A 271,091-nucleotide genomic window follows, 5' to 3' on the forward strand; every position below is an offset into this window, starting at 1 on the left:
CTTTCATGTTCAGCTTGAAAAAAGTGAAGTGAAATTTTCCCTTTTTTGCTTCTGGCTAACTGATCCGCCGTGGCTGCTGGTGCTGTTATTGCAGCGTGTTCGCATCGGATAAACATGAGCACCATTTTGAGAAAGGACAGATGAGTTTAGGAATCCCCCACGACACATGGCTTCCCTCATGCAAACACATCTCCCCAAAATAGGCTCAACTTCAAGAATGTCGCCCCTGGAGGCTTATTCTGCAATAACAGAGTAATCCTGCTCACAGACTCCATCCCCCTCCACCTGCCCGGAGTCGCTTCTCTCTCCATGTTGCCATGGTTACTTTATAACCAAATTACGCTCTACTTAACGGCAGGTGAAACAGCTCCACACTGCCTTCAGAGCGGGAAGAAAAGACAACAACTATTGTGTGTGTGATGTTTGACCTTACAGCAAAAACAAACGACGGAGATGTTTCAGACGGATGTGAACCAGCTAGTTGAGTGTGTGTCACAGAGCTGTACACACTTTTATTTATAAAGCCTGAAGGTGTCTGTAGCTGCTCACGAGTGCGACAGGCCGCTGCTGGAGCGAAATTCCCGCCGCAGCCGAGAAACAAGCACAGACACGCACGAGATCTCCTGCTGATTGACGCGTTCATCGTGAAATCCACTGGAGAATTCCTTCACAGACGTGTGACAAAGATACCGCTTCTTGTTTGCGCGAAAACTCGTTTTTGTCCACATGAGAACAGACGAGCGGGCTTGTTCAGTCACCTCCATGATCTGCTCGGCTTGCAGGCAGACAGTGAGAGGCAATGCAGAGAGCACATTTAGAGGCACTTCCACTTTCTAAGAGTCGGTCAAGTTCTGACCAAAACCCTGTTACCGTGAAAAGCCACAAAGGAAAATGAAATTCCGACTAAGCTGAACTTCTCCCAGTTCATCAGTGCATCTTGTGAACTGGATGAATGCTGTAGCTGTCATCTCTCAGTCAAAAGGTTGTTGGGCTGATTCCCCATCTTCCCCTGACTACATGTCAGTGTCCTTCAGCACAATGCTGAACCCTAAACAGCTACCTCCATTGGTGTGTGAATGTTTGCGACTGGGTGAATGCGACTGACAGTGTAAAGCACTTTAGGCTGTTCTCAAGCTTTGCAGTAGTGCCATATAATGAAACCCATTTACATTTTAGTATAATAATCATGAAAATGATGAATTGTGAGGATTGTGATGTTTTTATCCGTCTCTAAGTGAATTGCACGGCAAGTCACATGCATGCACTCAGACAACCACTCACCCAACTGTAGTGTCTGGGTTGGGCTAAGGGGGGGCTTTCTGTGTGGAGTTTGCATGAGCTCCCTGTGAATGAGTGATTTTTTCTGGCTGATGAGATTTTCTCCCTAAAACATGCATTTGAGATTGACTGGAGTGTCTATATTATCTGTAGATATGAGTGCGCGTTATTGCAGTCTGTGTGTTAACTCCCACCTCCCTTTAATAATAATAATAATAATAATAATAATAATAATAATAATAATAATAATAATAAAGGGTGTCGTACAGAAGCCAGTCCCCTAAATGGTGAAATTTTGCGGCTGTTCCGCAGTCCAGATGTTGGTGCGCCTCCGCTACACCCCCGCGCATCGACGTTAGCACGCAAAGGCTCACCGAGAGAGATGCGTCAAGGTGGCCACAAACACCGCGACGCACACCGGAAACGACGTGATTTTCCCTTCACAGTACTGGGATTGTTTGCCGCAACAAGAACAAATCGCAACGCGCGACTGTTTTGTTATTGTTTTGGGCTCATTTCTTCCACTCGGTGCGGAATCGTGCGTCTCTCTGGAGCCGCGCGGTGCCTGTGTGGGTGTTGCTCCACCCCGGGTCCCTCGGGAACCCCCGGCCTGTTCCCGAACATCCCCGTTCGCAGGGCTGCGGACGCTGCGCGGCGTGTGTGCGCGGAGCCGTGCGCGGAAGCCGCGCGTCCTCACTGCGCGCCGCTTGACGCGGCACTGGAGGAAAAGGGAGCAGAAGAGCGAAACATGGCGACTTCGAACAATCCGCGGAAATTCAGCGAGAAAATCGCTTTACATAACCAGAAGCAGGCGGAGGAGACGGCGGCGTTCGAAGAAGTGATGAAAGACCTCAGCATTACTCGGGCTGCGAGGGTAACGACACCGCTCCATTTCTTCTTCTTTTTTTTTTTTGGCTTCCTCCTCTCCGTTTGTTTTCAGCGAGCTGTCAAATCTGCATTTGCAGCGCGGCGGCGCGGCGGCGCGGCGGCGGCACGCAGCCGGGGCAGAATAGGTAAACAATAACAAAACGACGCCTCCTGCCAGCCGGAGCCTTTTTCCTTCCACCGGCTACGCGCCGGTGCTGGCGGGAGCCGTCCGTCCCCGCCACGCAGACGTGACCCGCGGGGACCCCCGTCCCGAAAAGTTATTATAATTTTTTTGGTCCCACGCAAGTGGAAAGCGGAGGGGCGTGCACGCGGATTTGACAGCCGCAGCTCTGACTCTGCTGTCAGGGAAGCAGGCAGCCGCACTGGAGGATGCCTCCACCTCCAGCAGGGATACAGAGCCGCATTTTTTTTTAATGTATTTTTTTTAGTGGTAAATAATCCGTGCGTGCGTGCGTGCGTGCGTGCGTGAGACAGAGATTTGGGGTGAGGCGCCTGTGCGCCGCGACTTTGCGAACTTGTCCGACAGGTCCTCGGGCCTGCAGTGCACGAGTGACATTTACCCCAAAGATGAAGGCCAGCAGATTATGTGGCATTTTAAGCCACATACAGCGCGAGCTCCAAAATAAATCCTATGGCATCAACCACACACCAAACACCAAACACCAGCACTCAGTCTGGCAACACACTGAAGAGAATATCCGTGTGCGTTGGGGAGAAGTTAAACACCTCCCTGCTGCTTGCATTAGTTTCTACTCTTTACTGCTTTGGCTTTGTGAAATTTCCTTCTATTTCTCTTTTAAAATCTGCTTATTTCGTCTTTCAGTCGGGAAATGAAAGCTATTTTGAAACGCGTCCCGGCCAGCTGCCCACTAAAAGGCAAATCACTTCTGTTTGTAGACCTTTATCAATGAAAATATTTTTTGACATTGTCACACAGGGAAAAGCAGAGGAGTAAATAATAATGAATGACTGCATTGTACTGGTGATTCACTGCAGGGATCAAACATCATTATTGTTACTAACGTCTGTGATTTTTCTAACTCACAATTTTTCCTGTAACGGTCGAATCATTTAGGAATCCCCCCCCCTCCCCCCCCCCCCTTGATAGCCATTAAGAATATAAACCATCCATCTATTTTAGATTACAGGAGTGGAGGTTGATCCCAGGTGAGCAGGAGGCAGAGTACACATTGGACTGCCTGCCCCCCCTCCACACACACACACACATGCACACACACGCCTTAGTCTACTTTTGTGGCACCAATAATTCCATTAAGCATATCTTACTTGTAAAACCCGTGCAGATACAGGGACAGCGTGCACGCACATAAAAGCCCGGCTGGCCAGCTGCTTCAGGCCATCATCTTGGCGGTTGTGAGGCAACTCTGCAAACCGCCGTTCAACCATGCCATCCAGGACTTACGCTGTTGCAATATGTTTGTTAGATATACTCTATCTGAAGCTGTAAGGAGCTTCCTCTTACCAGGCACATGCATGCACGCTCAGTAAATGTCTGACACTGAATTAGGTGGAGATGTTTGTGTGGGTGGTTGTGTATCTCTCCGTGTTAGCCCTGCAATGATCTGGATATGCATTCCCAGTGAAAAGCTGCATTTTGCTGACGCCCCCGACTCCAGCTTGAATTAAACGATGAAAGAAAATCAATGGATAGAGTGGAACTAATCACTGTTCTTGCAGCATTACATTTCTGAATTGTTTAATCAGTTTTTTTTTTGTCTTTAAAATGTTTGAGAATAGTGGAAGATTTAGACCAGTTGTTACCGAGGTCTGCAGCCCGAAACATTTCATGCTGCCAAGGCCAAAACTCCATAACCGAAAGATGTGCAGTTTATCTTCACGAAATACAATAGAATCAGAATCTATTCACATTTAGGAAGCTGGAATCAGAACATTTTTGCATTTAAAAAAAAAAAAAATAAAACCGCTGAACAGTCAATCAGTTACTGAAACAGATGGCAGTTAATTTCCTGCCGCTGTACCGATCGTTGCAGCTCTACCTACAACCCGACTCACGAATCAGTTGTGTCAAAATTAATACTGTGTAATTACAAATGTGTATTTTTGGATGCATTTCTAATGTAGCTGATAGAGGAGGGGGGGGGGTCTTTGGCCTCATTTGTTGTCGATTTTGTTTGTATTAACGCAAAGACAAGCGCCAGGAAGCTGTGCTCTGATCCAAAGTTAGACCTGTGGGAAGTCGGCCTGCGGTTTAGAGTTTCACCCTCTTCGCCCCGCCGCCGCCTCTTTCCCTTCCAGTCGGACTCTCTCTCCCTGCGGTCTCTGTACCTGTCCTGTTGTGGTTAAACATGCTTTCACTTGGTCTCTCTTTTACTGTCTGATCTGGTTTTGTTGCAGCAGCTCACCACTCGCTCCAGAGTAGATGTAAAGGATTAAAAAGATAAGCGCCGCTTGTCAAAACACAGCCGCGACGCAGGCGTAATAATGGTTAATATTAGATTTTGTGGTTTTTCAGCAGTGAGCGGCGGGCTGAGATGAGACTGGTTATTTGTTCTCTAATGGGAAATAAAACAGAAGGTCACTTTGAAAGAAACACTGTTATAGCATCAGAAATTTACGCCCTGTCCGGTCCGTATTAAATTATTCTTTGTGCAGAAGTGCTTTGCTTCCACCCGAAAAATCATCCCGGTTTTTAAACTGGCTCTGTACAGGCCTGATCTCTGCTGTGCGTGTAGCGGCCTGCACTCAGCTCTGTCAGAACCAGCTTCTACCTAAGCTTGGTAAATAAAGAGTCTTTTTTTTTCCTACATTTTGTTCATTTTCAGTGCTGCAGACATACTGAACTCATACTGAACTCCATGTTTCAGATATCATCTTCCAACTCACCTCAGTCCTATGTTCTGAAAGTTATTATACTCTAATTTTAAATTTGAACGAGTTTTTTCATATACTTGTCTCCATATGTTAAGTTCGATCATGTTTACTACCTTAACAAAAACTTGTGATTTCATTGAAATGCATGAATGTACAAAGCAAGTGGAATAAAACAGGACAACAAATTAGGAATTAAAAAGAAAAATAACGCAAACCTTAAGCAAGTGCAGGACTGGACAAATATAAAAACAGCTTGAGTCGACTTCAGATGTTCTGTTTGATCGTCTTTACCCTGAGTAAACCGGTTTCAGGTTACCTGAAGGGTCTGAACGCTTCATGGATAAATCAGACTATTTAGACCTCAAATTATTCTGTGCTTCATCAACAGTTGATTGTAGTCTGAGCAATTATTTGAACAAATTGTTTAACATTGATTAGATTTTGTGGGCCCAAGCATGCTCGGCTGTGCTGCTCATCCCATAAACGCATATTCTTTATGGACGCGGCACAATTAAAAAGAGAAACAATCAGATTTGCCTGTGGTGGAACATTTACTGCCAAGAGGCATTGTTACAACAGATAAATAATGCAGTTATCCACTTTTTTCTTACTTTTTGTAGATACTTTGGATTTTTCTGCTGCAGTAATTTTCTAACACTGGTGAGAATAAGAATAGCAATAATATTTGAAATAGCAGGTATAAAACAGTCTTACACTGACCTGTGAGCAAGAAACATGTCAAATGCAGCAAGAATAAAAGAGGAAAAACTGAAGGACTGAAACACAGCAGCAAGAAACAGTAGGTCATCAATTAAATAAAACATTATCTTGAATAAAAGAAAACCTCTAAAGGTGATTAAAAGAAGATGCTGAAGAGGCAAGACTCTGCTGCTGGCCTGCAGAAAGAGCGTGTGTGTGTGTGTGTGTGTGTGTGTGTGTGTGTGTGTGTGTGTGCGTGCGTGTGCGTGTGCGTGTGCTTGTGCGTGTATGTGCAGTATTTGCACCTCGTCACGTGAAGACACTCAAGCACAAATCTACTTTTTCATGATGAACATCAGATTATTGGCGTATTGTTTTTATGGCTGTTTCTGATCAGGGTTTTCTGAGTGTCTGCTGCTTGGTGCACCTGCACTCTGCTTTGATGCTCCGTTATTCACAGAGGGAGGAGGGCGTTTTGTTCCAACACATTTGTATTCGTGTGTGTCGCTAATATCATTGTGAATCTAACTCCGTGTCTTCTTATTGGCTGCAAAACCAATTCCCCATGAGACAACTGACCTTTGACCTTCGAGCCGCCCCTCCGCTGACGTGATGCCGTTGTGCTTGCAGCTACAGCTGCAGAAGACGAAGTATTTGCAGCTGGGACAGAACCGGGTGCAGTACTACGGAGGATCTCTGCCAAACGTTAATCAGATCGGAAACAGCACTATCGACGTGCCTTTTCAGGTGAGGGGCTCGTCTTTCACACAACAATCTCAACATACCGTACATTGACTATGTTTGTTCCACAGTCACCGACACAGAGCTCTGCCCCGTTTTCACTCCACGTCGTAAACTCACCTTAATCATTTTGTTTATTGAAGCTGTGCCAAACATACAGTATCTAGTTTTTCTAAGTTTTTCTGTGAAAGGAGGCTGAACTTTGTGCGAGTAAACACATTAAATGCAGACACTCTGCACTCTTTCAATTTGCATAAATTGAATGAAGTGACAGCAGAGGGATTTTGACAAAAGTGTCAGCTTAGAATGATAGCCTTGAAAATGAACCGTCACGCGAATGAATGGCAGCAAATGAATGTGACATCTCTGAATGTTATCATGGATGTTTATGTGAAATATTAAGTCAGATTTCATTCAAAATGAATGACACTGACTTCTTATCTAATCTAAAATCTAATGTCTGTTTGGAATTGTGAAAAAAAAAAAGAATGGATCAGCAGTAAACATTCCTGTTTATATATTTCCACAGGAGCAAGTGTGTGATTCCAGTCTTGTTAGATAGACTAGATTGGACTAGATAGATGGATAGGAACGTGCATGCATGCACACATACAAAAAAAAAAAAAACACACACACACACACACACACACACACACACACACGTGCATGCTTGCAAACATACAGTACATGCATGCTTCCCTGCGCAGACACACACTCGGGGAGTTGCACTCTGTTTCCTAATCCACTGCAGCCATTTGTCATTTGTGCTGGTTCTCAGCGTTCGGCCCTCCTCTACCTGCAGTACTTGCTCTGCAGATCCTTCTATTCTCTGCTCGCCAAGGACAGTGTAGCGGGGCCAAGTTTTAAAGCGCAGTCTGCCTGAGCTGAAGCTTGCTTTTTTGTAAATTAAAGACTCTGTTCATCTCAAAGTTTGCTTGTTGCTGTTGGTTTTTTTCCTTCAGAATTCAGGGCTCGACACAAACAGATCAACGCGACACCACGGCCTGGTTGACAGAGTCTACCGGGACCGGAACCGCATCACTTCGCCCCACCGGAAACCCCTTTCCGTTGACAAACACGGACGGCAGATATCCTTTAACAACGCCCGCATATTGTTATTTTCTATTCAGGGTCTGAACGTGATTAAAACCACGGCTCCGTCAGATATTCCCTGACAGGTGGCTCAAATTAATGGCGCTGATTAGGCGGGTGTGGGAGGAATTAGGCTGAGAATAGTCTGGCGTGACTGGCTTTCCCTTTGCTCAAAGGTGAAACGAAATGAATATTAATGCAGCGGAGATGTTAATAAAACACGGTGCGGCCACTCGGACAAAGTGCTGACATGAGGCCAAAACAAGCAACATTAGTGAAGACTTGTGGGGATAGAGAGGAGCTTTAGCGTCGCCAGCAGTGAAGGGGAACATGTGTCCGCCAGCCTCCGACTGTGCTGCTCTCCAAACACGTTTAGATTGTTGAATTCAAGAATAATGTGGTGAAGATGGTCATTTTCTTCTCGGTCATTGTCATTGTATTGATTGGCATTGTTCTCTTATGATCCAGTAGTAGATGTAGCTGCTCAGACATTGGCCCTCTAGATGTGAGGATGAATTTTTGTAGTCCTCGTCAAAACTTGTCCTTCCTGCTCTTGTCAAACAAATATTTTAAATATTCAAATTCTAATATCAGACAACCTAACAGTGGAATCAGGTTGTGTGTTCTGAGAAAATTCCGATTACCAAGCTGGGAAAAACAAAGGCAAATTCCATTGAACTTGGAAATTCCACACTTCCAAATAAATTCAGCTTCTTCTACTACGAGCTGTTATACCTTCCATAAACAGCATCGACCGGTTTCTGTTGGCAGTCATATGTGCCAAAACACTACATCCAGCTTATCTCACAGATAAGATACGTCCATGATGGCGTACCTGCTCATGTTTGATAGTGACATCTGGAATCACCTGTGCAGAGGTTTCTTTGGTTTAACAAGAAAAGAAATTGTCAATCATTTCCTTGGGTAGTCTTCTGTGCGAACACGGGCTCTCTGGTGTTTCTCAGTTTTCCAGGCTTTCCTCGTCTCTAAGAACCGTCCAGACTGTTTGCTTGGCCTCTCTTCGGGTTCCTGTGGTCTCTATGACGGGCTCATGTTGTTTCCTCAGCCTCGTGGCAGCTGTCAGCACTCACGTTGACAGCTTTTGGAGCGCTTGTTTAGTGTTCAACCCAAATTTCTCAAGTAGTTCTGGAAATTTTGTGGACATCCATTAAATGATCTGACCAATTCCTGTCGTCTTCGTGCGGATTGTACCTGCAGGTTTCCCTCTGATCCTGACCCTCGCTTCATGACCACACGTTCACAGATCATCTCAATCCGTCTGATACTCTCATAATCAGCAGCGTGTTTCACGTTTGAAAGAATTGCCAGATATGGAGTGGTGAAACCAGGAGACACCCATTGCACATTTTTTGATGATTCTGCAGAAAATCAATATAAATCAAATGCTAATCTCATTGAGATCAATTAAAGACATGACAGAGAACTGGAGCAAGAGTTTTGAGATGTTCCCTGAAGATGCACACAATGAAGCTGCGGTCGGATCATTTTCCCCCTTAAAGAGAAAAAGACTCTTCCGTATCGACTGCCGTACATGATTCATGTGAATGTGTGAGTGATGAGGATGTCTGAGATTGAACATGCTGGAATCATAGACTGAATTGTAGAATGAGAGATTAGAAAACACTTCAGGATTTGAAAATAGAGGAGAAACAGCTCCACACAAGGGCCTTTAATCAGGAGGGAATCAAATAAGATGCATGTGAATGACCCTGCAAAACTGTTTTAGTATTACGATTGGGCATAAGAAAAAAAAAAAATCTTTCGACCCTGATCATGGACATGTTTGCTATATGGCTTTCAGGATTGTAAGTGAAGTGCTAAGGAAGTCTGGCGTCACCTCTGTCACACGCTGGTGTGATTGTGCCAGCGGAGCTGTGATTCTTCTTCTTCTTTCTAATATTGTATCTTCCTGTCTGCATAAATTTAACGGGAGAGACTGCGTCGCAGGTGCCAAGATATCCAGTCTGCAGCTGTATTTTCTTAACCTGCGAATTCACATTGACAGCTGCCCATATGGCTCCGTATATCTGTCACCGCCACCTGACACTAGTTGGAGGAGGTAAGACAGTCTGTAATAATGAAGCACTGACTGCCTGGCTGCCGTTTTGCTCGCTCTACAATGAATTATGTGTATTTCCCGTGCAAACCCTGTTTTCCAGTTTTCCTGTATGCATACGTTGCACTGTGTGATTGTTATTTCTCGTGCCGCAGGACAAACTCTGACTCAGCACTACATCAGAGCACACTAACGCCTGCCCAGCAGGCCTCCTTCACTGGAGGATCTCAGGAGCTCCAGCCAAAACGAGGTAACGCAGGATCTCACAGTCGTTTACACAAAGCAGCCCTTTTATTTATTTATTTATTTAGTTTTTTTTAAATTTAACCGCTTCGATCGCCGTGCAGAGCAGCAGGGTCGTCGGTCTGCTGTATGTCAAACAGAAGGCTCAGTTACGAGTTGGAGATTAAAAGTGCGACCTTGTTTACACTTGGAGTGAGCCTTTTGTTCGCTCGGCTCTAAATGAGTCAGGTTGTGCTTTTTCTTTTTAGCTGCAGCGCTCTGCTGTTTTTCCCTTCAGTCATTTTTTTTTATCGTGGGGGTAAATTCTCGCTTTCTTCATGTGATTTGATTGTCCTCCAGTGTAAGATGAGAGTGTATGAATGTAGCTTTAAAGGCAAACTAGAGAAAAAAAAGGAAGAAAACCGGCTTCATTAACATAAGTACTGATTTACAGGAGTCCCGTTGTCGCCTGGGGGATTTCTGCTTGGTAAATTTAACTTAGGAAACGTGAGACTTCCTGCCTTGTTCTGTTTAGTTTATTTGTACTTTATCTATCCTTCCGTAAAGTTATTATAAGCTCGAACAGGATGAAAATGTGAAAACCGAAGAGACTGAGGAGTGTGTGTTTTCTTCATTCCTCAGTTCTCTTACTCACCGTACCAGGGTCTGACACGGTTAAACAGGAAGTTGATGAAGATGGACAAAAACAGAACTGGGACTGCAAAACAGTAAAAACTTTAAGATCCATAAATAAATGCATTTTCTGACCTGCTCTTGATGGTGTTTTGACTACATGTTCCAACTTTCTGTTCATTCAGAACATGTCAAGGTCCAAACCCTGCAAAGTTCCTGGAATCAAGTGAGTATTTTTGTTCCTCTGTGGAGCTTGTGTGTGGAGACACATATGATCAAAAAGCATGATGTGATTTTAAAACAGAGCGATGACTTTGATTGTGTGTGTATTTACACACACGCAAGGAATGTTGATGAATAAAACATTGTCCTCTCAATTAAAGCCATCTGACTTTGATTTCACATTGTTCTCATTATTTTACCAGAGTAATCTTTATAAATTAGAGATATGTGCATACCGATGAAGGGAGAAGATAAAGATGTTTCATTGACTGTAGCCGCTGGGTTTCTTCTGTTCCTGCAGAAGTAATGAGAGAGTGTGGCCAAAAGCAAGAAGTTCTAATTATTTGTCTTGGGTAATATTTTTAATCAGTGTAAATTGTCCCGTGGTGATTCCTCATTATCGGAATGCATTAAGCGTGCCGCGGTTGCAGCGTTCTCACCTCCTCCCCGTTCTCTGCAGCATATTTCCGTCTCCCGACCAGCAGTTGACCGCTTCACAGAAACCAGCAGCCCACAACACCGGCGGCTCCCTCCCTGACTTAACCAACATCCACTTCCCTCCCCCGCTGCCCACCCCGCTCGACTCCGACGATGCGGCCGCCGCCTCCTTCGGCTCCACGGGCAGCGTGCAGCCCCTGGGCAGCACGCAAGGTGAACGGAAATGATTGGCTGTTTCTGCTGTTTGGCGATTATTTGGTGCCAATTTTGTTGGTGGAGTTGAAGGAAGACTATTTCCTTGTTGTGTTTTTTTTGCATGTGGGGTAGGAGTGAACACCTCTCAGCCCACGGTAACCATGGAAATCCAGTCTGGAGAGGACAGCATGGTTCCTCTCATTCTGAGCGCAGGAGAATCCCACCAGCACCAGAACCTGCAGGTCTCCCCGACGTCTCCCCCTCTCACACTGTCTCAGGTACCGCACGCCTCTCTGCCTCAGTTTGATCAGTTTTATTGATTTGGACGGTTCCTGGCATGCAGCAGATAAACTTTTGTTGTGATAGAAATCACAAATTAATCATGTTTCGGTTTTTCATACTGATGTAAAATCATTGTTTCCAGTAATTGTTTCTTCACTCGATTACATAATATTTACATGCGTTTGCCGCTTGCTGTCTTTTACCTTGCTGCGTTTCCTCCAGGCGGCCATCAACGCCATGAACCTTGAGCAGCAGCTGTCCCAGTATGCCTTCTTCAACCAGCAGCCGACGACTCAGACACACCCAAGCCAGCAAGTGAGTTTCTGCACAACACCTAACCTGCACTCAATACCTGCATCCAAGCAAGATGCCAGCTTAGATTAGCACAGGGAAAGACCACGGAGAAAGAGCTTTAGAAGAAGGGTTTAAGCGCCTTTTGTTTCCAATATTTGGCACACTCAGGTTAAAGAGCTGTTTTCCTTTCATGGGGCCAGTCGAGAAAAATGCCTCGTGCATGGAGGGTTGTGGGTGTTTTTGTTTGTGTACGCTTGGATGCTGTTTGTGTGTTTGCAGTGAGATGTGTGCGACTCGTACTTAGATTTATGCACGCCCACATTTACGTGTGTGTGTGTGTGTAATTAGATTGGTGTAGGTGATGTTTAGCGAGCGCGTAGTTAAATTTGTGTCTGCGAGGAAATGTAGCCTCAGATTGGCCTCCGTTACTCACACACACTTCAGCCAGTCATTCAATATTACGGTTATTTCTTGCCCTCACTGTGTCTGATTCGATAAAAAGTCCTTTCTGTCACTAAGTATCTCAGTAGCGCCTCTCAAATTTCAAACTTTTAATTGTGATAATTATGGCCTTCACTTAAAAAAAAAAATCTGGTATTCAAATTTTAAGTTTTGAAAGTTTGATGTAGTTCAGGAAATATGAACTTTCTCATGATATGCTGTGTGTCTATGATTAGCCGGTGTCAAACTATATTTGTCCTGCATGACGACATGATGCCTCTTGATTCATGACTCCTCGTCTTGTTTCGCAGCAGACGGGTCTGGTCCAGCTGCCTCCCTCGGTGAACTCCTGCTCCCCGTCAGACAACCAGACGTCTTCACAGACCAACGTGAGCATGGACATGAACACGGTGAGCCGCCTGCGTCGCTGCCGAGCGCCCCGGAGTCCTGTTGGGATTGCAACACGGTGTTGACCGGCTGCTCTTGGCCGGTGTCTCTGAAATGTTTTGCTCCCGAGCAGCTGTTCCCACTCGGACTCAGTGGTTCACACTCTGTTCTATAAGATGATCCCGACTATAAGACGCCACTTTTTTAGTCTTCTTAGATCCAAACAAATATGTTAATATGAGCGAATCCTATTGTCTGATGGGGTGTGAGATTGCACTTGCACACTACGAAACATACTTTATTTACATGCAGCTTTAAAGCCTGTATTTAGTCAGGGTTAAGACAAAAAAATGATAATTTCTGCATGCATTAAAAACTAAATGTTTAGAGCGTGAAAGAGAGTCGAACGGTGAAGCACTGCCTGTCCTTCAGATCTCGGCTCTGGCCGCTCGGCTCCTGCTGCAGTGGGAATGAGTTTGGATTACTGCAGAAATGAAGTGGCCTACATTCTCTTCATCTCCGCCGAAGACCGCGCTCGTGCTGCGTCAGGTCAAGGAAAACACTGGAAGGAAGCTCAGCAGGGGCCTTGAGCTGCACAAATAAGACAAGAGACTCCTCCATATTTGTATTGTTTGGCCGTTTTGAAAGAAATTCTATGCTGATCCCACCTCACTGTGGCGCTTATCTATGAAAAGATAACTGCATGTTTGGACTGTTTCCAGCCTTTAGTTTTAACTCTTTATTGGGCATGCGGCCATATTTTGAAAAGCTCAGCATTTTATTTTTCAGTATTCCTCCTGAACTGACAATGTTAGTCTGATACTCGTCATAAAATACATGAAGAAACAGCTGTGTCACCTTTAACCTTAAAATGAATCAGTACAGTGATTATACTACCTCGTAGAGCTGCACAATAAATACTTTATTATTATGATATGTGCAATACACATATTGGAAAAGACTGAAATGAAAAAGATTATATTTGCATGCACTGTGCATTCCATGCTCTTCAAATTCAAAATCATAAACGTGAATGAAAAGTGCAGTCAAGCGAGCTTAATTTGAAAAACTTTTAAAAGCATTTTAAGCTTTTTCATATCTGATGAAGTCAGAAGCACAAAAAAATCAAGGAAAAACAAACAAGGTCGACCAAATGCTGGAACACTGCAGGTGGGAAGTGCAGGTGCAAATGTGATGGAGAAATACAGTCTGTCTTCACAGCTGGTGTAAATGTCAGGCAAGAAAAAAGCACCAGGACGTGGAAAAAACAACTGTGTCAGAGCGTATTACTTATTCACCTAAAATCCTGCAGCCCAGGTTCTGTACTTTAAAAATAGTATCAAATTGGATAAAAGAGATTACTGAGAATCACAACAGTAAATATGTCTCAAAATTCCTTTTTAATGTGATTGAGCTTTTTGATTTTCAGGTATTTCAGTGACCTCTGAAGGATCGATGTAACCTTGATTTAAACACCTGTATTTCTAGACTACTTGCTAATATTTTGATTTTGTTTTTAAATTATACTGAGAAGATCTTAAATCAAAGACCAGAACAAATCTCCTCAATATTCGCCAGCTTAGATGTAATTGCCGGCAGTGTTTTTCCTGACCCCCCCGCCCCCACCCCGTAGTTTTCCTCGTCTTTTAATGCACGGCGTGTCTGCCGCTCGCTTTCTTCCTCGGCTACGAGCGTGCCTGCTTATGACAGTGAGAGGCATCGAGTTAATATTTCAGCGACTCCATAAATCCGGGTCCGTAATGAGCCGCACGAGGAGATTCACACACAACAACAAGTGCACGGAGAACAGAGCGTCCTCCAATGTGAATAATTCAAGTGTATCCTCTTGTATCAGGCTCCCTCCCTCCAACAGTACCGCAGTAGGGTCGGGTCCTCTGCCAATCAGTCTCCGACCTCTCCCGTCTCCAATCAAGGCTTCTCACCTGGAGGTTCGCCTCAAGTAAGGGCGTGTGGACTGACGAGCTGCTGGCTCATCCCGTATGAGCGTCACCGTCCCTTGCATCGTAGCTCTGTGGTGCCGAGTAGGATTTCAGTGGCTGCCCTCCCCTCCACAGCAGCTTTTTTTGTTGATATTTGCAGATCTGGGCAAAAAAAAAAAAAAAAAAAAATGAAGATGAAGAAGAGGAAATGAAATTTAGGTTTGAGCAGCGGAGGATGGCTTTAAAGCGAAACAGGCTTATTCCTTCAATGGTGCTTATTCTAGTTAATGCACTGACTTTCCCCTCTGTATTGAAAACATGCCTTAAGCATGATGAGGACTCGAATCATGCTTGAAAAAACAAAGGGATGAAAATATGCGTGTATACACACTAATACTTCTTGCAGACCTTTTTGGTAAAGCACTGTCACAGAAGCAAATCCAGTCCTTCAGCAGTGTTTTTGCATGAAGCTGTAATCAGTGGTGAAGCCTGGCTAGTCGCTGTTTTGCCCAGATCTGACCAGCAGTCTCTGTAAACACTCAGTGTCATCGATGTGTTGTGGTGTAGCTGTGTCCCTGACCCTCCCTTCTCTGCTGCTTTTGTGCTATTTGCGTTGCATCTCCACTGTTCTCCTCCCCAGTCCTGCTACAGCGAGTTATTTTTGTTTTTTTTGATTCACTGTTTGTCACATCTATTGTGTTATTTAATCAGCACTGGGACTGCGAGAGCGTGAAGGCTGGTGCTAATCTCTTTCAAAGGATTTTTTTTTTTTTTTTTTTTTTTTGAGAAGCTGCTGATGGTTTTGGTTAAATCTCACCAAACTGAACCTTGCTCGCGGCGTGCTGCGCTGTGAAAATATAAACACGCCCAAGGTAAACATGGACCGCGTTGTTAATCTGTGTGAGAGTCAGTGTGAGCATCCATTGGAGTTTGTTATCAATCATTCACCTCTGCCGGTGTTTTTGTTTTATAACATTTTCTCTCTTAAAAATTGAATCTAATGAAAACAGGCAGTGTCTCTGCGAACTAAGTCCTCTAAATAACGTTTCCATTCAGCTTTTCCCCTCATCTTTAAACGTATGTGTGTTATGAGATGAGGAGGAGGCGAGACGCGGTGAGTGACGCACGCTGGCGGGTGCTTTTTGATTTTCCTCCGTGATCGTCCCGCTGTTTGCTCGCCCGGCTCTCTTCTCCCCTGCGCCGGAGTGGCCGGCTTGTATTCCCGGGGTTATCCACGGGCTAAACCGCAGCCGACAGGCTCGTGCAGCTCTGTTATCCTGCTCTGCCCTGTGGGGACATCTGCAGCACACACAGATAATTTGGTTTCCAACTAGGAGGAGCACGGGCGGAGGAGATGATCCAATTACTGATAGATTAGGAGGACACGGTGAAATAGGAGACTTTCTCTCACTGGTTCAATGAGGACATTCAAATGAGGAACTTGGAAGAGCATTAGCTCGCGCTGGATGAGTCAGAGCAGAGAGAATAATGTCACAAAGGGGACTATTCTCCCTTTATTTGTGTGTGTGTTACATTCGACTTGGTTAGAGTTCATTAAAATGCCAAGGCCGAAGGCACAAGAGCAGAGCGAGTTTCCTTTTGAATGCAAGGTGTCCTTAAGGCTGTGCTCATCTTTATCCTGCTGATCTGGACATCGGCGTGTTTCTATCCGTTTGGTCTGTCATCTCAGGGCATTCTGCACAGTAAGAACAGGGGAGAGGAACAACAATTCAAAAAGTGCTCGCATGTGCATCGGTGGAGAGAAAAAAACTTTGATTTCTGACAAGAGAACTGAGGGACAGTGAAATAAATAAAGGAAAATAAAGAACAAATTATGAACTGTAGCCCAACTAGGAACAGAGTTTTCTGTAGGATGGAACAAAGGGAGAAAACTCAAATTTAATTACACACAACAAGGTGTCTGGCTTCAAGTTTTCTGCTGAAATTGGCCAGTTCTGATGAATTCTAAAATCTTCTGTCATGAGACAGGTGCTTCTTGTGAACAGCAACCTGAAGATTTTGGAGTGATTTTGTCATTCAAGGTACACACCTGAGTCCTATCTTGTTTCACTGACTGAAACTCAAACCTTTTTTTTATTTCTGACTCAATTTCATCCTTTTGGAGGCATCAACTTAACAACCATGAAATTTTTCTAGCCAATTCATCACTCTTACCTTTCTGGAAAAACACTCGTAGACACTCACTGCCAGCTGTGAATTTCTCCAGATGTTGTGAGGCGACTTCCGGCTCCTGGCTGTGACCGCTGTTGAGGCTTTCAGTGTGGTCTTCTCATACTCTGTGTTTTATGTTAAATGTGGAACCTCTGTAGCCTTTTCATGTTGCTGCCCCGTGCCGTGACTTTGCCCCCGAGTGGAAGAAAACACATCTGGCGTGTGTGTTGTTGCAGCATAACTCCATACTGGGCAGCGTGTTCGCAGACTTCTACGACCAGCAGCTGCCGTCCATCCAGGCCAGCGCTCTCTCGCAGCAGGTACGGTCTCCCGTCCTCAGACCTCCACGTCGCATCTCGAGGGTGGAGAATAAAACGTCCCCCCCACCCCTGCTGTGTTTGTTTCCCTGGCGGTTCCCAGTTGGAGCAGTTCAACATGATTGAGACCCCCATCAGCTCCGACAACCTGTACAACCAGACCTCCACCCTCAACTACTCCCAGGCCCTGATGATGGGACTGACTGGCCACTGCAACCTCCAGGGCTCGCAGCAGCTGGGATACAGTAACCACGGCAACATCCCCAACATCATTCTCACAGGTGCCGTTTTAACATACCGTCTCGTTAAGATGGAGCTCACGGCAGAAGAGACGAGCACTCGGGCCTTCTCTCTTGTGATCTCAGCATCCTCTCACATGGACACTCATCCCCTCGGTTTGTGTTCCGGTTTCTTCCAGTGAGCGGCGAGTCTCCGCCCAGCCTCCCCAAGGATCTGACCGGCCCTCTGTCCACAGACGTGGGCTTCGACGTCGACTCCCAGTTCCCTCTGGACGACCTGAAAATCGACCCGCTGACCCTCGACGGCCTGCACATGCTGAACGACCCCGACATGGTCCTGGCCGACCCGGCCACGGAGGACGCCTTCCGCCTGGACCGGCTGTAACCGCCCCCCCCCCCCCCCCCCCACTCCCCCGCTCGCTCCTCCACAGGTGTGTGAAACCCGCTGCCCCAGAACCCCTGATGGAGGAGGAGACACCGACTCCACTCCACCCGACCCCACATGAGAGCTTTTCAAAGAAACGCCGCCGGAGGAGGCGGCGTGCAGGTGTTCCTGGAGACTGCCGCCGGCGTCCCGGTCACACACGACGACGTGCAGCGTGGTAGGAGGTCACGGTTCTGTTCTGTTGTGCAAAATTAAGTTTCAGATGCCTGCTTTTGATTTCATGAAGCTCGATGGGAAAAAAAAAACAAAAAAAAAAACATCAACAGCCTGGACTTCAGTGTGTCTGCATAGAAAACCCTTTGTCGATTTACTGTACGCCCGTCACACACACACACACACACACCTGTGAGCGCGGAGCAGCCCGGTGACTCAGAGGAGGCGGCCGTGATCGGAGGCCTCTGAATCATTGTGTCACAACCTAATTTATTTTTGAAGACATGCTGAATTTTGGTTAATGGCAGTCGTCGGTTATGCATGAAATCACAGATCACTGTGCATATTGTTTTGCCTTAATAGCTTGACATTTTGTTGTGTTGGTTTTTTTGTGCAAAGATGACTCTTCTGTCAACGCCAGGGAGGGTTGATGGAGTCATTTTCACTCTTTTTACAGGTAGATGGGCTTAAACACACACGGCATCGTCACCACCATATCATTCTTCGTATTCATTTATCAGGCCTAAATGGATAAATGAGGCGTTTGTCATGAACTAGATGTTTACAGGCTTGTTTTGTTTTATATTTTACATGTACAGAATGTGATAAGAGTTTGCGTATTAGTATCTATGCAAAACTACAGTGATGGATTTAGAAGTGAGACAGACACAGTGAACTCTTGCGTTATAGGAAGCCAATGTGCATGATCTTTAAAGAATGCACAGTGACGGTGCCATGTTGCTTTTCAAGCATTTTCTTTTTTGTTTTGTTTTTAAGAGAAAAAGGCGGCGCGCCGTAGAAACCCTCCTCGATCGCTCCCAAAGATGTGACCTCAGCGCAGTTGAAATATATATATTTTTCCAGACAATTGATCTGCCTCTGTACACAAGAACAGCATTGTTGATTCAACAAGAATGTATTTCGGTCACATCTGTACAGTCGTGTTGTTGCCATCAGACCATCCTCATTGCCTCTCATATCGAGCCTTTATGTCCTCCTTGGACCAAAAAAAAAAAAAAAAAAAAAAAAAAAAATTCTTTGAGTTGGTAACTTTTTCTCCCCACAAAGCAGATATGTGTGACTGTGTAGTTGTAGAAGTGTGTGTCTGTGTGTTTTATCTATTTCCTTGTCCTGCTGGTGTCGTCTTCGCCTCTGTATCAGTTTGTTTCAAGTTTTGAATTTCTGCACCATCATGCTTTTTTTTTTTTTCTATTTGAAAAATCCCACATGAAATCAGTGTGTTTTTGCTGTTGATGGGTCCTTTGCACTCATCCATAAACGTGCCGCCCCCATTTGTCATTATTGCACTTTAACCATTTCTTTAAAACACTGATTTACGAGGGGTTATACGCCTCTCCTCCTCCTCCTCCATGTGACTGTTATGTGCACTGGACCAGTTCTCCCTGTCTTTAATTAATTAAACTTGCCTTCTTATAAAAAACAAGAAAAATAAAAAAGTTATATGAATAAAAAAAAATATAGTTATTTTTTGAAAACTCAAATTCAGATAGTCTATTTAAAAAGAGCTGAGTTTTTACTTAACTTGTAAGTACTTTGTTATCTGTCTGCTGTCACACACTCTGTCCTAAATTCTGAGGTGAGTCATCCTGTGACTACAGCTCCTTCCTGCTGCGGAGATTCTGTCATTAATTTAGAGACAAAACACCATTTAACAGATTAATATTCATGTATTACAATATGGTGTGATTTATCAGATGGGAGCAAATGTCCCTAAAAAATTGTTTCAGTGCAGGTAAAAAAAAAAAAAAAAAAAAAGATTGGAAGATGATTTTCTTATGTTTTGGACATGATATATCCATTTCCCATCAAACACATTATGGAAACAGCTGCAACATTACGTCTGTTGATGTGTGTAGAAGACCTCCGTGCCAGCATGTTTCACCTTTAGTCTCACGCAGCGGAAAGAAAAAGATTGAAAACGCTGAAATTGAGTCATGAAGCTTTGGTGATTTTCTATTCTTAAAAAAAAAAAAAAAAAAAAAGAAATGTTCCAGATGCATCATAGTTCAATACTCCTTTATTCAGAGGATCATTTTTAATATTTATTTTGTGACTGCACGAGTTCCTGGAAACGTTTTCCCCGCGTATGGCTCTGTGGCTTCTTTTTTTTTTTTTAATTGAAGGGTGTTATCAGCTTTGTCAGTCTGATCAATTTTCTTTGCATTTGCGTTATTTGTTCTCTGTGTCTTTCTTTTTCTTTTTCTTTTTTCTCTCTTTTGAAATAACGGTGTCATGTGTTGGCTGTGTAACTGCTAAGTGAAGCCTAAACGCATCAGATATATAGTAATCGGCTTTTTTTATGCACACGTAGAGGCTGTTGTTTGGTACCATGTTTTGTACTGCGATATACAGTATGTGCTTACTTCCTGTGCAACACCCACAGAGTTCGATTATGTCATGGTGAATCTTCTAGACTAGCTGTGTATATTGCTGAACGGTAGGAACTATGTTTTTTTTTCGTGTGTGCTTTATGTGATATGATGTCAAAGTAAGAAAATGCACTGACAACTGTGCTGCAATATGTCATTGTGGCTCTTCTAATCTCTGCTGGACCTCCAGACTTTACATTGAGCCTGACATCTTTGTAGTTTGATTTTTTTTGTTCTTATGATTATGATTATTATTATTACTATTATTATTATTATTATTATTTCGTGCTTCTGTAGATAGCTCTGACTGATGTTCCACTCGTTACTGCCACCTTTTTATGCATCAACGTTCAGGTATCCATTGGTGTTCAGCCAGTGTTTACAAAGACAAGAGTTTACAACAGAGCAATGTTTGTTTTTCTCTACCTGAAATGTGTCGGCTTGGGTAGAAACTGTATCTGGAATGACGCACTACATACATATGAACCACTCGCAGTGTAGATGACTAGTTTTGCCGTCTGACAGTGAAGCGGTAAAGTAACTTCAGTACTATGAGAATGAAATACAAATAAGAGGTATAAAATGAGCATTTTATAAGTTATTTCAGTTGACTGTATGATCTTTTTTAGACCTCATCTATATGCATTTTCAGACCCTGAGAGCACTTTTTATTTAGTTTAAAGCAACTCTCTTTTTTCAGTGTACCTGCTAAGAGAAGCTAAATACTATCAAAAAAACAAAAAAAAACCAAAAAAAGATTTTTAAATAGTTAAAGTTTTTATTGGATTTTGTGTTATGGTGAATTTTTCATAAGTACTGTATTTATTTTCTCATTTCCACTTTATTTAATGTTAAATCAACCAAAGTTAAAACAGCAACAGCCACAAGCAACGGAAAAGAAATATGAAACACATCTCTTTTTTTTTTTTCTTCTTCTTAAAACATTCTATTTGGATTCAAAATATTTCACGAACTAAGAATTCCTCAGTGCATTGTTTACATCATGAAATCACCCTGAGAGACGACTGATCTTTTTACTTACTACACAACAGGGAAAAATATCTTTACATGTTGCATTTTGCTTTAAACTGAGTGATTAGTTTTAGCTTCATGTTTTACAATTTGTGGAAACGCTTTTTTCTTTTTCTTTTTTTTTTTTGTAATATGGATAATAATCTACACACCAAAACAGAGAAACAAGAGCCTGTCGGAGGTAATATGAGTAAGAAATAGCAGATATATTTACTGTATGAAGCCAGATGAATAAGGAACTTAAACAAACAGAATCATACAGTCACGTCTGGTCACTCAGTGGCTCTCTCATAGTTAGGAATCCTTTGTGTATATTGTGAGGACGGCCCAGTGCTGGTTCAGGCCTCATACAATGGCAGCTAAAAATGTTATATAATGTATTTTGTTTCTAAGTACAGCGATACTATTCCAAACACTGCAAAAGCATTTTACAGCCGTGAGGAGATGTGTTATGCTCCTGTAATGAACTGAGTAGGAGATCTGCTATTGTTTTAGTCAAAGTGTGAATTATAAGCGCGGTTCAGCACCGACAGTGGGGATTCGGAGTTTGCAGAAGCGACACTGTCGAAGCAAACCGGGAGACTTAATAAACACTTTTCGGTGCTGCAGGAGCACTTAGTGGGGGGAAATGTAAGGTTCATGCACGGGGATGCATTCAGTTGGTTTTGGTAATAAAAAGCATGGCACCTCCCGCCCCATCCCCGGTCGAACCGCCTGCTGAGTGTCCTCGCAGCGACAGGAAACATTATGCTCGTATAATATGCAAAATAGCATTCTGCAGCACAGCTTGGCAAGTTGGTATTTCTTTGAGCTAACCCTTTAAAAATGAGTGGTCAAAACCTTGCTCTCTTCAGATGGCGTGTTTTCTATTTTATCTGTAACATCGGACCAAAAGAATCCAAGTTGGCTGTACATGTGTGCTGTATTAAAGATGAAATACACTTCTGTTTTGACCGTACCTGATGTATTTTTCTTGTGTGAAGGCTTCTGTCTTTGTATCTTTGCATTATTATTTGTAAATGAGATGAAAATAAATATATATATATGAACACTGGGAGTCGGTTTGAATCTCTTGTGCGGGAGAAGCGGAGCTTCGCGGCGGTGGTTTGTATGATAATTGCGGCCCCCGTAAAACTGGCAGCGCTCGGACTCTCACCCACTTCCTCAGCTCCCAGCCCAGCCGCGGCCCTGCTCTCCCGCTCTCAGCGCAACAGCGATGCTAATGAGCTGCAACCTTCCTGTGTGGGATGGGTGCAAAAAAAATAAAGAAGTAATGACAGAAGAGTGCTGGGAAGGTTTCTGTTTCCTCTGGTTTTTAAACTCTGCCTACCCTCTCCACCTGCTGCAGGTCCTTCCTTCTCCTCGTCCTTCCAGCTCTTAGAAAGGACAGTTTCTTCTTTCACTGTTATGCTGACAAAATGCACCTATATATATATTTTTTTAACATTTTAAAATTCTACTTCTTTAAACTTTCCGGCAAAATGTTGAGCTTACTTTGGGTGGATAGTCGAACTAAAATAGCCAGCTTTTGGGAAATAGTTGCCTGTAACCTTTCTGACCGAGCCGAGTGGCGTATTTACTCCACCGTCTGTTTATAGCACTGCTTGTTCAGGTCTCCTTATTGTGCCTGTCAGCTGTGGAGTCAGAGACTCTGTCTGCTTCCCAGTCAAAGACATTCCAGCGACCTGAGGTCAGTCGGCTTCAGCCCTCAACGACCCACAGTTAGACGAAGCACAATAGGACTCATCAATCTACATTTTATTTGAAGAAACTTTTTGGTAAACTGGTGTGGAAATACACCACGATTCTTAAAACGCCCTGCTGAGCGGATTAAATTTAGAAAGCAGTTTCCCGTTGTGCACAGTGTGTGACCACCTTGAATGACTCCTCGGCCTGGTTCCCTTGTCCTGAGCTGCTCTCAGGCCCAGAAACTTGCTGATCCGTGCTGCTGGGCTCCTCCTGCAGATGTTTGAGGGCGCCACCTGCTGGCCAAATGGAGCAATGAAGAAAGAGCCATGCAAAAAACAAAACAAAACAAAAAAACCCTCATGATTTTGAGTAAAACAAAGACAAACATCTTCTGAACATCATTTTAAAAATGTAATATAATGTTTATTACTTAATAATGGATATTGGTGTTTGTGTCCTGCTGAAAGAAAACAATCACCTGTAAAGGATCAATAAAAATCTATTCTAATCTATTCTATTGTTGTGAGCGGTTTTTTTTAATGATGAACTCTAAAAGCTGAGGAGAAGCTTCAGCTTGAACCATTTCAACAAACTCATTTCAACCTTTTGTTGAATAAATTGATAAATCAGGTTGGAACGGTAACTTTTAAAACGAACCAAACATTTCTTAAGATGATGCAGAAGGATGTAAAGAAACCACAGAAAGAAAATGTTAACAATGGGACAGTAAGAGTTCAGCACTAAAAATCACACATTTAGGATTCAGACATTCAAAAGAGTTTAAACAGGCTTGTTTGTTTTTCACAAAATGAACACTAAAATAAAATACATTTCAATAGATTTTGAGTTTTTCTGGTAGATAGGGATAAGATAGAGATAGAATTGTCAAATATTGTTATTTTTCATGTTTGCTCTTCTTTTATATTGAAAATATTGTGGGAAAACTAGAGTTTAGAATAAGTGTAGAGTCCAGAAAACCTTTAGTGTACTCATATATGTCTAAAATATATGCTATCCATGGTAAATATTAGCTGCTTTTGAATCAATAATGGTAGAACAATCTATTTTCTGCAAGTTGGACATTTTTAACTGTACTTGAACATATTTATGGTATGATTTAAAAAAAGCTCTTCATCCAGTGAAATCAGAAACTTAAACTGAACAGTGTTTTATTCCTGCTCACAGATATTGATTGAGTTTGTCAGCAGGAATTAACTTAAGAATGAACCTTAGAGTCCTTTGAATTTGTGACAGAAACAAATAGAAATAAAAACAAATCACATGGAGACCTATTTAATCCATCAGGTTCAGATCAATTAATGAGATAGCTCTGTGTGTGTGTGTGTGTGTGTGTGTGTGTGTGTGTGTGTGTGTGTGTGTGTGTGTGTGTGTGTGTGTGTGTGTGTGTGTCCCCGTCCGTCCGTCCGTGTCCTCGGGAGGGTGATCGGGGATCCTCAGGAGGAGCGCGGGCTGACGCAGGGATGTTTACCGGCTGCGTGCAGACGTCAGAGCGCCTACATGGTATCCCGGCATGCCGCAGGAGGCCGTCGGAGAGCCAGCAGCTGGTAGTGAGCCGTGAGAGCGGAGCGGGGCAGCAGCGGACGGTCAGCGCAGCGCACGCAGCTCCCACTACATGTGAGATCCGCCGAGCCTCCACTCACCGCGCGGGCCACGGAGAATATGCTGTTCGCGCGCCTGGCGTGTCCCCGAAGCGGCTTTTGAGTCCTCGCTGTCACCCGCTCTACATTTTGGAGGATTCCTCCCTCCATCCTCCGGATCGCACCGAACAGGCAATGACAACGGTCTCAGCAACCCCGCAGCAGATGAGGGACCGGCTGCTGCAGGCCATCGACAGTCAGAGCAATGTGAGTACCGCTGCGGCTAGCAGGCTACGCGGCTAGCATTAGCTTGTTTACCTGCACTCCGGCAAAGTCAACATTGAGATTAGCCGAACGGCTGTCAGTTCAACATTGTCTCGGTGTTTACGCTATCTGTATTTTGTGTTCGGGGTTGCCACCGATATGTTGAATGTGTCGTAAAGACTGAGAAGGGACGTGCTCTTGACTTGACAGTTCGGTAGCTAATTTAGCATCACCACCGTTGCCTGGATCAGGCAGTAATTTAGCGCTAGCTGGCGACTAGCATGCTAGCAGCTAACCTGACCGTCACCGCATATCTAACGTTAAGAACACAAAAGTCACATTCACAGTGGAAGCTCTCGTCCCTGTATGCTGTTAGCCCAGAGTCCCACGAAATGATATTTGCTTTGTCGTGGGTTGTTTTGCGCGTATGAATCCACGATTATAAACTGTGGGAGCTAGCGAGCTAACTTTAGCTTGAATAGCCGAAGCTACGTTTTAGGAAATAGCCGGACCCTTCCTTCTCAAGTTAGTCAAATGCTAACGGTAGATAGCAGCCAAGCCAGAGGGATTCATTGACACACCAACGTTTTCACGCTTTCGACATGATAATTTCTTAAGATTATTATAATGTGTCCAAGCGTTTGTAATTTTCTCTTGAGTTGACACTACTTTGCAGGGTCGCTGTGTAGCACGGACGAGCTAGCATCCTCTGGGCTAACTTGTTAGCCAACTTGCTGCCTTACACACGTTGCAAGCGCGATTGAAATAACTATTTCACGGTATCGTGACTACTGCTCGGTATTCGACGGAGTGTCAGTTGTTGGCATTATGGATTATAAAGATATTCATTGCAATCTACTTTTCCTAAACTCCTGTTGCTTTTCGTCTGGCTGGTTGTTGGAGTAGAGTCTAACATTTGCTTTACATCAAGGTGAAGTGATGCAAGCTGTTGTCTTCTTTCCAGATATGCAATATGGTGGTTGTATTGGAAGTAATTGCCTGTCTTGAAAAGTATCCTATCACCAAAGAAGCACTTGAGGTAAGACAATTGGCAGCACATAAATGCCATTAAGGAATTGTGGGGCTGAATTAATGTCTGATTTCCTTGTATTGTATTTTTTTTTCACAAAGGAAACGCGACTTGGGAAGCTGATCAACGATGTGAGAAAGAAGACGAAGGATGAGGACCTTGCGAAGCGGGCTAAGAAACTCTTGAGGAACTGGCAGAAGCTGATTGAGCCGGGACAGGCTGTGGGCCCGAGTACGCCCGGTTCCACCAATGGCAGTTCTCATCCCTGCAGGACGGATTCCTCTTCTCCGGAGATACCCGCGTCAGGGAAAAGTGTCCCTGAAGGCAAAATCCGAAATGATGTTCACAACACGTACTCGCCGAAAGCGGAGAAATCAGGCAGCCGCAAACGGCGGGCAGAGCACAGGGAAAGCGGCGTGCATTTACCGGAAAAGATCTGTAAGCTGTCTTCGTACGACAACTCGGTCTCCCCGCTGCCCATCAACGGGACGGCGGGCAGCCCGGACGCCCCACCCGACCCGGAGGTGGTCCCGTCTCCCGACAGATCGCGAGTCGAGCACCTTGATAGTGACAAAATGCCCAGGATCCCAGTGAACGCCGTCAAGCCGCGGCCCAGCTCCCCCGGAGTGGCCAAGCTCCCGAGCACTTCCTCCCTGATCAAAGTTGCAGTGATGCAGCAGCAGGCCCGTCTCGACGAGGGGGGAGGGGGGGGCTACCAGGCCAAAAGCCCCCGCGGCCTCACCACCAGCCCTAGGAGCGCCAAGCAGGACGCCATGGCGAAGCGCCTCTTGGCGTACGCTCCGAAGGGCACGCCGGTCCCGAGCCCTTCCCCCAGGGACTCCCCCCTGCCCTCCTCCCCCGCTCGGGGGTCTCACGCCAACAAGCCGCTACATTCTTCCCACAGGTCTTCGACGCAGTGGGCGGGCTCATCCGAAGCCCCCGCCCCTCACTGTCCGCCGCCGCCGGACGCCCCCGCCACACTGGAGTCCCCGTCGCCCTCCCCCTCCCCGCCCCCACAGAACTCTGAACTCCACCGACCCGCGGCCGAGGGCGCCGTCGATGACGTGGACGGGACGCCGGCGCTCAACTCGGAGCATAAACGGAGGAAGTACAGACCGAGAGACTATTCTGTCAACCTGGACGGGCAGAAACTAGAAGACACCAGCAAGCCGGTGCGGTTAAAAGAGCGGCGGATCACCTTCGACCCCGTCACGCGTCAGATCAAGCCGCTGCATAAGGAGCCCTCGCACGTGGAGGACGCCCCCACGCCGGACCCCGCGCAGTCCAGGCAGGGACCTGAAAGCACTGTACAGCAGCCCCCCGCGCCCGCACCCGCGCCCGCCCCCACCCTGGGTCCCGGGCCCAACCCCTTCCACCAGGCCAACTGGAAGGAGCTGTCCCGGAACGAAATCATCCAGTCGTACTTGAACCGGCAGAGCAACGTGCTCTCCTCCTCGGGGGTGCAGACCCCCGGCGCACACTTTTTCATGTCCGAGTATCTGAAAAGGGAAGAGCAGGAGATCAAGGAGGCCAAGAAGACGCACGTCCTGCAGACGGACAACTCGGTCGTGGAGACGCCGGGCGTGAGCCGGGCGCTGACGGAGCAGGACTTGGACAGGATACACACGCAGCGCTGGCCCGGCGTCAACGGTTGCTACGACAGCAAGGGCGCCTGGTTCGACTGGACAGAGTGCATATCACTGGACCCTCACGGGGACGACAGTAGACTGAACATCCTGCCATATGTTTGCCTAGACTGAGCCCCGCCCCCCCCCATAACAGAAAGCAGCAGAGATTTAGTGGTTTTTTGTTTGTCCGTCGCCACTTTGCAGGCACGCGAAACTCCTCCTCCTCCTCCTCTCTCTGTGATCCTGGTATGAAAAGGTTTTTAAAACAAAAACAAAGAAGAAAAAAAGTTGAGTTTGTGTTATCAAGGGCTGTTTCTGTTTTATGTTTCGAAGTGAAAGCCACATAAATCACGAGGCCCGCGCCGCAAAGCGCTCCGTTCGCGCTTAGAACCGCCGAGGAGGCGAGGCGACGTCGGGACGCCTTTTCCAGGAGAGCCGTGGGGGGGTGGGGGGGTCAGCTGTGCGGTCCACGTTGGTGCCCAGAGAGGGTTTGATAGTTCATCTAGCACAGCCGGAGCCGAACACGTCCGATTCTCAAATGTTCGGCAGTTACAAGAAGCTTTACGAGATATAAAGAATAAATTATAAATTTCATATCCTGTATACATCTATTTATTTTGACCAGCTCATTTATGGGATGTTCATCCAAACACCGTCAAAGAAACTTTAGATTCTTTTAGAGTTTTTTTTTTTTTTTCTTTTTCTTATTCTTCCTCTCTCTCCTGTGTTTGCATCAGCATGTTGTTAGCCCGATTGCTCGAGGAGGCGTACCAACGTCTGAAAAGAGCGGCCTTCGCATCCGGTCATTTACATTCCAGACTCCACCCTCTCACCTGTCGCTCCGACCCCACCTGAAGCCAAAATGTTCCAGAGACGAGCCAAACTCCCTTCACCAAACAGTTCCTGATCGGAAGTTAATATTAATCAAAGCTCGGCGTCGTGTTTGCTACGGTCCCATCGACACAGTGCGGTGCTAACTTCAGATTCAGTCCATCCAACTTTACCGTCTTCAGCGGTGTGGAATTCACTCACGTCGATCAGTGTTTGGGTTTTACGGATGTGTGAATGCTGGAGTGCACTTTGTTTCCATTCCTGTAGATATTCCTTTCCCTTCTGGAATCCCCCCCCCCCCCCCCCCCCAACCGCGTTCTGCCGAGTTCAGCAGCCTTAACGAATGTTCGGGACGCCGAAGCCGACGTCTCGTTTGTACTCCGGGTGCGAACAGCGAGCCCCCGCCCCCCCCATCCCCCCCGAAACACGCCGACTTGGAGACAAAAAAACTTGATTGTTCAACCCAAAAGCTGCGAGTGTCGCATATTCTCTGCATTTTCCATGTGACAAACAACCTAATCAGTGAGTTTGGATTCCCTTTACGCTCTCGGGTCAGCGCCACTCGCATGATCCGCTCATCGTTCACTCGTCCATCCCTACCAATGTGCCTTGGTGAAAAACGGTCAATCTGGGTTTGATTCCGCATTAAAAACAAACATTAAACACGCCTCTCCAGAGCTGAGTTTATGTGAGAAGTCCAAATCCCAGATTATTACGACGCTGGTATATGCACCGTTTTTTTTTTCCTTTTTTTTTTTTTCTTCCCGGTTACTTTTTGTACACACTGACGGAGCAAGGGCGACGCTGCAGACAATGAGAAGCTGCACAACACAGCTGGCAATAAAGGAAAAGTGCTTCAAGCGGTTGACGAGAATCTGTTTTTCTGGAGTTGTGACGGGGCATCTTTATTTGTTCAGTGTTTAACATCTCTCAAATGTTTGGAAAAATAAAAATGATCCAAATCTCAGCTGGCTGCTGTGACTCCTGCTCCGTTCGGCCGCCTTGCAGCAGCTTGCAGTATTCTCTAGGCGCACTTGTTTTCCTCCCGCAGGTTAATTGGCGTCTCTCTGCTCCCCGAGGTGGAGATGGGTGGATGCATGTGGCGGAGTTGTACCGACCTGGTGTATCCATGCGGTGGAGCACGTCGTCTGCGTGTGATGGAACTATTTTCCTAAACAGATTCTGTGTGTTGCTACTTGTTGGATCGGCCCGGGGGCGTGGGACTACGTCACCCGGCGGATGAGCGGACGCAATGCCGTCACATGCACAGGATGAGTAACCGCATCCCTCGGGTGGGTTTTACTGCCAGACTGAACCGGTGCGCTCGCACACCTGGATGAGGTCGTCTGGTGTTTACAGATGTTTCTGAGCGCGTTGACGTCAGGTCAGACGTTTCTGAACAGCCTGTCTGGCTTTAGACAGAAGCAGACTTTAAATCTGTTGCTTAAAGATGAAGGGTGGGAAAGTAACTACCATATATTAAACAAAAAAAAGAAGTATTGCAATCAAATGTTAATAAGTCAAATTTGGTTAAACAACCATTTTATTTTGAAGGTTATGTGATTTACTTGTTTACCAGTTAGTTTAGTGTTGCAGTATAAGTTTTCACCATAAGATGGCGTATTGAGTCAACGTGAACACTGATTAAAGGTCTTGTATTTTGAGTGTAGGGACATTTTCACACACCAGGAACAGCCAAATGTGAACTGTGGTAGTGACTCAATGCTGCCATCTAATGTACAACAGAGTTGTTACTTAAACTTTAAATAGTGTCTCTTTAAGATATATTAAATGAGACTTCAATGGAATCAGTGGGGGGGGGGGGGGGGGGGGGGGGGAGGGGGGGGGGGAATCTGTAAAACACCTAACTTTGAAGCAACATACTCTAAAGCTTCGAGAAATACCTGGAGATCTCAAACAATATATTGAGATGTTCCGTTTACTGTCATGTTTAGTAGTCTGAGGCTTCTCACTATCAAACAGGATTTGTGGATGTCTACTTGAAGTGTCAACTTCATTAGAAAATTCCTACAACTGTTCATTTATCAGTGTGAATTGATCATGCTCCACATGAGCTGAATCACAAACTTTTTAAAATCAAATATGTCTTTTTATACAGCAGTATTAAAGTTCTCTTTAGGTTTTCTTAAATGAATGGAAGAACTTAAGTATTTCACCACAAGTTTACAGATGTTTTGAGACCTTGAATAGAATGAATATTTAAGTAAAAGTGTAACATAAAGTGACCTGAACAGACTTTCCAAGGAAAAGCTGTTGAAGATCCAGTATGTCCAGTGTGCTGTCAGAAATCTGTTTCAGACATGAGATCAAGCTTCCTGAGGAAAACACATCGAAGCTATTTTCTGTCAAACAGTGAGTGACTGAAATGACAGACTGGCTGACAGCCCCGCTGCTGCTGACTGATCTGAAACAACAGCTGGATGTCAGGATGTGTCATTTTCAACAGAAACTGTTCGCTCAGTCATTCCTCACACTCCCTCTTACTCTGGACCAATGTGGGATTTTTTTTTTCTTCTTCATTTTGTGTCCCTAGGAAATGAAAGTAGCTTCAGTGTTGAAATAATAGACATAACTCGGTTTTAACACTGTCATTAATATGTGAAGACTCGGTGTTATTTGCTCTGTACAGCATCCAGGAGGACTTTGACCGATGCTGCTCTGCCAACAGAAGTCATTATCTCCACATCGACATTACATCACCTCGGGAGCTCATCTTACTAACTTCAACTTCAACTTCTGCACACTTCTTTTTTTTTTTTTACCTCCAACGTGACTCAGAAAAGTGCGACTATGTGTCTGGTCCACTGCTCGTCTGGAATGCAGGGCGGGACCGCTGGATCACTCCCACCGCGCAGGAATTTGGGACGTTTCCTTCCATATATGGAGTTTTTGATATAAATCGCAACCTAAGGAGAGAAAGGGAGGGGCGGGGCCAAGGATCGATTGACCGCGCTCAGAGCCAGAGAGTGCAGAGGAGGGCCGAGAGGAGCATCTCCGCGGACTTCCGGGAGCGGTGCGGCGCGCACGTTCTCGTCACTGCGCTGAGATTGGAGGGGGGAGATGGTATCTCATTAAAGGAAGTGGTTTCAAAGATTTTTAAAATATCGTGGAAGCAAACGGAGGTGGACTCAATAACATGAAACAGGAGCTCTCGATTTCAAAAAGTGTCTTATGATTTTGTTTTTGATTAGTCTGTAATACCACAAGTCTCAAAAATATCCAAACACCAAGTTAAGAACTGCCACATTTTAAGGACCAAATGTTAGAAATGTGATTTTATCGCTTTGTGAGCATCACCATTTACCCACTTCGTTTCAAAAGTTGAATATCAAAACTTCAAAATCTCTTTCATGTTAGATAATGATCATTAGAGTCAAAGATTTGCCCGCTGAGTAACATTATGTGACGGGGGCTGGGTTAATAGAGCGGAAGTTTGTTGGTCGATTCCAGTTCTCCCCATGCTGAAGTGTCCTAGAGACTGAACCCTGCGTCGGCATGACACCTGCCTCCATTGGAGCGTTAAGTGCTGAACATATGTTCTTCTCTTCTGTACGGCTCAAGACTGTTCAGGGTGGAGGCTTGCTGAGTCCCAGCTCACTGTGGATGACAGCAATCTCGGTTATGGCAGAAAGTTCATCTGCTGTGGAACCAGTCTAAAGGGCGTAAACCGAAACTAGTCTATCTCTCATCACTTTGACTTTCTTCCATGATTATAAAATATGACTGGTAGGTTAATTAGTGACTCTAAATTGCTCTTAGGTGTGAATGACTGCATATGTTTCTCTACGTCTGCCCTCTGATAGATGTACCTCGATAAAGCAGATTTTTTTAAGTTAGAGAAGTGGAGCATTGATTCACTCACTGCACTGTTTGAATCCCAGATTATGTGTGAATGCTTGGATCTATTTTTCTGAAATTACCAATTTATCAAACCAATGATCTGAGAGAACTAGAGCTGATCAAATCAACAGAGAAAGATGGACACAGCCTTCACTTGCGCCTTTCCTGCATTTTTGTTTAGGTGTTTAATGAGCGCGAAGGCGTGTCTGTTCTTGAAGTGTTGAATATTCACGAGTCTCCCGGTAATAAGAGGAACCGTCTCGCTGACGCAGGAGCAGTGAAGCATCTTGACCACCGGAGCGAACTCTTTGACACGGCGCTGCTATTGGCGGCTGTAAAAAAGAAAGGAAGTATTTAGTGGAGTGTGAGGCCTCATTGGAAGAGAAAGTCCGAGACGATTTAGCGCAGTTTTCATCCTCGAGAAGGTGTTTCTTGAACTTCTTAAACTCCACACAGGAACGTCGCATCAAACTGGATCATGTCTACGAGCCAATTTAACAAAGGGCCCTTGTACGGACTTACGGCGGAGGTCAAAAACAAGGTACGTGTGTGTGTAAATATATGTTTTTTTTTAAATATTTTACAATATAAAGAGATGACATCTCCATATCGCTGTAGTTTCTCCGCGCGCGCTCACGAGAGTCACCTGGCGTCCATTTTTAATGCGCGCGCCAGGTGAAAAGGTGGAGGAAAGCGCTTTTTGAAGGTTAAATAAACATTAATATGAAGTCTCGCATATTTTTTGTTGGAAGAAGTTTTAAAAATATCTTTGTGTTTGTGTTTTACATTTAGAGTTTGACTTGAGTGTTATTTGCTCTTTAATGGCTCAAAAACTCACTTTAAAGGGGAAAAAAAGGGAAAAGAGAAAAGAGCGCAGTATGGGCGTTGTCCCTCCTGGCACACTGCTATGTCGCTGTGGCAGATTTGTTATTTGCAGCACTTTGTTTTGTCCCCGCTCGGCCCTGCGTCCTGCGCCGTGACCCGCATTAGAGATAATGTAATTCTCCCTCCTCAGACCAGGAGATTCATTTCTCTGTCAAATTGCAAGAATACTTTCCTACTTCCTCTCTTCTGCTGCTGCTTTCTCACTCAGACCAGTGCAGGGAATGACACCTCCCCTTTTTCTTTATTCTGTTAAAGAAAAAAAAAAACCCCTCCTAAGTGTTGACTGAGACTGAAACCACACAAGCCAAGAGGTTTGCTTTCAAGCACCCTGTTTATTTGGGCTCGACTGAACATCCGGATTCACTGAAAACCCAAAGCTGATCACACACACCTCACTTCTCACTGCTCTGTCTCAACTTTTCTAAACTCCAGCATGCAGTGTGTTGCAGCTGATTCTTTTAGTTTTTTCCATTTGCATTCCTCAGCTGTGCCCTTGTATGGGAGAGGAAGGGGGGGGGGGGGGGGGGGGGGGGGGGGGGTCATGTCCCCTCCCCAAAGCTTCGTCTCCACAGAACAACATGTGCCTGGAATAAAGAAAGCCTGGAGATTTCCTCTGTCTGTTGCTGCCGGTGGCCCTGAGAGTGGGGGAGAGGGTGAAGCTGCAGGAATGATGCTCACTTGAGTGGTATTTCCTGTGACGTAGCCCCTCAGTGTGAAATGTGAAGCAGTGGAAGGTGTGTTGACCCCCCCCCCCCCTCCCCTCCACTCACGCTTCACCGGCTCTTTGTTAATGGATCAAATCATCAAAGTTTGGACACAAAGCAGACGCAGTGTCGATCCATTCATCCCACGGTCGGGCCTGCTCGTCGGTTGAGGGGGAATTCCTTGCTTGTCACGGCAAATTACTTCTCTCCAGATTCACTTAGTGGTCAATTAAAATAGCTACAGTTGTTTGGCTGACTATAGAGAGCGTAATTAGAAGATGGACGTTCCTTCAAAGTGCAGCCAGCTGTGAGGCCGGAGGCCCGTCGAGCCGCGGTGTCTGCTCGGCCTCACGACAGAGAGACGCTGTCTGGAGAGTTAGTTTCAACACCTTCCCCGGAAGAAACCTGGACCTGTCTGGACTTTCTGCCTTCAGTTTGAAAGACTCCTTTCAGAGCCGCCGTGACCCGTGATTATGGTATCAATCAGAAAGGCTTATAAATCTGAGCAACACCTCAACAGTGGCGCCTTGACCAGAAAGTCCCTCTTTGTGTCGAGTCTGGGCTTTAAAACTCAGCCAGCCTTCAGCAGAAAGCGCCTTCCTGTGCTGCCGGGAGAGCTGAGTTTACTAAACAGGATATCCGTGTTTGTGTGCGTCTGAGGTTGACTCGGTGTCACCTTTTTCTGTTTCTCTCTTGTATTTCTGAGGGATTGAGACGTTAAGGGAGCGAGAGGAGCCGGCGCAAGGCCGTGAGCCGTGATAGCGCCGTAATAAATACGTAATAAACTCCTGGAGACCACGGTGAATCATCTCGGTTCAGTTATCAGCAGCTGTGTTATTGTTACAAACGCAGCTCAGTCGTCAGACTGAGGTTATCTGAAGTTTATTAGAGTATTGTGTCACTATCTTTTAGCCTGATAATAAAAACTTGAGTCACTCGGTGTGACGACATTCAGTCTAAGAAAAAAAATGGCCTGTTGACCTTCCTGCCATTTAAGGTTAGAAACGTCGCTGTGTTTACACACGCAGGTATATTGGTAATTAGAGGACGAGGAAGGTGTCAGATTGCAGCGACATTCCATTTTGTAAAGCAACAAATAGCTAATACAAAGTTTAAACATTTAAAACAAGCATTGGAGCAAAAGAAGGATCTAAAATTACAGAGCCGTCCTCTAATTTTATGTTGCGCCTCTGATTATAAGGCGAGAGCGGCTCACGAGAAACCGCAGAGATTTTCCAAAGGTCAGATTGTTCAGTTTTTAATTAGGACCCGTGTAGGTTTCTTTTTTCTTTCTTAAGCGAAGTACCAGAAGATGGAAACAAAAATGAACTGACTGGATCTCTCTCTCTCGTTTTAGTGTTTTAATTAAAGTTTTTTGTTTTTTCTCGTCCAGATCGCACAGAAGTACGATGTCCAGAAGGAGGAGGAGCTGCGGCTGTGGATCGAGGAGATCACCGGCTTGTCCATCGGCCCCGACTTCCAGAAAGGCCTGAAGAGCGGAGTCATTCTGTGCGAGTGAGTCGAGCCGTCTTCAGAAAAGTTCCTCTCATCAAACCAAAAACTCTCAAATTCTCGTTTTCATGTATTTTATTTGCTTTGTTCTTTCTCAGGCTTATCAACAAACTTCAGCCTGGCTCGGTGAAAAAGATCAACCAGTCGTCTCTGAACTGGCACCAGGTGAGTCGGCCGCTGACACACCTTTCAGGATGTTCTTCTGCTCAGTCATTCTCCGACTCTGCAGTCTGCGAGCCGCTCTCTACTGAATGAGTCACAATCAATGAGCTTGCTTTTCAAGACGGGCTGAAGCGTCACGCCCGTGTGTGCCGTGGATTAGCTGATCGCTGGATCATTCCACGAGCTGAAAAGTCCTCGGGTTTGTATTCTGTAAGAGTAAACCTCAGCCTGATCTCGTCTCAGCTGGAGAACCTGACCCACTTCATCTCGGCCATCACGGCGTACGGCCTGAAGCCGCACGACATCTTCGAAGCCAACGACCTGTTCGAGAACGGCAACATGACGCAGGTCCAGACGACGCTGCTCGCCCTCGCCAGCATGGTGAGTCCGGAGCGCCGCCGCGCCGCGGCCCCGTCGGCCACGCGCCCTGGGAGCGTCCGGCGCTCATTCTGTCTTCCCGCCGCAGGCCAAGACCAAAGGCTGCCAGTCGAGGGTCGACATCGGGGTGAAGTACGCCGAAAAACAGGAGCGCATGTTCGACGAAGAGAAGCTGAAAGGTGGACAGTGCGTCATCGGCCTGCAGGTAAAACACGCAGAACAAAGTGTTCAATGACGTTTATTCTTTATAAAAACAAAGAACTAGCAGGGAAGTAAACCAGCAGAGGGGGAGGGGCTTCCAGCTGAGAGGGGAGTCGTAGCCGAGGTAAAATGTCAGCCTGACATACGGCGAGAACTGGAATCTATCTGACAGCAAACAGAGTGGCACGCCCTGATCAACCAAAACAAACACCTCCAGACGTCCTCGGATCCTTGCAGGCGTCTCCAGCAGCTGGCGGCCAGGAGAGGAGGGAAGGGAAAATAATCCAAACTCAGAACGCCGTCACCTTTCACTCCCATCCTGCTGCTGCTGATGACACTCATCGCGCATAGTTTCCATGTACTCGTCTTTCTAGTGAATAATGTGGTCATAACGTCGAGATGGATCCAGGAAGTATCTTAGTAAAAATGTTTCAATGATCTCAGTGACAGATTAAAGTATCGAAATGGACATACAAAGCTTTGTTGACAGTATGCTACTTTTTACTGTCCTTATTAATTCTGATGCGAAAAGCAGGAAAGACTTTAAACCTTAAAGCGCGGACAGAGGAGGCGTTTCTGAGTTTGGGCATGAGTCGGTGCTGCGAGGCTGAAGTGAAGCCGTGATGGAGGAGCTGCTCGTCTCATGACCTCATGCTCCCGTCAGAGCTGCTCTTTGTGCCTCGCTGCCTCTCCGGCCTTTGTGTTTTGTTGTTGTAACGCCAGGAAAGATGTCAGACGTTATGACGGCCGCTCAAACGGCGGCACGCCGACAACAATGCTTCTTCTTTTCCAGCCGTCTTTGAGTCATCGTACGGCTCAAGCTCGACACGTTCGCCTCAGGTTGTAATTATACAAACACACGACACTGACGGGGTGTGTGTGTGTGTGTGTGTGTGTGTGTTGACAAGGCCACTTTACTGAGAGATCAGATCGATGAGCTGCCTTATCTTCAGATTCTGTCAGCGGATCAATCCCATCATGCTCTGCACCGGGAATGTATTCTTGTGCAACACGTATGCATGAGTCCTCCTCCAGTTTCACCTGGACGGCTGCCAGCAGCGGAGATGGATTAGTGAACCGCACTGAGCGAGCCTGCCGTGTTTGTTTTGAACTCTCAGCTCTAAAGAAACTCCCTCCTGGCTCCCAGTCCGACCGCGGAGCGGAGATAACGTCTCCGAATCCTGCAGCGACACGTCGGGCTTCGCTCCTGCCGTTTCACTCGGATCACTGCGTAAAGAGCGTCACATGGAAATGTTTATCCAGAGACTCTGAGGGGGAATAAACAGGGATACGCCACCTCCTCCGCTCCCTCATATCTGATCAAAATGACTTTATTAGATTACTTATTGTCCCGTCGGTCCACAGAGACCTTCTGTGAACAAAAACATGCAGAAGCACAGTAGTTTAAATTGAGTTTTCTCAATCCCCCTCATGATCGGAGTGTGAGAGCAGCTTCCTGTTTTTGTTTTGCAGATGGGAACCAACAAGTGTGCCAGTCAGAGCGGGATGAGCGCGTACGGCACCAGGAGGCTCTTATACGACCCCAAAGCGCCGGTCCAGGTCCCCATGGACAACTCCACCATCGGGCTGCAGATGGGCACCAACAAGGGAGCCAGTCAGGTGCGGCTTCGTGTCTCCAGCTCCTCGTAAACTCACTATTACAGGCCTGCTGAGAGGAAAGAGTCCCCGGGGCATTCAGCCACTGCTGTAAACTGCCCTCATGTTCGGTCTTGAAGAAAACTGTAAACTGCTGGAGAGCTGCTCCTTGATCACGTGTAATCAGTGGTTTGTTTTTTTTTTTGAAGGATTGTTACGTAATTCCAGAAAAGCAGCCGACTCTTCTTTCTTTTTTTCCGGGCTGCAGGCCGGGATGATGGCACCGGGAACGAGGCGCTTCATCTACAACGCCAGGCTGGGCACCGAAAAGTGCGACAACAGCAGCATGTCGCTGCAGATGGGCTACAGGGACGGGGCCAACCAGGCGGGGCAGAACTTCGGCCTGCCGCGGCAGATCTACGACCCCAAGTACTGTCCCAAGGCCGGGGAGAGCGCCGGCGACCAGAACGGGGCCGGCGGCGCCCGCGACTACATCCCCGACTACCAGGACGAGGGTTACCAAGGCTACCAGGAGGAGGAGCAGGCGTACCCGGAGGACGGGACGGATTACTGAGAAGAAAACCTCAAGGTGGCTTATGTCATGTATCGACAGGATAGTGCGCCTTTTATTTTAGGTCATGTCCTTTTTTGAGTATTGTATGAAACTATTTTCTTACCCCTTTTTTTTTGTAAAACCATCTCTAAACATATCATGAATTGTATTTCTGTTGTTTTATAATATTCAGAGTGACCACGGAGGCCGTCAGCTGTGTATCCCAGGGATTGTTTTGTTTGTTTTAAAGTGCCAAAGCCCCACATCTCTCTGCCAGTGTTTTTCTGCTGAATCATTCGTTACATGAAGGGAGATCCCTTTTATTTTTGGTTTCGTTTTAATTGTTTTTTTTTTTTAAAGGGCAACACAGACTAAAACCTTAGGGAGATTTTCTTTTTTTTAAAACCTGTCACTTTGAGGAAAAGGCCCACACTTTGTTCCTGTATCGTCTGTGTAAAAAAACGACTCCTGTGAATGAGAATGTATGTGTCTTTGTCTCTGTTGGTTCTCCGGTAGCTTCTTCATCTCTTCAGTATTGGTCAAACATGAACCAATGATTTCAGGTGTTAAGACAGTAAAAGGAACAAACCAGTGTCAGTTCAAGTTTTCTCTCTCTCTCTTGTTTTATTATTATTATTATTATTTCCTAATCCTTTTTTTGTAAATGGAGGAGATGTAGTTTTTATAACCATTCCAGCAGGAGAGAGGCTTGTTTTCTTTGGACTAAACTCAGCTGGGGGGAGAAGTGGATTAAACATTAATAAAGTTGGAACATTCCAAGCCAGCGTGCTGAGCCGTGATGAGCTCGCTCACCCTTCATCGCTGGCTGCCACACGCACCAATCCTGTTTTAGTATTTGATTATTTTATTTATGGGTTTTTGTGATTTGATAGCAGGCTGTTTTTTTTGTTTTTTTTTTTTACCTTTGCCTGAATAATATTCGGTATTGGAGTATATGTTTTTTTTTCCCTCTGGAATAATCTTTATATCAATGTGAAACAAAGTTTGAATTGAGTTGTATTTTGTGAGTACCATGTAATAAAATGGTGTATTCGTTATGTCTGATTTTCTTCTTTGTTAAAACACCTTCACCTTAGTGACCTTAGAGGAACAGGAAGTGAGAAAAAGACTCATAATGACTTCTCCAATACCATTAAATTATACTTGACCAGAACTAAAGATACTGTGACTTTATCACTCACTTCCATCTTCTCTGCTGCTTCATATAGTTGTTGCTGATCTGATCAGACGATGTGCAGGATGACCACAGAGACAGCCAAACATCTGCAGCCGATTAAGAACCACCAGTTAACCTCACATGCAGGTTTTAGGACTGTGGGAGGAAGCTCAAGTTAAAGGACGTGCAAACTGCACAGAAACATAAATCCACAACATTCTCACAGTGAAAGTACAACAGGCCAAACAGTCCCGTAATGCATGTTCAAAATCCTGTGCAATACTTTTCAGATAGGTTCTGCTTACTGCCAACCTGTACGACTTCAAACATATCAACGTTTGAAAAAGTTTCCTGTTTAACTTTAAAACTAGTGACAGTAAAAATGTCAGCTTATAAATATATCCCTGATGTGTATTTGGAATCATGATTATCCCATTTGGAGGTAAAATACCACATTTCAGACTGAGTTTCTTCGCTTTCACTTCTTGAAAGTCAAAAAGTTTCATCAGTAGCTTTACTGTAAAAGTGTTTTGCTTTCTGTTTTCCATACAGATGTGTGTACTTCTGCTTGAGCAAAACACACACACGAAATACATTTCACTTTCTAGGTAGCAAAGGTTACTTCACTGAGAGACAATGTTGCTAATTGTATTAATAAAATCACACTGCAGAATCTGAAGGCCACAACTTTCATGAAAAAAATCGTATGATGAAATATATATTTTTTACAACATACTTTTAAGTATTTTTAAATATGTTTCAGACAGAAATTTCTGAATGCACACATGTTTTCTAAACACAATAAGGTTTTATTATCTGCTATTCTCTCTTTACAATTTTCAATAAAAAATATATTTAGTTATACGTCAGTGCATTCAGTATAATACAACAAGCAGTGGAACACTAGCCATTGCAAAGATTGGTTTGACCTTTTGCTTCTCGAAAACTCCCTTTTTTTTTTTAGATCCAACAATCTTTATTACATCATCCAGATGTGCAGAAACATCTTAAAAGAAGTCAGCGTAGAAGATTTTGTTGAAGAAAACAGACATGCTTCGTCACCATCTGCTGGTACAGAAAAAAATTACACAAAACAAAACAAACACTCATCGCCCCCTGCTGGTCGCCGGGGGAACTGACAGCACCGGATGTTGAACTGAAAATCCCGCGATATCTGCGGGGACGAGACTTGTGGCCGTTCTTTTCTACCGGAACATCAGGCAAGATGGTAGGTCCCTCCAACCCCGAGTCTAATCAAATGAGAATCTAGAAGCATCTGAGCTCCGAGATCATTCACTGAGGCGTTAATTTACATCATCCGATAACTCATTATGTGTATTCACCGTCCAGTAGAAAATTATCCCAGAAGATAATTGAATTCCTCCATGTTCATTAGCGCCCAAGTCTCCGGAGCTCTGCGGCCGTATGCGGCTAAGCTAACCGGTGGTAACGAAGAGTCTGGGATACCGATGCCCTTTAAGTTGTTCTTGTTGTACGGCTGTAGTTGATAGTGATGAGATACATCTGACAGCAGAGTGAATTGCTGTCCCTGACAACGTTAAAACAACAGTCGAACCTTGCCAATGCTAATTGCTAATGCTAACTGCTTCTGATGCAGGCAGATACCGAGATCAAGAAGAAGCGTACCTTCAGGAAGTTCACCTACCGGGGAGTGGACCTGGACCAGCTTCTGGACATGTCTTAGTAAGTCACACATCCTGCTGCTCAGCATCAGGTCACACGGATGGAAAAATGTTAAAGGCTCTGGTGTTTCATCTCTGGTCACTGCAGTGTAGTTTAGTAGACTGTCAGCACTCCACCAAATAGGTATGTCATCAGGTCCATAGAGAATTATCCAGTTGTCAATATTGGAGCATTATTCTGATCATATGCTACTGTGGACCTGTTGTAACACACAGTAAGGATCCATCAGTGGTCAATAAAATGAGTACCTCGCCATAAAGATGTTACTCCATTTATTCCACATATTTGTATCAGTTGATCTGTGAGTGCACCGAGTCTTGCCATAACTTTTGCCATTGATATTTATATGCTGTAAATCACCTTTTATTAAAGCTCTGTCAATAGAACATATATCACAACTTTTTGCACTGAATTAAAGTACTGCCTCAGGTTTTCATATGCGCCACATTTACCTGTCATGATTTGGTGTTGCCAGGAGTTTATCTGATGTTTTCTGTGCCTCCTCTCTGCAGTGAGCAGCTGATGCAGCTGTACTGCGCCCGCCAGAGGAGGAGGCTGAACCGCGGTCTGCGCCGTAAGCAGCAGTCCCTCCTGAAGCGCCTGCGCAAGGCCAAGAAGGAGGCTCCTCCCATGGAGAAACCCGAGGTGGTGAAGACCCACCTGAGAGACATGGTCATCCTGCCTGAGATGGTCGGCTCCATGGTGGGAGTGTACAACGGCAAGACGTTCAACCAGGTTGAAATCAAGGTGAGTTCACAAGTGTTTTAAACAGGCTCTGGCAGACCGATTGATCGCCTGTGCTGCTCTAAAGGAAATGTTTGCAAAGGTTCATTTGTTACAGTTTTCAAATGAATGTTTCAATAAAAATGTTCTTCATGGCTTGCGCAGTACAAGTAAGATGCTGTCGAGTTCTACCTGTTTTTCTGGAAATTACTCAATTTGCCTCCTTGTGACAGATTTTACTCTTGTCTTAGTTTTGTGATTCCATTTAGAGTAATGGTTATTAGATGATTTAGTTTTAGCCACAGTTCTAATGGATCACATTAAAACCATCACTCTATAAACATGAAATATTAACTTTGAAATGAAGTCCATCCTGGTTTTAGCTTGTTATCTTACCTCGGCTGATTTCAGCCATCCACATTGATGAGAGAACTGATGCAAATCAGAGAATAGAACAGATACAAATATCAGTTCATTGTGCACAAGAGATGCTATGCAGTGATAGAAATGACTATAATTGTAATGACATGGATAATAAATTAGAGTGTGGTCCGTTGTAAGTAGCCTGTTGTACGTTTTTGGACTGGTAGTTGTGTTAATGTGGCTCTGTTTGTCTTCTCCACAGCCTGAGATGTGTGGTCACTACTTGGGAGAGTTCTCCATCACCTACAAGCCAGTCAAGCACGGTCGCCCCGGTATTGGAGCCACACACTCTTCTCGTTTCATCCCTCTGAAGTAGAATGGCTGTATTCTTTGTAAAAATAAAAAAAAAATGGGTGTCCCACACAATCTTGACTGTTTGCCCTTTTTCTGTATCCTGTAATTAAATTTGCATTGCTGAATATTGTGAACACAGAAACATGGTAAGTAGTATTTAAAGGTTTTGATGACTGCGGTGGAAAATGCAGAATCAGGACATGCACCTAAATCTTCATAGAGGTCATTTTGGGAGCATTTTCATATCTGGAGTGACTTTAAAACTCAAGGGTGATGGTGTGATTTCTGAAGGCACATCTCTGTGAAACCACACATTGAGTATCTGATGTGATAATGTAAGGTATTGACACAAAAGCTGCTGCTATACTAATTTGCTATATTCATTTAAAAAATGTAGGTTCTTTAGTGTTCTTGAGATTGCCTGCTTGATTCTTGGGTTTGTCAATGAAAAGCGCAGATTACTTATCTGAAGACAGTGAGTCAAGCTACCTAAAATGGCAAATTGTCATTGATAAAGAGAAAATCCATGTGTGGTCTGATGACAGTAACTTGTGATGTGATCACTACAGGGGTTAGTAGTCCTCATGATCTGGAACCCTTACATGTAAACATATTTGTAAAGACAATCACTGGATGGTTTTATGCAATGTGGTTCCGATGGGACGTTTATTACTAATGTATAGAAAATTAATACAGCGGAAATGCTATTTTTACAGAATTTATGATGTATATTTTACCATTAATGGCATTTAAAAAAATTCATAAATGTATTTTTCTGTGTAGACAACTGGTGTTTTTATTCATTTTACATTTGGGTCAATTAACGATAATGTGATGATCCCTAAGGTGTTTAACCAATATATTTTCTATAAGGTTACTTTTTCTGATTTTACTTAATAAATAAAAAATGTCAAAATTAATTTTAAAAGAAATATCCCGGTCTATGAAGTCAGTGCGACCCTGAAAAAAGTTCCGGTGTGCACTGACTCCTCCAGCCCGAAGGTTCCGCTTTTTTCCGACCTGGGAGCCAGTTCCGTTCTGTGTGGCCGCTCTGGGCCATGGATACATTCTTTAGCTGCCGAAAAATCCCCTCCTTGACACCGAGCTAATCAGGTCTATAACCTGCGTGAAGAAGCAGTGGCCACATTGGTGAGTATTTTTATTGAATTGTGGGTTGTTCAGTAGCGACGACAGTCCGAGCGGCTCTTACTAAATGAAAGCAGCTACCGTTAGCGGCTACCTAGCTATCAGCTAGCTCGTTAGCTTCCGAGCTAAGATGACAGAGAAGAGCTGTCATGTCAAAATATATCAAATCAAGATTTTTTTGAACACACACACACAGCTCGCTAAACGGCAGTTTCCAGCAACTCTCGCTTTTGTCCTTTACTGTTTAACGCGAGTAGCACGGGTTCCGTGTAGATAGTTGATCCAGATGAATTTGCCGGTGTTTTTTCCCGGTCTGACTGAGGACTTCCAGCCCGAGAACAAAGATCCGAGCTAGCTAACGTTCACGGTTATCTTCCGCTGTACCGGTATTTTACCGATCCACCCCAAATGCCGCCCACCCTCAACGCCAGCCGGGGAAAAGCTGTCAAGAATGCAGCTGAGCTCAACCAGCTCCCACCATGACTGATCAACTGTGTGTCACCTTATATAATAATGTCACATTACTGTCCGGAAAGATGTCACGTGAATTACAGCAACTTCTAAAGTTGACCAGCGGTCACTTTCTCCTGTTCATCCAGAGAAACTCAGGTCTCTATTTGGTGATGTAAATGTTTATGTGTGTATTTTCCCCGCCCTTAACAATATGAGTTATTGTAACTGTCTTGCCTTTTGTTAAGATTTATATTGTTCTGGCGTAATTACTGTAGTTTTTATGATCAAGCAAGTTAACAGTAATAACCTTGTAATGCTTCAAATACATCAAAACAACACCATGTGAAAATCACCTGAGTTGTGAGGAATGTGTGATTTTTCCCACAGCTGCTTGCGTCACCATAATCTTTTGTCCAGGACAGATTATCAACAAAGGAATGTGGGGTATTCCCTAAATCCCTGTGCCTCACCTACAGCAGCGTTCAGCGTCAACTCACTGTGTGCTAGTGAAGCAAATTAATTCAATTTAATCAACACTCTTTTCAATAGTGCAAGAATTGATATTTAGAGACTATTAAAGCTCTACAATGGTCTGTTTTCACTGTGTTTGATGTCCATTAACCATTTATGTAACAGTGCTGTTCTGAGACATTAAGCAGACTGATTCATGTCAATGTTTGTCCATACAAAGCTCTCATGATAAGCAAGTCATCCACTCCCCTACTTGCATTCCTACCTCCATTATACCTCTGCTTCTGCATTTAAAATGGTGTTAAGACTGTAATCTTTTCACAGGTTACCGATTTGGAGGCAGGAGTGTTGACCGGTGAATGCATAGAGTCAAGAAGGTCAAACTTTGTGACAATAAAGAGGGTATCTGGAAAAGGTACGGTGTATTTCACTTCTCTGTTTCAATGAAATAATATAAATTTGCTTATTTCTCATTATCCGTTTCCCTCAGTTCTTGAGTTAAAAGAATGTATACATGCAGGCGTGTCTTTCTCTTGAGTTTCACTCATCAGTTCAGTGTATTGTTGCCACCCAGCTGTGTGACTGTGAGCATGACGGCTGTGGACGGCCTTTTGGACAGCTCGGAGGTGGTGGAGATGGAGGACGTCCCGTCTCAGTTCTTTGTGGAGAAACACTCCTGGGAGGGGCTCCGGGATATCATCCACTGCAGCAGAAAGTACTCCGGCATGATCGCCAACAAAGCCCCCCATGACTTCCAGTTCGTGCAGAAGAAGGACGAGAACGGACCTCATTCCCACCGGTTGTATTACCTCGGTAGGCTGATTCCCGCTTCCAGATCTCACCTGATCTGCCTTATATGGACTGTTTGTTTTTATTGTCAAGTGTGTTGCTCCTCCGTGTTCCCTCCGTGTGACCTGCATCATGTCTCGCTGCTTCGGGCAGGAGCGTTTGTTTGTTGTTTTGGTTAAGCAGCCTCTCCGTGTGCTCACAGGAATGCCTTATGGAAGCAGAGAGAACTCGCTACTCTACTCAGAAATCCCCAAGAAGATTCGGAAGGAGGCCCTCTTAGTGTTGTCATGGAAACAGATGCTGGATCACTTCCAGGTGAATTCCCTCTCTTTTCCTGTTGGTGTGGTGCCGCCACCGAGCAGCTCCGTCTGCTGAATCCAGAACTTCTGAGCAACGGGGATGCCTGTGGTTTAGTCACATGATTTACCGTAACATCACATCTACTTGCACACTAAAGAAGCACATTTTAGACATTATTGTGGCATATCTATGATAATATACTGTATATTTTCTAAAATTGTAACAGATTGACGTCTAATCGCGTTGAGTTTCTTTGCCCTGAATCACTCGGCCACTTTGTCCACGTTGCTGGTGACTTATCCCTGAAAACCTCACTGTTTGAGCATTCTTGAAACCACGATTAATCATCCCTGAAATATCCTAAAAGCCTGCGGTCAGAATCACATGCAGCCTCAGTTTGTGGGTTGTGGTTTGATCGGGCTAGAGAAGTAAGCTCATAGCCAGAAGTTTGCTGGTTTGAATCCCACCGATGACAGTTTACTACTGTGGGTCCAGAAGCACGGCCCGTCGCTCCCAGCAGCCCTCTGGGCGCTGTCCACTCCTCTTAGCAGGTAAACTATGAGAGGATGAGGTAGATTTAAAGAAATAATTTCCTCAAAAGTGTTCAATGAAGTGTCTTAAAACGACATTGTGAAATTGAAGAATCCCTCACGTGATCTCCGGTGTTGTACATACGATGTCCTGTTGTGTCTCGAAGGCGACGCCGCATCAAGGAGCCTACTCTCGAGAGGAGGAGCTGCTGAGGGAGCGTAAGCGCTTGGGAGCGTTTGGAATCACCTCTTACGATTACCATTCGCAGACCGGCCTGTTCCTCTTCCAGGCCAGCAACAGCCTCTTCTACTGTCAAGACGGAGGCAATAATGGCTTCATCGTGAGTGCCCTGGCTGTTTATAGCTCTGCGAGAATCACTCGAAAGTAATCACTCCTGCCCATATATATGCACACACGGTATTTGTAGTCAAATCAGTGTTGTCACCTCAAAAGTCATTCAGATTACTCGCTTGAATCATCTAATAAATGCAAGTAAACGGATCCTGTGCTGCTCCTGATTAAGACTGTGTTTGCTGGCTTTAGCAGTCTGCTCCTGTAAAGCCTGTGGAGATCAAAACCCAGTGCTCAGGGACCCGCATGGACCCAAAGATCTGCCCCGGCGACCCCGACTTCATAGCCTTCATCAACAACAACGACCTGTGGATAGCCAACATCAAGACGGGGGAGGAGAGGAGGCTCACTTACTGCCACAAAGGTCTGGAGGCGCTCTCCGTTTGATGAACCTACAATTCGAGACACATTTATACGTTTTTATCTCGTTTGAATGGCTTGGATTTCCTTTATTTTCCAGGTGTAGATAATGTCAAGGAAGACCCCAAGTCTGCAGGTGTAGCAACGTTTGTCATCCAGGAGGAGTTTGACCGTTTCACAGGTTACTGGTGGAGTCCGTCAGCCGTCGAAGGTCAGAATCTCCACTCGTCGATGCGACTAAAGAACACACAGAAGTTCGGTTCACGTGCGCACAGCGCGGTCTGTATATACTCACATTCGCTGTCTTGTGTCAGACCCCAGTGGAGGGAAAACGGTATACCTTCTGTACGAAGAGGTGGACGAGACAGAGGTAGAAATTATTCATGTTCCGTCTCCGGCTCTGGAGGAGAGGAAGGCAGATGCATACAGATATCCCCGGACAGGTTCGTGCAGCTCGACTCGCTCTCAGATCAGGTCGGGTTCACTCTTCGTTTCTTTCAGTTTCATCATCCAAATATTTTATTTTCAGGCAGCAAAAATCCCCAGGCGACCCTCAAACTGGCCGAGATTAAGACAGATCACCAAGGAAGGGTGAGCGTCGGTGTCTTTGCTGTTTGTTCTCGTTGATGGTGTTGCTGAAGCGGGAACGTTCTCTTCCAGATCGTGAGCACACAAGATAAAGAACTGGTCGTCCCGTTCAACTCCTTGTTTCCTGGGACGGAATACATCGCCAGAGTAGGATGGACAAGTGACGGCAAATAGTGAGTGCTTCAGCTCAACCGTCAAATGTACATTTCTGTGTTTTAAAAGTGGAGCTTTTTCATGTGAGATTAGCTCCAGCTGCACAAACAAACAGTGCTTCCATCGGTTTCAGCGGATGCCACTTTGGAGAGCATTACAGCTAATTGGATGATTTCTCTCTAATCGCGTTGTTGACTTGATCGATTCGGCTCACTGTGTAATAATCCGAGCGCTTCCTGCGCCTTGTTTCCCCAGCGGCTGGGCAGTGCTGCTGGACCGCAGCCAGAGGAAGCTGCAGCTTGTCCTGCTGCCTCCGGCGCTCTTCGTCCCCGTGAGCGACGACCCGGCGGCGCGGCAGGAGAGCCTGGCGGCCGTCCCCGTCAACACGCAGCCGTACATCATCTACGAGGAGACCACCGACGTCTGGATCAATGTGAGCGCTTCCGCAGCCGCCTCAGAGCTGATGTCTAGTCGTGTTAGCATCACAGTAACAGCCTGTGTTTGGTCTCTTTTTTCGCAGGTTCACGATATATTCTATCCTTTCGTTCAAACGACAGAAGAGGAATTTAGTTTCATTTGGATAAACGAGTCGAAAAGCGGTTTCAGCCATCTGTATAAAATCACATCGCTGTTACAACCGAGCAGCTGCCGCTGGACAGACGACTACCGTCACGTGGAGGGTAGGAGGCCAAGAGATGCTCCGACATTTATCTCCTGTCATCCATCACCTCGGGCCTCATTACTGATGTGTTGTTCCCGCAGGAGATTTCAAATGTGCAATCAAGGAGGAGGTCACGCTGACCGCTGGAGAGTGGGAGGTGCTGGCCAGACACGGCTCCAAGGTCAGGAACGAGTCTTTCAGTCCTGAATGCATGACGTCAAGCCTTCAAAAATCTGTAGATGTTTAAAGTGTTGGGAAACCGACACTTCGGCTGAAGAGCCTGACAGACGATACCCAGGGAAAAGCCATGCAGGCTTTTACAGCTGACTGCACTCTTTTGCAGGAGGTTTCTGCTCTCACTTTATTCCTCTGGAATTCTAAGCTGCTGCATATCTTTTCTATTCATAGTTCACCCAAATAACATTTTCACACTTGAGTTGAAAATCTGTTTTCAGGATTTCACCAAACACTGACAGCCGCTGTCATCTCGTCTTCATTCTGAACGTGTTTTCCTGTCTGCCGCTTCCCGTCCAGATCTGGGTGAACGAGGCCACCAGGCTGGTGTACTTCCAGGGCACCAGAGACACTCCGCTGGAGCACCACCTCTACGTGGTCAGCTATGAGTCGCCCGGAGACGTGGTCAGGCTCACCAAGCCCGGCTTCTCTCACAGCTGCTCCGTCAGTCAGGTACAGCAGCACGCCCTACTAGTTCTCTCTCTCTCTCTTGCTTCTTCTTTGTATTCATTTTGAGTCTCTCTCTGCAGAACTTTGACTTCTTCGTCAGCCACTACAGTAACGTGAGCACGCCTCCCTGCGTTCACGTGTACAAGCTGAGCAGTTCGGAAGGCGACCCGCTGCACGTGGTGCCGGAGTTCTGGGCCAGCATGATGGAATCGCCAGGTAATAACCCCTGCTGGAAGCAGCAGACGTCACCGAGCCAGTCCTCAGAAGTTCTCAATTAGACCGTAGATGAGATCATCGGTTTTAGCTCCTAAAATCTCCATGCGGCGCCGCCGTTGGCCCGATCATGGTCGTTATGAGAGCTGGTGTCAGACTGTCAGCTGCTCATGAGGCAGCTGGAAACACACACGGCGGGCTGCTGGTCGTTAGCTGTGTCGTTGTGCTGTAATGAGTGTTTCTCCTGTGGCCGAGCAGTCACAGGGTCATTACTCCCACCGTTGCTCTCATATATAAACAGCTGGCACATTATTACTGGATGAGCTCCTTTTCTATTATTAACACTGCATTTCTGACATTTCACAAGAATATGCATCTTAGTAGGTTTCATGTTTCCTGAAATGAAATGAAGTGTGAAGCAGCACATTTCTCATGAAGTCTTTGTTTGTAGCTTCTGTCCAGACTGTTTCCAGGTGTAACGCCGGGAGTGTTTGCACAGGTGTAGCCGTTGACCTTTAACCATCACGTCCTCCAGGTTGCCCGGGAGATTACAATCCACCCGAGATCTTTGACTTTCCCGGGAAGTCGGGCTTCCAGCTGTACGGGATGGTCTACAAGCCTCACAACCTGCAGCCCGGCAGGAAGCACCCCACCGTGCTCTTCGTGTACGGAGGCCCACAGGTGTGTGGCCGCGTCCGTTTTACACCGTCTCAGCGTGTCTGAAAACGCTGCACAGAGCTAAAGCACGTTGAATGGCGTGTGATTTCAGGTGCAGCTGGTCAACAACTCCTTCAAAGGGATGAAATACCTGCGTCTGAACACGCTGGCGTCCCTCGGCTACGCCGTGGTGGTCATCGACGGGAGGGGCTCCTGTCAGAGGGGCCTCGAGTTTGAGGGAGCGCTGAAGAATAAAATGGTAGGAAACGGATGGTTTATGAGAAAGTGAGCAGAGGTGGGGAACATATGAGTTGGGAGTGGCGTCACCTCCTCTGCCTGCCGCTCCAGGGCCAGGTGGAGATCGAGGACCAGGTGGAGGGGCTGCAGTACGTGGCCGAGAAGTTTAACTTTGTGGACCTGAGCCGTGTCGCCATCCACGGATGGTCCTACGGCGGCTTCCTGTCGCTCATGGGCCTCATTCAGCGACCCAACATCTTCAAGGTGAAGAGAACTTGTACCATTTCTCCGTCTCCCAGCATTCCCTGCGGCCACACGGTGTCACTGTTGAACAGTTTCTGAAACCGTCCCCTCTGCCGGACCCCTCCGCCCTCTGAGGGTTTATGACTCTTTGTTGATCTCTCGTCTGCTGTAAAGCATGAACTGGACGCGTTTTATTTCTCTGAAGCGTGCGTTGTGCTGTGTGTTCCTGCCAGCTCGCCATTGCCGGCGCCCCGGTCACCGTGTGGATGGCCTACGACACCGGATACACAGAGCGCTACATGGACGTGCCTGAGAACAACCAGCAAGGCTACGAGGAGGGATCTGTGGCCCTGCACGTGGACAAGCTGCCTAGCGAGTCAGTACCCACACACACACACACACACACACACACACACACACACACACACACACACACACACACACACACACACACACACACACCCACACACACACACGTCTTGTATAATTGGCCCTGGATCTGTTTGTGTGCGGTTCCTGTTGTGTTTTTTCATCATGGCGCATGTGACGGGTATTTACAGGAATATTCTGTGCGTGCTTGGACACGGCTGTTGGCTCCCAGGTGGTATTTCTAGGAAATTTATTTCATTATCATTAAATCTGACACTATACATCAAAACAATATGCTTAAACGTTTTTTTTTTTTTTTTTTTTATTTGATGGCAGTTTATAGTCCCAGATGACTTGAAATAAGAGTCTGATGAAACAAGCGATGCTGGTTTACATCAACAAACCTGAGCAGCAGCACGTGCCAAACAATAAGAAGAAATGAAATGTAAGCAATTGAAGATATTAAATATATATAAATATTTAAACAGAAATAAAGACAACAGCGTAAGACACAGTGCTGAGTTTTATTGCAAGGCAAACACAAAGTCCTGCAGTCTGATTTTAAAGACCTGGGAGTTGGAACTGTCCCGCAGGTTTCTGGGAAGTCGTTTCAAGTATATCTGGTGCATAAAAACGTAAAAGCGTTTTCTGTGTGTTTCCCTGTGACTCCGGGAACAGAAAGCTGGTTTGATCCGGATGAACCCAGAGACCCAGAGAGCAAAATATTAGAAAAGTTGACCGGGCCTCGGCCATGCAGAGCGTCGCTCTGTGAAAGCAAACCAGAACCTAATACCTGAGAAGTGGACTGGAGTTCGCCATTGTTTTGATAGACGACGTGTAAATTCAGCCCCCGCCAGATGAAGATTCCTCTTTCGGTTAATGACAGACACAGAGCTGAAATGATTACAATCTGAGGTGACGGGCCGGATCAAGCTAGATGAGAGCTCAGGAAACCCTGAGGAGCAGACGGCGTGCCGGAGCGTCGCTCTCAGAGGGAAATCAAGTCTGAACGGCCTGAACGGACTCGCTTCAGTGGTTTTACCACTTTTCACCAATAAGGCAGGTTTTGAGTCTCACTGATGTGGGGAAGTTTCGTTGAATGGCGCCAGTGTTTATGTCTTGTGTTTAACAAGACATTTTAAGGTTTTGAGAACCATGTTGAGTTTGCATGTTCTCCCTGTGGATGTGTGGGTTTCCTCCCACAGTCCAAAAAACAATATATTTCAGGATAACCTGAAGCGTTCCATCGATCTGCCTGGTGATATAATGGTTTAGAATATGGATTGATGACACTGCTCTCTCCCTCAGGTATGGTTCAGTTGGTTAGTATGGTTTACATAAACAATGCTATGTTTGTTTCTGTGTGTCTTGAACAAAGAGTGAGATTCTCACTTGATTGAAAGTTCAATCAAGTTCCTGAACTTGATCCACAAAATTCCAGTTTTGCTTTGACTCAGTGTCCTCGCCGCTGTCGTTCCAGGCCCAATCGTTTGCTTATTCTTCATGGATTTCTGGATGAGAATGTGCACTTTTTCCACACCAATTTCCTCGTGTCGCAGATAATCCGTGCCGGGAAGCCCTACCAGCTTCAGGTTGGTATCCAAACCTTGCCTTTGATGCTTATCTGAGCATGGGTATTTGATTAGACCCCACTACAGTTGTTGTGCATGTTCTTTTTTTTTAGTCGAGGGCTTGCTAAAGCAGATTGCGTTGGTTGATTGCGTTGCTTTCGGCGGCGTTCTGTTAACCAGCGGCGGTGTGGATGTTTTCCCAGGTCTACCCCAACGAGCGGCACAGCATCCGCTGCCCTGAGTCTGGAGAGCACTACGAGATAATGCTGCTGCACTTTCTACAACAATACCTCTGAAACGAGACAGCAGGGGAGAAGACAAGTCCAGTTCCGCCTCTGTCCTCCTTCTAACCCCCCCCCCCCCCCCCCCCCCCCCCCCCCCCCAGCTGTCCGCTCATCTGAACTCCCCTCCACTTCTCCATCTCAGCCCGACTAAGTACCACCCGTTCACTCCCCCCCCCCAGCCGCCAAAAGACAAAAAAAGAGCGCCCCGCGTCCCCTCGGTTCTCCCCCCTCTTTGCAGTCTCTTGTCTTCTGTCTCGCACTCTCTCGCTCTGTCCCCCCCCCCCCCCCCCCCCCCCCCCCCCCCCCCCCTTTCCTCCATGCCGTCTCCTCCCCCCCCCCTGTACAGTCTGGAGTTCGTTTACGAGCACAGAGGTTTGGTGTCTCACGCTGAAAGCTGAACAAAGTTAAGGACGTCTGCAGGCTGTGTCACGTTGGACTCTCGGCTCACCCACGTCCTCATCTCCACACCCGCCACGGGCTTTTTTTTTTTTTTTTTTTTTGTTTCTTTTGCCAAATGTTCTCCAATCCACTTGTTCCCGAGTCCCCTCCCCCCCCACCTCACCTGTTTTATCCACTTCAACCAGTGCAAGGAACAGGGATATGAAAACGAACCTACACACACACACACACACGCAGACATGCGCGCTCACACACTCTACAATACAGTTTATTTCACACACACACACACACACACACACTCGGCAACAATCTCCAAACATACTGTGAGTCTTGCAGTTTGATGAAGAAAGGAAGACACTCGAGGCTCTTCCTCTGTCCACTTCTTTTAAGTGTTTCCTTTAAAATAAACTATTTTTATGGATTCTTATTCGTTTTTTTAACGGGTGCTCGCAGAAGTCACTCAGACCGTTTTTTGCACCGTTCTATCCCGTCACATCACATCGCTCGAGACGTCTGCTTGCCTTCTTAACATATAATTTATATTTGCCAAAGTACCTCTTGACTCTTGATCATGCTGGTATTTCCTTTTTTTACTGCAATAAAGACAACAAGGGTGAGCACTGGAGTCTTACAACAGCTTTGTACCACCGAAATACAATTTGTACATGATAATGAATAAATGTATGAATCAATCACACGCCGCCTCTCCTCGCAGTCTTCTGTAAGCCGCTCCGTGCTCGGCGGGATGCGGCCGGGCGGCTGGGAGCGCAAACGCCTTCATCTCAAGTGTGGTCTCCGGCATTAGAGCTGCACTTCATCATACGCCGCTCCGCCTGACCGCGAGTGCTTTACGGCTCTGTCAGCGCACCGAGAGGCCCTTGTGCCTTCAGTCTGTGTGAACGGCACGGTCTCCATGGCAACCTTACATAATGTTAAAGAGCGCCGCTGGGTGGGGACAGGCTGCAGCTCAGGATAAAGCGGGGAGATGTTTTTACAGTTGTGCATCTGATCTGATGCTACTTTCTAGTTTACTTCAGACAGAGGGGGGCTTGCTGGATGGTGTGCTATACATTCATTCCTGTGTGCTTGGTTTTTTTTTTTTTCTATCCTTCCATCGGTGGTAACAGGAGGTGAGCGTGATTGTCTCATTACAGCACTGGAACTTTCCCAGAGCGAAACACCAGCTGGCGAAACACTTTCACGGGCGAGGAGCGGAGGTCAGGCCAGAGCACTCGGCGTCAGCGAGGGTGATCTCCCTGAACCAGTTATCACAGGTGGGGGATCAGTACGGATGAAGCACATTAACGGGGCGGAAAGTGCTGCGGTGAAAAATCCAAGCTGACACCTGGAAGCCACTGAAGTTTGCTTCCAGGCAATAAGCTGCTGAGGCTGTTAGGATGGAGAGAGGCCGGCCACGTGTGGCTCTGGATGGAACGGCCTCAGACTGTTTTGTGTTCTCCACTCAGAGGCTGGTCAGAGCATTTGATGAGTTCTGCTGTGTTCTGTGAGTTTTTCATGAATTTGTGACATTTGCTCCCATTTAGAATAGATTTCAAAGGTCTATTACTCAACTGTGCGAGGTTAGAATCAAAAAGTTTACTGAAAAATGCTTTATTTGCCAGAAACTACAACATTTCACCTTAATAAGCATGCTATATTTAAATAAAGAATATTATATCGTTTCATTTTATTCTTCTTGAATATTATTCATGGGGAGCTGTGTCAAAATAAGTGCTTTATGTCTTCATGATAACTTTTGGACAAACAAATAACAGACCAATATTTCATTCAAATCGATTTTATTGGCTCGTCGTGGCCAAAAGTTGATCATTTTCTTTCTCTTAAAAAAAAAAACGAAAAACAAAATATAAATTACAAAGAAGAAGCAGCAGAAATATATATATTGATTTTTTTTTACAGCATTTAAATAAGGACAACATCTACAATAACAATCTCCCGAGTCAGAGGGACACAGAAACCATCACGAGTCTGTAACAGTCACATTTCTGCAAACACAGAAAACATTCCTTCAAATATTATGTACAGGACAATGCCACTTGTCTTAAAAGAAGTCAATATGACTCAATAGCATCAAAATCTCCACAGGAAAACAAAACTAAGTGAAGAATGTCTAAAGTGTGATTCTAAATTTTGTGGTAGAAAAGGCTGGAATGGTCCATTGTGTCAGCGTTCGCACAGGTTCTGCATCGTAATCCCGGTTTGCACTGACGGATAACTTTACATAACTCTTTTCAACACTAATCTCATCCTGTTCGTGTGGAAAACGACTTTGTTGAAAGCGTTTGGTCTGCACTATTGACTTTCAGAGGATTTCTCAACCGCCTGCTATTCACTCCTATGTGCATCCTCTTCAAAAAAATAAAAAAAAAACAAAAAAGAGTTGTTTTTGAGCCCACAGCAATGTTGACTCCCTACGGAGTCACTTCCCGGCTTGAAAAACAGCCCACATACACAGTCGGCTGAGGAGTCCCAACTTGTTGCAAAACGCTGTGTGACTTTTCACCCAGTGGACAGGTTGGGACTCGCTCCGTGACGCCTTCCCTCTGGAGGCTGAACTGGGCCAACAGAAGGAAGCAGCAGCGGCAGAAACATGTAAAGAAATTCCACTGCGCGCTCAGATTTTCACTCGTCTGCAGTTTGAGGTGCAGAGAAGCAGCCTGCCCGTCTTTTCAGACCCTAACAGAGTTCAAAATCTGCTTCTTGTCTTTGTCGTGACTTTTTCTCGCCCCTGTCTCTCCCCTGTTGTCTATGACTTGCTCTCGATGGCGCCGGGGGCGATCATCATCATGCTGAGCTTCAGCGGGTAGTAGCGGCCTCTCCAGGTCTTCCAGAAGATGCCTTGCTTCCTCTGGTGCCTCTGCTTGGGAGGGGGGCTCTGGAAGTACCGACCGTTCAGGTTGGAACGGCCGCAGTTGCTGAACCACCAGCCGCCTGTAGGGGTTGCATCAGGTTAGCGGTTGCATTCTCGACACCTTCGTCCAGAGTTTGTGAACATTCTCCATCCTCACTCACCGGAGAGGTGCTTGGCACAGCTGATGTCGGCCTTCTGGTCGTTGTCCTGGTCGCGGGTGGAGAACGGCAGGCCGGCGGTGGCGTCCGTCCCCAGGGAGCTCTCCAGGGTACTGAAAGTGCCAACCTCTGGGATCCGGAGCGAGTACTTGGTTTCCTCTCCGCCCAGCTGGAATGGCAGGCGGACCGACGCCAGGTCGTCTCCCCAGTCAGAGAGCTTGATGTTGAGGATGTAGCCGCCGTCTTTGGCGATGGAGTGAATCTTCTCAAGACCCAACCAGAACTCTCCTGGGAAAGCCAAGAAGAAACGATGAGAAAGTGACACTTGACCTCGCCTCTCTGTGCTAAGATGCTTCTGGCAGCCATCTCCTTCACTCACATGCACTGTTAATAAAAGACCGTAATGCTCCGGCAACTAATCTGACCCCGGACTCGCACCTGTCTGGTCGGTAAGTAAGTAAAACTCCAAAGAGCATTTACCGTTCAGGCTGCCAAAGCCTTTCACGTAGGCCTGCCACAGCTGGTCGAAGTCCACCGAACCATCTTGACGCCTTTGGATCACGGTCCAGCCGCCATCTTCAAAGAAAACACAGAGGAGACAAGTCAATAAAAATGTGTTGTACCAACCAAAAGCTGCAGCTTCGCCGTTGTGGTCGTGCTCTGCTCACCAGTCGTCATTTGGCAGAAGACCTGAAAAGCCTCGGAGTTGAGCGGCTGGATGGTGTAGACCCCGCTGCTGGTCTCTCCTCTCAGGAACAGCTCGTGGCAGTCTGTCGCAGTCTCTGCATGAAGAACAAAAAGAGAAAAACAAACATAAACAAACAGCTCTAACTGTGCGATCACTTTTCATCTCCACAGTTTAATTTGGCTGACTCACAGTAAATAGGACTGTGTTCGTCTCAGTGTGTTTTTGACATCTTTAGGTGTCTGTCAGTCTGAGTTATTTTAAAATGCCCCTCCTGAGCCTCAGCTTGTTTACTCTGCTCAGTTTTCATAAGTAGGTCACTTACAGTCGGGGAACCCCTGAGCAGCAGGATTCTTTGCGCAGCCAGAGCAAAGTGTTTGCAAATAGGCACGGCGGCACAGCCGCGAGGAGGCTTATCGCCGAGGCTGGAGATAGAAGCGTGTGCCCGATAAAGCTTCTGACCCAGCTTTGACTACAAGCGATAGAGCGGCCACTTTGTTCTTGTGAGTAAATTTGACCTTTCTCCCAGTTCCCAAGCAGAATTTCCTCTTTTTACAGCTGCTCGGCCCTGCAGCCGCTTCCACACACTACCACCCTTTACATTCCAGCCCCCCACCCCTGCTCTCCGAGCCCCTCTCCCATTTAGCCCGTCAGTCCTGCCTCACGTGTGCAGCAGCCAGCTGGTGACACAGACGCGCATGGCGGCCGCATGCGGGGGGAATGATCGCACGGTGGTGTGAGGCAGTGGTTGTAAATGGACATCGGGGAATGCAAGGGGGAGAAAGCCGGGGGTGGGGGCTACTATATTCTTTTCTGCAGTCACACATCCCCAAAACATCTAAACAACGATGAAAGAACCCAAACCTGATCCGGTTGTTTGCTTTTTGCTGGATATTGACATGTTAGTTGTCGATAAAATCTCTGTTACTGTTACTGAGGGCTTCTCCTAAACTTTAACATAGTTTTTCTTCATCACAATAACAAAGAATGATGAGATGGAGACGCACAGGGATGGGGGAGGAGAGGATCCCTGAGAAGGAGGAGGAGGAGGAGGAGGAGGAGGAGGGGGGGGGGGGTGTCAGACTGACAGATCTAGGGGAAAGGTTGCTCATTCTTAAAGGATGTACCAATATTTGTTTAACTCAAACGTGGGATGTCTGAGAAAAGTGGAGACACGAGCGTCTTCAAAACAATGGAGAATATCTGTACGAAGGTCAGAGATAAATATAGACACCTTTATCCCCTGCTGTTTTTCTCTGTTTTTCTTCGCTGAACCACAGAAATGTGAGGAGGGCTACGTGTGAGACGTGTCAGGAATCCTCCTGACCCTTCCAGGTTTTTCTGCCCCCCCACCGGCCCACTCAAATCATCACAGAGTAATCCCATTGCGAGCTGCGTGACCCCGGCTGGAGGCTGTCCGGAGCCGGCGAACTTTCCCCCAGTTGAAACCCGGCCACCGCACCGTGTTTCCTTTTCCCTCATTTCTCAAATCCAGCTGATGTCAGAGCTTTGAGGTATTATTGTGATTTACTCTGGCTGACTGCACTCGACTCCGGCCTCAGCCGGTTTCACCTTTTACCCAGTTCACATCCACGACCGCTGAAAACTGACTGAATATGGGCTCATTGATATCTGTGTGTGTGTGTGTGTGTGTGTTGTCTCGTTCTGGAGCCGCCCTGTGAGACCAAACAGTGGTTTGTCTCAGGTTCAGTTCAGTGTGGATCAAAGCAGCTATTCATGCCGGTCCAGTCGGAGCAGCTGCTCAGCGAGCTTCAGCACTGAGAGCATCATTTACTGAAGGCTTCTTTTACTGTAAACCACCGTCTGCTGTGTGAGACCAGAGTGAAACTATTACTCAAACTCAGAGGGACAAGCTTCTTTTTTTTTCTTCCTTGTAGGTATTTGTACTTCACTTTCATTTTTTTAAATTTATCTGTTCAACTTTTACTTTTTTCAAGTATTACAACTACACTAGGTTGTTGGTAAAAAGGTATTTTGTCTTGATGAAGTGAAACTTTCATTTATATTTTTTTGTTCTCCAAGCTGTATTTTGTTTTTTCAACTTTCATTTAACTAAATAAGTTCAATCCATCACTTCATGTTCACGTTTAGAATAATTCCTTCCATAAATAACTGTGCTTTTATTTGAGTAAACAATTTGAGTGTTTCTGCCTCTTCTTTCAGTAGATTCATTTAGTTAATGGTCCTCACATTGGAGAATTTGTAGTATATAATCTTATCTAACCTGTTTATTTCATTTTGAAAGGAGTCACTTTGTGTAAAACGGCTAAAAGTACATTTCAGGATCCACAGGAGGTCCACCTGTTGCCGCGTGAGTCCCAATTTAATTAGATTCTTTGATTTTAATTGCTGCTGATTTAAGCTTCTTTATGGCCTCGCTAAGCAGATGGTCCGCCACATTTGGCGTCAGATTTTGTGCAGTCGACTTAAGACATTGTCAGGAGAGGATTTTGGACGCTTTTCTGGCTTTACGCACCATCGGGGGAGTCGCGCTGCTCCGCGGAGGCGTCAGGGTCGCTGCTGCGCGCAGGGAGTCTCTGTCTGGACTGCTGGATCTGGAGGAAGAGAGACACAGAGAAAAGAGTTGCAGAAAACGTGCAGACTTGAGCAAACATTTCATGATGTTAGTGGGTGTCGGCGAGGCTTCCTCACCTGACTCTGCAGGGTCCTGATGCGCACGTTCTGCTTGTCCAGCTTCTCCTGCTGGAGCCGGATGCGCTCCATCAGGTCGTCGATGCGCCTGTTCTGAGCCTCCAGAAGGAGCTGAGAGAGAGAAAGAAAGAGGAAACAACACTGTTAGTGTTTTCACAACTTTATTTGACGCCTGGTCTGTGCGTAAAGAACGAGGCTCGGGGTGAACAGGAGACACATTTTCTACTATACAATGAAGCGCATCTGTGCTTCCGCCCGGCTGTGCGGGCTCTTATGTAACTCCCTCTCAAAGCGGGATTTTCCATCCCATTATAAAAACCTTTCGTGAGCGCAGAGCTGCGGAGAAGCAGAGCTTCCCTAAGCCCCCCTCAGCCGTGTCTTACGGCTCCCCGGGTCGTAACGCTGTCCAGCTCGTCAGAATGTGACAGCTGGGGGAAATTATTCACACATTCTTGCAGCTGATGCTTGCAGTTCCCTTTGTCCTGCTGCTCAATGTTTCCCTGCACGTACTGCACGGGCGTGCATGCCTGCAGGCTTGTTAACCCCCCACCCCCCCCCTTCCCTCCCACTGCTTGCATTTTGATTGAGTGGGCTTCAGTGGAGAAGAGCTCTCTATAAAAACCAACGCTTCATTCATGCAGACTCTAGGTCCATTTCCTTGAAGAGTCAATTTAATCAGTGCAGAGACACTTTGTGCTTTGTGAGGATGATGGAAATAACTTCATCATGCATGCGGGTTCAAGGCTCCTTTTCTTCACATCCTAACTAATGTTACCCCCCCTCGTGCTGCCCGAAAGAAACAAGCGGTGCGGACAGTGTTTGCTGCTCACCTGGATGCTGTGAGCATCGCTGCTGTTCCTGCCGTCAGACGGCGCCGAGTCTCCCTGCAGCATGCCGTCCACCCTCTCCTCCAGCCGGCTCATCCTCTCGCTCATCGTCCTCCTCTCCTGCTGCATCTCCTCCGCCTTCTCCCGCAGCTCGGCCGTGACGTTGAGCAGCTGGCCCTCCCGGTCCTCCAGCCCCCGGGCCCGGGCCTTCAGGGTCTCCCCCTCGGCGCGCAGCTTCTGGCTCTCCCTCCCCAGCTCGGCCACGGTGCGGTTGAAGGCCTTCAGCTTGGTGGCCATGTCCCTCATCTGGACCTTGGTCTTGTCCACATGCTCCTTCAGGCCCTGGCCCAGCTGCAGCAGGCCGTGGGCGATGACATTGACGTCGTCCCACCCTGGGTACTGGACACGCTTCTCCTTGGCACTGCTGCCGGAGGGCGAGGCCCCCTTCCTCTCCAAGGGGAAGCCCGTGGCCATGAGCACCACCAGGCAGAGCGTCAGGGATGCCAGTGTGATCTTCATTGCTCCTGCTGGGATCTGGTTCAGTGTCCTGCCTGTCTTGCTGAGTTGAATCTAAGAGCTGAAGCTCCTGGATGAGCAGACACGGCTCCACTATTATATAGTTTCTCAGCCCTCAAGTCTCAGCCGTGAGCCGCCCGCTATTGGCCAGCCGGGGAGAGGGAGGGGGGCCGCTGCTCTCAGGTTTCCGTCCCTCCTCCACCTCTCTGTTAACTATTCATGTCAGAGGCGGAGGAGGGACATGATATAACAATAAGATCAGTTTTCATCCGCACACAGTGGAGACAGGAACCACACACTACTGGAAAAGTAGCAATTGAAATTTAAATCAGGTGGAAGGAGCTGCAGGATCAGCACAGCGTGGTGTGTGATGCTTTCAACCCTGATCTCTCCATCAGTGCAGGGACGTCTTGAAATAGGCTGACATCAAATGATACGATAACGACATCAAATGTCAGATTACAGACTCAAACACTAATTTTAATGAGTGCAAAACTATTTAAAAAAAAAAAGTGTGTCATTAAGGAAAAAATCTTTTCTTAACAATAATTACTGATAGGAACAAACAGTAATGTGAATCAGGTTCGTGTTAAAAACAGATGTTTTAATTTTAGTGAATCACTGAGGAGCTCAGCCTCACACAGAACTGTGTGTCATGAAAGAGATCCATTTATTTCATTCACACAACAGTTATTGTGTGTTTTCAGTCTTGTGGCTTCATGTTATTGATTCAAACTTGGCCATTTTCTGTTTTGTTTTGTTTTTTTTTTTCTGGAGAGACCGTACTGATTCATTCTTTATGTTTATTTATCTGCATCTCTTTCTCTTCATTTAGATCATGTCCAGCCTTGTTGTCCTTTGCGTTTTGGATTCATATCCAAGAGATGATGAACCATAAAGTCTGCTCAAACTGGGGTTTTCATAAGCAGCAAAAGATTTAGTGTTGCTGGTGAAACTAAAGCTTACACCTTCTAGAAAACACGAGGGCCCACAGCTTCAATGTAACACAAGCAAATCTGACAAAAAAAAATCACCCAAATATTAAGAAAAAGTAAAAACAAAAGATCATCTGGACATTAACTTCTCTTAAAAGTCATATTTATAAAAGAAAACACCAATTTGAATCTCTTACACTGGCTGGAACCAAATAATTCTTGGTGTCTAATGAAAGAAAATACAGTTTAGAATGTTCTCGAGAGGCTGTGCAGGTAGCAGGACCTGCTGGATGGAGGGGAGTGATGCCGTCAGGAGGAGGGAGCTCGTTCGCTCTGGCCTGAGGTGCTCCTGGGCGAGGATCTGCTGCTGGGAAACTGGGAAGACTGTGAGAATTAGGGGAAAGTTCACAGCACGGAGAATGCCCACACTACACCGACGCCGTTTCTTTCTTCCTTTCTCTTCTTTTTTTAACGGCCTGTGAGCTCACGGGCCATATGCGATCCGGGGCCAGACCTCGGTGAAAGGAGCCGGTTTTAACCCTCTCCTGTCTGCGGCTCACACTAACTGGGTGAAAGGTAACCGGGAGACTGCTGACGGTGCGGAGATGGAGCAACGCTGCTCTCTCATTCATACGTCTGAGGAATGTCACAAACATTCATTACAGAGGCTGCTCTGTTTGGATTCGAATAAAACAGCCCCCCCCCCCTCGTCCCCTATTCCTTTTTTTAGGTAACACGGTTTATTTTTGAGAAAACACCAAGACGAATGCAGAAAGATTTACAGTGAATTCACATATTTGAATAAACTGTAAAGTCAGGATGTTCAAAAACAAGAGTGAAACCGTTTCCAGGCACCACAGCTGCTCGGTGGTTTGTTGAGCTGCTGCATGTCAAGAACGGGAAAATCCACATTTGAGTAAGACTGGAGCACAAACGAGGGAGAAAACCTGAGATTTGATGTTGGCCCTATGTCTCTCTGGCCACATGGTGGAAGCCATACTGAGAGGTGATTATGTCTTAAAGGCATGTGGAGAACGGACTGCGCGCAGAGCAACTGATTATTGATCTGAGAAGCCGATAGTGAAGGTGACATACTAAGCTAAACTAAGATTGTGCTGTAATCTAGAAGAAATGTAATCTTTTGAGATTCATTTGATGGATTCAGATTTTTCCTTTGAAAATCAAAATATAAAGTGAAAGTACTCATTGTGTGTGTGTATGTATGTAAAATACTAATAAACTATGTGGCGGGTAAGCATTTAATTGGCAATTTGACAAAGAAAAACTGTGAAGGAAACACAATTTTATTGATAAAACTATAAATAAATGTCTAATAGAGTAAAATCAATGTAATTCAAAGCACCATTATTCTACTAAATGAATATTCATGTTCTGTGACTGGATTTCATCCAGACGGAGGAAAAACCCCCATCTCAGACTTTAAATAGCCCCGTCATGTGCTGATGAACCGACAGAATATTTCTGTCCTTTCGAGCAGACGAAACAAACAGGCTTTTTCTTGTTGAACGTCTGTGACGGGGGTTCAAGGCCTGTCGGACGGTGTCCCCTCTGTACCCGTTCAGCCGACGTCCCGATCGACTCCGGATTCACGCCTCCCCACAGCTGCTCATTCAATTTCTCCAAGATGGCCGCTCCCATCTCGAGCCGGCATGTTGACCTTTTACCCAGATTCCAAACGCATAACATCTGTAAGTTGCGGCGCAGCCTCCAGACTTTAGTCATGTAGAGCAGAAAACAGGTGTCGAGGCCTTCGGAGCCGTAAACCTCTGGTTCCCATGGACGAACCGTGATCTGTGATCTTCGGCCCATCGCTGGCCCTTCTCACTGCTCGTTTAATGACATTTATGGGGTTTGAAGTTACTCAAGATTTTTCCACTCGCACTGGCCAAAAATAAATATCTGGATTTGTCTCAAAGCGGCAGATTACGTAAAAATAATGACCCAGTTTTTCCAGGACAGAAGTTCAGAGGTGAAGATGAAATGCCTGGATATTCAGAAATACCACATTCAGTGCAGCAACCTGTTGAGCATCCTGCTTAAACACACAGTTTACACACCCTGTGTTACTCATCTCTGGTACCATAAGACTTCCGCGAGCCTTTCTTTTTCCTGTCTTGTGGTTTTCTGTGATTCAGAGTCAATCTGTGCGGATTCTCAGGGATAGATGGATCGTGTCTTTCGGGTGTGCCGTGATATTAACAGATGGGTTCAGTGACTGTGCTCTTCAAATGCCTGCCTGGATGTCAGGAGGTCAGGTGGTCTCAGGTCTGAACCTCGCAGTCACCTCTGGACTCTCAGGGTTGTGTCCTCGTGTGAGAAGCTCGAGACGTCTTTGGAGGCGAGCGGCGTTATGCGGATCCCTGGGTGTGCGTCACTTCTGATAAACGTGTCAGATAAAGGAAATGGCATACTGAGAGAGCAGCCAGAGCAGGATTTGGGTTTTAGTGAGTCATACACTTCAGTACTCGGTTTACGATGTCTGTCTTTATTCATGTGAACAAATGATATGATGAAAGCAAGTGATGGAGTACCAAAAGAGAAAAAATTCAGGTTGAATTTATTGTTCCATTATATCTACAATCCCTCTAAATTTTCCATGATAAAATAAAATGAATATAACCACACCTACTGAGCACTGAGACCAGACAAACCTGCTGACAGACGCACACTCTGATTCATACATCCCGCTCAGCTCCAGTTTCGCAATTAGCCCTCAGTACAGTGGTTGAACACACCACTGCCTCCCAGTGGAGCAGCAGGACAGCATTCCCGTCACTTCAGCTCTGGAGGGGGCTCATTTGTCTTAATGGGGCCCCGCTGCACCGCCGTCACCCCGGGAAACGTACAGTGGATCCTGCAGAGCAGAGAAACAAATAAAAATCCGGAGTTTTGATTCTTGCAGCTGTCCTGAGAGACGAGGTGTGGCCCGGCTCCACAGCTGGATCTCATTTCAAACAGGCCACAGGCATGGAGAGTGGATGTGAGGGCTTTCCTGCCAGCAGTCTGACATGCTGCTCCGTCTGTGACTCTCTGCTCACATGAAGGCCTGATCTCTACTTTTTTTTTGTTTTTTTTTTTTGCAACCATGAAGAATCTCCACACTTGACTTCAGAAACATGTCTTCTAGATATTTCCCCCCTTGCTGTGACACAAGCTGGCCAGTCACGGGACTGAATGGTGTCCTGTCTGTGTGTTCTAGCACCGTGTTTGCACAGCTGACCACAGAGAAACACACACACACACACACACCCTATGTTTCCACGTCTTATGGGGACTTCATGTTCGACATACATTCATTTCCGTCAGACTCTAAACTCGGTCCGTGCTTCCTCTGGCCAAGCATTAACCGCAGCTTGATTCTGAAGCAAGTCTTCCAATAAAAACGTTCTTTATTTCCCTCATGAGCCGCTTCCTCTCTGCCCCCACAGTGAAACGAGTCCTCCTGGGTTAGTGTGTAATCAGGTTTTGGGTCTCTCGGTGTACGAGGCTGCATGAACACACACACAGCTTTTTACATTCCTCGAACCTCAGGTTCAACCTACACATGCACAGGCAGGCAGTGCACGATAAAAAATGAACGCGTTCTCGTCGCTGCTGCTGCTCGCCTGAATGCTAAGAGACACTTTAACCTCAGGAAAGTCTCTCTGATGGACAGCCCACATACATCTTGACTCAGACGGAGGCCGCATGCCTTTCCTTTCACTTCTTTCGCCGCTCGTACGCTAAATGGGTGTCCCAGCTGGCAGGAAGCTGAAAAGTACAGAATGTACTCATATTCCACTTTGGAAAATGTAAATAGGGAGTGACTGTGGCTGACCACAGCAGCTGTCTGCTGACAGGCTTTTACGGTGGTGGAAGTCTTACAAAAGATCCCGGGGAGACGCTATGCTGGAAAAATGACTGCAATTCATGTACGACTAAACAATCAGACGTGATCCTCAAGCTGAAGTGGGTAGAAAATATGAGAGCCAAGTTAAAAAATGCCAGAGAGAGACTCTCTGCTCTTTCCCTTCTGTTCAAAAGCAGCTAACAGTCACAGAGCTGCAGTAAAACGAGGGTTACTGAGGATGTCAATTATTTATAAATGATCACAAGCTTGATACAGAGATGTTTTTCCATTTGATTAGATAAAAAAAAAAATACTGAGAACTCTGTTAGTTTTTTTAATGCTAAGCATTAACTTCCTCAGATCAGAATCAGAATTCTTGATAATCAGCAAGAATAATATTCTGAGTATTTTCCCAAACATCAAAGTGTTTCTTCGTGTCACGAGATAAAAATCACTTCTTATGTCTGTTGAATATGAATCGACTACCAGGGGACGTCTGGTTAAGCTTTCTGTAAACACTGGAGGCGAAAGAACACCCAATGTCTTTTCTTAAATAAATATTCTCCAGTATTAGCATGTGGAAAACACACAAAGAATCATTTTATATCTTCTCATATTAAATCTGATAAACAATCCTGTTCAAAGCAGTGAGCGAGTGCAGCATCTATGTCCTGAAAGAAGAAAGGATTCCTTGATCAGTGTTCGTGTGCATTCTGCTGTAATCATTATTTCCAAAATTCCACTGGAGACCCAAACAATTCGCCCCAGTCAAGGATGAAATATATCTAAAATGCAGCTATAAATAAACGAATCACATGTCTGTATTGTCAGGGGGGCCGCGGACCGGCGGGGCAGCTGTGGGCTCTGAACGAGTTCTCCAGAACCGTCCTTTGAACGGTTGGTGGATCTGAGCCTCAGACGTGACGAGCGCGATCTGATTTGTCTCCCCAGGGTTTCAAGGGAACCAGCTTTGTTCCTCATTCGTCCCCAAAACGAGCCCCCTGGTATGTACCCCACTTATCGAGCCCCGTTCCCATGAACCATGAGACTTCCTGTGAAACGTTCAGGCGAGCGGTGGAGGACGCAGCCCGGGTCCCCGGGTGTAGATTACTGATCACAGCGATGCTAAATCCGGGGCCCTTTTCAGTTTTAATCAGCAGAAGAGGTGGAAGCAGGCTGGATGGAGGGGGACACTCGAGGAGAAGTGGCCCCTGGCTGTGAATGAGGCCTGTTCTGGGAAAGATGTGGGCAGCCAACCTCTGTCGAGTGGCGAGCAGCTGGCGGTACAGAGAGGGGGAAGAGAAAGACAGCTTGAATTACAAAGTGTCCTTCCAGAACAGTGGGGGTCGTGACCTATAACTGTACCACAGCAGCTGTGCACCCTTTAGCACCGGCGTCTCCGCAGAAACGATACTTTAATGTCTCTTGTTCACGCTGTGCGAAGAACAATACACTGTCGATCCGGTTATGAATCGCAGACCTGCCGCTTGGAAGACAGCGTCGGGCTGCGTCCGCACGGCCGGAACATCTTTTCATCTCAAGATGTTTACCCCACCTTTCAGCTCAATTCATCCAAGCGGTGATTAGACTGAGAGACCAGCTCGGGCTGCCTTTGGAAACAGAATCCACCTGCTTGCACTCCTGAAGGTTACTCATTAACACTTGTTTGCTTAATCCGTCCAAAGCCAACGTGTTGAAATGGCACGGTGACACATTTAGCTAATGTTCCTGTGTAATGTATGGTTTTAAAAAAAAAACCTTAGCACAGATAAGATGGTTTTGGAAAGTGTGCATGTGGCAGTGCATCACACTTTTAATCAACTTTTGTTTTCATGTCTGTCTTTTAGAGGAACCAGGTTGAATAAATATGAGAGAGAAATTCAATGAACTTATATTGAAACAAACAAAGCAAAAAGGAACAAGACCTCTTTGGGAAAAAAAAACTGAGATGTTTAAGAAAAAGCCACTCGTGTGCTTAAAGAATTAAGTGGCAGTGAATCCGTGACCTCTGACCATCTGTCCAGTCATGTCATTAAAACCCCAATAATCTCTAAAGGTTGCCTTTATCCAAGTTAATCTCAACATCCCAAAACTTCATTGAAGTTGAGTGGTCGTCCTCCTCGCTCCAGGCTTTTTTTTTCTTTTTCTTATAGCAGTGACAGGCGGCCATCATGAGTTGTTTTGTAGTTTATAAGAAGGCCTGGAATTATTTCTGGGATTAACAGTCATTTCCACATTAGCAGTGAAACAGATTACATTACCTGCTATTCCAAAAAGCCTCATGATGTAAACAAAAACACCGTGCAAGGCTTGGCAATTGCCAAAAATGACCATTTTATTATAATAACACATAAAAAAGGAAAACATTTCTCCATTTGGAATTTGAAGGTAGGGTCACATCTCCAACACGATGAGAACAAAAGGCTGGAAAAGCATGATGGATTGAGGTTTTCCAGTCTGTGAAAAAAGCGTCCAAAACCTGAGAAAAAGCGTCATGTAAATGTTAGTGTTCATAAGAAGACCTCGCCCCCACAATACAGCAGAAAAGTCTGAGTCATTTAGCCGGTTTCTCACCCTTTTTCTCTTTCAAAGCTTTTCACAGTGACTTAACTGCTGAGGTTTTACACAAGAAAGCAAGTAATTAAACAGGCTATGCTGGAATAGAAGTGTTATAAAATGCTTTGTATTTCAACACTTTAGTAAATAACAACCAGGGTTTTAGTGTGTGGATGCAAAAAAAAAAATAAAAAAAAAATATCTGGCACGTCTTGTTTAAACCACAGGACAAAGATGAAGCACATAATAATAAGAGTTTGCTGCAGTCCAGGCCTCTCACCAGTCTCTTTGACGATCCTGAACCCAAACCGCTGGAGAAGGTTCAGGTCTGCTGAGCAGCTGGAATCCAGCATCAGCTGAGAGCCAGCGGTGGACTCTTCCAGAAGCCATTCTGTATGACAGTCTGGAACACGTTCATCACTGCCTGGAAAGTGTTTGGCAGATATTTGAGTTGAATACATTCGAAACATGTGACATTTGGTCCACGTGTTTGGTGAATCCTGCTGGGAAGCAGCGGAGTGATCGGCTTCACACGCTCCTCCATCGGCCGGAGGCTCAGGGTGTTTTACTGCTGGTTTGATTCTCTGTGGTTGTAAAAAATATTGTGTGAAAGTGCGGAGAATCGTTCCAGGAAAGCCAGATGGAGACGCCGCCAAGCCTCCCCCTGCAGCCCGCCGCGGAGGGGTTAGCCGGGCGACAGTATTGATTCCTTCAATGAATGAGCAGCTTTTAACTGAGATAACAAGTTTAGCAATGTTTAAACCAGCTAGCTAATGTTTGGCACCCCTCGCTGCTGTACAGTGTGACTTAGAGGAAAAATCTGAGAGCAAACGGAGCAGACAATATCACCAGAAAGCTTACTGAAGCTCCAAAGCTCTGCATGAGTTTACCAACTGGGTGTAACCTGCATGCAAGTAGGCATTCTCCCCCTCAACTCCAAGCTCCCTTTGAGCAAAGTTACCCAACTTGATGCATCATAAAACCTGCCTGATCTTATCAGAGTCTCCTCCCGGTGCCATGTAAACACTTTCAGTCCAGGAACAATACCTGGCTGTGCAGCGGGGTTTCCGGTGCCAGCATTCAGGGGGACACAGTCACACAAAGCGTTGCTGTTCCAGCATGTCCCTGAAGGACATGTGCTACTGAGCTGCAAAAAACAACAACTCTTTCTTCATCAGTGCTGCGCAGCAGGCTTCATTATTAACCGGAGCCGCGGCTCTGACCCTGTCAGGTCCCTGTCTGTCTCTGCACCTGCTGTTGATGCTGCGACGCCGTGGCGCAGGGTGCATTGTGTGAAAAGACATGTACATGGCGGCGAATGGTGCCTTCAAAATAATAAATGGAAGGCTTGTTATTCTGACCTTCGCGGGGTGATGTCTCCACCTTTTCCTCCTATGCATACATAAAAAAAAAAAATCAAGAATGTGCTTGACTTTGTTTTTCTTATCTGTCAAGCTTTTTTTTTCTTTTAACTCTGTTATTCATTCCCTGTTTGTGCAGCTTGCTCTTGAGCCCACAGATACACACTGGTTTCTTTTAAAACTGCAGTTTCTCTGGAATTTTAGCACTGATGCCTTCAAATTTCCCCTGCACGTCAGTAAAATAAGATCACAAGTTCAGAAGCAAACACATGAGTACACAGAGAAGTGTTGTTCGTTCTTGCAAACTTTTAATCTTCAATCTTTTGATGAATCAATTCTTAACACTTGAAATTCGTCCCAAATCAGACCAAATTCAAACCCTGCAATTAGTGTAAAGGGGAATTTCAAGAAAGGCAGTTAACTGAGGTTCAGCCATGAGCGGAGCTGTGGGGACTCGGGGGGTTGAGGAGCTTTGCAGACCATGAGAACGAGGACTGGAACCAGCAGAAGGAGCGAGCGATCCGGGTTGGGAATGGCCTCTAGTTACCTCAGGGGTGACTGTCCTCCTCCGGGTCCTGCGGGCCCCATTTGCAAATTTGCAGGCCGTGACCCGGGTCATAGCTGGGTTCAGAGAGTATAAATCAGAGACCCTCCTTCCCCTCGAAGGCTCCACGACCTCCCGGCCGCACTTTCCTGCTGAGCTACATGGGAGAAAATCCTCGGTTACCCCAAACAAACACAGCAAGTCAAGTCATCTGCGGCGCTCAGGGAACTCGCCAAATACCAGAGGAGTCATCACCTCACTCTGCTTTAACCTGAACAGAATTCCACAGTTTGACAGAACACTGTAATTAAGTGGTGTAAATTAACTCCTGAAGCCGTTTCAGCCCTCAGCCTCTGTGGATTATTCGTCTTACGGTCGCAGGGACAAACACACACACTCACACTCACAGACGCAGTTTAATCTGAAGTTCATGATTTTAGACTGTAAGGGAAGAACAGCACTGCTCAGTCATGCACAATGAGAACCGAAGGTGTTTCCATTCGCACTGCCTCCATCGTAAAAAGCCTCCCTGACCCCAGACCCCTGCTGTTCTGGACATGTCAGTTGCATAATTCACTCACTGTCAGTTGCAGCACAGTTACAATGCTGCTCAAATACACCACATTTAGTCTGTAAATGGGATTTCTTTTTGTTCTCACAATGGTAAATGTCTCACACTCTCTCTCACACACTGTGTGTCTGGCCGAGTCAGTCCTTGGTGCCATGCAGGCAAATAAGAAGTGGCCTTGGAGAGGATTTGTTTCCAACCTGGTATATTTATGCCTCGGAGGCGGGAGGAGGGGAGGAGGGGGAGAAATGAAGACGTGGTAAACACATGCCGGCTGCAGATCTGTCTGGGTGACTGATGAACCGAGAAGCAGAGCAGCGGAATGACGATGACAGGAGGGGTCAAGGTGGCACCGGGTTGTTTTCCTGCTCCCAGTTGTTGTTGACTGTGAATTCGGCCCCTCTAGCCCTTTTATATATATTCTACCTTCTGTTTGATTTTTGTGATTTTTGCTTCGGATTTGCATGCAGGTGCTGCTCAGAGCCCCTCCCTGTAAAAAAACCCAATAAAGACATGTTTTAATGCTTTTTTCAGTCCCACTCTGAGTCTTTCTCTTTCTGATTCCTTGAGCACATCAGTCAACAGCCTCCATGATTATACTTCAGCACGGCTGATGAACGGCTGCCGGCTATTAATTTGTACCTTGGACTCAAATTTTCCTATTAAAGTTCACAAACGTGTTGATGCCGTCTTGACTGGAGTCGCAAATAAATCCTCAGGAGCTGAAACGGTAACGCTGCAGGTCCAGGTCCGCTGACGATGAGAGCCAGAAATGAGATTGAAAAACTGGTTTTATCTGTGATGTGTTGCATTAGAAATTGTTAAGTCTTCCAAGCTTTTGTTCAACGACAACGAACAGTTTTATGTAATAGTGCATTTTCAGGTTTGGCCTTGACTGAGAGAAGTCTTGTAAAACTCTTTGCAAGCTGGAGCAAGTGTTTTCAAAAAGCTGAACCGAGCTGCACTCTGGAAAACTGTTGCACAAATCATTTTTAAGAGTCAATAAAATCTGAACGTGTTGGCTTGTGGATGTGTCAGATCAGCTGAATATCAAGCCTTTAGAAATCCATTTTGATTTCCATGACTGGTCTTGCAAAAACTCGTCTCAAAAGTTGGAACTGATCCTTCTTTCGACTGTAAATGATGTTTAGAAAACTGAGTCTATATGTTTGTCTTTTTTCCTTTATATTTTGATTCTTACAGCCAACCGTGCCTCTTTCCTACACAGCAAAGTCATTCAAGGCTCTCTGACGAAGTAGGTCAAGCTATTTGGGGAAAATACATGGTCATTAAACCTACAGTGTGCATACAGAAGCCAGAGAGCCCAACGCAACACATAACTCAAACTGACCTGCTTTCAGCACCGGGCTTCTCCATCAACGAGGAACTCAGCCAAATACCGTCCTGCTTAAAACAACACCGCCACTGAACATATAGGCCGGGAAAAGAAGATTCTTCATGTGGATTTCAATTCGGCACAGATTCTAATCCACCCAGGTCAAAATTAAATGTGCACAAAGTATTTAGATCCTTGTTTGATCCAAACAGTCACAAAACAAGGATCACCAACATTCATGGGGAGATTTGACTGAAAAACAAAAACAAAAACAAAAACAAAAACAAAAACAAAAACTTGGGTTTCAACTGTGTGAAATGTGACTCACAAAACTGGAAAGAAAAAAAAAAACAAACATTATTGTCGTCATGTTGGTCAGCACAAGCACACTAATCTGTACTTAATTTATCAGGATTTTATCTTAAAGTCCAGAAAGGAACAGTGAATTTCCAGTGAGTCACATGAAGAGCTTTTGAGACACGAAAACCCATTTAATGTTTTTTCAGGGGAGAAGTTTCTGAATACTGACTGAACTTTGACCATCATCGGATGTGAAAAGGGTTTATGACCATTTCGTCTAAAACTCCCAGTTCGTCTGCTACCTTTTTGGCAAACATTCCCATTTTGTCTACTTCAACATTAGACCACCAAAATAACATTAATTATGAAAGTTATTTAAGAAACAGGATATTTATTGTGAAAAACTGTTACAACAGCTATTTTTTTCAGATATTATTAATGTGTATTAATGTGAAATGACCTTCTGTAACAGCTTATTTTGTCTACTGCAATTTTTATACCACCAACATGCCAATAATTTTAAAGTTAGTTTATTCATGATAATAAAATGGCTTAAGTAGCTGGCAAACTGTCTATTGCTGACTTCATGGACTTGTCTGGCTTGTAAAAAAGCTTGTAAATTTTCCATTATGCATTTGTAATTGTCAATGTAAACTGTGATAAAGTGAATTGATCAATTTGTCAATGTGAACTGTGACAAATAAAGTGAAATGTTGAAAAAAAATGGTGTTTTGTGTTGAAGTTTGGTATTTAAAATTGTAAGAATAGGTCAAAATATAGTATTACAGCAGAACCTGTGGAAAAGTAGTGAAACGTGTGGGAAAAATACACAGTAGACGAAAGTAGACGAAATGGGAATATATGTCAGAAACAGAGGAGACCAAATGGGAGCAGACAAAATGGGAAGTAAACCAAATGGGAAGTTACCGAGAAAAGAAAAGTCAGAGACATTCAGAGACGACTTAAGAAGATGAGCTTCAAGGTTTCAGCGGAATTAAAATGTTCATCTAAAAAGCAGGTGTTTTCACTGGATTACATGCCGACACATTTAAATCACTTCAATTTATCAGTGGACTCCAACAAATGTCATGCAGATCGATAAAAAAAATCTGTGTAAACACACCACATTGCTATTTACTAGTGAATGAGTGAGCGGCATCTACGGTCACAAATTCACTCAAAGATTCAGGAAGCTCGAATTGTCATTTTTTCCATCTCTACAGATGAATGTTTGGTTCTTTAACGTGTGCAACTCTGATTTTAAACAGTTTGTTTGTCCTGTGATGGACTGGTGACCCGTCCAGGCTGTGATCTGTGTCTTTTGCCAGTTGGCAGGTGGGATTGACTCTGAGACCCTCTGGAGCTGGGTTGGCTACTAAGAGCGATGCTGCCCTCTGCTGGACAGCATGCAAACTGCATGCATCTCATCCAGTGCCCATCTCATGCTTCCAGTGAACCTGAATTTAAGCTAATAAAATTCCTGCACACACAGCAGTGCCCTACAATTGCTTAATTAATGCATAGAATAAAGAATAATCGTTTCCATGGGCAGAAAAGCAAAAGGAGAGTGTAAAAGCAAATTCTGAAAACTCTGAAACTATGAACTGAGTGTCTCTGACTCGGGGTTTGTCTTTCCAGTATATGAAGCCAAATCGGTGTATTTTTGGTTTTGTACCAACTCGAGTAAAATATAAATGGAGCAATTAGGCTCCTCTGGAGATTAAAGCTCTCAGAGACAAAGAGTCTGACTTTAATTAGCTTGTTAGGGCTTGTTCTTGGTCCTCAGTGGGAAAGGCCTGGCAGTGGAACTGTCTGAATGTTATCTATGTTTCTGCAGGACAATCAGCAGCTATGACCTCCCCAGCAAAGCTGCTGAATGAAAGTGTTGATAGTTCAGGGAGAAACCTATAAGAGGACAGCAAAGTGTTTTCATGAGGCTGTTTCCTCCCCTCATAATGTCATTAAGAGCTAACTGTGCACAGGGACGGTGGGGGTCGAGACGAGGTCTCAGACAAAAGAGACGCTTCAGCCTGTGTGGTTATTAGAGGCAAATAAAGCTCTCATCTGACTGCAGCAGCATTTAGTAGACTCTGGAGAGAGGCGGCCCTGTTGTATGGCGCATTTTTGAGGATTTCTGCAAGTTCACTAAATCCAAAAATAACTTTTTAGCTGCAGTATGAAAACTGTTGAAAGTGAGAGCAGAAAATGTAAAATGAAACAGCAGGCTTCCAGTGAAAAGGAAATTCTTTCTGATTAGGTGATCTTGATAACTATCATTACAAAAAGTTAAAATTGATAACTTGATCTTTGAAAATACAAGTTATTTTGTCCTTTACAGCTTAATAGGTACACATTTATATGATAAAATCCTCTTATTGAAACATCTGGTTTTATTATTGCCATCATATTTCATGTATCGTGTTTTCCCGTCTCTTGGCGTTTTCTTTGGTTTTACAGAAGGAACTCTCTCCTAATTATTCAATACGTGGACCGTGAGTGGATGTCAAAAGCGTAGTGGAGACACTGAAGATTGTCTTGTGGCTTTTAGGTTCAATAAGTGTGCACATTCACAATGACTGAAACGAAATAAACAATGCCACCCCACGAAAGAATGGTGCAATTCAAATATATTAGAAAGTAAACACAAAGGTTATTTGAAAAGTTCAGATTGCCAACAGTGGTGAATGTGAGTGTGCGTGTTGTGGATGGACTGGCGTCATAACTTCAACCATAATCAGTGGGGAAGTGAGATTTATCACCCAGTAGACCGATGCTCTAATGCAGCGTCACCTTGATACCCTGACCGCCACAGGTAGTTCATGAACACTGGTTGTGTTGGACAAAAAAATTTCACCGGCTCTTGGACAGTGAGTCCATTCTGCCCCACCTTGAACCAAACAGTTAAGAAGTTAGAAAAAGACAAGACTGTAAAACTCATCTCAACATCCAAATTTATTTCAAAACATCTGAACAGGTGAGAATGAGGTTGCTGCAGGTGAAACTGATGGCATCCGCTCCTCCACAGCGTGGGATTGGCACCTCAGCCTCATCGCACTGTGGAAATACAAGTTTGTTAAAGCCTGAAATCACCACATAACACAACAAAGATTCTACGTTTAAAATAACCCCGACAGATCATCTTTCAGCTGATCAATACCAGCTACAACTTCAGACATTTTACCCAGACCAGATGCAGACACTTCAATGATTAGTTACTGTTTTACTCTCCAGGATTGTTTGTGGTCAAAAAGTACAATTTGGCAAAGTGTTTTCGACACAGCAAGAGTCTATGGTGCATTTTCAGTAGCCTGATATAGATTAGTGATGGAAACATACCTTTACTAGAATTATATGAAGATTAAAGCTACACTATTCTATGAAAGTGTTTGAAATAAAGAGTTGCCAAGTCTGAGCCTATCTAACATCAAAAAGAGCCTTTTACTGCCATTAAACCTAATGTTGGGAGTTTGGCTGTCGTACCTATCGCAGCCTCCTGGCCTCTCTTTCAGACTCCAGGAGTGTCAGCACATCTCCTTCTCTGACTGGGCCCTTCACGTTCCTGATGATGGAGCGGTTACTGTCGTCCATGAACTCAACACGGACCTGGAGGAAGACAAGAGTCCAAAAAATTTACATTAAAGTCACACTGTGATAAACAAAAACAAAATAATCAAGACATTAGATAAGGGCTGGGCAACACAAAACAAAACAACGCTTTTATCAGATGACAGTATGCATTTCTTTAATCAGACATTTCGTCATGGCATTATGGGATTGTTTGTTATATTTACAGACTCTGAACTGCAGAGAACTTCATGACATAAGGTGATCTGATTCTTTTCTTGTCTCGGAGGAGAGACCTACCACAGGAGCCCAACAGGCACGTCAAATAAATGCAAATAAACCCGTAACAGGCAAACACGATACAGAATAAACTATCAGGACGTCGTGAAGTCTGAACAAATGGCCTGAATAAGGATGAAAAGCCCACATTACTGACAAGGCGGCGAGTTTCAGACGTTAGCATTATTAGCATACCTGTGTACATTGTCCCTGGGAACCAGTTCTCCCGAGCACCTTGGTAACCTGAAGGGAAAAGAGTTTACAACGTCATTGCAGCCTTTTGGTAAATAACTTATTCTGGAGAGCAGCAGACGAAACGGGAGGTGTTTCTCATGCTAACGATGGAGCGGCTAACAGACCGAATCACAGGCCTCCATGATGGGAGCACGAGAGCCGGACACGCTTCACTTAATCCACGCGTCAAATCTAACTGTAGCTTTCACTTTTTCGGACCAACTTAAACATTATTTATTACTGTATCTATCTATCCGCGTACATATGAGGATTTATGTAAAAAGTTGTGTTTTCTTACTCTTGCGAGCTTGATCGGCTGCACGCGGCTGGCGTCCATGTTGTCAGGTCAGACCGGAAAGGACGTCACGAGGAGCGGGGGCGGGCTAAGTGGGAACGAAAAATATCAAACTTTACTCATTTTATCATTTTGTAATTCTGACATGGAATCGTCAGATATAACAGGAATTAATGGGTAAAAAACTACATCTTAGAAAAAACAAACAAAGGAGCAAGCAACAACAACAACAACAACAACAACCCCAAAACAAGAAAAATTTAATCAATCATTCATTCTTTCTGTTTCCGGTGATGTGGGACATACCAAGTGTGGACGTCTTTAGGGGGGTATCACCTGGTGGGCAAACCATCTTTTTAGGTGCGCTTGAACAATATAGAATGCCAAACCCTTTCTATTCACGTTTAATTCATCTTAGCCCTTCATAATTGTTGCTTTACTTACATTTTGACGATGTCATTAATGGTAGAATGTGTGTAATGATTGTACATAACTAATATTTCCTGCTTGTGGCATATGGACATATATTTTACAGAATGAAAATAACAATACATTGAAACATTATAAGCATACTTTATTTGTTAATCCACTGATTCATCTACAATCACAACTGAATGATTATTAATAATTTATTAAGTATTAACAGAGTTGTGTGATTCCAGCCCCCTGCATCTTATGATTTGTGCCCATGCAGTAAGTTATTGCAGTGTTCACAACCAGCTTCAAGTCTGCAGGTCTGTGATCTGAGATTTTAACCATATAAAATGTTAATCAAACAAATTAGAAGCTCTGTTTCACTAGGTACACCAACCATGCATTTTGAGCTTCTTCAGTTGATTCAATATATTTCTGACTACCTTTTGCTCTGGCTTGATTTATTTATCCTTATTTTATGTACAATTAGCGATTAGATGTAATTCCAAACATGAATGCATTTAAAAAATAAAAAAAAATATGAATCCATCCTTATTTGCACAGGGAAGCAAAACTTCAGAAGTACAGCTGCAGAGCACTTATGTAATCTACCTGCTCTTTCCAGCCTTGTTAGCAGTGCAATACCGTCATCACGCCACTCTCTCTGCCGTTCTTCCTCTCTCAGAACTCAAAGCCCTAAATCACAACACTAATCCTTGTGAACAGTATTTTTAACTTGCGCTGGGACAGAAAGAACAGCAATAGGATTAGAGAATCAGTCAAGAGGCTGAATCCCTAACTCATGCAGTTGATCTTCTTGCACGCTGGCTGAAAAGCACAGCAGCTATCTCTTTATCTGTATCTAAATGTGGAGGCGTTTTTAAAAATATTTCCAAAGACATGGACAACTTGTGGACTCTGCGGAATTTTATTTTTCAGTGACTTTGATCAGACTCAAAACTTTCCAGCTGGGCGGTGTTCTGAGAAGCTGTCACAATGGATTTAAAGCCGAAATTGAAAGTGCTGAAGAAGCGTCGCTCCAGTCTTTTTGCCACCATAAAGCGGGAGATGAGCTTTTCACAAAGTGCTGAAGACCAGGAGTACGAATTTCCCTTTTCACAGGACAGCTCTGTGAAACCATGGACGTCCATGGACAACCTTGACTCTCATGAGGAGAAAAAACCTGCGAAAAAAGACAAGAAAAGAGAAGATACAAGTCTAAGAAAATCAACTATCGTCAACCTGAACGTGGGTGGAAAAGTGTTTCACATCCCAAAGCACTTGGTCCTGCGATACCCTAAAACCCGGATCGGTATCCTCGCAGTCTGCGAGGATCCGGTGAAGCGTCTGACGCTTTGCGACGACTACAATGTTCGGAACAACGAGTTCTTCTTTGACAGGGACCCCATGTTTTTCCACTACATCTTTCACTTCTACTGCAGCAATGTCCTGTGGGTGATGGACAGTCTCTGCCCCGTCAACTTCGAGGAAGAGATGTCCTTCTGGGGGCTCAAACTGAAGTACACTCCAAGGTGAGGTGTCCGTGCTTGGCGCTCACTGATCAGCTGCTACCTGAGAGCCAGGAGTGAGTTTGAAAGGTGTGCTTTTGTGTAATCGCGGTTATCTTGCTGTCCTTTCCAGGTGCTGCCGTATTCTCTTCGAAGAGAAGGTCGACGACATCAGAGACCAACTGAAGGTCAACCAGGAACTGATTGATGAGATTAAGCCCCACCAGGACGACGAGGGCTACAAGACCATGTTTCTCGGAGCCTTTCGGAAGGCCCTCTGGGACCTGATGGAGAACCCTTACTCCTCACTCTCAGCCAAAGCCTTTGCTGTGTTTTCCAGTCTCTTTGTGCTAATTTCTATTGTTGCCATGACAATGAGTACAGTCAAAGAACTCAGGGACTACAAACTTGCAGGTAGAACCTACATGGAGTGGATAGAAATCAGCTCCATCCTTTTCTTCACGTTGGAATACTTTTTACGGTTATTAACCACGTCCAACATCAAGCATTTTGTGAAGAGTGCCCTAAACTTTGTTGACATCGTGGCTGTTATGCCCTATTTTATCCAGCTTGTTTTTGAGGCGTTCTTTATCGATTCAGAAGACGTCAGTGCACAAGAGGACTTGAAGACCATGGCAAGAGTCAGCAAAGTCAGCAAAGTGCTCAAGGTCATCAAACTGATGCGAATCTTCCGCATCCTCAAGCTGGCACGCCACTCCACCGGCATGCGGGCGTTTGGCTTCACCATCCGCCAGTGCTCAGAGCAGGTACGCAGAAATATCAAAGAAACAAAGAAATGCATGATGCAAATGTTTGAAACTCATGTGAAATATGCTTTGCACGATAATAGACCGCACAAAATAATTTTCTTATACATGAATGAAAGTAAAAGTCACAATAATTTCAAATGAAAATTTTCACTTTTTTTAACCACTTTAACCGAATGAAACAAAACACAATGTTTATATTACTTTCATGTTGCCAACAATATCTCAGTTGGACTTTATTAGTTCATAAACCAACTCCATTGCAGAGAATTATAAGTAGAACAAATCTAAAGCTACAGCAGCTTAACACAGCTGACAACAGGACCGCTTTCACATCCAGCAGCAGGTTAACATTCTCTAATTTTATTATCAGTACAAAGAAACAATGTATGCAGATGACAGTGTGTAATGTTACTGAGCTCTAGTATCTTTTCTAGCAGTGCTTTCTCCTCCGGTCACCTCTGGGTTTAAAGCTTTAAAGCCAATATTTAAGTAACCTTCAACATCAGTTTTTACAGGAAATAAAATAAAAGTTCAACTTCTAATGCAATGTGAGGTGTGTCCCTGAAAGGAAATATACTGTGAGGTTCAAGTGAGAGGTTTGATCACAGAAAAATTGAGTTGTTGTCACCGTTTACTGCAAAAAGTGACAATTCAATATAATGAAAAAAACCAAACCAAAACAAAACAAACAAACAGCACCTGCCATGAAAGCCTTCAGTTATCGTGTGCTTTTCTGTGCTACTCCAGGTGTGTTGTCTCTTCCTGTTCATCGCCATGGGCATCTTCACCTTTTCCGCCCTGATGCACTCTGTGGAGGTGGACCAGCCGGGGACGCCGTTCAGCAGCATACCGGATGCCTGGTGGTGGGCTGCTGTAAGTATCACACAGACTTCCACAGTAACTTCAGCAGATCTTCTGGCTTGGAGTTTTGGTTTTATTTTGTTCAAAAGCAAATGAGATGGTTTTGTTCATGTGACGTTGTTTTGATGAGAAATGAAGAAAAACCAAGCAATAATCTGAATTGATCAATCATTGATGAAATCAAAACATCAAATAGAATTCTACCTTGCTGGACGTCACATTCAAAGCACATTTTAAAATTCCTGCATGCTTCCTTTAAATCACTGGTTTACTGGGGTCCGGCCGATGTAGCCAGCTTTAATGGTTGTCACTCAGATTCTTCCGGATCACTCAAATAGGTTACCGTCCTCGGTAAGCTGCTCCTCTTGACAGAGCTGGGAGAAGCTCAGCTGGGGGTGTGGCGCTGTGATCAAGCAGCGCAGTGCAATTCGGGTGTCAAGGATTAGACCTAGCAGGATTTGCCCTGCCTGTCTAGTCAGGCCCGAGCAAAGGTGCAGAGCACAAGGCGGAGTCATGTTCTCTACTATTTTGGGAGCTCCACGAAAAAGTGAATCCACTAGTACAGCCGTATTAAAAGACTCTGGTGTGATCCAACTAATATAGCGTTTGACATATTTTAACAAGCAAAAATAAGACTCATGCAAGTGTTTGCATGGAGCATGAGACGCAGTTTGGACTGACTTGAGACGCCCATCAAGCTGTCATGTTGTCAAACATCAGTTTCATCACTCCTTGAGTTAAACTATTGGAATGTTACACTGACTGAACAGCCTTCTGTCCACCTTCAGAGATAATTTTAAGGGTGTTTCACTATATGTTTATGATATGATGTTTATTCATTCTCAGCTAAATGGGGTAACTGTTGTTTTACCTCAATAACGTGCAGCTTTAACACTCCTCTTTCTGCTCGGTTCATTAAATGAGATGTGTGTAAAAGTGTGATATTTGGTCATTTGAAGGTATCATTCAGCTTTGTATTTCTATAAAATCTGTATGTTTAAATCACGTCACTCAAGCCTGTATGTGTCAATCTGCTGTGTTTCTGTCACTCTCACGTCAGGACCTGGTTTTTATTTATCTGGCAGCAGCTGTTATCTTATATGTGTCTAATCCCATCTAATACGGCCTAATGCGTCTCATTTGTTACCAGTCACAGTGATTGCATTCAAGATGTGACATGCAGCTCCGCTTTCCTGGAGGTTCACTTGATCTCATCATTCTTAACCTCTAAACAATGAATCAAGGTAACCTGAAACACCTTTTTTTTTTTTTTTCTGTAGGTGAGCATCTCGACGGTGGGTTACGGAGATGTTGTTCCCATCTCCTATCTTGGCCGCTGCGTTGCGTTCGGCTGCATCTCCTTCGGCATCATCCTCAACGGCATGCCCATCTCTATCCTCTTCAACAAGTTCTCCGACTACTACGCCAAGCTGAAAGAGCAGGAATACACGTTTTCCAACACGGAGCGCACCTTCCAGCTCAAGAAACGTCTGAGGCGCAAGTTCGACAGCTGCTTCGAGCCTCAGCCGGAAGACTCGGATGATGAGATCCACTACCGGCCCAGCGGACGACAAATGAGCTTCGAGAGCGAGGAATGAGAGCCGCTGCCTCGATGTGACCTCGGTAACCTAAATGGCCTTATCACCCACGGGTCTGCAGAGAGTAAGACCCATCTGCCTCCAACCCTGAGCCTATGTGAATTAGGACGGACAAACTTCAAGGGGAAAATGGAAGCAGCAACAAGTTGAGATAAGCTGTAAGCCTCAGATTTAGCGTAGCTTCCGCTTGCATGCTATATGGGATGATTCTCCGTTAAGATCATGCTCACGACGAACGGCTTACTGTTGCTTTTCCAGCAGCAGCATCTGGCTGCACATATTTCTGACTCCACTCAAACAGAGGTTTGACACAAAGAGGTCAACTGGTAACATCACTGATCAAATTATTCGACACTTAAATTAATTTTGGAAGGCATCTTGTGAAAAACTGCTTTCCTCAGAAGTGCTATTAATAAACTGTTTTATTACATAGTGTTTTAGGCTACGCTTTACAAACTCTGCAAAATTCAGTCACATCCTCATTTCTCTTTCAAACTTCTGTAAATATTTTGGCCAATGTGACCCTGGTGGTTTGTGTCACTGTCTTGTCTGTTGTACTCGCCATCTGTCGTATGTGCATCCGAGGAAAAAGTTCAACCATGTGTCATGAATTCCATGTAAATTTCAATTTGCGCTCCTCAATTCTTTTCATCCAGTCAGCGTCTGGAAGGCACGTACAGGAAGAGGTGGGGCAGAGGGTGCGTCTGCTGCGATCAAGAGCCTCGGTGTAATTTTGTTGTCATGGATTACCTGGGATTGTCCTCTGCGCCTCCTGCCTGGTCAGACAAGGGTAAAAGTCAATCATGTCCTGTGCTATTTCTGTGATACGGAGAACCCGATCAGGTGCATATAATAGGTTCTCTTTCAGGTCTGACAAACCACTCCAGCAGCTCACGGTTTGTATCTGACATACAATGGGAAGATGTTTCATTCCCACTTATGGGGCAAAAGCTCTTATATTTGCTCAGTAGTCTTGCTGAGAGAAGCACTGACCCTCACATGTCAGGATCAGGAGCTCTGGTATAAACTGCCGTTGCTCGGGGCTGCAAGCTGCACAGTTATGCACAGCAAATGAGTTGTTTCATTCACGACATATTGAACGTGGCCAGTTGGCAGCAAGAGATGACGGCAAATTCCAGTTTGTGCATGATCTTCTTTTATTGCAAGAAAATCTGGTCACTTTTCTGTGATTTCCAGATTTTGTACAGCCTGTGAGGAAAAATATTATGCACCTCCAATCACAATTATTGACTGTCTCTGGGTTTTTCCATGTGCACAGAATCTTACTTAAGTACGTTTTATCACATGAACGATTTCAAATATTTCTGTCACTAGACAACACCAGGGGAATCACTGGGTTAAAGGGGTTTTTTTTGCATTCAGACATCTGTTGCTGCTAAACAGTTCACATATCACATTATGAACTGCACTGTGATGAAATTGATTGTTTAATTACATTTTTTAATGCAGCACAAAATCCCAACATACATTATTATTTTTCTGAAGTTGGCAAAAGTCAAAAGATAAAGGAATCTACAAGAATCTCACTGGGTCATTCAGACTGAATGCAGAGAGGAACTTCCTGGTTTTTATGTTATTTTCCGCAACTTTCTTGCTCTTTAAACGTATATTTTACAAATTGCATGTATTTGTTCTTATTCCAGAAATAAAATATTTTACTCAATGATTGTAAGAATGAACATTTCCCATGAAAACACTGTATAATGTGTCGTTACTGTATTTTCATTTTTGTTATTAATGACAAAGAAAAAAAAGGTACAAAACATGAACACATTTCCATTTGTCTTATCATAATATGAACATGTTTTCAAGATGCTTTTTGCCGCTAATATTTCAAATTTCAGCAACACTATCAAAACTACCTTCTTCACTTTCTCTCTCGGTGCCAGAAACCTGACGTCTATACCTGCTTGCAGACATCCGTCTTATTTGTCTGAGCGACGATGCTGCAGCCTAATAGTATTACAGGATAAGGTAATGGGAGGGAAGCCAGTGGGTCTAATTGTGTCGTCAGCCTCAATAAAACTCAAGATTACAGGGAGACTCCGGTCGTCTCACATGACTGAATGGACGGGAATAGACACGGTAAGGACGGACAGTCTGCAAGAGATCCTGCAGGTGAACACACATAGTGCTGGAAACGTGAGGAAAAAAAATGATCGCACATGTACAAAATATTGGGAGCTTTTTTTCCATTCAGTTGGTTGAGGTTGTTGAGGTCTTTCTGTGCAGAGATTGCATGTTCTCCCTTCATGCATTGACTGCAGCAGATCTCAACCATGGGATGAATTGGCAAAGAAAATGAATGGATTTATGGGTGAAATGGAAGAAACTTCTGCTGTCTGAAGACTGCTTCTCGAAACGAATCAAAAGGATTAATGAAATTGGAAACCGCTTCTGATTACTTAATATGTCAAGCATCTCAAAGTTCTCACCAAACTTGCAAAACTGTTTCACAGTAAATGTTTCAAAAGTGATGAGAGATAAGTGAAGCCAGTGCTCTCTGCACGTTTATCATTGGGGAAAGTTTTTTTACAGCTTTGCTTGAACATTTGCTTGACCTTTTACAAGAAGGACGTGTTTATTCATCTGAAGGCTCTGCAGGCTGCGGAGGGCGGAGTCACACGTTCACCGGAAATGTAATCACTTTATGGCATTCGGCTCTATAGCTCCACATTCTGGAAAGGCAGGACGGCCACCTATTATCACCGTCCATTATTCCACAACTGTTTCACATGAAGAATGAGAAGTGCAGTGGGCTTTGTGCAAATAAATTTGCATAAAATTTGAAAACTACAAAAGCTACTCCTTACTTTCATCTAAAAGTTTAAAAGTTGGATGACCTTGAAGTGAAGGACAACACACATGCTTTGGTCAATTTATGGTCCACAAACGGACACGCTGGGCATGTTATTTCCCAACTTCAGGCGTTGACGCCTGCAACGCGTGACGCGCGTCGCCAACGCTCGAAACGCTCGGAAAGCGACACTCGAAAAGCGCCTGACGCGCGTTAGGTGCGTTGAAGCTCGTCCACCATAGACTTTGAATGTAACAGCGACGCCCGTGACGCTTGCAACGCGTCCGGTGTGAACGCTACTTTGGACATGACTCTTCCAGTGATTGTCCTGCCTTCATGGAAGAATTATCAAAAGCCAGATTCTAAAATGATAAAGAACAAAGAGCAAGAACCGTTAAGAGAGAAATGGAAAAAAAGAAAAACAAGTAGGACTAATGTGTTGCCGTCAGCAGAGCAGCTGAAAGCAATAAATCAGTCACTGGTATCACCAATGTCATCATTATAGGTTATAAAGCTAGAAGTACCGAACAGATATTAAATGGGATACGACCATGTGAGTCAATACCCTTGACATCTTTCCAGACGTAATCGCTTCCAATTAGCGCACATCCTCCACAACGTGAAGGAACGGGTCATACATGTACCATTTGGACAAACTGCCAAGCATTACATCACCGGAGGGCTGCGGTCCGTTCAGCAGCCGAGGTTTCAGAGCACAAACCCAGGAGATTCTTCTGGATTTTCAAAATAAATGATCACGATAAAAGTGACATTGAGAAGCACACGCATGGTTAATGAGCATCTTCTGGGCCTCCAGGCCAGGTGTTTATCTCAATGTGAGTTTCGGCCTTGAGCCTTTGCAGCAGTCTCATACCAGCCTCCAGATCAGGACATCCTTACCCCATCACCAAGGCTGATTGTATCTTTCAAACAATCTGCTGGTTGATACACAGTGACTATATAAACCCCCCCAGGTCCACCTCTCCAGTCACCTCACCTCTCCGCTCCAGCCGGGTTAGCTGCAGCACACGACACCATGCCTCCTGCTAAGACTCTGCTGTGTCTGATGGCGGCGGCGCTGGCCGCGGCGTCCGTGGTTCATGCACAGGACAGGATTAAGATGTGTGGGCGAGAACTGATCCGTCTGGCGGTCTCATCCTGTGGGAACTCCCGGCTCAGGAGGAGCGTGCCGGACAGCTGGGCCGTCACCGAACTGGACCAGCATCGCTTCGCCCTCCACTGTAAGCACTTTGTGTCAAACTCTTTTCTGACTGGAGTTTTTCAGTGTTCATTGATTAATCCCGGATATTGCACATCTGTACAGGGGACCGTGGCTCTGCTGCTGAGGAGCACCAGGCGTCAGAGGCTCCACAGTTCAATGGGGGGAAGGATGTCCGCTCCCCGGCCCCTCACTGGTACCCCGTGTCCTTTCGGGTCAGGCGGGCTGTTGGAAAGATATCTGACATTTGCTGCGAGAAAGGATGCAGCCTGAAGGAGCTGATACAGTTTTGCTAGACGGAGCTCAACACTTGTCCCACGTTTTGGGAACACGGTGAATTAAAAGGTTGTCTTCAGCCTCTGATGTGAAAGAGACCTTCACCTTGTTGTATAATCTTTGAATAATCAAAATCGCTTTGCTAAACTGCTGCGGACGAGGTGAACTGTGCACAGGAACTATTAATATCACTTGATCTTGTTCAGTTTTTCTTCTGTATCATGTGATAGAAAAACACACAAAATCAAAATGTACACAGACAGAGACACACATGATTGCTTTGTATTAATGTAAATTATAAATTAAGATTTTAAAATGCTACACTGATGAGTAACCTGTAATAAAACATCTGGCGATTATCACAGTGCGTTCAGAAAACCTTCTGATGAGTGAAATCAGTGCAGAGCTTCAATGGTAATTCTTGTTCTTGGCTTGGTTTTCTTTGCATTTTCACTTTTAACAACACTTAGTGCTCCTATTTTAATTCAACATTTGCCAGCTATATAGCAGAATGAGCTTGTGTTACTAAGGCAAAATACCTTGGATTTCATCTGTCTGGGAGAACTTCGAGACTGTGGAAGGAAACCGAGGTGCCTGGAGAATAACCACATCTGCATAGGAAGAACAAGCAAACTGCACACAGAGGAGCCTCGAAGCCCAATCTGAACTGAAACCAGTGAAATTCTCGTTATGCCCAAACATGTCAGGCATTCTACTCACTCCTTAGAAAAATAAATAAATAAATAATCAAAATATATCGATAAACAACAATCAAACTGATTTTACTTTGCAGGCCGGTAAAGATCAATTTCAGCAGGACGGTTGGTAAACTTGTAAATATTGGCGACCGTGTGTGTCTTACTTGAGGAGCTTCGCCAGAAACACGCGTCAATTCAACACATCAACACACACACACACACACACACACACACACACACACTGTGTGTGTTTGTCATTCTTAATTAAGATAATTAAACCTGTGAGGAAATGAACCTTGAAATTGCAAATGGTTTAATTGAACCTGATTATGTGTTGAAGCATAAACATGTGTGGGCAGAAACATAGAGGCTACAGGCCCTGAATCAGAGTCCAGTGTGCTTCTGCTTCACAACTCCGCTTCCTTCTCTGATGGGCCCAAATGGGATTGAGGAGATGAGCCTGGCTTCAGCCTCACAATAACAGAAATCATTTATGTAGCCCAGCCAGTTTCCCACACTGAAGAGTGTTTAATTCTCTCAATGGATAATCAAATGCAGGGCTGATTATCTGCCACTCTTTACTGCAGCCTGCACTAAATGACTCCTAATAGCAAATGAAATCAGCCTTCAGTGACTGATTGGTTCATTTGTTTTAATCGGCACGGGATGGATTGCGTGTACATACAATTAGTTTTTCTGTAATTGGTTTTATTTGTAGCCTTTTCAGACAAAACACACAAAGATGAGCGTTAAATTTGAACCTTCTTATTAGTAGATCATTTTGTTTGGAAGGTTTTTAACTGGAGACACTCAGAGAACACAGTGTTCTGATGAGGTTTCAAACAATGCACCCGATTCAGCAAAATGCTTCTTCCTGTGCAATTGATTCTAGAAAACCTTTCTAAACAATGAGCTAAAGTGTTCTTGCCTCATGCACTCTTTGCAAAAAAAAAACAAGGAGGAAAGATTAGAATTCATTCATTCATCCGTTCACTTTCTATCCCAGTTTACAGAGGGAGAAGGTGCAAACTGCAGAAACAAAGTCTTTGCCTGGACTCGAATCCACACGTGTGAATCATTACAAAACCATCTGACCCCTACAAACCATGACTTAAAAAAATACAGCATAATCACTGGTGTGTTTCCAAAGAAATGTTATCTGAATGAAACATTTACCCAGCATGATGGCAAGAAGAAACATTTTCAACCATTGTAAATGAGTGTAGAGAATACATTTTGAAATACTGTAGAAAATAAGAAAAATCCCCTGAAAATTATGATAATAAGAAAATAAAAATTAAAAAGAAAATCCATTTTTTTGTAAAATTTATCAGAAGAATTACGGACCTGGTCAGGAGGGAGTTGATCTGAAGGTGCCTTTGCTCCCTCAAAATATTAAAAGACATTGCATCATTTAATCCAGCTGTTGGCTGACACCTGGATGTTCCTCCTTATGCTGTGCCTCTCAGGGTGCGGCTGGCATTTTAAATATCCCAGAGTTCAAGAGGTCAGCGACCGTTCTCATTTCAAGCTCATTTTCTTAAACAGGCTGCAGAAATCAGATACAACAGAGCTCTCAAGCTTTTGAAAACCAAGCTAGTTTGTTCGCTTTTCAAACTGTGTTTATTGTCTTATTTGCTCTCATGAGTGGTAAAAGCTTGACGTGGTGGCAGTATGGATGCAGTGCCTCCTGTCAGCCAGCAGAGGGTGACAGATATCTGACTTGCAGCTCTGTTGGCCTTCCTGCCTCTCGCCTGAGACCGGCCTCCTGAGGGCAGAGAGTTGCTCCATTCTGCCAATGTGAGAGTGTTTTAGGTCTCAGCGTTACTGTAGCGGGCTCAGCCGCGTCACGTGCATCTCCTCCATCTCTCAGAGCTCATTACAGTAAAAACGCTCAATCACCTCAAGTGATCCTTTAACTCCTTGTCATAAGAGGAGAAATGTGATCAGAGGACACTTCCAGGCCTCTGCCGTCTCCGTCAAGTGCCAGAGTGAGACGCTCAGGCCACTTCCGATGGTTTCTTCTAAAACCCTGCTTGTCAGCCGAAGAAAGCTGCTAATCCAAATACAGGAAGTGGAATAAAAGTCCCCGATTCGTCTTCATGTCTCGCTCTTTGTGTCAAGTTTCAGTGAGCAGGAAAACCAACAGGACGGACATGAACGTTCAATGAACGGGAGGCCCACACACACACACACACACACACAAACACACACACACACAGGCAGGAGAGTGTACGTGCACCGGTGGGTGTCAATTTGCATGTAAATGAAATGGCACTCAGTGCCCTTGTTTCGAACAGTAAAAGTGTCAAGGCTAAAAATGTAATATCGTGTGTGTGTGTGTGTGTGTGTGTGTGTGTGTGTGTGTGTGTGTGTGTGTGTGTGTGTGTGTGTGTGAGTGCTCTGAAAAACAGTACGTGTGTGGGTGTAAGATCGGGGGAACCCATTTAAAGTCCGAGGCCACAGTCCTCTTTAAAAGCGTGTTCTTTTACACCCAGAGTGGATTGTGTGTCGTGTTCTGGAGCCAGTGGGAACTTGTGTGTGTGTGTGTGTGTGTGTGCAGAGGGGAGCGGGAACCAGGAGGGGGACGGACAGGTTTCCTCACAGCAGGAAGTCTGCAATGCTGTCGTTGGAGGAATCCTCAGGAGCCATGTCTGAGTCTCAGGTGGTGGAACAGGACCGTTGGTGGTTCCTCTTGTAGACTTGGTCTCGAGTGGCGCTGAATAGCGTGTGTGAGTGTGTTTCCTATATTTTACAAGTTTTCAGGGGCCTAACAGTCACTGCACTTATCTGACCTATTTGACAAACGTGTATGTATTTGAGGTTTATGCTCGAACATGACATCAACATGGTCAGAGTGTCCAGCTTTTATTTTTTAAAATAGCTGTTTAGGAACTATTAGAAACAGGGTTGCCAGATCTGACAGATAAAACCAAGTCAATAAGTCCAACTCAGAATTCCTCTAGAAAACCCAGCTAAAATAATGAAATCATCACATGCGTATAAAAACTAAAACAAAATATTTGATAAATACACAAAGCTTTTCGACTGCCAAAGAAGAAGAAGAAGAAGAAGAAGAAGAAGAAGAAGAAGAAGAAGAAGAAGAAGAAGCACAAAGAGTGCAACCAAAAGGCTCACACTGGCTGATTATAGTAAGCATCATAATGTAATCCAGTACTTGCAGTTGGCAGCACCTAATATCTGATTGTTCTTCCTCCAGGAAGTTCTGGAGAAAAAACTTTTATTTTTTTAATAAGCAACTAACCCTCCTTACTCTTTAAACTTGAAACAAATGACCCTTTATTAAACTAACAAAGATAATTAAATAGATTGCTATTACATTCTGTTGAACTTTGCAGAAGCAAACTAAAGTTTTCAAAATCACCTCAGTTGGCTTTTTTTTTTCCTCCTGGAATTTAAGAAATAAAACCACAGAACCAGAAAAATAACAATCTCCATCACCATCTTCAAATAGGATTAAATCATAAACATGTAACGAATATTGCTTCTTTGTGTTGTTTATTTTTACTCCTTTTCATTTGTCTTTCAGTTCTATTTTTTGCTTGTATTTCTTGTTATTTGTTAGCCTTCATACAATACTTTGTCCAGCGCTTCCTCTGTACATGTTTTGTCGACTGTTCTTTAATAATTTTTTCTTTTTAAAAAAAAAAAAAACAGGGGCTAATAGCATTTCAGGGTGATAGTTGATCAACCAATGATTCAGAAAAGGTCTGTTCACAGTTCGGGATTTAATTTGACCATGAAAGCTGCTTTGACGGGTGTTTAGCCTCCGACTTTGAAACTGCAGCTCATCATGGACTGTCCTGCTGTGTCTCTAACATCCGTGGCAAAAAGAGACCTCTAGAGGACAACAACCGCAACACGACTGCAAGCGCGTGCGCGTACACACACACACACACACACACACACACACACACACACACACACACACACACACACACACACACACACACACACACACACACACACACACACTGTGTTCTACAGCCGTTTCTGGCTTTCTGTAGCTTTTTCACACCTTTGGGGGTAATAATTTTAGAGCACATTTTTTGCTTTTTTTATTTGTAATTTGGAATTTGTTTGGAATTTAATGTAATAAATACTGTGTTTAATCCACAGTGATAACAAATTACCTCTCTGGTCACAAATTTTCATCCTAAAAAAAGGGTTAATAAATGTTGTGCTTTGCTGCAACATTTCTAATGGCAAACATGACAGATTTAGAGGGTTTTAAACCTGCCACAAACATCAGTATCTCAAACTGACACGTCTAGTTAGAATGACAGAGGACATAATTAATGTGAATGGTCCCGGTGGTGCATTCTGAGCTGTGATATATCAGAGTCAGCTCCGGAGAGAAGCCTGAACGTGAGCCAGTCAGTGAGACGCTCTTCTTTCTTTGCTTTGCGATACACAGTCTGGAAACCTCTCGCAGCTGCTGTCCTGCTGGATTTATTTTCTTTTAAAGATCACCTGCAAGGCTTCACATTAATCAAATTAGGACCCATAATGTAGTCAGTCGGACTCCATAAACCAATAAGCATGCCATCATCTTAAGAGATGAGGCTCTGCCCCGACTGCCCGGGGTCATGGAAGCCTCCTGACCCCTCTCTCACTTCTCTATCTCCGCTTCATGTTTACAGTCCCAGCTCCCAACGTCATTTCATGTACTGAGAAATGTTGTTAACTCTCCATCTGCAGCTCCAGCCACCCCATGCTGCGAAGCGTCTGGTCTGTATTTTTCCTCTACTTGGCGACATTTAGACGGCCTGACCAGCAGTGGCAGCTTCAGGAGCATCGTGTGATTAGACGGCGCTCCTGGGGGACGAGGGACGGGAAAACCACGCTCCTGGAGGAGCTTTCCCCTGTGTTTCAATGTGTTTTTATCCTCTGCAGAGATTCTGAGACTACTTTTGAGATATGTTGAATCCATGTGTTGGACCCACGAAAAATCAGCGTAAGTTATATTGGTGCGGACAGATTTGTTGGCATCTTTCAATCAACAAAGAGCAAAATATGTGTGGCTGGCCGGGTAGCTACAACCTTCACAGGTCACCGGCTGAAGAAAACCTACACTTGCACAAAGAAAACATACAGAGCTGTAAAGGCGGAGCTCAAACAGGGGATTGTATTTCAGTGAATCCAGAGTTCCAGCCACTGCTCCATCCTGTGACCCTCATAATGAATTTACAATTTAGTTTCACCAGCTGACTTGAAATACGTGCTTGTTTGGGACTGTGGGAGGAAATGATATGGAAGTGCAGTTGAATGACAGGACCTGAAATACTTTGCTGCACAAGCACGACATGTAAAAGCATCTGCTGCAAAACACCTGTCTTCTGCACGCTTCTCCCAGTCAGCAGGTAGTTTGCCTCAGCGTTCCTGAACGAGCTGCTCCAGACGCCTCCGGTTTGAAGGTTGTGTCCATCGGACTGCAGATTTCTCCTCTCACAGAGCTCCGGTCTGACCACAGTCTGCACAGAACAGGGTTTAGTTCTTGACTTCCTGCTGTTGTGACACAATTCTCACATTGTCTTGGTTATCAAAAATAACTTTCCTCCAGTGGTATTGTGTTATCAGTTTGTTTGGTGAATTCCAGCAGGCCTTTGTTATGCTGTTCTCTCAACAAAGGAGTCTTACTGGCTTTTCCTTTTTTCTGGTGTCCGAAAATCTCCCAAAAGCACAATCAGATACTTGTGGAGCTTGACCTTGGATTTCAGCTCGTATCTCTGAAAGTTCGCCTCTTTGTCTACAATTTGCAGTATCATTCTGGTAATCTTGGGCCGATGTGATTCAGACAGCTGCACCCAGCGAGGCTGGCTCCAGTCCCACAGACCTTAAACTTCCTAATAATATTTAAAACTGCAACACAGGGAGTGGATTAAAGATGCTCTTTCAGCCTTTTCCTTGCGCAGCCCTGGCTGTAAATATCATCTCAGTCCCTTTAGATAAACTTCTCTTCTGCTTTTTGTGGTTCATGCTCTCTACAAACCTGCCAATGACACCAAACAGAGACCACAGTGACCCAGGTCTTCAAGTTATTTCCAGGCAGGACCATGAGCTGGTTGGGGATTATATAAAATCTACCACACTCCTTGTTTAGCTTATACACTGTTCTAGCTTTTCTCCAGCAATACTGGAGAAATCTGGAGGAGATTGACCACAAAAACGCTTGCTTTGCAATGCCTGTTAATAAGTCGGGGAATTATTCTGGAGTGCTTTCGGCTTGTGTGGGTTTCTCCATTTTATTCTTCTCCGTCGTAAATGTCCCCAGATTTTCATTGCCAGCGGCCTCTGAACCAAAGCCAATTACCACCTCAACTTCTTTAATTACTTTCTCGCCCTATACGGTCTTTCATATGCATGTCATTATATCCGCTTAATCTGTCCAGCCAAAGAATGGAAACACATGCAGCAAACACCGCACACACACTCACACACACACACACGGAGATATTACCCACCACTTTGTCACAACCTTGGGGCCACTGGGAGGTGGTGAAGCTGAACTAATAGAGCTGAGCTGGTAGAGGGCAGTGTGGCAGCAGCCAGGAAGCAACTGCAGGCCGGTTTCTGAAGCTGCTGAGATAAATACCACAGTTCAGCTCAGATAACGCTCAGTGCCGCTGCTCACGTTCAGGAATCTGCACCACGGAAAAAAGAAAGAATGACATGTATTGTTTGATTGTGTATTGGGGATGGGCGATAAAGACAACACCTTTATATTATGTTGCTATTGATGCATTGATGATATTCTTGACAATGTTTCAAAGGTTAAATGAAATGTTGACAACTTATTATTGTCATTTTCAGTGTGTGTTCTAATATTTCATATTGTGGTTTGCATAGCTATTCAATAACAGCTGAAGATGCGTAATGAAAAGACGAACTTTCATCAAGCTAAACTGAATCAACTCAGTGCTTTTCCATTTGAATTTTTTTTTTGATGCAGTTAAAAAAGTATTGTAGAAAATGTTGGAAGAAATGCTTCGAATTCATCATGCAACTCTGAAGCAGAGTAGAATAATTCCAATTTTATAGAATTAAATGGGTAAAGTCCTCAAGAACGATGTTGTGGTATGAAGACAAGAGTCAGTGGCATGAGAGAATCATCTGAGTCAGCGTTTGGCGAGAGAAGATCTGCACTTGGTGCTGTGAGATATTTCAGAAAACCTTAAAACAAACAAAAATGCAAACAAACAAATCCCGGAAAACAAAACAGAAAAGTTCCTGTAATCGCAGCATGAATGCTGCTTCAGGTTTAAAGGCTGTTCACACTGCTGCTCTTTTGAGGGCATCCTTAATGTGTTCTCTGCTGTCTGAGACCGTTGCTCAGTCTTGTTCGTGTGCAGATTGATTGATTTTTCCAAACCGCCCCCTCCGGTGACCCCCGAGCGTCCTCTGATGTCATAACCGCGATGCGGCGCCACTCACCTGGTACGGTGTCTAATGTGATGCAATTATCTCACGCCAACCTGCGCGGCTTACAGCTCTTAGCGGGATGTCGGGAGTCACGGGGGCTCCTTGTGAGGGGGAGACTAATTGGACTAAGTACCGAGTCCCAGCTGATGTCTCATGTGTGCACACATGCGTGTCCACATGCGTGTGTGGACCTGAACGAGGGGAAACCTCAGCGGGCGCACAAGCAAAAGCAGAAAAATTAGACCGGTGCGATGAGGAGATGGAGAGCTGATCTGAGTGGAGACAGTGTGTGGGATATGTATGTGTATGTGTGTGTGTGTGTGTGTGTGTGTGTGTCTGCAAGTGGCTGAGTGAGTGAAGAGGGTTATGAGGAGAAAAAAACGAGACAGGCTGAGAGAGAGAGAGAGAGAGAAAGAGAGAGATGGGAAGGCCCAGAAAAGCGATTACTCCAGCTGCTTCTTCACAGCTGCTCCCAGTGGCTCCATCGCACCTCTTCCTCTCCGTCCATCACTCCCTCCGTACGCCGGGACGTCTGCAGCTGCTGTAATCTTGACAGAACACCCCGTGGTGGGAGTAGCTGGCTGGCTGCTCTCATTGATGCACAATTTAAAGATGGCGCGAGGATGAAGGAATGGATGGAAAATGAATCATGGAGGAATTCATAGTGAAATGGCTGCCTCAGCAAATGCATGTTATTTGAAATCTTGACTCTATAAACGTAGCTTTGTGTGTATGTGTGTGTGTGTGTGTGTGTGTGTGTGTGTGTGTGCGCATGTGACTCAGAGGGATACTTAAGCCCATTGGAGAAGAAGAACAACAGGTACAGTATGTCAGGACAGTGAGGCGGCGGCTTTTTAACAAATGAAAACGCCGCTTCGTCGTCTCCCCCACTAAGTGGAATCATTACCAAATGCAGCAGCCGCGATGGTTCACAGTTTGGGCCCCCTCAGCGGTAAATGTGCCATTAAACACGGCTGACCTGAACCTTACAAGCACTCAAGAAGACAGGCAAGGTAGTTTTTTGTGGCTGCTGTGGGGGAGTTTGTTCTCGCCATTGGTTCAGGCACGTGGATGAAGATTAAGGCCCGGAGAATTATTCCCCTGCATGGTACAGTTAGTGGAAATGATGGAAAGACAAATCTCTTTTTTGAGCTGTGGGTTTGATTGAAATTGGTTAAGAGGGGAAACTAGAAGAAGACCAAGAAGTTTGTGAGGATTTTCTCCACATTCGTCACTGTTGACTGTGTTTTTAAAACCTCAGAACATCTCTCATGAGGTCGGGATCACTGAATTAAAAGACAACAGAGGTCAGATAGCTTCAATCCAGAAGTCAGCACTTCACAAAATGTACATACTGGATCGTAGCATTAGCAAGGATCCTTGTATCCTTGTTCGAGTCAGAAGCTAACGCCGGCCGAAAATAACTGTAATCTGTCACAACAGTTTACGCTGCGGCGTGTTTTTACAGTTAACACAGCTGATAGGTTGGCTTGTAAAGACGACACCTGTTAAACCCTTTGCTGTGCAGGAAAACAAAGAGCACGTTTAACCTTTGATATGGACTCAGTCACGCCGCGGTGACGCAGTCGGTCGGCAAACGCAGGCTTTCATGTGTGTGTGGCCCCGGAAATGAGAAAAACAGCTTGCTGTCACTTCCATTCTGCAGAACGGCTGCATGCTGCTTCATTTTATTTGACGTGAAGTGAGGTTTGATTCTGATGGTACGAAACATCTAATGTTACTTCACAGTGGACTGTGTACTTCGAAATTTTGTGTTTGATCATATTTTTTTTCCTGATATCTTTAAAAGATAAAATTCTCTTGGGGATTTTAAGTTTGCCGCATATTGCTCCCACTAAAAGCCCAAAGTCAAAGCCACTCTGAGCTCACATTCACTCCATGTTTATGAATGCAAGGTCTCAAGAACACCTTGAAAGAACATTTTTAGCTCAAATTATCTAATTGAATGAACCGCTCTGACTTTGGCAGTCATATGGCCTCATGCTTATCCCAATTTGGAGATTGCAGTACCTCAGGGAAATCAAAATTATTGACTATTTTTGCATTATTATCAATTAAAGTCCAGGTGGACTCAATATGGGATATATAAGTTTTTCAACTCCTCTTCTGTTTCTTGGCAAAGTACCAACAGCATATCTTTCCTTTAGACTTCACTTTTTATATTTTCATTTATTGGAGTAAACTCTGGGCTGGACTGTCTTTGTAATCCAGACAACACGAAACTTAACTTCAGTTTTTCATCAGAGATTTAATGTTGACCAGATATTGCTTTTAAATACATTAATGAAAAATATAATAGCATCAGTCAGATCAGCAAGAGATGAGATTCATGGCTTTCAGGCCATTCAAATACTGTATATTGTGTCTGGAGAACTGATGTAAAAAGTTATTTAAAATTGTAGAGTTAGAATCTCACTGAGGCTAGATTGACTCTGCAGGCAGAACTGAGCCATTGATGTGATTATTTTATTTGCGAACAACAAAAATCTATTTCAGTTTAAATCAGGCTCAGGCCATATGTGGTCTGAGATGTCACCTCAGCCTGAATGGTCATGTTGAGTTTCATTCAAGTGAGACGGGCGTCGCTATTCTTATTCCAAGACTTTTCCCTTCAGGACACTGACAGTCGGATCTCCTATTTTCGATCTGGTTTATAATTTTGGGTCCTGATTCCACATAAAGCTCCAGAGGCCTCAGTGCAAAACTCTCTGCTCTTAAATCCAGTAAGATCACATCCTTCCAGAGATTCCATAATATTCTTTGCATTTTCAATTTTATCATGTAAACGTGCTCTTTTTTTCTTGGCCATTCTTGGTTAATGTTCTTTGTGATTCATGCTAATTCCCTGAAATAAGCAGCTGTCAAAACATATTGCAATAAAGAACTACATGAGTGTTTTTACATCCTTGTGAGCCCTTGTCCTTTCTCATGGTAATTCAGGTACAAAACGATTACATGGTTCAAAATGTACAACGTGACCAGTCCCCAAGAACAAACAATAATAATAATAACAGAAAAAACAAGTTTAACTGAAATGAATGTAAATGTAGAAAAGGAAAACCTTGAGCACAAAACTCACCACACATCACTGCAGTTTTTAGGTCTTGAACGTTTTCCTGTGTAAATTTTCTTTGACCACAACTACACCTTATATATTTACGTGGGAAAACTGTGTCATGGCAGCTTTTGAAAGCTTTTTCCAGGTATTTATACTAACAGTTCATTTAGAGTCTCCTCGGTCTTCGGACTGAGTGGAAACTGTAGCAGGAAACACATTAAAACAGAGAGAACATGCTAAAAGAGGTTGAGCTCAGACTGGCGTTGGATGTGTTCTCACTCAGAGGCGAGAGAACAAACCAGCATAAAACTGCATGAAAGCCAAAGAAGATATGCAGAGCAGCGATGTAAGGATTTGATTGCAGCGTTCATCCTGAATTCTGATCAGCATTTATGACCATGTTTTAACATAATGTCGTTTTTCTGATATTAGAATCACCTGCAGCTCCGCGGTCCTGCGGGTCCTCGTGTGTATTTCAACTTTCGCCTCCTACAACCGGCCTGAAGCGTGTGAGAGCCGCCTCCCTCCCCCTCCAACGCTTCCTCATTGTTATCTCTGCTGCCCCCCCCCCCCCCCCCCCGGTCTCCATCTGCCCCCTCATGCCTCTGCGTAGGTGGGAACTCTCCTCTTTCCCTCCTCATCCACGTCTCTTCCACTCTTTTGCTCCAGCTGCCCTGCCATGCATAATTAGCTTTCGAGTGGAAATTCGCTCTCTTCTTTTTCCCCCCCTGTTTTCTCTTCCTCCCAATCTCGACATTTTGTATCCCTCTCCTGCTTTCTAGTGAATGAGAGCGATCGTCATCTTTTCCTTCCACCTGCCCTTCTCATGCCCGTCTTGTTAGGTGATAATGTTAAAATGCTAAATCACACCACCTCAGCTACCGTCGCCGCCGCCGCCGCCACCACCCTGCCTCATTCTGCAGAGGGTCTCCGGTTTCACTTTGTGCTGTCATCCTATCCAGCCGCACTCATCAATACGCAATGCAGGAGCTCCATCAGCCTGCGGATTTCTCTTCCAGCATTAGACAAGGTGATATTTGGGGCCCGACCAAAGCCTTGTTAATGTGCATGTTAATGAGGCTGAAGTATCAGACTTCCTCCGTCTTTCAGTTCCACGTCTTTCCCATTCATTCGGCAAGCGGAAAAAAGTAGGTCAAATTTAGGTTAGTCTTTCCCAATCTTCCTTCTCAATACTGCGATGCTGAATTTTAGAAAGCGAAGCACTCTAACTCAAAGCAAATTTCAGCAAATCCTGACCTGAACTGTGTGAGTGATGAAAAGTTAAAACTCTGCGCTCTTGAAGGACTTTTTGGTAACTTCCATCCACAGCAAGTTTAAAAATCAGGTCACCAGAAGAGGAGGAATCCAGACTTACTCGTCCCTTTATCTGTATATTTTCAATTTATGATTAATGATTAGAGAAAACTGATGCAAGTTCAACAGGAACATGTTGCTTCCACAAAGAATAGTCTTGGCTCCTAATTGAATCTGCATCTGCACTGTGTGTTATTCATCAGTCAGATCTCATCCTCAGTCCGCCCCGTTAACTTGATCAATTTACACCTGCAATATCAAGCTAGCTCCGGTTTCTACACACACAAAACACACACTCAGGCACAGGTGAAACACATCAGGGCACGGCGCTTCAATCTGGACCGGACTGTCAGTTTATTTCACTTTGCCAATTTTAAGAACAAGTAAAGAGACAAAATATAAAAGAAAATGATTGCTTTTGTTTTCTCCTGTCATTGTCACTCAAGGCTCATTTTCAGTAATAGAATTTCCATCCACCTCTTATTCGAATTGTCAATAGTGAAAACAAAAATCAATGGAAATGCTGGAAATTCAAAAAAAGGCTGAAAAATTTGCCAAAAAGTTTTTAACCTTGGGAGGAGTGGGTTTGTCTGCACATTGACAAAAGGAAAGTTCGACTTTTTCTATAAATGAACTGCAAATAAAAGAGCAGAAACGCGGGATTCAGTCCTGATTCCACCAATCACTGATTAACAGTAAAAATAAACGACATGAAACTAAATCAATCGGCGCCGTTTGATGGCTGCAGTTCGGGGCGAATTTAAAGTCGCCCATAGCGATCTGGTTCATAAACATACTGGAGATGAAGAATGATGAAACGCCCCCACATTATAAACTTACCACCAGCCTGTTCAGGGGACACAAAAAAAATGGTAGTGGACGATAAAGTAAAATATTTTTAGGGGGGACGAAGGAACTAACCTTTTTCTGGAGTTGATAAACGAAGCAAACATCACTGTTTGAGTGTATTGTTTGCTCTTTAGCAGAGAAATGTTTTCCAGTTACGTCAGCTTATGGCACTCACGGGCTGCATTTTCTTTTTGTGAATTTTCACTGACTTCGCTCCAAAATTTCAAAACCTTCTAATGGAAACCTGACTGTTTCCAGTTCTTGTACATTTTTAAGGAGAAAAACCAGCTGACTGGAATATGAGAATGTCAGGCTTTTTTTTTTTTTTTCTCATTTCCTACCAATTTTAGAGTGAACATAGAAAATACAGACTCAAGGCAAAGGTCAAGTATTTTAACCCATCTCTTATAGCCTCATGCTTCTATGTCAGGGTAACCATTAGAAACAGGCGGAGGCTAGCTTAGCCTGTCTGATCAGCTAATGCATTTTCCAGCAGCTACTGTACCGCTGACCCACAGGCAGCCCTGTCACCAGCTTTAAGGCTTTACGGGATTTGGGCTGGTAATGTACCTGCCTGCCTGCTCACCCATGGCTGACATTAGGGTAGAATATCAGTGATTCATTACACCGGACACAAACTCACACAAAATATCTTACATCACGCAGAAATGTCGCCGTCTTTTCCTTTATGTTGTATAATGTGACGCAGGCCTCTGAAAATTAACTATTAGAGCCCGTTTACTGGACAATGACCAAAGAGAGATGATGATTATAACATGTATCTAGTAGCCATGAGCACACACAGAGGCAGTTCCTGTGTCAGACATTTCCATCACACTGACTTGAGCCAAGTGTTGAATATAATCCAAGGCCATCTGTTGGGTAGATCCTTCGATATGCTAATTAGGTTGTGCCAATCTTATCTATTTACAATCAAGGCCTGACAGCGCCTTGAGTGGGATTATTCCACTGTATGTATATTAAGTATATGTATAATACATAATGATTACATAATATTATATCGAGGAAAATTTTCGAGTGGCAACATTAGAGCTGTCTGATCTTAAATTACTGGACTTATTACATTTTAAAAGAATCTATCTTTCACAATCGAACAAACAAAAGCTGTCTGGTTGTGGACAAAGCGCCACTCTGTTGACTTAATTCAACACTATCAGTTCTTCACTCACGAGTTTCCTATTTAGAAGTTACACAGAAACATAATATCTGAACTTTAGGTTATTCACTGAGGAGCAAACAGATCGTTTCTCGACTATGGTCACCATTTGCGGTGTGAGGCTTTAACTGATAAGTAAACATTTGACTGATGCGTGTGATCAAAACCGTAGAAAATGGTTTACAAAGTGCTGAAAATGCAAATCACTTCCAGAATTTTCTAGACAATTATAAAAGATTTCATTCATTCATTCATTCATTCATTCATTCATTCATTTTCTCCAACTGAAACTGAAGTGTGGCAGGAAAAGCACAGACACAAAAACAAACCCATAAAAAATTTTCTTGGGGTCTTTCTCTGCTTTTGCGAAGCAGCTCGCCTGAACGCAGACGGCTAAACGACGGAGCCTCCTTCGATGTGCTTGTTCACTTGATGATCCAGAGTCAGAGCTGCTGTTCAGACCTGGAGGATTAACGGAGGACTGTGATTACTGTTGTACTGACGTGTTTCCCACCATGCAGCGTCGATATTTCAACTCTCTTAGTCACAGCAGTTTTGCATTCCTCACAGCCACGGTGGAGATCTGAATAACCAGAGTCACGCTTCGTGCGAGATCTGTTTATTGGGGTGACTCAGCTCCTTGCAGCTTCCTGTAAGATTATTTTTACATTATGTTGTTCTCAGAATGACTAAAAAAGATGAACAGGTGAAATTCCCTGGTGGAACATGATGAGGACAGTGATAGGTCATAGTTGTATTTATTGGACTTCAGCTGAAAGACAGTCAGGAAACTTCTTTTTTTGTTTTTTGATAGTCGTGCATGTCAGTCTATATTTCCATTCCTTAAAGTGCCATGCGGGGAAAAATCAGTTTCTTTCCTTCTTTCTTGCAAATGGCTCAACTTGGCAGGTTGGAATGCAGCCTTTTTCAGGACTATTGATTTGTTAGGAAACACAGAAATGCCTTCCCAATACCTCTGAAAGACGAAACGTTTCCAGAAACATTCGGCTGTGCACCAACAGAAAAGAAAGAAGAAAAAAACTCCAAGAGGAACCTTTGCCAAATAAATCATTTCTACCAAGGTACTTACAAGTGTCCTTGCAGAGAAAGACGCTGCAGCTGCTCAGCGAAGTGAAAGGCACCCATATTTCTGTCTGTTTTGTTTTCACAAAACTTACAAAATACTCAGTGATGGGGAACTTTTGAGGAATTTAACTGAATCTGAATTCAGGAAATATGGAACCAAAAAAAAAAAACAAACACCCAAAACAAATCAAACAACATTGAAATTAAAAATGTTACTTGCATTTATTTTCTTGTATTCTTTTGGAGAAATATCAATGAGATTTCTTCTCTCGGGATGAGTTATGCCAGGGAGGACATGAGTCCTCCGTCACGTTGTACTGAGCTCTCACCACACATGCTCTGTTGTTGCTGAAGGTGAAAAGCTTTTCACATTTCGACGTGTGTGTTGGTGGTTGTGAGAGCTCTTCTTGTGATGGATACTTTTATAGTTATGTGTCTTTAAATACAGTTTAGAATTGTCACACCTGTCATACACTAATTGATTTGATTCTATGAATGCATTAAAATGAAATACAAGTTACTCCACATTTATCTTTGGTTCTTTTATAAAATAAAAAAGGCACAAAAAAAAACAAACTGTTGTTGAATGAAACTGCTCTTTCCTGTATACTGATTGGTCTTAATCTGTTATAAAGGAAAATGCATGCAGCTCGGTCGATGTGGACTGATGCAGAGATGAGGACGATACTTATTTTGGCAGAGGATAAATAATGTATATCCTGGGTTTGCTATCCGTGGAAGTAATTTTGATCATATCTCCTGTGGTCTGAGCGCATCAGCCATGTACAATGAAAACGGAGTGAGATGAACCAGCATGACTTATTCAGGTCACATTCTTTTTGATCTTCATGTAAATGAAAGTAAAGATGTAAACAAATCAAAATTTAACCACACTGTGTTCAATTAATCACAGTCTATGTGAATTCTGTTCAGATCCATGTTTCCTCTCAGTTTTTGCTACTCTGCTGCCAGAGCCCGAGCTGACGTAATGGGAACAAAAAAAAGCTCGTTCTTTAACTCATTTTATTGACTTTGAATTGAAGAATTTCCTCAAGGGTGATGGTTCATGAAGGTACTTGACAAATATGAAACAAACTGTGCTTTAGCATCAGTCATTCACATTAAAAAAGCTAAATTGATAAGAGGCTCCTATCCTATCATTCATTCATTCATTCAGTCATTTATTCATTCAGTTTAGCCAATGCCAATCCCAGCCGTTTGTTTACATTTGGGTCATGGGTTGCATCTATACCAAACCCCAAGAGGGATTTTGAAGCAGAAAATATATGGTGACTAATTTCTTATTCAATTATTCATCCTCACAGCTGCATGCTCGCTTCAGTTCATGCATGGATGTTCCAAAACCACCTATAAATATGGATGTGAAAAAAAAAAAAAAAATGACTTGCAGCTTTTTTTCCCCACCCTCCTTTGTCATTCTTCCCACATAACTTAAAAAGACGTGAGCCCTGAAATCCTCATCTTACAGTCACGGCTTTGAAATACACTCCGTCGCCGTTCATGATGAAGAGGCAACCGCTGTAAAATCCAGTTGGAGGTTCTCAGAGATGGATGGAGAGGAATACCTCTTTCCCATTATCTCTCTCTCTCTCTTTCTCTCTCCCTCTCTCGGCTTTAAAAAAAAAAAATGCACGGATAATGACGCACGCTCGCACATGGACATCCCGTGGCTCTCGGAGTTACATGAAATCCACCCACATTATTCAGAAAACCCTGCGCTGGAGTGCAGGAGGAGCTCTCAGCAGCCGGGGCTTGGTCGCAGTGGGCAGCGCTTCACTGCTGAGTGTGCAGCGTTGGTGGGGGTGGGAGGGTGGAGGGGGTGAAGGGGGGGGGGGGGGGGGGGGGGGGGCTCCTCTGTTGAGGTATTATCTGCTCCCATCTAATATTCATCAGCAACTGGGAGATTCGTGACGACAAGTCAATTCGATCGGCCAACAAAGCGCCGGGGTGGTCGGCGTGGTGTGTGTGCTAGCAGGTGTGTGAGTCGACATTAAGGAGGCATAAACAACACACACACATACACACACACACACACACACGGGCGGGCATGTGCACCGTGAGGGCCCACCAGCATAAATGTCACAAATGTAAACTTTGGTGATAAAAACCGGCTAATTAATGCATAGATTTGAAAATAAATAAATAAATATGAAATGTGTATTTGTAGAGTCACAGAGGACTGGTGTCCATGTGTTTCGGAGAGACTGCATGTGATAACAGGTCATGTAACAGCAGCACACGTGGACGCTGAGTGTTTCTGGAGTAGGGGGGATGTGTGTTTCATGTGTTCTCTGTACCTCAGACACGGCTGTTAACAGAAAACAATCGTTTCAAATGATCTATAAACTACACAAAACCAGTGGTGTTCACAAAAATGTTTCAAATTGCTTTTCCTCTTATAAAACACATCGGAATATTAGATGTGAATGTGAAAAATAAGGCTAATATTTGCTCTGCACTCACGCTTACTGGTTTTAGAATGCAAATATTGTTCTGAGAGGACAGTAATAACCGAGTAAATGTTATGTATGAAACAAGTTGAACTGCACAGTGCTCCTCGGTGAGACGTTGTTCTGTTAGCCTACAGAGATTTATGATTACGTAAATGACACAAGCAGGGATAAATCAGCTGAACGAAAGTGATTCCACATCTCAGCACAGACACACACACACACACACACACACACACCAGATTCACCCCCATCCCCTCATGTACTCGCTCTCCTCTTCCTTTTCCCACTCTTCCTTTTTGGCATCCATCACTGTCTGCTGCAATGGACTGCGAAACAAATTTCTATCACTATACATTACAGGTTAAGAAAGGGAGCTGGGAATGTGTTATATATGCCGCGTTCGATTTTTATGTAGGGTCTACAGGCTCGTCCATCATCGCTCTGCTAGGCACCCTTGCGCACAGCGCCCCTGACGAGATGCCGCCTTGGCACCGCTATCAATCACGCCGCGCGCTCGCCCAAACCTCGTGACCGATGTGCAGGAGGGACGCGTGCGTCGGAGCTGGAGGACTCCAGAACAGGCGCCCCCTGGTTCAATCATTTGTCATTTGAATTGTGCTCTTAGAGCTTGGGTTTCGTACCCGGGGCCTTCGCGCCCTCACGGCTTCCATTGGTCTTCTTCTGTTGAATAAGCACCAGCTGAGGAGCCCGCGGTTTTGGAAATAAAGCTATCTGGCGCCACTTCACCCGATTTCATCCCACCAACTTGACAAAAGTCGGACGGCTCGCCACGCTGGTGATTCTCTCTGCGTCTTTACTGACGACACAGTTTTAATTAGCAACAGGACAGCCTCCTGAAACGAGTAGCACTTCTGCTCACTGCTCGACTAATCCGTTTCCTCCCAAAGTCAGGCGGATTATGATTTGAGAAGTGCTCCTTTGCCCTTCACACTCCGCGGTGAAAGTCAGCAGCCTATGGGGGAGCACGGGGGGGGCCGGGATGTCGGGCGGTGGGCGGGAGTTAAGGTGGAGGAGAGGAAGCGGGGAGGAAGGAGGGAGACGGGAAAGAGGACTTAATTAGGCCAGTTCACGGTCGCTCTCCACCACCGCCGCTACACCGCCAAAGTCCCCAGTCTCTCCACTATTCCCTTAGATCCCATCCACTTAATGTTCTGTGAAATCATATTCCTGTCCCCGGAGTGGAGGCAGAAATCAGAACAATAAAGTGACACATTTTAAAGAGAGGCGGCACCAGAGGGAAATCGACGGTTAGTGACACATGGAAGATGTTGTGGGCTGATGGATGGCGAGCACATCCGTCTGGCACATCGGCAACAAACAGCACGGAGCCCAAACCGCCGCGGGGAGGAACTCCTGGATCACAAAGACCTGCACGGAGCCCTGTGCTGTGCTGCTGGACATTCCTTCACCTAACGTCGATGATGAAGTGACTCGCTCTTTCGTCTTCCGTTCTTCTTGAATGTCTATTATCTACATGTACGTAGCATTTAGCATGATTTACTTTACCGTTCGGCTGCTAATATTTACTTCGAGGAGTTTTTTTCCTCCACGCGGATGTGACCAAGTGATGCCATTACCCTTTTGAGTTGTGGGGAACTGTTTAAATGACCAAACACCCCTTAATCAAAGAGGACATTTTTCACTGAAAATAAGGCAAAAAACAATAAGTAAATTTAGTTTCCACTTTAGCAAAGGCTAGCCACAGTAGCCATCGCATCATTGCGCTGAGAAAGCTCATGGCCTGAATGCCTGGGGAGTATAATTTTAAATGTCACAGTGTCCTTTGAAGGTTAGAACAATACTGCTAATAGCTGGTATTTCACCGCACCCAAAGATTTTGAATGGGAAGTTGGTTGTGAGCTGCACCGCGAACAGCAACTTTAAGGTGCACTGCTAAACTGTCACAGGAAGGTACACGTTTCACACTAAGCTGATTTAATTTCTAGATCAGAACTGTGTTCGTGCATTGTTCTTTTCCCTGAGCTCATTTTCACAATGATTACTTAAAATTTAGAAAATCGTGTTGCATCTGGGTGTGGCCAAAGCTTTCTTCTCCACTTGTGTTTCGTTTCTGAAACAGAAGCCAAGAGGCAGCGGAGCGGACAGACGGCCCAGCATGCAGCAGCAGGCGGCGGACAGTGGAGACGTCCAGCAAAATGGAGGCAGTCAGACAGACAGAGGCGTCTCCAGGCAGACAGACGTGACGGGGAGGGAGGCTGATGGGGGGGAAGAGAGAAACGCTGGACCGGTGTAAAGATACACAGGGAACACAAATAATACATAGGCAAAACAAACAGCTGGCCGGAAACAGACACACACACACACACACACACACACACACACACACACACACACACACACACACACACACACACCGATACGGGGATGGAGGGCAGACGGTCCAGCAGGGAGGAGGGAAAGACCCTCGGCCTCTCCATGGCTTGAGGACACTCGGGCAGTAAAGAGATGCTGAAGCTAATTCCCTCCTCTGTTTAGGGCCCTTCAGGACGACACGGAGTGGCTTTGCTACCCAGCCGGGAGAGAAGGAGAGATCTGGCATTTTCCAGCAGCCGGATAGTATCTGTATTTTTTTTTTTTTTTTCATTACGACACGGGGTGGAATTATCGCTCAGAACATCTGAATTTACCCCCATCCTCTTCGCTCTCTCTATCGCTCGCCTCCAATCATTTCTAATGCACTCTGTCTCCTTCACCCCCCTCCTTCCTCCCCTGCCTCCCACTCAATCACACAACCCTGTTTTTTACTCTGTACTACCTCCATTGTTCTCTTTTTTTTTGTCTTTTCACTTCATGTCTTTTGTTTTATTTCTCGCCTGCCCTTGTTCCTTCACATTACTTTCCTCTTTAGTTGATCAAACATCACCATTAACAGGAGTTTTGAAGGTCTTTACAGCTGTATTTTTTCCACAGCCACACTGGTCTAAATTCTCGGTAGTGAGAACTCAGTCATTTCTGTTTCCTGGATGTTGCCGTTACCAAGAAATTAGGAAGGCTAATTGGCTCACAGGAATGGACCGTGTTTGTATCTAAAAGAAAGGCTGCTGCTCCGAGTGGTATAACAGTGACTTCTGGCCAAGAGCAAATTCAAAGCGGTGATCTTGAAGCAGGGGCTCGCTCACTGGTGTAGTGGTTAGCACCCTCGTCGAATCGAGGCTTCGAGTCATGCATTTGAAGCCAAATGGTGACTCTAAATTACCTGTAATTGTGCGTGAGAGCGGGTGTGATTTTCTGTCTCCCACGATATGACCTTTCCAGGATGTACGCCTTTGACTATGCCAGCTGGGGTCATCTCCAGCCCCACCGATAGAAAAAGGGATATTGAGTAGGGATAATGAAGTAAATACAGTGGAAGTACTGATTAAGCTTTTCATTTATATAATCAACTAATTTTCTGACTTGCAGGTATGAAAGCGCCCAAACGTAATCAGACCACTAATGATATATTGTTCCTGAAAGACACCAGACAACAGCCAGTGAGTAGAAGCCTTATACTCGTGATGCTCTGATGAATAACTGAAAAGTGAGGGGAAAAAAATGCATTTGAAGGCAGATTCCCACCTGGGAATTTGGAAGCTTTGTTGAGCTCTGAGAAGCAGGTTTGATTTCACTCAACTCAGCAGCTGTTTGGATGAAGGCTAAGAGATGTAATCACTCTCCCAACAAATAAGCCTTTATTAATTTTTTTTTTCTCATATAGATGGCCAAATCAGTCCATCACAGGGAAAACAAAGAGACAAACAATGACATACATCATGGCAAAACACACAAACTCCACAAAGAAAAGCCCCGGAGCCCATTGCAGACACAACCACGGAGACCGTGCTGCACCTCACATCTAAATTTCCCAGTCTGGATCTCTGCTATTTCAGTGGACATAATTAACAGACTAAATGCAGAAAATGTTAAAATGTGTCTTTAACTATTAAAAAATAACCCTTGTTTTGCCAGTTTTACATCACAGCTGAATTGCGCAAGTCTATTAAATGACATTTACTCCTTTGCACCCTGGCTCCATGGTGAATGCGCCACGCTGCAGCCCGTTTCTGCCACTAATTATACGTCTTAGATTAAGTGCCTTACTGAATAATGCAACCAGCTAGAGGAGCCTTTTCTCTTGCCTTCGCTTTCCAACCCACTCCCCCTCTTTTTTTTTTCTCCCTTTTTCTTTTTTTAATATCCTGCGGTCGCTGCAGCTCTCTGCCCGGGTCTCCCCCCGCCGCGTGACCCGCAGGTGACGGGGAAACCTGCCATCAATGTGCCCGGAAACCCTCACCGCCAGCACGGCGCAGCCCGGGCTAAAAATAGCCCGCTGGTGATAAATAATAAAGCCCTCTCTCCATATGCCAAGCGCCCCTCCACTTTCTCCCCCCCCCCCCCCCCCCATGCTTTCAGTCTGTGCGGCTAATTGTGTGACTTAATTTGCTGGTACATGCTGTAAAGAAATGTAAGTGCTCGGTTTATCGGCAGCGGTGTGCGAAGACTGGGGCTCAAAACCGCCACTCACGCCCCAATCCCGACATGATCCTCTAGAATGGCATCTAACAGATTTCTTAAAAATAATAATAATTGGTGAAACGTAAGACACGCCCACCTCTATGAGTGACTCCCATTTATTTTTGGACATAATAAAACTACAATACAATACTGAGCTGACAGTGTTGATAGTGGGTTCTGATTAATAGGATTTCTGTTCCGTCGACGTTTTCAAAGACCCGTGTCTAAATAAATAAATAAATAAATAAATAAATAATTAAATGGTGGGGGGAATACACTAAATCAAAGAAAGCAGTACCGTCCTGTGAATGACACGGCGCTCCCTTCTCTGTTTCCCGGCTGTCTGGTCACGATTCAAAGCCCTCCTCACAGCGGGGGGCTTTGTGTGGATGCTGCCGCAGTTGAAGTCCGCATCACGGGAACCCCCACCCTCCAACCCTTCTCCTCCCGTACACACCTCCCTCTCCTCCTCTCCTCCATCCCTTCCTCCATCCATCCAAACCCACTGCTCCTCTCGCTCTCCTCCCTCCCTACGTCTCTCTCTCTCTCTCTCTCTCTCTCTCTCTCTCTCTCTCTCTCTCTCTCTCTCTCTCTCTCTCTCTCTCTCCTCCACCCACGCACGGCTCTCCACGACCGAGGCTAAAAATAGCACCAGGAATCCCCGCATCAGTTCAGGAGGAGGAGGAGGAGGAGGAGGAAGAGGAGGAGGAGGAAGAGGGGGGCGTCAGCTCTCACAAGGTCATAAACCCCCCCAGCCCTCCAGTGCTTTTCTTCGTTTGTCACAACTCCCGTCTCCTCCACGAGCTCCTCACGTGTCACGTTTTGCTTTATCGCCTGGTATTGATAAAAGTCGAAATTGTATCGATCCTTAGATGCCTGCCTTATCATTCATTTCACGGCTTAGGGGATTGGAATTCGGTTTTACTGCTGATTTGAAATAATAATAATAATAATAATAATAATAATAATAATAATAATAATAATAATAATAATAATAATAATAATATATACTCACTTTTCAGTTGGAGAAGAGGGAAGAAAAAAAAACAGAAAAAAAGAGGAGGAAACCTCTGTGACAATAAACCGAGCATGTGCTTGCAAATTTTCAGAGCGACTATTCTCCCTTATTCCCATGCAGCTACAAGCGACAGCAGGCTGCCATGACTGGGAGAGCCCCGAGTCTTAGCAGGAGACTATTGATTTTCCTCCTGTCATTCGTGATCATCGTGGACGTGTCTTCCGCGCGCGGAGAGCCCGTGCAGCCTCCGCCAGACGACAGGTATGTGTCATTTCCCTTCCCTTTCCTTTTCAAGCCCATCTTCTACTGGGTCCAGGGAAGATTGCAGCGTGAAGCTGCAATTCCAGGCTCTGCAGCTTACAAACCTCACTGGAGATGCATGTCTAAAATCATGCATTTTTGATTAAATGCCTTATTTTTTGTTTAGTTTGTGCTGAAATGATTAAAAAAAAACTGCAGCAGATAAGCATGAAGTGAGGATTCCTGTGGGACTGGTGTGAGCAGGAGAGGGTATTCCCTGCATTCTGCTCTGATTCCACAGCGCTGCCTTTGTGTTCCATACATTTTTTTCTGTTTTTATGCAGGCAATATAAGTGTTAGAGGACATTTACCTTTGGAAACAGTTTGGAAAAGAGGTTTTCATGAAGTGTACATTTCCCAGTCTGTGTGCTGGTGATGAATATGGGGGGGGGGGGGGGGGGGGGGGGGGGGGGGGGGGTCAGATGGTCACCTTTTTTGTGTTTGCTGCTCTGATGATGAGACGAGGACCAAGTCTTTGAACCTTTGCATTGCTGATGAGCTTTCTCCTCTTTGTCTCTCATCACCATATTTTACAACTGGACAAACTGAGGCGCTGTCGTCAGACGCCGAGGTCCCATCCGCCCACACACACCACACAGTCGTGCATCAGTGTGCACCCAGTGCTACACACACACAGACACACACACACACACACACACACACACACACACACATGCAAACACCTTCACACCTATATATGCAGACGCACAAATGCACAGAATCTCCGTTACACTCATGCACACACCAAATTGCGTTACAAATGGACCGTGTCCTGTTTTTTTTTTTTACCTTCCTTCTGCTCTTTGTTCTCTTCACTTCCCCTCATCATCAACTCCTCCATTTAAGGCAGCGACGATGCTGTGCTCTGTGAGGAGAGCTGGACGGTCCAGTGCCTCTTCTGAGGCCGTGCCAGACAAACCGGGGTGGGTGTTTGCTGTCTGGAAGCACGAAGGCGTCACGCCGAGCCGGCTTCAAACACAAACCCCGAGCCGCTTCTGTCTGCTGGTGGAGCGCCCTGCCACACCTCTATCAGAGACAGGAAGCAGCGTGACGCTTCAAAGCTGAGGAGATAACATCTCGCGCGGGGATGAATGGGTTAAAGTGTCCTGCGGTCTCAGCTACATGTTTATCCTGTTGTCATCCTGCTCGGTGTTTTTGTTATTCTTGTGGAATTAATTTCAAGCTGACAGTGATAAATTTCCACGTGTTGTCAATTCATAATCTCATTATTAAAACCTTTAAGGATCTAATATTGCAGTAAATCAACAGGACTGTGCTGTGACTGCGCTCTCTTTAGTGGTGTGTGTGTGCATGTTGGTGCTGTTTTGCGTGCCCCGGGGTGACTAATTGCCCCGGTGCTCATCCTCAGAGGTGGATGAGAACACTCGAGCCTCCGGTCCTCCCAGCTCCTGGCCGTGCGTTGGGATTATCAAGGCTGCTTCTCGAGTGTCCCCTTTATTCCAGCCCTTTAAATGGGACCTCATCTCATCTCAGATGTTACCTGGCGCCTCTTGTGCATTACGGCTGCCGCCTGCACGGACCACTCCGTCATTCCTCGGGCCTCGGCTTTGTTCGAGGCAGTAATAGAAAACAATTCATCACAGTTGTCCGCCTTGCAGGACTTTCCAGCCATTTACGGGACAGTGGGACGCAAACATGTCAGCCGATATTTAACAGCGGCCCTCGTTGTACCTGCCTCCTCCTGAATGATGGCGAAGCTGCTTAGTCATTTGAGCACCGGAGCAAATCTAACTAATGATCTCAGCTGTCAGAGATAAATTCCAGCGCCGGGCACCGGGCCCTGCTGCTGCCACGGCCGCGGCTGGCAGACTGTATCTCCCAGACGCGCCGTCTCGAGCCCGCTCCTCGGTATCATCTCACACTGGCGGCGCTCAGCGCGCAACGATGCCGCGGACTGGAATGAGTCACGACTCATCTCTTATCTGGCGGATCGCAGGTAGTTCATCATGTGTGGAGCATATCGGCGTTCACACAGGCCGTCTGCGGCCGTCCAGATGAATGCGCCTTACATTCTTCACCGGTGTTCGGCCTGCTGCTGTTGTTTCTGCCGCGCCGCGCTCTCAGTGTTGGAGGTGTTCGGTTGTTGTCGACAGAGATGACGGTTGTAGCAGTGACATGCAGGGAATTGAAAAACCAATTCAAGATGGCCGCCTTACACTCAGCCATCAGACACGATGAAGAGGCAAAGTGAGGAGCATTTCTCAGTGTTGTTGCTTTTTGCAACTTTTTTTCTGAACAGTTTGATTGTATTTTTGGATTAGCTGTTGGGTTTCCTGCAGGAATCTAAAAACTCATACTTTCTCTAAGATACGCTAAGTATTCAATCACTGTTTTAACCCTTAAATGCCTGAAATAACATCTCCACTCAGTAATTAATCTTTCTGTTTAATAAGCTTAATATATTTCTCAAACTAGCTAGTTAGTTAGTTAGTTAGTTAGTTAGTTATAGTGCCGATACAGGGGTACTTTCTAAAGATTTGATATTGCTGTGCTGCCAGATGTGAGGTTTTCTCTGTGTCAAGCTATAAAATTGGAAGGAAACCATCCTTTAAATGGTTGCAACAATTGGAAAAAAAAGTCTTATTTGTCTTTGGTACATGTAAAACAGATAAAACTGTGATGAACGTGCAGTCAAAATGTGTCTTATAGTCTTTGCGAGGTGATCCAGGATTTTTAAGTTTTAAACACATGAGTTCAACTATGTGCAGCTGGTGAGGGATTTCCCGTTCCAACAGACCACGGCATGCGAGACTTGGAGACCTGGTCTCCTCCTGCACTGCCCTCAACACTGACACCACCCACAGCTGAGTCCTCACTTCACTTGAGGCTCCCAATTTCACCCCCTTAACATGCACGAAAACTCACCAAATTTGGCACGCACATTCGGACTGCAAAAATTTTTTTATAAACACGTGTCATAGTGGAGATATAACTCTAATTGTTGATTTAATGAAAGCTACAAAATGATGCAAAATGACCAAAAGCAGACAAAAAAAAATTGCTACAGATAGAGTAATAGAATACGTGACTTTCATTTTTTAATATTACATCCATGTGTGGATATCATGAGCAGATAAAACTGAAAGGATCTAAATTTGATTTTAGAGGACCAAAGCAGTGACACTGTGGCAGTCCAGCGGTCGGGGAACCAGTCCAACAGAGAGATGGGCTCCAGTTTGAACCCCCCCCCCCCCCCCCCCCCCCCCCCCCCCCCCCCCACAGCCACTTGTGTTCAGTCGAGTGTCTTTGATCGAGTCGTGCCAAAAACCCCGAGTCTGAGTCGCACCAGTCCATTTACATTCTGCGAAGGTAGAACTGGCTCACATAAATATTCATCGCTGGATACTTTCCCCAATAGACAGGAAGATGCCAAGAACAATAACAGATCAGACGGCGAGATGATCTGTAGGATCATAAACTGTGAGGACATTCGCGGCTTCTCTGTCAGTGTAAATGCTGTGGTGCTATAAGATCACTGACTGATATCTGTATTGATATGCGATTACTTTGTGCTTTCCTCCTCTTCTCAGCTGAACTCTTTTGATCTAGTCTGTGATGCACCTGCATCTCTCCCTCTCTCAACATCTGGCTGCAGTGTGCTAGTGCCGTGTCGTATCAGCTTTCTTTCCTTTTTTCTTGTTTTCATGTAAATGCAGGTCCACACACACACACACAACTTACGCATCTCTCTTCTTCTCCCTGGTTGGTTTTCTTTTTCTCTGTAATTACAGGCTTCTTATCTACTTCCTACGTTGTGTGCTGCAGCCATTGGCCTCCTCCATGTTTCCTCCTCTACCATTTTAGTGTCACAGATCTTCCGCTGCATCTCCCTCTAACAGCCAGCAGGAACCGAAACACACAATATGCTTTTTTATCATGGGCGGACCGGCCAAGAGAAGGGGAGAGGGGTAGAGGAGGGGAAAAAACAAAAAAAACAAAAAAAGCAAAACAGACAGAAAATGTGGGCTTTGGCAAACATGGTGAGTCGGTGGATAAGTGTTTGTGTGCGTCCAGGAGTTGTAAAGTTTGATTTAATTATTCATGTGGAAGCAGTAACATTGCTTCCCAAACTAGCAAATGAAACTCCATCTTGCCAAGGAACTCACACAGGTCACAGCAACCAATTACTTAATGAAAATGATCAGGTTTCTAATGCGGCCTTGGCTCCAGCTCCACTCCGAATTCCTGCAGTACTTCACATCACTATTAAACAGTGTTCCTCCGTTTTCTTCCAAGGAATCGGGAGAGTTGTGCCACCGCTGCAGTCTTTAGACCCATCAAAAGTCCAAAAGGCTGAGCCAGCTTTAAGGAAGGATTATTACTTATTAAGAATGGCTGATGTATGATGTAAAAGTTGGCGCCCCCTTCATCTCTTTTCCCTCCTGTCTCTTCGGCTAAGTTCCAGATTCTCCACCGTGTGCTCACATTTTTTGTTTGTGTTCCTTGTGCCTTTTTTTCCCTCCTTCCTAATAACCCTGTAGCTCTTTTATTAGTGAGTGAATTTCAAAGGGATGCAGAAGTTCTCATAGGGACATCCATTATAGCTCCATGTCTTGAAAAACATAACTTTTTTTTTGCATATTGTGGGCAAAATTCACTGATTAGAAGCTTTATGTCACATGATTGAATGGAAACAGACTTTCAATGGAGAAATAATGTGCACCAGTATGTTAAGTGTTGACAGTAAAAGTACTATTCTATTCTATTCTATTCTATTCTATTCTATTCTATTCTATTGTAACTTTGACTCCAGGTACATTTGAAAAAGCTTTGCCGTTTCTGCACCCAGACCACAATTTAATCGTGGTGCAGAGTTGATTTTTGAGAGGTGGCCAACTGTATTAAAAAGCTCCCTTGTAAACTGTAAGTCAAGCTTGAGCATTTATTGTTTTTTTTGTTTTTTTTTTTATACTAAATCAAGTGATGTCTTTATTTCTTAGTTATTATGGTCTTTATGTGAAATCCTTACTTTCCATTGCTTTACCACAACTCCTCTCAGAAGAATAGAGTTTATGGAGAGTGTTGACACTGACAGTTTTTTAAACGAGCACATCAGTCGGTCTTTTTACAGGTACATTTAATCCAACTTTTGAATTATTACATGGATTTTCTTCACCACTGGAGCGGGATTTTGACAGACAGCTGTCTGTCGACTCCACTTGATCACAGATGTATTTAGATAATGCGCGTCTTCCGCGCTCCCAGCCCGTCTCTGTCTCCCCCTCTCCGGCTCCCTGGCTTCACCTCACCATCTTTCCCAGAGAAATGCAGCAGCGGCAGGCAGCGGGTGTCACACAGCAGGCTGCGCTCCGAGCGCACAGTCTGCATGCTGCAGCCCTTTCCAAATATTTCTGCCTGGCAATACAAAACCGGGTGTATCAATTATTAAATACCGACCCGCAAGGCTTGAGCTGTGTGGCATGAGGTAATCCTGCATGATGCTCACTGGATGGTTTTCTGCAGGGCCAACAAGTGGAAATGTGTCTTGCGCACACTTGCTTTTTGAAAACTGTTCTGACACTTTGAGGATATTCAATAGGAAGGTGGAGTGATCCTTTGAAAGCGCAGTGAGGTGATATTTGGGTGCAGCATCACATTTGGGAGGCCAGGGGATCTGTGGAGGTGACGTAGCAGTAAAAGTGATTTCTGATTATGCAGGGTGGTTATGGCAACCCCGGCAAACTGGATATATGAGGTCCGCAGTGGATTCAGATGATCGACCATGTGCGCAGGATTGAGACACCTTCCCGCATCTCCACGGTGCCGCTCGCGCGATCCCAGCACCCCGAAGCAGTGATCGATCCGCTGCAACCTGTGCGCATGGCACGCAGCGGACCGATATCGAGTCGAAGGCGGCGTTTTGGCTGCACGGTGACGTTTTAAGGCAGGTCCTGGTCAAACCTACCAATGATACAAGTCGGTCCTATTCTGCTGGGACTGATCGCAATGAGCGGGTGTCGGAGCTCTGCACGGCAAAGGAGCAACCACAGCGCGACGCGGCGATCAGGGGGATGCGGCATCGGTACGCGGGAGCTGTCCATCAGCACCAGAGCCCCGACGAGAAGCCAGGAGACAGCAAGCAGAGCCGAGACCAAGTCGCTCCTGTTTTCAGCCTGCCGCCCCCGCCCTCTTCCCACCACCGAGACCGCACTTCGACCGCCGCCGCGCACCGCCAGAGCCTCCAGGAGCTGCCCTGTCTGAGCCAGCCCTCTCGGAGACCCGTTCACAGCGGAGACCCTCTGCCTCTGGCGAGCTACGACACCAGCCAGCGACCTTCACACCGGGGCGCTGGACCCGGCACCGGCACCGGCATCGGGCAGCCGGCGCACCTGCAGCAGGATCCCTGGGCCCCGGCCGGCTCCCAGCAGCAGCAGCCGCCGCCGCCGCCGCCGCCGGAGCCGCAGTCGGAGAAGCAGCCCGTTTTTCCGAGCTGCCACTGCAGCTTTTCCGAGCGGGAGGCGAGCCTCTCTCCAAATCAGCCCCATCCTGTCGATCGTCTCCCACCGCAGCCCTCCCCACCTTACCCACCGCCTATACCGCCGCCGCCAGCGGCGTCCTCCTCCTCTCTGCTCTTTTCCCGGGGATCCAAGCGGGAGAATCGCCTCCGGAGGAGCGACAATAATTACCAACAACAACAGGCGAGCATCGTGGAACGCTGCAGGGGAGGAGGAGGAGCAGGAGGGCACCGAGACCACAGGCAGTTGTTGCAGCAGCAGCAGCAGCAGCAGCAGCAGCAGCAGCAGCAGCAGCACTGTCATTTAAGACTCCAACAGAGGGACCCCTCCCCTGAAGGAATCCGTGCAAACTCCCAGAAAGGGCGCTCTTTAAATGTATGTGAGTCAACCGAGGCTAGGAGAGCATTCGAGTCTCAGACTCAGGACCTGCAGCAGCAGCAGCAGCAGCAGCAGCAGCAGCAGCAGCAGCTGCAGCAGCAACAGATCCCTCAATTACGGGCGCAGCAACAGATCCTGGTGGGGAGCAGCCTGCCTATCAACCACTGCGCCAGCGGCTCGGGAGAGCTATGTAGGACTCACCAGGCTCCACTGCTGCAGCAGCCAGGCGCACCGGGGCTCTGTCCCCAGCGTCCGCAGCACTGTGAACAAGACCGCAATAAGTCTGGGAGGATCGGCGCGCCAGGCGACCGCAGCCGCGACTCGCGCGTATTGACACAGCGGGCGACCGCGGGGAACTCGTCCGCGACCGGCAGCAGCAGCAGCAAAGGCAGCCCCAACTACGGCTCCAGCTATCACCTGTGGCCCGAGAGCCCGCATAAAGGAGAGGAGAGGATACGCATCGACCCCCATAAGGTACACGATCCCCCCCCCGCCTCTGCATTTCCTCACGTGATTAGCCTCCAGTGACACCCACAAAGTGGCCTTAGCGGTTTTACTCAATGACCACGCCTGTCATAGGATTTTTTGATAGAGCATTTTTTTTCCGCTTATTGTGTGCGGTGCGCGCCCGCGCGCGTGTGCGTGTGTATGTAAGGAGAAAGGGGGGGGGGTGATTTGAGTCGTCATTCAGTGTTGTGGTAAAAAAAAAAAAAAAAAAAAAAGGAAGGAAGGAAGAAATGCAGCGGTGTAACTCTCATCGTGCATGCAGCCCGGTCATTGATATTTCTTATCTAACCTGGTGTTTGTTTCATTCGGTCGCACCAGCACGCGCATGCAGTGCATGCATAACAGGAAAGGAAAAAAAAAAAAAAACAACCTCGCAACGGTGAAGGCACAGGCACAGGCGCTCGCGCTCGCGCGCGCGCGCACACACACCTGTTCCATGTTGCAGTGTTGTTTCAGGTGCCTCCGCTGAAGATATTCTAATGACGCTGCACGGCGGCTGAATTAGAGACGAAGCGTTTGTTGTTTCCACAGAACAGAGGGGTATCCGAGCGGGGGAATTTTTAACATTCTGCCTTCCAGACAACAAGACACACAGCTCAGGTTCATTAGATGAGGCCTGTACCTGCCAGAGCAGCATCGCCACTCATCAAACTCACTCCATACAGCTGGCATGTGTTGCATGCTGGGCTTTAGGAGGACGGCCTTTCCCTGCAAACAGGTGACCAGCGTGTCACACAGCGGCTTTTAGATTCGACCGAAGAAATTCCAGCCGAGGACGCTGCCTGCTCGATGTATTCTAGAGGGGTAAAATGAGTTAATCCCACCCCGAACAAAATTGAATCATAGGTGTGATGGCAGGTGGAGAGGTGTACGTGTGCTTCAGCATGCATGTGTTAAAAGAGGAAAACAAAGGAGAAGAAGCTGCGACTGGGGGAATGTTAAGCAGCCTGCTTTGCTCTCGACCCAGGGAGCGCTACTGTATCTTCACCACCAATAAGTGATAGAAGAAAGTGCACCCTATGTACATTTTGTTCTGTCTTTTATCGGTAAATCACAGGTGATTGGTTTGCGGTCTGCTTCAGGATGAAGAGGAAGTAGTTTCGGTATAATTGGAGAGATACCAGAAAAATCCAGAATCAAATTACGAGGCTGTTGGAGAATGAACAAAAAAGCCATCGCAGCCCACTGAGCACAAGACCACCAGCACATCCCCCATGAAAAATCTGTTCAGCGAAACACAGCTAATTATTACTCACACCAATGGACAGATGGGCATTTGAACAGATGTTTATTTGGGGTGTGAAAGCTGTATTTTGAATATTTCACGCGACGGTTTGCTCCGTTGCCATTGTTGTTGTTTTTCCTGCCTCTGTGTTTCGCTCCCTGCGCAGTCAAGGTGAAGTTTTTTATATCACCGGACGAGGAAATAAGAACAGAAGGAGAGGCACCGGTGAGGGTGCAGCATCTAAATAAGACCACTGGACTCCTTTTTAACATGCTGCCACTGTTTTCTAGTGGCTGAGCTGGCACCCGGAGCAGGAGGTGATGCATCGAACCACCTTGACTCCCCTGCTCTGAACCTGGCACAATTTCGGAGCATCAGCAAAACATCAAAATGACCCAAAGACAGAAACTTTTTCCTCTTTTTGTAACTTTCAACCTGGTTTTTTTTTTTTTAGGTTTTGTTCAGATGGGACTGTAGAAACAACTCAAGCTCAGAATTCTGCGGCTGATTCAAATAGTTTGTGGACTTTAGAGATGCTTTTGGGCCAAGTGCACAGTAATTCAGCACAATGAAATTTCTTCACATTTGCTGCATATATTGAGTCAAAGGCAGAGATGTGGTACAGGACTCATCTACGGTGAGTTTAAAAATGAAAGAAAGCCTATTAGGAAGTCATACTGCTATCTCATAAATTACAGCCCATGTTGTCATAATTGCAGTGTTAACATGTCATTATTAAGAGCCTCAGATACATTTTAAAACAGTCAGTTTGAAGCAGTAGGGACTTTTAGAAATTGATAGTGGAAGTTCTTTTTTTTTGTGCCTCTTCCAAGGTGATTTGATGGTTCAATTGAAATTAAAGACTGGGAAATGGTGTTGAGATGTCAGGTCACAGCAGGATATCGGCGGAGCCGGCAAACATTTTCAGAATATTAAGCAGGATTATGAAGACGGAGATACTGGCCATCCTTTCTGCAGCAGCCTTCCAGCATGCAGTTGGCAGGATGACCAAGACATTTATTTATCACAACTATTACATAAAGCCGTTTCCAACAAGAAACTGGAAATCTGGAGAAAAAGAAAAGAAAAATCTTAGAAGTCCCTCCGTGACACACTGCCTGAGTATCAAACCTGCTTCCCTCGCTCACTTCTGACTGGGCCCAGTATTCTGATACGGCCAGACATGCTTATCTATTCATGGATATTTGTGGGATCGTGGTTACATCTTTAATGAGACGGCCCCTACCCCCGCTCCCCCTTTGAAATCCCTTAAACAAAACACTTGTGACAGAACAAGCCTGATAAAGTGTATACGATTACAGTATCCCACAGCACAGCCTGCAACTCAATAGCCGGTCCACTGAACTGATGGCCGGTAGTACGATATTGTGTCCTGCCTCAATAACATTGTGCTTTGAAAGGTGCATTGCTGCCTCTATTGTGATAGGCTGTGTAAGTACTCTAATGCCTGCCACTTACTGCTATGGTGATATCCCCTGCAGGGCCGCCGTCGTGCATAAACACTGGTGGATTTGCTCTCGTTTAACAAGGCGGATTTTTGAGGAGAATCACGCTACGTTACCGGCAGACTCAATGCCAAAACTTCACTTTGAAACTTCGAAAAGTGCAAAATGTAGAGACAAGAAATAACTGGGCGTTACCCTTTACACTTTGGCACGTTTATGAACTGAAGCAAAACGTCAGGTGAGGAGATGGAACGTTAGGAATCGAGCTACAGCGGCAGATGTATTTTCAGCATGTTTTGGATTTGATATAAATTGTTCAACAGTTGTATGTATGAATAATGTAAAATCAGCCATCGGTTTTCTATGCCGGCTTTATCTGACTTATGTGGTGCTATAGAATTCATCCATGTGAGACGAAACTCGGAGAAAGCCCACTCATGCACAGGTAAAACATGCTAACTCTACACAGGAAAGCCTCCAGCCCGGGCTAGAGGCAAATGCACTAACCAGTACGCCATCATGCAGCCCAGCAAGACGTGCATGTGCCAAGATGATGTTAGAAACTAAGATATTGTTTTCAGAAAGCTTGTTATGTAGTTTTTTTTTTTCAAGACAAAAACTAGCAATATCAAGTCCCGATCAAAACAATGGACTGAAAAATGATAATGATAATAATATAAATCATATTACATCTGAAAAATAATCCAAATATCTGGAACAGTCAGCTCACAGCCAATGTAGGAAGCAGATCTTCGGCTAAAAGAAGAATAAATGTGCCGTCTATCTCTACAAACTGTCACATCATTTGTTCAGTGCAACAGGCCTCTAAGCCGCTTTGCAATAGCTCAGCGTGTGTTACTGTGTGTGTGTGTGTGTGTGTGTGTGTGTGTGGACAAGTGTCAGCCCACCTTTCGGGGGAACACAGGGTTGTATGTGTCAGTGCAGAATGAATGGCTTCAGAGTGCAGGGAAGCTATTACGGTAAAGCATTTTGTGCAGCTCCTGCCAAACTGCAGTCCAACATGCGTATAATCACCCCGCATGATCTGGGAAAGGTCAACATGGCATACATCAAAGCGGCACTTGCAACCAACTTAATGCCTCTGCGATGCTGTCTGGAGGACTTAGCGTGTCTGAGTTTACTGCTGCTTGTGAGTCAAAAAAACCTGCTTTTCAAACAGTAAATGAAGATGTTGGCAGTTTTTTTTTCTTGTTGTCTAAAATCTGTGTTAAGTATTTTATTGTTGTTCTTTGCTGCGGTTAGTCTCAAATTTGTTCAGAGTGAGCCCTGTCAGCACACATGTGCTTTTTCAGCTGTCTTAATTGTCTAAATGCAGGGAAAAGCTGAGGTAATTGGGCTGCCGGCTCTCTTTAAACGGAGGCAGTTTGTCTTATCAGTCGTGTGTTTGTGTTGGATCTATAATCGCGCTGATGTAAAGTTGAATGCTGGAGCTCGGAACAATCATTGCAGACAGATCTGCTTACAGCAGTATGATTTACAAGTGGGCCCCTGCCAGGAGAAACATTATGTTGATTTAAACTTTCTCTATCAGTCATCTTACAGGGTCGCCGTTTGTTTTTTCTCTCATTAGGCGTCCGCGTTTCCACTGCCTTCTGCGTTTTGACAATGCGAGGGCAGCCAACACCTTCAAAGTAAACACATCCCACTGAACAATTAAATGTCAGACAAGGGGCAGATCCCGGCTCACGTCCTCTGTATGTGGCGAAGGCGTGCCGCTGCTGTAAATCCCCGATAACAGCGTCCGTGCAGAGGTGTGAGCCGTAGCAACCTCTCAGTTCTGGCTCCAGCCGGCACCGCACGGCCTGTAAGTATGAACACGAGGCGCTTTTAATAATTGATTGCTGTTTTCTCTGTTTTTCTTTCTTTCCTCTTTTGATCCGTTGTGTTTAAGTGCTATGTTGCGCCGCTGCTCTGAAATAGATTTGTGTTGCCACGTGTGTTGCCATGGAGAGATCAGCCTCTCTCTCTTTCTCTCTCTCTCTCTCTCTCTCCGTCTCTCTCTGGGGTGTTGAGTTTGGTCAAGGAACCATGTGTGGAACAAGATTATCTTTTGGATTTACAAATCAATGCGTACTTGCCTTTAACACATGCACACAGGTGACAGGTTTGTACATGTACAGAGTTCCACACACAGACACACACACACACACACCTACACAGTATAGGGTGGTCCTCACAAACGCTGATATTACTGTAAGTGGTGTTCAAATAGTGCTCCACTTGATATAGTTCACTCGCTTTGCGTTTCATTTGAGTGAGCCGGCACAAGGAGAGGTGTATTGAATTACTTGCGGTCCAGTTGAATACAAAGAGTGGAAAGAAAGCGTGTTGGGGGTTTCCTCAGCCGCTGCGAGCCTCGCCGCTTACTTACTACCGCGAGTAGAGTCACAGCGTGTTTTCATCCTGTCAGCAGTTCATGCAATTTGTAACTTGGCTCTTCGACCTTTTACAATGTTTGCCGTTTTCTAATGTGTGTTGCGCCTCGCCGTTTCATTTTTTTTTTTTTTTTAACTCTCTGCAGCCTGCCAAGTCTTCACAATGGCTCTTTGCTTAATAAATGCCCGTAATTCATTTATATGGTAATTCCTTCAAGATGCTGGCCAAGTGATGCCAGGCATATAATGTATCACTGCAATGCATATGCTTTATGGCTAATTAGGTTATTGATCTGAGGCTGTTCCTGCGTTAGGGCATGATCACAACACAAAGGAGTGTGTGAGTGTGAGTAATGCAGCTGTAAGCAGATATTTGTCATTCATTACGGTGCTGGAGACGCTCAGACGTACAGTAATGGCTTCATATGCGTGTGTGTGTGTGTGTGTGTGTGCGTGCGTGTGTGGATGCAGGTGTGCAAACATGCATCCTTCCACATATCTTTAAAAAAAAAAAATTGCGAGTAATTTCAGTCCTGCCTGCCGGCTGTTTTAGAATGTTTGTTAAACAGGGAGTTTGGGAGGAGTGTGGAGCAGTAATGAGACGAGAGAGATGTGAGATTTCATCATACTCTGCTCACACAATCGACTAACGCTCCGCTTGCAGCCTGCCCTTGAAAATTCAAGTTTTGAAAGCCTCTCTTGCCATTGTGAAATTTCGTACTGAGAGCATTTGTTTTGTGTGGCAGTGTGTGCGCGGGACTCATGCATACTGTGTGTGTGTGTGTGTGTGTGTGTGTGTGTGTTTGTGTGTGTGTGTGTGTGTGTGTGTGTGTGTGTGTGTGTGTGTGTCTGCCGCTCTCATTGGATACAGTTTTTTTCAGTGTTTCACCAGGTCTGGTCAGAGTTTGACAGAAATGTCACTCTTGGCAATATAGAACTGATCTGATGAGGATGGATGTGTGTTTCTTCAACACATGCAAAGCACTGTTGCGTGTGTGTGTGTGTGCGTGTCTGGATATCTACAGCTATAGTGGCTCTTTGCCAACACACAAGCTTTTGCAAACTGAGACAGAAGACGAGTTGAATGAAGCCGCTTTGCTCCGGCTTCGTCAGGCCGTCTTCATTACCTCAAATCACCGAGCAGGAAAGAGTAAAAATAGCGATCGGTGACAATGCGGCGCTGAAGAGGACAAGAGTGGTCGACTGTGGAAGGATGTTCGAACATCCCATCTTCACGCCTATTGTGCCCCGAAAGGCTTTTACACACTGTTTACACAATGTTTCTTTCTTTTTTTTTTGGTCTAGATGTGATTTTTTTTTTCTCCCGCACATTTTTTTTAAAGAGTTGTTTGTGTTTTCCGTGTAAAACCCAATGTTATGCAGCTCTTTGTGGAGCAGCACCGCCACATGTTTTGCAGTGAGCAGAAGAGAAGTGGTGTAGGACTATAAGTGGAAAACCTGAGGGCAGACGTGTGTTTCTGGGTCTTTATCGCCCTCAGAGGGTTCTTCAGCTTGCAGAGCTTCAGCTGCGTGAGGCAATGCGTCTTCCTCCCTCCTTCTTCACCTGATGAATAACAGGGCAGTGGACTGTATGGATGATCAAAACAAATGATTTTAACATAGAAACCCTTGTTTGGTGCCTCACATGAAGAAACTTAGCACATAATGACTCACATATATTGTAATTATAACTCATCTTACAGCGAAGGCCTTGATGTTAGTAAGACAAGCTTGTAAACTCTGCTGCTCTGAATGCCGCTGCAGGTTTTTCATCGGGCCATGTGGCAATTCAATCACATGATCGCACACAAAATGTCACCTAAAAAAAAAAAAAAAAAAAAATTGTATAAAAACTCTTCTAAAACAAGCTGTGATCATCTCTTGAATCCAACCAAAGTGTGACTGTTTCACAGCATTAACCGTCACGGCCAGACTGTTAGTGCTGATCCTGTCGAGCTGTGGATTGTGTGTGTGTGTGTGTGTGTGTGTGTGTGTGTGTGTGTGTGTGTGTGTCTTTGGTTTGGTTACACTGTAATGTTTTGGCTAGTTGGGGCTGAGTATGAGAGGCTGCACCCTTACAGAACCAACCTCGGGAGTTTCCAGTAGAGCATGAATAATCCTGCAGCGGTGTTTGAAGACGTCTTGGTGGCTAATCTGCTGAGCATTATGCATGATTGCTAACTGTTGCAGCAGTTATAGCCCAGCGGTGTGTTTGATTGGATGTATGGCACCTGCTGCATGTGTTTCCTCTCACTGTGTCATTTTCTTGAAGACGCCACAGTCTCGTCTGCAGCTGCTAAAGGTCACCGTAAGTCTGTCTGCAGCTTTGTGGAAGAACCTTCTTCTCAAGGAATCCTCCTCTGAATCACTGCAGGAAGGATTTCTTGTTTGAGTCATAACATCTGGAGTGATTCTGCAGCTGCAGTGATGTTTACACTCGTGTGTGTGTGTGTGTGTGTGCGTGTGTGTTCTGGGATTTATTTTGGAAGCCAACAGATAAGAAAAGACTTTGCATTTTAAAGATTTGAACACGACTGATATAAAGAAGCTGCGGCGGTGGTTTGTGTGGTTCTCTTCGCGCTGCGGTTCCCTCCCAGCCGCCTCGGCCTCCATTACCGTCCTCCCTCTGACTGTTAACCCCTTAATAGTCCGGCGGTCTGTGCGGTTCCCCTTTCGTCGCTACCATTTTCTCTTTAACGCTTTCGCGAACAAAGCGGCTTCCCAGCTCTCTCCTGCCTCTTTCTTTGAGAGTCCATTTTCAATCACTTGTTTCTGCTCCCCTGCCACCCCTTCTTCTCTGTCAGACCGAAAAAAAAAAAAAAAAAAGCTTTTTAAATAGAATCAATTTACACTAAAGGGCCCAGGGGGTATTAGAAAAGGCTGCACTTAATTTCATAACCAAAAAAAAAAAAAAAAAAGAAAAGAAAGAAAAAAAAATTCACAAAGGGAAACTGCTGTAGCTCGAGGCCGTTAGCACAGTTCCGGGAACTTTTATGCCGACTGTAGTACAGTACAGAGAGGGGTCTGGTTATGGTTCACCTCTCCGAAACCTGAAGAAAAAAAAAACGAAGTAGAGTAGGTATATGTGTGTTTCCGTGAATATAAATGCGGTGCTTTTCCAACTGGCCTCTGTTTCACTTCACCACAGAAAAAAAAAAAAAAAAAGGGAGGTAGTCCGTTGCCAGATAAGGATATTCAATTAGCTGGAGTCTATGGAAGTCGGCGTGCTGGAGTCGGCCGACATGCGGTAAGGGCTCTCCGTTAGAGTCGAGCAGCTATGAAACCTGATATCTGCTCATTTCATCTTGTCACTGTTTCAGTAATTTTCCTGCTGGAATGTCACGCAGGCGTGCGCCGTCTGCTTCGGCAGATAGGATTTTTCCCCGCCGTTTCTGCTCACCTCAGAGAGTAAATTGGAAAATACGTGAGGATAAAACTTGTTTTCAGATCAACACGGTCTTGCTTGTTATCGACGTGTATTTACCCAAAAATATCACATTGTCACAAGCGAAAAGCCTATTAACGTTTAAAATAAATGCTTTATTCAGTGGACGTGGGTTGAGGATCCATTTTGACCCTGAAATGTGAAGACATGACGGTCCCCAGGCTTCCCCGTCACTCCGTCTTCCTGTCCCTGCTCGTCCTCCGGCCGCTCTCGTCGCCTGGTGTCCTCCGCCCATCATAAATCTCCAGGCGGATGTTTCCAGGCAGCTCTCCAGTCAATCTTTACTGAGTTTGTTGTGCGATCGATCTGTCCTGTGCTATAGGTTGTCCTGGCTTCTCTCTTCGCTATTGATGTTTTTGCCTCGGGGGGAGAAGGAAAGTGCCTGTGCCTGAATTTACCGTGGGCTCGTTTTCAAATGACTTACAGTCACCCCCACAATGAGAACAGACAGGCGCTGGCGTCTCTACACTGACGGTGTTGTTGGATCACATGGTATTGACAGCCGGATAAGAGGTGGGGACTGAGAGAATGTCGTTTGAGTTAGAGGAAGGGCTGCAGCCACCTGAAGGCTTTCTTACAGTATGATCGACTAGTTGTTTGATCGGGCCGGGAGCTCACTAGAGGTTTCACATTTCAGTTTCAAAGCATAAAATGAGGAACATTTTTTAATTGTTACCAAGTGAATTATGCATATGGAGATTCAAGTAAGGATATTTTATCTTCTTTATTTAAAGACACACTCATCACAATAATAAAAAAAAAAAAAACATTTCAGCACTATACAGGGATTTATGTGTCCATAAATCAGTGCTTATCTGTGAGGCTGGTTTGAGGTGACTGACCTGTGGAGCGTCTTCTCAAAGACTCACTGAAAAGAAGAGATGTGTCAGACACTTTTACTACTCAGGAAACACGTCAACATCTGTAGCCAGGCTGCCTTTTTGAGAGCTGCTTGTTCAAACACCAGAAGTGCAATAGAAAAACCACTAAAATACTTTTTCGTTTGTACAAATTGAAAGGAATATTTCCAGATTCTGCCTGACTGAAATAGGTTTCAATACATTCTTGTTTTACTGTTTGTACAGTGTTTGCTGTTTTCTTGTTGATGAGCTTATGAAAACAAAACAAGCTTTATTACTTGCCAATTGATCTTTAACTGAATCTACATGAGGAGCCCCAAAAATTGTCTTCTGACATTTTTTCTATTTACTATAAAATGTGATTTCTCTTCTTCCATCCAGTAGTTTAAGTGCCGGATCGGTTCGTCTGCCGTGTTGGCGGTTCGACCCCCTCGACTCACTCTGTGTATTTGCCGTTGAATGAGCCCCAAATTGCTCCCGGGAGAGGAGAAGCATGGTTCCCGTCGCCACTGTGGTGTGTGTGAACGGTTGAATGTGACTAACGGTAGCACCTCGAGACTCCTGGAGTGGTGAAAATCTGCCAGATGAGTGAAATCCATGGCGCTGCCGGGCCACCGCTTCAAACTGGACAACTCATGTGATCACAGGAGTGTTTCGAGCGCAGCTGCTCACAGTTTTCTCAGCATTACAGTCGACCATTTCTGAGCAGACACCGATAAGAGCACCGCATGATGATGATGTGTTGTAGAAATATACTGGATGGCCATTGTGGTCCGCTGGGAGAACTCTGACTTGGTCCTCTGAGCAACACGAAGTGAGGCGTGTTCCAGCATTCTGTGGTGTGTGTTCTGCTGCCCGACCGGTATTTAGGTAATGAGGGACCATTGGGGTCATAAATCACGCAAAGAGACGGTCTTACATAATGTCAACACTGTACTCTCCCACACACACACACACACACACACACACACACACACACACACCCTCTTACATGTTCACTTACAGTTGACTACATGAGCAGACGTCCGACTTGCCCACATATGAGAATAAAGAAAGCATGAAAGGACGGTTTTATGCAAGAGCGACACTGAAGAACATCCGTGACATTAATGCACAGTGAATCGGCCACAGTTGACATTTCACTACACGTTTTACTCTTTGCACAAATATTTTCACCTTTGAAACATGTTTTTCTTTTTTTTTTTTTTGTTAAATCAAAGCTAAGGATGACTTTTTTTTTTTTTTTACTTTTTATCCCATCCTGGTGTCATTTCACTGACTTTCACTGGTGATTATGATGGATGTTTAACTTTCGACACACTCATCAGAGAACCACCTGCTTAAGTTACTTTAATCTCATCATAAGCAAAGCAAAGGTTGCATGGAAGCTGCAACACACACACTCTGAACAGCCCTTTAATCATGGTGCATCTTGGCTTTTCAATTCTTTACTGGTGGCTTCGGTTCACTGAAAAGCTGTGCAGAAACAATCATACCTAAAACAAGCCACTGGTATCAACCTGGTCTGAGAACACTGAGCCTGATTCCGCTGCCTTGGCTGGTTTAGAGTTCATTTGTGTGTCTTCGCCTCTTGGTTGCTGCTGCCTGCGCTCCCATTGCTGATCGTTCAGCAATCTTCCTGTTAACTTCATGAAGCAGAAGCTCACATTTGGTCGAGCCTTGTTCCGCACACTGTTTATTTACTCTGTTTCTTGCTGAGTTTAGCTTTTTGTCAGTCAGAAAAAGATGGACATTCAGAGTCAGATTTGAACCGGTACTGTTTAACATATTCAGTTGTTGTTGATGAGTATTATGCATTTGTTTGGTACGAAATATATGTATTTCTTAAAAAATGTCAGAAACTTGAAATCATTTGACTCTTTTCATGGTTTCAACATTTCATGTTACAGGCCGTGTGTGTCCGATGATCAGGCTGGGTTATGAGACTTCATTGAAACTCGGCCCTAATTTTAAAAACTTAAAGCAAAATCCAGAAAGGAAATGATTTCCTTTCTGAAGCACCGTCGTCACTGAAGTCCCACGCACCGGGAGAATAGTCTGTGCATTAACACGAGCATGTGCCTGGAGGCTCCTGTTACATAGATCTGCTCCAGTTTCTTTTGTTGTCTGAGCTCATTCACCGATACAGTCGGAGTGATGCTCTGGATGTTGCTGAGTATTACCAGGCTGGAGTGTTTTCGTCCTGATTCTCTTGGCTTTGGAAACTTGTTTCTGGTCTAAACTGCTGATCTCATGTAAAGAGAGCTGTTGCTATATTCAGCCACCCCAGCTGCTGCGTGCGAGAGTAACACTTTATAAAGAAAGTACCGTCTTAATCTGAGTTTCATTTTTTTATCTGTGAGGCTCTGAGTTTCCTTGTGGAATATCAGGTGCTTTAGTTTCACGTAGCGGCTTCATGGGATAGCAAGCTCCCCTGTCGGTCGTGGCACCTTTAGGGAACGGCCAAATGGTTGTCCTCGCCTTGGCCCACACAGCAGGTGCGCGCTCGATGCGATATCCCACTCAGCGAGGCTCTGGGGAATCGGCCATGTGGCAGCTGTGCCTGCCGGGCCTCACATGGAAGATTCATAATGGCGACTATCATCTGATCTCAGGCACTTAAACCATCGGCGCTCTGCCCGTGCTCGCCCACCTGAAAGTTGTGCATCCACTTACTGCCGCTGGCAACATCTCCAACCCCCCCCCCCCCCTCCCCCCCCCCCCCCCCCCCCCCCACCTGTAGGCTCTGAACCTTATGCCCCCTGTTGGGGGGGAGTCAATGCCCTTCTGCCCCCTCGTTCTGCTGAGCGGGGCTTCATGTTTTACTGTAAGTTTTAAGCTCAACAAGCAAAAGTTACAGAAAGAAATCAACAAATTTTTTTAATATGCTTTTTTTTTATAAACTAATCATTCTCTTATATTACTGTCGATCACATAATAACAACATAGTTTTAACAAGAATATTAATAATGATAATAGGAATTTTTTATTTATTTATTTATTTAGAGATTAGATTAGATTAGGAATAATTCATAACAAGTATGACGTTGTTGTCCTCAGTAGAAATGGTCTGAATTCACCTTTTGTCCAATGTGAAGGAATTCCCAAAAACCTCCTTCTCATCTTTCTAAAAACAAAACAAAAATCTGAAGGATTTCACTTTGAATTAAAATCTCTTCCTCTTTTTATGTAAGTATTTATCGTCATTACATGAATGTGAGAGAAAGTTGCATGAATCCCTTTATTTACTCTATATTCTAAATTCCACTGTATTTAAGTAATTAAGATAAGATAAGATATGTTTTTCTTTGATAAATCACATCAAAGTCCTGCATGTCGGCTGATTCTGTCGTTGAATGAGGCCAAAATCTCTCTCTAAAACATCCAGTTAATGCTGGAATGTCTGTAGAACAGGATCTGCCTCTTTGTAAGAAGGTTATCGGCACAAATCCAGCATCAATCAAGCAATCAGGCATAACGGGACTCCATAGAGGCGAATGGGGCAAAAACTGTTGATTAGCTGAAATGAAAAGGACAACTTCAAGTGCTTTGATTAGTTCAACAGTTGAACGCTCTCCAAGTCCTATTTTCATGAACAACGTCGTCACATCTCAAGGCTTTATGGAGGCATCAAACATAAAGATCGGCTCCGAGAGCATCAGGCGGGACGCAGCCGCCATATTTACCCTCACCCATCTGAATTTTATATTCTCTGTCACAAACATGCTCTCGCCGCTTTGCTGTAGGCGTCGTTGTAGCGGTTCACGATGAGAAATCAGTGGTTGGCGTTCAGACTTTCTGTGCAGAGTTTGCATGTTCTCTCTGTTCGTACATCATGTGAGTAAATCACGTGTCTCAAATCCAGCGTCCACACACGCGACGGTTCACCCTCAGCTTTACAGAGGCTGAACGACTTCGCTGAACACGCGGCGTCGCTCGTCTTCGGCTCTTATTTGGAGTGTTTTGCGGGACTTTCGGAGTGTATCTCTGCACGTTTACCTGCGGCTCAGAGCTCAGCTGAACGAAACAACACTGAGTCACTCATCACTCAGTTATGCTCAAGAAGATAAACACCACTGCACCTCTTTTCACTATTGTGTCATTTATGACTGATTTTTTTTTTTTTTTTTCAATTTTGCCAGAAGTGAACGTGCAAAACACTTAAAAAGCTGCGAGTGGCCCCGCAGCCCATTTTCTTTGGGCATCCATCTTTAGTGAAGTGACATTTACCAGACTACTCTCCAGTAGTGAGTGCTGCAGATGCCTTCACTTTAATCATTTAATGACCACATTTTAATGACGCCGCGGCTTCATTAGAAAACACTGCCTCGGTTCAGCCATCATGTGAGGAGATTGATGCGCTTCTATTTTTGTCACAGCTTTGCTTGTGGTGATGGGCTGATGAATTAGCTTTAATGGGAGTGTCATGTATTTTGGAGCCCTTTTGTCTGATTGCTATAATTCAGGAGTCCTGGGTGTCTGACGCGGGGGTCACCTCCCTCCGACGAAGCTGAGCCTCCTGCTCCTCGCCTGAATCTTCAAACGCTTGACGGGGAATGTGACCGGGAGAGTTTCGAGCCTCGGTCTGTTCAGGTTTTTGTCATCCTGACATCAGATCACGTTCAGATTGTTATGAATCGATGTCAGAATTCATGGGTGTGTAGATTAAAACTTGCGTTCAGGGAAATCAGACATCAGAAAGCTGAAGAATACTGAAAGGAATCCTGTAAAAACTGGACTCAAGTTCATTACTTGAGTAAATGAAGCTATTATAGCTTCATTTTTATCTTGAGCGCGCTGCGGTATATGTGGGTTAATGTGATATCCATACCGCCAGCTTTAAGGTTCCATTTCGCCGTCACATCGGGACGAGCCCACCCTTTACGGTTTCGCCTCAATCTACAAATCAAGTTTCTAACAACCCTCGCCTCTAATTTGCTGGAAATTAAAATTGTTCCTAATGAGGCGGCAGGCGTCCCACAGGGAAAGTAACCCCCGCATCAGTTCTGGCCCCAGCCTCCCCAGGACCTAGTTTGGAAAGACACACACTCATGCATGCTACACATGAAATAACCTTGTTGGGTCCTAATTATAAAAGCACAGAGTGTCTGTTCAGCACGCTGCATTATGAGTCCTAACAGTAACACGTTCCCACAGGCAGGACCCTGCGTCCGCTGAGGCTCGCTTCTGTTTTTGGTTAATTTATTTTAAAGAAGAGTAAGAAAAAGAGGGACAGTAAGGGAACAAGGCTGAGTGATTGCTTCCATTATCAAAACCAGCATCTTCTCTTAACTGCAGGTTGTGTGAAGAGTGACTGTGACACATACTGCTTTGATAGCAGACATCTATAGTAACTGCAGCCACAACCCTGCATTAATCATGCATTATTCGCTTACTGCGAGAAGAGCTTCTCTGTTTTTTAATCTGATGTGTGAACAGTTGTAATATCCTCCTCCTCCTCCTCCTCCTCCCGTCCCTTACTGTGTTTTCTCTTTTATTACAGTATATTTTTATGTAGATCCGCACCAACCCAGCTAATTATGGCCACATTATGTTTTAGATGATTCACAGGAACAGTAAACGTGTTCTTCAAATGACGCCAGCGCCCAGCTTAACGCTCTGAGTCAGTGTGATTGTTCTGTATCTTACATGCTTTTTTTTTTTTTTTTTTTTTTTTTGCCACAGAGGTTAAAATATCCCAGAGGCAAGTGCAGCGGTAAACCTGAGGTTGTCACACTTTATTGTGCATAGATTTTATGTCTACAAATAATAATGACAGAAATTGTCATCAGACCAGGACCGCGGCATTAACCTTCACAGTCGCTCTTCGCTCAGTGGAGATTTTATTCTTGCTTTATGGTTTGAGATGGCGGTCGCTGATGGCGGAGGCTTTTATTTGAAGCTGTGCGGGTATTTCATCTGGTTGCGCTCCGACACAGCGTCCGTTCAAAGGCAGCTTACTAAAAAAATCCACATACATGCTGGCTAAAGAAAAAGTGGTGAATGAACATCGACAAATAACTCCAGTGTTTCTGATCACTGACTTGGTGGCGCTTGACTCTGAAGAAGAATCAAAGATGATATTTTATTAACTGTTGATTAGACGAGATTAACCCACAGAATTTATTAAAAGCAGAGCAGTGATGGGAAAAAAGTAACAGGAGTATAAACTACAAACATTATTATATCGACATATCTTTCATGATAAACTGCAGGAACTTTTAGTCTGCTTGTTTAACATAAACAGCGCTTATAAATCACTCAGACTAACACAGCAGTCATCAGGGGTGAGTTTCTCCCAGACCAGATGTGGTTTTGCAGAAAATTACAACATTTTTGCAAGGAAAGAGTTTTCGGCCCCGTTTGCATAACATTTTCCACGGAAAATGGAAAATTCTGGCTGTTCGTTCACATGAAAGCGGTGCTTGGAGCCACTGAAAATGCAACTTTTTTAAAAAGTTACTTTTGTCTTCATAAAAATATGTAAAATGCAACTTTTGTCTTTTTCCGAAGCGCTGTTGTCCATACACACTATGGCTGTAGTACATAGTTCTACACAGATCACATTAAAAATCACGCGTCACACTATTAACATTGAAAACCGCATGAATGTAGGATGCGGCAGCAGCAGCAGCGATGCTTCACTCTAAAAATACGCCACGAGGGCCTTCGATAGGCTGATGGATGTGATCTGCCGACTGTTGGAGATGTAAGCCATCACTTCGGCCCTTTGCAGCTTTCATAATGTAACAATATGCACAACAAGACGCGAGTAGATGTGGGACTGGAAGGGTCTGAATAAATGCATGAAGCGAAAACACACTTGACAATGTACTTTTCATGCATTTCAACGTATACAGTATGGGATTCACGGCTTGTCCCAGACACGTATGAAGTGCTCACTTCAGCGCACATCAAGCTGTTGAAATAACTCAATCCTAAAAACAGAGAGCCAGCCTCGGTGCTCCGCAAAAGAATATCTGAATGATTGAATATTCAGGACCAGCCCTGCCTGGACTTTCTGGGTGTTATGTGAAAACTTTAAGCATTGCCTTTGATTTCAATCCCTGGGATTGCTGTGTCTTCATAAAACACGCTGGATAGCTTTAGCTTATCCCAGACAAGAGCAGAAGCAGCCATTATTTAGCAGCAGACATCCCGACAGAGATATAAGGGTGTGAAGTATCGTGCGATAAGACCCGGCACCAAGCGGCTCACCTTTCCTGCGAGGTGACAAGGTTTAAATTATGGTGTTATTTCTCAGACTTGATATGTGTGAGTTGCATAACACTTGATGCGCTAATAAAATTCAGCATCACACGTCGTATGTTGTTTATTTCGGTCAGCTCAGCAGACAGGCGGCGGTGATGGAGGGTTTTCTTCATGAAGGCGGGGGCTGCTGCCGCTGGTTTTTCCCTCTGTGTTTTTAACCGGCCCTGAGTAATGATCCGCATGCAGGTCAGGGATGGACGGAGGAGCCCCGATGCCCGCCGGCCTGTCAGAGAAATGTGACAGCGTCTAGAGCGCCGGGACAAACTGGAGAGTGTAGCCTGCAGCTCTCCATCACCGCGGGGCTGGAAGAGACGCCTACAGGGAGCCGTCCCCCCTCTCTCTCATGTCTCTTTCTCCTTTCACCCTCCATCGTTCATGTTGCCTCAATTTCTGGATCCCCACCTTATTTTTGCGCCCCCCCCCCCCTCCCTCCTTCCCTTCTCTTTTATGGTCTTTCATGTCAGCATCTGTCTGCCGCTCATAGATTTCACACACACTTTCTCCTCATGCCTGTTTCGCTGCGGCACGCTGTCTGCATCGATATCCGACCTAATCCAGAGTCTGGCCGAAGCGCAGCTTGTTCAGCCGGCTCACATAAACACACATCTATCCACGTATCCTCCCACCCTCCCACCTACACACACACACACACACGCACACACACAAACAATTAAACGGACTGGCACCCACAGTGTTGAACTTTGCAGCACAATTCCATTTTTAGAGTATTTAAACCATCAAAAGTACATCACAGTATCCCAGAACAACCCGAAAAAAGACGAGGATTTTCTATTAGATTTGCGCTGACTGAAAAGTGAGGCAGCGAGAGAGAAAGACAGCGAGCGAGAGGCAAGACGGAGAGTTGCCTTCATTTAAATTGTTCTGCACTGAGGCTTTTTCAATTTGATTATGAGTCTCCATTTCATAGAGGCTGGATGCGGCACGCTGTTCAGAATGAAACCGAGCCGTTTGTTGGCTGGACGGGCCGTCTCCCCGAGTCCCTCCTGGAGACGCACCGGGGGACGACACGGGCGGGCCGGCGCCCCCCCCCCCAAGGTTTAGTCTGGTTGCAGGGGAAATGCGTGACGCTAAGGAGCTTGGGTAGCCGGCTAAGTGGGCGAGGGTATGGAATTGATTGAGTGCTTTGAGGTTTTGAGGAGTGATGTGAGGACTCCTGCTGTAACGTCTGTGAAGGACTCTTTAGTCACACAGAGGAAAAGTGAGACATGAATTTCACATTTCGTGAGTTGTGTCCCCCGTCTTCTCCTGATTCCCTCGACCTGCGTCGCCTCTTCCCACTTCTGCACAGAGATGCAGAGACTCATGGGATCTCACGGAGAGACCTATTGGACTGCTTGGGTCTGTCCTGACCTGGTTCAGTGATGGACGATCACCAGGAACAAGGTAACTAAAGCTGAGCTTTGTAACAGCAGCCCGGCGCCATCGGCGTTCATCAGCAGTCCCGTTCACTGGTGTTACTGAAACAACCCTTCCTGGGATGTTCTCCTTTTACGTCTCAGGCTCCGGGGTGAGTTCCATGACTGTCACAACATGGCTATTTTACTCTGATGTATCGGCTCGTAATTAGCCACTGGAAACCAAATTACAAGGACATTTTGGGTGTTATTTTTCAATGTGTCTTGCCCAATTCTCCAGGGTTTCTCAGGAATAAAGAAACTACGTCTTCAACCAAAGACCATTTTTGACTTTATCCATGTTCTAATCATATCTGGAAACGTCTGAAGGCAGGGTGTCGGTACTGCAAGGCAGCTTTTATCAGGTGTCTTCAGATTGAAATTCCAGTTGCAAGGAGTGGCGTGTTTGACTGGTCGAGTGACTGATGCTTGTTTCCTCAAACCAATGAATCTACACCTTCGACAAACACTAGCTGGTGTGTTCCTGTTGCACAATGGGCAACGCATGCTACAAAGTTCAACTGACTGCCTTTTGAGCAACATGGATAAAACACAGATAGAGGAGTAACTGCTGACAGATTTAAGAAACAAACAAGGTGTTTTAAGTCTTCAAACAGCTCTTAAACTCTGTAGATTTTCGCAGTGAGACGTGCCGTCCATCATGTCAGTCCTAGTTGGGTTGAGATCTGTTGACTCTGAAGGCCGGAGCAGTCAACACCCCTTTTTGTCCGTTGGATGGGGGCATCGTACCGTCCCGTGACAGCAAAGAGCCCCCCGTGGCAAAACAAATTCAGATTCTTCCTTCAAACTGTCAACTCGTCGTTTATCACATTTTGTAACCACAAAGTGTTTAATTTGATCGTCTGCGATGTCTTCAGTTGATGAGTGTCTTAATGCAAAGCTGTGCCGGAAACCTAAAAGTCAGTCCAACATTTAAATGAAATGAATCAAAATGAATTTCAGTTAATGTGAACTTCTGCTCTTGGTGTTTGTCTATGAATGACCTACACATGAAAATGACTTTAAACCACAGTCGTGTCTGATAGTCCAGTGCTGAATTGTCCTCCAGTAAATTAGCACAAGCATTGGACCTGTGTGTGTGTGTGTGTGTGTGTGTGTGTGTGTGTGTGTGTGTGTGTGTGTGTGTGTGTGTGTGTGTGTGTGTGTGTGTGTGTGTGTGTGTGTGTGTGTGTGTGTGTGTGTGCATTTTAAAAGCCAGGATCCACATTTACATATCAAGCATCTCAGAGACTTTGACTTCGACTAAAAATACCTCCAGCTCCGAACAGGACGTCAGAGTTATTCACGTCCCCCACAAAAGTAGGAACTTCTCTTATGAAAATGAGTGACATCGTGTTGTGACACTTAAAAAACCAAAAGAAATAATCACATTTTATAGCTGCTCAGTACCGGTTGTGGTGAAGATCAAAACATTCAAACGACTGACAGGCTAATCATTTGTGGATAAAACAAGCTGTGTATGCGCTGGTGAAGCCTTTGGAAATATCTCCTGAAACACAGTCACAACCACTTCTAAAACAGCCTATTTGCTTTGTAGTTAGTTGAGATTGTGCTCAGATTGCTTCTCTGGATATTTGGCTGCTGAAAATCTTCCGCCACAGTCGGTACATGCACACAACATACATTCAGTGACCCTTCCATCCTTGAGACACACTTTATCGGAGGTGATGTCGGGGAATCTGGAGCCCGTCCCAGCTGATACTGAGCCAGAGGCGATGCAGACGCCGGACGGGTCGGCAGGGCAAACACTCCTCTTTGGGAAAGACAGGTGGCGTCTTCCTGATCAAATCCTCAACCGTCTAACGTCCGCTTTTTGTCTTTGAAGTGTGGGGTGTCATCATGTCGAGATCTGAAGAGCTTTTTAAACACTCCGAAACATCTCCAGATGATCTGACAGAACTCACTCTGCTGTGAGGAAAGTCATCTACATGTCGTGTTGGTTTGTCCTGGGTCGGCCTCCCAACAGCAAAAACAGTTTAACAAGCAACAGAGAAACAAAGACCGGATCTGAGGTTTAATCTTAAGAAATGAAGTGGCAGTAGAGCATACAGTTTGTTTAAAGTTTTGATAAATGACTGTAGTTCATAGTTAAACTAAGAAAAATGAAAAACAATTTACATAGAACTGCCTCTAGCTTTGTTTGGTGGTGAAATAATTATTGTTGTAGGGATTCTGATCATTGGTGCCAAAAAGTTGTAAATTACTGGAATTAATTATGAACTCAACACAACAAACTTTAATCCAGGCAGCATCTGTGGCACAAAGCATATTGTTATCTTAATTTGCTGGACTGAAATCGAATTAGGAACATTCTGATCTAATTTTATCCTCTGACAAAACAAAGAATCTTGACCGCTGCTGACGTATCGGCGTCGACAGTGTTTCTGCAGCCGTTCCTGTCATTCAAACCTAAAGTTCACTCTCTGCATAGTCTACAAAAGTGTAGAAAGGTCCTAATGGCGCAGACTAAAAAGCAATTTAATACAGAAAAGGGGATTAGAAACACTATGGGCTGCACTAATCCTTAACCTTTAGTCCTGTTCTCATGGAGCCACAATGCGCAAGACGATAGCATCACAGGACCGGAGTTAGTAAATTTCCATTAGGGCTGCCCTTCTGTATTCCCACCAGCACATTTAAAGGCATTAGGCATGCTTTGTCAAGGCTAATAAAAAGGACTGGTGGTGCTATCACCCCCCCTCCCTGACTTGTTTCGGAAAAAGCAGTGTTCCATGTGAAGTTTTCATAACCCATTATGATAATCTTGGCGAGTCTCTGAAGGGCAGGGGATAGACGGGCAGATAGACGCTTGTGGGGCGACGGCTCCGCAGCCTCTGCGTGGCCGCAACATTTTCAGTCTGCATTACTGGAGCAGAAACTCACTCCTATCTACCAAGAACGGCAGAAGTGATATATGACTCAGGGAAAGCAGAGACGCGTCTCTTGGCAGAAGAATGCGCAGGTGATTAGAAAGCAGGAGGAGCAGAATGCTGCTTTCTCCTGTTTCCTCTGGATTTAGATATGCAGCAGGTTATTGGTAGGATGTCGTGTTTGCATGCCAACATGCCCTTGACTTCATCTGACATGAGATGTACAGTGCGCTGTACCCTTTGAGTCTTTTGTTTTCCCATTAAAATAATGGGAAGCTCTTTGGCACGCCTGATTTGAGAGGGTCCACGTTTTTGTCCTCTCTTATCTCTTTTGTGGCACAAGCTGCACGTCTCTGCAGGGGGAAGAGTGTTTGTCTGACAGGAAACAGGGTCATACCAACCATTAATCATTCATATCTGAATTTGTGCCGTGCAAAGATTCAATTTTCTGCACTTTGTAGGGTCCACTATTGGTTATATGGTTTTATTTATACATCAAACCGCATTTATAATTCATTTGTTTTTGAGCTGCCCAGTTCTGATGCCTTTTTCTTGGGGGGAAAATGCCGCAACGTGCTATATGTTATACACCAACCTAAAAACCAACATCAAGGAGATTCTGACTATTTTCTAACAGAGGAATTGTATTTTTCATCCCTTACAAACAGGCTGGAGCTGCTGCTAATGAACATACAGATCTCCGCTCAGAGGAAAGAGGGGAGTCGGTATTTGGGACTATCAAAGAAGAACTCCTTGCTATTTTGATTCATACTGTATGTTTGGACACACGTCCTGCTGAGCACTAAATCTGTCCGCTTTTATAACCAAAATTGTTTTGCAAGATCTTTCCCTCTCTGTGCCCTCTCCAGAGCTGCAGAGATGCTACTCCCACATCAATGCTCTATTTAAAGTCCAAACCTGTGTGTGTCTCTTCAGCCCACTGACAGTTCTTACACCCTTTTTTTTTTCGTGTTGTGATAGTATTGTATTTATTCTTTTCCTTCCTGTTCACAGGCCACTACTGAGCAGAAGAAGCTGAGCCATGCTGGATCCAAGCCCTCCCTCTCTGAGAGCTGTGGCCGACTCCCTCAGATAGCCATGAACACCTGCAAGTTCAATGGCGGCGTGGTGAGACCACTAGTGGGCAGCCTGGCGTCCTCGTCGCGCCGCAACCTCGCGGAGCTCGACTCGGAGACGCAGCCCTTGCAGACGCTGCACAGCTCCGGCCTGGAGGTGGTGGTGTCCAAGGGCAACGGCGGCGAAGACCCCAGCAAGGCGTCCAACGAGAGCCTGGTCCGGGAGGGCAGCCGGCGCAGCGGGGGCAGGGCTCCCCAGAAGAAGAACAGGGACATTGGCTACAAGCTCGGCCACCGGAGGGCGCTGTTCGAGAAGCGGAAGCGGCTGAGCGATTACGCGCTCATCTTCGGGATGTTTGGGATCGTCGTCATGGTGACAGAGACGGAGCTGTCATGGGGGGTTTACACTAAGGTGGGCTGTTGGTGTGTGTGTGTGTGTGTGTGTGTGATGCATGTGTGGGATGCTGTTTGTTGTCATCGCCATTGTTACGGCTTGAGCTGTGTGGGATTGGCAGCTGCCACTTCTATGAAGAGTGATTATTAGCACAGACACTGACGTACATTATCTAACAAAGCTATTGGGAATATTGCTCAAACACAAATAAAAAGGCATGTCATGTGATCTGCACAGTGACTAATAGTCGCTTTATTCCGATAAAACTGATTCGGCCTTTATAAATTTTCCGTTTAGTAATTTCTGTCAGATTTTAATTACGGCCTCCTGAGTTTTACATACAGAAAAGACTGATTCCGCTAATGGTGTTATTGTGGCGTGGAGAATGGAGGACCGAGCCAAAAAAGGGATAAAAAAAAAGAACGAAAGACATTAAGACATTAAGGAGAGATGAAGAGAGAGGTCTGTGAAAATGAAATGCAGCAATAAAGTTCCAGATGTCTCAGACTGTAACATTTACTCAAATCCTGGAGGGAATGACGCACAAAGCCCCTGGAAACAAGAGGCACCCTTGAGCAAGGACAGGTAGTTTTGGCTGCAGGGTCGCTGTGGCCACCCTTGACTTTTCTGTCAACCAGTCATTTCTGGTGTGTGACACTTCAGGGAAGAGCATCCTTCACTCCTCACACTCAAGGCGCTCCATGTCGGTGTTTACTGAGCTGCAAACCTGCGAGTTGACACCGGCGTACTGCAAGACATGAACAGGGATCCGTCTCTGGAGCGAGCAAAACCTCAATGAGAATAGGTTTTCATGTTTAGCTTCACAGAGCACGGATAGTTTACTATTGTTACCAGCTCTGAGTTGTTCCTCTTTAGCTGAGCATGTGTATTTAAATCTTGTCATTATACATGAACAGAAACTGAAAATGAAGCCAGTAGATTCTTGAATTTGTGCATTTTCATGATCTTGACCGTGAGGTAGGAAGACACAGGTTTGAATCACTGCAGGTTTCAATCTGCACTTTTAAAATCCTTGCAATTACTGCAGAATACATGATATTAGGCGTGTTTTGACTTCCCTTGGTTTCTTTTTTATTTTACTCGTCCCCCCTGAGGTGAACTAAGGATTTAACCGGCGGCAAAATGAGGTCAAACCACAACAGGAAAACAAGTAACACGACTCGGAGGTCTGCGGCGCACCGCTAAACACAAGATTAGCATGCTAATAATCTTTTTTAAACCATCAAACCAAGTTTTGGGCTATTTTTTTTTTTTTTTTTTTCATGAGTCAGATAAGTCTGGTGGAAAGCCCCAGCGGTGCTGTGGAGTCGATGTGAACAGTGGACTCTCAAACCCTTCACCTCCGCTGCATTTCCAAACGGGCTTTTCATTACACATGTGCGAGTGCATCTGCAAGATATAGTGAGTCGGCGGGGCAATCCATAGGATGATTTATGGGGTTTTAAGAAAGTCAATAGATTTGTCTGTGACTGTTACCGAGCGGGCCTCAGTCCATTCATCAAGCGGACCTCAGCTGGAATGGAAATGACCCGCCGCCTCTGAGTGGCCCCTCCCACATGGCGCCGGCTCACGTCACGCCGCAGAGTGAGACACTCCCGGCTCAGTCAAGGTTTTCTGGGCCCTGAAGGAGGGGAATACGTTAAGAGGCAGTGAGCTCTGGGACCGAAAAATCCTTGAACCTCTGGCAGGTGGATTAATTGGTTTACTCAATGTTATTTCACCGGGGACTTCTCAAAACAATTTAAGACATTAGAACGTCTTGAGAACATGCGGCCGACCTGAGGGGCAAAGCAATCTAGTTGACAGCTAAAAATATATTTTTAATGTGGACCGACGAAGGACGAATTAATATTAAGTAGCTGTGACTGTCGCCTCACTGATGATAATTAATATTTCTACCTGTTGTTTTTTTAGCATTTGTGATCGTTTTTACGCCACGGCTGTTAAATCGATTCATCAGCTGGCATTTTACCAACATAGATAGAAAGGGGATTTAAGTAGTACGGGATTTCATTCATTCCTAGATCTATAGTGTACACACACACACACACACACACACACAAACACAAACAGCAGTGCGGCGCAAACATCCAGCTGGTCTATTCATCACCAGCAATGCTCAGTGCGGCGGCCCCCGCTTGTTAATGCTAGTGTTGCCTTTTTCATTTTTTTTGCCCCTACCATTAGGCGGAAAGTCCTCCTGTTAGTGCCGGGATTTGATTAATTGGTAGTTTAGATTGTAGGGAACAGAGTCCGCAGATAATTTCAGGCTGCACCTCCACCTGCAGCTGCGCCGTTTGTGCGTGGAATCCCAATACGAGCTCCACCCCGACTCAGTGTGCACCTGCTCTACTGCGTAGGTGCAAACATTTATTCCACACGTTGCAGGGTGTGGAGTACTGATAATGCAGAAACAGTTCGATGAATAAAAGCAGTTGTTTACCTTTAATTTGCCTCTACCTCCTGTAAATGCAATAATCTTGCATGTAAGCCAATAAAATGTGTTCACTAATTTACCTTGGATATTTTTTCTAATCTATTTTTTTAATGTCCTTTTCTCTCACCGCAGGAATCTTCATACTCATTTGCACTGAAATGCCTTATCAGCCTTTCCACTGTTATATTGCTTGGACTTATAATAATGTACCATGCCCGGGAAATCCAGGTGAGTTTTCTGCTGGGGGAAAAAAGCTTTATTGTGGTTATTTTACAGAAGGGATGATGATAACATCACTGTAAAGAGAAACGGGGATAGTAAAGGTTAAATATGAGAAATAATTTAAAAATATTTGATCAATTAGGCTTGATGAATAAAACTATGACCGTACCGCAGCTTACATACAAAAAAACATGATACAGCCGATCTGTAACACAGATCCAGAAAAGTGTTAGAAGTTGTTTCTGTTGGATTCGTCAGAATGACCCCCCTGCTTTTAAATGTTCTTAAATTATTTACTTCTTGAGAAGAAATGTAAAATGTCGAAGAGCAGACAACAGTGTGGCTGATCTGGAGGTCAGAGCGACGCCGTTTTCAAACAGGATTTTTTTTTTTCCCTTTCAATTTTTGAAAATAAATTATGTTTAAAAGAAATAATTAGAGGATCAAAAGTTAAAATTATGAAATAAGTTTGTTGCCAAAACCATGGGCGCAGGTTATACGTAACAGACTTATAATTCAAGAAAAGAATTATGACTCGAAGTTCGAAAGTGAAATCTGAGCGTTCTTTTCCCTCGTCCGCTTTCTCCTCCAGCTCTTTATGGTCGACAACGGTGCGGACGATTGGAGGATAGCCATGACTTATGAGCGGATCTTCTTCATCGTGCTGGAGCTGCTGGTGTGCGCCATCCACCCCATCCCGGGCCAGTACGTCTTCACGTGGACGGCGCGGCTGGCCTTCACCTACACGCCGTCGGTGGCCGACGCGGACGTGGACATCATCCTCTCCATCCCCATGTTCCTGAGACTCTACCTGATCGGCAGGGTCATGCTGCTCCACAGCAAGCTGTTCACGGACGCGTCGTCCCGCAGCATCGGCGCCCTCAACAAGATCAACTTCAACACGCGCTTCGTCATGAAGACCCTCATGACCATCTGTCCGGGAACGGTCCTGCTGGTGTTCAGTATATCCTCCTGGATCATTGCTGCATGGACTGTGCGTGTCTGCGAGAGGTAAACACGGGGTCGTGAATAACGGATGTTGCTGGGTTCACGCCGACCAAACAAAATGGCCGACGCGCCGGCGTGCGCTGTGGATTACTAGGCACCTTTACTCCTGTCGCTCCTGTCTGGTTTTTTTTTTTGTCCCATGCTTCTCAGTGTCGCTTTTGTTTCTGTCGCTCACCTGCAACCGTCCACGAGTCGTCAGGACAGGTTCCGTGCAGACGCTCCAGGCGTGCGCCGGTGCTCCCACGTACCGCGCCTTTGGAAACACCCCGACATACGTTCCATTAGCTCAGCGCTCGCTCCACCACTTTCCCACTCCTTGTTTTTATCGCTATTTTAGACGGCTTGTCCATAATTCATGAGCGTCTAATTGTTTGTTTGCTGAATGGTTTGTTTTGGTAATGCGGAGCAGCCCCCAGGATCCCCTAACCCGTTTTCTACCCAAAACTGCGCATCGGGCTCCGTCTCAAGGGGGCAGCAATGATTCTCACTGAAAAATGAAAGAGGCAGGGAGGAATGAAAAGCTTTCTCTTGCGTTCTCGCTTCGCATTTGCATAGGGAAATGAGCCGTTAATGCTAGCTTTGATGTTTTAAAGCCATTTCTGCGTAGTCGGTGTGGAGGGGGGGGGGGCTTGACTAGGGTGGCGGATCTATAGCGGCACTGCTTGTCAAACCAGATATGCTACTGTACATGTGCAACAGTCAAGTGTCCGGTCAGAGGAAAGCTTTTCTTTCGCCCTTCCAGCCGGGTCCTGCCTACTGATGCAGAATGTTTTCCCTTTGCCTGCTCTTACTAAGCCCCTCCCCCCTCCCTCCCCGCCCCCCCCTCCTCTTAACTACCTCCATGTTAACATGCCACTAACCTCCCCGTTCTCACACCCGACCCTGGATCCCGTCAGACCTTCAGCACCTCCAATAACTGGCTGATGGATTTAAACCCTATTAAGTCAGTCATCTCTGAAGTAATGAGGCGTAACAGTGATGGGAGTGTTTAACCGAATGCACAAACCAACACAGGGGCAGCTTTTAATCTCTTTTTCTGACTCGTGGTCTAAACTGGCTGAAAGTTGGGCCCTTTCACTCATAAAACAGGAAGAAACAGCACATGCCTGACTCAGCAGGTTCCAGGTTCAGCCTGGAACTCAGAGTTCATTCAGACTTTCCACGACTGGTGCATGTTCAGTCTTTTAGCTCCGGTTTCAGGACGACTCGTCCACTCAGGCAGATTTGTGTTTGTATGTTTTGTGTGTTACTTTGGATGGGCACATGCATGCACATGTAGGTGTGTGTGTGTGTGCGTGCGTGTTTGTATAATGTTTTGTTGTACTTTCTATTTCCCCACTATGCTGCTCCGTAGGGATACCATGTGAGTCCTCGTTCTCTAGCCGTGGAAAAACCAACTTCCCATTTTTTTCACTGAGCTGGCGCCACTGCTGCCCTGAGTCGGGTTGGAGGGTGGGGGGTGGGAGTGGGGGGAAGGGGCAGCCCCTCTGAATCCAAATTCACCTTTTTTTGAACTCAGAAGGCGCGAAGCAGAATTAGGACGTAGGCCCCGAAGATGGCGTCGAAGCGGCGCCGTTCTTCTGCTGAGGAAACCAGATTTCTAGTGGCTGTAGGAGCACAGCGGAGATCGACGGTGTGAACAGCACTTTGAAGCAAGCGTCTCTTTGCTAACTGTTGTGTGTCGGCTTGGTGGAAGCTGGAGGAGGACGAGGAGGAGGAGGAGGAGGAGGAGGAGGAGGAGGAGATTCATGCTAAAATGGAGCAACTCCTTCAAGTCTCCTTCACGAGTCTGCCAGAGGGCAATTTGTCTTTTCTCATTTTTCCTCTCCCTCTCCTTATGCAATTGTTATAGATCCATAGTCTGTTTAGCAGCAACTCCAAAGATTTTTGAGGAGCGAAAGCCTCTCTGTTCTTTGTGTTCACACATTACCATCTCATTATGTGTCTCCCTTCACAAAATTAATTGAACAGTGTTATAATGGTTTTCCGCAGACTTTTGTTGCTTCTACCTAAAAGAGTTTTCTCTGAAGACGAAGACAGTTTGTTTTTTGCTTTTTTTGGTTTTGCCACCAAAAGATGGTCTGAGTATCCAAGAAGAGAACTAGTTTGAGTACTAGCTGTGGAGCTAGTGAAGGCCAGTGTGATCCGGGGTGTGGGTACTCGACTGCCAGGAACAAGGAATTAGTCGTTTGCGATTTAAAGTATGGAGGGTAAATGAGAGCATCGCTTTCCATCGCTGCACACTTCAACGGAGACACCTTTGAGACAGGAGTCCGTTCTGTGTTGAATGCAGTGTCTCCAGTTTCTGTTTGCTTCCATAAGCCTATTGTCTCTCCCTTCCCTCCTCCTTTAGTAAACAGTGAAACAGCATGCTCGTGTTCATGTTTACTTTTCAATCCCATCATTTCAATTTACCAAAAAAAGAAAAAAAAAACAAAAAACAAAAACAAAAACACACAAAAAAAAAGAGGCGCTTGTTTCCTGAAGTGCTGTGTGTGACTTGTGTCTCCTGTTAAATTCCCCGTCACGCCGTCACATCGACCACGCTGCTGGCTAAACGGAAGGGCAGCACGGTGTGAGATTGGACGAACACGGAGTCTACCTGGAAGACGCCTAGATGGGGGGAATGAAAGACACACAACCGGGGAGCCGGAGAGGGGTGGAGGGAGGGCGGAGACGGGAGAGATGCTAATGTTCCAGTAGACGGACTGAACGCTGGCCACTGCCCCCCCCCCCCCCCCCCTTTCCCCTCGTTCTTGATACAGCCAATCTTCAGAGCTAACCTACCTCAACTAAGCTCCTTAGCGGAGCTCTTTTGGCTTCTCCCTCGCTGCTGGAACGCTCCCTCCCTCTCTCTCTTACTCCTGACTGATCCTGTGCAGATCTCCTACTGTATCCATCTAACGTGGCATGCTCTGCAGTTTCTCCTCATCCACTACTGATTCCCCGTCCCTTTGCCTTTCTTTATCCATAACAAGCAGGCCTAATCCAGCCCAAAACTCCGTTACACACTCGCATGCATGCCTCTGCCTGCCTCCCTGGTTTCTTCTCGCTCCTTTCTCCCCTCTTTAACTGTTACCTAATTCTCTTCCTCTCCTGTTCTGACTCTGCTATCTCCAACAAAATGCTTTATTCTGAGGCGATGTTAGCGCGCCGTCTCCGGCGAACACCTGCAGGCTACGTTAAAAAAAAACAAAACACGGGCTCTCGGAAAGTTTAGCCGACTTTCCCTCCGAGCGCAGCGGCAGATCGTCAGGCTTGAGTTACGAGTCAGCGACACCCACGGCCGGACTGTGTGTGTCATCGCTTAGCCACCAGATACAAACAGCCGAGGCAAGAACAAGCTGTCCGAGTGTCTAACCAGAGGAATTCACACCGCTGCAACTTGAACTTTCTAACACCAACCGCAGGTTCACATGAAATATTCAGGCCCGAGCCTTTTCCAGCCTCTTGGTGCAAATCGCTCCAGGAAATGAAGAAATGCGATTGTTTGCTTTAAGTTACTGTTGATTAAAATGCGATAAAGGAAGTAGGAGATAACAAACAGTGCCTGTTTGATTTCAAGACAGAGATAATGTCATTGAAATCACTTCATCTCAATGAATTTCAGTCTTTTTGTCCAGCCTACAGAAAAAAAGTAGCGATAAAAGACACTTATTAGATGTACAGAATATTGAGATTTTTTTTTTTACTGCAAAATCATATGCCCTCGAACTACAAATGAGATTTAAAGAATGAAAACTGAGCTGAAGCACTCCTGCCAATCTACTTGAACAGTTTTCCTTTGAAGGGATCTGATTCTGAAGAGTCGTTTCGCTTCACCGACTCAGTGATGAGACTCGTGGTAACTCCGAAGCGAGACCTGATGTGTCACAGAAAAGTAAAGACACAGGTAGAAAACCAGTAACGGCCAGTTTTAAGTTGCCGTTTGTTTCATGGCTTCCCTGGTTGTGGATAAAGAGGCAGTTAGTTCTAGCGAGCAGCCAGACGCGGCGTTGTGGGACGACTGGGAGGATGAAAGGAAGTGCTGAGGTGTGCTGAGCTGGCAGCGGAGGTGGTGCTCACACTGAAATGTGTGTGCGTGTGTGTGTGTGTGTGTGTCTGTGTGTGTGTGTGTGTGTGTGTGTGTGTCCCCTGAAGGTCGGATGCCCCATATCGTGCAACAAATGGAGCATAATATTTCTGGAAGAGGAATACCTTTTTTTTTTAACATGATGTGGGGACGATGTGGAGCTGGTTTTCAGTACGCTCTCAATAAGCTGTCTTCTTTTCTACACATGAAGCACAAACACGCAGGATGTTTCAAAGTGCGTTTAGCAACATCCCGTTGGGTTACAGTGATGTTAACCAGCACAAAAAGCACATTTACAGCGCGACTTGCGAGACCTGCCGCTCCTCCATGTCTGATTTCCAGACGAAGAGTCGCGGTGACTTTGAGCCCCTCGGCTGCCCGGGCGTGTTTAAGAATTCACCGAACGGAGCTGAACTCTGGCACAAAGCCAGGAGATGAAGATGGCTGCAAATTTTTTTCCCCCTCTGCATGTTTTATCCTTTAGGTGCATCTCCTTCCTTTTCCTACACTGGATGTAAATTTTTTTCTTTTTTCGCTGACCTACAAGAAAAGAGTACAGGCAAAGAAAGTTAGTGTTTGACTTCCTGCAGGAGGAGCTGGTTCTGCAGTCGGAATGACGGACCATTCCGAAATGTTATTGTCACTGGAGTGAGTTTCCACGCTCATTTGCGGGTATTTAGACAGAAATCATTCTTCTGCTGGTGCAGGCAGAAGATGATGAGTGAAGGAATTAAAAGTCAACGACATCCTGAGGTGGATGTAACTGTGTCAATTAGCTTGACGCATGTTGAGACCTTTCAGTTTTAACTGCAAAGAGCAAAACAACAACAACAAAAAAAGAGCGCGATAAGAAAAGTGAGAGTAAACTGAACCGATTCTGTGAGTTTGTGATTCTTGTTTTTCTCCAGGTGATTTTACACTCTGGTAGTTTCCACTGTGCGTCTGCTGGCTTTACCAACAGGTCGCTGTTTTGCTCCGCCGTGATTCGCAGCGTCGCGCCACTTTCTTATTGCAACAAACTGAATTAAAAATAAACGTCGGCATCGGCGGTTCAGTGTAACTTCTCTCCCAGAGATCGGCGTTAAAGAGACGTGCACTTGAACCCGATGGGAACTTTTTACAGGGTCCTCCATCTTTCTGTAACGGCCATGCTTTTTATTTAGCATCACTACTTTTCTTCTTTTATAATTATTTAAGAACCATTACTGCATTTCTTGGATACAATCATCAATAATTGTATCTGGAGGTGAATGATGATGATTGTCACATCCGTAGAATTATATAAAGAATTATTGCCTTTTTTTTCCTTATATCTTCAAAGTGTAAGATCATACACTCGAGATAAAATCGACAGAGTCCACTTGGAGGTTGCTGCTGCTGCCGCTTGCTCCCTACCCTGCTTTGCATATTGGCTGTTCTGTAGAAAAAACTCTTTTTTTTTTTTTTTGTTTCAATTAGGTCATCATTTGTGTTTAATCTGCTCATGTTTACTGCAGCGAGCACTCTGCCAGAGGAACATCCCCACATATTTGTCCCCATGCAATCACAGCCAGCGCTCCGACTCATTCCTATCAATAAGACCAGCACTTCAAACACAGAGATCTTTTTAATTTGGGCTTCTCACGGCGGGGAGGGGTGGGTGGGGGGGGGGGGGGGGGGGGGGGGGGGGGGGGGGGGGTTTGGTGAGGCTGTGCTGCTACTGTATGCGGGCGATAGCTGCAGAATGTTAAGCAGAAGCTTTTCAGTGTGAAGGAAATCCTCTGCTGTGCTGGAGGAGCTGCCTGGTGGAGGAGCACACACACACACACACACACACACACACACACACACACACACACACACACACACACACTCTCTCTCTCTCTCACACACAGAAGCAGGGTTGTGGTCCTCTGATAGGAAGTTTGAAATGTAATTAATTGTGAAGAAAACTGGTTTTACATGTCTCTCCTCCTTTTAAAGCCTGTGTTTGTCTTTGGGACACAGAGCATAGTGGTAAAAGTCATCAGTGTGAAATCCAAACTGCTCTCTTCACATGAACGTCCTGACGGTGCTCTGCAGATTTCATTCACATGAAGAGGATTCAGTTGTAAGAATTACACATTTTTTGGTTTCGAAAAGCAAACGGAAATGCTGATTTGATACGATTTCTCTTGGAAGTGAGACTGAAGCCCACTTATAGTACATTCGTGTTAATTTATGTAGTGCAGAATTATCACATATTGCTGTTTTTATCGGAAATTCAAATTAATGTGTGTGTGAGAGTGCCAGCGTTCATGTGCGAGTGTGTGTGTGTGAGGGCGTGCAGGCGCGCGCATGTGTATGCGTGTAGTGCTAAAGGAAAGTGTGGCTCATTCACGCTGGCTCTTTGCTGTCGCGTGTGCATAGAGGATGTGTTCTTAATTGATTGATTTAATTCGTATAAATTCATTTCAGGTCATCAGACAACAAACCGAATGACTGGAAATTGTTTCCCGGTGTGTTCAGTCCTCATAACACAGGATGGATGTTGGGAACAGGGCAGATGCGTTGCTGCTGTCAGGGTTTTTTGTCGACCTGTTTCGCTAATGGAGGGAACTTTTGACTTCTTCCGTCCGACGTCCTTCGTACGTTTTAATCTCTCCTCTCGCTCATCAAAGAAGTGCAGTTTTCATTGAGATGTAATTTAGAATATTACTTGGATGGGTACTGGCTGAACTCTGAAGGGTTTGAGTGATCGATTAGGGGATAAGGAGTTTGCTGTGAGTGTCTGTCAGGGAGGATTTTTACAGTGGGGAATAAAACCATCGACTCCTGACATTATAGACCTCTGGTCCTGGAATAGGTTGAAAGTGGTGCCAGCTCTTCTCCATGCTATTCCAAAACTCCACACAGTATATTGAGAGCCTTAAAACGCCATCGATTAGCTCCCCGATTCTGCCTCTGTCTCTGTTCCCGTACTGCTGTCTGCGGCTGTTTTTCAGAGCCGAGAAGGAGCATGTGCGATGAAAACGTACAGCCCCACACACACACACACACACACAGTTAAACAGGATGCAATGGCACGTTCTAAACTATTTCAAGCATATTCATGGGACATCCAAACACGAGTCCAGTACCTGGTTCCCTGTGCCGAGAGGTGCCGCACACTCCTGCCTGCCTTGAAGACATGACTCACTCTCCGCATGCCTTGATGACAAGATGAATGAAATTAACATACTAGTCACTTGTAATTACAATATTTAGCCCGCTGATCAAGTTTCGCCCCCTGGCAGCGATCAAAGGGCAGCTGGTGAAGTGTTGGGATGCAGGTAAAAGAGACAGGGGTGTCAAATTCAATGAGCTTCTTCTTTTGTTACTCATCCAATCCTTTAGCGCACGGCTTTCAGGCGAGAGCCTGTCTGCGAAGACATGCATTCCCCCCTCCACCTGCTAAAAGCCGCAGCGTTTGTCAGAGGTGGTTTACCTTTCCGAATAAAACCTGGGGTTTTCTCATTGCTTCCCTGCTCTCAATATACTGGCTTTGAAGCATGCAGGATGCAGACATCTTTTTTCCTCCTGCATGGTACTGTACAGACTGCTTCTCTGCATGTCATTGAAAAACGGCTTGAATCCCACAGACCAAACACTTTTTTGACATTTCGTGGGAGAAAATGCTCACAGCTACGACCCCCCCCCCCCCCCCCCCCCTCCCTCCCCCTGACTTCAAGCATGAATAGAAACTTGAGAGTGGGTCTCCTAAGAACTCCTTGAAGGCATGATTAGTGATTCCACGATATTTGATAACAATGACCTGTCTTGGAGGAGAAGAAGGAGCGAGAATCTTTTCTGGTTTGTTTGTCCTGGAGGAAACTGGCCTTCAGTTGCAGTCAGTACACTCCTCATTACAGCAGATTGTTCCGGTCATCTTGAGGCCACACGCCGGGTCGCTCCCGGACAGCTCAAACTCATGGGACATTCATGATTGGCTCGGCCGGAATCCCCGTCAGAAAGGCCTTGACAAAACCCCAAGAAATTAGACTCAATCTACATTGTCTTGTCATAAGGATGTTAGTGAGATGTTGTCTCAGAGTGCTTAATGAATATTTAATTTTTACCTCCACAATGAAACCTTATCTGATCTCCTCCTAGACAGCCCATTGGGAATAATCAGGCGAGTTGAATGAGGGTGGGTGGAGGAGGCAGATTTGCCTCTGTGATGGACTTTTGTCTTGCTGAAAACAAAAAGAAAAAAAAGGTATGGGAATGTCATCCTCGATCCAGCTCTGTACGCTGTCTTCTTTTCTCAATATGAAAGTGTCTTTGCATACACATGAGGGGCCCTTTTGGACTGACAATTCAAGCATGGCTGTCAGCTATTTTCAGCAAACAGCATGTTTGAAGTGATGTTTTTGTGTGTGTGTGTGTGTGTGTGTGTGTGTGTGCGTGTGTGTGTGCGTGTGTGTGTGTGTGCGTGTGTGTGTGTGTGTGTGTGTGTGTGTGTGTGTGTGTGTGTGTGCGTGCGTGCGCAAAATGATTTCCAACAAACTGACAAAAAAATTGTGTGATTTTATGCAGCAGTTTTTGCATTTTTGGATGAATTGATGTAAATGTGTTGATCTGTCATAATGGGTTGGACGTGCGGTGCTACGTTTTTTTGCTAATGCGCGACCAGAGTAAGTGATCTGGCGCTGAACCCATTTTTTTTTTTTTTTTTTTTATGTCCCTTCACATCACTCATCTCAACATCAACAGACACCGCCAATAAAGTCACAAAGCATTTCACTAGACTTCTGTAAAAAGTGACACAGTTGCAGGAATTTAAGGTTATTTTGCAAATATAATATTCCTTCATTGTTGTTAATGAAAAAACAGTTTCGTGCATTTATTTATGCTCTGTGCTGACCTGGCATTCGCAGATCAGACATCTTACCTGAAGTCATGACTTCTTCCTATTATTCCACCCACACCACCTCCACCTCCACCTGCACCGCCCCCCCTTTGGTTTGGATCACACTCGGCACCATGTCGCTCTTCGGCATGCTCGCGGCGAGGAGAGCGTGCTCACCCTTCCTGACTGTGTGTGTCTCCCACCTCTGCTTTTCTCCGCTACCTCAGGTATCATGACAAACAGGAAGTGACCAGTAACTTCCTGGGAGCCATGTGGCTCATCTCGATCACCTTCCTCTCGATTGGCTACGGGGACATGGTGCCGCACACGTACTGCGGGAAAGGCGTGTGTCTGCTCACAGGGATCATGGTAGGTTGCTCTGGTCTCGTCACACCATAACACGAGCAGCTCCGGCCGCCCCGTCAGTCTATGGGACAACTTTACTGCAAAGTATGCTTCGAAGAAAGCACAACTCTGTCTCCTCACTGCTGTACATTATTTCACGACTAACTGGGAAGTCAATACATGTAAACAATGTGAATCTGGGAACTTTGCTTGATGCTGCCATGTTTCTTATATGTTACTTTCAAGTCAAAGCTGTTAATTAAGGAAAAAAAAGACCTTAACTTCACAGCATTATGGTCATTCAGGCAGGAATTGGAAAAATGTCAGATGGATTAAAATCCAACTTCTGAGCATTCAGCTTTCACATGAGACAAACATTAAATACTATATTATCAAGTTTATAATGTCAACTTTGACTAAAGATGTCATTTTCACGAATAGTGGCTCAAAGTGTATTATTTAAAGTGTGAACTTTCTTTACTCCCAGTTTTTCATTAACGCATCGTATTACATGTATGAACACATGACTTAAACAGAGCTACATGAACACAACAACTCCACCCAAATAAATGCCCAAATTATCAAAAATCCACTCAGCATCATTTCCAAAAACCTCTTAACCATTTCAGATTAAAAGAAGAAGCTAGATAAGAATCAAAGGCTGAGACGCCACAGATTATTATCTTATTTGTAGTGGGTTAATAATAGAACTAATGTTCGTATTGGTTACTTTATCATTACTTTTTGTCTTTGCTGAGTCTGTCTGGATTAGACTTAATTCACATTAATTACCGTGATAGAAACAAATGGAACCACGACTATCACACGACTATCACACATCCGTCTCTGTTTTCTCTCTGTTTACTTACTGCTGCATGTTTTTACTGATCCCACTGAAACGTCGAAAGATTTGTTCCTGTTTCATAAACGGATGGAAGCTCCTCACTGTTTGATGTAAATTAGGAATTAGTCGCTGCGTTTCTGCGGTCCCTCACCAGTCGTCTGGCCCCGTCTCGTCCTCACAGGGAGCTGGCTGCACTGCGCTGGTGGTTGCAGTGGTGGCCAGAAAGCTGGAGCTGACCAAGGCTGAAAAACACGTCCACAACTTCATGATGGACACACAACTCTGCAAACGAGTGAGTCACGCTGTCTCCTGCTATCTATTTAACACATCGTCAAAGTGGGAAATAGGAAAAAAAAAAAAAAAAAGCTATCAAGGTTTGTTTCTCCCTCATAATAAAAATGTTATGTATTCCTGGATGCACCAGCTGCACGACCACGACGTCGTTACACCGCGAAAAGCAGCATCGACGTTACAAGCGTCAATGTTTAAGTTGCTCCCAGAAACATGGCCGGGTTCGTGTCGTGCATCCTGTAAAAGAGGCCAATAAACAGCATGGAAAGGCCAGGAACATCAATTCCCTGCTCTTATTGACATGTCCCGCATACGTTTATTCAATCACTATCAGACCAGAACCAGGAACACACACACACACACACAGCTACAGGCACTTTTGAGCCACCAATTAACCTCATATTCATATTTTTAAACTGTAGGAGGACACAGAAAACCCCCACACACCCCCAGTGTGAGCTGTCACACAGAACGTGTTCACTATCGAGTACATATACCGTACATAGTTTAGATACATCTGTTGTAAATAGCTAAGGTTGTCAGCAGTTTTCCATCTCAAGATATTTGTGTTTTCTTCAAACTGAGTAATCTGGATGATTCAGAAGGCGAATGTCCAACTGGCAGGTTTACATTTGGTCCAAGAGGGGAACAGAAATCCACAGTTTGTGAAAGCACTCATCTTCTCTCCCTAATGTCATTTCTCCGTAATGTATTTCTCTTCCTAAGGTCAGTGGGAAACATCTCGTTGGGAATAATCTGTTCTCGTTTTCTACTGTCATAAACATAAGTAGCAAATCTGCTGAGTCATTTTTTTTAAGGGAAAGAAAAAAAGCTTTTAAAAGTCGCCTGTGTTGGCTCACACTTTTATCACTCTCTTCTTCGCTTTATATTGGCTTCTTTTCATTTCTTTAAATGTACTTGCTGATTTGCCGCAGGTCCAGCCTCCTCGCTCGGGCCGTGTGGAGATTAATACTCATGATAGGATGAAAAAAAAACAGTCACGTCCGTTAACTTCCTCCACGTTGCTCCGCAGGTAAAGAACACAGCTGCCAATGTACTCAGGGAAACATGGCTCATTTACAAACACACCAAGCTGGTCAAGAAGATAGATCACGCCAAGGTGCGGAAACACCAGCGCAAGTTTCTCCAAGCCATTCACCAGTAAGTCCTGCGCTGCGCGTGAAAAATGTGACGGAAAATGTGAATCTTGAAGCTCCGGCCGACCAAAGGGAAAAAAAAACAACATGTAACCAGGATTATCTACTTCACTGTTTCTAATATTCAGGCTGTGTTCTGACTTGCCTTGTTACTGTATTACCCAAATGTAGCTTAGTGTTGGTTTTACTTACACTGTTTGCTTACATTTCACTTGATTGCTGTGCTCACACACAATCACACACTCAGAAGTAGGCTCACCAAACTCACAGACACACAGTGCAAACTAGTGTAATGGTCGTTCTGAACCCCGCCCTCCTCCTCCTCCTCCTCCTCCTCCTCCTCCTCCTCCTCCTCCCCGTCCCCTTCTCCCTCCGGCCCTCTTCTGCCCCGTGCTTACAGTGAGAAGTGTAATGGTTTCACTCGTTTCGTGAATGTCGTGGGGTTAAAACTCTGTACTGTGTTCTGTCTTTGTTTTGCTCTATCACTGCAGAGCTCAGAAGTAAGTTGAGTCTTCTATGTATCCTCCTCCTACTGTTTCCTCAACATCCTCCTCCTCCTCCTCCTCCTCCTCCTCCTCTCCATGTCTGCGTTTGACATGCATGAAAAGAAGCATTTGTTACCACACACAAAAAAGAGAGAAAAAAAAATGCTGGATGCTGACTTGTTTTGTTTTTATTTATTTTTTTGGGTTTTTCTTTACCTGAATGTTCCATTTACTTCCCTCTCCCTCCCATTCTCCCTTGAATGGAATGAAAAAAAACACACCAGCATCAACATTTTACCACGTGTGTCAGTACTTTTGGAGGGTTTGAAATAAAAAAACAAAAAAAAAAAATGAAAATCATCTTGCACAGAATGAGCAAGCTGGCCGTTCATGATCATTGATGTTGCCCATGATTAATATAGCTGCTCTGCGGACTATATTAACCTGCATCCACAGAACTCATCCTACACTCCTGACATGAGTGCGCCCTGTGTACCGAGGCTGAAATGCTTGCTGTTGATCTGTGCTTTGTTTCCTCTCTGATATGACGTCGAACTCATACATGATATTGATGACGAAGCTCAGGAAAAAGTCGCAGACGCTGGTTTTTTTTTCTGCAGGACAGGAACCGTCCTCGCGCTGTGCTACACTAATAAGTAGTGCTTTTAGCTTTTAGCCCCCTTTTCTTCGACAGCCGTGAGAGATAACAAAGCCGAGCAAACAGACACACACGAGTTCAGACGGTTTCCCACAGAGATAGAGCCGTAAGCGAGCGGGCTCACTCCGCTCTGATATACTGATTTGCACATGAATAAATGCCCTTGGATGTCATCCTGTCTCATAATTTGCGGAACAGGGAAATTCTTCCCCTCTCACACTCCGGCGACGGCTATGCGATGCCTCAGCTAACAATGGCACGATATTGGCATCGGCTCGGCGCCGACTTGTGCTTTAATGTATCTGATTAGCGATAAGGAGGCACCGTGTTGATGGCATCACAAAACATGTCCGCCGTATCGCTACATGTCCGTGTCGCCTTACGTTCGGCAGTGTCATCAGGCAGTGCATTTCTGGCGAGCTCCATCTTTTATCTGTGGCATTTTGCGCACATCGTGCACATCCCGCAGACGCACGCGTTCGTCGCGCTCAGAGTCGGCCGTGGTCCGTGCACGCTGCAGTGAATGACCGGTGTGTCCAGGCGAGGTCCGGCCACTGACAAAGGGCATGCCATCTTTTTCCTTTTTTCAACGTCTTACTTTTGGATGGAAAGAGATGGGAATGTTTTGATTTCAAACAGGTTTTGAGGTTTTATTGTACGGAAGCATATTGCATTCTTGATGAAAAAGTTAAAGTATTAAAAAAAAAAAGTTCTTTCCTCCCAATATAATGAGGCCTTTTTTCCCTCTCTCAGCCGAAAACAGATTTTTTTTTTATTTTTTTTTTTTTTTTATTGGGGTTGTAACAAGATCATCTCCTGGTATCAAGACTATTTCTCATTAAAACACAAATACTCGCTGCTGCCTGCAGCTTCAAGCAGTGTTCTATAGTCAGAACAAGATCTTGTTATCATAATTTTAAAAAATAAAGAGATTGAACAAGATAAAATCGGCCTGCATCTTTTCGAAGATGAGTGCAGTATGCTTCCTTGATTTTGCATGTTTTGGTTGGTATTGCATTGACCAAGACCAGGAATGCTTATATGTATATATATACATATATATTTCTGCATATGTATACATATAGATATGTACAGATCATACGATGCATGTCTTTTATTTTTCCAATGCCATCAGTGAGAGAAGCGTCCTGATAAAAGATGTGTTGTTCCTCCTCCTCTTCCTCCTCCTGTCCTCTCTATTGATCTTCTCTGTCCCCTTATGACTCAAACAATCCACCTCTCTGTGTTCTGCTCCTGCGAAATGTCCTTCCTCATTCCCTCCTCCTCCTCTTCCTCCTCCTCTTTTCCTCCTCCGTCCTCCTTCCCTCCTCCTCCTCCTGTTTACGCCTCCCTCTGCCCTTCGCTCAGACTGCGCAGTGTGAAGATGGAGCAGAGGAAACTCAATGATCAGGCGAACACCTTGGTGGACCTGGCGAAGGTACGTTGCGCAGAGAATGGAATTCAAGTTTTCCCTCAAACGGCAGAGTTTACAGCCTTCTGTGCTGCGCTGTGCAACAACAGGGTGTCAAAGCATCAAAATAGTACTACTCACGCTACAGTAATTAGACAATGTGCATCATTTATTCCTCCTCACAAAATCAAAAGTTACAACTGACTTAGCCCATCATTTGAATTATTGTATCGAAACCTGTTAGTTGGAATTTTGTTTTAGGATTTCTATATAGATTTTTTACAGACTGATTTACTCTGAAAATTGAGCTTTGAACTCATTGATATTCATACAGGTGAAATAAACCAGTCGCTTTCGTTTGACCGTCCAATTAGTTGTGATTAAAACGTATCTATGTTAGAAATTTAAGTTGTTACACTTAAGTACAAATTCCCAATACCCTTTGCACCTCTGATTGCTACTGTTTCATTTTTCTTATCCAAAATGAATCCTGTGCTTTTGTTGTGGAGAATGTATAGATGATTTGAATACAGGCGCGAATGCATCTGAAAAACCTATGTTCTCTCATTTGAGCCCAGAATCTTTTTCTGTAAAGATTCAGTGCATTCATTTATGAGGATGTGTCCTGTAAATGGAACCGAGCTGTGGTTTTGTCTGTTTGCACCAGAATTAAGTAATTTTTCCCTCAAGTCCCCCAACGTCCCTCTGACTGTAATCTGGAGGTAAATGACCAAACCTGCTCCAGGTCCTTGTTTTGGTTTGTTGATTTTTGAGCCATTGTGGACATGAATATGCAGTAATCCTGAATCTGTGAAGCAAACTGCACATGCCATCGGACTTTAAAATTCAGGATCCTGAAGGACCTGAGTTCACGCTGTAAACAGCGTCTGTCTCGGCGTCGGCTGACCCGTCCGAGCCGAGGAAGAGGTTCAAAGGGACGAGTGCGACCGCTGCTTCATTTGATGTGGATGGCATTTGAACTTCAGTGTGTGTTTTGGGAGGCCGGCCCTTCGAATGCGTGTTTACCTGCCCTCACTGGGCTCAGTGGGCAGATCTGTCTGTGCACACCTTACAGCGGTTCAACAGCACTCTTTTCAAGCCTCGTGTATAAACAACCCTTGGATTTCTGCATGTAAAGGTATTTTTTTAGACGCGGCTGGTGACTGCTGCGTGAATTTCACAACACTAAAGAAACGGATGCAACATGTAAATAACATAACGAGTGAGAAAATTCAAATACTTAGTTACACTATTTAACAGAAACACCTGTTTATTATGTGTTTCATCTGACAGAGTGACACCTTTAAGAGTTTTTGTTGTTTTACTTCTTAACTGCACCTATAATTGCATGAACACTGTGTGTATTTTCCATCTCTTTACATACATACTATATGCACACACACACACATTTTATTTCTGCAGTCAGAAATCGTGATGGTCTCATCACAGGAACATCTTGCAGATAGCTTTTGCTGCAGCTGCATCCACGGCAGAACAATAAGTGTCTAAATAATGGAGACACGTTTCATTATATGAATTAGTTGTGTCAAGCAAATCCATAAAGCATTAAAGACCTTCGCCGGCTATAAAAGGACCGGGGAAGCTGGTTGCTAAATCTATGGGCAGATAAAATCTATGCTGACTCGCCGGAGCTATACAGCCTCGCCTCGCGCCGCTTCCTGACATTATTTCAATCTCTTTACCCCGAGTAGGTAAGGCGCAGACTGTCCAGGCATTGATTTACGGGAGCCTTTTCCCAAGCAGAGCATTGTACAGTCAACACTTCTAATCTCTGTGGTTGCAACTCGCCGTGTAAATATGAATTTGTAAAGCAGTTCTTAATGTTTTTTTTTTTTCTTTCCCCGTCCTCCTCTGTCCTGTTCGTGCTTCCTCCCAAAACACATTCACTTTCTCTCCATCATTAGACCCAGAATGTGATGTATGACCTGGTGTCAGAGCTGCAGGAGCGCAGCGAGGAGCTGGACAAGCGCATCGGCACTTTGGAGGACAAGCTGGACTCGGTGACGGGCAGCCTGCAGGCGCTGCCCTGCCTCATCTCCCAAGCCATAACCCAGCAGCAGCAGGACTTCCTGGACGGCTTTGTTCACCGCTTTCGGCCCGCCTCGCTAGCCTCGGAGCGCTCCGAACGCTCCGAGCGATCCTGGACTTCCACCGCCCGCAGGCGGCGCTCGCCCTCCACGGCACCGCACACCTCCTCCGACAGCGGATAACCCCGACAGACCCTCCCCTTCAGCTCCGGGCGCCACCTTCCCCCCCACCCCTGAAAACCCATCTGCTGGCGAGTCCGCGTCTGGACTAATAAACCCACCTCCGGACCCGATCCCCGTCCTTCCCCGCTCCTCCATACCCAAACGAAAAAAAAAAAAAAAAAATCCAAAAACCAATTTCTCTGTGACTGAGCCTCTCAGCACAGGCTGGATCAGAGCTACTCGTAAAGAACAAAGAAAAGACTAAAAATCGAGAAAAAAAAACACGCAAATGCATCCGAAAAAAGAAAAAGAGAAAAAAATTCAAACTGAAAAACCGAGATAAAGTAGAGATATGGTTTATGTTTTAGCCATTGTATGGCTGTTCAAGTTAGCTTTTTTGTAAAAGCCCTTGTATAGTTAAAAAAATGACTGAGTTCAGGGTCGCTGGGGTGAGAGCTGGCTATCACACCGGAGAGTCCTTAACCACGAAGGGGGGGGGGGGGGGGGGGTTCGTCTTCGTCTGTGGAGCCGAGGGCGCCTCGGCTCACCTCGCCGGCCCCTCCGAGGCCGTGGAGGACATCTGCCCACCCATCCGTCCGTCTACCTGTCTGTCCGGAGAGGAGCGCAAGACCAACCGTTGGATTTCCCTTTCAAGAGACTCGTGTCGTGGACTCTTTCCCGTCGGTCAGGGCGAAAGCTTTAGGACAGGCTGTGAAAGCTCTGACTTTCAGGGTCAGTGTTTGAAAATGCACTACAGGGGGAGGGGAAACTGTCACACAGAAGAATAGCGAAGGGAATGCATATGGCATTACTACTGGGTAGGAAAAATTTACACAATTGCCAACTTCAAGGTATCAGCTTCCTTGTTCTTACCAAGGGAAAAAAATGAGAGCGACTATCTTTTTTAGTTACATATTGACATGTGATTTTTCAGTGCCTGAATGTATAAATAGTAGAGGGTTATTTAATTACTAATTTCAGAGCTTTTTTACGATGTTAACAGTCTGAATACAGCATTGCATTCCTTTTTCAGATACATTCCTCTCCAAAAATTTAAAGAAAATGTCTTAATGTAATGCATAACATTGCCTCCATTATACCGCAACTCTAAATGTTTTCAAAATGTTTTTTTTTTTTCCTTTCTATTTCTACTAACACAATGTGGACAAAGTACGGAGGGTAAGCAAACGTGAGGCAGAGTGAGAGACGAGTTCACGTTTAGCTCAATGCTGCACGCACACGCACACACACACACACACACACACACACACACACACACACACACACACACACACACGACAATGAAATATGTAGTAGTCTACCTTTCTCACCACCACTAATTAGAGCTTCCCGTGGTCTTGGGTAAATGGCATGGCTTGAGGTCCGCTGACGCACACATCACCGGTCGAACCGAGAAAACTAACCTTCGCATGGTTCTGAGCAAAAAACCACAACCGATCAAAATCTTCCTCGGACGGCTTGATTACTCACAACGATATCGATTTCTTAAGTTTACCTTTATCTGTTTGCTACTCTTTCTTTTTTGTTTTTGTTTTTTTTTACCGATTTTTACTGATTTCCTTTTTTTTACTAGGATGCCTAGAGTTTTTAGAGTTGCAGAAGGCGGAGACTGGCAGTCATGTGATCCTGTGTTGCATTTCCTGTTTTAAGAATATGCAGTGAGGATAAATCCCTAAATTAGAAGAATCCTGCAAGGACACAATAAAAGTGCTGAAGAAACACAGAACGGTAAATTGATGCTTCAGAGATTTGACGGACACAGTTCAGCCCGGTCTTCTGCTGGAGTCTCGGCTGAACCGTTCCGTTACTTTGCTTGTTTTCCTGCTGAGAGTCTGTCTGCGATCGCCCCCAAGTCTGTACTGTGAATATAAAATTGGCTCCTGCTTGTCTCAGTGAGCTGATTGGCTTTAGGGTCACATGTTATTTTCCCCGGCTAACCACGGCCGGCTCCATCTAGAGGTGACCAAACTCACTTCTGCAAGTCCCGAATAAATGTAGTTGCTCAATTTAAAAAAGACGAAAAAAAAAAACCCCAAACATCTTGGAGTTTTATGGGAACCGCAGTGACTTGTTGTCCAGCTGGCCAAGCTTACGATTGCTATATATTTACGGTACAGACCAATGGCGATCAGATGGTTCCTGTGCTACAGACCTGCGTTTTGTTGGGAGCATGAGCAGCCCCGTCAGGTCTTCCTAAATTTCCCCAAAGACAGATAAGAAATATAATGGAGAATATGAAAGGCCTGGTTAATGCCATGACCTGTGAAAGTGACATTCAACCCCTGTTTTGATTCGTTTTTTTTGGGGTTTGTTTTTTTAAGACAGGTCATTGGGATCTTCTCAAAGCACATGGGAACAGTAGAACAAGGAAGCAGGTTTGACACAGCATCCTTAAAAACAGTTTGAAGAGTAGATACTCAAAAAAAAAAGATGTTGAATCTATATTCCCCTTAAACAGATGAAATAATAATACAATAAATAAAAGTTTGTTTCAATTATTTTCTAGCAGCTGCAGCATTAGCTGGTGTAAATCCGACCTGGTGAGGTGGTGAAACAGTCCTCACTCTCCCACAGGCTGCGGACTGACCAGAGGGCCCTTCGTTTAAGGACATATTCCGTTTGCCACAAGTGGAACTTAATCAAGCATGAATATTAGCTATTTTCCTTTCAACTTGAGTTGATGAAGCATGACTTTTCCCTGCCCCCGCCTCTGGCCGCCCCTCAGACGGCGCTGCAGTCCGTCCCGTCGGTAGGAGCGGATCCATCACGCCATTATAGTCTCCGTCTAAATCAGTGTCATCTCGCGAGTCGGACCGGCTAATGGGAGACTTATCTGTTTGATTACGAGCTCACCTGCCGCCTTGAGTCTGACGGTTCCGCCTCTTCACGTCTGTCATCCGTCACCATTAAGATCCTCGGTGGCCGCTGCACCGAGAGAGGCTTCCCAAATGGCCCGCAGCGGCGTGAAGCAGGGGAGAAAAAACAGAAAGACCGTGGGAGGAGGTAAAGGGAACCTCAGGTCATGTCCCATTTTGCACTCGTTGTGTGATATTCAGTTACACCAGGAAGGATGGCAGACGCTGGAGCGTGGTTCCCCGGAGAGCGGCGGCGCCGGCGTTCAGGACTTCGGCCTCCATCGGAGGGCAGAGTAGCTCGTTTCAGCGGCGAGGGTGTGTGTCCTGTAAATATGACCTCATTGTCGACGTCGCCAATTAAACAGGACAAACGGTGAACTGCAGGGTCGACGGTCGCCGGGTGCGAGTCACGGCACGTCGGACGTGTGCTCCCGAAAAACAGAACGAGGAAAGACACCAATAGTTGGAAGTTCTGGCAACTCCAAAAATATCTTTCTTATTTTTATTTCCCGGCAAAAGGGGGAGGGAGAACAATCCAAGTTTGTTTGTTTTCTTACTCGGTTGTATTAGTTCCTCTTCTCTTTATCCTCTCATCAACAAAGACCTGCCAAAAAACACAATTCCAACACTTAATGAACCAATTTTGTCCTTCAAAAAAAAAAGTATTTCGTAGTGAAGTGAGGGACGTTCATGATGTTTTTCAGATGATGGTAGATGAGTCAAAGTGAATAAATGCATCCCAGAGTCTTTTTATCCTGAGAAGTAGGCTTTCCTCATAGAGCAGGCATCCAAACACACTTTCGCTGAACAAAAACAGAGTGAAAAAACCCCCAAAATTGAAAAAAAAAAAAAAAGGTGTAACCCCCAATCATTGTTCTGTGTACACTGCCACATGATGCATAATGTACGTAGTAGCACTGGAGTAAATCAACTTTTAATGGATGGCAAATGGGTTTAACATGTTCTCTGTATGCTGTTCACTGTTACTTCATTTTGCAGGTGAACTTTTGTCCTAGCAAAGGAGACACCAAGGTCAAACCATTAAAGACTATCTTCAGCTATGAACGCCGCTCTCTTTTTTTCCTTTTTTGTTTTGAGACAGAATGTCATGTCCTACTGTTTTTATTAACCATTTACCCAACTTAGGGTGGCTGGTTTCGTCTTGAAACGTGATTACAGGAAGATGCATTGACGCACAAACATAAACAGCACTCCAGAGGACACACAGCTGCCGAGGCACTGTTCCAAGGTGAACTGTGGGGCTGCGCACAACTCACACGCGCTTGTGCACGGAGCCGTTAATGTTCAAATAACAAGCTACTATTCACAAACAAGGCTCAGCCCGGCTAATTACCGCCAATTCAGGAGGGACCTGGCAGTGGACCGATATCCCGCAAGAGTGGCAGAGTCAGTCACCCTGCAGTTGTTGCTACACAACCCCAAAGACATGCAGCAGCGGAAACAAGGGGGACAGCTGCCGCGCTCGTCAACCGTCCAGCCCGTAATTAAAATGTGGTGTCTGTCCTGCAACGTGAAGAACATCATCCACACTAATAGATCAAACTCCTGCTTCAGAGTGACAGATGCACACCTCCACAAAAGGCGAGCCTTCCATCATTTTCTCTAAAAATATCCTGTAATGAGCACAGCTACTTCATCCCGCTACTTTAGTATTCTCGTGCACAAGCGAGAAAGGCGAGAGGGGGAAAAAAAACAAACAAAAATCAAATCACCAGCTTCCCCCTCTAGAGGGTACCGAGGACCAGCAAACAGAGAAGAGAGAAAAGTGAAGATGACCATCAGACACTGGAAGGACAGGAAGCGGAATCAGCTTCCAGGATGCTGACCCTCCTCCCGGAGTGTGAGGATGAGGAGGTCCTTCAGGGACAGCTTGTGGCATTCAGGGGGGAGTTTTTTTTATTAATTTATTGAATTTATTACAGGCTCCACTTTTCTCCCAGGCTGGCCGGGGTGGAAGTGGCTCGCTGCTGCATTACGCCTAATGCCCTTGCTTATCGCTCCCAGCTAACGTGGTTTAGCATACACTTGGGGAAATCAGAGAGAATAGAAGTATCGATCGTGGTTTTTCTCCATTCTAATGCGCAGTGGTGGTGTTGTGGTGGATTCAGAGAGCACCAATGTGTCATCAGCAGGGTTTGGAAAACAATCCAAATATTTTAAGATTTTTTTTTTTAATTCTGATAATGCACTCAAATATTTATAGTTAATGCACAGTATCATTGTGTATGACACAAACAAAAGCAAAAAAACCCAACAATCTTCTGATTTCTTGTGTGTTTATCTTTCTCGTTTATACATTTTCTTGTCTCTACCACTGGATATAGCATTTTAACAGTGTGCTAATTGTACTAGTTTAAATTACGTGTTTCTGTCACTTCACAACATTGAATATATTTCAAAACCCCAACATAAAGATGTTCAACAAAACAGGAACATGTGCATGCCCTTCTGTTTTTTTTTTCTGTCCTTATATATAAGATCTATACCCTTCCATACATGAGCTTTTGTTCTGCATGTTACTCTTGGCTGAGCAGGCCGTGTGCCGGCAGCAGAGGATCCGCACGGCAGCACCAGATGAGGAGGCCCGGGGCCACGGGGCCACCGGTGGGACCGCCGCTCGCTGGAGAGTGGGCTGTATTATGCATTAATAGCACTGTATTGCCTCTCTGCACCAGTGTGTGTGTGTGTGTGTGTGTGTGTGTGTGTGTGTGTGTGTGTGTGTAAAGGGGGGGCTGGGGCGGTGGGCTACAGATGTCCTTGCCCCAAGCTTTCTCTACATGAAAATCTGCACTTGTTTTGGAAGAATTGTTGGCACAGAAAGAAAAATCACGTTACAGCACAGAGTGCGAGTCCCCGAGTAACATGTGGACGGTTTGGAGCATCGTTACTGTGAGGGGGAAGTGTTGTTGGATGCATCACCATCACATTTTACAGTTTGATCTTTGGAAACAACTACAACTCATCAAATTGCGGACAGATAGATGAATACTGGATCAAGTCCTTTGCTTCACCACTATATCACTGTCTGGCCTCACAAAGGGAGAAAGTCTGACTGATGTGAGGATAAACTCTGAAATGCATAGATATTTCATGCAAAGAAAGTTTGTTTGTATAGTATCCCACTGAAGAAAATCCAAAATGTTGCTACACATTTTACAACATTTTACATACAACACATTTTAGAACAATGACAACAAAGAGAAACATTAAGTAATGGAAACCATGAGAGGGAAAAGTGCGGCAGATGGAAAGCACGCTGAGAGTGAGGGGGTGATGCTACAGGATCTTACTGCCCTCTAGTGGCCGCTGCTCACCTCCCACAGAGACACAATGTGAAACACTCAATGAATAATTCATACATGGAGGGATGATAAAGCAGTATTTTACAGATGTCAGATATGAGATTTCATTTATAAAGTCCTGCTGATAACAAATACTTGACTCTCTAAATGTGAGCTGAACCTTGTGAAAAAAAAAACTGCTGATATGTGAGATTTTAAGTACGACTGAAGCAACAATTCGTGGATAATCCATTAATCCATATTGTATATACATCACTTTATCCCACCTGAGGCGGCAGGGCGCTGGAGCAGGTAGAATACACCCTGGACTGGCTATCTGTCTGTTCCATTACACACAGTCATTCACTCCTCATGCAGCCACATGGGGGTCATGCACACACCCACAGGAAGACCTCCAAGGTCAACCCGGACTCCACTCCAGGCTGTTTGGGCCAGGCCTCTACCCTGCAGCCTCTCGCCGCTCCTTCCTGTCCAGCTCTCCTCCTCCTCCTCTCCTGTGGTTTTATGAACGCTCTCCCCGCCTCTCACACAGATTAACTCAGCAGTGCCGTCCGGCGCCAGCGCAGGGGCGTTCTCAGGTTTAATGTTTAAGCTTTCACTCCCCGCTCGGTCCTCCACACACTCACTGACTGACCTATAACTGTGTGTGTGTGTGTGGACCGGAGCGCTCGTGCAGAGGAGTGAGAGGCGAGCTGAGCGGGCCCCGCTGTCCAGGACGGCCATTTCACAGTGAGTTCTGAAAGGAAGCGTCCTCTGGGACTTTATGAATGGCTTGAAAATTGTAGTTACTGTTTTTAAAAAACGAAAAGAGAGACAGCCACGTCCTGTGTTTTTCCACTCTGAAGTCCAGTGACTGTTTCAGGCCGGCGGATTGTGTGCTGGGAGCTCGCCGTGAGTCACTCTGCAATTAGACAAACCTGAGCAGCGCCGTGCTGTCGTCACGCCGCTGAGTTATTACACCGTAGCAGAGGTCCCGGTGCTTGGCGAGGAGCTGTGTTGTTGAAATCAGGAGGTTTAAAGCACCTTCCTGGTGGTTTTGAACTGCTGTGCCACAAATCACACTGAACCAGTTTCCTGCTTTGTAATATCACGACTGGAAATCCTCCATATATGCAAAGACATAAACACACTCTTCAAAGTTCAAAAGGTCTGCATTGTGTTAACCTCGACTAAGCTCTCGCTACTTTTATATGTAGACTTTCAGTCTGTGGGAAAGTCCATAAGTATCCAGATAAGCGTTTGGAAAGTAACATCACGCTCTGTTGTTTTGCAGGGTTACAGCAGCACAATAGATGTATAAGGAAGTCCATGCATTTTTTACAGAACCACCACAGGCTGGAAATAATTAATTTATTGGCCAGCTGTGTTGAAAACACTTTCAGAAGGATTCGCAGGAACTGAATGTCGAGTCGGAGAAAGTGTTGAAGTGAAGCAGATTGTCAACAGGCAGCAGGAGAGGACACCTTGTTTCCTATTATCTCAAAATAAGTTAAGCGATGCTGAAAAGTCAGAAATATGTGACTTGGTCACTTGTCCAGGATGCAGCTCACCTCCGCTCATCGTAATCTGGGATCAGCTCCAGCCGCCTGCACCTCTGGACTGGGTGTAGAAATACAGCAGAGAGATGACAGGATGCTGAACATGTTCACCTGTAGCCAATTTAAAACTGCAGTTTCCAACTCAGAAATGATTACAGCCTGATTCTCAGAGCAGGTTCCCCTCTGCTCCCTGCAGCGTCTTTCAATTTATTCTGTGATGAATCAAATAAATCTCTCTGCGACTATTTGAATTGCCTTTGCCTGCAGCTGGCTGTTGTTTCACTTAAAAAAAAAAAGTCAAAGTCATAGTGAATGACCTGAGAAGAGCGAAAACAAAGCTAAAACTGAGTGTGAATTAGTGTTCTTGCCGTTGCTGTTATGTTAAAAGTGTTCTCTTCCCCCCCCCCCCTCTGCTGTTCCTCCCCTTCGGGCCTCACACAGATTGTCAATGTGCTTCTTCCTCCGTGAAGTGAAAACCAAAGCCGAGCCGCAGCATGAAAACTTGGAGGAGCACATTCAGGAGGGAAAAGCACAGCAGCGAGGCTGAGTCCTCCACGAGCAGCAGGCATGATTCACCGCTGCCTGTGTGGGTTACACACACACCCACACCGGACGCCGTCAGCAACGATGGCGACAGCGAAGACGACGAAGCCACGAACTCCACGGGCCACACATCCGGCGCTCCGCCTGGCGCCAAAAACATGAAGGCCAGGCTGAAATCCCTCCTCCCTCTGTCGTGGAACAGCGTCAACAAGCGAGAGGGAACGGAGGGCGACGCCAACGCCGGCCCGGCTCCGATCCAGATCCTTCCCAACGGCACCAGGGTGAGTCCTCCTGTGAGCCCGCTGCTGGAGCGGAGGACCTGGGGGGGGTCGCAGGGAGACTCCAGCCAGGGCTCCCACAAGCCGCTGATCAGAGGGAGTCCCACCGATGACCTCTTCCTGCACGAGGAGTCGATACTGTCCAGCATCCACCCTGCGGAGTACTACGCCGCGAAGGTGGAGGTCTACAAGCAGAAGTACTCGTACCTGAAGTCGTGGCCGGGGCTGCTCCGGCTCCTGGCGGGCCTGCAGCTGCTGTTCGGGGGAATGGTCTTCGCATGCGTCATCGCCTACATTCACAAAGACAGCGAGTGGTCCAACGCGTACGGACGCTATAACGGCGTGTACAACAACGGGCAGGGCGTGTCGGGGTACAGCTACGGCGGCCCCATGACTCCCTTTGTTCTGGCAGTGGCCGGAATCTCCTGGATCCTCACCATGTGTCTCCTGGTGGTGGGGATGACCATGTACTACCGCACCATCCTGCTGGACTCGCCCTGGTGGCCCCTGACGGAGGCCTTCATCAACGTGGCGCTCTTCCTGCTCTACATGGCGGCCGGGATCGTCTACCTGAACGACCTGAACAGGGGAGGCCTGTGCTACATGACAATAGGAGTCAACCCCATCCTGTCCAACCTGTGTCGGGTGGACGGGGGCCAGATGGCCGGGACGGCGTTCCTCTTCATCAACATGGCTCTGTACCTGGGAAGCTTCCTGGTGTGCCTGAAGATGTGGAGGCATGAGGCCGCACGGATGGAGAGGCAGCACTTCGACGAACAGGTAGAGCTCTCCAATACTGAAGAGAGTTTCGGTAAAAACGAGTGAAATGTGAGAGAAATAAATGTGGAACCCTGAAAACAAGATGTTCTCAGGGATGCAGTACAGACGGAAGGACTGTGAGAGTTTAAAAATCCCTTTGACTTTTACTGTCTGTGTCCATAAATATTCAGCTCCTTCATCCCATTTCCTGTGTTCTCCCTCAGATATGAAGACAGAAGGCTATCCATAGAAAGTCTGGCTCTCTTTCTGTCATCCACTTTTCTGTTCGGGCTGTTGAGCGTCACATGAACCATCGCAGGCTTTAGTTCATAATGATCAGCAGCGAGTGCACTGTCAGGCAGCATCGAGACCTCGGCTCTTCTCTGCTCACAGTCGACCAGCATTCACTCTGCGAAGCTGTAAACACTGTTTTTCTCAGCTTTTTTGACAGTGCAGTCATCTGTATATGTGTGTGTGTGTGTGTGTGTGTGCGTGCGTGCGCCAGGAATAGATCGGGTGAAGGTTTTCTACTCCAGAGTGCAGTACTTCTTTTTTTTTAACTTTCTGTGCTTAGCTTCTAAAATAGCTTTGCTAACCAGCTGATCACTGAACACACACAGTGATCGAAGGTGTGTCGATATAAAATCAAGTGGAAATGTTCAAATAACCATGAGCTCAGATGACTGACAGCCCAGTAAAGTGTGTATTTTATCCACCAGGCCACCAGCGCTTTGGCCAAAGCAATATATAAGTCTGGCAGAAAACAATTACTTAATGTGGTGTGTGTGTGTGTGTGTGTGTGTGTGTGTGTGTGTGTGTGGCAGTGGGCACTGGCAGCTGATCCAACTTAATTAGCCTAACATGCCAGATAAGTAATCCACTCCACATCCAATACACTATCCTGGAGCATTAAACAAGCATTAGGGAAATCAGTTATCAGCGTCTTTGCTTCGCCAGCTGCTGGCAGGAAACCATCTGACCAGTAAACTTTCACTGTCGTCCCCAGTTTCAAGAGGAAAGATGAAGTTTACTTCGTTTTGGTGCATGGCAAAGCACCAACAAGCAAACTGCTGCTTCTGTAATTCTGTATTTTCTTACTTATTTATTCACCTTTAGCATCAAGAGGACTTTCACCAGCCAAACTCACGGACGCCCCCGAAAGCAAAACGCATATCCTTCAGGGATGAAACAGACACACCTCTGAATGACCAACAGAACAGTCAGCGCTCCGTCCCCCTACAGGCGAACAGAACCGAGAAATCCACGCACAACCCCAAAGTGCACGTCATCGCAGACTACATCATGTGAGTCGATGAATGAGAACACAACAGTAAAAGCTCCACGGCAAACAAACGAAAGTGATCTACAAACACCGTCTCTTCTTCTTCCTGCAGAAAGTATCCAGAAATCACTTGTTTGGAGGAAAGGGAGATGTACAAAGCAGTTTTTAATGACCAGTATCAGGAATACAAAGAGCTTCACAAAGATATCAGCGCCACCCTCAGTAAGTTCAGAGAGCTGGATGTGATGATGGAGCGACTGCCCAGGGAGGGGAAAAACCACGAGGTGAGACGAAGCTCTCCTCTTTATCCATAATAGCATCTATAGTGCATACCTCTATGTAGTCAGGCATTACCATTCTGGTTTTCCTACAGGAGAAACGAAGGATTAAAAACATTCTGAAGGATTACCAGCAGAAGAAGAGTGTAAGTACGCAAGCGTGAGACCTCCTGCACTGCTTCTGCATCAAACAAGAGAAAAACAATCATGTCGTTTAACCCAGAGAAAGATTGAAAGTTTACGTTCAACCAAAAGAAAGAGTTTTCCTCAGTGAAGCTGATAAAGAACTGATGTCCTAATCAACCGAAAAGAACCTAAAACTCTGATTTGTTGCAGCTAAATTAGAGAGTGAATCAGGAAAGATGAAGGTCAACGAAAGAAGAAAAAAAGTGGACGATGTTCCTGTTGTTCAGAAGATCTTTTCTTCTTTCTGTGTTTAACAGGATCCTGCTTTCCTGGAGAAAAAGGAGCGCTGCGACTACTTGAAAGCTAAATTAAGCCACATTAAAAACAGAATCCGGACTTTTGACCAAGAAACCTGAACACATGGTTGAAGATGAAGGCGACCCAACAAACCAGACTTTTGATTGTTTTTTTTACTGTTTTCTAAAGTGAATCCTAAACCACAAATGTACTGAAATTAATACTGTCATTTTGTATTTTCTCAATGTTATCATTTATATGAATACAGTCTTAATTTAAAAAGTTGATAACCTTTTTCTTGTGTGGAAGATTTTTTTTTTTTATATAAAAGAGTGCAATTTTATATTTTCTGAGCAATGTTTGTGTACTTTTTGTTTACATTATGATTTACACACTGCCACTGTTGTAATGTTGAATAAGAATACGTTTAGTAAGTGTTCTGACATTACCTTTCTGCTTTTGAATTTCTTTGGAGTACACAAACAAACTGCCTTTTTTCATTAATACAAAAACTGGTTTCCAAAATACTGAGGTGTGTTTGGTCTGTTCTTCATTAGTAGGTGAATTGCTCTGGTCAGGAGAAAGCAAACTTTTAAAATTACAAACTTAAATGTTAATCCAGCGAAAACAAAAGATGTGAGCGGGATCCGACTGTGTGAAGCTCAGTCCAGATGACTGGTTATTTTTATGTCATGAGATATTTGTTCTGATTGAACCAGGATTAAATGATTCTGTAGGAGAGTGAGCCATGTTTCTTACTGCTTATGCTGGACCTCTTATTAGGACTGGCTACGATGTTATGAGTTCATCATTACAAGGGTTAAGAGGCGTCACAGGCCTGAAGCAGTGAAGTTAGGCAACTGTCCAGCATTTTCCTTTCATAAATGCATAAACATTTAGTATAGTTTCTTCTTTCTGATTTTGACAAGTCGTACATATTGATGCGGTCATATATGATTTCTTTTTTCAGTATTAACACAGTCACTGCAGGTTTTGGCTGACCTTGGGCTGCTGCAGACCCGGACAGCCACGGCTCAGGGCAGCACAGCTTCCTTTAAGGAAACAGTCTGAGTCTCAGGCTGCCAATAGCCTGGGTGGAGGGTGGAAACACATATAAATAACATGTCCAGCTGTGATGTCAGATATTTTTGTTAGTGCTTTAATTAAGTTTGATTATTCTAAAATAAAAAACATCACAAGAGAACCTGTCTGTTATTGTATTAAAAACTCAGACACTGGGTCTCACACAGAACTGCTGGTCTTGAGAGAGAATAGTGAAAAATAGTTATAAGCACAAAACCTTTATGGGCTAAACAGCCTTGAAGAAAAGAATCCGGGAGGGGAGTGTAGGTGAGGGCATCAGGGGGTACCAGTAATTCCGAAGGAGTAATAGAGTTGATAAGGGAGAGTTGTAAATACACGAGAGCCATGTACAGATCCCACATATGCAGAAAATACATCAAAAAATTTGAGTTTGTTGTCACACGCACCCTGTAAATGAAAATCTGGGAGTCCTTTTCTGCACATGAAAGAGTCTCTGAAATCCTGAGGTCCTGGAACTGGAATGTACAGAGGTATGGAAAAGTTTGGGCACTCCTGATCAGTTTCACCATTTTCCTTGATAAATCATTGGTTGTCCGGATCACCAATTTCAGTTAAACACATCATATAGCAGACAAAGTGATGTTTGAGAAGTCAAATGGAGTTTATAGGATTAACAAAGTGTGCAATAATTACTTAAAGAAAAGCAGGCAGGTGCATAAATTTGGGCACCAAAACAGAAAAAGGTCCTCAATATTTAGTAGGTAATCCTTTTGCAGAAATAACAGCTTCTAAATGCTTCCTATAGCTTCCAATGAGGGTCTGATTCTGGTTGAAGGTATTTTTGATCATTCCTCTTTACAAAACATCTCCAGTTAGTCAGGTTTGATGGTTTCCGAGCATGGACAGCCCGCTTTAAATCACACCTCAGATTTTCAGTAATATTCAGGTCTGGAGAATGAGATGGCCATTCCAGAACGTTCTAGCTGTTCCTCTGCATGATTGCCTCAATACTTGGCCGTTCTCACCATCCTTCGCCTCTGCTTATCAGAGATTTTTCTTGGCCTGCCACTCTGGGCCTTAAGTACAACTGTGCCTGTGGTCTTCCATTTCCTCACTAAGTTCCTCACAATGGAAACTGACAGCTTAAATCTCTGAGTTAGCTTTTTGTATCCTTCCCCTAAACCATGATGTTGAACAATCTTTGTTTTCAGGTCATCTGAGGCTGCCGTGTTGCTACTCTTCAGAGGAGATGCAGAAAGGAGAACAACTTCCAACTGGCCTCCTGAAATACCCTTTCTCGTGATTGGCTTCACCTGTGTATGTAGGTCAAGGGTCAATGAGCTTACCAAACAAACTTTGTGTTCCAGTAATTAGTGCTCAAGGTACTCAAATCAATAAAACAACAAGGGTGCCCAAATTTATGCACCTGCCTGTTTTTGTTTAAGTAATTATTGCACACTTTCTCTTAATCCTATAAACTTCGTTTCACCACTAAAACGTCACTGTGCTTTTCTGCTATATGATGTGTTTAACTGAAATTGCTGATTTGAACAACCAATGATTTATAAAGGAAGACCTTGAAAATGATCAGGGGTGCCCAAACTTTTTCACACCACTGTATGTTCCATCCACAAAGGTAATGGCTCCAGGGATCTAGACTTTGAAGCATTCCTTTAAGCAATACATCTGTTTCCCTCTTTTCGACACATGCAATTTGCTTGGGAAGAATGAGTTCACCAGTCACTGTCCTACAGAAGTTCATGAGATGATAATGTAAAGACTCCTTTCTCGCACCAAAGCGGTCAACAAGACTCTGGGAGGTTTCCTGACTGCTGACAAACCAAAGCAAGCCAGGGTTCTTCTGTGACTCGCTAAATTTGTTGCTGCACATTGAAAGCACAGTTTCATTTAAGAATCACACTTTAGAACACCAAAAAGACAGAATTTAATTTAATTTACCTGCAAACAGTAACACATTAAAGGTGCTGTAGGCAGGATTTTGCTAGTCAATGCTAATTTTTCTGTGTTTTCTTTGGATGAAATGTTAAAGTATCCATTGATAATCCTTTAGGAGTGTAGCATAACTGCACTACCGCGAGGGCGCAGCGTTTCCATCTGTCTCTGTTCTGAGCTGAAAAGGAATCTCGACAGCTCCAGGTATCTTTGACCAACCAGAAGAGCCCCTGAGGCTCTAACCGTGATTGGTCGAGGAGCGTTCGTCGCACGTTCTTGTGGGAGGGGCTTAACTTGCGTAAGGGCGTGATGTCAGAGAAAACAGGGCAGGATTGGCTGTGCTGGGTTTCAAATCGCTATCTTAGATGGGTCAAATCGCCATAAGGTAAGGTAAGGTACTTTATTGGTCATTATACAGTGAATGTACAACGAAATTTTGTTCTCTGCATTTAACCCATCCATCGATGCCACTGAAGCATTCCGTATGGAGCAGTGGGCAGCTGCAGGGAGCCCATCTCCAGATGTGGAGTCAGGTTAATGGTCAGAATCACCTGACTGGAGGATTGACCTATGGTGCATGTTATCGGTTGACGGGGGAAACCGGAGATCCCGGAGGAAACCCATCCAGACACGGGGAGGAACATGCAAACTCCACACAGAAAGGCCCGCACGGTCCGGGGATTGAATCTGGGACCTTCTTGCTGTGAGGCAAGAGCGCTAACCACTCATCCACCGTGCTGCCTTAGGTAACCCTAAGCAAGATGGCGGAGATGCGGAAGCCTGCCTACAGCACCTTTAAATATTAAATAATTCAAAAATGCTGTGATGAATACTGATGCAACAACACTAATATTAAGGAATGTAATCAAATAAATCAATAATGGGATTCCAGACACTTTGCTGAATTGTGACATGTTTCATAAATTGATAGATATCAACTGGATATTTCTAACCTGCAGTCTAGAACAGATTTCTCTCCACATATTGTAGGAAGTCCATTTTCGTCGAATGAGGAAAATAGAATGATTTCATATTATCCTAAATGTCCTTCACAGAAACCATCCAGTTAATATCAATTTGATGTAAATAAAGGATTATTAGGCAGTCACTATCAATAATTACCTGAAAAGAAGCTCCAGTTATCCTGAAGAGGGCTGGAAACACAGGATCACTGTAGCGGCACCATTTCTTCCAAATTGTCTTTTATTGTATTTTTCTTCAAAACTCCAGGGTTTATGGAGCAAAGGTTCACTGCCTTTCCGCGTGCAGTGGGCTGTATTGGCTGAGTGAGGCCGCAGGTTATCTCACCTGTCAGAGGACACGTGCGCGACACGCGGGCTGAACCGTGTCCGCGTAAAGACGCACCGGAGCTCCGCGGAAACGGACCGGGGGCGCGCCGCGCGCGGGGCAACAGCTTTCCTTTGAGTTCCGTTTTCTCTGCAAAAACTTATCAAGGTGGAACATGACGAGTTTTATGACCGTCTGCGGTGTTTAAACTGGACTCTGTCGGAAAGAAAGACGCCAAAGAAGAAAGCAGAAGGTGGAGACAGTTGGGTGAGTTGTGTAATACGACTGGTTCAGACTTCGCTCCATTAAGGAAACATTTTATGTATTTCTTCAAAGTTTTAGCCTGTCTGGTGTGGTGAATGTTTGAAGAAAATAAGATATGGGAGGTTAAAGTACGTGATCAGTTTGTGACAGGACGACAGAGAAGAAATTCAGCAGAAGCTACAAGTGGAACTGAGTGGTATGATTTTTTTCTACATTTAGATAAGGAAAATTATGTACCAGATTTTTTTTTCATCAGTTATGCAGACAGCCTTTGAGGCTCTCCATTAGGATCAGTACTTTTTCATATTGAGCTGTTGTGACTCTTGTAATTAACTAGAAAATATCTTTGAACCTGGGTGTGGTGTAGGATTTATTCTTACCTTACATCACAGGAAAATATGTTTGAAATATGCTTGAATGTGGCCTGGATGTATGGACAAATATTGAGATTGGCAATGTTTTTTATTGTGTGTCACACTGTGTTATGTACTAGCAGGCCCTGGTTTTGACTATTGCAAGCAAATATTAAACAGGGAACTAGAAAGAAGTTTGCTTTGTAGCAGTTTTCTGAGGGTGAATTGGAAAAGTTAAATACAGACATTCTGCCTGGCTGGACTCATCCTGCAGCCTCCTCTCTTTCTGGGGCGACCACCCAGCAGGTGGATGCAGGTAACATTTATGCAGGCAGCAGAGACCCGGAGCGCCTCTGTGGCTCTGCCCCGCAGTAAACACCACGCATGGCTTCCCCGGCTCGCCTCTTATCTGCTGTCTGTCTGAATTATTGAAGCCTGCTGGGTTGAGTTCCTCTGTCGTGGTGGAGTGTGGGGTCAGTGATATCGGAGAGAGAGTTCAGAGATGGGCTGAGGTGAGTGAAGGGCGGAGAGGGACGTGCTGTGCCGGGGGAAAAAAAAAAAAAAAGTGTCTGAAATCAGTCCAACAAACAGAAAAACTGAAGTGCAAAGATTTTCTGCCTTTTTAAAATTTAAAAGTCAGTGAATTCATGAAAACATAGTGCTAGTAGTTCTCGTACCACCTCTCGTACTACATTCATTCATTCATTAATATTAGTATAGTTCATCACATAACAGAAACAACGTTAGGACTAACTATTCTTTTCTTCGCTCTCCAGGTGAAACCTGAAGAAACATCCCCCTGAAACATGTATGAGCCTCGATACTATGACAGCCCGCCTGTGTACAGTCCGCCTTACAGCACCACCTCCCACAGCTTCTACCCCCCGAGGAGCGTCCACTCCCCCCAGAGCCAGTATGTCTCCAACTCCTACAACCTCCCCCCGGACTCCTACTACGCCGAGGGGAAGCCTCAGCTCTTCTACCGCTGGTTCTCCCCTCCCGGATTTGTGAAAACCTTCAAGGGAGCCACGGCGCTCATGTGCTTCCTCATCTTCGCCCTCGTGGCTTCCACCTTGGTGTGGGACCTGAACGGCTTCGGGTACGGGGGCTACGGCGTCGGGGAGGCCGGGGCCGTCGGGGGAGCGGCGTCGGGGTATTACGGGGGCAGCTACGGGTACGGCAGCTCTTACATGACGCCGCAGTCCGCCAAGGCGGCCATGATTTCTATGGCCGCCATCAACTTCCTGGTCTCCCTGGGGTTCCTGGTGGCGAGCTTCTCGCGCTCGAGGGTCATGCGGAGCTGCAGGTTTTACCTCTCAGTGTTCATCAGCGATATCGTCTTAGCCGTCCTTCAGGTGAGTCCACGGAATTAATGTGAAATCTTTGACATTTTATGGAGTTTTATTTTTGAAATGGTGATTTTCCTGCAGGGAATCATCGACATCATCTTTGTGATCGGCGTGAACCCGATGTCCCAGAGCTCCCAGAGCATGCTCTACAACCCCATGCTCATGATGTGCCAGAACATCCAGGGCAGCCCCAGCCTCAGCGGCAGCGTGGGCGCCGGTTTCCCGGGGGGGTTCCCCATGTACAATCAGTACCTGCACCACTACTGCTACATGGACCCCGAAGAGGTTCGGACGCTTGAATTCACCCTGTCCCTTTCAGTTCACATCCATCGTTTTCCACTGTGATCCATGATTTATCCTCCCTGCAGGCAGTGGCGCTCGTGTTGGGCCTGTTCGTGGTCTTGGCTTTGTCCTTCTCTGCCTACTATGCCTACAAGACCCGCAGCAAGATCTGGCGCCACGGAAAAGCGAACATCTACTGGGACGAGCCTCTGGTCAGACCTTCAGAGGGGCAAGACGTCCAGGACTGGGTGAGTAATGCCTCCCTCTGATGAGTATGACTCATTTCTCATCATATTATAAGAAAGACTTACGGAGGATCGAATTTTATCTGTTGAAATTGAAGCGAAATAATTGACTGTAAAGAAACTAAAGCCGTAGAGACATTGCTGTTTGACGGTGACCAGCGTTACCAGACGTGCATCGCCTTCCTGCCTCGACTCAGACAATCCCGGTGTTTATCGTCGGCACTCCCAGGTTTCACTCTGGCTGATGATTAACCAGACGGGTGATAAGAACCGCACAGAAACCATCAAAGGTGACAACCGGGCGGCATTATATGGCGTTTTGTGACGGAAAACAGGAACTCAGATCAGCGTGAGGACACAAGCTTCACGTTGTGAGAAAAGATATGATCATTTCCAACAGTCAGTTTAGAAAATTTCAGGTAAATAGCTGTTTGTTTTGAAGTAAATGCCATTGTTCCCAACAAAGTTCATGCAACTTGTTGAGAATACTGAAGAATTAGGAAGACTTTCAGCTATCAAGAAGAGCACAGTCTGTAGACTAAACATTGAGTTTTATATTTTGAGTAAAGTGGGAAACATTTCTCAGACACCTAAAGAAGATTCATTGAATTGAGAAGTTATAGTAGAAAGTCAACGTTGACGAGTAACAGAGTACTTTGTTCCTGTACGTCTAGCTTTATTTTGATATTTATTATTCATATGATTTTACTGTTACTCCGTCCATTTAAACACAAACTTTGTATTCCTTTTAGTGTTAAAATTGAGTCATTGCTTATTTAATATTCTACAGACTACGATTCATTCTCACAGTTAAAGGATGGAATCAGCTGATGATCAGTTGAACCATTTCTGAGTGATCAGGTTACATCTATAGTGGTTCAGTTCGAAAACTTCCTGTTTCCATTTACTTTATATTAGGTCAAGTCAGGTTATCACAAGTTGTATTCTTTATTTATAATAATGTAGGTACAGCTGGAATGGACACATTCATACATGTATGTGCCTAAAATAGTGGAATTCTGCATCAAAGTAATGCACAATTGTAATTGAGCACAGAGACCGCCATTTTTTTATTTCTATTTAAGTGAAGAACAGGAATTGGTCCTGTTAAATTTAATAATACCTTTTTATTACCAAAGCATCTGCAGATTTTCTCCTCTTGCTGAGGACTCACAGGTGCTTCTTTGATTGCCATCAGCCGTTTGCACTCATTCGATGTATCTCTCTTCTCTGTGGGTCAGTCGGCACTGACAGTATCCGCGCTCCTCCATACGTCAAAAACAGTAGCTACCCCCCTCCAAAGTGTGTTTCCAGTTGAGAGGCGCCGTCGCTGAACATCAGCGGCGTTCTGTTGAGCAGGTTTCACGCTGCTGTAATGCCCCGCGCAGTTTGTAGCTCACAGCGGCAGCCTCACGCGGTGTTTACCAGAGATTAATCTATTAGCGGAGCGGCGTGCCGTGAATGCATCATGTCCACTGCGACTCGTTACGGACAGGAGAGGAGCACATTCAGTGGGTTTTACCCGGCGAGGCCGTGGCCTACATAGCATCAGTGCCGCTTCATCGGGATGCAGGTCCTATTCTGGGGCACCTCTTGTATCGCAGTGAAGATGCTTGCCTTGCAGGGAGGCATATATAATGTATGGGGCATGTATAATATATAAAAAGGGTCGAGTTGCCTCTGTGTTGCTGTGTGAGTCCCGACAGAGTGTGGCGGCACTAAATGATTCAGTCTGTGAAGGGGCTGCTGCACGCCGCTGCAGATTAAGCTCCTGGCAGAGAGGTAATTTCCCCGTGTTTTGCGCCGCAGCTTCACAAGTGGGAGAGGGTGGTAATTGAGAGAAAACTGCAAGAAGGCCACATTGAAATCAGAATTATTCCTGAAAACTGTGTCACCTGAGTGCAACAGGAGACCCAGTAAATACTTAACAGCACCGACGAACACTGATAAAACATGAGAACATTAAATATCTGTGCACCGGAGAAATGTCCTTCAAGGCAGTTGAATTTATTTCAGATGTTTCGCCATTAAAGCTAAATTATCTCGGAGACATGCCAAGTGGATGATGAAAAGAGAGATATGACTGTCAGAAGTCCAGAACTGGTCAAATTTTCATTGAGTAAAATACAGGCTGTAAATAAATAAAATTTTTCCACTTTTCCTTCATCTGGAAACTGAATTGTGAGATCATTTTGACTCCCATACTTAAATAAAAAAACCTTTTTCTAATTAGCTTTCGCCTTAAAATAGTGACTTTAAGCATTGAGAGGTGGTCTGAGTGGGATCCACAGTATTGATTACTGCTGAAACGATCAGAGGGTCGTTTTCAGATTGTCTGCAGCTTTTCTGTGAGTTTCTCCCTCTCAGAAGTATTTCCCTGCGACACAACATTCATGAGATCCATTTCACAGCTTCCTCAGACGTTCCCATCAGCTCGCCGGATCTCCATCCTGTGTGACTGCACTCTCATCCAGAAATAGGTCAAAGACAAGGAGTCATTAATGATGCATTATGCCGTCTGACTGTGGATTACATGCGGCGCATTTCACTACTTGGTGTTCTGTGAACCATTCGCAGGATGTTTTTCTTCAGCCGCGCCTTGTTTTCCAAAGCCGCCTTTCGATTTTTTTCCCATTTGCTGTAGGTGCAATATTAATGCCCAACACTATGGGTGCTAAGCTCTTTGAATAAGCACATGTGCTGATTTCGGTGTGTTTCCGGCATGTTTGTGATATGAACACACATTTGAACCACACGTCTGGTGTCAGACACGCTTGAGGAATTGGCGTTTTTTGCATCAGTGGGATTAATTGGGCCGGGCGGTTGAAGGAGAGGACCTGAGGTGTGAAGCAGATCCTGCAGGAGACCCAGAGGACAGGATCCTGGCTCTGCTGTGGCTCGTGGATGCGAGAGCCATCGTGTCACGCTGAGGCCGCTGCTGTCTGTCCTCATGTCTGCTGGTGACACAGCGTCTCTCAGCCAAATGGCAAACTGTGCTGTTCAGTCCTCTTTGCGCTCGACTGCTCATGTGACAGACTGTAAGCGGTTTTCCTTCCCGCGTATAAAAAAAAAAAAAAAATGTTCGATGTAAGCTTCATCCCCGGGAACGCTGAAAGATCTAACAATCGCAGCGTTTGTGTTTTTCTTTGAGAGGAATCGTCCTCGAGCCCCGAGCGCTGAAAATGAAAGGATGCTGATCTGAATCTGCTGATATCGCCTCAGGTGAGCCACGACGGAGACGTGCGCAGCGCCCAGCAGGCGCCCACTGTTGTTGTGTCGGAGCGCGCGGCGCCTGACCTGAGGGCGGAGAACAGCGTGGTCTCCTATGGCAACGGCACCGTCAGCATCCGCAGTGAGGGGAATTCTAAAAGCTACAGGTGAGGAACCGGCTGCAGCCGCCGAGAAGAACACTGCACACAAACACATCACAAACTACTGAATGGCTTCAGTCCGAATCAAAGTTTAAAACAAATGTCGTCATAAAAACTGAGAAAAATGTTTTTTTCAAAAAGTAGGTGGAAATGAAATGAAGCTTTTATCATTTATTCATTCATCATCTATTTTTCTTGACCTCATAGATGGTTCTTTTTCTTTTATTTGTATTTGGTCTCTTTAACTCTACATTTTATAAAACATCTGTAGAAGCAGTTTTAAGTCTTTGCGTTATTTCGCCTCATCTTGTCTCTTGACAGATCCTGTCATGATGTCCTGAATTGTTGAAAAATGCTGCACATGTTGTTATCCTCTTCTTGATTTAGGTTTTCCCAGCATTAATCTCATAATTCTAACCTGAATGCAGTTATTGAAACATCTCTTCCGTCATGTTATTGGATTTAATTTCCAGTCTTTCCATTTTTACGGTCAGAAATCACTAAAGCTCATTTATGTCATTTAGTCCAAATACTGACTTTTTCCCCAATAAATATGTTTTCTTACCATTTTCTTGACATAAAGTCAAGCTGCACTCTGCCTCCATAAATTTGTCTGTTGGTTCGGATTTGCTTAAAATTTGTTTTTCCCATAGTAGTCTCAACTAAAAGGCTTTACTGTTATTGATATGCTCCCTACAAATATATTCAATCTATTCCTGACATACAATACAATAATGAATGTGCGACACTGGGTGAATCTTGTCTGGATAATCATAATGCTGGGATTATCTTAATAACCAGAATACGGAGACAAAGCTGTTTTTCTGCCCTTTTTTTTTAATCTATTATGAGTGGTCCATAAACTGTCTCACCAGAAATATTTTCACAGTTTCACCCGTTCTATGTGGGCTCCCATTATAAATATACATTACAGGGAACCATTTACACATCCTTTCTCCCAGCCAGATTAAATAAATGTGATGGAATTACAATAATTTGAATAAATCTGAGACTCTTCTCTACTTGAACTGCTATGCTACACCAATCCTGAAAACTCCTGGATTAAGCATCAGATGAGAGGGAATGTGAGAGTTATGCTGTCGCTCTGTGTTTATTGTTGGTGTTTTTCAGTTTTCTTGCAGACAGCAGTCACGGCCGCGGCGCTGAGCCTCTGCAGCAGAGCGGCAGGCCTGCAGTTTGCTCCAGCAGCTCCTCGGATGAGACCGACAGCATCGGGAAGCCTCCTGCTCCTCATCATCATGGGAGGAAGAAGCAGAGGAAGGACCGGCGGGCTGCGCCGGCTGCTCGGGCGGCGATGGAGTCCCAGTACGAGACCGGCTACACCACCGGGGACACCGGCAACGAGCTGGACCGGGACCACAGCGACCACCTGTACAGGTGTGTTTAATAAAGTCTCACGCAGGAATATCAATTCGCCGCTTTATTGGACTACTGTTTAGTAACTCCAGCATGTCGTCAATATCTGTGGATGGAAATCTACGTTCAAAATCAGCAGTTCTGGCCCAAAAGCCTCGACTCATGTCAAGAAAAACTGTGAATTCTTTAAATTAATTGAGTTAAAATAAGGTGCAATATGAGCCTGAGCTATTAGAGCATGCCAGCACAAGGAAGAAAAAAAAAGAGTTTATTGATAAACGTGGATGTAGAGAGGGAAATATTCCATTGAATGATCAATTTGTTCCATTTTGAACTTTTCACTTCCTGTGATGAGGTTTCGGGGTCCACTGTGAGTTATGGCTTCATCCCTTCAGTCACCTCCCTGCATGATAAACACTGATGCCTCTGCTCTCTTTTATCCTTGTTATCATTAAATTCGTGCTTCATGTTCTGCACGTACCTCTTTGTTTACCAGAGTTAAGAAATATAAGAAATCCTCTGGAGTGATAGTATTATCACCATGTATTGGTAAAAGTCCTCCAGAAACACTCTTGTCGAGAGTCGTTGACTGAACGACCTTCCTCCCTCATTTCATGCTGTTCTTGTTCCTAGAAATGTTTTCACTTGAGTATTTTTCCCTGTAGTGCTTTGTTTTGTCTGCTATATGCTGCTTTCTAGAATGATATCGTTCAGGTTTGTAACAATACATGGAGATAAAACGGCGTCTCCCTCAGGCTGTACCCGGAGATCACTTCCGACGAGCAGCGCCGCAAGTACAGGAAGGAGTTTGACTCGGATCTGTCTCGATACAAAAGCCTCTGCGCAGAAATGGACGAAATCAGCGACCAGATGCACAAACTGAGCCGAGAGCTGGACGCCCTGGACGAGGACTCCACAAAATACCAGGTAGGAGAGAACCGAGCAGCGTCGGTGCTTCACAGTGTTTTACAATATTCATGATTGAGTTTTTGTAATTTGTTTGGAAGAAGTTTGGAAAATCTCATGAGGAAATTTGCATTTCTGTTTCCAGGGAGTCGCCGAAGAATACAACCGGCTCAAAGCCCTGAAAATGGTGAGTCATTCCGTGGAGTTGTCAAGTGGGGGAAAAAGTAAATAAAAAATTGGAATTAGATGTGAGATGCCACATTTCAATGAGTTTTTTCACATCTTTTTTTTTTTTTTTAATTTTCCCAGACGGCAGAGTATCGAGCAAAAAAGAAGCAGAGCAAAGAACTCCGGCAAAAGCTTTTCCACATCAAACGTCTGGTGAAAGTCTACGATCAGGGTCTGTGCTGATGGTCTGTCCAGACCGAGGAGGAGGAGGAAGTGAAGATCATCCAGCTGCCCTCACCTCTCACCGATCAGTGAAGCGCTTTAGTGTTTACAGCCTGCTTCATCAGCAGCTTCATTCTGTGTGGTTTTTACTTTAAAACTGCACGATGGCACTGTTCTCTGATGTATTTATCTTGTGTTAAATCTTGCCTGACGAATTGTAAATTAAATGCTCAATAACTCCAGAATATGATTATTTTTGAAACTCAGTTGTTTTTTTTTTTTTATACGAACCTGTTTTGTGTTTGCGTTTCCATGAATACACTTTTACATTTGTGTTACATGTTGCAGTGTTTATTTGGCATTCTTCATACAGATGAATTTACAACACTTTTTTTCAAGTAATTTGAAAAAAAAAAACAAAGGTAACAAAAGACATGTCATCTTCTGATTCTTTTTAATAATATTGTCATACACAAGAAATCTTCAATCTTAGGAACTCAGTAACACAAAGATAAGAAAACATTAATAGTATATTTATCTTTTTTTCTCTCTACAACATGGCTGTGTGAATTATTGAGTAAGAAGAATATCCAAAGAACTCCCAAAGGCCTGATGGTAGATCAAAAAGCAGAGTTACGTCTTTCTCTTTTGTGTATTTCTTTTTTCTTTTTTTTTTTAATAAATGCTGAAATGTGTGATTTTTGGGGCCGATTTATCTTCCATTTAAAAAAAAAACCAAAAAAGACATTTCTTACAAACTTTTTTCTCGCCTCTCAAAACACCCACATGAGGTAAATGCGATCCGTCTCATTAACATATTTTGGCATCAACAATCTTCCTCCACCAAATTTTTCACCGTTTCTTCACAACAGTCGCGATGCTTGGAGATGAGAGTGTGAACAGCTCCGGGTCGAACCAGGTGTCTTTAATGAAAGAGGTATTTTTATGTAAGTTCAAGAAGGAGAAAACATTTAAGAGCTACCAGTAAAAGCAATACTTTTAAACGGAACCTCAAAGTACATAATATAAAAGAAGGAAAGAGTTTCAACTGAGCGGAGACCCAAAACAACGACTTAACATGCATAAAGACAAAAATTGGCCTCGGTTTATATACATATTTTAATACAGACTATCGCCCCTGGAAACAGTGTTAACTTAAACTGTTGTTTAACTGGTAGTGTTGGTTATAAACTCTCTGTTCGCCAGCTACAAACGCTCTTTGTCATTTTTCATAATGGGATCCACATCTTTAGAAGTCAGCAAAATAAAATAAAAAACATGATCTAAAAAAATGTAAATTCATTTATCTCCAGTCAAAACTTAGAATTAAAAGACAACAGAAGATACTTTTTGGAGAGATTTTTCTCTTTTCTTTTTTCTAAAAATACAAGACAAATGCTAGAGATGCTCGTAAGACTCATGTTTTATAAGTGTCCCAAATTTCTATTGAATAACAAGGCAGTTGTCAAAAAGAAGGCGATTTCTGGTGAACAAAAATTCTTAGAGGTTTGTGTTTTAGGAAATATCAGACTAAAGCATTCTGATGTCTCGTGAGGTATTAGTCCACTCTCAAGTAACTCCGGCGTCTCTTTCTTTTCTCTCGTTATTAAATCTATTTCCAACTAAAGCGGCGGTGAGCTCAGCGAGAGAGTCTGAACTCCACTGGACGCTCCAGTCCGTTCGTCCCTCCTCTCTTTAAAGTCCATCTCTCCGGATGGGCTGATAGACTTTGGTGAATTTTGCTTGGTTTAGTTTTCTTTCCGGTTCCTCTTGGAGCAGCTCCGTCAAGCGAGCGGCGAGTTCAGGAGTTGTTCCCTTCGACGGCGAGGCCGACGCTCTCAGCCGGTCGGTTTCCTCAAACGGTTTAGAGTCGCTGTATCACAAACGATGAGCCGTGGAAAATGAGCCCAGTGTGAGGAAAAGTGTTCTTTTGTCCAGGAGGTGTCGGTGTAGCAGGGCGCTGCCGCCCTCTACATGTTACTGCGGCGTCTCTCGGGTGGTGACATGACTGGCTGCGGCGGCCATATCGAGGCCCAGCGTGAGGCGCTGTTCTCCGGCCGGAGACCTGGCACGGGAACAACTGGGTTGGCAATAAGACGGCTCCGGCCTGGCACCGGCGCCGGCTCCTCTCCTCTCCTCGCTGGAGACTCGTTTCATGACGGGGAATTGAGCGGTTTATAGTACAGTACGTATGGAGGCCAGCTGGCGCTGCGTCTCCGCAGCCAGCAGATGGACAGCGATGAGTCAGGAGGTTTCCTGCGGGTCCCTGTCGTCACGGAGGAACCTCGCCGCTCTCTACTCGCTACTGCCCCGGGACGTACGGCCAGCTGATGGAGCTTCCGGACAGCTGCATGTCCCGGATCAGCGTCTCGATGGGAGTCTTTCCCACCAGCCGCATGAAGAAGAGCTGGGAGATGAGGTTGGCGGGGACGGCGCGCAGGGCGGGCAGGCGCAGCAGCAGGCGGCCGAAGCGCTGCGGCTGGCTGGGATACTGCATCCGCTCGTACTCCGTCAGCGCCACCTGGGCCTTCTCCTGCAGGGACTCCACGTGGACCGGGTCTGTCAGGCCACAGGCGTCTGGGGGGAGGGGGAGGAGGGGGGGGTTACTTCACAGATTACGTAAACAGTCGCGAGGAGCTGCAGGGGGCGGCTTGAAAACGACCCCGGAGCGGGACGCGTTCAAATACGGAGCCGCGTCGCCGTGCCTCGGCCTCGCTGGTTTCAACATGTAACTTCAAACATCAAGACCGTCAGAGGCAGCACGCACGCCGGGTTCCTCTAGAAAGGCTGATCTATGAAAACTTTGAGGAAAAAGACGATCGAGAGTCACGCTCATTACGGAGCGCCAGTGCATTTCCAGTAACGAGCCAGGAGATGGTGCCACAGCGTGTGGATTCATTTCTTAAGTAGTCAGTTAACAGTCAGGTTTTTTTTCCCTAAGCAATTCCTTGTTGTGGTTAATTTCAGACCAAAAAAAAAAGAGAGAATCAAGATTGAAAGTGTTTTATAGTTCTCCTCTTTGTGGTCTATAGAAATAGTTGTGCTCATAAAAAAAAGGCAGAATCAAGATTCCCAATCTCTGCTGCAGTTTTTTAACTGATCTTCCTGTAAACAAAGTGAAATGAGAAAGTGGTCTTTTGAAAACGAAGGAGTGAGCCTGACCTGGCGAGAAGAGCGCGATGGCCTTCAGGCAGCTGTACTCGGCCGAGTCCACCTGCAGCCGGGTCAGCTTGTCCACCTGGTCCTGGAACACCCTCACCTGGTCCATGAAGGACACCACCCGCTCGGCCGACATAGGCGAGGAGTGGAAGCCGGCCGCCGCCAGCAGGGGCGCCATGTGCAGCGGCAGCGCCGACTGGGCCGCGTTGAGGATGAAGAGCTCGCTCCAGCTCAGCCTCAGCAGCGCCACCTGCGGACGTGAAAACCACAAACGTTGTTGTCGTGCGTTGTTGATTTTTTTTTTTTTCTTTTTCAGACATTTAAATGAGATTCAAACTCCTGACCTGATCCGACACCGGCAGCTCAGGGAAGTAGGGGATGTTTCGGGCCCACTCCACCGTGCTGAAGAGCAGCCGGGCCGCCAGTTCGCAGATGTTATCGATGCCCATGGCGTTGTCCGGCCCGGCCTGCTGGTTGTACTGGTGTCCGTAGCGGCTGCTGGGATACGGCTCGGCTCGCAGCAGCTGGGAAATGAGCTCCGACACCGGCTGGCCCCCGCCGCTCCCGCCGTTGTTGTTGTTGTTGTAGAACTCGCCGCCTCCGAGGCCGCTGGCGCCGCCTATGGGAGTGATGGAGGGGCTGAGGCTCGGCTGGGGGGGGATGCGTCCACGTTGAACTGCTGTGGTTTGGTTGGGGGACGAAGGGATGGAGAGAGGAAGAGGAGGGAGAGCGAGAGATGCAGAAAACGGCGAGGGAGACAGGGAGGGGATTTGGAGGAGAAAACCAGAAGGAAAAATAGTTTAAACTGAGTTCAGCCGCGGGTGTGTGCCAGATTATTAGCAAGGCAGGCCTGAGACAATTAAAAAGCTTTTCTTCAAGATTAAAAAGGAAGCATAATCAAACTCTGATTCCAAATCCAGACCATGAAATGCTCTTATGATCGCCCGGCTGAACCAAGGTCATCTACAGACGTAGAGAATTTCAGACAAAAAAATGTACTCTCCAATGCAATTTCACATCTTCGATATATTCATTCCAGAGAACAATTACAGCACGGCGCCGGTGGAACCTCTGCACAGGGTTGTCATCGTACATACGGGGGATTACCTCTGCTTTCAAAAGCATCCAGTGAGACTGGAAGCGGCGTGACAGACAGCGTCGCTGCCAGAGCGGAGACAGCCGGCAGATTACTGCATGTAGACTTGTTCATTTGGGGATTTCCATTCATGTAGCAAGCGTTTGCCCTGCTTAAGCATCTTTCAGCCGGAGACTAAATCAGTACCAGACGGAGGAATGCAGCTCGGTAGCCAATTCTGACCTCTGACCTCCCCTGTGGAGGTAGTGGAGCAAAGGGAGGCTCTCCGCCGGGAGCCATAATGTGTCTCATTAGCATGCCTTACGATCTGTGATTATGATCGGGAAAAAAAAAAACCCCTACAGAGAGGATGTGTGTGTTTACAGCCTCTTCATACGTTTGTTTGCCTCTGTCAGCGCAACAGTCACAGATTCCTCATTGACGCATCGCCACTTAAGGAAAAGAAAAAAAAATCCCCATATTGGATTGTTCCCGATCGAGCCAACAAGTCAGAGGCTTGGTGGAGCTTAAGGCTCCGGGACACAGGTGTCTTAGCTTCGTATCTCTCGGTAAGTCTTACGCAGGCACTAGATTAAGCCACTTAGTACATGGCACTGAGCCGACACGCATGGCTAACTTCGCCATGATACGGCCTCGCCAGCCATGTGTGGCATTTACCCCGCACTCCGGAGCGGAGGAGGCAAGATAACGGCAAAAGCAAATTACTACTGTATCGCCACTGATATTTTTGCTTTGCACAAAGCAGCTGATAGCAGTAATGAGGAGACAGACGGAGGTTGTGAAGATCACTTCTTTCCCTTTTTTTTTTTTTTAAATTTCTGATGAATTCAATTGCCATGCTTCCGGCAGAACATGTATAGAAGCACCGTATTGTACAATGTCTTGGATGGAGGGCGAATGATTCATGAAGCACACAGATACCTTCTTTGCGCATGCCCACGCGGAAACACTTCTTCAGCCGGCAGTACTGACACTGGTTCCTGTGGTGCTGGTCAATCTGACACTCTCTGTTTGATCTGAGAATACAAAGAAGAAAAACATGTCAATAAAGAACACTACCGAGTCAAAACGATGCAGGCTTGCTTTTCTGAAATAAAGGATGTCAGATCTTGTGCTCTGCTTCCACACAAATCCTAAAAACTCTCATATGGCAAACGTACAACAGACCCTTTATCTTTCAATGACTCACAAGCAGCTGTTATGTAAAGTCATCATTTTTTCGTGGATTAAATTATAACAAAGATTCATTTTTATAGATTGGATCAGCATGCAACACTTCCTTTTTGCATAACAGCTCAGCATTTTTATTGCATTATGAAACCGGTTTCTACATGAGCTTGTTTACAGCCTTATCGTGCCCGAAGAGCAGATGGCTGTACAAATCAATGGCACATATCAAGTGTTCTTGTGTGCATAGACTACCGTTTAGCTCAAACAGAGCTTAAATCATGAGTCAATTATTGACTGTGTCGATCAGAAAGAAAAATATTTGGTCAAGTAGGCCTTTCAGTCTTTTCTGAATGAGAAAATGTCTGGCAATTAATTGAAGTGAAATCATCTTTTTACTGTTTGCATGACAAAATAATCCATTTAAAAGCCTCCCATACATGCTGCAGATAACTAAACTCTAATTATGGGAGGATAATTATGGTACTTGAGAGCACTGACAGTTTGGCAAACTGTGCCAAACTGTTTTTGTCAGTCCATGAACAATCAGTTCTTTCATGAATATGAGAGAGACAAAAGAGAAATATGTTGAGTGTCTCAATGTCCTAAAGAAGAGAAAGACGTTTGTTCTGTCCAAGATGTGACAAATCACCAAAATCTGGCTTTGTTAAAACAAAAATGTCATAAATGACAAACTGGAAAAATTAAATGCATCCATATAACCTGATCCGGAGCACCCGTTTTCAAATACATATTCTGAATTTTAACGACATGCTCCACTGTTGGATTTGCTGAATCATTGTAATGATTATATGACCACCGATGTGCCGATAAGTCAAGATAAAGTGCAAATGAAACAACCTTAAATAATGTACGGACACGTCTTGTACTGATATTTTCCTCCACTGTTGTGCATGTCGATTAAATACCTACAAAATGACACACACACACACACACACACACACACACACACACACACACACACACAAGGTGCATTTCAAAACATTTTTAATGCACCTAAAAGGTTCTCTCTGCTGATTTTGGATTTCCAGTATATAAACTGCAACATTTGAAGTCATTGTTTCTTAGAAATTGAGGTGGTATTGATGAACTGAAAGTTAGAAAGACAGCACCTGAATATAGTTCAAGAGCCAGATGTTTTCCCTAGTTTTTTGTTTTTTTTATGATGAGCAAATCCCCCCCCCCCCCAAAAAAAAAAAAAAAAAAAAATTTGAAACTTTGGATTTTATAGGGGAAAAAGGAATTGCACATGTACCTGAATACTACAGTCAGACTGCAGTTGATAGATAGATAGATAGACAGATAGATACTTTATAGAGCAACATAAAAAACTAAAAAATAAACATATAAGCTCTGACAGGAGAGTTGAAACATATTTAAGAATGTTTGCAGCTGAAAAATAAACAAAACTACGCTGATTGATTAACATTGTGTTGATTTGGTTATAGGTTGGCTCATAAATAGACAGATGACAGAATAGAACAGACTTTATCAATCCCAGAGAGCAATTATTTGACTGGCAAGTAGCAAAATAATTAAGAGAATAAATATCTATAAATTACACGACTGAATTTGGTTCCATAGTCAATAATAGACCAAAAAAACCCACAAAAACACCAGAACTAAAAGCTGAAACTCCACCATGTATTTTTAACTCGCACGACGCATTTCCGTCTTTTGTAAACAAACGCGCGCTCGAGCGCTGAAACGAAAACAAACTCCGTTTCCCGGCATGCACCTCACCTGCAGGTGTAGCTCAGGTTGCGCCTCACGCTCCGCTTGAAGAAGCTCTTGCAGCCCTCGCACGTGAACACGCCGTAGTGCTTCCCGCTGGACTTGTCCCCGCACACCACGCAGTCCACCACGCAGGCCTTGTCGTCGTCCCCCGCCTCCATGTCGCTGCCGCCCGCCTGCGGCGAGCCGTCCTCCTCCTCGCCCCGCAGGTAGCCCTTGTCCCCCAGGCCGTTGGTGCCCCCGTTGGGATCTCCCCAGCCCCCACTCACCATGGCCATCGCTTGGTCGCCGCACCAGCGCAGAGGAAAACGGGGACAGCCGGACAAGGTTCCTGGTTGCCCGTCAAGGTAACATAAATAGCAGAAAGTCCAGAGTGTGCGTGTGTGTGTGTGTGTGTGTGTGTGTGTGTGTGTGTTTCCTCCTCCTTCACCTGCAGGGATTCAGTGTGTTCTGCCGTCCATCTGTGAGGTTTCTGGGCGGTTTCAGAGCAGGAAGGGGGGGAAAGTGTTCTCCGGCTGAACGGACAGATATCAATGAGAGGAGGGAGGAAAAAGCCCGTAAGCCTCGAGCAGAGAAAACAAGAGGCGCTCAGTCTCCGCCCCCTCCACTATGACCTGGAAACACTCTCCGTGTGGCAACTTTTAGATTTGCATGCCTGTGGATTTTCAAGGTTTTGTCCTTTTTTTGTTTCTCCTCTTGATCCAGAATCCCGAGGTGGCTGAGCAGAGTCCTGCCTGAGCGCTGCCCGGTCGAACGGCCGCACACCTCAGCCGAGGAACCCTTTTCACAGGAAACAATGAATCAGACACACGCAGCGCATCCTCCAGAAACACACACAGCATAAACAGACAGATTAGCATGTGAATGACAGGAGGGGCTCTGCTCACTGCTGTCTGTTTCCCTCTCTCACGTACAGCTCTGTCTCTGTAGCAACAGTAATGGCTGAAAAAGGACCTCAGCAGCTCGCCTTAGCACATGCCTGGAGAGGATCTGACCACCCCTCTTAAAGCACCCCTCACCCTGATTTCTGCCTCTGCTGGTGTCAGGCGTTCTGCATAAAAGGCACGTGCGGAGCCCGACTGAAATCATTGTGCTGATAATGTTCGAGCTTACCTCAACTGTGTGTGTGTGTGTGTGTAAGAGATCCCTTCCTCGCTCTAGATCTTCCTCCCGTGCAGCGGGGCAGAGAGCGCCGACACGGCTCTGCTATTCTGCCGCGATCCTCCCGGCAGCCGCGGCATTGTGACCCACGGTGAAGGTACTCCTCATCGGGCGGAGCGAGCGGCGCCGCTCCTGCAGGCTGCAGCGGGCGACGTGGACCGCCCGCTTCCCCAAAACACACAGCGCCAGTAGATCCCCGGCACGAGGAAGTGCTGCCTCCTCTTCCTTCCACACGAACACACGAAAACGGAGAAGGCGAGCGAGCGAGCGTCCGTCTGCTCTGCTCAGCCCGCCGTGGTTCCTGTGGTTCCTCTCCAGGCACTCATGGGGGGCTTCTCCCTTCAGCCTTTTGTCAGTGCTTGCCCACCAAGAACTAATGACTTGCGGCCTAGCCCTGTGTGCTGCTCTTTCGCCTGTGTGTGTGTGTGTGTGTGTGTGTGTGCAAAGCTTTTCCCTACGGCTCAGGCAAAGAGAGGGAGGGGGTGGAAGAGATGGGTGCTCCTCTTTCCCCCCTCTGTCTCTCTCTCTCTCTCTCTCTTTCTCCCTCTCCCCTGGCTTCAGAGTCCACAAATCAGATTATAATTCAAGGAAATGGCCAGGCCGGGCGCAGGCTGGACGTCTCTGCGTTTGCTCTCTGTCCTCCCCTCGCCTTGTCCTTCTTTCCTCTCGTCTGTCTGTTTTCCTCCAACCTATTTGTGTGTTTGAGAGAGAGAGAGAGATCAAGCAAAGCAGGAGAGAGAGGGAGGGAGGGGGAGCAGGAGTGTGTGCAGAGGGGGAGGGGGCTCGGTGTGTGTGTGTGTGTGTGTGTGTGTGTGTGTGTGTGTGTGTGTGTGTGCATGCACACGCTCCCAGGGATTTGACACTGCTATTCAAGCCCTGTGGTTACCATGGCGCTGGCTGCCTTATATGGCCAATGGAGTCAAAGAGCAAAGAGAGTGGGCTGTTTGGGGCAGCGTGCGCACACACACACACACACACACACACACACACACACACACACACACACACACACACACACACAGGAAGAATGTGGAGGATGTCTCTCCTCAGAGATGCAGAGAGCATGACCCCGAGGCCTCAAAAACCACCCCGACAATACCAGATTACCCTGAAGCCTCGCAGCAAACACAAGCAAGCCCGTCTCCCTGCTGCCCTTTGTCTTGCGGAAAGCAATCAGATGTTGCCTCTGAATGTTTTCACACTGCAGCAAACTCTGTGCGAAGCAGAGCAAGGCGGCAAAATGAGGTGAACTCCGTTTCCTGACGCCGGGACGCGTCTTTTCTCTCTCGAGTGGCACACTCTGATCCCACGTACGTGGCGGCAGCTCGCCGGAGAGCAGGTTATTGTGCCGGAAAATAAAAGGTTACCGCTCCGTGGCCGTTGTTCATTTCTCAAAGGCCCTCTGTCTCACCACTTTGTGGAGCACACGGTGATTTGTGTTTGAGGTTACCCCGAGAGGTCAAACTGACTCTCACACCCCCCGCCGCGTAAAAAGCCCAGGGTCAAATGCTGATAAAGGGGAGGAGGAGGGTGGACAACAGCCCTGGATAAGAGCTTTAAGAGATAAGTGATGAATCTGCTTGTAAATATGCTGCTTCTTGGGCATTTGGGGGGGGTGGCGGGGTTGCAGACATACGGACAGATGAAAGTGTCAGAGCCCCGGGACGTTCAATGGATGCAACTTGTTGTCTTATCTCGCCAGCGATTACAGATTTTAAAGGAATTTTTCTCCCCCATGGGGCAATTTTATGGCATTCCTAAATCCAAACCAATCCCTGCCTCCCTCCCCCTCAGTGTATTTGTGTGACAGGGACACATTGTCCCCACCATTGTGCCTCTAATGGGTCATCAGAGGGTTGTGTGTGAGAGAGTGTGTGTTAATTTGAATGAAAGTCCCTTTAATTAGGCCTCTGTGTCTGTTTATTGTCACTTCTTGTGTCGGGAAAGATTAGGCTTGTCAAATAAAGGGTGCTTGTAAAGGACTGTGTGTGCAAGAAGATGAGATATCCAACCGGGCCGTTAATCAATACTTTTGTGTTTCGAGAACAGTAAATTCACGCAATCGCTGCCATCACTTGTTTACTATCAGCACAGATTCAGTCTAGTGGAACACTTGTAATTTTTTTTTTTTTGAAGTTTACCTACCTAAATATAAGATGTTAATTGCTTATTGCTTTTCAGAACCTGAACTAGTTGACATTTTTAAAGAAAAATAACACTGACACTCTCTTCATGGGAAATTCAGTGACATGTCCAAACAAAATGTCCTTTCGCTTATTTTTTCTTTAAATCTTGTTGCTTCCGAAATAGCGACAAGACTTTCCACAGAGCTGCATTTGGAAATTTTTCTAAAAGATCTGAAATCCCACTTCCACAGGGTCCCGCCTCAGACTGCACAAATTCTGCACCTTTCAGAATTCATGCTTTCACATGCACATGCACATCTCTTTCACTTCTCGTAAATATATTCCTGCAAACCTTTACCTTTGTAAAACAGTAGATGGAGTCATACAGTTTGTGCAGCAGCCAGTCAGGCTAAAATCGTGCCTACATTCTGTGGTAGTGGCACAAAAACCTAAATATTCTCAGTGTAGTTGTAATTTTAAATGACTGTAGTTGTCATCTGTCGGCGAGTGTGCATCTCAAGTTTAAATTAAAAGGAAAAAAGGCTTTACATGCCTTCAGTGTCCTCTGCAGTGTGCATCTCCGTTTCTGTGGTACTGTCGGGGGCAGGAGTGATGTGACCTTTGACCTAACAGTCAGGAATGTGGTCACTCCCATGGAGAACTTCAGAAATGCAAGACGGCACAAAAAAATGCCTGTCAAACTGCCACTCGCACGGTTTAATATCACACACACACACACACACACACACACACACACACACACACACACACACACACACACACCAATCCAGGAAGCAGCACGACACAACAGTGCAGTGGCGAGCTCAGACGAACTGTACAGTACTCTAACATCACATCACTGTCTCAAAACGGGAGATAAATGGGCCCGTTTTGTTTTTGGAAAGACACAACTGGCCACAGATTCGCAGCTTCAGCGCTCCATGTTCCTCTAGAGATGCTCAACTCATGACTAAGTATCAAAGTCTCATGTTTGCTGAATCAATCGTTATTCTCTGCAGGAGGATGAATGAGCGTCGTGTTTGAAGCAGAGACGTCTGAAACATGCTGCGCTCTCCAGGACCAGGACTGGGCAAAAAAAACTGGCCTCTGCACCTAAATTAGTGGATGTCAAAAAAAGAAAAGGTGGGCAGAAGTGTATCTAGTCTGTGATTACAGTCTGAAAAGTTTCCTGGGAGCTGGCGTGGCAATTATTTTTCTTATTCTTAGTTAAACACACGTTAAGTTCATGCAACATCAGCAAATGTGAATAATAAAACAGCGATCATGTCAGAAGACGTGTGGGCACATTGTGGTTTGTACCTGTTAGTGTTTTTTTTTACCTCAGTGATATTCTTCTTCAGTAATCTGTTGCCAGCATCTGTCTGGTGGATCCGCAGTGTGACGGACTCCAAACACACGCAGCAGCAAAGCTCGTCGCTGACCCAGAGTTGCGTCTTTGTTCAGCTGGCTGCGTTGCTCTTTATTGGGGTGAGAGGTCTCCAAGTCGGTTGTGGATCAGGGGAACATAATTACCAGGCCCTGGTTGTAATCTGAAACCTTTCTTTTGAGGCCGAGCGCGCCCGACTGGGACTGTTGGACCTGAGCTCCGTGGATACTGGAGAATATATGGGTTACGTTTTGTTTTGAATTTGAAAATAGTGACTTTGAAGATGCAAAACAAGTTTTAATTTCGAGCTTCATGTTTCCATATGTAATATTCCCATGTATATTCAAATGTGTGACCTTAATCTTGAGATTATTTACTTTGCGTAGCTTAATCTTCCCGAATGTCTGAAATTAGTTCAGATCAGATCAGAATTGATTCAATATCTTACTTTTCGTAGTTGTCAACATTTTGTATTTATCTTTAAACAATAATCGTGAAAAGATCTTTTAAGCTTTGCAGGCCGTCCATTCTGTTCAGAATCCTGGATCGGTCCGAGTTTTCTTTCGATGTCAAACCGCCAGCCTGTGATTCCAGGACGAGCTGTTGAACCCATCGTGTTGGTATCATTAGACGCTTCCAAACATGAATCACACAGCTATCGATTCAGTTAGCATTTCAACCACACGAGTTAACCTTTAAATGTCTAATGTTAGTGCGGTTCTCCCCCGGCGGCTGTAATTCAATCTCGGGGTGTTAGCCGTGTGCGCTCAGCTGCATCAGCATATGGAAAGTAGGTCTTTACTTGAAGACCTGAGGCGCCGGCGCTGCCTTCTCGCGAGCGCGGCGTTTTCATCACGCTCCGGCGGCCGTCAAATGTTTAGACTCGCGGTGACAGCTTCACCCTGAGACCAGTGTGACCTTTGACCCCCGAGGAATGGACAAGCCCGGTAACAAAAACAGAGGCCTTTTGTGCGGGTCAAAGGAAAAACATCTGCTGTGCTGAAGACACAGAGAGGAGAGGGGGATTAACTCTTGGGCATTCATCGTTTGGTCTTTTCAGCCACCTTTAGATGAGAGGTGGCTGATGGGAAACGTGCAGAAAGCCACTGTACGTGACATCATTACGGGCGCAGCCCACCTCATTTCACTGACTAATGCCCGCAGCTGCTTCTTGGCTCTGCAGGAAAAAAATGATTAAAGAAAACACAGATAAATGCAATATGAGGGAGGTGGGGGGGGTTTCTTTGATATGAATGCTGCATTCTCTTCTTATCACATCTCTGCAGGAGGCACTAGCCACAGCTCGCCTCTCATTTTTAAATTAAATTTGAGCTGGAATAAATGATCTGAGAGGATTGCAAATTCATTTGAGCACTCGAGTCGTTTGATATCATCGCGCATTGTCATGATAAATGAGCGTCTGAATTTCTTAAATCCGCTGGAGCAGGACTGTGTCGTTTCAGTCCGAGACCACAGACAACAAAAGAAAGCACGGGTTAACTCCCTGCGCACGTGCTGTTATTTAGCACCTTATTGTTTATTTGTCTTTGTTCCGCTGGTGGCTGAGTAAGATATTTACCACTCCTCACGGGTCCCGCAGCACAGAGACCTCTTTCTTCAGGCCGGCCACCTGATACGCTGCGAGGCCGTTATATGAGTAACCGGATCCCTCGGAGCAAATGACCTATTAGCCAAACATCTCTGGAGGGAAACCTCTCGGTGTCATTCTGTTTATTGTCATGCAGAATCCGGCTCTTTTGTGAGAGCCGATGAAAGAGTAAACCGCGTGCTTCGCACTGTAGTAAACATTAAACACCGAGACTGAATTCTTCCCTAAATATTTGCTATTAAGGGGAGACTGAGACATTTTAGGAAATGTGCTTATTGACCAGTTGCCAGGCAACAAGCAGATACTCAAATAAGTTACTGCTCCCAGCTGACACTTTAGTCTGACAAATACGCCACACAACTCCCCCAGAAAACGGCAAATACCTTCACAACTTGGCGTTTTGTGGATTAGAAACTTTTATGACGTGATCATTCAAAACTGACAGATTTTGCTCCAGAATTATCAGTGCTGTGCAGATCCTGTGTGTGGAGACGGGGAATAAAATGATAATGCCAGCCTGGATTTGACTTCAACCCATGTTTCACTGTTCGTACACATTACCAGACAACAAAGTTTCAATTGAATTCAATCATTTTATTTACCCCCGAGGGGCAATCCAAGAATGAATAGAGCTACTTCATCAACGCCAGGGGGAAGTTCTTTGTTCCATTTTCTCACACGGAGTGGGAATTTACCATATATTAAAATAAAATAGTGTTTTATGAATACAGTGGTTGAGGTTCTAGATATATTTTCAGGTGAAAACAATGGAATCCTTTCCTGTCAATATCATAAACAGACACAGTTGTTTTCATGAGTTTAGCTGCTATTAATCTCATCTTCATTTGGTACATCAGATTAGATCCTCATCTTGAGTGGTGGGTCGACTCGTCTCTGATGTGACAAGCAGAGATCTGTTGTAAACAGCCAAATCTTTCCAGGACTTTATTTTGCAACCCCGGTGATACGTTCATCAGCAGGAGCCATAAATCGCACAATATTTTATGGTTGAAGTGTTCAGGTACATTTTGACCTGCCAGCAGTGAGCAGGGGATTTTTTTTTTTGACCCCCGTAATAATCAGCATTGCCCATCTATGCTGCGAGATGAAAACGATCGTTCAGCAAATCACAGATATGCAAAATCACCACTTTGAATCCGATCCACGACACCTTAAAACACCAAAGTGTGCTGTAAGCTGCTGTAATGACGGTAATAACACCAAACACACCATGCCTGCAGTTGGGCTGAGTTTGGGTTCAAAGAACTGAAGAAGACGTCAAATACATGTTTTTTTTTCTTTCAGCTGAACTGCAGTCTGCTGGGTGAACATCTGTCATATTTTTAATTACTTTGACACTAAACCCTGCGGTGCCTCCAGATTTGAAACGTCAGTCTACCTGTGATCTACAGAAATATAAAACAATTATATATATAAACAACAATAGAAACAATCCAATATCATAATATTTCTTAGCTGCATGCACCCTGAACAGGTTACCAGTCACTAACAATCACATCTGCTAACATGTTAGCGTCACCATTTATCTCCAAATATGGGAATGAACTGGAGAACCCGGTGGAACAGGAAGACACCACCATCCCTGCCTTGGACAAATGAGCGTCCCCAATCTGACTATCGTATATCTAAATCTCAGCTGGAACGTGAACCTGTGGTCCCCAACATGTTAAATTCTTCCTTTAAGAAACAGAAAAGCTCATTTGTCTACTTTGACCTTGAACCTGACACAAAGCACAGCTGTGAAGGTTATATGACTTTGTGATGGTTTTATGACGGCTTGTGTTGATGAAGCTCGCTTCAAATCAGCCACTCTAAATGTACATCTCAGCCTGGCTGAAGGCTGCTTTACATTTTTCACACTGGGCCGTTTAAAAATTCAGGAGCACAGACGATGTAAGATGCAGTCCATCAAACATTGAAAAACCTGATCAAAAGAACAGAAGCTATAAATAAGTAAAATACAAGTTTTTTTTTTACATGATTCGTGCTGCTCCTTCCCAGCAGCAGGGATTATTTCGCAGCTGTTTATCACGTCCTTCATGTGCTATCACATGTGTGTTGTATTATTTAAAGATCACTTCCCTCTTCATCTCTTGCTCATATGGTCATTCTCTGCATTTATCAATGGCTTTGTAGCTGCAGTGGTATTCATTTTCCACTTAGTGGCAGTGTGCTCCATGGTTATGACTATATATGCTCTGACAGTTTCTTCTCACCTTGCCGGGGGTAAAAACGATCCCTTTAGTTGGTTTTTCCATTGTTTAATTTAAAATATGACTGCTTCATTTCACATAATTCACATCAATACTACAGTTCGTTGTTAAACTCAATCTGCCATTCCTAAAATCCAAACTCTGTCCGCATTTTTGTTTAATACACCTGCTGCTTATTGAAACTGGTATTTTTTTGTGTGTTTCTGGCAAACCCTAGCAGATCTCAGCTGGAGCTTTTGGGATTCTGCTGTGTGGGTGTATGCGGTGTTCAGTTTCAAGGAACATAAGCAGATCGGAGGTCCTCGGGTTTCAACAAAATGAAAAAGCACATATCTTCTTTCTTTCTCACCTCCGCAGAAGCCTCAGTCAGTTTAAAGCTCAATCGATCATATTTTAGTTTCACTTTTTCCACTTCTTGTAAAATAATGGAATTTTCTCGCTGCACATTAATAGCAAAGCAAACGTCAGGAAAATACAATTAATGTTTTCATGAACCCAAAGCAAAATAATCTCAGTGGACTCTTTCAGTTGACAGGAAACTATCTGTGAACAGGCTTTGCTTTGCTGTGTGTGAACTCCGTTTACTCATCTGTGCTCCCCTTAAAAACCGTCCCCCCTGTCAGACCTGCATGAGAGCAGATGCTGCTCACTGCGGCGTGAGACGAGGTGATGGTTTCTCACCCACACAGCCACACATTATTCAAACTGAGGTGATTTAAAGGCACTTGGTCATTCATGTATATCTCTCATTGTGTCCCTTAAGCTCTCACATTGAACTATAATTTAGATATTTTTTGTTAAACTGTGTATTTCTTTGTATTTCTCACAATATAAAGCACAATTTGTAAAGGCTGGTAAGATCCATACGGCATAATTTCTTCTGCTGCTTTTCGGGGGACTTGAATTCTCAGTCTTTTTTCTTCTTCGTTTTGAATTCTTGTCTTTTTAAATGTATGTGTGCAGCTGGTGTTATATGAACCACACACAGTCATACTCGATCATTTTGTTGAATATGAATTGAAAATAATTGATCGTTTTATCCTAAACTTCTTTTGTCATGACTTATTAAGAATTAAAAGGAACATTAAAAAACTAATAGACACCCACTCCCACACCTGGAAAAAAAGCCATGTTGCCCCCGTTGGAGGCCCATCCCACGCTGTGAGGATCATCAAGTCCCACAGGACAAGTAAGACTTACGTAGAAGGACATAATGGAATATTTTGCTTATTTTTAATCTCAGTGGACTTCTCCTAAACTTATGTCAATTCCATAAACTTCATTCTAAGATTTAATCCCTAGAGAATGTTGTACTAATTTACAACTCACATGGATTAATTGCTTCTAATTCTAAAATCATCTGCATTTCAAGCAGCTGCCGGCTGAAGTGCTGCAAGGAGCAAAGTGTGGCATTGTTCCAGTAAGCCAGATGAGCCTGTTTAAAGGGAAACCAAATGTTTGCTCCTCCATATATCTCAAAAGAGGATTTCAAAGGGAATCCTGACTCCTTCCTCTTCTTCTTCTTCTTCTTTTGTGAGTTCTTCCTGCTGCCACTTTTTGAACAAGTTCAGGATTAGATCGAGGAAAAACAGCCTGTACTTGTCTTCAAAGACCTACGAAACTTAATAAACAATTTGTGGGTAAAAGTCCTGTGATCAAGTTTACGTTTGAATGTCTGGTTGGGTTTGATCTCTCATGTAGTACGAAGGGGAAGGTGGAGCTTTAGATGCCATCTGTCGTTATTCCTCTTCTCTTTCTACATGTTTGCTCAACTTCAAGGGTCAAAACTGATACTCGATGTTACCGAGGTACAAAATATACAACTAACTGACACAGGAGCACTTTTCCAGGCATTTCAACAACATCATTGTCCCTGCAGGAAGCAGATCTGGTGTCTAAGCACAGAGATAAACACAGCCCACTTCAGCTTTAGTGGATTTAACACTGGGATGGCTTATCTGTCCTATTTGCCTCTGATATCCTGTGTTTGTTGGTGTCTTTTTTTTTGTTAAGGCATCTTGTCCTCAGAGCTGCGCCTGGTGTGGCCGCCACCTATGAGTTGTTGCTTCCTCTCATGATGAGGCTCAGCATGCCAACAATGCCTGGCAGGAAAGAGATGTGAGTGCTACTGTCAGGCGGTGGCTTCACATGGAGTGTGTATGTGCGTGTCTGCGTGGCGACACACAGGGAAGCTCGCTGACGTCATCGTGTTGGACTGAGACTCGGGGCATCAAAGAGCCACTGACTGACAGTTTCTGCAAGAATAACATGAGCCATTGTCCTCGCCGCCTGCTGCATACCGGAAAACACCATTCATGATCCCATAAAAAACGTTTTTTTGGCAGGTTTATGGAGGAGCTGTTCGAGGGGGGGGGGCCCGCTGAGGTCTTTATGACTCAGAGAGATCAAAAAAAGAAATCACAAGTTTTTCTGGGTCTGGATGCCAATTCTTAATAGCAAAACTGTTCAACAATAACTGTCTGAAAATACTTTCATGTTTAACAGCTGTTTCTAACCTTGGACTTCGTCCAGACAACAACACCATGGACCTCTGTGTTTTATAAATGTAAACATTTCATGCTGAGATTATCATGATATTGTATAGTAATATTTCTATGAGTGTGTGTTTGTGTGGGAATTTTGACCTATACGTGCCCGTATGCATTGATCCAGATGGGAGGGAAAACAGAGGAGGTGGGAGGCAGATGATTAAGGGAGGAGACTAAAACCAGGACCGCTTCCCAACATGGGAAATGCGTGGCCAAAGGAGTTTATAAACTCCTGCCCATGTTTATAGAGAATCCACAATCTTATCAATTCTCACATTTTCAGAGCTGCAGAGAGGAAACGCCTGGCCAACGCCGCGGTGCTTTGTGAGAGGAAGGGGCAGAGGCTTTTCGAGAAATGGACTGTGAAATCTGCCTGCTGGTCTGAAAACATCCAGCATTGTTTTATTTGCTCATTTGGCTTGCACACCTCCAGTGTCTTTGTTCTTGTGCAGAGATGAACTCGGACTGAACTTGGCTGACGACTTGTAGTATTTTTTTAAACTCGGGATTGCACTACAGACCTTCTCCCTGTACCGGCATCATGTACAGCAGCGGCTATTCGCAGGTCTACGGCCCTGCATCCAAGAAGAAGATCCAGCACCGCTCAAAGGGCAAGAGCTGTGGCTACTACATGCGGATCGCCTTCTTATTCTCGTCGCTCATACAGTCCCTCATCATAGTGGGCCTCGTGCTCTTCCTGGTGTACGGCCGGACGAAGGCCTCGGACTCCAAGTCCCCCATCCAGGACCTGGAGGACAGCTTCAGCCGGCTGTCCATAGAGAACGTCGCCCTGAGGCAGCAAAGGGCCAACCTGACCAACCTGCTCAACATCACCCTGACCGAGAAGGCTCGGAATGACTATGACCTGGGAAAGCTGCGCTTTGTGTGCAACATGTCGATTCTCTTTTTCCAAGATTACGAGAGAAAGCTGGTGAGAAACACTTTTTTTTTTTTTTTTTAATCACGTTAACTATAGTTCATATTGGTTCGCTGTGTGCCTTTAAATTGAATTGCTGACCTTCAATGTTTATTAATAACGTGTAATAATGGTTCATCAGCCTGTTGTTGTAAGTCAGGGTTCTGCAAACTGCAGCTCTTCAGCCAGTTTCTCCCTGCAGCTTTGAACCAGTAATCACTTCAGCTGTTTCATTATCTTGCACTGTAAGATGACTTTCAGAGACATTCTTATTTGGTCACCTAAGATAAATAAAGTCATCTTCCAGCCGCTCTCTCATACAAAGAGAGTTTAATTCAATTTAAATGCACACAGACAAACTTCTCTTGAGTTTTCTTTTCTAAATCGTTAATTTTTTTTATTCATGAAACATAATTTAGACTTTTTGTTTTTGCTCAACAACAAAACTACATATGAATGTTTATGTTTGTCTTTTTTATTACTCTGTTCATTTTGAAGTTTAGATGCGGAAGAGAGAGGTCGAAGGTAAAATTGCCTCTCTTGGTTAGAAAGATTATAAACCTCAATGCGAGAGAAATATTGGCATATTTCAAAAGATTCGGTCATGTTGATTTGATTAAAGCGTGTAAAGAGCTGTAAGAACAGGCTGCGCTCAAAAACCGAATCAGTTTATAAATGACTGATTTCTGACAATGCCAATGGTAAAAAAAAATTACCACATTACTATGTTTTTAAAGAGGGTCCAAAAAATATTGTAGATTAGTCATGAATGATGGTTTGTAGCGAATACAGGGAAGAATGACCGTTTGTTCTTTGTGTTAATCTGAACAGCAACAATGCAACACCGAACTGTTGGGCATTAGGATGAGAGGTTATGCTGCCCAATGCCCACAACTAAGTGAGTTTATTTCTTCATTTTCAACAATCAATGACAGTGAATGAAATATTTTTGATTCCATTTGACATTTTCATGTTAACCCTTGTGTTTTTTTTTTTAACAGCGGCACAGATACCTGGAAACTGCAACTGCGGACTGCTGGCTGATCAAATGAAAGCCAAACTCGAACTTGTTGAGTCTAACTTCACTCAAACGGTGCAGAGAATGAGGATGGAAATGGACCGGACGGCCAAAGAGAGAGACGACCTCAGCTTGGAGGCCATCCGCCTGAGGAGAGACAAGTCCATGTATGAAAAAGAGCTGGGCCTTTATCGGCAACAATCAAAGAATGAGTTCACCCAGTCCTTGAGGTCCGTCTCCAACGTCTCTCGGGCTTTTCTAGAGAAGATCGATACTGTCTTCCCTGCCCTCGATCGCTTCCTGATCAGCTGCCCAAAACAGAGTGAGCACCTGGAGCAGATTCGCACCAACTGCTCCAGCCTGTCCAGAGAAATTGAAGACAAGCTCCAGCGTTACCTGAACATTGTGGGAGACCAGGTGTCGGGCATCAAGGCTGAGAACGGCCGTTTGAAGGCAGAAAACTGGCGACTGTCCGAGGACTACCGCTGGTGTGGCCAAAACCGCACGGGAATGATGGTGCAGCACAGACAGAACATGGAGAAGCTTCAGCGCAAGCACGACCAGGACAAGGAGAGACTCCTGATGGAGAAGATGAAGCTGATTGGAGATGTTGAGGTCCTGGAAAACAATGTCAAATACAAAAGTAAAGAGGTTGACCATCTTACAGAGCAAATTAAGCTGCTCAACATGTCGTGTGTGGCAAGGGTAAGAAACTTTCTTGACTAAACTCTCTTATAACTCTTCTTTTGCAGCTTACGATTAGGTTAAACGTCATTTTATACAAATAAATATTCAAATATTCAGGAAAAAATAGCAAAGTAAGAAAGGCAATAAACATAAATGGTGTTTTGGACCTTTGTCAGAGTAGTTGCATGATGATCTACATATGTTTTTGCAGTATTCAGTTAATTTTGTGTACAGATTTTAAACTCTTTTACATATTATATTTTCAGCATTTTTGCTTTTACTGTGGCAAGAGAAAAAAAAAAACCTAAAGCACAGCACTACCCATGTGCCATTGTTTTGAGATAATGTGGTCTTACATAAAATATACAAGGCCAAAACAGTCTGATTGTTTGTTGGAAATGATCCAGCATCAAGTGCGCAGGAGGAGATGAGGAGAAAAACATATGCCGGGAACCAACAAGAGGGCAGAAAGGTTCAAGCTGGCAGATAACTTTGTCTGTTAGATGTCGGCTTACCAAATATAAAATTAAATATTGTAATTAAGAAAATGTAATTCACTGTGTTTACTATTAATTCTCAAAAGCTGAAATGATTGTTTTTATTTTATTTCAGGGCGGATTTGGTGGAAGTGGAATTCAGCCTGCCTGGAGCTTAAATGGTGGAACTGGACCCAGTTCTGCTGGTAGGGCAGGTATAGGTGTATTGGGATCTTCTGGGGGATCCTTCAATAAGCCTTCAACAGGAACTGGATTTGGCTTATCCCAAGGCTCCAGCTCAAGCCTTGGCTTCTCTCTGTCTAAGCCCGTATCACCCGCAGGATCATTCCCAAGTTATGGATCATCTTCCTCAAGCAACACAGGTTCAAATAAGCAGACATCTGGTTCCTATGGGTCATCTAGCTCCTCCGGCTCCTCTGGATCCTATGGGTCACCTAGCTCCTCTGGCTCCTCTGGATCCTATGGGTCATCTAGCTCTTCCAGCTCCTCTAGGTCCAGTGGGTCATCTAGCTCCTCCGGCTCCTCTGGATCCTATGGGTCATCTAGCTCCTCCGGCTCCTCTGGATCCTATGGGTCATCTAGCTCCTCTGGATCCTATGGGTCATCTAGCTCTTCCAGCTCCTCTAGGTCCACTGGGTCATCTAGCTCTTTGGGCTCATCTAGTTCCTTGGGTTCATCTAGGTCCACTGGGTCATCTAGCTCCCTGGGGTCATCTAGCTCCTTGGGTTCATCTAGTTCCTTGGGTTCATCTAGGTCCACTGGGTCATCTAGCTCTCTGGGGTCATCTAGCTCCTTGGGTTCATCCAGCTCCTCTGGGTCAACAGGGTCAAGTACCAGTTATGGTTCTAGTGGGTATGGATCAAATAAGCAGACATCAAGTAGTGGAAAAAGCCTGTTTGGGTCATCATCGTCCGGGTCCACTGGATCATCTTCCTCAAGTGGTTCAACAGGATCTTCTGGGTCAACTGGGTCGACCAGTAAGAGTGGATCAAGCAGTTCTGGAATGGGTTGGTTTGGGTTTGGGAGCAGTAGCTCATCACAAAGTAAACCAGCAAGTGTACCAGGGAAATCGACATCGAGCAGTGGTTCTGGTTCACTCGGCGGAGGGAGGACAAGTGGGCTGGCAGGTGGCTCAAGTGAGTAGAAATAACTCGAGCAGCTAACTATGACAGTGGGTTTTGTTTTATTGGGGTTTTTTTGGGGGTGTTTTTGAAAAAAAAAAAAAAAAGTTTAGTGTTTTTTTTCATATGCCTCCGACAGATTATGCACAGAGTTTTAATTTCTATGTCCATGTTTCAGATCTCTGACATATTATTTGGCATTAAAATGATTGTTAAAAGTTTCAGTAACATAAGAAAAATGCAGTCATGTTTTTCACCTTCGCTCTGACACAGCAAATTGGCATGATGTTGCAGTGGTTAGCACTGTTGCCTCCAAATTGGAAACCTTAGGTCTGAATCCAGGGCTGGGTCCGGAGCTCAGTCTTTAGATCCTACTGTGATGAATGACTTGATTTATAGGGAGATTCATGACTCTAAATTGTCATTCAGTCTGGACGTGTGCGTCTTTCTGTCTTTGCTCTTTGGCCCTTCGTGTTCAGGGTGAACCTCTGACTTTTACCAAGGTTTTCTGGCGCCAACTGAGCACACTCTTCATCTGGATGAAGCAGGTGTACAATATGTTCTGAGGGAGAGATGCTGCAGAGTGCAGCACAGTTTAAATCACATTCACTCTTTTTCATGCCAGTGGCGGCAAAGCTGCCAAGCGAAGTGTGTGCCGGCCATTGTGATCAACTTGTACATCAGTATCTAGTTTCCACGGACAGCTGGACACATGGAGGCAGGCGCTGAGCTGCCAAGATTACTGGCTCGCCTACTTGAGCCACTTCAATCTCTGCTACTGTAAAAACTGCGGCATTAATCAGTTGGAATCTCAGTAATTTTAGAGCGCTCAAAGGCAAATTTTTGAACCATGGAAAAGCAATAATGCCAATAATGTTTTCTCATTTGTGATCCACAGTGAGTGTCACTCAGCACATCCAAGACATAAAGCGCCTGCTCAACCCCCCTGGCACAACAGAGTGAGTACATGCCATCCTCAGGATGAGAAAACTGCCTTTTCTTAATAGCAGCGCCTGCACAAAGAAAACGTGCTGCAAATACTCACAATTAGCAAGCCCACTTCATATTGATGGATCCATATATTTAATCTATACATAAAAAAATAACACATTCACTGTTGCTGGATTAGATGCATGTAGGATTTATCAAGCTCAGTTTAGGCTTGTTAGTAACATTAGAGGATCAGTTTGGTTTCCACTGTCAAATCTCTAAAGTTATTTTTTTTTTAATCATTTTCCATGTTGCATGATCCAAAAAATTATGTAATAACCTTTTTTTGTCTTTCTCTCTTTTTTCTGTTTTTGTCTTTCTGCAGTGACAAACAAGATCTCTCCGTGTTGCTGGGATAGTCTCTTCTGACGGGGAAACAAAACACTTTTATATATCACTTTATCTTTTACACAGTGGTGACTGAAAGCTTATTGCGTTGAGTTCACATGTTGTTTATCAATGTAATACATGTACTGGTTTTACATGCAATAGTAATTCTACTAACTTCTGCACTTTTGAATGTAAAATGTGAAGTCTGAGTCTTATGCATGCGCAGATGACAGTATTTTGACCTTGTAAATACATGAAATAAAGGTTTTAAACTTGAACACAGTAGCAGTACATCTCAGTTGTTGTTTTTGTTTTTTATACACAAAGCTATTTAAAATATTACCCTATTCAGACCCCGGAAAGGACTGTTTGTTCCAGTGTGCGTCACCTATTGTGTGCTTAATTGTCTGCAAGTGACTTTCCAGCCCCTCCTGCGACAATTTACTGGTGACACCGTTTTAATCTTTCCGACATGTTTATGTTTACCTGCCAACCTGTCAGCAGGCCGGCGGGGACGGAATGGAGCAGGCTGTGATGAAGCTCGTGTGTACACCCTGTTGTTTAACAGTGGGATGATTCTTCAGCGCGAGAGAACACGGATATCCATGATCTAAATACCATCTTAAAATATCTTTCATAAAGAGCACTTGAAAGGAGGGAAGTCGCAGTTTGAGTGTCTGATGACAATTGCCAAAGTGAAACAATAGCAAACAGATTTCATCTCCAAACTTTGCTAAATGTTCAATAAAATGAAAGGGGGTTGGGGGGGTTGTTTTGCCAGAGTTATGAGAGAAGAATGGAACCTTCCTCTTATGTATACGTATATTATCACATCGCCTCATGTTATTGACAACTTCAGGACCACATGGAGCCAGAACGGTGACGGGGATGAAAACCTTCGTCACGAGATACGATAAACATCCTGTCTGCACTGAGAAAGGATGGGAGAGCAAAGTTAAACCAAGAACCTAAAGTGTGGTTGTACTGGTGCCAATTAATAAATACAGCGCGAAGACTCGAGTGAAGTGATAGCCCCTTCCCGTCTAAAGGATATCCTGTGTTTAACACCAAGTGTTTTTCCACATTTGGGATGTGTGGCTTCACTGCAGGAGTCGTTGAGAGGATACAAAAGGTCAGGTGGTTGGATGCTCCTGGGAGCTGCTTTATTAGACGGCCCGAGACACAGGACGCGCTAAAACCGCTTTGCTGGAAAAGTCATTATGATGATGCTGGTGTTTCCTGTGGCCCAGTTTCATTTTTCTGTCAGTTCAGGCATCTTTTTGTTCAAAACAAATTAACTAAGTTTTTTTATCTTTGAAGCAGCACTACCATGTAGCCAATTTCTCTCTATATATACCATATATCTATATTGCTTGTTGTTGAATCATGGCAGTAGTGTCCAATAGTGACAATGAGCAAGCCTTATTTTTATCATTTGTCTGTGATAATTAAAAAACAAAGTTGTAATGACCTTAACGTCAAAAAGTCCCTCGTACATTTCACATTTAGCGATTACAAAACAGTTTGCGCACAAACTTGATGAGACGAGCTTTAAAAATGTCACTGACAGCCTTAAAAAAAATCTTATATAAATGGATCATTGCAGCCTTTTGGCTTGAAAAGCTGAGCTTTCTAAGAGATTTAAGGAGAAACTAATCTTGCAGCTTCCTTATAGAACCGTTAACAGTCATTTTAAACGTCTCTTTCCTTGATTTATTAATCTACATTTTATTTTTGTGCCCCACTTTTTTTGCAGTAGGTCAGTATTTAGGCCACGCCGGCCACTGGGAACCAGCTCTTCCACTACATGGTCGCGTTGAGGATAAATGACTTCCACGCATGATTTGGGCCATTACTCACTGCTCTTTGGGGATCTCAGTCATTGGCATTGTGAGGAGCACAGGCGACAACTTGGGGCCACTAGGCTCTCGTCTGCCCTGCCTCCTCTCCCCGCCTCCCGGGGCAGGAAATCGAAAGGGAGGTTATGATTACAACCTCCTTCCTCACCTGGAGCCACGGGACTGTGACCCCTTTTGTCTGTGGTCGTCAGTGTTCCCGCTTTAAAGCGGTTTCTAATTGCGTTTCCTATCTGCGGGGCCTCCCTCGTGGTCACGTCGCTGCCCAGGCTGGCGAAAGCATCGCGGCGTAAACCCCGCTCTCTTCATTGTGTGGCGTCTGGAGGCGGGTAGGAGTGCTGGAAACAGCTGGAAGAGAAAATGTCCCCTAACGCTTGGCATCCTTATGTTCTGAAGTCAAAGTGCAGCACAGGCGTTCTCCTTGACCTCTCTCGGAAGAATGGTTGTCTAAAGGAAAGCATGGATCATTTTAATTGCTTGAAGTGGGATGGGTTTGCGTAACCTGCGTTTGACCAGCTAGACCTTTGAAAAACAAGCCTGCAGTGATTAGGAGAGCAAAGAAAAAAAAAAAACCCCAGCAGAAGCAGAAAGACGATGATTTCTGCTTTGTGCGTTTGAGTTTCAATAATGTATAGGAAAGTAATGAAAAGTTGTATTTTCTTTACTTTATATAACGACAGGCTTGCACCAGAAAGGGTGACACTCCTACTCTTTGCTTGGTGTCTGTCAGTGTTTCTGCTGCGTAAACCCGTCTTTTTTTTAAAAGTGTACTTTATGACCTGCGGTACTATTTGATTCTTTAAGAAAAAAATTATCTGTACATAAAGATGATTCACTGAATAACCTCAAAGAAAGCTCTACATTCAAGTCCTCCCTTGGCATCAGAAACCCGCTCTGCTCATGACAGAAAATATCTTCTTGTCTATTTTTGCATCGTTGTTCATCTGTCTCTGATACGTACTTGTCAAAATCTTGGATGATTGTTTTCTGTAACATTCCTTGAGTGGAAGATATTCACTAACATGTCCTTCTTGTCATTAGTTCTCCTCACATCATTTCGTAACATTCCAGCCTGGTACTCTGCCTCTTTGTAACCTTTTCCATAATCTCTTCCTCTTGAGTCAACATCCTGTGGCAGGTTTCTCACCACTGCTTCGCTCCCAATATTTCTAGTAGTTTTTTTTTTCTCTAAAACTCTGAAATTGATTTTCCATCACAAATTTATGCTAAATTTAGGCTTATTGAAAACTGAAGTGTCGGCAAACAGCAGTCACTGTTTGTTGATCTCTGATGATGTGAGACAGAAATATTTGTCAAAGATTTGCCTGATAAACTGTCGAAACATCTTCGCTTTCTCCTGAGGTATGAGGGTCAGAAGTAAAACCATCCGAACCACACAAAAGGCAAACCTTCACACAAAACCACTGAGTCTATCTTTGTCATTGATTAACCATCACCCGCTGAGCGGACCGTCTCCCACAGGCAGGGATGCTGGATGATTACTAATCATTAAGTCTGCTGAGGAGGAGAAACGAAGCAGAAGCCGCTGCAGCTCTGACCTGCTCCTTCACACAAACAGCCGCCACTCCTCTGCTGGGCCGGCGCGCCAGCTCTCCCACAGCCTGACTTTGTATCGTCTTTTCACGAAACAGAAAGAATTACAAGAAGTGAACTCTGTGGAATCTCCCAAACATGTTCCCAAAAGTCAGCAATTTTTTATTTTCTTTTTTTAAATAATTTATCGGGTACCTTCAGAAGTTCATCCAGCTGCTTCCTGCAGAAACGATAAAAAACAGCAAGAGTCCTCTGATTTGACCCAAAATTCAATCCAAACTTAAAAGCAAGTTTTTTTTTGTTTTGTTTTGTTTTTTAACTCATTAATGTATCAGTTGGTCATTATGTTAATCTGTAGTCATATTTTTCTATGTTTTTTTTTTGTGCTTGGAATTTATCCCTGATAGAAAAATAGTTTTAAAGCAGAATCCTTCTTTTTGCATTCATTACCTGATGTGAGTCCGAACACACAGTGAAGTTTATGTGGCCACATGTGGTTTATTTGGCCATTTTGACTAAGAATGGCTTTAAAAAGTATCATGTTTGAATGTTCTTTCTGCTACAAGACAACACAAAAGTGTTGTTTTCAAAGAGGGGCTGTTTTTTTTTTTTTTTTTTTTGAAAGGAGTTTTTGGTTCATACATGAAAAGGAAGCCTGAATCCCTGATGATGTGAAACATGAAGCCATCTGCTGCTTCCATCTAGTGTCCTGAACTCTGTACTGCCCCAGTGGATGGAGCAGGAAGGAACAGCATGTGCCTGTCTGCAGAGAGACAAGCACACACACTCACACCCGCAATCAATTCAGTCTGTAAATTAAATGAAGGAAAATATAAACACCATCCTGGAACTTTTTAACAGTATACACAAACACTCTGTGTAACGACTGGGACGTATTGGGGGCATTTTTTTCAAACATATTGCAAATATCACCATCTTTATCTCTAAATTGTCTGATGGTGTCTGATTTTGTTATCGAACTGAGTTATCCACCTGGGTATATCATACATAATTAAAACAATAAATAAGTAATAAATACTGATTAAACCCACATATACACAAGGGCAAATGTTCAGCCTCCAAACAGAAAGATCCCAAAGCACAACATGAATCTGAAAGCTTGAATAAATTCATATTTGAAGCTGTGAAGATAACTGGAGGAAAATCCAACATATTCTTCTGGCAACAATATCGTCTGGCAAAATCATTGATGACTTGTTTAATCATTAATGTCAATAATGTTATGGATGCTGGAAGTGGCCGTCTGCAGAGGGACACTCTGTCTTCACAGAGGGATTGATGGATACGGTCAGCAACAATAAAATAATAAGTTTTGACATTTAAACAACACTCACCCCTTACAAGGGCCCAAACTGTACTGAGAAAATATCCTTAACACCTCGTCAACACATGAAGAAGTGGATGCTTGCAGACTGAATAGATGTGTTCATGTTAATAATATCAAATCCTGAAGAAATAATCTTATCAAAGTAATTAGATCAGGAATCATATTCCAGCTTAGCCATTTTTGATGAACCATCACTATCACCATCACTATCACCATCATATTTGCATGATCAAGCTGATTTTTAATCACTCTTCACATACTTGGTTACCTTGTCTTCTTGTGGTGGTTAGACTAATGGTGATCTGTAGTAGACCTCTCTTGATGCACGCCCCTAGTTTATTACTAGTTACTACTAGATATATTCTCAAAAAAAAAAAAGAAAAAAGGTTTGTGCTGTCCTTGCATTTCTTTCCTTCCCTACACCTCCTTTTGTTGTTGTGGCCAGGTCTGTTCACTAGTATTGTTCATCAGGGGGGAAAAAAAAAGGAAGAAAAAAATATGTGTATGTGTGTATGTATGTATGTGGGTTTGTATACATATACAATGGGGGAAATAAGTATTGAACGCATTAACTGTTTTGTCATTACATTTATTTCCAAAGATGCAATTCATGTGACATTTCTTCCAGACACTGGTATTAACTCAAATAATCCACACATGAAAAGAAATCACAACATTCAAATCCATAAATAGTGATTATGTGGAATTAAGTGCAATAACACAGGAAAAAAGTATTGAACACACCATGGGAAAGCTGTATAGTTTGTCAAGGAAAGGCACCATACCATCTCACACCTGAAAGTAATTAGTCTTTGTACTTCCTATAAGTGCAAACCAACATCAGCTGGGTTAGTGCTAATTGATGGCCCTATAAACAGGTTGTTTTTTCACCAAGTAGTCAAACAAGACACATCTCATGATGGGTAAAAGCAAGGAGCTCTCTCAAGACCTTCGCAGCCTGATTGTTGCTCAGCATCAGAATGGAACTGGTTACAGACTTATCTCAAATAATCTGAGTATTCCAGTAAGCACCGTTGGGGCCATTATCCGCAAGTGGAAGAAGCATCACCTTATCATCAACAGGCCGCGCACAGGAGCTCCTCGCAAGATTTCTGACCAGGGAGTCAGAAAGATGGTCAGAAGAGTTCTCAAAGAGCCAAGGACCACCCGGAAAGCGCTCCAGCAAGACATGGAGGCAGCAGGTACAAGTGTTACAGAGAAAACGATAGGCAATGCACTCCACCGCCATGGCCTCTATGGACGCTCAGCCCGCAAGACTCCGTTCCTCAAAAAAAGGCATGTTGAAGCTCGTCTAAAGTTTGCTAAACAGCATCTGGATAATCCTGTGGAATACTGGGAGAATGTTGTCTGGTCAGATGAGACCAAAATTGAACTTTTTGGCTGTCATACTACACACCATGTTTGGAGGAGAAATGGCACTGCACATCACCCAAATAACACTATACCAACAGTGAAGTTTGGTGGTGGAAACATCATGGCATGGGGTTGTTTCTCATCTCGTGGTACTGGCAGACTTCATATAATTGAAGGAGCAATGAATGGAAACATCTATCGGCAAATTCTTGAGATGAACCTCCTGCCATCCACCAGGATGATGAAGATGAGACGGGGCTGGACCTTTCAACAGGACAACGATCCGAAGCACATGGCAAAGTTGACTCTCGAATGGTTTAAAAAAAAAAGAAAATCAATGTGTTAGAATGGCCCAGTCAATCACCTGACTTAAATCCGATCGAACATTTGTGGAAAGAACTAAAGATAAGGGTTCACCAGAGGGCACCAAAGAATATTCAGGATTTGAAGACAATCTGTGCGGAGGAATGGGCAAAAATCACACCTGAGCAGTGTGGGCGATTAGTTCATACATACAACAAGCGTCTGGAAGCAGTCATTGCAAACAAAGGCTTCTCCACAAAGTATTAAACGAGTCTCAGATAGTGTGTTCAATACTTTTTTCCTGTGTTATTGCACTTAATTCCACATAATCACTATTTATGGATTTGAATGTTGTGATTTCTTTTCATGTGTGGATTATTTGAGTTAATACCAGTGTCTGGAAGAAATGTCACATGAATTGCATCTTTGGAAATAAATGTAATGACAAAACAGTTAATGCGTTCAATACTTATTTCCCCCATTGTATATACACATATATATATACATACATATATATATCGCTTCTGGTTCTGTCAGTTTTTGTGTTGGTTGTCGGCTCTGTTTTGGTGTTGTCTAGATTGGGGTTTGGGATTGTTCTTGGTTGCCGACTGTTCTTGGTGTCGACAACACTGTTTTGTATTGTGAATTTGTTTATAAGTTGTTGTCCTCCCCCCCCCCCTCCCTCTCTTTATCTTTCTTTCTTTCTGCCTCTTACTCTCTGTGCGTTTCTGTCCTGGTCCTGTCCAGCAGCCATGCTGGATGCCATTTTTAAATAAAGGCAGCAGCAGGAGGAGATTCAGTCTCGTCCTGCTGCTAACATTAAAATCTGTTCGGATAGTAAAAGGCTACAATCATACAATATTGCACGCCCCAGCTGCCGAACAGGACAAGGAAAAAAAAATAAAAAGAACCTGTACCTGTATGACATGCCTCCTACCACAGGCTACATAAATCAGCTCTATCTATCTATCTATCTATCTATCTATCATTCTTGTATTTGTGTGTACACTGTACAGTGAAATATAAATCTGAATTCAGTTCAGTTCAGTTTCTCTGTGCTACTGTTGAAGTCTTTCATCTCAAACCAGCCTCAGATATTCTTGGACCTCTGGCATTCAAACCTGCAACCCTTTAAGAGAAGACCACTCTCCCAGCAGAGCCACAGATCAAACATCACACATTTCTTCACTGTTGAGATGGTTTGTTTGAACAAAAGCAGTTCTTCTACTTTTGGGCAAACCAATAATGCAATAATGACCAGTGATAACTGTCAATAATAATTTTGACCTTTCTGAATGTAAAAAAAGCTGACCATGTAAAATGTTGCCAGTAATTCAGCTGCAATCAGGGGAATGCTGCAGAGGATGAGTGATAAGTTAAGATGACCCTGTATTTGTCATACAATGGGGGAAATTTGCATTGCTGCAGCAGTTAATGGACAAAAATAAGCTGAGCAAAACAATAAGTATTGAAAAAGTAAAAATGGTAACAGTAATGTAAAAACAAAACAACAACCTAATGTTGTACATTCTTGTTGGTAGTGATTGGAAATATACCAGAGATTGTTACTATTGCACAAAATAAATAGCTAAATTATTAATGCTGCACACAAAGGAACAGTGATGGACATTAAAAATGTATCCTCACTGAACGAGACTATCATCCACTTTTCTTTTTTTCAGAAGCAAATTGCACAAAACCTGTAAGAGAGGCAAGTAATATCTGTCTACTTGTAATATTGGCTGCATATTACATTTAGAATGTGTTTCATGTTATTTTAATCATGCAATAATTCATTTAAAAAATTGGCAAAATGTTATTCCAATTACATATCAAGTATTTTGTGATACTGCTGACCAGCTGTTACATCATGGGCTTTTCTTAATCCTAAATTATTAAATTATTGGTCGTTACAATGGCGGTGGGAGCGGCTCCCAAATGCACTGTAACCACGTCCTGGGATGAAACATATGATCCTCATGCACGGTCATGCTGAGCTCTGCGCGTGAAGCTGTGACGCACGTGTGTCATTCCGGACCTGTGGCCCGCGCGCGCGGTGTTTCCCTCAACTCCCGTCGTCACGCAGTCACGACTGGTGGCGCGTAACGTGTAGATGCCATGATCCTCTTCCTCCCCCTCCTCCTCCCCCTCCTCCTCCTCATTTTTCAGATACAGTAAGGTAATCCGTGTGCGCGCGACGCCACGGCCACGGCCATGAAATAAATAAAGGCAGGCTCCTCGTGCAGCAGCAGCAGCATGCAGCAGCAGCAGCAGCAGCGGGCGGCGGGCTCCACAGCAGCAGCAGCCGCTCCGGACGCCGCGGGAAGCAGCAGCAGCAGCGCCGCAGACGTCGACGACAGAGACGGAGCCGGGGAGAGGATGGAGAGGACGGCGCCGAGCGAGCAGCAGGACCGGACCGGCAACAACCCGCAGCAGCAGCAGCAGCAGCAGACGTCCTTATCGCCGTCCGCAGTGCTCGGTGAGTCTCCGGAAAACGGAGGGGCGGTGTTACCGTGCGCGCGGACATCAAGGATCGGAGAATTAGTGGGGGTAATGGAGACGGAGCGGCCGTGCAAGTGCGATATGGTGCAGTCAGTGCTGCTTAATAGACCTGAGGGGATGAGTCACCGGGGACAGGACCGGGTTTTGGTCGGCACGGTGCGCGTGCAGGGCCCGGGAAGAGCCGGGCTCCGTGGTCCACAGGTGCATGCGGGGGGCGGACGTCCCGGTGGGCGTCCCGGTGGGCTCTGCTGCTGCTGCCGCTCTCCAGGGGATGCGGGGCAGGCAGGAGGAACCCTGTCCTGGTCTTTTATGGTTCAGAGCAGCGTCGGGAAGTCTTGGCTGCAGTTTCACCTGTGATGAGCGCATGATGCTGGGATTATATAATACCAGTAAGTTTCAGCAGCAGTTCCTTGTCTTGTTTTGCCCCACCTGCAGACTGACAGGACGGGCTGGCCTTCTGGTCACAGTGTTGGTCTGACTGAAGCCGCTGCAGCCATTGCTTTGATTTATGCTCAGCTGTCAAGCCAAGCAATGTCAGAACTATTGAAGAAAACCTCCTGGATTCTTATGAAAACAAATCAGATGACACATGCTCACTAAATACAACACAAATAAAACAAAAGCATGGACACATTTTCAATAGTGATGTGCAAATACCAAAGGTTGACATTTCAGATTGTCTGTTTATAGATTATTTCTTTCTTTAAAAGAAATAACACCTTGTAGTCAGATAAATGTGTGTTTTTTCATCGAACTGTAACATTGTTATGCTAATCAGGTCAGACTTCCTGCTGGTTGGCATAACTTCTTCTTCCATATGTTATTAATGATGGGAATATGGCCTCGCACATGCTGGAGCTCAAGATGGTCACGTCACACACTCAGATGATGTCTCGGCTCAAACACAGACTTGTTTAAAGCTGAAATAATCTGTAGCAGAGAATACGGTTTGCAACAAATATTTCTCTTACTACATTTCTCTTACTCTTACTCTTCACACATTCCAGTTCTCCACACAGTGTTGGTACAGTATCAGGATTTTCAATGATTTCCTGAAGAGCAACAATCATTTTGATCGTCTTGCAGCATTGCTACCTTTCAGTTTGCATTTTGACGCCACTTTTTATCTGATGATTGGAAGCGTAGCTGTTAATTTCACTGATTGCCAGATGAGTATTTTTGGATTTGCACAGGTTTTACCGTGCAGCCGGAGGAGAACTGGCACATCGTGGCTCCCTGCCTGCTTCTGTCGCTGGTCCATCACAGAGCCAGACAGTCTCACACACACTTCCATACACACATTCTTACTTATGGGTGATTAGGAGCCACCCTCTTAACTTCGGTTTCATCCAGATCAGGGACATACGGAGCTGGATTCAGGTGAGAAGTGGAATATATTCATGATGCTGTTGCATTGTGGGATTTACATAAAGAAAGGCATTTTAATGCACAACTTGTCATTTTCCATGTAAATATTGCAGAATACACACATGTCGACCGGGGCAGAGATTTCCAGATCAGACGAGCTCCAGCAGGAAGACATTATTTCATACATTTAATGAGCAGTTAAGTCACTGAGAAGCAGGGGAACAATTAGTGTGAAGGACTTTGACAGCGCAGGCAGGACAAAGAGGAAGCAGCCAGTGTCTGTGACTTGCGTCATCGTGCTAAACTCAAAGTCACTCGGCCTCATCTGCAGAATTACCTCCACATCCCATCGTATTTCCAAAAAAAAAAAAAAACAACTAAAGATGAGCTCAGTCTTTGATGTGCAGAGCTGCTTCATGTATTAACAGCACTGTTTGCCTGCGATTCAAGTGTTTTCAGCAGGCGATAGCTGCAGCACTCATGGCTCCCGGTACTGAGAGTGTGTGACGCCAGAACGCGGCCGCCGTGCAGAATGAGCTCTCCTCATCACAGACGTGCACTGAGAGAGAGAGTCACGGTGCAATTCAGTGAACGATGAGGAGAGCAGTCAGTCACTGTGGCGACGAGAGTAGAGAAGCAGGAAAAGCAACGTGTGAAAAAGGAGCAGCGAAAGTGAGGAGTTCAGACTGCTCTGTGTTTTAACGATGCACGGCGAGGAGACGCTGCTGGGGCGAGGTGGGGCGAGGCGCTGAGCTGACATGCTTCATGATGGAGTTTGCTTTGTGGGAGTAATCCCACACCATCCATGATCTCTCTGTTTGCTGTTGATAATGTTTACTCAGACTGGAATGGTCCTCCAGTGCAGAGTAGAACACCTCCACGCTGGAGGAATAATTATTTTGGACATCCGTCTTATTTTGACAGGGTGACGGAGCAGGAAAAAAACGGGGAAAGTAAAATTCCGTGACGAGTAGCAGAGTGATACTAATGACTAACCTGTCATCTGCATCCAGGATCACACACAAGACAAAATGCGACCATCTGTCTGTCTGCTTTTTTTCCCCTTCCTCTCACACGCTCTCACACACACTCCGGAGCGTTCTTTTACTGTAAATGTAACACACACACCCCGCGTTTCTGACTCAGTCTCACCTTTTCCTCACGTCGCCTTTCTTCTCGTTTTCAGACAAGCTGTTCGGGAAGCGGCTTTTGCAGGCCCGACACTACATCATGTCTCGGAAGTCCTGGTTGAAGATGGTGCCGACTGAAAACTGTGACATCCTGATGACATTTCCAGGTACGGCGGCCTCACACACCTGTCCTTGTTTGCCCAGAGAATAAACCTTTGCTGCAGAAACAACAGCGCTCTGTTCGTGTGTTTGGAAACCGGCCAGCCACTCAGCTGTGTTATTCTGAACTAAACGTACTTGATTTTCATTAACAGCACCGTCTTCTGCATTATCCTGTGATGAAGCTGCAAAAACGTGTACTGGAAGCTTCTATGCTGATCAGAATCAGAATCAATGCTGTTAACATCCAAAACCATTGGTCCTGCTCATTTACACAATATGGTCATGTTTCCGTAACGTTAATGGAAGTAATGGTAATTTAAACTTCAATGCATGCTCTCTAACCTAATAGTATCACGTGCTTTCAGCTTCATGGAAGTGACGTTGTCATTTGTGCAAGAAGCCACAGATAAATTTCTTAATTAGGACTTAATAATATGCAAGAAGCCGGCAGCAGGATTCAGGCTGGAAACAGGTCACGGTCTATTCTGCTGACCTGAAAAATGTTTATGATCTCCATCGACGGGAGTTATAGTGGTGACCTTTTACCGGCGCCGCCACCAAACCGCTTGGTGGTCGTGACTTTATGCACAAGGACGGTAGCTCTGTTTCAGGCCGCCGTGCAGCAGCGCAGGTTAAAAAGTGTAAAATATTTGTGTGAAATAACAAAAAGGCACCGTTTACTTTTAATACCGGAATCCTATAACGAGCAAACCGCTGATGATGATTTTTCTTTGTTTCAGACTCAATCGACGACCACACTCTGCTGTGGCTCCTCAATCAGATCCGTGTCGGCATTCCTCAAGTCAGCATCCAGGTTCGACAGCATAAACACACCCAGGCAAACGCCTTCTTCATCACCACCACCTTTGAGAAGTAAGACACCATTAACTCGCACTCGCACTCTTAATGCCAACCGTTTTTATCTCAATGCCGGGGAATAGTCAATTCATGTTAGGTGAAGCATTTTACTAAGCTCTGGTGCACACAGTAATGTTTGATTTATTTTATTTCCCTAAAATAATCAAATATTCATCTAAAAATGTCTGTATTTGCACATTTGGAAGCGGAGTAATCTCCCAGTCTGCTGTGTTCGGGGACCAAAAAGCCTCTCGTCCCATCGACCAGCGGCCTCCGCTCGGTGTTAGTTAGCGTTGGCGCTCTCTCGGGTTCGGCGCCGCTCCTTCACGCCCTCTCCTCCCCGTCAGCTTACTGCGAGGAGCCGAGCAGATGGGCATGCACAAAACTGTCAAGCCGCAGTTCGGCGGCGGGATGCGGCGCTTTTCCTGCGAGGAGGACAACATCTACGAGAACATCGAGAGCGAGCTCTGCTTTTTCACATCGCAGGTTAGAAGACGTGTTGCGAATGCTTCAGTGCTGTTTACATTCAGTCAGGTGAAGCATATTCTCTCACTGATGTATATATTTACTCCGGCGGTTCTGGGACCGTGCTTCAGGAGCGACAGAGCATCATCAAGTACTGGCTGGACAACCTGCGAGCCAAACAGGGGGAGGTGCTTCACAACATCCACTTCCTGGAAGGACAGCCAATCAGTACGCTCGGGCATTTTCTTCTCAGATATTTTATGTCAATTAAAGTTCCTTGATCCAGATTGCGAATGCTGCTTTGTGGGTCTCACCGCCTTGCGTCCTCTTCAGTTCCAGAGCTGGTCGCTCGAGGGGTGATCCTTCAGATGTTTCCCCTTCACGAACAGAGGATCCTCAACCAGCTGATGACGTCTTGGGTCCAGGCGGTGTGTGAAAGGCAGCCCCTCGGTACGAAACATCACAGCTCTTAGATCTCCTATGAAACCTTTTATTGACTTTTGAATATGTATTTCTAAAATCTAATAATTCTTCTGAAGTGAGTTGATGGTTTTATCCGTTTTGCAGATGATATCTGTGACTACTTTGGAGTGAAGATCGGCATGTATTTCGCCTGGCTGGGTTTTTACACCAACTCCATGCTCTACCCCGCAGTCATCGGCTTTCTGCTGTGGATCCTTGCAGAGGCGGATCAGGTACAGAGAGTCTTTCATCCAGCCGTCCGTCTTGCTTTCATTGCTTTGTCCAGCGTGGGATTGCGGGGCGCTGCAGCAGGTCTTTGCCGGCTCTGGGTGAAATCAGGATACTGACGCTCTGAGCAGGGTATCAGAACATCACAGGAGTCACACGTTCACATCCTCAACCGCTTTACAGGCACCGGTTAACCTCATGCTGCTGGACTGTGGGAAGGAGTGCACAGGAGAAAAAAAAACCTGCGTGTGCAGGAGAACATGCAAACTCCACACAGAAAGGCTGAGACTCAAACCGGAGACCAAGTGCAAACAGAGTGAACCTACTATCGCTTCACTTTGTTTCCTTAAACTACAACACCATGTATAAACTAAACAGATCTTCCTGATTGATAAAGATTTCCCTGTTAGTGTCGCATTTCGAGTGGTTTTGAAAGTGTGGGGCAGATCTCCTCTCAGAGGCTCCAGAGAGCTTTTACTTATGATTTTGTTGTAGAAATTATTTATTAAATGTGCAAACATTTTGTATATTTTATTAAACACATACTTACACACCTGAATGCTCTGGAAGTAATTTAACATTTGCAGTTTTAGTGTTTTCTACCAGATTTAGTGTCATTCTGGGGATTGTTTTAATCTCAGTGAGGTTGACTCATCCTCCCATACTTTGAGAAGCCCTGGATTATTTGGAGACTAACATTAATTTTGGTTTCTTTTTTGTTTTTTTTGCACTCTTTTACATTCTATGTTGTTTTCTTCAGCCAATTCTGCTTTCACGTAGTGCCATATACTAGTGTGAACATGAAGAAACTACACTTTGAAGGAGACGCTCATGTTTCCACATCATTCTTTCCGTCTTCCCATCAGACCAGTCAGGACATCTGCTGTGTGGTTTTCGCCCTCTTCAACGTCGTGTGGGCCACGTTGTTCCTGGAGCGCTGGAAGCGGCGCGAGGCCGAGCTGGCCTACCGCTGGGGCACTCTGGACACCCCGGCTGAGTCTCTGGAGGAGCCCAGGCCCCAGTTCAGGGTGAGGATTGTTGTTGAACAGCTACACCGACAGAGCTGCCGTTATTTTTTGTATTTTTTTTTCCCTGAGTCACTTGTTGATGGCAGATAACTGAAGCTGACAGGAAAGTGTCAGATTGGCCGTCAGATGCTCCGGTCTTTTATCTGAGTGCATCACTTCCACTGCTTTCAGGTTTGTGGTTCATTTCTCAGCAAACAGTTGCTCAACTGCCCGAGTGACGGGATTGGCAGCACACAATACCAGGAAATGCGATCTGAGTGTTTACACAAGAGAGTCGTTCTCCCCCCACATGCTCTGAGATGAGCGGGAAGTGGCCTCTCCCCCCGGCCCCCCTCCTGCTCCTGCTGTGATGGATGAATAGGGGACTTGTTGGGGGGGGGGGTATCTTCGAAACAGCTTGCCAAAACATGGGGCAACAAGCCCGGCTAGCTCAGTCGGTAGAGCATGAGACTCTTAATCTCAGGGTCGTGGGTTCGAGCCCCACGTTGGGCGCACATATTTTTGGACAAGGACTCCATGTTTACCTGTGATAATGTTCTATAAGGTTCTGAACCTCCGCCACGAGCTCACACTCACTTTCACAAAAGATGAGGAAGAACAGAAACACACAGGAGTATGTTTTTCACAAGAATTCAATCCACATTCCGGTGCCATAAAACAGTACAGTTTTGGTTTCGGTCTTCTCATCCTGTGTTATCTCTGCAGGGTGTGAAGCGCTGCAGTCCCATAACAGGCTGTGAGGAGTTTTACTACCCGCCGTGGAAAAGAGCTGTGTTCAGATGGCTGGTCAGCCTCCCCATCTGCCTCCTCTGCCTCTGCTTCGTCTTCCTCGCGATGCTCCTCTGCCTGGAACTGCAGGTTTGGACTCAATCGCACTACGTGCACGTGTGCTCTGTCTTGAACGGTGAAGCTAACAGTGTGTGGGATCAGTCGCTTCAAAATGGTCAAGTCAGTACTGACTTCTTAGAAAGAGCAGTGTTCTCTTTTTCACGCTGCACGGAATGAAAAATTTAAATATGCCCCTCCACAGTTCATAGCCGTTCAGTAGCTCTGTAAAAATAGCCATGGGATTTGACTCGGACTTATTAAAAATGTATAATGCACCTCATTCACCTTGCAGGAGTTGGTGATGGAGATTCAGGAGCTACCTGGTATCACCAGATTCATTCCTAAGATCCTCCTGGCAGTCACTGTAACCGTTTGTGATGAGGTGTATAAGAAGATTGCTTATTGGCTCAACGACATGGGTAAGAGGCACGAGCATACTCAGGACTGAGAATTACTGTCTGTGTGATGCACAGTTCCAAACGTACTGTTTTAGAGATTACTCAAATGAAAAGAACAAGCTGCATATTCCAATAGAGAGAAGTTACTGCGTGGTACTTTTAGCCGCTCTGAGTAATACTGCCGTCTGTTCTGTGTCTTCGTCCAGAGAACTACAGACTTCAGAGTGCCTATGAGAACAATCTCATCATCAAGATGGTTTTTGTGAGTCATTCTTCCTCTTTTGTTTGGAGCGAAGCAGTTTGTCTCAGCCGAGCGTCACGTGTGTTGAAATCCTCCCTGTGCTTCTTTGTGTTTTCCAGTTCGAATTCATCAACTCTTACCTTAGCCTTTTCTACATCGGATTCTACCTCAAAGACATGGAGCGGCTGAAGGAGGTAAAAGTGAAATCCCACTGTCCGACCTGACACACACACATCAGCCCTGGACACAGCATGCAGGCCACGCTCCCCCGGTTTTCTGGACTCACGGATTAAAATATCACACCGAGATGTTGATCAGAGCAGCAAAAGTAGCTCAACTGAACCATAAAACAAAATCCTTATTATGAAGATTGGAGTTCACACTGAGCAGAACTGAAGTCAATTTATGGCTCGCTCTATAACAGTCCCAGCATTTCATGCAGCTCTCAGGAAAATGAATTAGTCCCCAGCTCTGTATATTTATTTTAATTGATCTTTCAATCTGTCTTACAGTCTTTGTTTTGCGCCTTCCAGTACGTATCCTGCAGAATAATAAAGCAATCCCCTTCTCCTGACAGATGCTAGCTACTCTGCTGATTTTCCGTCAGTTCCTCCAGAACATCAAAGAGGTCCTCCAGCCTTATCTGTACGAGCAAAACAAGCTGGGTGTCTTCACCCCAAAGGTGCTGTGGGAGCTGCTGCAAGCCATCATACTCAAGTACGGCCGCCTTGCTTTGGGAAAGGCCCAAGCCTCAATGACGTCCTATTCCTTTCTCAGTCCCAGAGGAGTCCCTGTCAGTCACACTGCCAATGCCCACCAAGAGACAAAGAGAAGAGGGGACTTGAAAGCAGGATTCAGGCTGTCAGAGGAGGAATGGGACATGAATGACAGCGCCTTGAAGCAGCGGAAAGTCAGCTTCACTGAGAAGGTCGACTACCAGGACGTCGCCGCAGAAGCGCAGGCGGCGGACGACAGCTTCCTGGAGGACAGTCCCACGCTGGTGGAGGACGGGATGGATCCCACCAGTATTTTTGACAGCTGCGATGAGGACAGTGACTGTGAATCGCTGGCTCAAGTATGTTCTGTGCCTGTTCCGAACCGTTACCTTCCCCTTGTGTCAGTATGATTGGTGGCCTCTTCATAGCAAAAAAAAAACAAAACTGAATGTCACCTTCACTATGATAATCAAGCAGCTACAATCTGTCATTTTACATATTCAGCTGAACAGTTATATAATGTGTTGCATGGATGATTTTTTTGTATATAGTTCACTGATGGGTCACTACACTCTGTTATTCGCAATCTTATTGTTCTCCTGCAGGCTGGATTAACGTCCGAACGTTTTCTTGTCTTCAGCAGGAGACCAAGGACAACGCCTCTCTCTCCTCTGCAAAGGAATCCGACTCTCTCTGCCACCGCAGAAAAAATGCTGAAGGGCGAGACGACAAGAGGTCGTGGATAGATCCTCCAGAAGAGCCGAAGACCGTCAGTCTGACGCAGGCTGAGATCGAGAGCTGCATGCAGACATACGAGGTGAGACTCCCGGCGGACCGTCTGTACCGAAACACGCAGCACTGCTCCTGACGGACGTCTGACCCAGCAGGACACGCTGCAGGACTACCAGGAGATGTTCATCCAGTTCGGCTACGTGGTGCTCTTCTCTTCTGCGTTCCCGCTGGCCGCCATGTGCGCCCTGATCAACAACATCATTGAGATCCGCAGCGACGCCCTGAAGCTGTGCACCGGCCTGCAGAGGCCCTTCGGTCAGCGGGTGGAGAACATTGGGCAGTGGCAGGTGAGAACAAGCCGCTCCTGTTTGACTGCAGCCACTGGGGGCGTCTGACCGAGACTGGATTCTCTTCCTTTAACACCAGACTGCAATGGAGGCCATGGGCCTGATAGCCATCATCGTTAACTGTTACCTGATCGGCCAGTGCGGGCAGCTGCAGCGCTTGTTCCCCTGGCTGAGCCCCGAGATGACCATCATCTCCATCGTCTTACTGGAGGTACGCAGCACGTCCTTCCTTCCGTACTTCCCGATGCCATATTGTAAAGTCGCAGCGTTTGATCCAGGTTCATTACCGAACACAAAACCTCGCAGGAGTTTTTGCTGCGTGTGTGACAGATTTGTTCAGAATGCTGTTATTTCTCCCTGATGTGTGACTGCTTGTTGAGCCTGTTCCTCTGTGGTCTTGATGGTTTACAGCACTTTGCAATCCTCCTAAAGTACATCATCCATGTTGCCATCCCTGATATCCCTGGCTGGGTAGCAGAGGAGATGGCCAAGCTAGAGTACCGACGAAGGGAAGCTTTCAAGGTATAGCTGTGTCATAGCTTGAAAGACCTTCGGCCTCTAAGGCTTGCTGGTGGCTGTACTTTGTGTCATTTATGTATCCATTAGTGTCCTGTGGTCTCTGGATGTGCATTATACTAAAATGTACACTAATGTAGGCTCTTTTTATAGATGTTAACAAGTTCCTCTGTCTACTGTTGTATCACATCAGCAGCTCTGAACTTGCTGGTGTCTTGTCGCAGACTGACAGCTTTTCAGTGCTCGCCACGCTTTCCACGTGAGGTTTTACTCTCCTGTTGTTTTTGTTTCCCGAAATGTGCACCGATCAGAAGCACGAGCAGCAGGCACAGCAGCACTTCCAGCAGCAGCTCAGGCGGCGGCGTGAGGAGGAGGAGCTCCAGCGGCAGGCCGAGCTGCAGGCCGAGGCGCGTCAGGAGAGCGACTACCACAAGGCGGACGCGCAGCACCAGCACCACCACGACAAGGCGCAGGGAAACAAGCCGGGGGAGAAGCCCAAAAGGCCCAGCTCTCTTCTGGGGAACAACAACGTGATGAAGCTGAAGCAGATCATTCCCCTCCAGGGGAAGTTCTCCTCCGGCGCGTCTCGCTCCCCGGCCCAGTCCCCGACGGGAGGCGAAGCCAAGCTGCCCGGGTTTCTCAAGTTCTTGAAGTCGCCCGAAGTGAAAAAGGAGCCGGCGGCGGCGGCGGCGGCCGGGGCAACGACAGGATCGACGGCGACTTCGGCAGTTCCCCCGAGTGGCCAGGAGAGGTCACAATCCCCCAACAGGACGTTCAGTCCTGGGAAGCTGTTCAGTTTCAGCAAGTCGGAGGGCACAGTGGTGTGTGCGAACGGGACGCAGCCACCCGCCCAGGCTGCGAACGCCCAGCCCAACAGGGCCGATCTCAACACAACCCCAGAAGAATTACCCTCCACCGAGTCCGACAAAGCCGATTCAAGACAATCGAATGATTCAGAAAACTCGAAATCTTAATGATCAGTTGCAGTGTGTAACTCTGTATGTGGAGAGCAAATGTACAAATGTCCAGGAAACTCTGAGAGACACTAACGCACCTGCAGTGTAGGAGAACATGTTAGTCACAGGGACCATATGTAAGGTCAGAGTTTAGACGATTTAACTCTCGATGCAAGTTCTGTCTCACCAAGCGTCGCACTGTATCTACTAACTCTCGATTGTCCGGCTTCCATGTAAAAAATGTACAGTTAATGTATCTTCTTGAATGGAGCTTTTAGCAGCCTTTACCTGAGGTTCAAACGTTGCATGACCGGCCTCAACTGCACCAGAACCGACCCGAAGGATCTCTCCACACACTCCAGGACTTTTTACAACCGTTCTACATTCCTGGTTTGTTTCCTCTCAGACGCCTGTATCCAATGCATGCTGCATCACGTGCATGCATTACATGTCAATCATGTCTCATTTTAGTTGTCGAGCACTTTTGAAGCCATCATATTCTTCCGCAATAGGTCAGATATAGTCACTGTGACCATAAAAAAAAATATATTTTTCTTAACTTTGATTTTCTATGAATTATTTTACTACATAAATTAGTGAATGTACTTCGATGATGCAAATAAATCTCACTTGAAACATCCATCATGAGATAATGCACAGGCTACGATAATAAATATCACTACATCAGAAAGTGGACTGCTGCTGGCTGCATTTGTTTCCTGGGTTTTATCTTTGCCAGACAGACTTCGCTTCAGGTTTCTCCCCCAAGGACACAGCTTTTAAGAAACTTACATCACTACCAGCGTGTGTATTTTGTATTTAACATACTGTATGAGAAATGAGGAAGCGAGACTGCATGCCTGAAGTTATAGTCTTTACTGTATGCATGTCATGGGGTCGTCTAGAATATAATCTTGACAGTGACGTCACATTTACACAGTTAACTCAAAGCAAAAAAAAAAAAGGGACATTTTCATTTATACAGGTGTTGGGATAGAGGCCGTTTGCTAAAAAGTAAAAATAACAGGCTCTTCTATGAACAGAATGCACGTCTCAGGTTTATAGACTGAAGAAGCTGAAGATTTTCACTTCTGTATGTTAAACACTCCAACATTAACGTACATTTACAGACAAACCTTACAACAAACCTCAGCAAACTAAAAGGAGGCAAGTTAGGTTTTTTTTTTTTTTTGTTGCTGCTTCATAACATTGCCATGGTATTTTTTTTTTTTTTAAGCGTTCCCAAAATGTGAAATATTCAGGTCAGCTGAATGTTTCAGGAAATCATTTGAGGACAAACGGGGGGGTTATGTTGAATCAATGATGTCAGTTCATCACCTCCAGGCATGAGCGAAAGATGAGTCTGGAGTCAAATTACACAAGCTCCTGGATGTTAAGAGTGTGACCAAGCAGCATCTGAAGGGAGAGATACTAAAACAGCCAGTGAACTGAGAAGCTACAGAAACTATAAAATAAATAAAAATCTTCCTCTAGTGACATACTACAATAGAAACTTATAAAATCTTGTTATGAGTCCCCTTTGAGAAAGGAAAGCCTGTGTCAACTGAACTCTGGCTAGCATGACTCAGCAAAAACAAAGTTAACCCGGAGAAAACGATATCAGGAACACGCCTGTCTCATTACATGATTAAAGTTCAGACCAGTCACAATATACACAATGTACAAATATACAAAGGTTTGTGGAGAGCTAAGTCAAACACTCAACATGCAGCAGCGTGTGCTGGAATCGTGTTAATCCAGACACCTCTAAAAAGAGGAAAAAACTAAGCAAGTGTAAAGGACACATTAACAGGAACATCATCAGTCATCACAAGGTGCTAATACACTGCTAGAACTAGTGCACGTTCATATGCACCTGTATTTATCACAGATTCCAAAATGTGCCAGGCGAGCAAGCAATGTTCATGAAAAATATGGCTACTAAAACCTGCAGGTCACACTACGCAAAAGAATTTGCATTCTCTTGACTTTATTACTCGGTCTGCATCCATTCGCCTCTACAGCAATTCATCTTCCTGAAACGACATTGTAACCCCAGGGGCACTCGCACAGTAAAAACACCTCCACTTAAGGCAATCAACAAGAAAGGAGAACATTATCATTTCCATGAGTGTTTTGGGCTTTTTTTTTCCTGCAGAAAAGTCCTTCACAAAACCCTGATTTGACTTTTCAACCCAATCCACCACTCCGAAGCACATGAACCACTATTGTAATTACAGTTAGCCTGAATAACATTTAAAGGACACCCATATGGAGTAAACAACACAAAACATGCACAGATCAGAAACTAGTGATTACTGGTACTATGGCAACAAAGAGAAAATGAACGACAGATTTACCCTCGGCTTATTTCAAAGAAATCTGCGTGAGTATTTAGTAGGTACAAACCAGGAGGACTGATGCTACAGAGGTAGATGTATGGTATTTTCAAGACAGCAAAGACTACGACTCTAGGACAGAAGTGTAGCCTCTTGGAAGTGAAGGTGCATTGCGAAAGCAGAACATTAATTGAGGAAAGAAGGTTTTGGTTAAAGAGGAAAGCTCCAGTAAAATATGAGCAATAAGACCAATGTGACGTCTGTGGTCTGAAATGTATCCAATCACGGGTGCTTCAGTGCCAAGGCCTAGGTTTGCAAACAGATATTCCACATCAGGGTGTGCATTTTATTGAGCAACTGAGTCTCTGGTGTGTGCGCATCTTCTTTACAAATCCTCATTCAGCTCCCGACTGTCTGTTCTGGCAATTTTTCGTGGCGGTGCCGTGTTTTCCCCTTCCGCTTGCTCCTGTTCTCGCTTTTTTGCTGCATTCTGACAACAGAATAGAAAAAATACAGAAGACAACATTTTCATTGTGCTGCTGCATCATTCTCCTGATGTGGTGTCAACAGTATTCTACCATTCACCCCTGCAATGATTTAACACCTTTACCTTTTTATCCCACTGCTGATGAAGATACCGCAATAGAATGTTTGTCTTCTCTGTTACTATGACTGAGGAAACAACGAAAACACTGATCTGAGACACAGTAATGGAAATAGAACAGAAGAAGAGAATAATAGACTTAACGTGAAGAAACTTACTCTGCTCCGATGGATATTCCCGGGTTGGGAGATACACCGATGGTCGACGATTCTAAAAAACATTGACATCCAAGTTAGGACAATTCAACAAGGTGAAAAAAACATGAGCGGCATTAAGAATTCGGTTGGATTTTAAATTGTTTGATCGTCACTCACCGACGCTTTGCACACAGAGTCTGCGTGAAACCTGCTGAAGTTGTTCTTGTTGTAAACTGGCAGCCCTTTCAGGAAGTCCCCCTGTAAAAAAAACAGAAAATAAATCATACCGATTAGAACGAACCTAAACATCCGACAGGTGAAGGCGAAGCGGCGGTGGATGCTCGAGACTCAAAACACAACCGCCGAGTTTTAACCTTATCATAACAGACGGAGGCTCACGTCGCGTCAGCACAATAAAACGCCATTAAAAATGAACATCCAGTTTAAATATATATATTCTTAAAAGTAAAAGTAGTGTACCCACCCTCTCCATTGCTGTCGCTAACCAGCCGAACGACGGGAGAGCCAAAAACACCAGATGCTACCGTTAGCTTGCTAGCTACTAAGCCTTGTTGTCTTTGACGTAGCCACCGCACCGGCTTCTTTATCCCTTCGACGCCTTTTTATGGCCGCCTTAAAGCCGAAATTATACCAGGTGTGATCCCGACACGTCAACTGAGCCAGCTGGGAAACTATCGCTAGGGAAATCACGCAAAAAACGAATCCCGTATCATTTGCTCGCTAACTTGCTACGAGTTCCCAACTCCATTTTTGTTTGTCGTCAGCTCAAGGGGCGGAACTTCTGTTAAATTCAGCGCTTCTTATTGGTTGAGGCAATAAAAAAAAACAGGCGAAAGTAAAGCGCTGATTGGTTAAATTATGATTATGTAACAAACCGATCCCCAGTGTTGAATGTTGTGACATAAAGCGTCATGAAAACAACATACGTTTCTGGAATATGTAATATCAATAACTGATGGGTTGATTAATTAATTATGATTTATTCAATAGGCTTGATATTATGCAGACAGGAACTACAGCTATTTATGAATTTCCATTTGATCCATCCTTATTCATTCAGAGGATCACTTTTATTTAACAGTTCAGATTATGAGTTCCAGATTCACCTCTAGAATAGTCACAATTCATCTCAAAGCAAACATTCAAGTACATTAAATTGCTAGAAAATCAAACTTATTTTCAGACTGGCATACTGTAATAGGAGTAAGGTTCACTAACTTTTCTGTAAATTATTAAATAATGGTATGATGGTTTGCACACTCTTCTCTGCATGTCTTTTTTTAATTCTGCATGGAATTTGCATGTTCTTCTTTTGCATGTGTTGAATTCCTTTCACAATGGAGTTTTCTCCCACAGCTCAAAAAGATACAGGTGGGATCAATCAGCCACCCTAAAAATGTCCTATATTTGTGAATATGAGTGTGCATTACACACTGGCTCTCAGTGCTTGCCCTGTGGTGACCCATCAATAGGTATATCCTGCCTTTGGCCATAGCCAGGATTGGCTCCAACAATCTGCGGTCCTGAACAGGATAAAGCCGATGGAAAGATGGATCTCAGATCTTTCATTCTGCGTTTTTCCTCCCCAATCAATCATCTAACCTCTCAGAGAGGGATTACCATATGAAGTACCCTAAAAGTCCACCAGAATTGAACTTTGAAGGGAATTAAGGTAGCTCTATCTATAACAGAAACACGTTAGTGACACACCATACTTCACTAATGAACTTTGAGTTATGAGAACATCTGAAAATTTCTTTAGGCACATTTCTTGGAATTTTATTTTATTTCAAAATTTTCCAGCTTGAATGCACCAATGAGTAGAATGCATCCACTGATAGGTTTGAAAAGTCTTTCCCACCACTGACAGAAATTGACAGCTATTGCATATGCATATGCAGCTGACCATACCTGCATGAAAAAAGGAGTGTTTGCATACATTTTGCTTAATGTGGAGTGTTTTATTTTCCTGATATGGTCTCCATGCACTTTATCACACTTTCATTTAATTGTATGATTTCTGAATATTTATTTAAATTTTCATTTAACTACTGCCTTTTAAAAAAATAATGGACAGAAAACCAAGGATGTGTCAGTTTAGGGAATTCTAATGTTGACTGTTTTGCATCATTTGCATAATACTGTGGTCAAGCATTGTACTGTTTCAGTTTTAGGATGCTGGTGGCAATTAAAATAAAGTCACGAGTTCTACAATAATGGCTGAATTTGTGATTAATAAAATAAGATTTAATTGACGTAATTAAATAAATTCAAATCAATGCACTGATTAATTTAGATGATTATAACTAAATTATACATTATTGAAGTACAGAAATAAATATTTATAAATACTGTTAAATAATTTCTAAGTTTCAGTTTATTTCAATTCAACTTAATATTTTAGTTTAGTTATCAGTTAATTCTCTTTCGTTTTCAATCAGAATCTACTCATTTTAAATGGGTAATTATGACACGCCTTATTTCACTGGAATTTACTCAATACCGAACATAATTAAATTTAATTAATAAAATTGCTTGTAATGTGTTGCCTTAATTTTATTGAGTAGATAGGGGGTACTTTTTCTTACAGTGTATCAAACTACAGAGAAACAACACAGTGGTTATTATGAATTCAGTCAGTTTATTCCTGTGTGCTTGAAATTCATGATCTCGGTCTAACTGTTGTGGATATCAAGCATTTTCAAACATGACACATTTTACCTTGGGTACAGTGGTGTCCTGCCCTCATCCATAGCCAGCTGGGATTGGCTCCAGCGCCTCACAACTCTGCTCTTTGCATTGCTCATTTAACTCAAATCTATTGGGACTCAGGACCAACGCTGTGTGAAAATACTTAGGTGACTGAAACTCCAGTGGTAGAGCAGGTTGTCTTTCAATGTCAAACAACTTTCCTTATTCATAATGAAATGCCCTTGTGTAAGATACTGAAACAATAGTGGGCAAGTACCCCACACCTCAGTTGTCATGTGAGTGGCTGCTGAGACTGCTCCACCTTTAACATCCACAATATTGGTAATATTCATTTAATTTCAATTTTGGATGTAACCAAACATTGAGACAGTGGGTTTCAACAGTCTGAAATGCCGGTTTAGAAAAACCACAGTGATTTTGAAAAGCTTTGTTTTTTTATTGGAGACACATTTTATCATGGGAGAAAATGGAATCCACAACAACAACAAAACAAAACAAAACAATCAGAAAATTAGTCTGGTTTCTCTTGATATTTGTCATTCAAAATCTTCCTGATCCAAACCACACCTACAGAAGATAAAGTCTTTTGTTGCAATCTCTGCACCCGAGCATTTCGGGGGCATTTCCAGTTCCTTGATGGTCTTACAGGTTTTGCCACCCCAGCTCTCAGTGGGTAAGTGATTTCCGTCCTTTCAGCATACGTCGCAGTATGACTTCAATGCCTCCTTGGGTGCTGATCCTCTTGATCCATCCGTGGGTCCTTTTACGCTTTATGTTTTTGGGCTGATACTCCATCCCTCTTTTCTTGGTGCGGATCTGTTGGTACTGCCAGGGCAGCTGCTGGAAAACCCCCGATCCCTCGGCTTGCGACGAAAGCGGCCCCGGCAATCTAGAAAGTGCAGATGTTGCTGCAGCTGCTCCAGGTGCGGTCCATCCACTGATCCACCGCAGGTGAGGGGCTGCGAGGTCTGCCGCAGGGCCGCTGCTGGGAACAGAGTCGCATCAGCTTCATATTCTGGTAAATTCAGACATTTCTCTCAAAGTGTTCACGCTATCCATTCATTATGCCGCGATAACTGTGCAGAGTGTAAAATTGTAAACATCGTCTCAAACAGCTACTTCGATCGCAGCTAGCTAGCCATGTTGTTTTAGCCACACGGTCAAATTCTTCGGGATTAACGGAGTTACTGTTTGTATTTGTGACAAAACGTGATACGCCTTACCTGCTCAGACGCGTCAGCCCACGTAGTCGGGGGAAAGTGGACACAATAATGTTCATTTTTCTAATATTTAACGATTTGACACGAACATGCGAGCAGTGAATGTCACAGGTCTGCCAGCCTGACTACAACAAGCTCTCCTATTGGTTGAAACATCAGCCAATGGGAATGAGTCTTGCTGGACACGTGTCCTGCTCTTTTCCCTGACGCTTGTTTTCCAGGTTAAGCTTGCGGTCATGTTTACGAACTTAATTCGTGTCGAACAAATCAAGTCACTGAGAAAATTAGCGTATGTATAGTTACACAAGAGTAAGTTCCCACTGCTCAACATTTTCAAAGACTATTGGTCGATCTAAGACGTTCAGTAGCCTGAATTGGAGAAAATAACTGCCTGACAGAATAAATTCAGGATGATAAACAGCAAGTCACCTTCTAAAATCACAATGGCCTCAGTAGCAGTGGCAATAATATATCTGCTATTTTTTCCTCCAAATCATATATTTTAACAAAAAAGCAAAACTAAACACACACCCCCCCCCCCCCCCCCCCCCCCCCACACACACACACACACACACACACACACACACTTGTATGTGAATGTGATGGGTTCAGCGACTTTGCATTTATTTCCTCCGGATATCGCAGTTTTTCTCGCACAGTCTAAATAACATGCATAATCAGGTTATTTGGTGTCTGTAAATTGCCTCTAGGTGTAAATGTTGGTGTGTGTGGTTATAATTTCTCTCTGTTTTTGTCCTGTGATGGACTGGTGAGGGGTCAAGAGCGGCCTTTGGTGTGAAAATGAGCCAAGTCTCCTGTACAAGTAGTAGTAACTTGCTGTGGTGACCCTATGAAAAAGAGAAATAAAGCTGACTGTTTTTACTGCGAGGCATTTGTTTTTAAAGAATCAGTAAGCTTGGACAAAAATAAAATGGAACAATACCGAACAACCCAACATAGCCCTGAACACCTTGAACCACAATCTTTTTATGTAGTTGCAATATTAAGAATTTCCTATTGTATTTTCAGGATCTGTATTTGTGTCTGGAATGCAGAAAATGCTGTTCCATCCAGTGTAATGTAATGCAATGTAATGCAATGTAATTCAAGGACTGGCTCACAATAAGCTATAAAGTTCTGTTCTGCCAACAATACAAAAACAGTTTTACTGTATGTTTAGTGATGTGAAGAATTGTTTTCCATGCTACAGACAAATTGTTGCCAAGCACTGGCTCAGAAATCCAATGCAGTTCCTAATGGTGATGCAGGACTCAGGGTTACAGGATGCCGGAGCCAATCCCAGCTAACTAAGGGCATGGTACACCCTGGACAGTGCATTACAGGGCATATACAGTAGAGAGGCAGACAACCACACATACATTCAGACCTTGGGGCAATATAGGGTCTCCAATTAATCTCATGTAAATTCCACAAGACCTCAGCCGGTATTTGAACCCAGGAGTAATGGGTTTGGGTCCTTAAGGATGGACGCAGCTCCGCTGTGAAATCTGTGATCTTCTCAAAACTCTTTTCCACTCTCTGCAGGTGTTTTCGCTCCATGACAGTAGTGCTGCTATACCACAGTTGGTCAGGGTGCTCTTGATGGTGCAGCTGTAGAAGGTGTTGAGGATCTTTGAAGACATCCCAAACTTCCTCAGCCCCCGCCCCCGACAAAATACAGCTGCTGCTGAGCCTTCTTGTCCAGCTGTGATGTGCTTAGCGTCCAGACGGAATAGTATAGATAAAGTCATGTGAAAATCCTGACAAAAACAAAAACTCATAACATCAGAGATATATATTAAAATAATCATGACAATAAAACTGTGAATGAAAACAACTGAACACAGATTTGCTGGTGCAGGGTGACCAAGGATATCATAGAAAATACAAAAGTAAGTGCATTTTCCGGTGTTTATTTCAGTCTCAGTGTATGTGTTTGCTGTGGAACGATTGGGGCCAGATGTGCTCCAGAGCCTCCACCGTCAGAGTCCATCTATAGCCTTGTTTCTTATCTTGGTGCAAGCACAGAAACAATTTTCAACAATTCTTCTCGAGCAACCATAAGGGATGGTGGAAAACAAAAAATGCTTTTTAACATGAAGAAACACTACAAAAAAAATCTCAGAGGTGACGGCTTTCCGCTGTCCTGGTAAGATGATACAAGGTGAGAAAAGGATCGGACTGAGTAACAAGCAAACAGACACAAATCCACTTGCTTCAGGTGGACAGAGGCAGGAGGCTCAGAACACGAACTTCCAGTTATTTTCACAGATCCTAAAGGAGGGTAGAAAGAGAATAGAGAGAAATATCAACATCTTAATTCTAATGACCTTAGACAGAGGTTGTCTAAACTAAGGTGTGTGGGCCATTTGAGGCCCGGGTGGCACTCTGAGCTGATCATGTTGTTTTCCCCCAAATATTTAAATGAGAAAAATGACTTTTACTTTAAGGGTGTGATGATATTTGAATGTGTTTCTGTTTCCATTGAATTTCCAATCAGTCCGCTGATGAAAAGCTTAACTGTTTCTCAGAGTATGCCAAGTAATAATGCAATATGTGTCATTTCCATCAGCTACAGCAACAGAGAGGCTCATTTGGCTCTCTGCCCCACTATAGCCACAGTAGGCCGCTCGGTGACTGGCACTGGACTGCCCCAGCACGTCCAGATTGCTGATGACAGTTCTGGGGACAATACTTCTGAATCCGTTAGATACAGATGTAAAGGTCATTTCCTCTTGTCAGTGAAACAGGCAGATACAGTGTTCAGGTTTTAATGTGTCAGTTTGCAATGAAGCAGAGGAGGTGGGTCAAAATCAGCTGTGCAACTTCACACCTGGCAGGCCTGATCACGGCCATGTGCAGTCCAATTCAGACAATTAGCAGGACCATCATTTTATCATGTGTGTCTGACTCTCTGACCGCAGGCAGGGACGCAAACACTCACACACACACTGTCCTGTCAGCCTTAGCAACAAGCCCGCACGTCTCTCCCATTGGCCTCCTCCCTGCACCCATCCCTCCTCTATTCGTCCTGCTTCCTGCCACTCAAGATGCCCGGAGCCGCTGCTCCTGCTGCGGAGTGAAGGGCAGCGGGGCTGGGCAGGGCTCGGCCTCAGTGCGCAGCGGATGGATGGATGGATGGATGCTGAGCAGAAAGGCGCACCGCCGCTTCTTATCGTTATGGGTGAATTATTGCAGCGTAGCTGGCCCACATTTATGCATGCATGCTTTGTTTTCTACATAAGTCCCGCCGTGTTCTGCAGTGACAGCCTGACGAGGCCAATGAGGAGCGCGTGCTCTTTCGCAGCATCTCTAGCGTAAACAAATTGTTGCGCCAAATGCAGCGTTTCTCTCCGCTCCGTCTCCTCGGCCCTCGACTGTCTTCGTTCACTGCAGATTTCTCATCTCCGTAATCCTCGGTATTCCTGCAGGTAAGACATCGCTTTATAAATGGATTTCTAGACGCCGCATCGTGTGGTCCGGTTGCGCTGGTCGTATTGGTGCGTGGTGTTATCGATAAAGCAGATCGCTGCATGGCTGTGTCCTGTAGCGGGTAAATAAGGCATCCATCAATAATACAAGCGTTGCAAACTCGGGCCTCTGCACACATAATGGATGATTCGTCTGTGGGAAATTTGGTTTGCAACGCATTTAATGGAGCCTACTTGGAAAAAAAAAAACGGTATTTAGGGCGCATATTACTGTGAACAAATAAGACAGGCTAATTACCAAGCTTGTAATATAACTTGGTTTTTCTAAATGTTGTACAAGATCCTACGAACATTCTAGGCATTTCTGCGTAGATGTGTTTTTTGTGTCTCTCCTTTTACATCCTATATGCACTTCTTTGCATTATATGCGAATGCATTATATTGCATTTTTTTCCATAATCAATGAAATTCCCATTCAGTTATATTTGTCAGACTATCAGACTCCAGACCCTTGTTTCAGGGACTGAACAGCACGCTGTGTGCCAAATGTGTGTTACTTTAAGAATAGGTAGACATATCAACCTATATATTCTGCAATGCAGACAACTACTTCAGTAAGGCTCAGTAACCTTCTGCCTTTTGGGCCGAAAGGCTTTTTGGAATTGAGAAATCAATCCACCGGCTCCTCGCAGCCATATTCCAGTCCTCTTTGATGTATTGATGGAGAGTAGGTCAGGAGGAGAATCCCTGATTGAAATGTGAGGGCTGCTGCTGAGTGCTGTTGTTGTTTTGTGCTCCAGAGGCATCCAGACCATCTGCTGAGTGGCTGAAAATACAATAGATCAATAGAGATACGCTTTGCATTGTCACAGGTGAACCGAGTTGCAGGCTGGACTCTTTGGTGTTTCCCTTTCATTGATTTTATTTTGTTTGTGAAAGATAGGCCACTCAGCTGGCATTTACTGAGCTGCTTTTGTACCGAGACGGCCCCGATACGCTGACCTTCAGACCGTCTTTCCACCGACCGTGACACATTTTGCACAGACGCAGGCTTCTCTGCGGGCTGCAGACAGAAATGTGCATGCTGCAAATTGTGGTCACTTTCACTTTTAACCAGGAAACAATAGAGCCCCTCCATGTGCTGTGGTGTCACCCCTGCTGCTCTGTTTCCTGCAGATAATCACAGTTGGTGTTTGCATCAAAAGTTCAGCATAACAATGCTCTCAGTCTAGCTATGACAGATGATGATCATGAGCAAGAAAACAACAGCAGTTTAGTTTTCTCATCCCCAGTGGACAATTAGTAGTTTAGGAAACTGTCATACTGTTATGAGGCATATGAATGAGTAACAGACATGTTACTCAGTCGTGCCCCATGACCAGTGTTTTCTATTTATACACATCCTGATTCTGACCAGTGTGAAAAGGAAGGGTTTATTAATAGCACTCTCCAAGGTTGAGCTGTGAAGGGTCAGTCTTCAGGGACGCCGTACCCAACAAGTATGGTTTGAGTTGCTTCCAGCGAACAGGGAATCCCATGTGGAGCTGCTTCATCACCAGGTAAGTCGGGGTTCACAGCATCGTCCCAGCTCGAGCGTGTTTCATCTCACTCGACACTAATGACAGGGTGAGGAAAACCATTTCATCGCACCTCTGTTGCTAGGAAACAGCTTGGATCCAATTTTGTGGGAATCAAGCTGAGCTCCGTTTCTTCCAGCTGAGCAGTTGACATTTGCTCGCACTGCAGATGCATCTCTTCACGATGCTTGAAACAGTGAGGGAAGGGATGGATGGAAGCAGGCTAGGAGGTTCCAGAAACCCTCCTGCATGTGTTAAAGGTCAAGATTTTTCATGCCGATCTGTTCTCTGTGTGACTTTCCTCCTGCAGGGCGGCACCATGCTCACCAGCATCACTGAAGGGATACTCTGCTGCCTGACTGGGAAGGCTGCCAGTCTGGTTCTGCCCCTGGAGTCGTCACAGCCCTCAGATGGTTTTGAGTTCGTGGAGGTGAAACCCGGGAGGGTCCTGCGAGTGCGACACATCGTCCCAGAACGTCAGCCCGTTCAAACAGAGAAGGAGGCTACAGACCGCAATGATGACAGCTGCTCCGAGGACTCTCACACTGACCTGGACGCTGGCAGCAGCGTCCACTGCAAGAGGAAAATCACAGTCTACCGTAACGGCCAGCTGGTGATTGAGAACCTCGGGGATGTTTTGCACTCGGAGATCCTGCAGTGTCAGGATGGGGATTTGGAGCCGTGCAGCATGGTAGAGGTGGAGCTGGCTGACTACAAAGAAATGGCGTCATCTCCAGATCCGAACCCCGTCCCCCCAGCAGTCCCCCCACCTGCGGGCGAGCAGAAACCGGCCCCGCCTCCTCGCCGCAGACGCCGCAAGCCCAAGCGCACTGTGATCATCGACTCGAAGAGGGAGATCTCCAGCTGCAAAGGAACGCACTCGGATGTAGCTCTTTTCTTTGTGCACGGCGTCGGAGGCTCTCTGGACATTTGGAGCAGCCAGCTGGACTTCTTCTCTCGGCTTGGCTACGAGGTCATTGCGCCGGACTTGGCGGGACACGGAGCGAGCACCGCCCCACAGATTGCAGCAGCTTACACCTTTTACGCTCTGGCAGAGGACCTTCGCGCCATCTTTAAGAGATATGCTCGCAAACGCAACATTCTCATTGGCCATTCTTATGGGTGAGAATTAGAATTTTTTTTGTCGTAAACAAAGCTCAAAATTAAATTCCCATTTGTTTCTCATGTTACATGTAAGTATTTCTTCTCTTTTTTGTTCTAGGGTGTCATTTTGCACCTTTCTGGCCCATGAGTATCCTGATCTGGTCCATAAAGTGGTAATGATTAACGGAGGCGGTCCTACAGCTCTGGAGCCCAGCTTGTGCTCTATCTTCCAGCTGCCATCTTGTGTCCTTCACTGTCTGTCACCTTGCCTTGCCTGGAGCTTCCTCAAGTAAGATGTACAGTCATGTGATGCTGAATCTGATTCCAGAAACGGCAACAGTCACATTAGTCATGGAATAAGACATGTTGTGACTAATTGATATCAAAATATGACAAAAACGTGTGGAAAATGTTTATTTTTAGTGCTCGTGTAAGGTCTATCAGCATATTTAAGCAGCTTAAGTGACATTTCTTCTTTCTCGTTTTCCTAACCTTCAGAGCTGGATTTGCCCGTCAGGGTGCCAAAGAAAAGCAGCTGCTGAAGCAGGGCAACGCCTTCAATGTGTCTCCATTCGTCCTGCGAGCCATGATGAGTGGTCAGTACTGGCCCGAGGGGGACGAGGTCTACCACGCAGAGCTCACTGTGCCCATCCTCCTGGTCCATGGCATGTGTGACAAGTTTGTGCCCATGGATGAGGACCAGCGCATGGCAGAGGTAACCTGCAACTCCCAACATGAACGTGAACATGAGCAAATTTGTGAAATTTACTTTGAAAGCTTTTATGCAGTCTGTTTTTAATGTTTGGTGTTTTGGCTTTGCTTGCAGATCCTCCTGTTTGCTTTCCTGAAAGTCATTGAGGAGGGGAGTCACATGGTCATGATGGAGTGTCCTGATACCGTCAACACCCTCCTCCACGAGTTCTTTCTCTGGGAACCTGACATGTCCAGAAAAGACGGCCGCAAGACGGACGCAGAGAAAACGGTCGCGCTCAGTGACCGTCTTCACACACTGAGAATTAGTAAACCTCTGGACAAATAACTGACGAGCCGTCTGGTTGGATCACAGAACCCAGCAGAAAGCCTTCCCGGCAGTTGGCGCGTGTTCTCAAGGCTCCCCGGCTGTGAGCTGTTATAAACAGGGCCACATCTTAAGGATGCGGACGACCTCTGGTGCTCTGAGGAAAAGCGAGAAAGAACACATGAGAAGAGGAAGTGATGCACATACGCAGTCACTGTCTGCTTCACTTTTTGATTCCTGTTTCTGTGCTCCATCGCACCATGTCTGCAAAGTGACCCAACACCTGGTTGTTGAAAGGACTGTCCCATGTCTGGTTTGTGTGTGAATTGATGTTTGAAGAAGTGATCACAAGATGCGAACGGTATTAGTTCCATTGAATGGTGCTGGAATGTCTCCACCTTTATCTTAAATGTTCTGTAAAGTTCAAAAGAGATTTTGTTCTCTCTTTCTTCAAGTGGTTGACAAATGGTTATGTCCATTCTAGGTGTGGTTGTCATGGAAGCGGACACGACAATTGTGAAACTGAGGAATCGGAATGTGTGATCTGGTGGTAAATGACAGGAAAAAAGCTGATGATAATGATGTATTTTCACATTCTGAATGAGTGGAAGTGTTAAATGGGCCAAGGACATTGAATATATATCAATGTACATGCAAAGTGTATTACTAATTACGTCACATTCAGACTCAAATTATACTATGACTGAAGCATAATTATTCACTCGCAGTCCTGCCGCCTAATAACCACATCCATTGCAGTGTGCAGTGTATGCCACCTCAAACATGGACGCTCACAATCACAGCTGTTGTCTCTCCAGTGGACTGGTGGATGTCCAGTTCGCAGAGATGTATTTATCATATGCTGCACTCCAATACTAAATCTCAATTGTAAAAGCTACATGTCAGTGGGAAGCACAATATAACCAGCTCATCAATTTATTGTTGCATGAAACTTAAGTGATGTTCAAAAGGAGATTCGACTCACAAAATGTTTGCAGAAACTGACTTAAATAGACATGGAAGCCAGAAGATTCTCCTTTTTGGTTTTAGCAGCCATTTTCAATAATGATATTTATATTATCCTAAGGATACTAAATATTGAAGCCCTGCGTGAGTTGAGAGTGTGAAACAAGTGAGGGTTGTGAGGATAGCTGCAATATTTAAAATCCCCCCTGACAACTCCTCTCCACTCAAATGGGTGTTCATCTTAATGGGCAAGAATTTAGAATAAGTCATTACTTTTCATTTTACTCTGTAATAACAGCAACTGCCATCACAGACTGTGGTTGTTCTGGTCTCTTTAAGCTGTTGTGTCTCAAACATATAAACGCAAAAGAAAAGTGTGACACTTACTTCTCAAGTTCAACCCGTTTGTATCAGAATAAAGTAACAAGCTCAACATATAACTGAGAGACATTCATTTGTGGATGCTGCTTTGTCTCATACTGGGACCCTAAGGTGTGTGTAAAAGCACAGTCTAATATACCCATGGACAGTGCTTATCTATTGCTTGGATATTTTCCTGTTTTGAGTAGCAGGGGATGTGGAAAAACGATGGATTTGAAAGTGGCTGTATCAATGCTCATGATCAAATAGGACTCAGCCAAAGGAGACAGTTGTGCTCCCCACACTGATCTGTTTATATATGCATCTGGAGAGAATGTGGATGCAACATGACTGGTTTTATGCAACTGGAACGAAACAGAGAAACCGCGTTCAAATAAACACAGCTGACCGAAAACGTTATATATTCTATGAACTTTTACAAAAACCAACAAGTGCTGCTGATGCAATGTACTGTGTATCTCCCATGGTGTAAAGGTCAGTGGAAATGTATGGACGACAGGGTGCACATGTACTTCCTCCTATGCTAAAAGTGTGTGCATATACACATTGTCAGTGCTCATATGTGCTATATCTTTTTGTGGTTAACAAAATGTGTTAATGTTATTGTTGCATTTATTCTTGGGAATAATATATGCACTGCCTGAATGTAGATGCATATAACATTATATAGTCTATCAGAACAGTTGGATTCAGTGTTTGGATGTGCCTTCCAGGCATCAAATAAAACAGATCTCCACAGAAGAAGAGTGCACCTGGTTGTTTTTCTTTTTTTTGTTATTGTTGTATGTCTGAGCAGTGGAATCGGGTCAGCTGGACCTGGCTATGTGCGTGGACCTGACTCAAAAGGGACGTATTCTGTTTGTTTTTTTGCAATTGTAAATGTTCCAACAAAAGAAAAACAATTGTTATATAACTTAAAACTAGCTAGAGAGTTCCACAACTGTATGTTTAATAAAAATGGTGAAGAAGATGGATGAGATGGATGGCTTTCATGAATACATGGATATCATACGATATCCATGTATAGGATATCGTACATTCCCTGTCTCCCCCCCCCCCCCCCCCCCCCACACACACACACACACACACACACACAAAATCTGACCTTAAACCCAGCTCAAGGACTGACAGTATAGTATCCCTTGTGTAGCCTTAAAGCCACATCCTGCAAAAACTTGGAATAAAATTCATTATTATCGTTATACAGTGAAATTTTATATGATGGACTGGAAAACTTTCTTTTTACCAAATCTCGATTGAGGTTCCCTCCCAGCTGCTCCAACCCCAACTCAGTAAGTATAGAAGATAGATGGAATAGACTTTTATATTAAAATGACATTCAGTTAAACTATATGCTGAACTGCGTGACAATCTGAAAAGATAGCAGTGCTGGCTGTGGACAGGAAAAAAGACCCAGCCCCATCCTTTCCTCTCACTGCAGGACACCTCAGTCTTCTGCTTATGACGTCACCCTGGCCTTTTTCCACCAAACTGGTTCCTGTGCTAATTCGAAGTCGAACCTTAGCACTGTTTTGTTTTGTTTTTTATTTCCTACCATCTCACCCCCAGTTTTGAGAGCCCCTGGGCTCTCTGCTTAACAACTGAAAAGGGATTATCACACCTCAGCTTTCTGATCGTCGCCTGTTCTTGAATAATGCAATGAGCATCCCAGGAAACTCAGACGTGAGACATCTTATGTCTGGATTGGCTGCTTTTTCAATGGAGAAGCAAAGCACTCTTATTTTGGCACCTCTTAAGCACTGGCACCAGGACCAGGATGTACTCCGAAGGCAGATGGAGAAGTCCACGCCAAACTAGTCTCTGAACACTGCTATCATTTAAGTCCATCGCCATCTGGTATGCCACAGCTTTTACAAATCATTGTCTCACATGTTCAACAAAGAAGGTGATCAGCTGCAATCTCTCATCTCTGCTGGACCTTGTGGTCCATCAGGAACAAAACCTCCTTACACAAAAAGAAGAGTTTTATCAAGTAGCCCCCGTCACCCAGCTGGCTTTTAACACCCCCACTACTAAAATGGTCACTCTCAACAGAATTAAACTTTTGTGTGTGTATGTGTCTAAACAAGTCTGTATGCTGAGGTTATTTATTTGCACGCTTATGTGAACATGTGTACCTGTACAGTAGATTCTTTTTGATTCTGATGTAGTTACAATATTTAACATAGCATTTATTTATAATGATCTTAATTACATAAAATAATGACAATACATAGTTTCTATTCTAACATGATCATGTTATTTAACTTGATGACTTCACAATCAGTGAAGAAACACTCACACGTTTGAAGAGGCAGTTCTTCCCATCCGGGGTAAGACGGGAGGCTCGGCCTCTGATTGGATCAGCGTGTCTCGTGCGTGCTGTGGTAAACACAATCCGATGTGCGTGGACGTGCGTGAAGGAGGTAATGGAGGACAGTGATCTACTCACAGGATACTGTTAAGGAGCTGTTTTCCTTTGCCATGTTCCAGGCGATCTTTTCTGTTAGTTACTAGGCGGTTGCAACCCAGACTACAGCATTTGATTGGAAAGAGCGGCTGGTAAGTGTTCGCATGCGGAGTTAGATTTCTATCCTGCAATGCTAATCTGATTGCTACACAATCAGTCCTTCTGTGCAGCTAATGGAGATGCTACTGCTGGGACGCCGTCTATTTGCTGGCAGACATCAATTTCTCTTTAAATGACACGCTTCCTGTTCGCGTAGCCTGAATTAAAGCAAATTGACCTTATCAGGATGAAGCTTGCGGAAGATAATACATCAGTAATTTGGGTTTTTGATCTGTGTTTCTTGTTTTGCTAGCGGGTTTTTGCACCTCGGCATAAGCCTGTTAGCTAACGCAGTTGTCGAAGGAGCTAATGGTAGTCACGATGAATGTAGTCCAGAAAATAGTCGGCTCCCGTTATGTTGGGGACCTGATCTTGGTTGTTTGCTAGCCTAATCTGTCTCTTGTCCACCATATTTTGCTTCTCGTGGTAGTTTAAGTGCGAATTTAATTTTCAATCGGATGTATGAATGCGCATTGTCAAATACGTGACGATTAGCGTAATAAAATAAGACTTGAGCAACATTGCTACGCTAACAGGCGAGCTAATGTTATGCTATGTATCGTTACCCGAATCAGCTCATGTTACTGAGGCGAGTTAGCACTCGAGCTAATGCTAGCTAGCTAGCTAGCTGGGCTTTAACCAGGGGCCCGCATTAAAGAGACTAGTTCAAGCGTCTTGGCGGAGGCTGCAGCTTTTATTTCAACACTTTCCAGGTTAGCTGCTCATACACCCTTTTGGGAACAAACTTGCAGTTTTTTTTTAACGTGACGCACAATTTTTACGCGAAGTTGATTCGGGGTTATTTTTCTTTATTATTTACGAACGATGCGTTTAATACCGGTGATTTTTAATTTTGAGTTTTGTTAACGGAAAAATCAAACATGCATTTGTATGTACATATTTATTTGCATCAGTTGAGTCTCATCATCGCTGCCAAAATATGAACAAAAATCTTAAAGTGTTTACATTTTAGTGTATTACTTCATAGCGGACAATGCTCATAGCTTCTAAGTATTAAATTAAGAGTGATATCTATGAATGGTCAGGAAAAATGCACTGCATTGAAATATCGGATTAATGAGGATCTTCTTTAAGTGTTCCTCCTTGCTACTATCAGTCTGCACCTCAAAGTGCTGTTGAGTGAACTTTGATCTGTGTTCTTCAGTTCTGCTTTGGAGCTTCACCTGAGTGCCTCTGTTTGCTTCACTGCACTGCACTTATCGTTTGATCACTTTAAGAAGTTCATCCCCTGCCATATAATGGCTTCATTTTAGCAATCTCCTCTTGAAACAGCTGATTTCCAGCTCCAGTACCTTCAAATTCACATTAGTGTCCTTAGAGGAGTATTTAACTCACTCAACTTTGTTGCTCACGTCTTGTCTGGGAGATTTCACGCTTGACTTGTGAAATAATATTGTAAAACATTCATAGAGCTAAAAACGTGTGTAAGCAACATTCTTGAAAGCACATCTTAGTTCTCATGTAGTTGATCTGCGGGTGATAGTTTCAGGACCTCCCTGGTGTCCTGCATGCAGCCGTGTCATTGGTAGTCTTGCATTGTTTTTTGAGTAAGAAAACCTGTTTCTCCTGATTTTCCTTTTCTCTACCTTGATTGAGCAGCTGTGTCACCAGAATCAAAGACCTTGTTTTTGTAATGTAGTAGCACTTTGAGCTCACAACACGCCCCTTGTTTCCTGTTTGGTATTCATCACGCCTGCTTGTTGAGCATTTAAAATTTGCATGTTATATCCCAGCTGCTAGATTCAATGCTTTTTTTTTTTTTAAAGGTTTTCAATCACTTTATTTAAATCATGTTATAATACTAAATTATTTAAACAAATGGAAACCCATCCACTCCACTACAAGGGCAAAAAAAAAAAACAAAAAAACACAAAGGCGCAAAAGATGCAGAAAGAATTAGACACCTGCATGCTTGTGGCCACACTGTGTGGGTGTACTGAAATGCACACTCGCACAGTTACTTTACTATATATAGAGTCCAGGAAATTACAGTTTCATACAGTGTGAGAGGCAAAACACCCTTAATCAGCCACCCAAATCCAACGGCTCATTTCACGCGAGTTTCTCAAACTCTGTGAAGGGATTCCAGGCTTGAATGAATCTGTCTTTTAACTTGTGGCTGTAGTTTAACTTCTCCTGTGAAATCATTGAAAGCACCTCCTTAAGTTATTGTTTAAGTGAGGGAATTCTTACCCTACTTCCACTGCAAAGGAGAGAAGGCTGAGTTTTGTTTCTGTTGATGAAACTCCTGGGTGGTGTTTACTTTCCAGTATGAGATGGTGTGCTGTGCCACACTTTGACAGTGATTGAAATATTTGCAATTTAATTTAAATGTGATTTGTTAAAAATAAGCAAAGTTTTATTGTTTGCATATCCAGAACAAACTGGACCAAGTTGTAGTTACACTTGCTTAACAGGCCGGAGAGTGAGAAGCAGTAATCCTCATTTGGCTTGACATATACCCGGTCTGTAGTTATACGCTCCCTCGTGTGGCAGAGAACACACCGAAGAGGCAGAGTGTGGACAACAGGGAGCGCAGCTCAAGTCTTCAGGGTGCGGATGTTGAACTCGGGGAAAATGATGTAAGAAGGGCAGCTGGGACAGACTGCAGGTGTCTCAACAACAAGGCTGTGCTCATTTCACCATGTTTGTGCGAGTGCTCATCAGGTACCGCAGGAGGCTGTTTTTCAGCTTGTGGAGGGGTGAGAAGTTTAAGCTGAATTTTATTTAAAACTGTTCATCATTAAAGAAAATCTTGATTTCTCTCTGCATACTTGCAGGTGCATCCACTAAAATTCAGGATGGCGTCAGACGGCGTTTCCCCAAACCACGCTTCCAAGGGGATCATGACCTTTCACCCCACTGTTGAGGAATTCAAGAATTTCACCCGTTACGTTGCTTACATCGAGTCCCAGGGAGCACATAAAGCTGGACTGGCAAAAGTAAGTCGTACGTCTTGGGAGATGCTGGGCTTGAAGGAAGTGGTAGAGGCCACTTTGAGGCAGTGATCACAAGCCATCCCATTGCATTATTATAACAACAACTTTCTTAGAAATTATTCGAACACATTATGGACCTATTTTGTTTGTAACTTGTCTCATTTTTCTCCCAGATTGTCCCCCCAAAGGAATGGAAGCCCAGAGGTTCCTACAATGACATCGATGATTTGGTGATTCCTGCGCCCATCCAGCAGGTGGTGACCGGCCAGTCGGGCCTTTTCACACAGTATAACATTCAGAAGAAGTCCATGACTGTCCGAGAGTTCCGCAAGATCGCCAACAGCGACAAGTGAGGAGTGTCGAGTGAACAGATCAGAGTCTGTTGTATCTGCAGTGGGATTAACGCGCCTCTGTCTTTTGATAGGTTTTGCAGTCCACGGTATGATGATTTTGAAGAGCTGGAGAGGAAGTACTGGAAGAATGTGACCTTTAACCCTCCCATATATGGGGCCGATGTGAACGGGAGCCTGTACGATCCCGTGAGTTTTCATTCTCTGCATGTTAAAGTTATCGTTGATTGTTCTGATTTTATCCAGCGCCTCCGTTTGCCTGTTTCAGAAGACCGACGGCGTTAATGCTCAGTTCTGATCTGTTCCAAGAATAATTTGTCATTTGTTGTAATTTGGCAGGATATCAAGGAGTGGAATATTTGCCATCTGGATACAGTTCTGGACACCGTGGAACGTGACAGTGGCATCACGATTGAGGGTGTTAATACACCCTACTTGTACTTCGGCATGTGGAAGACTACTTTTGCGTGGCACACTGAGGACATGGATCTCTACAGCATCAATTACTTGCATTTTGGAGAGCCCAAGTCCTGGTACAGGAAATTTTTCATTTTGGTGCCGACAAAAAATATGTTGACATTGATTCATGCGGCGCAGCAGATGTTTATGGTTGAACATCTATTTGGAAATATTGCATTACTTCATGAGTTGTAGCAGTAGCCTTTCAGATGTGCATTGTATCACGTGCCTGACTTAAAAAAATACAAGAATGTAATTTCATTCACTGGACTGTGTGCAGGTACTGCGTTCCTCCTGAGCATGGGAAGAGACTGGAACGTCTGGCCAAAGGTAAGAAAACAGTGTTCACCCAATTACTTAGCATATACTGTTAGTGTACTGAAGGAGATTTTTGGCATATCTGAAGAATTTAACATGAGTATATATATATGTATATATATATATATATTTCTGACAAGTTTCTTTACTCTTACTCCAGACATTTAAAACCTTACACTTCTACTTTTTGTCCTTCCAATCTTAAAACTGACTCCTCTTTTCATTTTCTGGTGGAAGCTTCAGACCTGCAGGGACATGATCAAAGCAGCTGATGTGATTGCATTGATCCATTGTTCCACCACAGAAGTTGATGGAGTTAAGAATGATGGCGTTACTTTAATCGTTAAGTCTGTTTAAAAAACACCCGTCCTTCCAAAAGGAAGGGCTTGATATTCATTTTTAAATTGTCTCATGGTGCCAGTTGTTAATGCAGTGTGATAATATATCTTCTGATAAGTGTAATAAACAATGCACTGTATGATGGATTGATTGATTCAACTCAATTGATTCATCAATTGTTTCTACCCAGAGTTGAATTTTTCAAAGTTCTTGAGATGATCAATAGAAAAAAAAGTCACACTGATATAAACTACACCACAGCTTTTAGAAAACCTGCCATTTAATAAATACAAATTACTTGATGTTTTAGAGGAACAGCTGTGTTTTTCTTTTGTTTTGTTTTTTTTTGGTGTAGATCCTTGTTAAACATCAGCTTCAATCTGTTTTTCTCTCTCTCAGGGTTCTTTCCTGGTAGTTCTCAGAACTGTGAGGCCTTTTTAAGGCACAAGATGACTCTCATCTCTCCTTCCATACTGAAGAAATACGGCATTCCCTTTGAGAAGGTAACGAGAATATTTATTTCGGGTGTCGATTCTTGTCAAGCATTCCAGATCTCTGCACAGATTCTATCAGTTTACTGGATTGTTCTGTTCCAGAGCTCAGCAACAATCATGTTACTGATAGTGAGGATTTTTCACGTCGTGGTTTGACAGTGTGGAGATTTTGGATCCTGTGATGCTTCTGAGTCATTTAGGTTTTTCCGGAAGCTATTTATATTATAAAGATAACTGAACATGCACAAACATCTGAAGGCATTTCACCCTTTTCACCCCAAATGTGAGAACAGTTGTATTAGATATTCATTAGCATTTGATACCACCTCACTACAGTATTTAGAAATCTGCTGGAGGAATATGAAGCCCATCACAGCGAGATTGAAATAGAGAATTCAGTTTGTGCCCGTTTTGTTGCAGTTCAGCCAGTGCATCAATCCCATAATACTTCCATCCGTGACATTTGTACTGATACAGCATCAGACTGTAGGGCCTGTATTGAAAATTAATCTGCTTGCTTCATGCTGTAATTTTCTCATGGAGTCCATTAAATGAGTCTCTAATGTGACCTTTGTGAGTCTTTGATACGTTGGAAGTGCAGTGAGGAAAGAATCCGATGTGCCGTATGCATGATTAACGGAAACGCTAAAATTTCCATTGTGTTGGTATCAGTGGTGGAACTTTATGATCCACTCAATTCGATCAGATTGATCTAATCGGAAGTATTTACATGGAACGATCTGAATGCTTATGCTCAATGTAATTACAATGGTTGTCAGACTAAGTAGCCCACTGTGCTCCAGCTGGTTATGGTTTAGGTGGATGATGCACCCTAACCAGTTATGTTTGTTTTATCTTCTGATATTTGTTTTTACAGTGTAAAAATCATCCCAGTGATATAAAACTTAAACTTAACTTCAGTTGATTTTTTTAAATTTTTTTTTTACTTCAGAAATGTTATGTACAAACTTAAAGGTTACATCCATCTGAAACTGCTTTTCTAGTTCCAGTCAGCCACCAGAAGTCACTGCTCTTCAAGCTGAAACCTCCCATTTATTTGTCTTCAAAAAGAAAAAAACATCAGAACTACTGAAGGTTGCAAACCTGCTTACTCAGTTTTTTTCTTTTCTTTTGTTCTTAAAATCCTCCTGTAAAGATAACGCAGAAGGCCGGTGAATTCATGATCACCTTCCCCTATGCCTACCACGCTGGTTTCAACCATGGTTTCAACTGTGCAGAGTCCACCAACTTTGCCACAGAGCGATGGATCGAGTACGGCAAGCAGGCCGTTTTGGTGAGTGACTCCATTGAAAGCACGCATTTATTTTGGCACGCTAAGAGTTTGTCCTGACTGTAAAAATAAATATCATTTAAATTGGGGAAAATAAACACTGTAACCTCACTTCTCCAGTGCTCATGTCGTAAAGACATGGTGAAGATTTCCATGGATGTGTTTGTGAGGAAATACCAGCCGGAGCGTTACCAGCAGTGGCTGGCTGGGCGGGACCTGGTGCCCATCGACCACTCCCGGCCCACCCCGGAGGCCAAGGAGTTCCTGGGCGAGTCTTTTTATGATTTCAGCAGCAGCAGCACCAACAGCGGCTCCACGGCGAGCTGCGGGGACGACGGAGAACGGAAGAGGTGTGTTGATGTTGCAGGACATGGGTGTTTTCTCTTTCTGCCTTTGTGGTATAAGGGAATTGCACTCTCATTATCCACTGTTGTAAATTTCTCTCAGCACCAAGCAGAGGATAGAGACCAAGAGGCACAGAGTGTGTCTGGAGGTGCCCGAAGAGGTCGTACCAAAGGACGAAGAGGACGATGTAGTTCAGTACGGAAAACGTCCCAGATTAAGTCTCATACCTCCACGAACTATTACACAAGATGGCAAGAGGAACAAAGGTATTGAGCGACTCTGTATCAGATTAATTTGCTGTGAAGTGAGACTAGTTTTAACAGTTTTGCCCCTCCTGTTCTGTGTTGCAGGCCCTCCAAAGTTGGTTGTCACGCCAACAAAGCTGACTTTAATGGATCCGTTTCACCGCAGCTTGAGTCGGAGCAACAGTGACAGCGGCCGTCTTCCTCATTATACCAAGACTCGTGCTCCCGCGATCTCGTCCCAGTCCAAACCCAGAAACGGGCATCTGTCCGTCTCGGTCGCGCCCGCGTGGACGGAAGCTGCGGCGCAGCCGTCCCGCAAAATGGGCGTGGCCAGCCTGCTCTTCCACAAGATGACCCCAAAAGACACCCTGCAGGTGCACAACTACAGCGCGGAGCAGCAGCAGCAGCAGCAGGCGCACACGCAGCTCCAGGTGCACAGCTACGCCCGGGAGCACCAGCCCCGCCACCTCCAGCACAGAGCCTGCACGCCGTCGCACACACAGGCTCAGGTTTCTCCTCTGGCAGCCGGCTGTGAGAGACTGGCTCCGCAGCAGATCGCCATAATCATCCAGACCAAAGGAGTAGAGGATGAACCCGCAGCACAGAGTCCAGAGGTCCAGTACCAGGAGGTCAAGCCCTCAGACTGCCAGGCTCGGGTGGAGGTGTCTCAACCTGAGCCCACCATCAGTTCTGTTCCCACCAAGATCGAGCAGCTGCGAGACCACAGGCAGGAGGACACGGGCGCTCCCAAGACCAACAAGAGAAAGGTCAGTGTTTGTATCGATTTTATCTAGCGGAATAATCTGATCGACACTCGCATCTCATTCAGACCTTTTTCGACTTTTATACTTTGCTTGTAAGTCTGTTTCCTGTCTGTGCTCCTCAGTGCATGCACAACTCTGTCACCCGTCATCAGTCATGCATGAGTAACATCGCTTTCATCTGACCAGACAGTTGTACTTGGGAGTTTGGATTTTTTTTTCCTTGATTTATCTCTTTGCTGCAGTATTTCACAGCCTCTCTGAAGCCTAAAGTCTCTCTTCATATGGTTAAAGGTTTAACCATACCATAATACACATCTTTTCTTTCTCTTAGTGATGTTTTTTGCATTACTGCTGTTGAGCTTTTTCAGCAACTGTAAATTAACTGATTATTATTTGGTTTCTTAAACATTCCCAATCAATTTGAAGAATATAATGCAAGGCTGGTTTTTCCTCAATTTTACATTGAGATGAAAAGAATGTGGCCTGAAGACATGTTAATGATCAACTGCATCTTATAGCTGAGTAACTTACCCACAGTTGAAGTGTTACTTATCTCTCTTAGAACTGAATTTCCTGTATGTCAGGGATTTAAAACCTTTGACTTTTTTTGTTACTCACTGGTTGCCTACAGGAGAAACAGCGGGACTGTCTGGTGGCTCTGTACTGGTGCATTATCCTAGCATGATGCTTGCGTACTAATCCTCGACTCAGCCTCTTAATTCTTCTAACAACACGATGTTTGTAGAAGATCACACTTTGAACAGAAGACGTTTCCAACGTGCCATGACAATTGAATGTTATTCATGCTGTTTAAACTGCAGAGTAACCAATGCCCCCTTGTGGATAATGGCATTGTCATCCTGAAAGACACCATTCCTGTAATAAAACCAATTCACCATGAGGTCAAGGTGATTCCCCAGAGTTATTATGTAAGTAGTTCCCACCTGCAACTCCAGATTTTCTGAAGGCATTGATGCACCTGGTGTTTTTCTTGGAATGTGTACATACCAGTACAGAGCTTCCACCACACTTCATCGATGTGACGACGTGCAGCACTCTTGTGTTCACGGCAGTGTTTTTGAAGTTTTGGTTTGCTGCACTTTTAAAACCTCCCAGCAGGTGGCAGAAGAGCAGTCGTACTGCAAGTCAGTGGTGAAAAAGCAGCAGGAGCAAGCCCAGCTGTGCAGCCTGCCCCGCCATCACCCTCTGATCAGAGAAGTGCACAGTGACGAGGGTGAGTCATTGATCTGATCACCACGTTTTCTACTTCTCGTTCTTCCATTGCTCCCTTTAATGTGCAGAGCCTCTGTTCACCCTCTCATCTCTGTAGAGGTATACATGCCTGTGGAAGTTGATCAAGTGGAGAAAGAGGACTGGGCGAAGCCCTTGACCCAGTTGTGGCAGTGTCGACCCTATGACCCCCAGGCGGAGAGGGACCACAACAAGCGCGTGGGCCAGCAGGCTCCGTACTGCTCCATCTGCCTGCTCTTCCACACCTACCACCAGGTGAGCGCTCAGATTCTTCTCTGAACAGGATAGAAATTGACCTAAGAGTGTCCTGAACTTTGAACTCTGTCTCCCCTCCAGTCTGAGTCCGGTGGCGGCAGCTCCGGCGTGACGCTGGTGAACCGTCCAGGAGGCCGGCAGTGGTCCAAGCCGCTCATCCCTGAAATGTGTTTCAACACCCAGTCCGGCAAAATGAGCGACGGCGGCGAGGGACAGCTGTCCAACCCGCACGTCGCCGAGGACGGGACCAGCCGGCTGGTCAGCTGTGCGCAGTGCTGCGTTCGTGTGCACACGAGTAAGCCCCACCCCCACCAGCGCCTGTCTATTAGAATGTGCATATCAGGGGAAAATTACAGATTGACTGAAATGTAGCTTTTATTCCAGCTGTTTCTTAGGAACTGATCATGTTTTAAGTTATTCATCTGTTATTACAAACTGTTGCAAAGAAAGATGTCTTATTATAGAATTCAGTCAGGACTGTGAAGATTTTCTCTAATGATTTGTTATAATTGAGTCTCAAGTCGTATCAAATGTGAGATGGAGCTCCAGTATATTATTTACAAAGGCAAAGATGATCAGAAGTGGGAGTTTGCATGTGTTCGAATGGACACAGACGCTCCGTCTCATGCTTTCCGTGCAGATCTTTTCTCTGCAGGGTTTTCTTTGGAAACGGCCCATGTTGGTTTAACTGGCTGAAGTGGATATAGTATTACATTCCTCTCGCAGGAGGGACTTCAACATCGTCTCCTAGCTGTCATAAAAACCTCCATATGTAGTTCTGGGTAGATTCCTGTGTTTAACTGAACTGCAGAATTAAGCATTAAAGGGCAGCTCCCAGCATTTCTCTGGTGACAGTGAAGAAAATCTCTTTGAAATTGTTCTTCTGTTCCTGTTTAGGTTGTTACGGCGTGTCTGGGGAAGGAGCGGAGCTGGACGACTGGCTGTGCGCTCGCTGTGAGGCCAACGCCACCACTGAGGTGATTTACCTAAACTCGGACACCTTCCTTGTATAAAGGCAGATTCTCATACATGTGATCCCTGAACGCAGCTCCGTAGCGATCCAGCCAGAGCGTTTCACGGGAAAGTTATGAGAATCTTTGGCATTGGAGCTGAATTGGCACGCTTACGTGCATTTCATATGGACATGTTTTTGTGATCATATCCATGCTGAGTCGTGAAGCGCTGCGTCCTGAAACGACCTGCAACGAAAACCATATGGCGACTTTAAAGTCTCAACAAAAGAAGCAGGAGCTTCATTCGCTTCCTCACATGAGGCAGCTGCAGAGTTAGTTCCCACACCGTCACCTCAGAACACAGTTCTTTACTCTAAACATAGTTCTGCATGCCTGTTGCTGGTGCAGCAGATGTCAAAGGTTAAGTGGCACATTTACCCTACACCTTCGTAGAAAAAAAAAAAAAAAGGAAGTCCCAGGCTCTGCAGCTGAATTAAGTGTCGACTGCCGGCTTTGTCCCGGTTCAGTGAGCGCCGCTCGGTTCTCCCTCTCCCTTTGTGCCGAGGCGGTGAGACAGCGCCCCCTTCCTCAGAGTGTTGCTGTTTGGGGGAATTTGTTTTTCCCACCTTTGTTGAATTTATCTTTGAACTTCCTTTCACATTCCAGTCTGCTCAGAACAATAGATAGCTGTGAAATATTCTGGGAATGTGGCTCCGATTCATCCACAAACGCTGTTGACCTTTAAAGTGGGCAATGATCTACTTTGTAGCTTGTTTTGACACACGAGAGGATTCTCATTAGTTTTGTCTTCAGCAAATGGCTTTTGTAGATGTATTAAATGCTTTGTTGTGCTGTTCTCTATTGTCCTGGGAGGTTTGGAGCCCTGCAGATTTAAAGAAATTTTAATGGATGAGATATTGTCGGTTCTACAGAAGCCTGATAAAAACCAAAACTGTTTCAAAGTGAAAACCCAGGTCTGCTGAAACTGGATTTTTAATGATAAAAGGCTCTTATCATTTTTGTTTTCTGTTATTAGTGTGGCTTAGAAACTGTGCTGTCTTTTGCAAATGAATAGTTTTGCATACTATTTAGAAGGACTTAACGTTTAAACCACCACTTTACATTTTTCACAGGCGCTCTTATCGGTGAAAATATTTGTTTATGTAGAAACAAAGAAAGGTTCTAAAAAATAACCAGAGCTGCTGTGTTCAGCCCAGCCAGCGCCGTTCGCAGCTGTTTAGCTGCTGTATGTCTTTGTGCACGGTGCTGTGTGTGTGTGACAGCTGCAGGAGCACTGTGGGTTTTCCTGAAACAACAGGTGATTAATAGACTCGTATTAAAACTCCATTTAAATGTAAATGATGCATCTTTCTCCTCTGCTAAACAATGAAAGAATCACGGTGTCACACATAGATGTTTTGATATTAAGTGATGTTGAAAGCGTATTAAAAACCCCTTTCTTCCCTCTGCAGGACTGCTGTCTGTGTACGCTGAGAGGCGGCGCTCTGCAGAGAGCCAACAATGACAAGTGAGTCGCACCAGCAGAGAGCAGACTGCTGCACAGAGCCACTGCTTCCTGCTCTGTAGACCTTTCATTGTCCTAAAGGGTTAAAATTCGACGTTAATCTTGGGTGAAAGAATGACAGTAGAGAGATTTTCTTGGATGAGACTCGCTGATCAGGGTGTGGTGTGTTTTCCCAACATCTGTCCGGTTGTTTCACAGAGCAGGGAAAATTTCACACATGTTGTTTTCATTCTTCGCTCATGTTCCGGTTTGTAGCGTCGCGCCACTCTCCTGTTCCACGCTCTTCTAATGTTTGAACTGTGGTTTTAAATGTCGAAGCCACTTGACTGAACATTTGCTCTGACATTTCTGTAAACTTTGCCCCCACCCCCCACCCCCCGGCCGGCGTGTTATTTGTCCTGACTCCCGTCTTCGTGTTTGCCTTTCACGCAGGTGGGTTCATGTGCTGTGTGCCATCACTGTGCTGGAAGCTCGCTTTGTCAACATCACCGAGCGCAGCCCCGTGGACCTGTCTGCCATCCCGCTGCCCCGCTTCAGACTGGTGAGGCCTCGCTGCATCAAACAGCTGTGATTGATCGGCGCGTTTTGTCCTTAGTGCTGGAACCTTGTGTCTGTATTTGCTCCTTCACTGGCGTCGGGGTGGCCTCCCTCCTGCCTCTGCAGCCCCAGTGCGGATGAAGAGGGATGGATGGATTCTGCTAATTGTCGACACTCACTGCAACACTATCCCCTCACTGGCTCGTCGTCAATCAGCCACATAAAAACTAAAGTGCCAGAAGGATTTGCTCGCAGTGGTGGAGCCTCTCGCCTATAAAACCCTGTTTGATTTGCATTTCATTTATTTATTTTGCTTTATAGACCAGACGATAAATCTTCTGCAAACAAATCTTTTTTTTTTTTTCTCTTGCCAGTGAAGCAATCCTGAAATCAAACTCCTGTCACACATTTCCTTTTTTTGCAGTTGCACAACATATTTTATCAGCCACCTCATGTTGGTTTGCGTATTTAGTTCTCATCGTGTTCTCTGTCTTGTTTTCTTACCTCACGCGTGGCGAGATGAGTCCGTTCTATTTTCTCACTTCTGAGCGCCGGTAGGCCGCAGCAGATTGAGCTGTTGGTGGGCCGAGCTGCTCTCTCACAGAATCTGCTTGCGGTTTTCTCTTAATTGCATACACTGAACCTCCGGCGGGGCTGCTGTGGCGCCTGTTGGCGGCGTTTTCCACTTTCACTTCTCGTTCTTGTGAAACCCACGAAACTGCACCAGTGCACAACTTCGAACTGCAAATAATGTTCTTCATAACAAGCCATCGAACCCAGAGATCTGCCCCGCCACAGTGTGAAAGACTGGATGTGGGTCCTCCCCCTGAGCGGGCCTTCCAGAGGCTTGTTGGAAACAGCAGCTGGCCCCCTCCCCCATTGTTCAGGGTCTTGATCTCTAAGGATCAACTACTAAATGTACCAGAATCTCGCTCATGACGTCAGAAGCTTGTTCAAATATGAAAAGGAAATTGTGTAATTTCCCTCCACATATCTGAGCTCCAGTCAGTCTGTTCTTTACAACCTTTGATAACTTCCTTTTTTTTAATATTCCTCCCTCTCGTTGCCGCCTCGGCCGGTTTCTCTCCGACTCCTTTCCTTCCCCGGTGTTTCCTTGACTTTATCCTTCCTCTTGTCCCTCACATCGCTGATTTCCCCCTGAGCCTGGTGTGTTTGTCCCTCTGGCAGAAATGCGCGTACTGCAGGAAGAGGATGAAGCGGGAGGTGACGGGCTGCTGCGTGCAGTGCTCCCACGGCCGCTGCTCCACGGCGTTCCACCCCACCTGCGCTCAGGCGGCCGGCGTCCTCATGCACCCGGACGACTGGCCCTTCGTCGTCTTCATCACCTGCCACCGACACAAAGCGCCTGTATTACCCGAGGTGAGGAGCCGGGGGCAAATGGCCGAACTCAGTCTGCACAGTTTGGGTTTGTTTGTTCAGCAGAGGAGCAGCAAGAAACTCATTTTTCACTGGTTTCATAGCTGACATGTTTTGGGGAAAGAGAGATTTTGGTCTTATCTTTCGAGAGCGCTGCCAAAACATTTCAGCAGCTCGCCTCCCTGTCCCTCTATCAGGATTTAAAAAACTTTTTTTTATTCCACATATAAGATTTCTTTTCATTTGATCCTCTCCGTATAGATGAATGTTCCTGCTGTTGATGTGAGAGGAAGTAAAAGAACAACAGCTCAGTCTCTTCTGCTTCCACTTCTTGAAAGGTTCAACACCAAAGTTTATTTTTGGTGTGGATTGAAAGCAGGCGAGCGCCGTGCCCGGCCTCGACTGAGAGGATGAAAAAATACAACTGCTTTATTACGTTCTGTGATATATGAATGGAACATATCTTTAAGACTGTGATTTTTTATATAAGAAGGTAAAGAGGCCTTAATTTCCAGGATGCTTGTAGAAAGAGAGGGTCTCGCCTTCGTGGCTGCTGTTATTGGGTTGTATAGCTGCAGGTTTCCAGCTGTGAAGCTCGGAACTGCTTCTGCCCCACGGAGCCGCAGCAGCTTCACGTTCCGAGTAAATGTTGCCGGAGGCACCGGAGCGGCTGTGCTCGGTCACGTTGATGAGCTTTTCGAAAAGTAACGCTCAGTGTTTCTCCTTCAGCGCAACAAGACGTCCATGCGGGAGCTGGCAGTGGGCCAGAAGGTGATCTGTAAATACAAAAACGGCCGTTACTACCACAGCGACGTGGTGGAGCTGACCACAGCCACGTTCTACGAGGTGGTGTTCGACGACGGCTCCTTCAGCGACAACCTGTTCCCCGAAGACATTGAGGTTTGGAAAGTTGTCCTGTTTTTTTGGCGTCGTGCAGTAACGTGAACGTTTCCAGTTCAGCGTTTTCCTCTGCCGCGTTTGCAGAACCGCGACTGCGTGCGACTGGGCCCGCCGTCCGAAGGCGACGCCGTCCAGGTGCGGTGGACAGACGGGTTGATATACGGAGCCAAGTTCGTGGCGTCGCACTCCATCCCCATGTACCTGGTGAGCCTCTGGCCTCTGCCTCACTCTCACCTGCAGATTAAATATGAAAAAGATTGGTTTTATGAATTTAATTACCAAAAAAAAGGAACCAGTTGTTAAAAACTGAATGGTGCTGAGACTCTTTGCTTTCCCTTCATACTTTCAGGTGGAGTTTGAGGATGGCTCACAAATCACGGTGAAAAGAGACGACATCTACAGTCTGGATGAAGACCTGCCCAAACGGGTCAAGTCCCGACTGGTAAACTATCAGTCTGTTTACTTTGGCGTTCTGATCGAAGCAAACTTAGAAACACAGGCTGAACAGTTAAACTTTTCTCTCAGATGTGTGTGATCCATCCACCTCTCGGGTGCTGCAGTTGTGTGTGTGTGTGTGTGTGTTGGGTGCTGAGTGATGCAGCCCGGCAGTAATGTGGCTGTAATGTCCTTCCTCCCCAGTCGGTGGCGTCGGACATGCGCTTCGAGATCTTCACCCAGAGCGAAGTCAAGCAGAACTCCAAACGGCAGCGAGTCATCAACTCTCGGTACAGGGAGGACTACATCGAGCCCGTCATCTACCGAGCCATCATGGAGTGACTCTCCTGCTCTCTTCTGTTTTTTTGTTTTGTTTAGTTTTATGTTCTTTTCCTCCTCATCCACTCACCTCTGAGACCTTTTTTTTTTTTTCTTTTCTCGTGCTACTGCTGATAGGAACGCCGCCTCCCCCCTCCTCCTGTCAGGCTCCATATTTATGAACTACGGCTGGGACTCTAAATGACTTTTTTGTTCATTGTACAATATTCTTTAACATCAATTTTTCCATCTCCCCGTCGGCTGTTTTCGTCCTCATGCTTTTCTTTTTCTCAGGAAGAAGCCATCAATCCATTAATCTATGTCAGAAAAGTTGAACGATTGAAATGAGATGAGTTTTCTTTTCAGTAGAATTTGAGTAAGGGAAGACGGCGACGGCGAATAGTTTTCCAAATCGTCAAGACAGATGTTCCACCAGAGTGACATTGTAAACTGTGTGTCTGTTTTTAACTTCTTCATGGCGACGTTACACCGCGCTCATCAGCTCGAGTTACTCATGAATTGTGGAAAGACTCGACCCCAAAGAGTGAAACCGTTGTGACCGGAGGTTCTTGATGGTTGTTGTTGTTTATTAAACAACGTCCTCTCAGATTGTACTTTTCACTTGAAGCGTTTTCATGAGCGGTTGGGAAGTGTGTGTGTGTGTGTGTGTGTGTGTGTGTGTGTGTGTGTGGTTGAAGTGTACTGAGGACGGGGGAAGCCCCGGCGGGCCCCCAGCCTTACGTCTCAAAGGGCCGAGTCGGCTTTTCATTTTCCTGTTTTTTTTTTTTTTTTTTTGTTATAACTGCTGTAAGTAATTAATGTTATTACTATACTTTATTTATGCTAGCCCATTAAGTTTGAGAGCAAAGATATTTTTATCTTTTCACGATTTGTAGAGAACTACAGATGTATTTATATTTATTAAAATAGGATTTCGAGGCGATGGAAGAACAATGTGGCTCGAGTTCGTCTTGACATCAAGAACTCTGGTTTTTGCCGAGTTCCAGTGGGGTTCTGTTTCGAGCTAGGTCTAGAGATCATAGTTTTGATTCTTCAGAAACAAAAGAGACGCAGCCAGACCATTATTTTCATATTTGAAGACTCTCTCTTTCATTTTAAATCCCTCGTAGCTGCTTCGAAGTAGTTTTGTGCAGAGGACTGAGAGCCGTGGCTAGCCTCTCTGTAGGACGACGTACCCTTTAGCAATCCTTTTCTTTTTCTTTGGATTTTCCTTTTAGTCGGTAGGATCGTGGGACGACGTGTAGAGACGGTCCGGCAGCAGGGAATCGACCCCGGGACCCGTGCGCCGTGCACTCATACCACTCAGCTTCCACTCACTCAAATCATGTCTGTTCTTGTCGAGTTTGGTTTTGTTTGGGGTCATTAAATCTGTACACTCTTTGTAAACTTAAACTGGTTGAGTAAAGTTTGGAAGAAAAAAAAAAAAAAACTTGTGAAAGCGTCTTTGTTCTGGACTTCAGATTCAGCTCTCGGTTCTCGGTTTTCTGCATGCGATCCGGTTCTCGGGGCTTCGGCCCGAGCGGCGTGAGGCTGCAGGTTTGGCCAAACATCCGGCCCGCCGGACGGCTCGGGTTTCTCACTCCATAATTCATGGTGTCCGCTGTCGGGAGTCCCACAAAGGTATTTAACCTTGAGTTGGGAACTCGACACCGAGCAGTGTTCACACCTCTCTTTCCATTGAAGAACAACAGAAAGGGAAACCAATCAGTTTTTTATCTTTCTGTATATTTCTTTTCAAATAAGGTGCTCATAGTCCTAAATTACTTGGAATATGTCGCCTCAGAATTAAAGTGCAATCAGTGTTCAACTTTAAACATCTGTCATGTGACGGCTGGTAAAACCTGTCTCTGATTGGACCGTTCAACCGAGTCTTTCAGAACAATCTATTACCATTATATGGGCACAAAACTGTATTTCTCAGCTTTATGATGTTTTGGGGGAGGATTTTCTTGAGGTTAACGGTGTAGGAGTGATGCTACGAGATCCTGTCACTGAATGGATGAGAGTGAAAACTGTGGAAAATGCATCTTACGTCACCTTTAACACACAAACGCAGCTCAATAAAGGGGAAAAAACAAAAATCAGCAGACATCCGTTTGAAAACGGGAAGCTGCTGCATGGGGTTTTTTTTCTTCCTAATATTGTTTTTATCTGCAGGAAACTGAACTACAGTCATTTGATAACATCCTGCTTTATTAGTTTGTCACTTTAAAGAGGCTGATCTCACTTTCGTTCTTATTAATAAAACATGGCTGCGGCTTTGCTGAGAGCAGTAGATCACACGCATTACTCAGACCTGCTCCTGACCTTTCAGTCTTTAACATCAACCGCAGTCTCTCTAGTTTCATTTAGTCTCTAATCGCCGTGCTATTTTCAAAGTAAAGCTGATTCTTTTTGCTTTTGGAAGAAACTGCACAGGTTTCAGGCGTCTCGGCTTGCTTATGACTTTAGCGATGTACACCTCTATAACCAGTCATCCCGTCAAATCTTTTTCGAAACGGACAAAAATCAGAGCACCGTGTCTTATAGCTGACTCACGGGGTGGATATGTAAAAACAGCTGTTTGTGCTTGATAACGTGCCCGCTCTCGATGCTCTGATACTGTATTTTATGATTTTAGTGTTGCCTGTGTTTGTTTTTGTGTTGCCACCATTTGTTTTTTTTTTTTTTTTTGTTTTTTCTTTTTATGGCCCTCAGAGAGTGAAATAAAGATTGATTGACTGACATTCTGGTACTTTAGTGTTTTACAGTACACAGTAAAGGTGTCCAGGTAGAGTTTTCCACTTTTGTTTCTTATTTTTCAGATAAATGTATCAATCAGATGCACTAACTGTGAATGAAACAAAATGGTTCAAACCCGTTGGATAGAAATGCAACTGAAATGAAACTCATCCATACGTCTGTCATACTGCTTTAAAAGGAAAATGCGGACTGGATGGATACAAGAATTTCCATCTGATGCACGTCAGTACTGATGGACACCTGTGTAACATTTTACACACATACCTCCCTGCTACCCTGTGTTTCCAGACCCCAGCCGTTTAAATCAAAGGCGACAACCTGTAATAATCTTTAGTGCGCCTCGCCGTGTGAAGGCAGAGGAGCTTCTGTTTCAGACCACTGCAGCAGAGCCCAGCTGACTCACCGCATAGATGGAGGCGTCCGAAGAAATATGATGTGAAAGAGTAGCAGCACATCTACAAGATGAATTATTGACTCCATTACTTTATTGGTTTCCACGGGCGGCCGTCATGAAGGAATGAATCAAACATGTCTCCGAGGGAGGAAAGAAAACTTCCCTGGAGATGTATAATAAGATCCTCTGACTCGAGTCTGCTGAGAATAAAAGAGTGTCTGAGAGGGAGAGAGGCGGTTTTCTCAGCGTAAAATTCAAATATCTTGTTAGGAGTTTATGAAAGAGGCAGATATATGTTATGAGAAATTCCTGAATCGATAAATATGAAAGAATCATAGGTCACTTCCACATATTCATGTATTCATGGGTTAAAACTCCAGACATTTTGGTTTTCATGCAGTACAACGTTCCTGTTGACCAAACACATTGCTTCTCTTTCAAATGTTCAAGTTGTTTGTGTTCTCTCAGAAGATATTTGATTAAATGTAAACGTCATAATGTCCTTGAGTTTAACTAGGGGGGAAACATTTGGGGATGTGTTCACGGTTTGCTATGCAGTCATGAATTGATCCGGCCTACTCAGATCACACTGATCTGGAATTAATTTCACACTCTCGCTGTGCTCCGTCTGGCAGCGCTGAGAATCTTTGATCAGGTCTAAAATGTGAAATCCACACATAACGGAGGCCAAACGGGACTGAGCACTGAGGATTAATGAGGATTAATGAATGAAAACAACTTTATGGCTCTGTCTCGTTCATTCATTCATTCATTCATTCATTTTAACCTTGAAATGAACCCAGTAATGGTGATTTGCTGTCGTTTCAGTTGTTACATGCTTCACATTGTGCTTCAGCTCACCCTAATGATTTATTAATTACTGAGTTTTGGCACACAGGCCACTCGTTTCCAGTCTGAAGTAGTTTTAAATAGATTTTGAGCTGAATAACGGTCAGGATTATTATTCAAACTGCAACTAGTGTTCATCTTGAAGCATGCGAGGGGGTTTTGATTACATTAGACTAACACACAGAGAGATGAGTCTGAGTTTTATCTTTTTACACCGTGCATGCGATGGTGAGCCAAGCTGGCATTCAAGCGTTGGAAAGAAACACCGCCGGGGACTTTCCAACCTCTGCTTCGAATTCATCAGCGAAACTCTTTCACTTCTTCTGACGTGAGTGAAGGTGTGTCAGTGAGGCTTTTCCAGCTTGCCTGTGGTTTTCAGAATAAGATCAGGGGCAACTCGCTGCCAGTTTTGCAATCGTGTAACACTTTTGCCCCAACTTCCTCTTAAATGACACACCGAGGAGGAGATGTTTGTATGACGACTGCAAGTAATCCCCATCGCGGTTTCTCTCTTCTGTTCCTGCTGTGTTGTTGGTGTCTGAGTTTCAGTTTTCGGTCGGATGATGCAGACGATGGCGACCATGTGACCTGCACAACTGACCCACAGCTGGCTTCACACCAGAAGTCCGTCCCCGGCCCAGTGGAGTCTGAACTCTCTTATTTTAATACGTCATTCATCCCTGTAAATCATTTCATGTGGAAATCCTCGCATGTTTTCAGCTGAGAAAGAACAGGCGTTACTGGTTAAATGGGCTGCAGTCCTGCTCACACATGCACACAGTACGATCAGACGTTCTGGCTACGGCGCCAGTTTAGGCTGCTATTTTTGACCTCCTTCCCTGAACCGGGTGAGGAAGTCAGTGGTTGCACATAAAAAGATGAAGCAGATATAACAGCAGATACAGCAAATCTAGAAAATTTTTCATAGACTTGGAAATTACTGCCAAACCCTCTGCCTCTCGTACTGTGTGATTTGCCAAACTTTTGATAACAGCCTCTTTCTCATTCCGGTTAAGTGCTGCACAGATAAAGTGATGAATTCCTCTTTTACAATACAAATAGAAATCCATGACTCAACGCCTAATCGGTTGCCTCACATTGCTTTGCTGCTGCTCTGCTGTTTCACCAGCGGCTGCTTTGACCGAGCCTGTGGCGGCGAGAAGAAAATGAAAGAGCCATTATGTGGTTTAGCGCTGATGGGAAATCCAGTGTGCCAGCGCAGATCAACCCAAAGAACAAAGTCATTTCTTCATGTTGTAATAGGGACGAGTGCATCGTGACGGCAGAGAGTGCGGTCATGTGAACCCATCTGAGAGTTGTACCAGCTTCCTCTGAATGAGCCTGCTCACTCCGTCGAGTGCAGAAGCTCAGCGAACATCCAGCAATAATCAATGCAATAATTCAAACCAGAGAGGGAAATTCAGCTGTAAGTATTCTTTTTTTTTTTTTTTTTTTATTAATTTTTTAGACACTCACTTCTTTGGTAAATGACTAACTTATTCACAGCGTGTTTGATGTTATAGTTTGAAACAGTTTAACTAAGGAGAGTCAAACTCCTCTCAGGTCAGGAGCCACATGCAGCCCAATGAAAGTTTTTATTTGTTTCGGTGAAGAGTATATAAGATAAAAATGTCAGTGTTTTGAAGTGGCAGAGTGGAACCTTGGTAGATCATCAGCTTGGGAGCAGCTCTGGGCTCCCCGGCACACTGGGCTCTTCCACAAACGGGCCTGAAACAACAAACACAGAGAACACCGGCAACAACAACATATAAGCCAATTTCACAACTTTAAACAAGACTTCAACAACATCCAGACGATTTACCAAACACCAGATGAGTTGCTTCAACGGTCCAACTTGACCGTTTCAGATAACTTTAAGGCTCACAAACAAAACACACAGATTGTCAGGGTATGATGGTGTGTGATGTTTTGAAAAGATTCCTAAAAATGGGCAGTTTAAGGAGCCAAAAATATCCGTGTGTAGCACAGTTGGCTTTGGTGAACTTTGTCAGACATGCATGGGGAATGGCAAACATGTTACACAAAGAATGTTCTTTTGTGATTTGTTTTAACTTTAAGGAATTACAAATACTGATTTAGTCCAGGAATTTTTTAATCAACGAAAGTTCAACATTAATGTTCGTATATTTGTGAAATATGAAATTGCGAAGTGCTGAAAAGTCTGCTTCACAAGCAGCCACGAGCCGCAGGACCTCTGTGGAAACGCCTCGGAGCTTTTCCAGAGCGTGCTGTGAAGGACTTCCGAAGCTTTGTAAAGTTCACGTAGCTTTTCAGTTGCCCTCCAACGCCTCTATATCTACCGAAACCACAAAAAGCTGCTCGAATGCATCCAGTTATTCAGAAAAAGCATTAAAAAGATGGAGCTCACTCGATCGCTCATCGCACCAACACCGGTACAAAAGCTCCTGATCAGGCGGCTCTGGGCACATGGTAGAAGTCTGATTGTCGTAGGCAGCAGCCTCCCGCCGGCTCCTCCTCCTCTCGGCGACCCGGCAGCTGCGGCTCCCTCCTCGCCCCGCTCTCGTTGGGTTCCCGCAGTCCGGACCGCCTCGGAGCCGTCACATGGCGGTCAAGTGATCGAGCTCAGGTTTCTCTGAGCTGTTCATGTCTACATTTTCAAACCGGCTCCTCAAACACAACGCAGGCAGCACGAACGTCTCAATGTCTTTGCGAATATATGATCAGGTGGGTGAACTGAGAAGGAACCAAATAATCTGTGATGCATGTCAAATATTTGAAGACTGAACCGGTGGGGGAAACAGAAAGGCAGACCAAGCGGCTGTGACACCTCAAGCTTCATCAGGCTGGAAATATCACCAGAAACACAACCATTAAACACTCTTCCAAATACCTCACATGATGTATGTGCCTGTATATCTTCCACATAGCGACCCTGCATAAATAGACCGTTAGAGTCTATATACAGCTGGTCCTGACGCTGGGAAGGTGACGTCAGGTGAATAAATCAAGATACGCTGATGATGGTGCTTAAAAAATACAAATAGAACAACATCCTGAGCAACAACAGTAGAAGCTGTAAAAAAAATGTTTCACAATGACAGATTACAACTCGCACAATCAAGCAAGAGAAACGGATCAACCGTCTCTTTGAATAATATGAAGGAGCCTTTATCAGGTGACGACACTAACCACTGCACCACCATGCCACTCCAATCACTCGTCCTCTACAGCAAAAAGATATGACTGCGCACATTCAGTCCATCAGATCATGTTAAACGTTTTTTTTTTTTTTTTTTTTTTTTTTTTATGGACAAGTTTGCTTCCTCTTTGAAGAGATCAGTGTTTAGTTAATGTGTAGATTCTTCTGCAGAGTGTTCGACCCATGTAAAGCTTTGTTTAATCATTGATCCCTGTTTTATGGTGAAAACTTGTTTTAATACTTTAGTCCACAATAACAGGTTTAGGATTGTAAAGTGTGTGTATGTGTGTGTGTGTCTGTCTGTCTAACCAATGGGAGTCGCATAAAGAAAACTAGAAAACAAAAAATTTAAAACACCTGTATACAGTATATGCAGTAAAATGCTCATCTAATTTACTCGAATACACACAAATCTCCTCAGTGGCACGGGCAGAACAGTCGGCGTTGCACACGTGTTTTGCACAAGGAGAAAAGAGTGTTGATTGCACAGTCGTCGTCAGGATGGTGGCGAAGAGCAGTGATGGTTGCTCAGTGGGAGATAAAGACCAGCAGCATCTCTCCTTTACACATTTTTGGGTGAAAAAAAACTAATGAATGTGTGACTAACAGCATTTCGAGAGAGAAACTTGAATTGATTTGATTAAAAACAAAGTTTCAGGAACATAATGGTTTCCTCCTGTCTTTTCCAGCTCTGTATTGTGAATTAATGTTCCGCTGCGCTCTCTCGGTGTTTGACCTGCACATACAGCAACCTGTGAAGTGTCCTGGATGTGTGTGGGCAGGTAGATTTAGTTTCATGAGGCATGCAGGGGAGGGGATTTATGGGTATTTCTGAAATGAGCATGCAAATGTCAAGCTGTGCTTTGGAAACGAGACATTCCTGACAATACAGAGGTGCATTATGGCCTCACGCTGCACCACTGAGGACTGTAACGCCACATCTTAGACAAGAAAACCTAAAAAAAACCCCAGCTTGGTTTGTCCAGTAATTCTATTCTCAATTTGATGCGACACCACAAAACAGCCGGTACAATATGCTTTGAGATTTTGGGATAGTTTTTATGAGAGATTTTGATCCTGATGCTTCAACGCAGTCACGCAGTGTGCATAAACAGGAAACATCGCCTTTCCTGTCTGAAAGTATTATCTATTTGAGGGATGAGGTCCACAGTAATCACTTTCCAGGTCTTGAAGGGATTTTGCAACAGCAGGCTGTTTGTGAAATCTGTGGGCACACTTAAAAATGTTGGGTTAATTTTGCAACCCAGCAGCTGGGTTGAGACTGTCGGTTTGTTTAATTGGGTTGTTTTCATTAAATTGGGTAATCTAATAACCCAGACTGCTGGGTTATTGTAGTTGGCAGTTGAGTTATTTGCTGTTGGGTTGTAATTTCCATTATAATGTGTTGGGTTATTTCAGACTACCCAACATGTTGGGTTGACACTCGCGCGTGCGCGAGCAATACCGATACTTAGTGCTGCTATAGCAAAAAGAGAAAAAGACTGTTACAATAGAGAAGCTGCTGGCAGATTCTTCCAGGGAAATACAGAGAGCTTTGTTTAGATTTTTACGAGGATCTGAGTTGTATTGTCGCATTTAGGTGCGCAGCATGAAAACCTTATCTAATGCAGACAGAGCTTCATCTAACAAAGGTGTGTTTATTCAAATATTTTTGTATTCTATATATTATAGATGTTGGTTATTTTTCTTAAAAATGTTGTAAAATAGTTTCTTTGCTTAGTTTCTAAAAAATTCGGTAAATCACTGTTCAGTATTTATGATGCTGTAGTGGCCGTGGGGGCTGCTGGGTTTCGCTGCGGCAGGTGACTGTGCCCTGGGGAGCCGCAAGGGATTATGGGAAGAACTCTTTGGGACTTTTGGGGCCTTTTTAGTGGCTCATATGTATTTGTTATTGCTTCTTTATTATGAGTTCTGTTTAGTCTTTGCTGTTGCCACTTTTGTGTTGCATTTATTTTTATTATGTGTCGGACCGTCAGTCAGGGGGGTTGCTAGGGGAGTGACGTGGGGCCTGCGAGCCACCATATTCGTTTGTCATTGTGTGTGAGATATTCCTGGTGTGCTTTAGTTGTTGTAACAATAAAAGCCCTGATTGAGTAAAGAGTAGTTATTATATAATTAATAATTAGAAACTGGCAACCCACCTGATTGAGCAAAAAGAACCCAACAGTGTAGTCAAATTGAGCCTACAGTTGTGTTATTTGAACAACCGAACTGGGTTGTTCAAATAACCCAACTGTTGGTTTAAGGAAACCAACCCAACTTGTTGGGTCAAAGTAACCCAGCATGTGTTATGTCCAATATTTAACCAGTGTTGGGTTAAAAAATAACCCATATTCGGTTGTTTTTAGCCCAACATTTTTTAGTGTGTGAACAGAAAACACATGAACACTTAAAACGACCAAACAACCCTTACTGATCACCATCATGAACCCACTTCTTCCTCGTCTGGGACAGTCCCCGTCTATTCCCAGTCAAAGCATTGACGTTTTCATGCTCCATATCTCGTCAAAATCCTCGGCTTTTCCTCTAATTGTGTGCTGATTTTTCTAATGTCGGACTGCAGGACATCCCCTGAAGACGCTGTCTAGACCTGAGTCTCTGGGTTTCCTTCCAGTTTGAGGAGATTACACGTTTGGTTTGCAATAAACAAAAATTAAGTCTCTCAGCAACGTATGGTTTGGGTTTGGGCCTGTAGACTCGCAGTCGTCCCACCGGTCAGTGATTTCAGGCGACTGGATGATCGCTGTGGCCACGGGATCAATAGCAAATAGAAATACCAAAGCAGACATAGGACCGCCTTATCGTGTGGAGCTCTGCAGGACAAAAACGCTCTGGGCCAGATTGTTAAATGAGCCGGAAGGCTAATTGGAGAGCCTCAACTCACCTTGACAGACTTATATGAGGCCCGGCTGCAGCGGAAAGCCAGCACTGTTTTTTTGGATAGCTCACACCCTCTACACAGTGAGTTCCAACTCCTTCCCTCCGGCTGTCGCTTCATGGTCCCCAAGGCCAGGACCAAATGTTACAGAACCACCTTTGTCCCAGCAGCTATCACAAAGCTCAATGCCAGGGCGAAGAGATGAGAGAGTCTTATTGAACCTTTGGATCTGGGAGATGTTATCTGGGAAATTTTAGGTGATGTTATGGTTCCTAATGACTGGCTTCGTTGTGTGTTGATTGTACTGATGTTTTTTTTTTTTTTTTTGTGTGTGTGTGCTTTATTCGGACTGCCGAGTCCCTGTCTGTAAACAATTTACCGTGAGGTATAAATAAAGAAACCTTGAACCTTGAACATTGAACCTTGGAGCTAGAAAGTTTAAAGGGCTTTGAAAATTGGTTGTTTGCTTTATTTTTGGCAAAAGGTATATTCAGTATGACTGGATCCATGTCTGGCATCTTTCTCCTAAAGCAAATCATTTTAGCATAATATCCAATCGGTACCAAGTGTTGTTCCACTATTCTTACACTTTAATATGTCTAATAGTTCC

The 271,091-nt window shown here is 44.9% G+C and overlaps 19 protein-coding genes, 1 long non-coding RNA gene and 1 other non-coding gene across 37 annotated transcripts; 16 read left to right on the forward strand and 5 right to left on the reverse strand.

Moving 5' to 3' along the window:
• Positions 1-1,965: 1,965 nt before the first annotated feature.
• crtc1a (CREB regulated transcription coactivator 1a) lies at positions 1,966-21,822 on the forward strand. 4 transcript variants are annotated; one of them, XM_030114186.1, is made up of 15 exons: positions 1,966-2,152; positions 6,349-6,465; positions 7,422-7,547; positions 9,570-9,631; positions 9,784-9,878; positions 10,493-10,578; positions 10,669-10,709; positions 11,166-11,356; positions 11,471-11,616; positions 11,843-11,935; positions 12,667-12,765; positions 14,598-14,702; positions 17,091-17,174; positions 17,275-17,452; positions 17,590-21,822. In XM_030114186.1, the coding sequence occupies exons 1-15, from the start codon at positions 2,027-2,029 to the stop codon at positions 17,793-17,795; spliced, it is 1,755 nt and encodes a 584-aa protein (XP_029970046.1). In that variant the 5' UTR covers positions 1,966-2,026; the 3' UTR covers positions 17,796-21,822. The 4 variants fall into 4 exon arrangements, with proteins under 4 accessions (XP_029970046.1, XP_029970048.1, XP_029970050.1 ...); XM_030114188.1 differs by having other exon boundaries at positions 10,493-10,576; positions 10,667-10,709; positions 12,670-12,765; XM_030114190.1 differs by lacking the exon at positions 14,598-14,702.
• Positions 21,823-24,647: 2,825 nt separating this feature from the next.
• crsp7 (cofactor required for Sp1 transcriptional activation, subunit 7) lies at positions 24,648-29,331 on the forward strand. The gene is made up of 3 exons (XM_030114185.1): positions 24,648-24,984; positions 25,946-26,020; positions 26,113-29,331. Exons 1-3 carry the CDS (start codon positions 24,913-24,915, stop codon positions 27,769-27,771), a joined length of 1,806 nt encoding a protein of 601 aa, XP_029970045.1. The 5' UTR covers positions 24,648-24,912; the 3' UTR covers positions 27,772-29,331.
• Positions 29,332-32,621: 3,290 nt separating this feature from the next.
• Positions 32,622-39,380, forward strand: cnn2 (calponin 2). The gene is made up of 7 exons (XM_030114191.1): positions 32,622-32,872; positions 35,314-35,435; positions 35,531-35,597; positions 35,838-35,975; positions 36,061-36,177; positions 37,647-37,793; positions 38,038-39,380. The coding sequence occupies exons 1-7, from the start codon at positions 32,810-32,812 to the stop codon at positions 38,341-38,343; spliced, it is 960 nt and encodes a 319-aa protein (XP_029970051.1). The 5' UTR covers positions 32,622-32,809; the 3' UTR covers positions 38,344-39,380.
• A 1,278-nt stretch (positions 39,381-40,658) lies between these two features.
• rps15 (ribosomal protein S15) lies at positions 40,659-42,712 on the forward strand. The gene is made up of 4 exons (XM_030114470.1): positions 40,659-40,727; positions 41,118-41,203; positions 41,716-41,950; positions 42,552-42,712. The coding sequence occupies exons 1-4, from the start codon at positions 40,725-40,727 to the stop codon at positions 42,663-42,665; spliced, it is 438 nt and encodes a 145-aa protein (XP_029970330.1). The 5' UTR covers positions 40,659-40,724; the 3' UTR covers positions 42,666-42,712.
• A 944-nt stretch (positions 42,713-43,656) lies between these two features.
• Positions 43,657-53,800, forward strand: LOC115405042 (dipeptidyl peptidase 9). 3 transcript variants are annotated; one of them, XM_030114464.1, is made up of 21 exons: positions 43,657-43,792; positions 45,038-45,128; positions 45,288-45,526; positions 45,705-45,817; positions 46,500-46,673; positions 46,877-47,048; positions 47,145-47,255; positions 47,359-47,487; positions 47,574-47,635; positions 47,705-47,805; positions 48,041-48,218; positions 48,306-48,465; positions 48,548-48,627; positions 48,981-49,133; positions 49,211-49,346; positions 49,879-50,024; positions 50,113-50,259; positions 50,349-50,501; positions 50,714-50,856; positions 52,330-52,441; positions 52,624-53,800. In XM_030114464.1, exons 2-21 carry the CDS (start codon positions 45,073-45,075, stop codon positions 52,714-52,716), a joined length of 2,658 nt encoding a protein of 885 aa, XP_029970324.1. In that variant the 5' UTR covers positions 43,657-43,792; positions 45,038-45,072; the 3' UTR covers positions 52,717-53,800. The 3 variants fall into 3 exon arrangements, with proteins under 3 accessions (XP_029970324.1, XP_029970325.1, XP_029970326.1); XM_030114465.1 differs by having other exon boundaries at positions 46,880-47,048; XM_030114466.1 differs by having other exon boundaries at positions 45,333-45,526.
• A 1,171-nt stretch (positions 53,801-54,971) lies between these two features.
• On the reverse strand, positions 54,972-60,923 carry angptl4 (angiopoietin-like 4). Of its 2 annotated transcripts, none has more exons than XM_030114467.1 (7): positions 60,322-60,923; positions 59,492-59,602; positions 59,316-59,394; positions 56,802-56,915; positions 56,614-56,709; positions 56,137-56,421; positions 54,972-56,055 (listed from the first exon to the last, which is right to left on the reverse strand). In XM_030114467.1, the coding sequence occupies exons 1-7, from the start codon at positions 60,835-60,837 to the stop codon at positions 55,871-55,873; spliced, it is 1,386 nt and encodes a 461-aa protein (XP_029970327.1). In that variant the 5' UTR covers positions 60,838-60,923; the 3' UTR covers positions 54,972-55,870. The 2 variants fall into 2 exon arrangements, with proteins under 2 accessions (XP_029970327.1, XP_029970329.1); XM_030114469.1 differs by having other exon boundaries at positions 59,492-59,598; positions 60,318-60,923.
• A 14,295-nt stretch (positions 60,924-75,218) lies between these two features.
• Positions 75,219-76,746, reverse strand: rps28 (ribosomal protein S28). The gene is made up of 4 exons (XM_030115193.1): positions 76,660-76,746; positions 76,323-76,370; positions 75,765-75,887; positions 75,219-75,338 (listed from the first exon to the last, which is right to left on the reverse strand). Exons 1-3 carry the CDS (start codon positions 76,696-76,698, stop codon positions 75,765-75,767), a joined length of 210 nt encoding a protein of 69 aa, XP_029971053.1. The 5' UTR covers positions 76,699-76,746; the 3' UTR covers positions 75,219-75,338.
• Positions 76,747-78,033: 1,287 nt separating this feature from the next.
• LOC115405503 (potassium voltage-gated channel subfamily V member 2) lies at positions 78,034-82,108 on the forward strand. The gene is made up of 4 exons (XM_030115098.1): positions 78,034-78,602; positions 78,712-79,345; positions 80,096-80,221; positions 81,490-82,108. Exons 1-4 carry the CDS (start codon positions 78,067-78,069, stop codon positions 81,805-81,807), a joined length of 1,614 nt encoding a protein of 537 aa, XP_029970958.1. The 5' UTR covers positions 78,034-78,066; the 3' UTR covers positions 81,808-82,108.
• Positions 82,109-85,648: 3,540 nt separating this feature from the next.
• Positions 85,649-86,146, forward strand: insl3 (insulin-like 3 (Leydig cell)). The gene is made up of 2 exons (XM_030115640.1): positions 85,649-85,866; positions 85,950-86,146. Exons 1-2 carry the CDS (start codon positions 85,662-85,664, stop codon positions 86,138-86,140), a joined length of 396 nt encoding a protein of 131 aa, XP_029971500.1. The 5' UTR covers positions 85,649-85,661; the 3' UTR covers positions 86,141-86,146.
• Positions 86,147-115,920: 29,774 nt separating this feature from the next.
• Positions 115,921-160,331, forward strand: kcnn1a (potassium intermediate/small conductance calcium-activated channel, subfamily N, member 1a). 4 transcript variants are annotated; one of them, XM_030116084.1, is made up of 11 exons: positions 115,921-117,422; positions 139,440-139,913; positions 142,486-142,581; positions 143,168-143,586; positions 144,938-144,946; positions 152,732-152,873; positions 153,875-153,985; positions 155,018-155,145; positions 155,633-155,641; positions 157,653-157,722; positions 159,621-160,331. In XM_030116084.1, exons 1-11 carry the CDS (start codon positions 116,127-116,129, stop codon positions 159,924-159,926), a joined length of 3,060 nt encoding a protein of 1,019 aa, XP_029971944.1. In that variant the 5' UTR covers positions 115,921-116,126; the 3' UTR covers positions 159,927-160,331. The 4 variants fall into 4 exon arrangements, with proteins under 4 accessions (XP_029971944.1, XP_029971947.1, XP_029971945.1 ...); XM_030116087.1 differs by lacking the exon at positions 155,633-155,641; XM_030116085.1 differs by lacking the exon at positions 144,938-144,946.
• A 2,034-nt stretch (positions 160,332-162,365) lies between these two features.
• LOC115406179 (uncharacterized) lies at positions 162,366-186,631 on the forward strand. The gene is made up of 3 exons (XR_003933497.1): positions 162,366-163,016; positions 176,775-176,779; positions 186,620-186,631. It is a non-coding gene; the product is annotated as an uncharacterized LOC115406179 (long non-coding RNA).
• Positions 168,082-171,338, forward strand: LOC115406176 (MARVEL domain-containing protein 2-like). Its single transcript, XM_030116089.1, has 5 exons — positions 168,082-169,243; positions 170,339-170,526; positions 170,617-170,788; positions 170,878-170,928; positions 171,226-171,338. The coding sequence occupies exons 1-5, from the start codon at positions 168,137-168,139 to the stop codon at positions 171,322-171,324; spliced, it is 1,617 nt and encodes a 538-aa protein (XP_029971949.1). The 5' UTR covers positions 168,082-168,136; the 3' UTR covers positions 171,325-171,338.
• LOC115406177 (occludin-like) lies at positions 176,913-184,047 on the forward strand. Its single transcript, XM_030116090.1, has 8 exons — positions 176,913-177,461; positions 177,537-177,740; positions 177,824-177,985; positions 181,205-181,359; positions 182,485-182,751; positions 183,486-183,657; positions 183,782-183,823; positions 183,946-184,047. Exons 1-8 carry the CDS (start codon positions 176,913-176,915, stop codon positions 184,045-184,047), a joined length of 1,653 nt encoding a protein of 550 aa, XP_029971950.1.
• Positions 184,464-193,041, reverse strand: nr2f6a (nuclear receptor subfamily 2, group F, member 6a). Of its 2 annotated transcripts, XM_030116091.1 has the most exons (7): positions 192,317-193,041; positions 191,634-191,983; positions 191,213-191,534; positions 189,203-189,297; positions 187,530-187,864; positions 187,189-187,435; positions 184,464-186,603 (listed from the first exon to the last, which is right to left on the reverse strand). In XM_030116091.1, exons 3-7 carry the CDS (start codon positions 191,479-191,481, stop codon positions 186,329-186,331), a joined length of 1,221 nt encoding a protein of 406 aa, XP_029971951.1. In that variant the 5' UTR covers positions 191,482-191,534; positions 191,634-191,983; positions 192,317-193,041; the 3' UTR covers positions 184,464-186,328. The 2 variants fall into 2 exon arrangements, with proteins under 2 accessions (XP_029971951.1, XP_029971952.1); XM_030116092.1 differs by having other exon boundaries at positions 187,530-187,861; positions 191,213-191,983.
• Positions 193,042-202,535: 9,494 nt separating this feature from the next.
• plvapa (plasmalemma vesicle associated protein a) lies at positions 202,536-208,108 on the forward strand. Of its 2 annotated transcripts, XM_030115856.1 has the most exons (7): positions 202,536-203,200; positions 204,017-204,083; positions 204,187-204,908; positions 205,503-205,884; positions 205,921-206,523; positions 207,407-207,467; positions 207,824-208,108. In XM_030115856.1, exons 1-7 carry the CDS (start codon positions 202,811-202,813, stop codon positions 207,855-207,857), a joined length of 2,259 nt encoding a protein of 752 aa, XP_029971716.1. In that variant the 5' UTR covers positions 202,536-202,810; the 3' UTR covers positions 207,858-208,108. The 2 variants fall into 2 exon arrangements, with proteins under 2 accessions (XP_029971716.1, XP_029971715.1); XM_030115855.1 differs by having other exon boundaries at positions 205,503-206,523.
• Positions 208,109-216,517: 8,409 nt separating this feature from the next.
• On the forward strand, positions 216,518-227,882 carry ano8a (anoctamin 8a). 2 transcript variants are annotated; one of them, XM_030116061.1, is made up of 18 exons: positions 216,518-216,742; positions 219,320-219,430; positions 220,166-220,298; positions 220,631-220,769; positions 220,880-220,976; positions 221,082-221,198; positions 221,316-221,443; positions 222,305-222,466; positions 223,172-223,324; positions 223,587-223,713; positions 223,899-223,954; positions 224,053-224,127; positions 224,511-225,008; positions 225,290-225,466; positions 225,537-225,728; positions 225,808-225,939; positions 226,140-226,250; positions 226,556-227,882. In XM_030116061.1, exons 1-18 carry the CDS (start codon positions 216,520-216,522, stop codon positions 227,216-227,218), a joined length of 3,294 nt encoding a protein of 1,097 aa, XP_029971921.1. In that variant the 5' UTR covers positions 216,518-216,519; the 3' UTR covers positions 227,219-227,882. The 2 variants fall into 2 exon arrangements, with proteins under 2 accessions (XP_029971921.1, XP_029971922.1); XM_030116062.1 differs by having other exon boundaries at positions 225,293-225,466.
• On the forward strand, positions 222,886-222,958 carry trnak-cuu (transfer RNA lysine (anticodon CUU)). The gene has a single exon. It is a non-coding gene; the product is annotated as a tRNA-Lys (tRNA).
• A 179-nt stretch (positions 227,883-228,061) lies between the features above and the next one.
• On the reverse strand, positions 228,062-231,068 carry LOC115406160 (DET1- and DDB1-associated protein 1-like). Its single transcript, XM_030116067.1, has 5 exons — positions 230,765-231,068; positions 230,458-230,538; positions 230,302-230,353; positions 230,150-230,211; positions 228,062-230,029 (listed from the first exon to the last, which is right to left on the reverse strand). The coding sequence occupies exons 1-5, from the start codon at positions 230,771-230,773 to the stop codon at positions 229,925-229,927; spliced, it is 309 nt and encodes a 102-aa protein (XP_029971927.1). The 5' UTR covers positions 230,774-231,068; the 3' UTR covers positions 228,062-229,924.
• Positions 231,069-233,025: 1,957 nt separating this feature from the next.
• mrpl34 (mitochondrial ribosomal protein L34) lies at positions 233,026-234,380 on the reverse strand. Of its 2 annotated transcripts, none has more exons than XM_030116064.1 (2): positions 234,237-234,369; positions 233,026-233,998 (listed from the first exon to the last, which is right to left on the reverse strand). In XM_030116064.1, the coding sequence occupies exons 1-2, from the start codon at positions 234,290-234,292 to the stop codon at positions 233,680-233,682; spliced, it is 375 nt and encodes a 124-aa protein (XP_029971924.1). In that variant the 5' UTR covers positions 234,293-234,369; the 3' UTR covers positions 233,026-233,679. The 2 variants fall into 2 exon arrangements, with proteins under 2 accessions (XP_029971924.1, XP_029971925.1); XM_030116065.1 differs by having other exon boundaries at positions 233,030-233,995; positions 234,237-234,380.
• A 3,019-nt stretch (positions 234,381-237,399) lies between these two features.
• abhd8a (abhydrolase domain containing 8a) lies at positions 237,400-243,449 on the forward strand. Its single transcript, XM_030116063.1, has 5 exons — positions 237,400-237,664; positions 239,552-240,363; positions 240,464-240,634; positions 240,844-241,060; positions 241,172-243,449. The coding sequence occupies exons 2-5, from the start codon at positions 239,561-239,563 to the stop codon at positions 241,382-241,384; spliced, it is 1,404 nt and encodes a 467-aa protein (XP_029971923.1). The 5' UTR covers positions 237,400-237,664; positions 239,552-239,560; the 3' UTR covers positions 241,385-243,449.
• Positions 243,450-245,102: 1,653 nt separating this feature from the next.
• kdm4ab (lysine (K)-specific demethylase 4A, genome duplicate b) lies at positions 245,103-261,009 on the forward strand. 4 transcript variants are annotated; one of them, XM_030116057.1, is made up of 23 exons: positions 245,103-245,272; positions 248,081-248,242; positions 248,413-248,588; positions 248,664-248,778; positions 248,929-249,122; positions 249,329-249,378; positions 250,105-250,208; positions 251,356-251,493; positions 251,611-251,840; positions 251,938-252,101; positions 252,186-252,847; positions 253,666-253,773; positions 253,961-254,078; positions 254,175-254,350; positions 254,432-254,645; positions 255,248-255,327; positions 256,776-256,831; positions 257,261-257,369; positions 258,554-258,745; positions 259,472-259,642; positions 259,727-259,846; positions 259,992-260,084; positions 260,282-261,009. In XM_030116057.1, exons 2-23 carry the CDS (start codon positions 248,102-248,104, stop codon positions 260,417-260,419), a joined length of 3,549 nt encoding a protein of 1,182 aa, XP_029971917.1. In that variant the 5' UTR covers positions 245,103-245,272; positions 248,081-248,101; the 3' UTR covers positions 260,420-261,009. The 4 variants fall into 4 exon arrangements, with proteins under 4 accessions (XP_029971917.1, XP_029971918.1, XP_029971919.1 ...); XM_030116058.1 differs by having other exon boundaries at positions 253,964-254,078; positions 260,282-260,419; XM_030116059.1 differs by lacking the exon at positions 253,666-253,773 and having other exon boundaries at positions 260,282-260,419.
• Positions 261,010-271,091: the final 10,082 nt, after the last annotated feature.

The sequence above is a fragment of the Salarias fasciatus genome, chromosome 18, assembly GCF_902148845.1.
Source record: "Salarias fasciatus chromosome 18, fSalaFa1.1, whole genome shotgun sequence".
NCBI classification, from domain to species: Eukaryota; Metazoa; Chordata; class Actinopteri; order Blenniiformes; family Blenniidae; genus Salarias; species Salarias fasciatus.

Coding starts and splice junctions, on each gene's coding strand:
- crtc1a (XM_030114186.1), top strand. CDS start 2,027: ATGGCGACTTCGAACAATCCGCGGAAATTCAGCGAGAAAATCGCTTTA. Junction 11,936..12,666: donor AGACACACCCAAGCCAGCAA/GTGAGTTTCTGC, acceptor CTTGTTTCGCAG/CAGACGGGTCTGGTCCAGCT. Junction 12,766..14,597: donor TGAGCATGGACATGAACACG/GTGAGCCGCCTG, acceptor CTCTTGTATCAG/GCTCCCTCCCTCCAACAGTA.
- crsp7 (XM_030114185.1), top strand. CDS start 24,913: ATGACAACGGTCTCAGCAACCCCGCAGCAGATGAGGGACCGGCTGCTG. Junction 24,985..25,945: donor CCATCGACAGTCAGAGCAAT/GTGAGTACCGCT, acceptor TCTTCTTTCCAG/ATATGCAATATGGTGGTTGT. Junction 26,021..26,112: donor TCACCAAAGAAGCACTTGAG/GTAAGACAATTG, acceptor TTTTTCACAAAG/GAAACGCGACTTGGGAAGCT.
- cnn2 (XM_030114191.1), top strand. CDS start 32,810: ATGTCTACGAGCCAATTTAACAAAGGGCCCTTGTACGGACTTACGGCG. Junction 35,976..36,060: donor TGCTCGCCCTCGCCAGCATG/GTGAGTCCGGAG, acceptor TTCCCGCCGCAG/GCCAAGACCAAAGGCTGCCA. Junction 36,178..37,646: donor AGTGCGTCATCGGCCTGCAG/GTAAAACACGCA, acceptor TTTGTTTTGCAG/ATGGGAACCAACAAGTGTGC.
- rps15 (XM_030114470.1), top strand. Junction 41,204..41,715: donor CAGCTTCTGGACATGTCTTA/GTAAGTCACACA, acceptor TCCTCTCTGCAG/TGAGCAGCTGATGCAGCTGT. Junction 41,951..42,551: donor TCAACCAGGTTGAAATCAAG/GTGAGTTCACAA, acceptor TCTTCTCCACAG/CCTGAGATGTGTGGTCACTA.
- LOC115405042 (XM_030114464.1), top strand. CDS start 45,073: ATGCATAGAGTCAAGAAGGTCAAACTTTGTGACAATAAAGAGGGTATC. Junction 47,049..47,144: donor GCTCACTTACTGCCACAAAG/GTCTGGAGGCGC, acceptor TTTATTTTCCAG/GTGTAGATAATGTCAAGGAA. Junction 49,134..49,210: donor ACAGCTGCTCCGTCAGTCAG/GTACAGCAGCAC, acceptor CTCTCTCTGCAG/AACTTTGACTTCTTCGTCAG.
- angptl4 (XM_030114467.1), bottom strand. CDS start 60,837: ATGAAGATCACACTGGCATCCCTGACGCTCTGCCTGGTGGTGCTCATG. Junction 59,603..60,321: donor GCGATGCTCACAGCATCCAG/GTGAGCAGCAAA, acceptor TCTCTCTCTCAG/CTCCTTCTGGAGGCTCAGAA. Junction 56,422..56,613: donor AGGCTTTGGCAGCCTGAACG/GTAAATGCTCTT, acceptor TGGCTTTCCCAG/GAGAGTTCTGGTTGGGTCTT.
- rps28 (XM_030115193.1), bottom strand. CDS start 76,698: ATGGACGCCAGCCGCGTGCAGCCGATCAAGCTCGCAAGA. Junction 76,371..76,659: donor AGCCGATCAAGCTCGCAAGA/GTAAGAAAACAC, acceptor TTTTCCCTTCAG/GTTACCAAGGTGCTCGGGAG. Junction 75,888..76,322: donor CCCAGGGACAATGTACACAG/GTATGCTAATAA, acceptor GTCTTCCTCCAG/GTCCGTGTTGAGTTCATGGA.
- LOC115405503 (XM_030115098.1), top strand. CDS start 78,067: ATGGATTTAAAGCCGAAATTGAAAGTGCTGAAGAAGCGTCGCTCCAGT. Junction 78,603..78,711: donor AAACTGAAGTACACTCCAAG/GTGAGGTGTCCG, acceptor TGTCCTTTCCAG/GTGCTGCCGTATTCTCTTCG. Junction 79,346..80,095: donor TCCGCCAGTGCTCAGAGCAG/GTACGCAGAAAT, acceptor GTGCTACTCCAG/GTGTGTTGTCTCTTCCTGTT.
- insl3 (XM_030115640.1), top strand. CDS start 85,662: ATGCCTCCTGCTAAGACTCTGCTGTGTCTGATGGCGGCGGCGCTGGCC. Junction 85,867..85,949: donor GCATCGCTTCGCCCTCCACT/GTAAGCACTTTG, acceptor ACATCTGTACAG/GGGACCGTGGCTCTGCTGCT.
- kcnn1a (XM_030116084.1), top strand. CDS start 116,127: ATGCGGCATCGGTACGCGGGAGCTGTCCATCAGCACCAGAGCCCCGAC. Junction 139,914..142,485: donor CATGGGGGGTTTACACTAAG/GTGGGCTGTTGG, acceptor CTCTCACCGCAG/GAATCTTCATACTCATTTGC. Junction 157,723..159,620: donor CCTTGGTGGACCTGGCGAAG/GTACGTTGCGCA, acceptor CTCCATCATTAG/ACCCAGAATGTGATGTATGA.
- LOC115406176 (XM_030116089.1), top strand. CDS start 168,137: ATGAAAACTTGGAGGAGCACATTCAGGAGGGAAAAGCACAGCAGCGAG. Junction 170,527..170,616: donor GTCATCGCAGACTACATCAT/GTGAGTCGATGA, acceptor TTCTTCCTGCAG/AAAGTATCCAGAAATCACTT. Junction 170,929..171,225: donor ATTACCAGCAGAAGAAGAGT/GTAAGTACGCAA, acceptor TGTGTTTAACAG/GATCCTGCTTTCCTGGAGAA.
- LOC115406177 (XM_030116090.1), top strand. CDS start 176,913: ATGTATGAGCCTCGATACTATGACAGCCCGCCTGTGTACAGTCCGCCT. Junction 177,986..181,204: donor GGCAAGACGTCCAGGACTGG/GTGAGTAATGCC, acceptor ATATCGCCTCAG/GTGAGCCACGACGGAGACGT. Junction 183,824..183,945: donor GGCTCAAAGCCCTGAAAATG/GTGAGTCATTCC, acceptor TAATTTTCCCAG/ACGGCAGAGTATCGAGCAAA.
- nr2f6a (XM_030116091.1), bottom strand. CDS start 191,481: ATGGCCATGGTGAGTGGGGGCTGGGGAGATCCCAACGGGGGCACCAAC. Junction 187,865..189,202: donor CGTGGGCATGCGCAAAGAAG/GTATCTGTGTGC, acceptor ACCAAACCACAG/CAGTTCAACGTGGACGCATC. Junction 187,436..187,529: donor AGCTGCCGGTGTCGGATCAG/GTCAGGAGTTTG, acceptor TCACGTCCGCAG/GTGGCGCTGCTGAGGCTGAG.
- plvapa (XM_030115855.1), top strand. CDS start 202,811: ATGTACAGCAGCGGCTATTCGCAGGTCTACGGCCCTGCATCCAAGAAG. Junction 203,201..204,016: donor AAGATTACGAGAGAAAGCTG/GTGAGAAACACT, acceptor TAATCTGAACAG/CAACAATGCAACACCGAACT. Junction 204,084..204,186: donor TGCCCAATGCCCACAACTAA/GTGAGTTTATTT, acceptor TTTTTTTAACAG/CGGCACAGATACCTGGAAAC.
- ano8a (XM_030116061.1), top strand. CDS start 216,520: ATGCAGCAGCAGCAGCAGCAGCGGGCGGCGGGCTCCACAGCAGCAGCA. Junction 220,770..220,879: donor TCTGCTTTTTCACATCGCAG/GTTAGAAGACGT, acceptor ACCGTGCTTCAG/GAGCGACAGAGCATCATCAA. Junction 220,977..221,081: donor CCTGGAAGGACAGCCAATCA/GTACGCTCGGGC, acceptor CGTCCTCTTCAG/TTCCAGAGCTGGTCGCTCGA.
- LOC115406160 (XM_030116067.1), bottom strand. Junction 230,212..230,301: donor GGAATATCCATCGGAGCAGA/GTAAGTTTCTTC, acceptor TTGTTTCCTCAG/TCATAGTAACAGAGAAGACA. Junction 230,030..230,149: donor ATCAGCAGTGGGATAAAAAG/GTAAAGGTGTTA, acceptor TTCTGTTGTCAG/AATGCAGCAAAAAAGCGAGA.
- mrpl34 (XM_030116064.1), bottom strand. CDS start 234,292: ATGAACATTATTGTGTCCACTTTCCCCCGACTACGTGGGCTGACGCGT. Junction 233,999..234,236: donor GGGCTGACGCGTCTGAGCAG/GTAAGGCGTATC, acceptor CTCTGTTCCCAG/CAGCGGCCCTGCGGCAGACC.
- abhd8a (XM_030116063.1), top strand. CDS start 239,561: ATGCTCACCAGCATCACTGAAGGGATACTCTGCTGCCTGACTGGGAAG. Junction 240,364..240,463: donor CTCATTGGCCATTCTTATGG/GTGAGAATTAGA, acceptor TTTTTGTTCTAG/GGTGTCATTTTGCACCTTTC. Junction 241,061..241,171: donor AGGACCAGCGCATGGCAGAG/GTAACCTGCAAC, acceptor CTTTGCTTGCAG/ATCCTCCTGTTTGCTTTCCT.
- kdm4ab (XM_030116057.1), top strand. CDS start 248,102: ATGGCGTCAGACGGCGTTTCCCCAAACCACGCTTCCAAGGGGATCATG. Junction 250,209..251,355: donor ACGGCATTCCCTTTGAGAAG/GTAACGAGAATA, acceptor CCTCCTGTAAAG/ATAACGCAGAAGGCCGGTGA. Junction 252,102..252,185: donor AGATGGCAAGAGGAACAAAG/GTATTGAGCGAC, acceptor TCTGTGTTGCAG/GCCCTCCAAAGTTGGTTGTC.